This window comes from Macaca fascicularis, chromosome 6 (assembly GCF_037993035.2).
Source record: "Macaca fascicularis isolate 582-1 chromosome 6, T2T-MFA8v1.1".
In the NCBI taxonomy this organism is placed as follows: Eukaryota; Metazoa; Chordata; class Mammalia; order Primates; family Cercopithecidae; genus Macaca; species Macaca fascicularis.
In genome coordinates, this window is record NC_088380.1 from 67,934,062 (window position 1) to 68,222,419 (window position 288,358).

General features: G+C 39.1%; 2 protein-coding genes and 1 non-coding gene across 19 annotated transcripts; all 3 read left to right on the plus strand.

Moving 5' to 3' along the window:
• Nucleotides 1-2,657: 2,657 nt before the first annotated feature.
• Nucleotides 2,658-233,308, plus strand: IPO11 (importin 11). 17 transcript variants are annotated; one of them, XM_073993507.1, is made up of 32 exons: nt 2,658-2,810; nt 12,538-12,600; nt 14,033-14,306; nt 30,706-30,849; nt 34,128-34,228; nt 41,636-41,708; nt 43,756-43,959; nt 59,240-59,372; nt 62,360-62,418; nt 66,538-66,586; nt 68,786-68,856; nt 74,838-75,030; nt 75,749-75,901; nt 77,165-77,208; nt 79,206-79,296; nt 80,714-80,761; nt 81,506-81,611; nt 85,144-85,270; nt 94,139-94,172; nt 94,328-94,368; nt 95,696-95,812; nt 101,951-102,064; nt 118,989-119,104; nt 123,603-123,679; nt 129,831-129,910; nt 130,348-130,428; nt 140,115-140,210; nt 140,975-141,088; nt 152,607-152,728; nt 187,921-188,016; nt 198,832-198,916; nt 230,511-233,308. In XM_073993507.1, exons 3-32 carry the CDS (start codon nt 14,286-14,288, stop codon nt 230,673-230,675), a joined length of 2,955 nt encoding a protein of 984 aa, XP_073849608.1. In that variant the 5' UTR covers nt 2,658-2,810; nt 12,538-12,600; nt 14,033-14,285; the 3' UTR covers nt 230,676-233,308. The 17 variants fall into 17 exon arrangements, 14 of the variants coding, with proteins under 14 accessions (XP_073849608.1, XP_073849607.1, XP_073849606.1 ...); XM_073993506.1 differs by having other exon boundaries at nt 14,200-14,306; XM_073993505.1 differs by lacking the exon at nt 94,139-94,172 and having other exon boundaries at nt 94,270-94,368.
• On the plus strand, nt 34,317-34,424 carry LOC123574241 (U6 spliceosomal RNA). Its single transcript, XR_006699128.2, has one exon. It is a non-coding gene; the product is annotated as a U6 spliceosomal RNA (small nuclear RNA).
• LRRC70 (leucine rich repeat containing 70) lies at nt 171,659-174,285 on the plus strand. The gene is made up of 2 exons (XM_005556981.4): nt 171,659-171,773; nt 172,240-174,285. Exon 2 carries the CDS (start codon nt 172,278-172,280, stop codon nt 174,144-174,146), a length of 1,869 nt encoding a protein of 622 aa, XP_005557038.1. The 5' UTR covers nt 171,659-171,773; nt 172,240-172,277; the 3' UTR covers nt 174,147-174,285.
• Nucleotides 233,309-288,358: the final 55,050 nt, after the last annotated feature.

Sequence of the window (288,358 nt, forward strand, 5' to 3'; positions counted from 1 at the left end):
TCAGGTGATCCGCCTGCCTCAGCCTTCCAAAGTGCTGGGATTACAGGTGTGAGCCACGTTTCCAGGCCTGAGAAGTACTATCTTTCAATAAAATCAGAAGATACAGTTAAGCAAAAAGAAAATAAAGCATGGTCACAATACCCATCCAACTAGTGATAAACCCTCTTAGCATTTTGGCATTTATTTATTTCCAAAAGTGGGACATTCTGAACATAATGTTTTGCAATCCCCTTTTTTCACAATGCATTGTGAATGTGTAAACATGTCAACAAATACACTTCAAGATAATTTTATTTTAATTAATTAATTAATATATATATTTTTGAGAGAGAGTCTCCCTCTGCCGCCCAGGCTGGAGTGCAGTGGCATGATCTCAGCTCACTGCAACCTCCGTCTCCTGGGTTCAAGCAATTCTCCTGCCTCAGCCTCCCTAATAGTTGGGATTACAGGTGCCCGCCACCAAGCCTGGCTAATTTCTGTATTTTTAGTAGAGAGGAGGTTTCATTATGTTGGCCAGGCTGGTCTGGATCTCCTGACCTCCAGCAATCCACACGCCTCTGCCTCCCAAAGTGCTGGAATTACAGGCTTGAGACACTGCACCCAGCCTGTTTATTTATTCTTGAAATGGAGTCTCGCTCTGTCGCTTAGGCTGGAGTGCAGTGGTGCGAACTCCGCTCACTGCAACCTCTGCTTCCCGGCCTCAAGCGATTCTTCTGTCTCAGCCTCCTGAGTAGCTGGAATTACAAGCACATGCCACCACTCCAGGCTAATTTTTGTATTTTTAGTAGAGACGGGGTTTCACCATGTTGGCCAAGCTGGTCTCGAACTCCTGACCTTAGGTGACCCATCCGTCTTGATCTCCCAAAGTGCTGGGATTACAGGTGTGAGCCACTGTGCTCGACCTCAACATAATTTTAAATGGCCAATTTGTATTTTATTATATATGGATGTATTGTGATTTAATCATTCGTCTCATTGGTGATTGTTTAGGTAATTTTATCTTTTTACTTTAAAAAACAGCCCTTGTGTGATTGACATTCTCGGAATGCGGAGCTTGGTTCAAATCCTAACATGGCCTTTTACTAGCTGTTTAACGTTAGGTGGGCTAACGTTTGATTTCTCTGTGCTTCAGTTTCTTCATCTGTAAAGTGGACATAAAGAAAATAGCTACCTCGTAAGGATCGTTCTGAGGATTAAAATAAATAATTCCCATAAAGATCTTAAAACTGTACCTGGAATATTCTAAATGAGCAATAAAGGTTTTCTATTATTAATCTTTATGAACACTCTACTATTTCCTTACAACTTCTCTTATTATTATTATTATTTTGAGATGGAGTTTCATTCCTGTTGCCCAGGCTGAAGTGCGATGGCATGATCTCGCCTCACTGCAGCCTTTGCCCCCAGGATTCAAGTGATTCTCCTACCTCAGCCTCCCGAGTAGCTGGGATTACAGGCCTGCACCACCATGCCCAGCTAATTTTTTATATTTTTAGTAGAGACAGGGTTTCTCCATGTTGGTGAGGCTGGTCTTGAACTCCTGACCTAAGGTGATCTGCCTGCCTCGGCCTCCCAAAGTGCTGGGATTACAGGCGTGAGCCACTGCGCCTGGCCTTATAATTATTATTTTTAAGAAATATGTAGTTGGTGTGTATTTTTAATTAATTTGTTTATTTTGAGATGGAATCTCTTATTTATTTATTTATTTTGAGACAGAGTCTTGCTCTGTTGCCCAGGCTGGAGTGCAGTGGAGCAATCTTGGCTCACTGCAACCTCTGCCTCCCGGGTTCAAGCGATTCCCCTGCCTCAGCCTCCCGAGTAGCTGGGATTACAGGCGTCCAGGCTAATTACTGTATTTTTCGTAGAGATAAGGTTTCACCATGTTGGCCAGACTGGTCTCGAACTCCTGACTTCGTGATCCGCCCGCCTCGGCCTCCCAAAGGGCTGGGATTACAGGTGTGACCTACTGCGCCCACCCCATATTATTTTTGAAATGGGTGTGTGTGTGAACTCTCTATATGTCCCAGGCTGGCTTCGAACTCCTGGGCTCAAGTGATCCTCCTGCCTCAATATCTGGAGTAGCTGGGACTACAGGCACGCACCACTGCGCCTGAGTAAGTTCTCTTTTTGAGGATAAGAACATTTAGGTGACTATGCTAGCTTTTAGCAGAGGCAAGCAAAACTGGATTTATGTCCTTTTATATTTTTCCACTCTTTCTATTACTCAGGAGTAAACAGCAAGCAATTTGGGTAACTTAAAAAATAAACATTTGCGGGAGGGAGGGTGGACTGATGGGAGTAAGATTCTTTAAATAACTCTTCTCTGCTGTGACGGATCCGCAATTGATATCTAGAATAGAAAGCGTGAAATGGTTCTGATTGAAGCTTCAATCAACCCGGGAAACAATTGAGCTCCCTGGGAGTGGGGCAAACCAGACCTATGGTTTCCATGGTGACAGAGCCGGCTAGTCCGGACTCCCGGCTCTTTATACTGCGCAAGCGCTCACAACTGATTTGGCTACCCCGCGCCTTTTGGTTCGAAGAGAAAGTCCCTCCTTCCCCTTCCCACCGTTCGCCTATCGCCCTCGCTCTTTGCTAGTCGCATGCGCGCTGGGCTCCTGTGACGTAGTTTTCGCGCGTCCGTGTCGTTTGGAACCGCGACGCTAAACATGGCGTGTTCCTAGAAGCCGCTTTCGGCATCAGTAGGCGGCGGCGTGGGGACTGGCAGCGTGGGCGCGGGACCAACCGACGCCACTTCGTGTTGGGAAGTGGGAGCGGGAGGGCCGGGCAATTCCCGACCGAACCAAACGGTGAGGCCCCGGCCCTAGAGCCACAGAGCGCGCGGGAGTGGAAGGGAGTGGGTTGGGCACCCGAGACCCGAGAGGCGAGGGAGGAAAGTGGGGCTACCGGGAGGTGAGGGATAACGGTAGCGAGGCAAGGGCGGCCTGCAGACTTGGCTGTTTGCGTAACCTTAGGAACCCCGGGAACTGGGGGCTGGCCGAGGAAGCCCGGGAGTGGGCAGCATGGTAGCGGAGCAATCAGGGTGCGAGCTGGGAGGGACAGTATGCTAGGCTAAGCAGAGCCGAGTGTACCCATCGTGGCCGCGGTTGCGGACCTGGGTGATGTATTTGCCCTTGGGGGATAGGTGGTGCAAAATTTGAGATAAAGTGGTTATCTCGATTATAAGACCGTTGTGCATTGTTACTGCGCACACGACCTTGTTGCTAATAGCAATAGTGTGATAGCTTTAAACGTTTGACCCTTACGTGCTTTTAATGAAAGAGGGAAGGTAGTTGTCCATTTGTAGAGAGGAGCTTCATGGAGAGGTATGGCCGCCAATTCTCAAGCTCAGCGACTCCTGCAGATTTGTATTTGGGGGTATTTGTGATTCAGCAAAACTACTTTTGCTCATTGCTTGTGTCATTTTTTCTTTATTATTTTGTGACATAGTGGTTAATGAGAGAAGTACTCCTATCTGAAAGTGATTTGACTAAATAGCAAGGACTGGTAAATAAACTACTAGTGCCAAGGTTGCAGTTGACATACCTCCTCCCCTCCATAATTTAAAGGAGCTCAGTTATAGTGCGGTAGTGCCCTTCAGATTTCGGTTATTCTTCAGAAGGAAGTAAGGAAGAGCAGTTTGCAGCCATAATGCTTTCCCCCCCTCGGATAGGAATTTTCCTCCTCCATTTTCACGTTATTTCAAACTTCTCTGTTCAGTAGAGAAGCATCAGATTAAGGGCAGGGTGACTCTTCTATAGGAGACATCCATTGCATGACACATTTTACATCTTTCATTACTGAGAAAAATTTCGGTGAAATTAGAAAAATTTTCATTTTCCCTTTTGGTTATGATAGGACTGGTATTTTCTCTGTTTCTGCAGTAACCTAGCACAGGGTATAGTAGAAACAATTATAGTAATGGTTTGTGGCCATATGTTATAGCCCCAGGGTAGGAGGGTGGTCTCTGCCCTAGTCGCACTTCCTAAGGCCAAAGAGAATTTTCACCACAAACACATTTGGCTGTGGTAATATGTTAGATGTTTTAAACAGATGTGTAAAGATTATCTGATCATTAATAGAAAAATCATCAGATTTTGTGATGTTTGAATATATTTACATATGAATCAAACCAGAATGCAGCATGATCCTTGTAGGCATGTGGCTATTAAAATACACTGAAGATTTTTCCAGAAACAAAATTTTTTTTCCCAGCAATAAAAATATTCAAATTTTGAATAAAGTAATGTTTGATAATTTGGATTTTGACCTTTGTGTTATATATTTGTACCTATGTGTGTGTATGTATTTAACCTCACTTCTAATTTAGTGTTATTGATGGTAATATTTTTTCCTTTCTTTATCAGCTTCAAATAGGGACTTAATTTCAGAGCATTTAAGGAATGGCAAAACACATTTAGTGCAAGTGTGAGTCTGTAGTGTCTTTGGTTTGCCGACTGTCAGGCTGATTACAGATAAGTACAGTTATAAGCTTTGTAGAGCTTAAGTTGCATCAATGTTCTTTACCCTTGCTACTCAAATTGTGTTGTATAGCATCACCTGGGAGTTTATTAGAAATGCATGATCTCAGGCTCAATCCAGAGCTGCTGAATCAAAATCTGCAATTTTAACAAGATCTCTAGATTAAAGGAATGTTCAATAAATCTTGAGATGCACTACTTTGGTTGGTAACAGTTGAAGAACACTGAAGTAATGCACAAACCTGTATAAAAATTTATGGCATCATTTATTTTAATCTGAGGTGATCTTACACTGATTATCCAGTCTGATGAAACTGAGGCCCAGAAAGGTAAATGCCTTGCAAAAGGTCACACATACCTAGATTTATAACCCAGATTCCAACTCATCCAGTGCTTTTCTTTTGCTGATTACTATCAGAGCTTGTTATATTAAAAATGAACTAAAATTCATGAATGACAGGTGTTCATTCAATAACAAACGTTTACTGGGTACTGGACAGCCAGCCCAACAATACTGTGTGTCCCTGCTACGTGCTCCTGTTTATCATGGTGGCTAATAACCCACCACCTTTCCTCTTTATTTTCTTTGAGATGGGGGTCTCACTGTTGCCTAGGCTGGAGTGCAGTGGTGTGATCTCTGCTCACTGCAACTTCTGCCTCTGGGGTTCAAACGGTTCTCCTGCTTCAGCCTCCAGAGTAGCTGGGATTACAGATGCTTGCCACCAAGCCTGGGTAATTTTTGTATTTTTGGTAGAGACAGGGTTTCACCATTTTGGCCAGACTGGTCTTGAACTCCTGACCTCCTTAAACTCCACCCACCTCGGCCTCCCAAAGTGCTGGGATTACAGGAGTGAGCCCGGCCCGCTCTTTACTCTTTTTTTTTTTTTTTGAGTTGGAGTTTTGCTCTTTTTGCCTAGGCTGCAGTGCAGTGGTGCGATCTTAACTCACCGCAACCTCTGCCTCCCGGGTTCAAGTGATTCTCCTGCCTCAGCCTCCCGAGTAGCTGGGATTACTGGCATGTGCTACCGCGCCCAGCTAATTTTGTATTTTTTGTAGAGATGGGGTTTCTCCATGTTGGTTAGGCTGGTCTTGAACTCTCGACCTCAGGTGATCGCCCACCTTGGCCTCCCAAAGTGCTGGGATTACAGGCGTGAGCCAACACGCCTGGCCCCCTCTTTACTCTTTACTGGTTAAAGTTCCCTTCTGCTTCATAGAGGAAGTGAAATACACTGAGTGGAAACTTCATTGCTCTCTGTTCTGTTTCACTTGTGAACATGAAGACCTCTATCTGTCCATCTCTAATTATATTCTAATTTTTTTCTCTTTATGGGCAATATTTCCTTCATGTGTTTGCTAGGGCGGCCACAACAAAATACCTTATATTGGGTAGCTGAAACAAGAGAGTTTTTTTTTTCTCACAGTTCTGGAGGGTGGAAGTCCAAGATCAAGGTGCAGATAAGATTGGTTTCCTGTAAGACCTCCATCCTTGGCTTGCAGATGGCCACCTTCTTGCTGCCTTTTCTCATGGTCATCTTGTGTGTACATGCACCTCTGCTGTCTCTTTTTCTTTTCTTTTCTGTTTTTTTTTTTTTTTTTTTTTTTTCAGATGGAGCCTCGCTCTTGTCTCCCAGGCTGGAGTGCAGTGGCCTGCTCTCAGCTCACTGCAGCATCTGCCTTCCTGGTTCAAGTGATTCTCCCGCCTCAGCCTCCTGAGTAGTTGGGATTATAGGCGCCCCCCATCACACCTGGCTAATTTTTATGTTTTTAGCAGAGACGGGTTTCACCATGTTGTCCAGGCTGGTCTCAAAGTCCTGACCTCAGGTGATCTGCCCGCCACAGCCTCCCAAAATGCTGGGATTACAGACATGAACCCCTACACTGGCCTGTTGTGTCTTTTTCTTTCTTACTTTTTTTTTTGAGACGGAGTCTCGCTCTCTCGCCCAGGCTACAGTGCAGTGGCCCGATCTCGGCTCGCTGCAAGCTGATCTCGGCTCACTGCAAGTTCCGCCTCCTGAGTTCATGCCATTCTCCTGCCTCAGCCTACCGAGTAGTTGGGACTACAGGTGCCCGCCACCTCGCCTGGCTAGTTTTTTGTATTTTTAGTAGTGACAGGGTTTCACTGTGTTAGCCAGGATGGTCTCAATTTCCTGACCTCGTGATCCGCCCGCCTCGGCCTCCCAAAGTGCTGGGATTACAGGCATGAGCCACCGCGCCCGGCCCCTGTCTCTTTTTCTTATAATGGCATCAGTTATATTGGTTTAGGCCTTTACCCTAACAACCTCATCTTATCTTAATCATCTCCTTAAAAACCTTATCTCCAAATACGGAGGGTTCAGGGGTTAGGGCTTCAACATGAATTTTTGAGGAACACAATTCAATTCATAACATTCAGTTATTCCTTTTTCAATTAGTACTGACTTAACAAGGATTTAAGCATAACCAAGTCTCTTACCTTTTTTTTTTTTTGAGACAGAGTCTCACTCTGTTCCTCAGGCTTGAGTGCAGTGGTGCTATCTTGGCTCACTGCAATTTCTGCCTCCCAGGCTCAAGCAATCCTCCCACCTTATCCTCCCTGGTAGCTGGGACCATAGGTGAGGCACAGGCCACAATGTTTGGCTAATTTTTGAAATTTTTTTTGTAGAGATGGGGTTTTGCCACATTGCCTAGGCTAGTCTCAAACTCCTGGGTTCAAGCGGTCTGCTGGCCTTGGCCTTCTGAAGTATATTGAAATTATAGGGGTGAGCCACCATGCCTGGCCTCAAATCAAGCCTTATCTTCAATATACTCTCCTTACCTTAGATCCTTAGATTACTCTTCAGCTTTGTCTGTAATTATTTTTCTTAGTTTTTTTTTTTTTTCCTTTTTTAAGAGAAGAGGTCTCTGTTACCTAGGCTAGCCTCAAACTTCAGGGCTCAAGTGATCCTGCCACTTTAATCTCATGAGTGGCTGGTACTACTTGTGTGTGCCTCCATGCCCAGCTTATTTCCTTTAAGTTTCTTGAAATAATTCTCTATATTCATTTTCTTCACCTCCTTATTACTTATTTTATTCTATTTTTTTTCAGTATTTTGAAGGCTGACAGTCCATAGCAGTCACTGAATTTGATGTAGTGGTGATCACCATTGATATTTTTGTTGCTAAATCTAATGGAATCTGTTTAATCATTTGCCATTTTAACTACTTGTTCATTCTTGAAATTTTCTTCTTATACTTCTGGGACACCATATTTTCCTTATTTCTGTCTTATGTTTTAGCCAGTGTTTCCTTGGTTATTTTTCTTTTTTCTCTGACCACTTTAGATGTTTCACTCTGAGACACTACCCTGCTCTCTTCTGAAAACCTTCAGATTAAAATCCAAACTACGTAGTGTAGGAAATAAGGACCTTAATGCACACTCTTCTTGAATGGTCTCATCCGTCGTGGCTTCAACTACTGCCTCTATTTTGATGACTCCCAAATCTCTGGCTTTTTAGCACCAGGTCTCTCTTCAACGCTGACATATGTAGTTGTCTTAAAATACTTGACATTCGTGTCAAAAAGTGTATTTCAACCTTCCTGAAGTTGTTTTCCTCCTATGAGCCATGCAGGCACCAATGAGTTGGAGAAGCCCCAAATCTTCATTCTTTCCCCTTATTAACTTATGTGTAACCCCCACCTCCAACTCTCCAACTATCTAATTATTTTATTTCCAACTCTCCAACTATCTATTTTTTTTTTTGAGACGGAGTTTCACTCTTGTTGACCAAGCTGGAGTGCAGTGGTGCGATCTCGGATCACTGCGACCTCCACCTTCCGGGTTCAAGTGATTCTTCTGCCTCAGCCTCCTGAGTAGCTGGGATTACAGGCATGCGCCACCACGCCTGGCTAATTTTGTATTTTTAGTAGAGACGGGGTTTCTCCAGGTTGGTCAGGCTGGTCTCAAACTCCTGGCCTCAGGTGATCCACCCGCCTCGGCCTCCTAAAGTATTGGGATTACAGGCATGAGCCACTGTACCCAACCAACACATATATAGTTTAAAATGTAAGTGTTTACAGTACAGTAAACTATTAACAATATAGTACTACAAACAGTATTCCTATTGTTAATAGTATTATGCAGAAAAATTAAGGATGTCGGGAACATAGAGATTCTGGGTTTAGGAGTGAGCCATTTTAGATTGGCACTTAGTGGACACCTCTTTAAATAGAGGACAACTTGAACAGAATGGAATGCTCTCAAAGAGCAAGGCATGCTTTTATCTAGAGACCAGAGCTTTCCAGCCAGAGGGAACAAATTGTACAAGGGAAGGATAAGCTACATTTTATACATCTTTCACTAAAGATGTTTGCATATTGTCTCCAAGTCTCTGTTACTGTAGATAACTAGGTTGTGCAGACAGCCTACTCCTTTGTCTCCTTATTCTTGTATGCCCATGCAGGAGTATCTGTGATTAGAGCACCAGGTGTGAAACTGCTGGGTCATAGAAGATACAGTCAGGAGTTGCTTAAGGCTGGGATACATCCTGAGAAATGGGTCATTAGGCAATTTTGTTGTTCGTTCTATGAACATCGTATGAACAAACCTAGATGGTACAGCCTATTATATACCTGGGCTATGTGGTATATAGCTTATTGCATCTAGGCTACAAGCCTGTACGGCATGTTACTGCACTGAATACTGTAAGCAGTTGCAGCAAAATGGTATTTGTGTGTTTAAACATATCTAAACTTAGAAAGGTACTGTAAAAATACAGTGTAGAAGATTTAAAAAAAAATGGTGCATCTGTATAGGGCACTTACCTTGAATGGAGCTTGGAGGACTGGAAGTTGCTTTGGATGAATCAGTGAGTAAGTGGTGAGTGGAAGTGAAGGCCTAGGGCATTAGGGTACACTTAGGCTACACTAAATTTATTAATAAATTTTTTTCTTCAATAATCTTAGCTTATTGTAACTTAGTTTATAAACTAACTTTTTGTCTCTGTTGCAGTAACACTTAGCTTAAAACGCAAACACGTTGTGTAGCTCTACATTGTTTAAAACAAAGACACAAACACACACATTAACGCAGGTACACACAAGTTCAGGATCATCAATATCTCTGTCTTCCATCTCCACATCTTGTCTCACTGGAAGGTCTTCAGGGGCAATAACATTCATGGAGCTGTCATCTATAATAGCAATGCCTTCTTCTGAATTATCTCCTGAAGGACCCGTCTGAGGCTGTTTTACAGTTAACTTTTTTTTTTTTTTAATAGGAGTAGTACATTGTAAAATTATGATAAGAAGTATAGTAGCGGGGCTTGGTGGCTCATGTCTGTAATCCCAGGGTTTAGGGAAGCTGAGGTGGGAGGATTGCTTGAGGTCTGGGGTTTGAGACCAGCCTGGGCAACATAGCCAGACTCCATCTCTACAAAAAGTAAAAAAATTAGCATGGCATGATGGCTTATGCCTGTAGTCCCAAGTCTCCACTATTCAGGAGGCTGAGGTGGAACGACCACTTGAGCCCAAGAGTTCAAGATTGTAGTGAATTATAATGCCGGCATTGCTATCTACCTTGGGTGACAGAGATCCTAACTCTTAAAAAAAAAAAAAAAAGTAGGCCGGGTGTGGTGGCTCACACCTCTAATCTTAGCACTTTGGGAGGCCGAGGTGGGTGGATCACGAGGTCAGGAGTTTGAGACCAGGCTGGCCAACATGGTGAAACCCTGTTTCTACTAAAAAAATACAAAAATTAGCTGGGCGTGGTAGCATGCACCTATAATCCCAGCTACTTGGGAGTCTGAGGCAGGAGAATTGCTTGAACTCGGGCGGCGGAGGTTGCAGTGAACCAAGATTGCACCACTGCACTCCAGCGTGGGCAACAAGAGTGAAACTCCATCTCAAAAAAAAAAAAAAAAAAGTGTAATGTGGTAAATGCATAAACCAGTAACATAGTTGTTTATTATCACTTTCAAGTATTATGTACTGTACCTAACTGCATGTGCTAGTGCAGTAGGTTAGTTTACACCAGCATCACCATTAATGTGTGAGTATTGTGATTTGCTATGACTTAGGATGGCTATAATGTCACTATGTGATAGGAACTTTTCAGCTCCGTTAAAATCTTATGGGATCACTGTCATATATATATGGTCCATATCTGACTGAAATTTTTTTTTTTTTTTGAATCTCACTCCGTCTCCCAGGCTGGAGTGCAGTGGCACCATCTTGGCTCACTGCAGCCTTGACCTCCTGGGCTTAGGTGATTCTCCCATCTCAGCCTCCTGAGTAGCTGGGACTACAGGTGTGCCCCACCACGCCCAGCTAACTTTTTGTTTTTTTAGTAGTGATGGGGTTTCTCCATGTTGCCCAGGCTGGTCTCTAACTCCTGCACTCTAAGTGATCCGCCTGCCTCAGCCTTCCAAAATGTTGGATTACAGGCGTGAGCCACCTTTTTTATGTGGTGTGTGACCCTCTGTGTGTCCTGGTCATAGAATACACAAAATATATACTCACACTTAATTTCTTTTAGAGACTGCTAGATAGCTCTCCAAAGTTGTATTAATGGATATTCCCAGTAGCAATGTGTAAGAGTTTCTGTTTCCAGGCATTCTTGCCAGCATTGAATATTTTTGGACTTTGTAATTTTTGCTAGTCTGATGATCATAAAGTAGTTTTTCACTGTTTGGATTTTAAATCCCTGATAACCAGTGAGATAGCATCTCTTCTGATATTAATTAAACATTTAGCTCTTCCTTTCTATGTATTTTCTGCTTACACCCTTTGTTCACTTTTCTTGTATATTTGTCTTGTTGATTCATAAGGGTTCCTAGTATATTCTGTATAATAAACCTTTGTTTGAGTTATATATTAATAAAATTCTTCTCTTAATCTTCACCTTGTTAACCTTGTGTAGAGTATCTTCAATGACTCCATCAATTTCAGTCTTCAGTTCTGATGTATAATTTATTAGGCAGATAGGTTATGAACTTGATGCATTTTTGTTCTTTCTCAAGTCTAAAGCTAAAAATTCCCAGTTAATTTAAGTTGAGATATCAATGGACAGCACTGAACAGAAGTAAAAGTGTATAATCTTTAGGGAGTACTGGGTGGAGACAGGAAACTTGCATTTAAAGTTCTAGAAATGTCACTAATGAGCCTGCGACCTTAGAGAAGTCAGTTTATCTCCTTAACATCTTTTGGCCACAGTGTCTTGATCAATAAAACAAAATACTTAAACTATAGAGCATTGATATGAGTGTCTCCAAGGTGATAGGAAAATTATGTTTATTTACTTGTTAACTTATATGGACTCACAACTGAGAGAAAACTTATTTTAATGATAAAATGTAGAATAGTGATTAACTGTGGGAGCATTACTTGGCATACAGCACATGCATATTTGAACAAACGGATTTTTATAAATACAATGACGCACTGAGCTCTTTATGGCAAGAATGAGATTCTTTTAAGATATAGCTTTATAGACAATGATGTCCTCAACCAGTAAATGGAAACTACCAATCAAAGATGTCTATATTTGGAGAGAGGACTGATGATCTCCTAACTCAGCAAAAAGTTTGCCTAACCGCTCGTTATAAATTATAGTCTGTTAAATTTAATCTAAGCTGTGTTCTCTCACTTCAGTGCCTTGCTCAAAATCAGTTTGATAGCTTTTCCTTCCTGTTTTTTCTTTTTGTATCAAAGAAGGAACTTTATTTATTTGTTTGTTTTTGAGATGGAATCTTGCTGTGTCACCCAGTCTGGAGTGCGGTGACACCATCTTGGCTCATTGCAACCTCCACCTCCTGGGTTCAAGCAATTCTCCTGCCTCAGCCTCCCTAGTAGCTGGGATTACAGGTGCCCGCCACCAAGCCCAGCTAATTTTTGTGTTTTTAGTAGAAATGGGGTTTCACCATGTTGGCCAGACTGGTCTCAAACTCCTGACCTCAGGTGATCCGCCTGCCTCGGCCTCCAAAAGTGCTGGGATTACAGGTGTGAGCCACCGCCCAGCCAGAGAAGGACCTTTAAAAGCAATAAGCGTAATTTATGCTGTTCCTTAGTGGGTTTTGTACAGACATGTATTTTTGTTTTTCAGCTAAGGAGACGTCAGAGGGTGATGGTGGCAGTAGTTGGTACCTCACAGCTGGGCACTGATCAGGTAGGGGTTGTCAATATTGTTTACGATAATGTATAACTTTTCCTATTAGTGGGAGATTAGTCATGGGGGACTCTTGTATATACCAAACAGGCAAGAGACTTACTGCAGTTTATCAGTGCCGTTTTACTAAAAACTCCCAGTAAGACAAAAATACTCAAGTTTTTTAGACTAGTCTTCCTCTCACAGGTCTGCCTCCCCTGTGTATTGTCTTGTTACATACTTTGTACTTCACCCATTTATTATTTGTTTACCATTTATTTCTCTCCCCACTATAAGATATGCTTCACAAGGCTTGGGTTTTTTTTGTCTTTTTAGTTAATCGATGTATCTCAAGTGCCTAGAATAGTATCTGGCATTTGTAGGTGTTCAGTATGTATTTATTGAATGAATAAATATAGAAAAGCCTAATGATAAATCAAGTAAATATCAGAAAGGGGATTAGAGAGCACAGGATTAGAAAAAAGGGTGTTAGATATTCCCAGTGAAAAGTATTATTAAATTTTGTTGGCTTGATATGCTCCATTTCAGTATAGGAATATACTGAATAGACTGTTCATACATTCATTCATTCATTTTTTTTCAGCCATTCAGCACACTATTTACTCTAGCAGTGTTTTTTATAGATATTTCTGTCTTTACTCTGATAAAATTTGTATTGAACCTCTTTCTCTCACCTTTTCTGTCTTCTTCTGAGAAATCATAATTTCTGTTACTGCTTTGTTTAGTTGATCATCCATTTACTGAACATCCTTCACACTGTGCTAGGTAATGGCATTTATAGATGAGTAAGACATCATTCTTTCCTTTAAACAGTTCATGATTTGGAGATGAGACAGAAGTAAACAAGCAAGTAAGTACAGTAATAGGAGTGTGTACTATGCAGAACAGTAGCATGGAGGAAGGAGTGCTTTCCTGTCTACAGCAGGTAAAGATTTCCAGAGGAGCTGATGTCTACCATGAACAGCAACTTTAGTGATATGTGCCCATTCGCGGCCATTTTAAAAAGCATACATAAAAGTAGACAGAATTGTATGATGAACCCCCATCTAGCCATCATGCAGCTTTAACAATGATCAATTTCATTTCATCTTACCTCCCATATACTTCTCTAGTTACATTGATAGAAGATCTAGAAGCTTGGTCAGATACAGATTTTTTTTTTTTTTTTGGCAAGCAGCCTTTCTTTTAAGATTTTGGTTTCTCAAAATAATAAACTGTTCATTTCTTTAAGTTTTCTAATATGCTCAGTTTCCTATTTTGATTATCGTAGAACTCTTCCCTGGTCTTCACAGAAATTAATTTTTTTCTTGTCTTTGGCATATTGTCTTTCTCTAATTTGCTTTTGACTCTGGTCAGTTTAACAATTTGCTTGTATTTCCTATCCATGATTCCCCAGTGATATATTTTCTGCCTCTTATTCTTCTCTTTGTAGACTTGGGCTGTATAGATCATGATTCTTTTTTTGAGACATGGTCTCACTCTGTTTGCCCAGACTGGTGTGCAGTGGTGTGAACATGGCTCATTGCAGCCTCAACCTCCTGGGCTCAAGTCATCCTCCTACCTCAGCTTCTTTTTGAGAAGTCTCGCTCTGTTTCCCAGGCTGGAGTGCAATGGCATGATCTTGGCTCACTGCAACCTCTGCCTCCTGCCACCTCAGCTTCTTGAGTAGCTGGGACCATAGGTGCATGCCACCACACCTGACTAAGGTATTTATTTTTATTTATTTTTTATTTTTTGTAGAGATGGGGTCTTGCCATGTTGCCCAGACTGCCAGGCTGGTCTTGAACTCCTAGGCTCAAGTAATTCTCCTGCCTCTGCCTCCCAAAGTGGTGGGATTACAGACGTGAGCCACTACACCCAATCTGAATATTTGTTCTTATCTGAAATGTGGAATTATGCAGTGAATCAGTAGGTGATTTTATTCCTCTCTTCCTGTCAGTCTTGTCTGTTCTTGCTCTATGGTTTCTCAGTCTCCTTTATACTAGACATTGCCTTTATTATTATATTTTAAAAAATTGCTTCATATTTACCTTGACTAGAACTCAAAAACAAATTCATGTCTTTACCTCAAATTTTCTTTTGGTAGAGTGGTGCAATATTTATAGAAGTAGAAGCAGTGCTGTAAGGAAGTTCTTAGGTGTCATATTTTGCCTCAAGGTGAGGTTTTCATTTTTATGTTTTGAATTTCATCTTCGTTGCATTGCATTACTCTCTGGGCTCCTATTCATTTCTTTCCCTCAAGAGCTCAGCATTCTTTGCCCTATCCTCCTGAACCCTGTAATCCCTGTTACATTTCCAGATGGTTGTCTTGCTCAAATGGTCATTGAGAATTCTAAAGTTCCTCACTTCCCCCAACCCTCCTTGAGGGAAAAGGAACATACTCTTTGGAATGTGGTACTTCTTACCATCAGGTGGCAGGCACTGCACGCTATTCAATTTATTTCATTTTGTTTTATTTTTTCGATATGGAGTTTCACTGTTGTTACCCAGGCTGAAGTACAATGGTGTGATCTCAGCTCACTGCAACCTCTGCCTCCTGGGTTCAGGCGATTCTCCTGCCTCAGCCTCTCGAGTAGCTGGGATTACAGGCGAGCGCCACCACGCCTGGCTAATTTTTGCATTTTCAGTAGAGACAGGGTTTCACCATGTTTGTCAGGCTGGTCTCAAACTCCTGACCTCGGTGATCTACCCGCCCCAGCCTCCTAAAGTGGTGGGATTACAGGTGTGAGCCACCATGCCTGGCCAGTTCAAATTATTTTTACAGCTTTAGGAATGATAGAAACAATAGTACATTATCTGGTAAAGAAACAAGTTGATGTGGGAACTGGTAAGGAGAAGACTTAGAAGTGAAAATGAAGATAAAATTGCTAACAAATACAAATGTATTTTCCTTTTAATGTGATGCAAGTGTACACAATATACAGAAGTGTATATAATAGGTGAAGCTTAATGGAAAGTAAATAATACATTAGACTGTTTTGGTTAGTTAGATTTTTCCAAGACTGTTTAAGTATTTTAAACTATCGTCTTTATAAACACCAAATAGTAAGAACATTAAGTACCTAATAGATACATGACTATTTGGAGCTATACTGCTATTTGAGAATAAACAAAACATAAAACCCCTGCTGTTTGATTGTAAAACGCAGAGTCCCCTGGGTGAGGAAAATTGACTCTTGGTAAACGCTGCCTTCACAAATCCAGATAATATGACAAAACTATTGCTTACCGGCTGGTCGTGGTGGCTCATGCCTGTAATCCCAGCACTTTGGGAGGCCAAGGCGGGTGGATCACCAGAATTCAGGAGTTCAAGATCAGCCTGGTCAACGTGATGAAACCCGATCTCTACTGAAAACACAAAAATTAGCTGGGTGGTGGGTACTTGTAATCCCAGCTACTTGGGAGGCTGAGGCAGGAGAATTGCTTGACCCCGGGAGGTGGAGCTCGCAGTGAGCTCAGATCGTGCCATAGTATTCCAGCCTGTGCGACAAGAACGAGACTCTGTCTCAAAAAAAACAAGCAAACAAAAAAACTGTTGCTTACCTACTTGTGCTACAGAAGACTAGGTTTGTAAACTTTCTCTCTGAACTTTCATGAGAGTGCAGTTATTAACTATATTACCTACTTCTTGATATGTGCTTAACAAGGGAAATACATAATGATTTGCAGCTCTTCAGAAGTTGGGATGAATTTGGAGAAAGGAAGAGAAATAAAGCAAATATCTAATTCCTGTGGAAATTTAAGCAGATGTAAAATGAAAACTCTTGGCCTTAAAAAATGTATTTTTTCATTATTAAAGTGTGTCGACTATAAGAATGATAACCCCTGGAGCTTTCTTAACACAACTATTGTTTATGATTTGATGTATTTACTGCTTGTCTATTTGTAGGTGTTTGTATTTTGTATAGTGTTAAATATATATATTTTATATTGTAATTATTTTATATATATATATTCCTCTAGTTACAAAACAGACTAAATTAAGAGTATTTTTAAGTTGTGATTGGCTTAAGCAGGTTTAAACTTGTAGTTCCAAATGCACTTCTTTTTTCTTTCTGTTTTTTTTTTTTTTTTTTTTTTTTTTTGATACAGAGTTTTGCTCTTGTTGCCCAGGCTAGAACGCAATGGCGCGATCTCGGCTCACTGCAACTTCTGCCTCCCGGGTTCAAGCGATTCTCCTGCCTTAGCCTCCCTAGTAGCTGGGATTACAGGTGCCCACCACACCTGGTTCATTTTTTGTATTTTTAGTAGAGACAGAGTTTCGCCACATTGATCAGACAGGTCTCGAGCTCCTTGCCTCAGGTGATCCACATGCCTCGGCATGCCAAAGTGCTAGGATTACAGGTGTGAGCCACCACGCCCTCCAGATGCATTTCTAACAAGCAGGAGTTTGCACGTTTTTTGAAAACTCCAAGCAGAAGTTTGTAGGTCTTTTGAAACTCTTGAGTAGGTTGCGCGTTTTTTCCTCCCAAACAAACCAGTTTTTGACAGTCTGCATGAAGTGTCATTGGGCAGGTGTTCCCAGCCCTCAGACCATGGACCAGTATCAGTCAGTCCATGGCCTGCTAGGAACCGGGCCACACTGGAGGAGGTGAGCAGTGGGTGGCGAGTGAGCATTACCTGAGGTCCACCTCCTGTCAGATCAGCAGCAGCATTAGATCCTCACAAAAGCGCAAACCCTGTTGTGAACTGCACATGCATAGGATCTAGGATGCATAATACTTACGATAATCTCACTAATGCCTGATGATCTGCGGTGGAACAGTTTCCTCAAGAAATCTTCCTCCCCTGCCCTTTACCCCTCCCCCACTGCCCCACCCCTTCTATGGAAAAATTGTCTTCCATGAAACCAGTCCCTGGTACCAAAAATGTTGGGGACTGTTGTCATAGGGAATGCATCAGTAGCCGTGGTGGTTCTTTTAGCTGAAGGTATTTGGGAAATACATGGAAGCATCTTTAGTCAGTCTGTGTGAAGTGTTAATAACGTATAGTGCGCGGGGACAGAGAGGCTAAACAACCTGTAATGCATGCACAGAAAAGAATTTCTTGTCCAAACTGCCAAAGACTTCTGCTGAGAAACTGAAATGAATCCAGATGTTGTAATACACAGTAGCATCTTTGGAACCTCCTTGTCTTATGCCAAAAGTCTTAACATTCTTTCATCTTGCTTTAATTTCTTGATCTTTTTGGCCCTGAGTTAACATCAATTGTTGTTGAAACTATAGACACTTTTTTTTTTTTTTTTTTTTTTAAAGAGACAGGGTCTCATTATGTTACCCAGGCTGATCTCGAACTCCTGAGCTCAAGTGATCCTCCCACCTTGGCCTCCTAAAGTGCGAGATTACAGGCATGAGCCACCACTCCTGGCCTATATAAGTCACATTTTATTTATTTATTTTTTCGAGATGGAGTCTCACTCTGTCACCCAGGCTGGAGTGCCATGGCGCGATCTCAGCTCACTGCAACCTCCACCTCCCAGGTTCAAGGGATTCTACTGTGTCAGCCTCCTGAGTAGCTCGGATTGCAGATGCATGCCACCACGCCTGGCTAATTTTTGTATTGTTAGTGGAGACGGAGTTTCACTGTGTTGGTCAGACTGGTCTTGAACTCATGACCTCGTGATCCACCCGCCTCAATCTCCCAAAGTGCTGGGATTACAAGCGTGAGCCCCCGCCCCTGGCTATAAGTCACATTTTTAAAAAATTAAAAAAATTTTTTTTTTAGAGACAGAGTCTCACTTTTTCGCCTGGGCTAGAGTGCAGTGGCACAATTGTAGCTCACTGCAGGTCAGACTCCTGGGCTCCTCCACACTCAGCCTCCTGAGTAGCTAGCTGGGACTACAGGTTTGTGCCACTACTGCTGGCTGAATTTTTTGTTTTTTCTTTTTTGTAGAGTTGAGGTCTCACTATTTTACCCAGGTTGGCCTTGAACTCCTGGGCTGAAGCTGTCCTCCCACCTAAACTCCCAAAGTGCCGAGATTACGCTTGAGCCACTGCACATGGCAATCTCTTGTGGATTTTGACGTTTACATAGTCAAAGCACTTAAAAAAACCAGCTTATTGAGCTGTAATTTACAGTCCGTGTAATTCGCCCAGTGAAAAAAGTACAATTCAGTGGTTTTTAGTATATTCACAGAGTTGTGCAACCATCATTACAGTCAGTTTTAGAACATTTTCATCATCCCAAATAGCAGTTGCTCCACATTTTCCCCCAATCCCCTAGCCTAGGGAACGACTTACTTACTTTTTTTGTGTTATAAATTTGCCTGTTCTTCATATTTCATATAAATGGGAATCATGCAACTTGTGGTTTTATGTGACTGGCTTCTTCCACTTAGGGTGATATTTTCAAGGCTCATTCATGTTTTACTGTGTTACAGGATTTCATTCCTTTTTAACTGAAATAATACTTCATTGTATGGAAATACCACATTTTATTTTATTTATTTTAATTTAATTTTAGTTTTTGAGACAGAGTCTCACTGTGTGGCCCAGGCTGGAGTACAGTGGCATGATCTTGGCTCACTGCAACCTCCGCCTCCTGGGTTCCAGTGATTCTCATGCCTTAGCCTCCCGAGTAGCTGGAATTACAGGCACACATCACCACGCCTGGCTGATTTTCGTGTGTGGGTGTGGCTGTGTGTGTATATATATGTGTGTGTGTGTGTGTGTGTGTGTGTATGTATGTATTTTTTTTTTTTTTGAGACAGAGTCTCACTTTGTCGTCCAGGCTGCAGTGCAGTGGTGTGAGCTCGGCTCACTGCAATCTCTGCCTCCCGGGTTCAAGTGATTCTTCTGCCTTAGCCTTCTGAGTAGCTGGGAGTACAGGCACATGCCATCAGCCCAGCTAATTTTTTGTATTTTTAGTAGAGTTGGGGTTTCACCGTGTTAGCCAGGCTGGTCTCGATCTCCTGACCTCGTGATCCGCCTGCCTCAGCCTCCTGAAGTGCTAGGATTACAGGCATGAGCCACTGCACCTGGCCTGATTTTTATATTTTTAGTAGAGATGGGGTTTCACCATGTTGGCCAAGCTGGTCTTGAACTCTGGACCTTAGGGGATCTGCCCACCTTGATCTCCCAAAGTGCTGGGATTATAGGTGTGAGTCACTGCACCTGGCTGAAATACGCATTTTATTTACCCATTCATCACATGATGGATATTTGAGTTGTCAGTTTTTGGCTACTATGAATAATGTTGCAGTGAATATCTGTGTACGAGTTTTTGTATGGACATACTCATTTCTCTTGAGTTTATGTCCAAAGGTAGATTTGTTATGTTATATGTTAGTCTGTGTTTAACATTTTAAGGACCTGCCGGACTTCCAAAGTGGCCACTTTACATTCGTACCAGCAATGCCTGAGGGTTGCAGTTTCTCCTTACTGATACCTCATTATCTTTTTTTAAAAAGCTGGACACCATTGATTGGATCATTATCTTTTTGATTATTGCAGTAGTAGTGCGTGTGATACCGTGTTTTTTTTTTTTTAATTTAAAATTAAATGTTTTTAATATAGATGGAGTTTTGTCATGTTGCCCAGGTTGGTCTTGAACTCCTGAGGCTCAAGCAGTCCGTCAGCGTAGGCCTCCAAAAGTGCTGGGATTATAGGCGTGAGCCACCTTGCCCAGCCTCATTGTGGTTTTGATTTGTGTTGCCATAATTGCTAATGATCTTGAGCATCTTTTCATATACTTATTGACCATTTTTGCATCTTCTTTAACCACCTTTTAAAATCCTTTGCCGGCCGGGCGCGGTGGCTCAAGCCTGTAATCCCAGCACTTTGGGAGGCCGAGACGGGCGGATCACGAGGTCAGGAGATCGAGACCATCCTGGCTAACACAATGAAACCCCGTCTCCACTAAAAATATAAAAAAATTAGCCGGGCGTGGTGGCGGCGCCTGTAGTCCCAGCTACTTGGGAGGCTGAGGCAGGAGAATGGCAGGAACCCGGGAGGCGGAGCTTGCAGTGAGCCGAGATCGCGCCACTGCACTCCAGCCTGGGCGACAGAGCAAGACTCCGCCTCAAAAAAAAAAAAAAAAAAAAAAAAAAAATCCTTTGCCTATTTTTAAATTGGGTTATTTATCTTTTTATTATTGGGTTGTATAAAAGTTCTTTATGTATTCTGGATTCAATTCCCTTATCAGGTATATGGTTGGCAAGTATTTTCTCTCCTTCTGTGGGTTGTCTTCACTTTCGTGATAGCGTCATTTGGTAAAGTTTTAATTTTTATTTTTTTGAGATCTTGCTGTGTCACCCAGGCTGGAGTGCAGTGACACAATCATGGCTCACTGTAGCCTCAACCTCCTGGGCTCAAGTGATCCTCCTGCCTCAGCTTCCTGAGTAGCTGGGACATTAAGTATGTGCCATCATGCCTGGCTAATTTAAATTTTTTGTAGCGACAGGTTCTTGCTGTGTTCACTAAACTGGTCATAAACACCTAGGCTCAAGTGATCCTCCTCTCTTCGCCTCCCAAAGTGTTGGGATTACAGGTGTGAGCCACTGCATCTGGCCAAAATCTTTTATTTAAAAAAAGAAGGCCGGGCGCGGTGGCTTACACCTGTAATTCCAGCACTTGGGGAGGCCAAGGTGGGTGGATCACGAGGTCGGGAGTTCGAAACCAGCCTGGCCAACATAGTGAAACCCCATCTCTATTAAAAATACAAAAATTAGCTAGACGTGGTGGTGCACCCCGTAGTCCCATCTACTCAGGAGGCTGAGGCAGGAGAATCACTTGAACCTGGGCGGCGGAGGTTGCAAGTGAGCTGAGATTGCGCCACTGTACTCCAGCCTGGGCAACAGAGTGAGACCCTGTCTCAAAAAAAAAAAAAAAAAAAAAAGTACAGTCAGCTCTCCATGCTTTTTTTTTTTTTTTTTTTTTTTTTTTTTAATACTTTAAGTTCTAGGGTACATGTGGATAACGTGCAGGTTTGTTACATATGTATACTCGTGCCATGTTGGCGTGCTGCACCCATCAACTCGTCATCACCCATCAACTCGTCATTTACATCAGGTATAACTCCCAATGCAATCCTTCTCCCCTCCCCCCTCCCCATGATAGGCCCCTGTGTATGATGTTCCCCTTCCCGAGTCCAAGTGATCTCATTGTTCAGTTCCCACCTATGAGTGAGAACATGTGTTGTTTGGTTTTCTGTTCTTGCGATAGTTTGCTGAGAATGATGGTTTCCAGCTGCATCCATGTCCCTTCAAAGGACACAAACTCATCCTTTTTTATGGCTGCATAGTATTCCATGGTGTATATGTGCTACATTTTCTTAATCCAGTCTGTCACTGATGGACATTTGGGTTGATTCCAAGTCTTTGCTATTGTGAATAGTGCCACAGTAAACATACGTGTGCATGTGTCTTTATAGCAGCATGATTTATAATCCTTTGGGTATATACCCAGTAATGGGATGGCTGGGTCATATGGTACTTCTAGTTCTAGATCCTTGAAGAATCGCCATACTGTTTTCCATAATGGTTGAACTAGTTTACAATCCCACCAACAGTGTAAAAGTGTTCCTATTTCTCCACATCCTCTCCAGCACCTGTTGTTTCCTGACTTTTTAAGGATTGCCATTCTAACTGGTGTGAGATGGTATCTCATTGTGGTTTTGATTTGCATTTCTCTGATGGCCAGTGATGAGCATTTTTTCATGTGTCTGTTGACTGTATGAATGTCTTCTTTTGAGAACTATCTGTTCATATCCTTTGCCCACTTTTTGATGGGGTTGTTTGTTTTTTTCTTGTAAATTTGTTTGAGTTCTTTGTAGGTTCTGGATATTAGCCCTTTGTCAGATGAGTAGATTGCAAAAATTTTCTCCCATTCTGTAGGTTGCCTGTTCACTCTGATGGTAGTTTCTTTGCTGTGCAGAAACTCTTTAGTTTAATGAGATCCCATTTGTCAATTTTGGCTTTTGCTGCCGTTGCTTTTGGTGTTTTAGACATGAAGTCCTTGCCCATGCCTGTATCCTGAATGGTATTACCTAGGTTTTCTTCTAGGGTTTTTATGGTATTAGGTCTAACATTTAAGTCTCTAATTTGCAGGTTCTGCATATGCAGGTTTAACCAATGTCATGTTGAAAATATTCAAAAAGATTAACATAAATAGTAGAACAACAACAAAATACAGTATAGCAACTATTTACATAGCATTTATATTAGGTATTATAAGTAATCTAGAGGTGAGTTAAAGTATATGGAAGGATATGCATGTATTATATGAAAATACTACTATGTCATTTAATACAGGGGACCTGGGCATCCTTGGATTTTTGTATCTGCAGGTAGTCCTGGAACCAGTACCCCCTCATATACTGAGGGAGAACTGTATAGGCATTTACACACAGCTATAAAAGTCCGTCTAATCTACATCTCAGAAGTAGTAATCTACATCTCATTCTGACTAGATCTCAGAAGTTTTGGTATACTGTGTCTCCATTTTCATTCATTTCAAAATATTTTCTCATTTCCCTGTGATTTATTTGAGTTGTTGGTTATATAGGAGCAACTTTTTTCATTTCCACATATTTGTGAAGTTTTTGTATATCTCTGTTATTGATTATGATCAGAGAACATATTTGTATGATTTCAGTTCTTTTAAATTTACTGAGGCTTGTTTTGTGGCCTAGCATATGGTCTGTCCTGGAGAATGTTCCATGTGTACTTGAGAAAAATATGTGTATTTTTCTTTTGTTGAGTGGAATATTCTGTAAATGTCTTTTGGGTCTTGTTTGTGAGTAATGTGGTTCTAGGCTTATATTTCCTTGTTGATCTTCTTCTTAGTGTTCTGTTATTGGAAATGGAGTATTAAAGTCTCCAAATGTTATTGTAACTCAGAATCCCAGCTTTAAAATGCATTTAAAATTTTTTCCCTTCTTAATCTTTTTATTTTATTTTTTATTTTTATTTTTGAGACAGAGTCTTTCTCTGTCACCCATGCTGGAGTGCAGTGGCACAATCTTATATCACTGCAGCCTTGACCTCCAGGGCTCAAGCAGTCCTCTCACCTCAGCCTCCCAAGTAGCTGGGACCACAGGCATGTGCCAGCCACCACATCTGACTAATCTTTTGTATTTTTAGTAGAGGTGGGTTTTTGCCATATTACCGAGGCTGGTCTTGAACTCCTGAGCTCAGGCGAACTGCTTACCTCAGCCCCCCAACATGCTGGGATTACAGGTATGAGCCACCATGCCAGGCCCCTTAATCTCAGAAAGTAGTCTAGCAATGTATTTAATTTAATTTAATTTAATTATTTATTTTTATTTTTATTTTTATTTTTGAGAGAGAGCCTTGCTTTGTCGCCAGGCTGGAGTGCAGTAGTGCATTCTTGGCTCACTGCAACCTCTGCCTCCCCGGTTCAAGCAATTCCCCTGCCTCAGCCTCCCAAGTAGCTGGGATTACAGGCATGCACCACCACGTCCAGCTAATTTTTTGAATTTTAGGAGAAATGGGGTTTCACCATGTTAGCCAGGCTGTTCTTGAACTCCTGACCTCAGGTGATTCTCCCACCTCAGCCTCCAAAAGTGCTGGGATTACAGGTGTGAGCCACGGGAGCCACTGTGCCTGACCTTATTTTGTATTTTGAGACAGTCTCCTCTGTCACCCAGGCTGCAATGCGGTGGTGCGCTTTCCCCACTGCAACTTCCACCACCTGGGTTCAAGTGATTCTTTTGCCTCAACCTCCTGAGGAGCTGGGACTACAGGCACATGGCACGGTATGCCTGGCTAATTTTTTCCATTTGTAGTAGAGATGGGGTTTGCTATGTTGGCTAGGCTGGTCTTGAACTCCTAGCCCCAAGTAATCCTCCCACCTCGACCTCCCAAAGTGCTGGCATTACAGGTGTGAGCTACCACATCTGGGCCTTACAGTATATTTTAAAACTCTTCATTTTCCTTCCTTTCCCCCCAGGCATTCCTGTGTACAGTACTCATCTAACTGTGCACTTGCTTAGAAATTCCAGGAGTTTTTTTTTTTGAGACGAAGTCTTGCTCTGTCACCCAGGTTGGAGTGCAGTGGTGTGATCTCGGCTCACTGCAGTCTCTACCTCCTGAGTTCAAGCGATTTTTCCAGGGGCTAACTTTAAAACAAATCAGACGTAGGGACTCAGCTGTGGAATTCTCCTGCTTAGGAAGAGTTACAGATGGTCTACCACCACCAGGCTGAAGTCAAGATGATGCCAGCTATACCACCAGCTTACTCAAGATAGCCATTAGCAAGGTGTGCAGAGCAGACGCAGTGGCTCACACCTGTATTCCCAGCACTTTGGGAGGCTGAGGTAGGTGAATTACTTGAGGCCAGGAGTTTGAAACCAGCCTGGCCATCATGCGAAACCCCAGCTCTATTAAAAATACAAAAGTTAGCCAGGCTTGGTGGTGCACACGTGTAATCGCAGCTACTTGGGTGGCTGAGGCACAAGAATCGCTTGAGCCCAGGAGGCAGAGGTTGCAGTGAGCTCAGATTGCGCCACTGCACTCCAGCCTGGGTTACAGAGCAAGACAGGGTGACATGTATGTGAGTCTTCTCACATACATATATACATACATACATACATACATACATACATACATACGGCATGTGGACCTGTACCCTCCTGCACCTCTCCCGTGTGTTTCTTATACCAAGTTTTTCTTCTTAAACCCCTTCGCTCAGTGCAAAAAAACCAAAATGATTCCTCTGAGGCTTGAGCTGGGCTCTTTTCCCATTTACTAACATTTAAGTAAAAGCTGCTTTCCTTTTACCACACCATACTTTGACTTACCACACCATACTTTGACGGCCAAATTTGTGTTGGGTACTTTATTTATCCTGGTGTGGTACCTCTGCTCTTTGAGCAAGCTGTTGTGGGCATGATAGAGGCTCACTATTCTTTGCCTGCTGCCCTGTGGTGGAGCTTCTGACCCAGGAGTAGTACCTGGATGGAAGAAGAGAGCCCTGGTCCTCTAGCTGTGTTTGCCTGGTATAGAACTTCTACAGCATATAGCTGGGGGTGTGTGAGAAATGCTGGCTGGCTGGCTACCCGTCCGGGGGAGAGACCATAGCCCTTGGCTGGGAGTTAGGGTGAGAGAAAGCCCCGTGTTCTTGGCTGTATGTCCCTGGAGTAGAGCTTCCTCACATTGTGGGGCAGGGCTGGGTTTGTGGCTAAAAAACCACAGATTCTTAACTGTTCCTATCAAGATTTAGTAGTATTTGTCGCATAGATGTTTCTGTATTTGCTGTATGAGCTTAAGACATTTTCCAGAGACTTTGAGCCTTTTATAATTTTCACCAGTTAGGGTTGTATCCCTGAGGAGAGGGTCTGTGGAGCTACTCATGCCATCATTCCAAAAATATTCTTTCTCTTCTGATTCTTTTAAACTGGAAGTTAGTCCCAATCTTGATTAGATGAATGTTGACCACTTTTGATGTTTCAGAGGTGAGGCTGTGGGCTGCGTATTTCATCATATCAGGAGGCACTTAAGGTCAAGTTGTGTTGCTGTTTTTGATAACTGAATTTATTCTCTTGGTTAAGCTGGTGACTGATGATGGATTTCCTTATTTTAAAGGTTTGTTTCTTCATTACAATTAGCAAGTAATCTGTGGAGTGATACTTGGACACACTGGGAACACATTCTGTTCCCCAACAACTGTTCTTTCATTTAATGGTTTTAACATGGGTTATTTACCCATGCCTGAATAAATTATTTCACTGTGGGAACCCTTTTTATTTTGAAACACTCTTCAGTTTTTACTCTAATTTTGAAACCTTTTTGTTTTTTTTTTAGAGTCAGTCTACTTAATGTGTTGGCATTTAGTAGACTTGCTGAGGTTATTGTATGTGTGAAATGCCCTGAAACTAATGACAAACACAGATAATACAAATATTCTAAAGAAAATTGTTATGTATGGCTGAAATTAAAGTCACTGCAGGTCTGAGAAATCTGTTAGTGGCAGGCAAAGGTGCTGAGTTTTCTTTTGTTTGCTTGCTTCTTTTAATGAGCATTTTTATGTTTCCAACTACAGGCACATTTGTATACCTTTGGGCTTTGGGTTTTTACCCATTTAGATGAACCACTCATATTGGTTCTGTGTGGGAGATATACTCTGGATGCCAACTGGTATGGCAGAAACGTACCTTTCACAATTTGTTTTAACAATAAGAATAACTTGCGGCTGGGCGCGGTGGCTCACGCCTGTAATCCCAGCACTTTGGGAGGCTGAGGTGGGTGGATCATGAGGTCAGGAGATCGAGACCATCCTGGCTACCACGGTGAAACCCCTCTACTAAAAATATAAAAAAATTAGCTGGGCGTGGTGGCAGGCGCCTGTAGTCCCAGCTACTCGGTAGGCTGAGGCAGGAGAATGGTGTGAACCTGGGAGGCGGAGCTTGCAGTGAGCTGAGATCCGGCCACTGCACCCCAGCCTGGGCAACCGAGCGAGACTCCGTCTCAAAACAAACAAACAAACAAAAACAAAAACAAAAAAAGCATAGCTTCCTCTGCCTCTCTCCCCAGTAGCCCATAGATTTTGGGTAGACAACAGAGAGTGTTCTGATTCTTATCCTAAAAACCACTGCAGTGTCTGGCACAAAATAGATGCCCCAAAACTGTATGAACTGAGCTCTTCCCCCTGAGACTGGATGGACTTCTTAGGAGCAAGCGCCAAAGCAAGGGGATAACCTGGATGGGGCAGGTACTGGAAGGAGTCAGGGATGGGAAACTCTAGCAGATTCCACTAGAACAGGAAAAATGATGAGGATAAGGATTGCTTTGCTGTGTGCGTTTATGTTCTTCACACAGTCTTTGCTCTAGGGAAAAATTGCTTTGAGGGTTGGTAGTAGTCAGTGATTTTTTTAGTAGTAGCCCAAAGCAAGGCCGTGACTTTTATCTTTATTTCTTTGGTGGAGGGGTGAGATGAGTATGAGTTCTGGTAGAGCTTTTCTCCATTCATATGTTGACATCAATATATTTATATTGTTCCTATCCTGTGTCTATTTTTATACCTATATGAAAAGTCTAGACATCTTATTTTGCCCCATTTGTTCCTGCCTTTTTCTCCAACTTCATTTTCTGCCACTTTCCCTGTTTCCCACTAAGTGTCAGTCATATTGGCCTTCTTAAGTTTATTTCTGATCCCAAGGCCTTTTTTCTAGTTGTTTTCCCTGTCTGAACTCTGCCTTCTGATCTTTGCATGGGTTTCTCTTGTCGTTCATGTCTGTCATAAATGTCACTTCTCAGAAGCTTTCCCTGAGTACCCAATCTAAAGTGACACACTCAGTTGCAGTCGATCTTTTTTTTGTTTGTGTTTTTGAGACAGGGTTTCACTGTTTCCCAGGCTGGAGTGCAGTGGCATGATCACAGCTCACTGTATCCTGGACCTCCCTGGGCTCAGGTGATCCTCCCACCTTAGCCTCCTTAGTAGCTGGGACTACAAGTGCACACTACCACACCTGGGTAATTTTTGTACTTTCTGTAGAGACGGGATTTTACTCTGTTGCCCAGGTGGGTCTTGACATCCTGGGCTCAGACGATCTGTCCGCCTCAGCCTCCCAAAGTACTGGGATTAACAGGTGTGAGCCACCACACCTGGCCATGAGATGTGCTTTAAGTGTAAAAGATACACAGGATTTTGAAGATTTAGTATTAAAAGTAAAATATCTCAATATATTTTAAAAATATTGGTTACATGTTGCAGTGAAAACATTTTGGATATATTGAGTCAAATACACTATTAGGCCTGGTGCAGTGGCTTACGCCTGTAATCCCAGAACTTCAGGAGGCCGAGGTGGGCAGATCATTTGAGGTCAGGAGTTTGAGACCACCCTGGCCAGTATGGCGAAACCCAGTTTCTACTAAAAATAAAAAAATTAGCTGGACGTGGTGGCTCACGCCTGTAATCGCAGCTACTTGGGAGGCTAAGGCAGGATAATTGCTTGAACCCGGGAGGCAGAGGTTGCAGTGAGCTGAGATTGCATCACTGCACTCTAGCCTAGGCAACAGAGTGAGACTCCGTCTCAAAAAAATATATATATATATGTGTGTGTGTGTGTGTGTGTGTGTGTGTGTGTGTGTATAAATCAGAGTGGCTGTAGTAAAATACATATATAATATATTAAGATTAATTTTACATATTTCTTTTTACTACTTAACGTGGCTGCTAGAAAATATAAAATTAGGCCAGATGCTATGGCTCATGCCTGTAATCACAACACTTTGGGAGGGATTGCTTGAGCCTAGAAGTTCGAGACCAGCCGGAGCAACAAAGTGAGACCTTGTCTCTACAAAAAATATAAAAATAAAAAAAAATTAGCTGGGCCTGGTGGTACATGCCTGTGTTCCCAGTTACTTAGGAGGCTGAGGTGGAGGGATCACTTGAGGTCGAGGCTGCCGTGAGCAGTGATCACGTCACTGTATTACAGCCTGGGTGACAGAAATTTAAAATCTTAATCTGGGCTAGGCATGGTGGCTCACTCCTTTAATCCCAGCACTTTGGGAGGCCAAGGACCTGGCAGGCGGAGGTTGTAGTGAGCCGAGATCGTGCCAGTGCACTCCAGCCTGGGCAACAAAGCAAGACTCTATCTCAAAAAAGAAAAAAAAATATTAATCTGGCTAGGCATGGTGGCTCACGCCTGTAAGCCAGCACTTTGGGAGGCTGAGGCAGTTGGATCACCTCAGGTCAGGAGTTTGAGACCAACCTGGCCAACATGGTGAAACCCTGTCTCTACTAAAAATACAAAAATTAGCTGGGCTTGTTGGTGTGCACCTGTAATCCCAAATACCGGGGAGGCTGAGACCAGAGAATCACTTGAACCTGGGAGGTGGAGTGAGTTTGAGGTTGTGTGCTATTGCACTCCAGTTTGGGTGATAGAGTGAGACTCCGTCTCAAAAACTAAATCAAAATGAAATCAAATCTTAATGCAACTCTATTACTAACTGTTGGTATTTTTCAGATTCTAGTTATTGGACCCTTCTTAAGATGGTACAGTGAAATTTTTGTGGTTTTGATTAGCCCTGCTTTACTTACATAGGTTTTGAAATGGTTAATTTTCCCTAAAAGATAATCTAGGTCAGATTTCTTGTTGAATCAGCATTTGGGATTTTGCCATTTCACTGCAATTTAATTATAATTATTTTAACAAAGAAATCCATTTGCTTTGGCTATATTCTTTATAGGCTAATAACTTTCAGACTTTTACTGTTTGGAAAATTCTTCAGTCATAGAGTTAGCCATTATCACTAAGCTATATCATACAGTACAAAGCTATTCCCTGTCACCCCTGCACTGAGAACGATTTATTTTCTGTCAGCATTTTCAGCTTTCAGTTTTAATCCTTATGTTTTGTACGTGTATATTGTGAATAACTATACATACTTGCTAAGTATAGAATTGTGTATACAATTTTGGGGGTGATTAGAAACAGAAGCCTGGATAATTCAACAAATTCAAGAAATTGTGTGTTTGTTGAATGGCTTCAGCTACGTGGTATAGGATTAGATGACCCAGCCCTTAAGATCCTTTCTGACTTAGGTTTTAGATTTTTGTTTAATAGGTCAGTTTGGCTTTTTTCTCCATAGCATTTCATTTTGCGTGTTTCTTAAAATGATTTGGACGTGTACCACTGGTGGCATGTAAGATGATGTTGGAGAGTACTTTACAAATGAGTCAAAGCAACTCTTTCGGTTTTCTTTTGTTCCTTCTGATTTTATCAAGGATAAAGTTAGGTGCTACTTGCTACATGGTTTAATACTTTTATAACACTTATTAGTCTCCTTTTTAAAACGAAGACAGAAGGCATTATGCTTAGTCTTGGGCACATAATGGTACTTACTTAGAATTTAGAAACTTTGAAGTTTGTGTGTGTGTCCCCCCTCCCTCAATTTATTATCTTCCATTTATAGAACAATGAAAGAGAGTTTCCTTTAAGAATAAATTGATTTAAGCAAAAATAATTTGATTATGAATTTTAAGGAAGAGTGTGGATATACTTAGAAAAGATAGAAAGGCAGAACATGAAGGAGTAGATGAATAGGAGTAATTCAGTACATGAAAGCTTTTTGTCTCCATTTATTTTAGTGTTAATTTTTTATTGTAATATACACATTCAAGTATGTTAACTTATCATTGCCAGGTTTCCATGGATCTCAATAGTGCCAGCACTGTTGTTCTTCAGGTCTTAACACAGGCCACCAGTCAGGATACTGCTGTGTTAAAACCAGCCGAGGAGCAGCTGAAGCAGTGGGAGACACAGCCAGGTTTCTATTCAGTGTTGCTGGTAAGTTGTTCTAAAATTGTTTGCTTTTCTTTTTAATAAAATGAGACAACATTAATTTGTTTTAAAAACCTAGTCTTATTGGTAGTTTAGTGAAATAGATTCAAATGTTTGGCTGCTGATGCCTTTGCCATTATTTTATTACTTTATGGCTTCTTAAGGGTGTTAAAGAAATATTTATTGATAAATATAAAAATAAGCAAGGTATGTGTAGCATCTGCTCAGAAGGCAAAACCGTGATGATTTTCAGTTTTAGTATGTTGAAAGTATCTACCATCAGGACTGGAGGTGGCACTCTTTCATGTTTTGTCTTTATCCCTACCCCAGGTAATTTATGTTGTCATAGTTGTTCAGGTCTCCACATTGCAGCATCAGTGTCAGGTGTACTGTGTATTTCACTTTAAAATGTTTTCTTTTCTCATCTAAAAATTTCCTTCTCTTGACACATCTGATGCTTTCTTGGGTGTAATAGGAAGTAGTATAATTAATTAACAATATGCGCTTTAAACAAACCTTTGTTGGAGTTTAAAGTTTTTGACTAATTAATCAAAATTATTTTCTCAATGCCAGAATGAAGTATTTTTGTGTTGAAGACCTTCCTTATACTTTTTTTCTAAGAAATTGAGAATTCTGATTAGTGTTTGAGGCTTAGCTTCTGGTCAGGGCAACAAAGCTCCCACTTGGGTTAAAAATTGACTCATTATTTGTGACCGGGTCATAGAATCAGAGCAAAATTGTTTATTATATCTTGCAAAATAAAATAAGTGGTAGTAGTTGTCATATATATTTTAACTTGTTGGCTAAAAAAGTTTGAGTTGTTTGTTAAATTGAAGAAGATATTGGTCGTGACTGTAAGGGAAATTGTTTAAAGTCAGACTTGTTATTCTGAATATAACAAAAAAGTTGGCTGTTTGGCTCAGTAACAGAATGGTAAAAAAAAAAAAAAAATACTGATTTTAAAAGATAGTAAAGAAAACATCTTATTCTTTATGTAATCTTAGCACTTTGGGAGGCCAAGGTGGGTGGATCACCTGAGATCAGGCGTTCAAGATCAGCCTGGCCAACATGGCAAAACCCGTCTTGGCTAAAAATACAAAAATTAGCCAGACGTGGTGGCGCATCCCTGTAATCCCAGCTATTTGGGAGGTTGAGGAAGGAGAATTGATTGAACCTGGGAGGTGGAGGTTGCAGTGAGCCAAGATTGCGCCACTGCACTCCAGTCTGTGCAACGGGAGCGAGACTCCATCTCAAAAAAAACACAAAAACTTATAAATGTTTTTCTATAGCAAAGGACATACTTCCACGTCATTTTTGGCTTTGAGATTTTCCTATACAAGGTTTGAGAGGTCACCTCTGGGAATTTGAGTTATTTTTGGTCTGAGACATAGTATAATTATAACATTATTATTATTTGGATTAACATAATGAATACTTTTTTGGAGTAATGGTTAATTTTGAGTTGAGATTATTCACATCACATGTAGTTTTATCTGTCTTTTTTTTTTTTTTTTTTTGAGACAGAGTTTCACTCTTGTTGCCCAGGATGGAGTGCAATGGTGTGATCTCAGCTCGCTGCATCCTCTCCCTCCCGGGTTCAAGCGATTCTCCTGCCTCAGCCTCCCAAGTAGCTGGGATTACAGGCATGTGCCACCATGCCTGGCTAATTTTTGTATTTTTATAGAAACAGGGTTTCTCCATGTTGGTCAGGCTGGTCTCAAACTCTTGACCTCAGGTGATCTGCCCTTCTCGGCCTCCCAAAGTGTTGCTATTACAGGCGTGAGCCACTGTGCCCAGCTCCTTTTTTTTTTTTTTTTTTTTTTGAGACAGAGTTTTGCTCTTGTTGCCCAGGCTGAGTGCAGTGGCGTGATCTCAGCTCACTGCAACCTCCGCCTCCTGGATTCAAACAACTCTCCTGCCTCAGTCTACTGAGTAGCTGGGATTACAGGTGTGCACCACCACGCCCAGCTAATTTTTTTGTATTTTTAGTAGAGACGGGGTTTCATCATGTTGGCCAGGCTGGTCTCGAACTCCTGACCTCAAGGTGATTCACCTGTCTCAGCCTCCCAAAGTGTATGGATTACAAGTGTGAACCACCACGCCCGGCCGCTTTGTGTCTCTTAAAAGTGTTCTGCTATCAAACTTTTTTTTTTTTTTTTTTGAGACAGAGTCTCGCTGTCACCAGGATGTTGTTGCGTAGTGGTGTGATCTCAGCTCACTGCAACGTCCACTTCCCTGGTTCAAGTGATTCTCCTGCCTTGGCCTCCTGAGTAGCTGGGATTAGAGGCATGCACCACCATGCCCAGCTAATTTTTGTATTTTTAGTAGAATTGGGGTTTCACCATGTTGGCCAGGATGGTCTCGATCTCGTGATCTCGTGATTCGCCTGCCTCAACCTCCCAAAGTGCTGGAATTACAGGCGTGAGCCACCATGCACAGCTTTATCAAGCTTATTTACAAGCATAATTGTTTTGATAAGGAGGATACTATGAAATAGTTTTATTTCATAGCATGTATTAACAACCCTGGGGACTTGATTGCTTAGAATCTTTGAATCTGTGCTGTAGTGGGCCTACTTTTTCTAATTTGGAAGTTATATATTTTATTGAATATGTGTGGGGCTATGGTTTTCATTTGAAAAATAATTAGGTTTGCTTTTTCTGAATTTAATTTTTTTACTAGCGGAATTTTCAAACACACCTAAAAGCAGAATAGTACAATTACTCTCTGCATGTCTGTTACTCAGCTTAAACAGTTAACATACAACTGAGCAGGTATACTTTCTGACATTAATTGTAGAACTGTATATACTTCATAAATGTGGATATGATATATGTAGTGATAGAATGTAAACAAATTTAATTAAAAGATCTGTCCAGGCCAGGCGTGGTGGTTCATGCCTATAATCCCAGCACTTTGGGAGGCCCAGGCGAGTGGATCACCTGAGGTCAGGAGGTTGAGACTAGCCTGGCCAACATGGTGAAACCCTGTCTTTACAAAAAAAAAAAAAAAATACAAAGTATCAGCTGGGCTTGGTGGCAGGCACCTGTAACCCCAGCTACTTGGGAGGCGGAGGCAGGAGAATCGCTTGAACCTGGGAGGCGGAGGTTGCAGTGAGCCAAGATCGTGTCATTGCACTCCAGCCTGGGAGACAAGAGCCAAACTCTGTCTCAAAAAAAAAAAAAAAAAAAAAAAAAAGACCTGTTCATACTTTATTATGGGTACATTAATTATACTTTTTACTTATTCCATGCTAATTCTAATATTATGTTTTTTATTGATAGAATATTTTCACAAACCACACTTTGGATATAAATGTAAGGTGGCTTGCTGTACTGTATTTTAAACATGGAATTGATCGCTACTGGAGACGTGTAGCACCTCAGTAAGTTCCATCACTTCCTCTATTCCTTGGGTGTAATCCTTCCCAAATTCAGGAAGGTGTAAGAATGTACTTGTTTATGTAAAAAAATGTGTTAGCACTTCTGCAGCACATATAACTAAAATTGGAGCAATATAGAGATTAGCATGGTCTCTGTGCAAGGATGATTTGTGAAGTGTTTGATATTTAAAAAAATGCCAAAAAAGTGTTTACTGAATAAATGTTCTATTTAGTTAATGACAAATCAACAGCTATATTATTGTTTTCTTCATGGTTTTGGGTGTGTGTGTGTGAGTGTGTCATGTTGGCCCTCTGCTTGCAAGGATCATGCTGAGTGAGTCATGTTGAACAAAAGCCCTTATTTTTAGTCCTACGCATGTTAAAAGGCTGAGGCAGGAGGATTGCTTGAGCCCAGGAGTTTGAGACCAGCCTGGGCAACATGGAGAGATCCCATCTCAAGAAAAAAGAAACAGAAATGTAAGGTTAGGATTTGGGGAAAAAAGCCATTCAGAAGGAAATCCCGGGTCAACTCTGAACCAGCTGGGTGTAATTTCTGAGTCTTATGCATTCTTTCTCTGTGGTGGGAATGGATTAGTATACATTTGTAATCACATTAGTATTCAGTTATAACTGTTTTATGTACCTTGTTAACAGATTTCTCTTAGTAGTTAATTTTACATGTTATATAATCAGTGGAAAATCATTGTAGACATGACCCTGGGATTAGTTTGATACAAAATACGGTACTGAATTTTGCCTAAGAAGCATCATAATCTGTGTTTTCCAGTAGATGGCACTATAGCTCTGTAAATTCTTAAAGCCATAAGGCTTTTCTCAGTCTGAATACTTCAAAATGCATATAAAACATGTCCTTGAATAATATTGGGAACAAGAAGAATATTTTCAGGCTGCGCTTAGGATACTATATTAAGATTTAAAGCAAACATGTCTTCTTTTTTTTTTTTTTGAGACAGAGTCTTGCTCTGTCGCCCAGGTTAGAGTGCAATGGTGCGATCTCGGCTCACTGCAAGCTCCGCCTCCCGGGTTCACACCATTCTCCTGCCTCAGCCTTCCGAGTAGCTGGGGCTATAGGTGCCTGCCACAGCATCTGGCTAATTTTTTATATTTTTAGCAGCGCCGAGGTTTCACCATGTTAGCCAGGATGGTCTCGATCTCCTGACCTTGTGATCCGCCTGCCTCGACCTCCCAAAGTGCTGGGATTATAGGCGTGTGCCACTGTGCCCGGCCGGATTAATTCTTTAGATAGGATTAATTCATAATTTCGGGGAGAAATTTGGTAGGAGGTGATGAGAAAGTGTGCATTATTGGTTTATAGGCAGTGGCCCAGCAGCACTTTTCTACTGCTTTGTCCAATTAAATTTTGCATGTCTCTTAAGATTCATTTTGTTTTACTGGTTATATAAAGGATATAGTTATAAATGATTGTCTTGGCTGGTCACAGTGGCTCACTCCTGTAATCCCAGCACTTTAGGAGGTCGAGGTGGGCAGATCACTTGAGGTCACGAGTTTGAGACTAGCCTGGCCAACATGGTGAAACCCCACCCCTACTAAAAATACAAAAATTAGCCAGGTGTGGTGATGGATGCCTGTAATCCCAGTTGCTGGGGAGGGTGACACAGGAGAATCACTTGAACCCAGGAGGTAGAGGTTGCAGTGAGCCAAGAATGTGCCACTGCACTCCAGCCTGGGCGACAGAGTGAGACTATATCTCAAAAGACAGACAGACGGAAAGAGAGAGAGAGAGAGAGAGAGAGAGAGGTGTGTGTGTGTGTGTGTGTATATATATATGAACATACTTAGAAATATATATATATAAAAAATGATTATTTTGAAGGTAAAGTAAATTATTAAATATTTCAGGCTTCACTTTTACATAATGAATTAGAACCTGGACTTTTGCTTAAATTTAAAAAGTTATGAGAGAATTTATGCAGTATTTGATAGTTAAATCCCAAGCTGTCTCTTTTAGTATATATTGAGATAAAAGCTGAAAAGGAGATGAATGTATTTAGAAAGGGGGAGCATGGGTGGCAGATTAGTAATTGAACTTATAAACTTGAGACTTTTTAAAAATATGCTTGTTTCTGTACTTACCTGTTTCATTTTGTATAGATCCTACTCTTAACCGTTTTCACAGAATGAGAATTAACTAACAAGCTTGTTACCATTACCATATACATTGCAATTTATCTGGGTCCTAATTAATTAAATACTATCCAATTTCTGCTTGGAACATAGTTTGGATTCATCTAATGATAACATGCATAAAATTAAAGGTGGAATGTAAATTATTATTAGAGAATTGTTAAAGATGTGAATTTTCTTCAGGTTAATGGCTTATTTCTTTAATATATATACAATCCCTGACTTACGGTGGTTTGATTTAATGTTTTTTTTTTTTTACTTCACCATGATGCAAAAGCAGTATGTATGTATTCAGTAGAAACTGTACTTCAAGTGCCCATACAACCATTCTGTTTTTCACTTTCAGTACAGTATTTTTCATTTTCAGTACAGTGTTCAATAAATTAACATGAGATATTTACTACTTTATTATAAAATAGGCTTTGTGTTGGATGCTTTTGCCCGGCCGTAGGCTAATGTAAGTGTTCTGAGCATGTTTGAGGTAGGTTAGGCTAAGATACGATGTTCAGTAGGTTAGATATAAAATAAATCTTTGACTTACAGTATTTTTTATTTACTGTGGGTTTATCAGGAGGTAACCCCATCGTAAGTCAGGAGCATCTGTGTATTTTTTTGCATGATCTATTTTGATAGCTAGTCATTATACACTTTTTGTTGTTGTTGTTGTTGTTGAGATGGAGTCTCACTCTGTCGCCCAGGCTGGAGTGCAGTGGCACAATCTTGGCTCACTGCAAGCTCCGCCTCCTGGGTTCACGCCATTCTCCTGCCTCAGCCTCCTGAGTAGCTGGGACTACAGGCGCCCGCCACCACACCTGGCTAATTTTTTGTATTTTTAGTAGAGACGGGGTTTCACTGTGTTAGCCAGGATGGTCTCGATCTCCTGACCTCGTGATCCACCCGCCTCAGCCTCCGAAAGTGCTGGGATTACAGGCGTGAGCCACCACGCCTGGGCCGTTATACACTTTTATTGTAGTTAGAGTTATGCAAACTGATGAACCTGGCTCCTTGGCATAGAAGAAAAGTTCAATTACAAGTGTAAAGCAAAATATTGTAGGAGAAAACATTATGTCGGGTTTGATAGTAGAAGGGAACTATTAAAGTTGGAAAGTATAGCACAATCATAAAAGGATTAGAGAGATATTTTTAATGACCTGAATGTTTATGTTAATCTTGTTTTCTCATTTATTAACTTTGAGTAAGTCATTAAGATTTTAAAATACTTTCTTTGAAGTGTAATATATAATATACTTTAAACAGTGCACAAGTAAAGGGTGTAGTTTGAATGTTTATAATGCAAAGACACCTGTGTAACTGCCACTTGGAGCTAGATAGAACACTTACAGCATTCTAGAAACTTTTACAGACATGTGCATTTTATTACCATTTATAGTCAGATGTGTGTTCAACTTTAGTAGATATTGTTAATTTTCTAGGCTGGTTGTATCAGATTGCACTGCCACAGCAACATACGAGTGTTAGTATTTGCTCTGCATTCTTATCTGCACTTGGTCTGATCTTTCATTTTAGTCTTTCTGGTGGGCTTCGTAATTTTAGTTTGCATTGTCTTTAATGATCAGTACTTTTTAAATGTACTTGTTGGTCATTGGGATATCCTCTATTGTGAAGAGTCTGTTATTTGAACGTTTAAAAAATTGGATTATCTTATTGATTTATGGGACTTTTATTTTGGATACAAGTCCTTTGTCAAATGTATGTATTACAAATATCTTCTAGGCTAGGTGCAGCTGCTCACGCCTGTAATCCCAGCACTTTGAGAGGCCTAGGTGGGCAGGTCACCTGAGGTCAGGAGTTCGAGACCAGCCTGGCCGACATGATGAAACTCCATGTCTACTAAAAATACAAAAACTAGCTGGACATAGTGGCGCACATCTGTAGTCCCAGCTACTGAACAGGCTGAGGCAGCAGAATCTCTCGAACCTGGGAGGCGGAGGTTGCAGTGAGCTGAGATCATGCCACTGTTTTCCAGCCTGGTCAACAGAGCGAGACTCTGTCTGCAAAAAAAAAAAAAAAAAATCAACTTTGTGACTTGCCTTTTCACTTTCTTCAGAAGCCCTTAATTTTAATGAAGTTTAATTTAATTACCTTTCTATGATTATTTCTTTTGGGTTGTAGTTTTTTTAATAATTTTTTTTTTTAAAGAAGACAGGGTCTTATTCTGTTGCCCAGGCTAGAGTGCAGTGATGCAATCATAGCTCAGTGTAACCTCTAACTCCTGGGCTCAAGCCGTCCTGCTGCCTCAGCCTCCTGAGTAGCTGTGACTACAGGCGCGTGCCACCAGTGCCTAATTTTAAAACAGTTTTTGTAGAGATGGGGTCTTGCCAGGTTGCCCAGGCTAGTCTTGAACTCCTGACTGAAGTGACCCTCCCACCTTGGCCTTCCGAAATGCTGGAATTTACAGGTGTGAACCAGTGCTCCCAGCCTATTTATGAATTTTTTGCTCAGCCGGTGGTCATGAAAATACTGTTTTCTACTGAAAGCTTTGTTTTCCTTTTCTATTTTAGTTGTATGATCTATCTGGAGTTTATTTTTGTACAAGGTGCTCATGTGAAGTAGGGACATGTGTTCTTTCTCCATTGCATCGTGATTGTACCCTTTCTTTTTTCTCTCTCTTTTTTTTTTTTTTTTTTTTTGAGACAGGGTCTTGCTCTGTCACCTAGACTGGGGTGCAGTGGTGCCATCATGGCTCACTGCAACCTTGACTTCACAGGCTCCAGTGATCCTCCCACTTCAGCCTCTGGAGTAGCTGGGACCACAGGTGCGTGCCACCATGCCTGGCTAATTTTTGTATTTTTGGTAGAGACAGGGTTTCACCAAGTTGATCAGGCTGGTCTCGAACTCCTGAGCTCAAGCAGTCCCAGTCTCTTGGCCTCCCAAAGTGTTGGGATTATAGGCATGAGCCACCATGCTCGGCTTTGGATTTGTTTTTTCATCCAATTTTATCATAAATGTCTTTTAATTTTAGTATTATGCCCATTTATACTTAATGTAATTACTAATATATTGGGATTAAATCTGCCCACACTTTGTTCTTTTTCTTTTTCTTTTCTTTTTTTGAGACAGAGTCTTGTTCTGTTGTCCAGGCTGGATGGAATACAGCGACACCATCTCAGCTCACTGCAGCCTCTGCCTCCCAGGTTCAAGCAGTTCTCATGCCTCAGCTTCCCGAGTAGCTGAGATTACAAGCATGTGCCACCATGCCCAGCTAAATTTTGTGTTTTTAGTAGAGACAGGGTTTCACTGTGTTGTCCAGGCTGGTCTTGAACTCCTGGCCTCAAGTGATCTTCCTGCCTCGGCCTTCCAGAGTGCAGGGCTTACAGGTGTAAACTACTGTGTCCAGCCTCACACTTTGTTTTCTGTATGTCTTGATATCTGTTCCCTTTTTTCTTTCTTGCTTTCCTTTGGATTACAGTAGTTCCTCCTTATCTGTAGGTGATAGGTTCCAAGACTCCCAGTGGATGCCTGAAACTGCAGATAGTCCTAAGTCCTGTATTTAGTAGGTTTTTTTTTTTTCAGTCTGATGACAAAGTAGCTACTAAATGTCTAGTGGGCAGGTAGCATGTACAGCATGGGTGTGCTTGACAAAGGAATAATTTACATCCCAGGCCAGACAGGGCAGGACAGCATGAGATTTCATCATGCTATTCAGGATGCTACGCTATTCAAAATCTATGAATTTTCCATTCCATTCATTGAATCTACTTCATTGATGGTAGATTACTGGAACCATGGAAAGTAAAACTATGAATAAAGGAGGACAACTGTATTCAAGACAGTTTTTATTACTCAGTTTTACTCTAAAACATTTAGTATGTTTTCATTATTTAAGTGATTGTAACATGGACCCTTGATATCCTTGTATTAGTACCTTACCTTTTTTTTTGAGAGACAGGGTCTTGCTCTGTTGCCCAGGCTGGAATGCAGTGGCACAATCATAACTCACTGCAGCCTCCACCTCCTGGGCTCAAGAAAGCCTCCTATCTCAGCCTCCTAAGTACCTCAGACTACAGGTGTATACCGCCATGTTCTGCTAATTTTTTTTAGTTTTAATATTTTGTAGAAATGAGATCTTGCTATGTTGCCCAGGCTTATTTTGAACTCCTGGCCCCAAACAATTCTTCTATCTCAGCTTCCCATAGGATTGGGATTACAGGCATGAGCCACCATGGCTGGCGCTTTACTTTTTCTAGTTAATGCCAGAACCTTGTAGTAATATGTTAATTCTGTCTAATCCCTCCTGTTTTTAATGCTATTGTTGTTGTGTGCTTTAATTTAATTTAATTAATTTAATTCTGATACCCAGAATGGAAAACCTTAAAATGAGGCATTAAAATCTAATGTACATTTTCTATTCAAAAAAATATTTAAGAGACAGGGTCTTGTTCTGTTGCCCAGGCTGGAGTGCAGTGGTGCAATCATCTCTCACTGCAGCCTTGACCTCTTGGGCTCGAGCCATCCTTCTGCATTGGCCTCCCCAAAGTGCTGGTATTACAGGCCTGAGCCACTGTGCCTGGCCTTCATTTTAAAATTAACAACACATTCATACGTATGTATTCAGTCTTACATAGTAGTGTTCTCCGTTTCCTGTCCAATACCTTTCTGTTTTCCTTTCTCATATGCAGTCGAAATTATTAGTGTTGTGTTTATTCTTTTTGGAGATGTTTAAAATGAAAGGTTTAAGCTAGTTGATTTCTCATAAGTCGCCCATCCCAAATATTCTCCGATTCTGAATCTCTTGCCCCATAGAATAATCTCACACAGATTTTATGAAAGAAGCCGATGAAATGGCAATATTTACTTGTATAGATTTTTTGTAGCCATCTTTTTGTTTTGTAGGCTATTTTTACATCAATAAAAGTGAACATCAAATATATTAATTACCTGGATTTGTCTTATTTACTCTTGCTTACTGTGTGGTGCTTCCCATTTATTCAATCGTGAAGGAATTTTATGCTTCCAACTTATCTGATGTGCCATTGTACGAGTAATAGAAATAATCTTGTTCATTTCCCAGAACCAATCAGGGACAGTTGTTTAGAAGACTTTTTATTGTTAAAGTTCATAGTAGTGCTGATGTACAAGTAATGGAAATAATCCTTTTTATTTACAAAAACCAATCAGAGACACATGTTTGAAAGACTTTTTATTATTAAAATTTACAGTAGTGCTTACCTACATTTTTTATTAGGTGGCATTCTTTTGCATAATCAATATTTTTTTTTACAGTGCTCTGTCAGAGGAGGAGAAAACTACTCTGCGTGCAGGGCTTATCACCAACTTCAATGAACCAATAAACCAGGTTAGTGAGAAAAATGAATGCTAATTTTTCTTTTAATTTCTTCTGCTTTTCCAAACTAATTTTATATTCTGGCATTAAAATGAAAAATAAATAAAAATATCACTATTACACTATTTTCATTTGTGATGTTTTTACTTTTTTTTACATTTTGAGATCTATTTGTAGCTTCGAGTAGTTTTGATTAGATTTGGTTATTAATTATTTAAAGCCCAGAAGTCATTTTAAGGTATATTTGTATACTTTCCAGCTTTCTCATTTTATGAGCCTGTGTTTAAAGCAAATCTCTCTATATAGTCATGTGATGCCTACTGTTGTTTTGGGCAACAGTGGACTGCATATATAATCGTGGTCCCATAGGATTATAATGGAACTGAAAAGTTCTTCTCACCCATTGACATCATAGCTGTCCTAATACTGTAGTGCAATGTATTACTCATTAATTGGTGGTGATGTTGGTGTAAACAAACCTATTGCGCTGCTGCTAGTCTTACAATTACTATACATTCTGTGATATTCACACAACCACAGAATTGCCTAATGACACATTTCTCAGAATATATCTCTGTTGTTTAGTGATACATGGCTATATTTGTAGTCTTACTGCACAAGAATTAATTTTAATGATTGTAATTTTTAGATTATCTTCCCCCCCGCCTTATTTTTTTATTTTTTTAGACAGAGTCTCGCTCTGTTGCCCAGGCTGGAGTGCAGTGGCGCAATCTCAGGTCACTGCAAGCTCTGCCTCCCAGGTTCACGCCTTTGTCCTGCCTGAGCCTCTGGAGTAGCTGGGACTACAGGTGCTTACCACCATGCCTGGCTAATTTTTTGTATTTTTAGTGGAGATGGGGTTTCATCGTGTTAGCCAGGATGGTCTCGATCTGACCTCGTGATCCATCCGCCTCGACCACCCAAAGTGCTGGGAATATAGGCGTGAACCACTGTGCCTGGCCGGCCCCCACCACTTTTTTAAAAAAAAACTACAGAATGGCTTTAGGTTTTTTTCTATTGGTTGTATCCATCACATTTTCAATTCCTACTATTCTGTGGCAGCTAGATAGTAAATTATGTACAGTTTTATCTTTTTTTTACATATTGAGGTTTGTCTTCTAAGAATAAAATAAGTTTTGCTTATAGGTACAATAATTCTTAAGTTTTTTCGAGATAATACTTGGTTATGCTTGCTTTTTTAAATTGAGCTATTAAAGCACAATTGTATTTGGCAATATTTCCAATACAATTTTATTTTGACCTGTTTAAATGATCTCAGTTCTTTGCTCTTTCTTTACAAAGGAGCTAAAGGATAATGGAGAAAAACAGAGTTACCTTTAATGGGGCAGGAGGTGATTAGGGAGGGGTTTGTGTTACTGATCGATGAACAACTGCCTAATTGTTCTTTCAGCTAGCATTTGGGAAACAATGGTGTGTAGAAATATCATTATTTAAATGCCCAATATTTGATGTTTCTTTCTACTTTTAGGTCAGGATTCTTAAACTTTGTGGTCACAGGATCTCATTATACTGCTAAAATGGAAGACCTAAAGGAGTTATATCTGTTGATATTTACTGTGTTATAAATTAAAACTGAGAAACTTAAAAATATTAGTGTAAAAAATTATATCATACTTGTCAACATAGCAGTTTTGGAAATGAGCAATAGTAGCTGTTTCCCAAACAATAAAAATTTAGTGAGAAAGGTGGCATTGGCATGCATTTTTAGGGTCTGGCTATTTAAAGGAAGACATCTAGGTTTTCATATCTGCTTCTTCATTTACTCTGTTGTGATACATGGTAGACGTTATATGAAGAAAACTTTGTTTCACACTGACAGGTAATTGGGTAAAGGAGGACCTCATAGGTCCCAGAAAGTGTCCTAGCTCTACCAGGGGTCCATGGGCCACACTTTGAGAACCACTGTTTAAGCAGTCATTCAGTGAAATTGTGTTCATTTTTGTCAAATGTATAATTAACAAGGTGATTTTTCACCGAGAATGCATTCCTTATCTATTGCCTTGATTCCATTTGTTTATTTCTCATTTTTTCCTTTTAGATTGCAACTCAGATTGCAGTGCTGATTGCAAAGGTTGCTAGATTGGATTGTCCCAGACAGTGGCCTGAACTAATTCCCACTCTTATAGAGTCTGTTAAAGTCCAGGATGATCTTCGACAGCACAGAGCATTACTTACCTTCTATCATGTTACCAAGACACTGGCATCTAAACGACTTGCTGCTGATAGAAAACTATTTTATGATGTAAGTGATTTCACATAGTTAAATTTGATTATGAAAATTGTGCGGCCGGGTGTGGTGGCTCACGCCTGTAATCCCAGCACTTTGGGAGGCCAAGGCGGGTGGATCTGGAGGTCAGGAGTTCAAGATCAGCCTGGCCAACATGGTGAAACCCTGTCTCTACTAAAAACTACAAAGATTAGCCAGGCGTGGTGGCACGTGCCTGTGGTTCCAGCTACTCGGGAGGCTGAGGCAGAAGGATCGCTTGAACCCGGGAGGTGGAGGTTGCAATGAGCTGCGACTGTGTCACTGCACTCCAGCCTGGGCGACAGGGTGAGACTTCTCATTTCACTCATTTCTCGTATCACTGCTGGGCAGTGATATGAATAAAAAGATCACTTAGTTGCCAGTGAGGAGGATTGGTTGTTGGATACAGTCTTAAGGTAAGGAGATCAGTTTGAGGTAAAGGAAGTACTTCAGATGAGATGATACATCTCTTAAATGAAGCTGTGGTAAAGAGAACAATTAGGTGGGCATAGAGTTGACATTTAGGAGTAGAATTGTTACATCTGGGTAACTGAAGGATGTAGGGCAGATATAGGAAGGAGTTTGACATGAGTATGGGGTGACAGCCATTTATCAGGTTTTTTGCACCTTTTGTTTTTGGTTTTGGGTTCGTATGTGTGTGTGTTTTGAGACAGGGTTTTGTTCTGTTTTTGGTTTTGTGTGTGTGTGTGTGTTTTGAGACAGGGTTTTGTTCTGTCACCCAGGGTGTAGCACAGTGGCATGATCATGGCTCACTACAGGCTTGACCTCCTTGGCTCAAACCATCCTCCTACCTCAGCCTCACGAGTAGCTAGGACTACAGGTACACGCCAGATGGTTTTTTTATTTTGTAGAGATGAGGTCTCACTGTGTTACCCATGCTTTGAAATATTTTTAACAGTGTTCTTTGTTACCTTTTGTAATTGTAGAGAAATTAAAGGTATATAATTTTAAGTCTTATTATATGGTCACGTGATAGGGCTCAAGAAACTATTTCAGGTGGGTTCTGAATCATGCTGCCCTCCAAAAAAGAAGAGGGTGACATGGTGTTTTGTAGAAAGATTTTTCTTTTGTCTTTCTTTTTCTCCTCTAAATGTACTTTAAATATTGCTCATGCTTTTCCCTAAATTAGCAGGCTTTTCCTTGGGAGCTTCCAGAGTTCCTTTTACTTCTGAATTTAGCATGTGGTCTTAAGCAGCTTTTCCCAGACCTCCGTCTGACTTCTGCGCTGGTCTCTATTTCACCGTCCATGATTAGAGATGCTTCATTCTTAAAAAAGGAGATAGCCTAGTCCTATTATGTGGAAAGGAATCAATGAAGAGTATGCAGCATGTAGAAGGGAAGGGATCTAATGGAAGGAGCCAAGTAAAGAGAGAGTTCTAGAAGAAAATACTGTCTTAGTCTTTTTATGTTGCCTTTATTCCTTCACAAAAAATTGGCCAACTTTTTGTTCCTGAGGACTCTTATTTTGTCTTGGACTCACAGTGTAGAGCCTCTTCTTTGAGAATGGACTAGGGAAGAGGGTGGGAAGAGCAGTGTATAACCTTGAGCTGTCTTCCATGCCAAAAACATTCGTTTTCAGTCTGTTACACACAGACTGAGAGGTTTCTGAACCACACCTTTGGAATCCTCACTTTGAGGATACGGCTTGGCGATTTGCATTTTTAACAAGCTCCCCATAGGATTTTTATATACACCAAAGTTTATGTCAGACCACATTGTGTCCTTTTCATTTTTAACTCATTGGGTTTAATTAAATAGCCAGTCTCATGTTCGTCCGAGGATATTGTGTGTAAGAGAAATTATTTTTGATAGTTTAAGGTTGCTTTTCAAATCCTTTTCACTTTTGCTTGATTTCTAACGAGGACTAAGTAAATGGACAGTTTACTTACTCAAGTCTTTCTATGAAATTGTTTTTCCTTTTCCTCTGTTCTATCCTCACCTCAAACCCTGCACTTCTAGGACTTACTTTTTTGTTGGGGAGAGTCTCAAAATCAATTGTCTAGAAGATTCTTGGTTACAGTTACCTGTTATTAAAGGCTACCAGTCTATAGAAGTTTTAATTCCTATTTCAACTTTATCAAATTTTACTCTCCTAATATGTTGCCTTACAGGTACAGTTTATATTTAGTTGAGGCAATCTCCACAGATTGTAACTGTAGAGATAACCAGGGCCTTAAGCTGGATAGCTTGTGTGAGTTAGCTTCTTGCTTGTTTGTTTGTTTTTTTTTTTTTGTAGTATGAGGCTAGTTCTTCTCCATATAGAAAGAAGTATATGCTTAATTAGCATCTTGTAGTTGCTTTCAATATAGTAGTTATCACATTGTACTGAATTGTAATTGTTGACTTATTTTTCTCAGATTCACTACATTGTAGCTTTTATTCCTGTCATCCTACTGCATGGTCTGAAAGAGTACACATAATGATTGATGCTCAATAACTGTTAAGTGAATGAACAATAGAATAGGAGACTTCTTAGATGCCTCCTGGATTTCGGAGTGATATAGTGCCAAACTTCAAAAAGCAGGGTTTTTGAGAGATTAGTCAAAGCTAAAAATACCTGGAAAAAATTCAGATTAGCACTTTTTATTTTGGAATGGAGCAGCTGAACCTGGAGATAGGGACTATAGTAGGGACTTGTCTAACGCAGTTGAGGTACAAGATGTGTAGTTAATTGAAGATAGCATGTATGGGAAGACATTACTATAAAAAGCAATTTTGCTAGTTAATATAGCTGTGCCTATTATTTTGGTAATCCGAAGTATGGAAAATCTTCCTTTTAATAATAAAGGAAGATGCCAAGATGGTCCTCAAGTACCAAATTCGTTTCCTGCATAAAAAAATGTAAGGGTCAGGCTCATGCCTGTAATCCCAGCACTTTGGGAGGCTGTGGCGGGCACATCACCTGAGATTGGGAGTTCGAGACCAGCCTGGGCAACATGGTGAAACCCCCGTCTCTACTAAAAATAAAAAAACTTAGCCGGGCATGGTGGTGCACGCCTGTAATCCCAGCTACTCAGGAGGCTGAGGCAGGAGAATCACTTGAACCCAGGTGGTGGATGCTGCAGTGAGCCGAGATTGCACCACTACACTCCAGCCTAGACGACAGAGAGAGACTGTCTCAAAAGGAAAAAAAAAAAATAGTAAGCTCATGGTTGAGCTGGTTGCTATAGCAAAGTGTAGTGCACAGGGTACACTTAAAATGGCCACCTGCAGCTCAGTGTGTCTCAACAATTGTTATACCCTTTCCTCCTCTTTGTTAAAATAAGCTCTTTTGAGGGGTGGCAAATTACAAAATCAGCAGTTGAGAGCAAATTGTTTTGCAGTAACAAAATTGAGCTTGATTTGACACAAAAAAGAATCTTTTTTTTTTGAGAGAGAGGGTCTCTGTCTTGGCTCACTACAACCTTTGCCTCCTAACTTCAAGCAGTTCTTGTTCCTTAGCCTCCTGAGTAGCTAGGATTACAGACATACACCACCATGTCCAGCTAATTTTTGTATTTTTAGTAGAGACAGGGTTTTGTCATGTTGCCCAGGTTGGCCTCAAACTCCTAGCGTCAAGCGATCCATCTGTCTCAGCCTCCCAAAGTGCTGGGATTACAGGCATGAGCCACTGTGCCCGGCCAGGAATTCGTTTTCTGTTTTTTTGAGACAGTGTCTCGCTCTGTTGCCCAGACTGGAGTGCAGTGGCACGATCTTGGCTCACTGCAACCTCCACCTCCCAGGTTCAGCCCCACTAGTAGCTGGGTTTACAGGTACATGCCACCATGCCCAGCTAATTTTTGTATTTTTAGTAGAGATGGGGTTTTGCCATGTTGGCCAGGTCTCCAACTCCTGACCTCAGATGATCCACCTGCCTCCGCCTCCCAAAATGCTGGGATTACAGGCATGAGCCACTATGCCTGGCCAGGAATTCATTTTCTATAAAACAGTATGCCTTTACGTATAAACCTAAATATAGTAAAATGGACATTAACCACAGTTAAAATCCAAAGTCTCTAAAAATAAGGAAATTTAAGGTACAGGTAGCAATTGTAATTAAGTTGTGAGTATGTTAATAATGTCCCCAAATCACGATGTGTAACCCACAAAAGTATATGCTGCATAGCGAGTGGCACAAACATAGGTGTCTACAACCTTGACCTCCTAGGCTCAAGCAATCCTCCCACCTCAGCCTCTGAACTAGCTGGGACCACAGGTGCATATGACCATGCTCGGCCTGGATATTAGGGGTTAATCTTAAGTTTTTACTTCTGTCTAGCAGTCACTCAACAGTTATTGAATGCCTACTGTGTACAAGAGATATGTACAATATTGTGGGAGACAGAAGACAGAATTAGTAGTCTCTTGACAGTTCATGTGGAAGAACACAACCCCCCATTTAGTAAGCTATTAAAATCTCACATGGGGCCAGGTGCAGTGGCTCACGCCTGTAATCCTGGAACTTTAGGAGGCTGAGGCGGGCGGATCACGAGGTCAGGAGTGCAAGACCAGCCTGGCCAACATGGTGAAACCCCGTCTGTACTAAAAATACAAAAATTAGCCAGGTGCCTGTAATTCCAGCTACTCGGGAGCCTGAGGCAGGAGAATCACTTCAACCTAGGAGGTGGAGGTTGCAGTGAGCCGAGATCACGCCACTGCACTCTAGCCTGGGCAACAGAGCAAGACTCTGTCTCAGGAAAAAAAAAATCTGCGTGGAAGAAAACAAAACTATATTGCATTGTTATTATGGTCATGTCTAAAACTTAGCTGAATTTTAAAAACTGAAAGGTTTATGATGAATAATGTTCTCATTAGGCTGGGCATGGTGACTAATCCCAGCACTTTGGAAAGCTGAGGTGGGAGGATCCTTGGGGCCAGGAGTTTGAGACCAGTCTAGGCAACATAGTGAGATCCTACCTCTAAAAAAAATAAAAAATTAGGCATGGTGGTGTATGTACGTCATCCTGGTTGCTTGGGAGGCTGAGGCGGGAGGATTACTTAAGCCTAGGAGTTTGAGGCTGTAGTGAGATATGATTGTGCTAGCCTATAAGACAGAGTTGGACCACGTGTCTAAAACATAATAATAACAGTGTTCCTGCTCAACAACACATGAAGTATTTGGATGATAAGGGTAAAAGAATGCTGTGTGGCAAGGCGAAGTCAAGTTACAATACTTCAGAAGGTCATCATGATGAATTATTATATTTTCTAAACAAAGGAGAACTGCATAGCTGCTTTGAGATGGGTTGGTTAGTGTAAGATAGATCACTCACCCTCATAGCAGAGACTTGCAGATGTACTCCTTGTAAACTTAAGACTTCGTGATGTGGTTCTTAGGGGAAATTTCCAAATAATTGAAATTATGAATGCTAAATTTGAGAATGCCAAGGCACCACTTACATGATGTAACTCCAGCCTTTAAGATATTTACAGTGCAGTAAAATTTATTTAAAAGATAAATGCCTTTGTGAGCAAGTCATCAAATAGGTTTAATAGATCTTATTTTCACTTTTGTTTTGTTGATTTTAATTGTACATTAATTGCCATGTTGATTCTGTTTCTTATCTCTTGCTCCGTGTAATTTTATAGTGGCTTTGTTTTCCCCCTGAGGATTGAGTCTTGCTCTTTCGCCCAGGTTGGAGTGCAGTGGTGCGATCTCAGCTCACTGCAACTTCTGCCCCCCATGTTTAAATGATTATCCTGCCTCAGCCTCCTGAATAGCTGGGATTACAGGCGCATGCTGCTATGCCTGGCTAATTTTTGTACTTTTAGTAGAGACAGGGTTTTGCCGTGTTGGCCAGGCTGGTCTCAAACTTCTGACCTCAAATGATCTGCCCACCTTGACCTCCTGAAGTGTTGGGATTATAGGCGTGAGCCCCTGCGCCCGGCCTATATTGGCTTAAGTACATTATTTAAAAAGTGACTCTCTTAAAGGGTCATTTGTGCTGTGAACCTGTGTGGGGATTTGAGCCTGTGCATGTGTGTGTCTCGGCTTACATTAATACCAAGGTTAAAAAGAACTTTTTGGTGGAAAGTTACTCTAGTGGAGGAGAGACTCAAGGTGACAGACTTGGTTCAAAAGAACAGAGCTGTGCACTGAACAGAAGAGATTTTGAATATAGCATGGTGCGTATTCTTCCTGTGTTGATTCATAAAGCCTCTTGTCTGAGCCCTAGTTAAGGGCCTGGAATAAGAATGAAAATTCCAAAACTATCCCCCAAATATCTCTAAGTTGCTTTTGAAACAGTACTGATTTATACCTTACCCATCCGTCTATTTATCTGACAAATATTTGGATTCTTACTGTATGTAATCACTTTATGGGATGCCTGAGATACAGCTGTGGAAAGATAGGGGCCCACCCAGGGAGGAGAGTAGTTTTACTTTTTTTTGTTCCTCCTGCTTACTGAGTTGATATTTTGGGTACATGACAACAGTGTGTAGGCATTAAGTGGCTGAAGAGAGGCTTAAGGCTGTTGCCAGGATAAGAGACTTAGGGAACTGAAAGATGGGCCACAGCATCCCTCCTGGGCCTGAGCTATATCACTGGAAGGTTTGAAAACAAAATGAAAAGTAGATTTTACTTTAAAAAGCATGTAAGTAACAAATACTATAGGTCTTTAGGAATGTCCTTCATTGACAGTAAATAAATAAATATTAGTTGAGGCTGGGTGCTGTGACTCACGCCTGTAATCCCAGCACTTTGGGAGGCCGAGGCAGGCGGATCACAAGGTCAGGAGTTCGAGACCAGCCTGGCCAACATGGTGAAACCCCATCTCTACTAAAAGTACAAAAAACAGCTGGGTGTGGTGATGGGTGCCTGTAAGCCCAGCTACTTGGGAGGTTGAGGCAGGAGAATTGTTTGAACCTGGGAAGCGGAGGTTGCAGTGAGCCGAGATTGTGCCATTCGTCTTAATAAATAAATCCGTCTAAATAAATAAATAAATGAATATTAGTTGAGAGACATCAGCAGTTTGGCTGGAAATTGTTTTAGAGATAGATGTTGTACCTACCAAAGCTTCTGGCTTGATACGTTTTGGTAATATAATATACATTTATGTCATAGTTAAGTGGAAGCAAATTTATACTTAAGCCTCTTTTTTTTTTCTTTTTTGAGGCTGAGTCTTGCTCCGTTGCCCAGGCTGGAGTGCAGTGGTGCAATCTCGGCTCACTGCAACCTCTGCCACTCGGATTCAGGCAATTCTTCTGCCTCAGCCTCCCAAGTAGCTGGGACTACTAGGCACGCACCACCACGCCCAGCTGATTTTTGTATTTTTAGTAGAGACGGGGTTTTCACCATATTAGCCAGGCTGGTCACGAACTCCTGACCTTGTGATCTGCCGTCCTCGGCCTCCCAAAGTGCTGGGATTACAGGTGTGAACCACTGTGCCTGGCCTACTTAAGCCTTATTAACAAAAAAAACAATTATTACTAAAATAACCTTTTTAGTTATTAAGAATACAGGTGTTTTTAAAATTGAAAATAAATTTTAAAAACATGGAAAAGTAAAGAAAAATATTAACTGCCATATAACCATTACCTAGTCAACATTTTCCTGTTCTTGCTTTCTCACTTTTTTTGAGCTGTTTTAAAGGAATTTAAATATTTCATTTTTTTTACTAAATTCTTTAATATTTATCTGTGAAAAGATAGATTTATTTTTTAAGTATTTAACTTTTATCATCCTGAGGAAGTAAAAAGTGATTTAATATCATTTAATACTTTTATCCGGTTTTCTAGATTGTTCTCAAACACATTTTTACAAGTGGCTTGAGCCAGAAAAATGAATGAGGTGCATTTGACATGTCTTTTACAAATCTTTTAATTTTGAATACTATTGATTTCCTCCCTCTCCCCCATAAAAAATGCCACTGACTTGTTAAAAAAAAAACTAGATCAGTTGTCTTATAGGTTGTCCCACCTTCTACATTTATTGATTATATACGTTCCTGATTAGGTTCAGGCTAAGCAGAGTTTGGCATCTGTAGCTCATGGGTAATATTTTTTGTCCCAGTATTAGTGATGAATTATTTAATACATGAACTTTGATGTAAAACTTTTTTGCTGCTGATATTTCTTAAGGGAAAATTATGAAGACAATTCGGAGGCTAAAAAAGTTTAAGAGTATTTGAAATGCTGAAATACTTAGTGTGTAATGGTTAGCTTTTGATACTTTGGAGTCAAGGCTTTGGGCTTCTCAGTTACAGCCACTAAGCAGTCAGTAGGTGGCACTGTTTCTTCTGGTTTAGAAATAGAAAATGTTAAGTATTTCATGAACTAGTACCTAACATGTTTCATTAAATAGTTTATTTGCATATTGTCTCACTGAATATTCCTTTCCCCCTCCACAGTTTTTAGAATCGCATGTAGAAAAAAATATTTTTATTTCTCCTGCTTGTTTGCTTTATTACTTACTCTTTTCTAGCCGAGCCTTCTGTAAGCATGTATCAGTTGGTGTTTTCTGGAGCAGATAGGAGGTTATACAGGGCTTGTGAATATATTAGTTGGCAATGGTTACTTCCTGTGGTTTCTTCTTCATTCCTGATGTTTCTTCTTTCTTTAGCTCTCCCTGCTTTTACTGAAGGTAAAGGGCTGAAAAGTGTTAAAGAAAAACTTGTTTCAAACACTTGTAAAGGATGATAAAACAGACTTTATTCAGATGGTGCTACTGTAGTGGGGTTTTGCGGTAGGGGAGAGAAATTGTGCTCAACTCTGAATACAAGGAAAAGTGGGAATTTATTGCCAAGGAGCAGGGGTGGAAAGGGTGGGCGATTGCAGGGGGGTTGTGGGGGTCGAGAGGATGGAAAATTACTAAAAAGAATCATCAGGGATGAGGGGGGGTTCTTGGCCAAACTGACCTAATAGGATTCTTGCTGAAAGCAACCTGATTAGATATTGATAATATCAGATGTCAAGGATAGGGGATTTTGGCTAAACCAACATAGCAAGATTTCTTGCTAAAATTGGGTGACGCAAAGAACAGACGTTTTGGAAGTCCGAAAGTAGAAGCCTAGTTAGGACAAAGGTTCAGAAAAGCCTGACTAAAATTTGGTCAAGGGGAGGCTCTTTGTCGACAGATAGTGCTATTGCTTCTTCATTCCAGCCATTTGTGTATAGACCTTTAGTAGGCTACCTAGAAAGTCTTGAATTGGAACTTTAAGAGATGCCTAATGTCCTTAATTATCAGGTTTTTGTTTTTAAATTTCCATACTATTGTTTTTTTTTTTTTTTTTTAATTTCTGTCTCAAATACTACATGCCTTCATTTAGCAATACCTGCTGTGTGGCAGGCATCTTATGTGCTTTTCATATCTGTAGTCCTTAAAGTACAGGTTAAGTACTTCTTATCTGCAATGCTTGGGAACAGAAATGTTTCGGATTTTTTTCAGATTTTGTAATATTTGCATTATACTTACGTTGAACATCTCAAATGTGAAAATCTGAAAATTGAAATACTTCAGTGATCATTTCCCTTGAGCATCGTGCTGACACTCAGAGTTAAGGATTTTGAAGCAAATACTTCAGGTTTTCAGATTTGAGATGTTTTAGCCTGTAGTTCTCTCATATTAAGTATTACTTTCTAGGAACAGAAAGAGGGAAGAATTAATAGATCAAGATCTAACTTTGCCACTAATACCTATAAATCTTATTTATTTTTGTGAGAAGTAGGAATGAAAATTTCAACATTGAAAGTTGCTTAAGGTGAAATAGAGTGGAATCTTTGACTACCTGAATTACTGAACTTTCTAACACATATTTTTAGAGTCGAATGATAAATAGAAAAGGAGATGATTTTTTTTTTTTTTTTTTTTTTTTTTGAGGCGGAGTCTCGCTCTGTCGCCCAGGCTGGAGTGCAGTGGCGCGATCTCGGCTCACTGCAAGCTCCGCCTCCCGGGTTCCCGCCATTCTCCTGCCTCAGCCTCCCGAGTAGCTGGGACTACAGGCGCTGCCACCACGCCCGGCTAATTTTTTTTTTTGTATTTTTAGTGGAGACGGGGTTTCATTGTGTTAGCCAGGATGGTCTCGATCTCCTGACCTCGTGATCCGCCCGTCTCGGCCTCCCAAAGTGCTGGGATTACAGGCTTGAGCCACCGCGCCCGGCCTAAAAGGAGATGATTTTATGGAACAGAATAGAATTTTATTTTAATGACTTTGATTCCACCATGATTAAATGCTTTTTTTATTCAATCTTGTGACAGTAAGAACCTGTAGTGTAGTATTCAGAGATGTTCTTTGGTATTTTTTGTTCTTTGTTTTGTAGGTGAGTGGGGAAGATTTTATGTGTAATATGTCTACTGTGATTTGCATTGTCTGTATGCAAGTGGTAGAATTCTGCAAAGAGATATTCTTCTGGTAACAGAAGTAATGCCTGAAAAAAATAAAACAGTTTTGCTCCTTTGCTACCATTATTAAAAAATACTGTTTTTATTTTTTACAGACAGGGTTTTGTCTCCCAAGCTAGAGTTCAATGGTACACTCATAGCTCACTGCAACCTTGAACTCCTGGGCTCAAGCAATCCTCCTGTCTCGGCCTCCTGAGTAGCTGGGATTACAGGCATGAGCCACTGTGCCCGGCCAATACAAAATACTTTTAAAAAATCTGACACAATTTCAAAATATGCTGGTTATGTAGGGTGGCAAATTCTCCCTTAACGTTTTCCTTCTTGAGTCTGTGCCTTGTTTTATTTGGCTGACTTTTTTTTTTTTTTTCCAAGCTTAATCTTACTTTTAATTGAGGAACTAGGGAATAATTACTGTCACCATCTTTTTTTTTTTTTTTCAGCAAGTCTGGCATGTAGTGGTAGTGGAAGGTATTGAGAATTAGATAAAAGGTCTATGGCTGTTATGACTAGTGAATGGGACTAGTTCTAATTTACACACGTATGTTGCTTATATGTATATGAATATATGTGTATATACAAGAAAAACATTCAATTTATTTTTAGAGACAGTGCCTCACTTTTGTCCTGACTGGAGTGCTGTGGTGTGATCATGGCTCACTGCAGCCCCGAACTCCTGGGTTCAAATGATCCTCCCACCTCAGTCTTGCAAGTAGCTGAGATTACAGTCATGCACCACCATGTCTAGCTAATTTGTTAAGAAACATTTTGTAGAAACAGGGTCTCACTTTGTTGCCTAGGTGGTTCTTCAACTCCTGACCTCAAGTGATCCTTTTGCCTTTGCCTTCCAAAGTGCTGGGATTACAGTTGTCAGATACCATGCCCAGGGTGTACTTTATATTTTGATATCAAAAGGTTTAAACAGGGCCAAGCATGGTGGCTTATGCCTGTAATCCCAACACTTTGGGAGGCTGAGGCAGGAGGATCGTTTGAGCCCGGGAGTTTGAGACCAGGCGGGGCAATATAGTGAGACCCCATCTCTACAAAAAATAAAAATAAATATATAAATTAACCTGGTGTGGTGCACCCCTGTAGTCCCAGCTACTTGGCAGGCTGAGGTGAGGGGATTGCTTGAGCCCAGGAGATTGAGGCTGCAGCGAGCCGTGCTCACGCCACTGCACTCTAGCCTGGGCAACAGAGTGAGACTCTTTGTCTCAAAAAAAAAAAAAGTTTAAACAGAACTTAATTATACCAAAAATGCTTATCTCTTTTATACAGTGCAGTTAATTGTTAGTTATTGTATTAGGAGACATTAGAGCATAGAAGATAATAATGCAGGTTTTGAGCACCTTCCTTGGATTCAAATCCTGTCTCTTCCTCTTACTGTGTTCTTTACTCTTGGGCAAGTTACTTAACTTTTCTATGCCTCACTTAATTTTCTTATTGTAAAAGGAGAGTAAATAATATCTACTTTTAGATTGTGATGATTAAATAAGTTAACACAGGTAAAGTGCCGAGAGTACTGCCTAGTGCGTGCATAGTAAGGTTTAATAAATGTCTTATTCTGTAAATGCTGTAAATGTTATTTACCATTTATGTCATCATTATCTACATAATTACTTGTATACTGATAAACTGATATCCTGAACATACCTTTTATTTGTGTATGTGGTTTTATTTATTTATTTATTTATTTTATGATGGAGTCTCTGTTACGCAGACTGAGTAGTGTGATCTCAGCTCGCTGCAGCCTCCAACTCCTGGGTTCAAGCATTTCTCCTGCCTCAGCTTCCTGAGTAGCTGGGATTACAGGCAGGTGCCACCATGCCCAGCTAATTTTTGTATTTGTAATAGAGATGGGGTTTCGCTATGTTGGCCAGGCTGGTCTCAAACTTCTGACCTCAGGTGATCCACCCGCCTCGGCTCCCCAAAGTGCTGGAATTTCAGGCATGAGCGACCGCACCTGGCCTATATGGGTTTTTTTTTTTTTGAAATGGAGTCTTGCCCTGTTGCCAGGCTGGAGTGCAGTGGCGATATCTCTGCTCACTGCAACTTCTGCCTTCCGGATTCTCCTGCCTCAGCCTCCCAAGTAGCTGGGACTACAGGTGTGCACCACCACTCCCAACTAATTTTTGTATTCTTAGTAGAGACGGGTTTCACCATGTTGGCCAGGGTGGTCTCAATCTTTTGACCTCGTGATCCACCTGCCTTGGCCTCCTAAAGTGCTGGGATTACAGGTATGAGCCACCGTGCCCAGCTGGTTATTTGTTGTTGTTTTTTTGAGACAGGGTCTCAGTTTGTCACCCAGATTGGAGAGCAGTGGTGCGATCTCGGCTCATTGCAGCCTCCCTTCCTGGACTCAAGGCATCCTGGCATCCTCCCACCACAGCCCCTGAAGTAGCTGGAAGTACAGGTGCACCCCACCACGCCAGGTTAATTTTTTTGTATTTTTTGTAGAGACCGTGTTTCGCCGTGTTGCACAGGCTGGTCTTCTGACACCAAGTGATCACCTGCCTCAGCCTCCCAAAGCACTGAGATTACAGGCGTGAGCCGTCGCGCCTGCTCTGAGCATACCTTTTAAATGAGTTCAAGTGACTTCAGATAATACTGACACAAAAAATTTCAATATAAAGTCCTTTTAAACAATTTTAATATAATCTACAGAAGTTAATGTTAACAGGTAGTTTTAAGGAGATGCAAAGAAAGGCTATAAAATTATTCAAAATGTCATTTTGTAGTAAGCAAGATATCGGTTTAAAGCTTAATAGTTTTTTGGTCTTACTTGAAATTTGGGTATGGCACCCTTTGAGTTTTTGTTTTATTTGTTACAAAAAGACACAGTACAAAACAGATCTACAAATTATAGCCAAGGCTATAGATTTCATTTTTGGGGAGTTGAAATATTTGCTACAGTAAGAAATTTTACATTAGTTTAAAATTTAATTTTAGGTGTTTTGTAGAATTCTTACCCTTTCTGCCTCTAAATCCTTCTGTTTGTATTCTTTCACTTTCTTCTGGCTGACAAAATATTTTAATGATGTATGTGTTGGGAAAGTTTAGGATGTTGTATATTACACAGTAAGTATAATAAAATTTAGGACGATAGATGTTTTTTCAATTCTGGATATATATTTCAGTTTTTTATTTTCTGAAAGGACTTACTAAGAAAAATACGAATTCGTTTTATGGTTTACTGAAGTTATAAGTAAAGCATGCAAGTTTGTTGAAATAAATCTTTTTTCCCAGTTTTTAAATATTATTTCCCTTCTATCAGAGTGAATGTTTGCTTCTCTGCTACATTATTACTTCATGGGAAAATGTCACTTTCAAACTCTTTTTATGATACAGCAGTTTGTGTTGTAACACTATTGAGAGAACGATCACTAAAATATTTTGGCTATGATGAAACATTAGGATTCAGCAGTTTGATTTTACTCTTTGGAATACTGCATACATACTTGAGAATATGCTAAAGTAGCTTAATAAGTAGTCATTGTACCTGTTGTGAAGTATACACACAAGACAAGGAAGGGCTAAGGCATCCCTGACTGATATAGTTTGTAAAGATACAGTGAACCACTTTTAGATTCAGGCAGTTCATTGTTTAATTTGGATAGAGAAGGGAAGCACCTACAGGTGCAAGCTTCCTGTGGGCCTTGTCTCATACACCAGAAAGAATGACACAGAAACAATAGGAGATGGATGACTCTAATGTGACTTGTGGGATGCCTAATTGCTGAGAAGCCAATTCTAGACTATATAGCTTGGTAGTTTTATATTCTGCAGTATATTTTAAGGGGAGTAGGACAGAAAGCCTTATACCTCTTCAGAACCTGAGAGGTGATGAGAAACTGTCTCATGATAGCCTAAAGGACGAGATAAAGAGGCGAGTAGTAGATGGTCTTGTAAGTTTCTTACAAGCCTTCTATCCTCTTGTGTTCTGGGAGGATCACAGGATGTTTTTCCAAGACTCAGATTAGCTGAGGTTCAAGCCTTTGCTAAGCTTGTGTGTTCTGTGTGGATACATGCACAGTTGCCCCGGGGGATATTGGGAAGCTGTTTTAATGGCCCAGACCATTAAAAATACTTAATTAAACTAACATAAATGGAATTCGATTTTTTCATAAAAACATGATTTTAACAGGATTGCAGCTCTGGTTTCTGATGCCTGTTCTATAAATAGCATTTAATTAGTGAACAGGAGATGCTTATATCTTGAGTAAGAAAAAGTATTCTGAAGTATGCTGATGATAACTAGTCATAAATACCTTTATCTAGTTTTAATTTAAAGTAAATAGCCATGTAGACTCAGCTGGATTGCTCTGAGAACTCCTGGAAAAAATTGAAGATATCACTGGAAGATGTTCTGCCTCAAAGTGTGAGGCAGAGATTAACTACATTCTTAATATGAGGGTCAGATTTTTAAATATCAGTACACTTTAGTAAAGCAACGGAGAAACCATGTGGTTGGTATGTTCCTGGCATTAAATGTGCAAAAGCCATATGGGTAGAACTGGCAGAACACGGAAGGCTTTCTCCTTTGTATATCTTCATATATTGATTTATCTGACATACTCAGTGACAGTCCATAAATCATTGTTTTAAACAGAGGTTGCAACCTATTAGTGGGGATAAAAAGAATAAAATTAGAATATATAAGGCTGCAATGCAGGATTTGATGAGGTATTAATATTGTTTTAAGAAACTAGTCTTTTAGGGGTGTGTCTGTGTGTGTTTAGCAGCCAGTGTAAGCTCTATGTGTTACTGTGCTTTGTGGCTAAAAAAGTATGAAACATTGCCACAAATACTCTTTGACTATTTCAGATCTCTCAGAAAATATGTGCTTAGTTGTAAAACTAAAATATATTACTTTGTAGTTCTAATGTATTACTGAAATCTATAATACACTATGAATAAATTTGTTGCCTTTTTTTGCAGTTAGCTTCTGGAATTTATAATTTTGCCTGCTCTCTGTGGAATCACCACACAGACACATTCCTGCAACAAGTTTCTTCTGGCAATGAAGCTGTAATTCTGAGTTCACTAGAACGAACTCTGCTATCATTGAAAGGTACTGTTAAACTTGATATGTTCATTTTTGAAATGAGATACCTCAGAACAGTCACCAAATAGTTTCTTTATATGGGTTTTCTGTTCCCAATTTCACTGGAAAAATAAGAGATTAATTTCTCCCTGAAAGATAAGGGCTTATTTATGGTTTTGTGACAGTAGCTCTTCTTCTACGCCCTCTAATTTTTGAAAGCACATATAGTAAGTTGAAGTGGATAGTTAGATTCACATTATTCACACTATTGTGGCCTCATGGCTCTGAATATATTTTTTTCAAATGCTTCCAGTTTTTGTTTCTACTTTATTTTTCTCATTCTGGACCCCTACACTTATCATTGTCATGCCAACTTTCCTAAAATTTTTTCTCCAGGTTGGAAGGAGCACCGTCTTTCATCCCTCCTTTCTCTGGCAAGGCAAGGCTCCATCTTTCATCTTAGTGCCTCACACTCACTTGGATTTCAGAAGGTGCTTGATGGGATGCCATCTTGACCTGCATCTTGGTGTATGTTGCTTGCAGGCATTCCCTTAGCATAAATCTCCATCTCACTTTTCTTGAGCTGTTTATCTTGATGAATATATTCCCAGGTTCCTTTTCTTCTGAAACATACTCATTTGTCTCATTCTCTTACTGTTCTAGTCCCTCCTCTCTTTCTTCTTTCTGTTCTGGTTGCTAGTTGCTAAGACTGTGTTAGTTCTTTTTTTTTTTTTTTTTGGACAGGCAGGGTCTTGCTCCCAGGTTGAAGTGCAGTGGCATAATCATAGCTCACTGCAACCTTGAACTCCTGGGCTCAAGTGATCCTCCCACTGCAGCTTCCTGAGTAACTGGGACTACAGGCACATGCCACTGCACCAGGCTGATTTTTACGTCTTTCTGGTCTTGAACTCCTAGCTTCAAGTGATCCTTCTGCCTTGACCTCCCAAAGTGATGGGATTACAGGGATGAGCACTGTGCCTGTCCGAGTTTGTTTTTCTTAGTTTGATCTCAGACAGCATCAGTTTCTCTCTTACTCTAACTCAGTTTGCATTCTTTTTAGTTTTCCTTATAAGTTCTTTTATCATACTCATTCTGGTACCTTGGAATCCCATCGGTCTTGGCATTGCCTTAATGCATCACTTACTTTCACCAGACAATGGATGCACAAATCCCAAACTGTCAGCACATTTTGTGAAACCTGTGAAGAAATGTTTGAATGATTTTAAAGGACTGTTGAAAAATAAAATCCATTGTAGAAGTAGTTACAAAAGTGAGTGGAGATGGTTTTGTCAACATCCTTGAGGAGGAAATTACATACATTGGAGAGAAATGTTTACTCAGAAAGAATTAGAGAAACTGATATAAGGCTGTGTATACAAAACTGTGTGTATAGTAGTATATTTAATGATTAAGAAATTTTCAAGATTTCTTTTGATTATAGGGTTTTCTTGCCTTACTGATTTCAAATCCTAACTCCTGACGAAAAATATGTAGCTTTACTATATCTTTGCCTGCCTTAAGCTTTTTAATACCTCACCATCTAAAGGTCTTAGATTCACATTAACTTTCTAGAGACATCCTGCCCTGGAAAATTTTGTTGTGTAACTATATGTTTCTGTCCTGAAATGAAGAAATACTCCAGACTAGAATTTTTGTTTTGTGTAATCCCTATCTGAATTTACACTTAGTGCATTTAGTATCTTTTAGACATGGATGCATTCATTATTTCATTTGACAAATCTGTAGGTGCTTGGCACTGGGGAGATAGACTTAATAAAATGATCCCACAAATATATTTAAAGTGACACCTGTGACAGAGGCCTTCTGATATTATGATAACTGATAATATGATCAGAAACAATTTCCCTGAGAAAGTGATCTTTGAGCTGTAATCTTAAAGGATCAGTGGAAGTTAACTAGGTGATGAAGGGAGAAGGAAAGGATCCTCTTAGGTATTATGGCTCAAGGTCTTATGGTGAGAAAGCATATCCAGAATAAGGGACTCAATTTGAATTCTGTTTTCTCCTTATGAAAACGAGGAAAAGTTACTGCATCATTACTGAGTTGGATATAATTGATGATTTCAAACTGAAGTTCTTATAAACAGCTACATTCTAAACCTAATTTTAATACATTGCTTTCGACTTACAAACTGAAGGTCTAGTAGACAGCTACATTCTAAACCTAAATTTAATCCATTGCTTATAGACCTCATAAACACTATTTAAGGTGTAATTTTTTAGTATTGTAATAGCAGTGCTTATTTACTGAACTTTTAATTTTGTCTCTTACACTGTCACCATCCTTATTGTTGCTAAATAATTGCTATATTTTACATATACCATGGAATCCATCAATAACCCTATGAAGTAGGATTTGTTAACCACATTTTACAGATGAGGAAACTGAGATCTAGAAATGTTGCCCAAAGTAATATTATAGCTGTAGACAATGGAGCAAGGATTTAAATCTAGCTCTGCCTTCAAATCTATTATCCTGCTTATCTCTCTGTGTATATTAGTTTGTCAGTGTTACTCATGAAATGTCACAGTTGAGCAGTGTAGTTGATTCCAAATTTGGAAATAGGGTTTAATTTTTATATCCTTTTTAGGAGATAACTGTATTTCCATTAATATAGCCTAAAACTGAATGAAGTTTTTTGGTTACCGTTGAGTCATAGCTTAAAGTTTGTGAAACAGAAATAACTTTTCCAATTTCAGTTATTGCAGGTAAGAAGTACTAACAATTATATAAATTACACTAAATTTTGGAATCCAGTTTTAGAAACATGAGAAGTAACAATAAGTCAGAAGAACACTGCATTTGTGAGTCAGAAGAACTAGACTTTAGTTCCATTTTTCCCACTAATTTCCCAGCCAGATGACCAGGAGTTAACTTTCTAACTCAGATTAACCTCCAAGCTTGATTACATTTTGTGATTCTGAATCTTTCTTGTGATTGTATTTTTCGTAGGATAAAATACGATTCAAGTAAAGCTTGCTTTTGCTTTTCAGTGCTGCGTAAGTTAACTGTTAATGGATTTGTGGAACCTCATAAGAATATGGAGGTGATGGTAAGTGATCAAAGAAATTTGCCGTGACTTTGGGAAAGTGGTATTTTCCTGAATGTTTGGAAGAGTGCTCTTTTTATTTCGCATTCAATTAGAAGAGTTTTTATTAAGTGACCATCTAGTTTTTTACCATTCTGACTTTTAGACTTCTGGTCTGTTTTCACTACATCAAAGTGGCTGTTGTGTGAAGGAGAGGAAATAGGCCCAGGATATTTCTCAAGGATACCATGGTACATTGAGAGTGTTAATTTGAATTTAAATTAAAATGAACTCCTGTGAATTTGAATGCCATTATAACATTACCAGGCACATTGTAGATAGTTATTTATATACTTAATATTTTCCTTTGTTTTTGTGTATTTAAAATAAATTTGTTTTTTTCTGCCTGCTCATAACATTAATACATGCTCTTTGCAATCAATTAAAAAATATATAAGAGAAAAACCTTGTCAATAAATTGATCATAAGTTGTGATGTATATTCATTGTCTGTAGATCCATCTTCTTTTTTCTATGCAAAAATATAGTTACCTTTTTTTTTTTTTTTTTTTTTTTTTGAGACAGAATTTCGCTCTGTCACCTAGGCTGGAGTGCGGTGATGCAGTCTTGGGTCTCTGCAGCCTCTGCCTCCTGGGTTTAAGCAGTTCTCCTGTCTCAGCCTCCCAAGTTGCTGGGATTACAGGCATGTGTCACCACGCCCAGCTAATTTTTGTATTTTTAGTAGAGACAGGGTTTCACCATTTCTGCCAGGCTGGTCTCGATCTCCTGGCCTCAAGTGGTCCGCCCTCTTTGGCCTCCCAAAGTGCTAGGATTACAGGCGTGGCTGTGCTTGGCCTAGTTGCATTTTTTTTTTTTTTAAATAGATGAAGTGGCCTTTTATTATATTTAGATCTGTGTTAGTATTCACAGTAAGTTTAGCTCAGGTAAAACATTGCTTTTTGTAAGTTGCTTTGGGGGTTGCTCAGGAGTTGAGAAAAAAACAAATCTAATTAGGTCTTTAGGTCTCCCCTACTAGATTTGACCAGAGCCATTAAAAAAATAGAATTTTTTGTATATTGATGAGATTTGATTGAAGTAATTGTTCTATTGTTAAAAGAGTTTAAAACCGATTAATATACATCATCGTAATATGATGGTTATTTCATTTTATGAAAATTGACATACTTTTTATTTAAGTTAAAAATTTCAGAAAAAGAAACTAAAAAATTGCTTATAATCGTACTCTTCAGAGATACTGCTGAAGTTTATAAATATCCTTGAAGACATTTTATGCATATTATTCTGGATAGACCTTCTCGCTCAATTTGATACAAATGGGATAATATTTACTTGTTGTTTCCTTACTTGCATTTTAAAAACAAACTAATCATATTATAGATATTTTTCCCTTGTCAGTTGTATTGTTACATGTTATTTTTAAAATGATTGTATGGTACATTCATATGATTAGTGTCAGTAGACTAATTTTTTACAAAAAATATATTAATATAGGATTCTTATAATGTACTTACACAGTTATCTGTTGATGGACATATAGGTTCTCAGTTTCTCATTTTCGATAAAAGATATGAAGTGAACATTTAGGTAACTGTTATGTGGTTTTCTAATCTCTTTAGGATAAATTCCTAGAATTGAAAATGTTGGGTTAAGCATATGCACCTCCACAGTATTGATACGTATTACCAAATTGCTGAAAGATATCAAGCCTCAATTTAAATCCAGATACACTTTAATTGCCATACTGCCAAAAAAGATGATCAAGAAACCAACTTGACAACTCCCTTTCAGTTCCCTCACTAGAATGTATAAATTCCATGAAGGCAGGGGCTTTGTTTTATTCACTGTGACTCGGAGCTTGGAACAGTCTTTTTTATATAGTAAATTCTCAATAGTTATTTGTTTAACGAATAAATCCTTTATGTTAGAAGCAATATGTCAAAAGCCTCAGGAATTATATGCAATATTACTCTCATTAACTAGAATATTATGTTTATCTTTTTTTAAGTGAAAATGAGTTGATTTGATTTATATTCCTGTGAGGTGAAATAGTGGTTTACTTGGGCTATCATTGATATTTTGTGAGCGTTAGCTTTGCCTTAAGAGTCTTCTGTTTGCATAAATCATATGTCAACCTTTACTCAGTTATAAATGCCTCATTTTAGCAATTAAGGTATATCAATCAATTAGAGGATAAAATCTTAACAAATTAAGGACAACGTTTCAAATAATATAAAGATCTTTTTTTTTTTTTTGAGACAGTCTCACTCTGTCACCCAGGCTGGAGTGCAATGGCGTGATCTTGGCTCGCTGCAACCTCTGCCTCCCAAGGTCAAGGAATTCTCCTGCCTCAGCCTCCTGAGTAGCTGGGATTACAGGCCCCTGTCACCACGCCCAGCTAAGTTTTTGTATTTTTAGTAGAGACAGGGTTTCTCCATGTTGGCCAGGCTGGCCTCGAACTCCTGACCTCAGGTGATCCACCCGCCTCGGCCTCCCAAAGTGCTGGGATTAAAGGTGTGAGCCACTGCACCTGGCCTAAAAATCTTAAAAACAACAGAGAGCTTAAAAGATGCTAAAGAAACGATACATGACAGTGGTGAGATTCTGGGCTCTGAAGGCAGGCACCTTGATATGATGGCTTTTAAAATCGGTGGCATTTATAATTTTTTACTTTCTTTGGAGAATAGGACTATTGGACCCTTTTATAAATTTAAGAGACATGGGATCTCTTAGTGATCTTATTCTTTTATATTGAAACCTTTTGCTGTTTCATTGTTCTGTTGTTACTTTTTCATTATAAATTACTGTCAGCTATGCTTTAAAAAGACAGAAATCGTATGAAAATGGAAGATGATGCAGTAGTGAAGTTGTCATCCTGAAGTTTTCTTCTTTTTTTAATTGTGTTGCCAATTAAATTAATATAACACAATTAAATTGTATTAATTGTATTGCGTCCCGTTTCTGGAAAAGTATAAAGGAAGACTGGAAACATTCATTTTACTCTGCTTTTAGCTTTTATTTAATATAGTTGAGAATTCAGAATTTTACATTTTCTACCTGAAATGACAGAGAGGGAAGGAAATTGATAGAGGAAAAGGTTTACTAGTTTTTTGATGAGTTAGTGGACGGGTATTTAGAGTCTGAGAGCAGTACTCTTGACTCTCATGTTAACAATGAAATTGATTGTCTAAGTAAAATCTCAGACACTAAGTCTTCAGATAATAGTATCCTAGTTGAATTTTCTCAAACTCAAGAATTGATGAATGAACAATATATTTCTGAGGATAGAGAGGAATTGTGGCATTCTAGAGTTAATTATTTTCTAGGAAAGCCACCATCATCCAGTATTTCATGACAAAACGAGACCACCTCATTTGCTAATAGAGTGTATGACATCTTTTATGATGTTTGTATGCCAACATTTATTGATACAAAGATGTCTTCTATGTTTAAATTCTTATTAAAAATTTTAATTTTTTTCACTATTTTTATTTATTCCTGTTAATTATTCAAAACATATCTTAGAATATGTTTTCAAAAATAATGGTCCATTAGACCTAGCTGGTATATGTTGGTGCCTATCTAATACTAGTATCTGAGGACCAATGTGTCATATACTTGGAGTTAGGAACTGTGGTGTAAATAATTGGTACCATGCATTCATTTTTTGAATACTTAATTATTGCCAAACAAAGTTCCAGGATTCTGGGATAAAGCAGTAAACAGACCACAGTTCTGGCTCTCAAGGAGCTTATATTCTAATGTAAAGAGCCACATAATAAATGGACAAATGCAGTATTTCAAGGGATTTAAAGCCTGTGAAGAAAAATTAAAGCAAAGTAAGGAGAATAGAGAGTGTTTAGTGAAACAGGATGCTTAGAAAGTAATTTTTTATTTATTGCAAAGTGATTTATGTAACTAAATGAGGTATTGAAGAGGTGAAATACTATAGTTGTTTCCTTGTTTATAATAGTGAATTGTTTTTTGCTTAGCTAATTTTAACTTATTTTTCTTCAGCTAACTTTTTAAAGTGAGGTAATAGATTTGTTTTAGTATCCCTGAAAAAGGTACAAGGTAAATTTTTATAACAGTAAATTGAGATATTTCAAATAATATTCTTTTCTAGGGTTTTTTACATGGAATATTTGAACGTCTAAAACAGTTTCTGGAATGCAGTAAGTACTTTCATTGCAGTCCTTTTTACTATAGAATTTTTATTCATTAATAGCTAGGATTAATGAGGGATTAATAGATACTTATTCTTTAATAGCTTCTGTTGTGCACTTGTAAATCTGGAGAAAGTGTCTCTTGTCAAATTGCCCCCCTGAGTGAGCACTTGATAGCTGCAGAGATCCTATATGTAGCTAAAATGAGTATTTTGTATCAACTTTCTGAAGTTAAGTTAGAAGCTTAGCCTTTGTCTCATATACAGAAGTCCCTCCTTGGACTACAAACCAAGACCTACAGCGGATGCTTGAAACCACAGATAGTACCAAACCCTATGTGTACTATGCTTTTTCGAGCTAATATCCAAAGTGACTACTAAGTGATTAACAGGCGGGTAGTGTATATAGCTGGGGTTTGCTGGACAAAGGGAGGATTCTCGTCTGGGGCAGGACAGACTGGGCCAACTGGAGATTTATCACCATACTCAGAATGCTGCACAATTGAAAACTTAAGAATGGTTTATTTCTGGAATTTTCTATTTAATATTTTTGGATTGTGATTGACTGCAGGCACCTGATACTGGGGAAGGCAAAACAAAGAGGAGACTACTGCACTGGTAATGAGTGTAGAGGAATTTCCCTTGTTGCCAGGCTGGTCTCAAACTTCTGGGCTAAAGCGATTCGCCCACCTTCATCTCCCAAAGTGTTGGAATTACAGGTGTGAGCCACCTTGCCTGACCAAAACAGATTTTTAAAAAAAGATTTCCCTGAGGCCAGGCATGGTGACTCACGCCTGTAACACCAGCACTTTGGGATGCTGAGGCGAATGGATCGCTTGAGCCCAGGAGTTGGAGACCAGCCTGGGCAGCATGACAAAACCCTGTCTCTACAAAAAACATTAAAAAGTTAATCAGGCATGGTGGTGTGTGCCTGAAGTCCCAGCTACTCAAGAAGGATTGATTGAGCCTGGGAGGTCGAGGCTGTAGTGAGCAGTGATCTCACCACTACACTTCAACCTGGGTGACAGAACAAATGCCGTCTCAAGAAAAAAAAAAAATCTATTTTGTGTTCGTTCCCCTTTCTATATTTCTTCTGTGGCTACCCCTTTCCAGGCAGATGTTCACAACAGTCATATGTATAACAAATATGACCTATAGACTATATGCCAAATCCTGTTTAGACTTCTTGTAGACTCTTTCACTTTTAGTATTTGCTGCATATCACTGTGATATAAATTTCCTTAACTGACAGTTTCATTTTGTAAATCCCTTGTTCATTAACCTCCACTGGCTTATCTTTAGCATCCTTTATTATTTATTATCCCATGTGAGAGACTATAGCATTTATATTTGTGTTGTATTTTACTGGTGGTCTGTTTGTTATCTTCTTCTTCCATGTGATTGTAAGCACCTTTATTTGGACATACACATGTGTGCACGCACAAATTGTGTGTATGTGTGTGTATGGGGATTTGCTATCCTGAGAAGATATCTTAGTCTACTCTCTTTTAAGGAGCTACTGATTGTTTTATGTTAGTTTCAATTTAGTAAAACATTGTTGAGCCTTTTGGCAGACACTGTTCTGGGTACTATGCATGCAAAGATGAATAGGAATGTTCATATTGTGTAAGTTACGTTTTCTAAAAATAGTCATTTTTCTCTGGCCATCCTTGTGGGCGTGGCAGAAGGAAGAATACAAACCCTTCCAGGAGAGAATAAGACAAATGAACAAACAGAATATGAGGAGTATTATTAGAGAGCAGAGTAGCTGATGAGCTGGTGGACATTGTTCTGAATGTACAAAAAAAAATCACCCCAGGGAAATTATCAGAATCAATTTGTCAGAAGATACAGGAAAAATGATAATGAGTATGTTACTCCTTGAGTGCTTTATTTTACACATGTGTGTTGTACTTCAGCTGTGACATTTAGTTTTTAAATGTTATCCATGATTCGTTGCTAAAACGACTATTCTTTTACTATAAAAGTGAGTTCAGTTCATATATTAGGATTAATTTTGTATAATGTGGCACAGAGGGCTACTGTGTCATTCGGTGTAAATCTTGGTATTGCTTTTTAAATAATGAATTCATAATATGCAAAAATAAAACCAGCAATATTATTTTTGTAAAAGTTTTGATGTTGTCTTTGTTGTGAACTTACAGAATATTATTAACTTCTACTAATATTTGAAATGTATTTTTAACAGGTAGAAGTATAGGTACAGATAATGTGTGTAGAGATAGACTGGAAAAGACCATCATTCTTTTTACTAAAGTGGTAAGTTTTTAAAAAACTTGTTTTCTCAAATAGAATGCACATTCAAATTTAGAATGGAAAGTGATATTTTTATAACTATTTTCCCTTTAGTGTAAGGAAACCTATGTTCTGACTCCTTATAGGAAAGCTAAAAATTGCTTTTATATGTACTTTCGAATACATATAATAATTAAATTTATATAACATGTCATAGTGTAAGTCACCTTGATACATAAAAAATCAATTCTAATATTAGAGTATTTGATTCTTCCAAAGCTCGTTATTCTTTGACCCACCGGAGAAAGTGGAGATGAAGATAGCAGTGCAGTTCAGCTAGAAGCAGATCAAATGTAGCAGACAGGAAGTCAGTATGTTCAGAATGACCATCAGACTATCTTCGTCCATACTAAGTATCTTTTGAGTGGAATTATAGGGGGTGCACTGTGGTAGGCAGTGTGTATAATTACATTTTTTAAAACATTAATTTTTATGAAATTTTGGGCTTGAAGGATTGGGAGAAGTGCAAAAATTGGGTTACAGCAGTTAGAAAGACCTAGCTTGGGGACTACTTGCAGTAAAATAGGTACTTGAAGATAGGTGGGAATACCTAAATCTGTAATCTGTTTCCCTTTTTAATTAAAGATTCGATAATAGGGGAGGGGTTGCTTATTCCCTGGGAGGGGAGAAAAGGAGCAGAAATGAGCTATTTTTTATCTTCGTGTTTTAGGTAGTAATTACCTTTAGTTTCAGTTGTCTTCGTTTTTCTTGTTCCAAGTAGCCTCAACAACAGAAGTTCACCTAATCTTCCAAGATACAGTATCAAATTGACTCAGATTCTCTGTTAAAAAAACACAAAGCAAAGTAGAACAGGATGATGTGCTTAGTCAAAGAGGACTATACAGTATGTATCACTGACACTTGCCTGCACCTCACAGTCCCTACTCAGTATATCAATTACATAAGTAAAAGTTAAAGAGCATTATGTGGATGATCTCTTTTAGAAAACACATTTATTTAGCTGTGGGATTTTTCAGTTCTTTCAGCTCTTTCTTAAGGTAATGACATGGATAGACGGTATCTGTAATTCTACTTTACATAACATGTTGGAAGCAATTTCATTTATGAGATTCATATATATGATCTCTAAGAATTTATTAAAGCTTTTAAAGTTAGAATATTTCAAAATAGGATGAAGTTACTATAAATAGAATTGAGTAACTTTGAGTCTTCATAACATCATCACTCAGCAACTATTACCAACATATGACCACAGTCAGTCTTACTTTGTCTGTGTGCTTCTTTCCCCTCCCACCCTTGCTGGTTATTTTAAATCAAATCCCAGATGTTATCTAGCATTATCTGTAAATATTTGAGTGTGTGTCTTTAAGTGGTAGGGTTTTGTTTTGTTTTGTTTTGTGCGTGGGTGTGTTTTGAGATAGAGTCTTACTCTGTCACCCAGGCTGGAGTGCAGTGGTGTGATCTTGTCTCACTGCAACCTCTGCCTTGTGGGCTTAAGTGATCCTTCCACTTCAGCCTCCTAAGTAGCTGGGACTAGAGGCACCTGCCACCACGCCCAGCTAAATTTTTGTATTTTTGTTAAAGATAGGGTTTTGCCATGTTGCCCAGGCTGATTTCGAACTTCTGGGCCCAAGTGATCCACCCACCTCCACCTCCCAAAGTGCTGGGATTACAGGTGTGAGCACTACACCTGGCCTGTTTTATTTTTTTTAAATAGGATCTTAACACAATTATTATATTTAAAAAATAGTGAGAGCTTCTTAATGTCATTTAAATCTCTAGTCAGATTTTAGATATCTCTGATTGTCTCATGAATTCTTTATAGTTTGTTTGAATCAGTATTCAAGTTGCATTAGCTCCCTTTCCATCTGTTCCAAAGTTATTTCCTTGCTATTATTTCTTGAGGTAACAGGTAATTTTCTGTACTTTTTCATGTTTTGAATTTGATTGTTTCTATCTCCATATGCGTTTTTAAACATGTTCTTTAGTCTCCACAGTTCTCCTCCCATATTTCTTATAAGTTGGTAGTTAGATGTAGAGGCTTAGTCACTTGCAGGCTTTTTTTGTGGGGATAGGGCAGGGATGGCAAGAATATGTTATAAGTATTGCTGTGTATTGTATGACATGCACACATGCAATATGGCACACAATGTCTGGTTGTCTCTTTTTTCTTTTTTTTTTTTAATTGTACTTTAAATTCTAGGGTACATGTGCACAATGTGCAGGTTTATTACATATGTATAATTGTGCCATGTTGATTGGCTGTACCCATTAACTCGTCATTTACATTAGGTGTTTCTCCTAATGCTATCCCTCCCCCATTCCCCCACCCCACGACAGGCCCGGGTGTGTGATGTTCGCCACCCTGTGTCCAAGTTTTCTCATTGTTCGATTCCCACCTATGAGTGAGAATATGCGGTGTTTGGTTTTCTGTCCTTGCAATAGTTTGCTCAGAATGATGGTTTCCAGCTTCATCCATGTCCCTACAAAAGGACATGAACTCATCCTTTTTTGTGGTTGCATAGTATTCCATGGTGTATATGTGCCACATTTTCTTAATCCAGTCTATCACTGATGGATGTTTGGGTTGATTCCAAGTCTTTGCTATTGTGAATAGTGCCACGATAAACATACGTATGCCTGTGTCTTTATAGTAGCATGATTTTATAATCCTTTGGGTATATCCCCAGTAATGGGATGGCTGGGTCAAATGGTATTTCTAGTTCTAGATCCTTGAGGAATTGCCACACTGTCTTCCACAATGGTTGAACTAGTTTATACTCGCACCAACAGTGTAAAAGTGTTCCTATTTCTCCACATCCTTTCCAGCACCTGTTGTTTCCTGACTTTTTAATGATTGCCATTCTAACTGGTGTGAGATGGTATCTCATTGTGGTTTTGATTTGCATTTCTCTAATGGTGAGTGATGATGAGCATTTTTTCATGTGTCTGTTGGCTGCATAAATATCTTCTTTTGATAAGTGTCTGTTCATATCCTTTGCCCACTTTTTGATAGGGTTGGTTGATTTTTCCTTGTGAATTTCTTTAGGTTCTTTGTAGATTCTGGATATTAGCCTTTTGTCAGATGCATAGGTTGTGAAAATTTTCTCCCATTCTGTAGGTTGCCCGTTCACTCTGATGGTAGTTTCTTTTGCTGTGCAGAAGCTCTTTAGTTTAATGAGATCCCATTTGTCAATTTTGGCTTTTGTTGCCATTGCTTTTGGTGTTTTAGTCATGAAGTCTTTGCCCATACCTGTGTCCTGAATGGTATTGCCTAGGTTTTCTTCTAGGGTTTTTATGGTTTTAGGTCTAACATTTAAGTCTTTAATCCATCTTGAATTAATTTTTGTGTAAGGTGTAAGGAAGGGATCCAATTTCAGCTTTCTACATATGGCTAGCCAGTTTTCCCAGCACCATTTGTTCAATAGGAATCCTTTCCCCATTTCTTGTTTTTGTCAGGTTTGTCAAAGATCAGATGGTTGTAGATGTGTGGTGTTATTTCTGAGGACTGTGTTCTGTTCCATTGGTCTATATCTCTGTTTTGGTACCAGTACCATGCTGTTTTGGTTACCGTAGCCTTGTAGTATAGTTTGAAGTCAGGTAGCGTGATGCCTCCAACTTTGTTCTTTTTGCTTAGGACTGTCTTGGCAATGCGAGCTCTTTTTGGGTTCCTTATGAACGTTGAAGTAGTTTTTCCCAATTCTGTGATAAAGTCCTTGGTAGCTTGATGGGGATGGCATTGAATCTATAAATTACTTTGGGCAATATGGCCATTTTCATGATATTAATTCTTCCTATCCATGAGCATGGAATATTCTTCCATTTGTGTGTGTCCCCTTTTATTTCATTGAGCAGTGGTTTGTAGTTCTTGAAGAAGTCCTTCACATCCCTTGTAAGTTGGATTCCTAGGTATTTCATTCTCTTTGAAGCAATTGTGAATGAGAGTTCACTTATGATTTGGCTCTCTGTTTGTCAGTTATTGATATATAGGAATGCCTGTGATTTTTGCACTTATTTTTGTATCCTGAGATGTTGTTGAAGTTGCTAATCAGCTTAAGGAGATTTTGGGCTGAGATGATGGGGTTTTCTAAATATACAATCATGTTATCTGCAAACAGGGACAATTTGACTTCCTCTTTTCCTAGTTGAATACCATTTTTTTCTTTCTCCTGCCTGATTGCCATGGCCAGAACTTCCAACATTGTGTTGAATAGGAGTGGTGAGAGAGGACATCCCTGTCTTGTGCCAGTTTTCAAAGGGAATGCTTCCAGTTTTTGTCCGTTCAGTATGATATTGGCTGTGGGTTTGTCATAAATAGATTTTATTATTTTGAGATGTGTTCCATCAATACCTAGTTTATTGAGAGTTTTTAGCATGAGAGGCTGTTGAATTTTGTCGAAGGCCTTTTCTGCATCTTTTGAGATAATCATGTGGTTTTCATCTTTGGTTCAGTTTATGTGATGCACACGTTTATTGATTTGCGTATGTTGAACCAGCCTTGCATCCCAGGGATGAAGCCCACTTGATCATGGTGGATAAGCTTTTTGATGTGCTGCTGGATTTGGTTTGCTAGTATTTTATTGAGGATTTTCACATCGATATTCATCACGGATATTGGTCTAAAATTCTTTTTTTTTGTTGTATCTCTGTGAGGCTTTGGTAACAGGATGATGCTGGCTTCATAAAAAGAGTTAGGGAGGATTCCCTCTTTTTCTATTGATTGGAATAGTTTCAGAAGGAATGGTACTAGCTCCTCTTTGTACCTATGATAGAATTCGACTGTGAATCTGTCAGGTTCGGGATTTTTTTTGGTTGGTAGGCTATTGATTATCACCTCAATTTCGGAGCCTGTTATTGGTCTATTCAGTGATTCAGCTTCTTACTGGTTTAGTCTTGGGAGGGTGTATGTGTCCAGGAATTTATCCATTTCTTCTAGATTTTCTAGTTTATATGCGTAGAGGTGTTTACAGTGTTCCCTGATGTTTGTATTTCTGTGGGATTGGTGGTGATATCCCCTTTATCATTTTTTATTTCATCTATTTGATTCTTCTGTCTTTCTTCTTTGTTAGTCTTGCTAGTGGTCTATCACTTTTGTTGATCTTTTCAAAAAAACCAGCTCCTGTATTCATTGATTTTTTTGAAAGGTTTTTTGTGTCCCTATCTCCTTCAGTTCTGCTCTGATCTTAGTTATTTCTTGCCTTCTTCTAGCTTTTGAATGTGTTTGCTCTTGCTTCTCTAGTTCTTTTAATTGTGATGTTAGGGTGTCGATTTTAGATCTTTCCTGCTTTCTCTTGTGTTCATTTAGTGCTGTAAATTTCCCTCTACACACTGCTTTAAATGTGTCCCAGAGATTCTGGTATGTTGTGTCTTTGTTTTCATTGGTTTCTTTTTCTATGGCTAAGATTGATGAGCGATCTATCAACTTTCCTTAGCAGCTTTTCTCCTATTTTAACAGCGTTGATCATCATTTGCCTAGATTCATTATTTGATCAGGAGTTACAAAATGATGGCATTCTAAGTCTGTTACTCCTTTTGCATTTATTAGCTGAAAATCTATAAGGAAGACGTCTCCCTCGTCAGCTATATGATACATTAAAATATAGTTCATATGGGAAAGGGAAGATAATATTTAAATTCTTTGTCTTAGTCTATTACTTTTAAAGGTCTATCTGTTGCATATTTAAGCATTTTGTATCATATTTACCCATTTTTATAAAATTAAGTATGAATTGGGTCTGTTTTGGTTTTTGTACTGAAAATAATAGAAAGTTCTTATTATGAGATATAATCTAACATAATCCACATTATATGATGTGCCTCAAGAAGGGTTATGATACATGTGAAAACTGAGTGAACGTGGACTCCACACTAAGGTTCAGACTGCTAAATGATTGTTAGTAAAGTTATAATTGAAGTGATTATATTTCAATATGAATTTGGGGAAAATACATTTTAGTTTTTATTTATTTTTATTTTTTTTACAGCTTTTAGACTTCTTGGATCAGCATCCCTTTTCATTTACTCCTCTAATTCAGAGATCACTGGAATTTTCTGTAAGCTATGTTTTTACAGAAGTTGGTGAAGGCGTTACATTTGAACGATTCATTGTTCAATGTATGAATCTTATTAAGATGATTGTCAAAAATTATGCTTATAAGCCATCCAAAAATTTTGAAGGTAATTGCTTTACTGACAGTTTAAAAGAATTATTTTAATCTTAAGTGTGAAATAATTGCTATATTTATATAATTAAAAAATTTTTATTTTAGTGTGAAAAATAAATTGTTGCTAGGACATGAAATAGAGGTGAGGATTATAGATTTTAATATGTTTATACTAGCTTTTAAAAACAATGTAGTACATTTAATAAGCCATTTTTTGTAGCACAAGTTGGTTGAAGCTTAGGGACTTTTAAGAATTAGGTACTATAGTCATCACTGCTGCTCATATTGCTGGGTGTATTCATTTGAACAAATAAGAGCTTTCTCTGACTTTATATAAAGGGTGGTTGTTTCTAGACATGTTAAATTGTTGTATTATTTGAAATTCATTCATATGTGTGTGTACCAAAGTGAATGAAGAAGTCTTGTTGGTAGGGGGAGAGAGAAACACACGCACACCCCCCATATCCTCTATATATGAGGAAGTCATTTCAATGTGGCGTGATAGTATTGCATGGTAATATACAAGCTGTAATGGTAAGACAGAAGCAGGATTGATGTGGGTATGTTGTAAGGAAAGAGTATCTTTGAGATTTGTTTATAATAAAAATGAAAATTTATGCACAAGTATAACTTTTTCCCTGAGAGTGTATTTTTTGTTTATTTAAATTACATAATCCAGTGTGGCTACAATGTTTGGCTATACAATTAACTTGGAAATTTCATTTTTCCAGATAGCAGCCCTGAAACTCTTGAAGCCCATAAGATTAAGATGGCATTCTTCACATATCCTACTTTGACAGAGATATGTAGAAGATTAGTCTCTCATTATTTTCTGTTAACTGAAGAAGAACTGACAATGTGGGAAGAAGACCCAGAAGGCTTTAGTAAGAATTAATTTCTTAGTGTTAGCATGACTTTTCTCCCCTTTCTATAAATATCTGTTTGAGTGATAGGTGTAATATTGTATTTTCATACAGCACTTTTGATCTGGAAATCTTGGTTTTTTAAAATTAACTTACTCTTTCTTTGTTATCCTTTAGAACAAATTGAGAAACAGAAAATGAATGACTTACACAAATATGATGTAGAATTTTGTCCAGGAAAAGATGTTTTTAGTTTTTAGATTCCTTTACAAATATGTAGTTTCAAACAAAAATATAAAATTAACTCTCTTATCAGGTCAGTTTCTGTTTTGTGATTAATTCCATATTATTTTTTATTTGTAGAAATTCTTGCAAAGAAATTTGGAGGTTTTTGAATTGGTTTTTTTTTTTTTTTTGGACAGGACATCTTTGTATCTGTTTGAATTTTAGTACTGGATAGATAAGTGGAATAAGTCCACTGGGACCCTTGCTGTAGAAAATCAAGGAATCATGTGTCTAATAAAGTACTTGTGTGTGAATTACTTACGCTATGGTGGGACATAGGCTAGATTTTAGCCTCCCTTTTCTCTTTGGTTGGATGCCCTTGCGTAGTTACACATGTTTCCTAATATTTTAAGAGTGCCCAAAATTTTTTGTAATACTTATTTTCGCCATCCTTTTGGTTTTTAAAAATAATTTTAATACAGGATTGTACTGTACAACATGTCTTTTCTTGTTTTTTTTTGTTTTTTTTTTTTGCTTTTTTCTGAAACATCTTGTTTCGATTTGCTCTCTTTATATAGTACATACAATATTGTAACATGAAGCATTGAGTCCCTAAATTTTTAAGAACCCTGAAGTATTTTACTTTAAATTTAAATATAAATACAAGAAATTTATGGAGAATGTGAGTAATCATTGTACCTAGTGAAACATGATTACTGTATTGAAATGAAATGATTCTCAGAATTGTAATGGTATTGGATCAGGTGATAGCAGATGCCCTGGAAATGACAAGTACTTTGAGCTTTTTTCCATAAAGCATTGTTGTCGAAAATGAGAATGCTTATGGATATAGTAAGCACTTAATAGACGACTGTGAGATTCACAGCTGTGATCTGTAGCATATAGTAACAAAACCTGTGTAAGGCCTGTGTTCCCAAGGATTTGCTCTTAATGTTATGTTTAGAACAGTTCACAGAAATATTATACTGATGTTATTCAGATCTTTGTTTTCCAAACCAAGATGTTGAAAATGTCATTATTACATATTTTTAATTGCAGCAGTGGAAGAAACAGGAGGAGATTCTTGGAAATATAGTTTGAGGGTAAGTATTAATTGCAAGAAAAATTGATAGGGGAAAGCTTAATCCTTCTCAAGCTCTTAGTAGAGAATGACACTCTATTAAAGATTCCAAACACTTGCTGGGCATGGTGGCTCACACTTTAATCCTAGCAGTTTGGGAAGCCAAGGTGGGAGGATTGCTTGAGCCCCGAAGTTCAAGACCAGCCTGGTAAACATAGTGAGACCCTGTCTCTGCGAAAAGTAAAAAAAGAAAAAAAAAATTAGACCAGAGTGGTGGCGCACACCTCTAGTCCCAACTATTCAGGAGTCTGAGGCAGGAGGATTGTTTGAGCCCAGGAGGTTGAGGCTGCGGTGTGCCATGGTCATGCCACTGCATTCCAGCCTGGATTACAAAGCAAAACCCTGTCTCTTTAAAAAAAAAGAAATTAAAGATTCCCAACATTAAGTCAGACAGATGAGAAACTGTTTATAAGAAACTAAGAACTATATTAATATTAAATTATGACACTTAATCTGAATTTTTTTCTTTTTGTTAACTTGGAGTTTGAAAATGAATTTTTTCTTCATCTTTCCCATTGCTTGGGAAATAATTGTCATTGCACAAACAGAAAATGTTGTCAAAGTAAAAGCTGCCACTCTTAAGCTAGAATTTTTTCCTTCTATGTATTTCATTAGTAAAGTTTCTTTTGGTATGTTATTTCTCTTACCACTTAGTGTGATTCTCAGAGACCAACCCATTGCTTTCAGTTAGAGGATACTTTTACAGCACATTTATTAATATGACAAATGTTTTGCCATTACAGATGTGATGTTTGAGCTGTTATTTTTAAGATTTGTGCTTACATAATTTACAGAATTTGCTATTTGTTTTCTAAAAATATTATCTTTAATGTTTTTAGACTTGTAAACTTACAGTTTGTTAACCAGAGAGATTACTGATGATTTTAAAACTTTAAACAATTTCATTCCTTTAATTTTTAAAAGTTTCTCTTATGGAGAAGTTTAAACATACTAAAAAATAGAATAATATAATGAGCCCTTCATGATAACCTAGTTTATTAGTTATCAACTCATGGCTGCTTTAGCTTCCTGTAAACATCTTCCAATGTTGATGGTTTTGAAGTAGATATCTGAGATGACACATCCTCTGACCCTATTTCAGTGTGTATGTCTATAATGTTCCTTTTGAAACAGCACACTAAACCTTAAAAATTTAATTAAAAAATGTAAATATTGTGAACCATCTAGTGATTCCTTTTTTTAAATTTAAATAAAATAATTGTTAAAAAATTTTTTTGTGGGTACATAGTAGGTGTACATATTTATGGGGTACACGAGATGTTTTGATACCAGCATGCAATGTGAAGTGATTCAGTACTTTTTAGAACCAAATGAATCTTTGTTTTTAAATGTAGCTAAGACTAATTTCTGTTACTGCTTGTGTTTGTTAAGAGAAAGACTACTCTATTTGGCAAATTGGAGTTCCTGTTTTTGCTTATTATATCATTGCTAAGAAAATATGTAATAGCTGCTTGGGAGGCTGAAGCAGGGGAATCGCTTGAACTCAGGAGGTGGAGGTTGCAGTGAGCTGAGATCGTGCCACTGCACTCCAACCTGGTGACAGAGTGAGACTCTGTCTCCAAAAAAAAAAAAAATTCTTGGATAGTCAGCTATTTATAGTACTGAACTATAAACGAGTGGCTACAGAATGCTTTTTAAATTTAAGATATGATTAATTTAAAATGTACACTTTGCTTGCCATAGTTTTAAGTTTTTGAATGCGTAATGACAAATAATTGAAATAAGGAAATCAAGTTTCTCTTATTAATTATAATTCGATTTTGTTTTCCTTTGTGTTGGTTACAAAAAATGGTAATCTTACTTTTTTTTTAACAAATCAAAAGTTGGAAACATTTTCAGAGTTTTAGGATTTTAAGATTGAGTATTTGCTTTGTTATAGAATTAGTCAATATAGTATGCAACTGTTTTGATGGGAAATTTGTCTTTTTCCCTCTCCAGCCATGCACTGAAGTATTATTTATAGATATATTCCATGAATATAATCAGACTCTTACTCCTGTACTTCTAGAAATGATGCAAACACTTCAAGGTAAGGCATATTTTGTGAGTAACTTTGAGTTAATCTATTTAACATTTAGTTAAGAAATAGTCTGAGTGCCTACAATGCATACGGTACTGTTTCCTGTGTCATATAATGAATATGAATTTGAGAAAAACAATTTTGAAACTTACTATCTTCCAAAGGGGTGGCACTTGAGATAGACCTTGAATTATAGTTTGGAAGATGATAAATTTTCCTGTAATAAATGCAGTAGAAGCAAAAGCAAAACAGTAGTCGTATTGCTTGCAGAAAGTCTATCTGGAGCATGTTGTTGAGAAATAGTGAGAAAAGGTTAAAATAGTAAGTGTTAGCCTCTCAGAATGGTAGCAATGGGAATGGAAAGAATTGATGATGGATTTGAGAGAAAATATTGATGTAAATTTTTGACACTTGATCCATTACACTTTATACACAAGTAATGAATTATCTGCCTATTAACTAACATCGATTTATGATTTTTGTCTTTTCTGCTAGACTGTAAGTCCTAGGGGCATTGATCACATCTGTTTTGTTTATACTTTATTCCCAGTGCTGGGCATATTCATTAACTATTGTTACTTGATTGACTTTTGGTAACTGATTGAATGTGCTAGGGAAGGAAAAGTGATCAAAGATGATCCTAAACTTTTGAGCCTTCATGACAAGGAAACAGTTACCTCATTAGAAGTGGTAGGAGATAGAGATGTACTTTTGAAGTGCATGTATATAAGGAACCTTGGGAAAACAAAAGAGGATCTTAAGGACAGAACCTGAGATTTTCACCTATAGGGATATGAGGAAGTAAAAGCCTTGTAAAAATCCCAGGTGTGGTGGTGTATCCTAGAGAAGAGCATGTTGTCAGAAGTGAGTGTTGGCCAGGCATGGTGATTCACGCCTGTAATTCCAGCACTTTGGGAGGCTGAGGTGGGCAGATCACTTGAGCCCAGGAGTTCCAGACCAGCCTGGACAACGTGGCAAAAACCTGTCTTTACAAAATTAGGAAAATTAGCTGGGCCTGGTGGTGAGTACCTGTAGTCCCAGCTATTCAGGAGGCTGAGGTGAGAGGATCATTTGAGCCCAGGAGTTGAGGCTGCAGTGAGCTGAGATCACTCCACTGTACTCCAGCCTGGGTGACAAAGCAAGACCTTGTCTCAAAAAAAAAATAATTTTGTGGTATATAGCACATTAGCATTTTGTAGTGTATATTTTCTAGAATGTTGTTTGTCATAACATTTGGTTTTTAATCCTGTGTTCTCTAATGATAATCATAAAACTTAGACTTTCCCTTTGTACCTGTGTCCATGTTTGATACCATGAAATGTGCTGTACTTAATTGAATTGGGAAACTAACAAATTGTGTTTAAATATAAATTTTTAAAAATCCAGTTTTATTTGCTTCTACTGATACCTGTTTTTTTTTTTTAAGGACCCACAAATGTGGAAGATATGAATGCACTGTTAATCAAAGATGCTGGTATGTTAAACTTAAGTGATTTAGAAGCATTTATTTATTCAGTAGATGGAGAGTCTGTTTTGTGGTAGATTTTATGCTGAGGGTGTTGAGATATAAGAGTAACTGAAATATGGGAACAATCTGATTGGGGAGATAACCAAGTAAAAAGATAATGCATAATGCATTATAATAATGCTATACAGGATAGTTAATGCTAAAGTAGGTGATGATCACCAGGTAGTTTGGTGTGTCTAAGGAAAGACTCCCAAAGAAGTGTAATGGGAGAACACAAGGATAAATAGGAGTTACATGTGCACGGAGGTGGTGGTGGAAAGAGGGTGGTGCATTCCAGGGAGAAGGAGCAAAAGATACAAAGACTTGAGGGAAAGAGGAGGAAGCACAGTTAGAATTTGAATTGTGACTATTTTGGTTTAACTGAAGCATTGGGGTTAAGGGTTGAGTTGAGACTGGAGAGAGTTAAGTAGGGACCAGGTCATAAAATATTACGTCCATTTTAGAAGCAGCCATTATTTTATCATTTTTATAGTTGGACTTAAATATTTTAGAATGAATTGAATTTTCTGTTTGAAAGTAGTAAGGAATATTTAGGAAAAACGAAGTAAAATAATGTTTCTAAAATGTCTACTTAAATAATTACCCTAATTAACATATTGTGTGTTTCCCTTAATTAACATATGTTTCATACACTCATTTGCAGATCTGATATCTGAAACCTTTAATTTTTTTCTTAAATTTTCTTCTCAGTGTATAATGCTGTTGGATTAGCTGCTTATGAGCTCTTTGACAGTGTTGATTTTGATCAGTGGTTTAAAAACCAGCTTCTTCCAGAATTACAAGTCATTCACAATAGGCAAGTATAAAATTTTGTATTAATTATCCACTTACTTTTCCTTATTTATTCTATTAATGAAGACAGGAAGATATTAAAATGGCTTACAATTTAAAAAATGCAATCGTATGAGTTAAGTAATGTCTTATGTGGAAAGGAATAAGAATTTTGACGTCTAGGAAGTATTTGACATATCAGGTAGTTTGTGAGAGAAAAGGAGGACTTTATGCAAAGATGAGGGAGGATTGAGGTCTCTGAGTTCAAGAAACTATGCCTAAGAAAAAGACAATTGGAAACTTAGCAAGAGGTATGCCTAATGTCAGAAGTAGCCTAATCAAAGTAACACCTGTGAAAGGTGAGTGTCTTGGGATCACATAATGCATACTGCAAGTCTCTGGGAAGACAGTAGAGTAGAATGTAGAGACATCATGGCAAAAGTATTCAAGTACACTTTAAGTTCTAGTTGAGGTACCTAATTAAATAGTACAGATTCATATTACATTTAGTACTATGAATGACGAAATAAATGAATTTAGTACATTTAATAGCACATTTGCCCAATGCTTTTTTTTTTGGAACAGTCTCATTCTGTCGCCCAGCCTAGAGTGCAGTGGTGCAGTCTCTCAGCTTACTGCAACCTCTACCTCCATGGTCCACGAGATTCTTATGCCTCAGTCTCCTGAGTGGCAGGAATTACAGGTGCACGCCACCACACCTGGCCAGCCCAATTCTTACATTTTAGATACATTTAAGCACTTGCCTACTTACTTAAATTTTAGGTGTAGAATACATAAAATGAAAGGAAAAACCTCTTTCATAGTTTATAAAATTATTTCTTAGTTTAAAATTGGATAATTTAAAAAAATTCTAAGGGGCGTTTTTCTTAGTTTGAAGGGTACACTTCTACTGATTCACTTCAGTATACCTGCGGCCTATCAGAATACCTAGCATGTAGTCATAGACAGACAGTTAATATTTGTTGACTAAACTAACGAACGTACAGAAGGTCACATTTAGAGCCACAGAATTTGTAGAGTTGGAGATAATCCAATTCTTGCCAGTAAGTAGCTGTTTATCTCTTCAGTTATTCAATCATTTATTCAGTTAACATATATTTTTAACACTTGGAATTTGCCATGTCCCATAGGCAGTGTTGAATAAAATAGACTCTGACTTAGTCTCAGGGAGCTAGTGAGCCTTTGATGGAGAGAGAACTTTCATTGGCGAGACAAATGTGCAGTTTAGTTGTCCTTGAACCCTAGAGGCTATTTAGTATAAGATCCTCACTGTCCAGTACAGAAGCTCCCTACGTGTGGCTATTGAACACTTGAAATGTGCTTAGTACAACTGAGGAAACAACTTTCCAATTTTAATTAATTTAAATTTAAAAATTAAAGCCATGTAAAATATTTATTGATTACATGTTGAAATGATAATATTTTGGATATATTGGGATATGTAAAAATATTAATAAGGTTTTATTCATTTTTTTCCTCTTATAATGTGGATACTAAAAAATTAAAATAACATACATGGCCTGCATTGTATTTCTAATGGACAAAGCTGATGTGGACCAGTGTTCTCAAACTTTAATGTACATAGGAGCCACCTGTTAATCTTGTTAAAGTTTAGGTTTTGACTTAGTAGGTCTGGGACAGATCAGGCAATGCACACATTGAATAGCAAAGTGATCTATAATTTTACCTCTGTTTGGATGTGTCTGTGACTTTGGAATTTTACCTTTCTGAGTCATTCTGTTTATCTGGAACAGAGAGTCTAATATGGTCTTACTCCCAAAATCGATGGTTCTTTGGTGCTTTTACTTCACTCTACACAAGTTGTTACTTCTGCCTGTGTCACTTGGTTCAAACAGTTTCTGTCTCTTGAAATGACATTTTTTTACCCTTCAGCTCCAATACTGTTTATCTCAAAGACCTGCCCAGATTCCGTCTGTCTCTGCCCATTTCTTCTCTTCCTTTTCTAAAGTCCTAGTACACTACTTTGTGTTTTTTAATTTCTTTAGGTATGTTACAAACTTCTTGGGGTCGGGAATACTTACATACATATTTTTGTGACTTTTATTTATTTATGTATTTAGTTTTTGAGATGGGATCTCACTTTGTCACCCAGGCTAGAGTGCAGTGGCATGATGTTCACCCACTGCAATCTCTACTTCCCGGGCTCAAGTGATCCTCCCACCTCTGCCTCCTGAGCAGCTGGGACCATGGCGTGTGCCACCATGCCCAGCTGTTTTTTTGTAGTTTTGGTAGAGACAGAGTTTTATCATATTGGCCAGGCTGGTCTCAAACTCCTGCCTGAGCTCAAGCGATCTTCCCGCCTCAGCCTCCCAAAAGCTGGGATTACAGGTGTAAGCCACTGCGCCCGGCCCAGTTTTTGCAACTTTAATCAGCATTTTTTTCCCTATATGTTTGATCATCTTTTAGAATTGTGGTTTTTTGGGGGGTTGAAAAAAAGTGTTTCATTTATACCCAGAAATATTTATCATCTTGCCACTAAAATTTACATAATAAGGTACTTCATGAGTGAAATTCTTGGACACAAATGTTTTGAACTGCATGATTTTTCTCCTTACCCGAGCTTTCCTTTCTTTTAGCAAAGATGATGAGAGAAAGAAGTGTATATGCATGCTACTGCAAATGTTTTGCAAATGTTAATATATGTTATTTTGGTAATCTGAGTCACATTCTGTTATTGTGTACCTCTTACAAAATTAGCTTAGTTGAAACCACAAAATTTATATGAATGTTTTATATAAGCCTAGAAGTTTCTTACATTGTTCTGAAAATAATCTTCATAGTATTAACAGAATTGGAGTAGAAAATTAAATACAGGAGCTTCTTTATTATTATTTTTGGGAAGCTTTCCAGTTTTAGAGTTTGGGGCATTGCCACTGTTTTTGGTTACTTGAGCTAAAAACAAATGGATTTGGTTTTTATGAAACATAGCTACATTGCAGTTCTTTAAGATAAAAGAATCAGGATTGCAACATATATGCCTAGGAAAAAATTTTTAAGTACTAAAAATTTTAATGATATTAATTTATTTAGATCAGGACTTCATTGTTAATATTTTGTACTGTGGTACATTTAGAAGTAGCTTTTAAGCTTTATTTTTTTTTGACAGAGCCTTGATCTGTCGCCTAGGCTGGAGTGCAGTGGCAGAATCTTGGCTTATTGCCAACCTCTGTCTCCTGGGTTTCAAGGGATTCTTGTATCTCAGCCTCCCAAGAAGCTGGGACCACAGGAGCATGCCACCATGCCCTGCTAATTTTTGTATTTTTAGTAGAAATGGGGTTTCACCATGTTGCCCAGACTGGTCTTCGGCTCCTGGCCTCAAGTGATTTGTCCTCCTGGGTGGCATACCAAAGTGCTGGGATTATAAGCGTGAGCCAGCACACCCGCTTTTAAGCTTTTATGTTAAAAATGCAGATTGCATTCTTACTACATTTTAGATTTAAATGATAAATTATACTAAATGAAATAGACCTCTTAAAATATTTAACATTTTAATTTGATGATTTTTTCCTGTTTAGGTATAAGCCATTGCGGCGCAGGGTGATTTGGCTCATCGGTCAGTGGATTTCTGTGAAATTCAAGTCTGACTTAAGACCCATGCTTTATGAAGCAATCTGTAACTTGCTTCAAGATCAAGATTTAGTGGTATGTTTCTTAAGTGCCTTAAAAGAGTTAGTTTTTAAAGTTTCACCTGTGCAAATCATCAAGTTCACAACAGTTTATGTCTTTCTTTATAATGTTTATGACCTTTTACTGCACTAGCTATTCGTTGGTGAGCAGTTTGATTTGAGGGTAGAAAATCCTTTGATTATTGTTTGCCCTTCCCATTACTAGTCATTGAAAAAAAAATTAAGCTCTACTGTTATAATTTATAATTTCTTAGTAAGAAAAAAAAAGGCAGTTTAAAAAATCCTTTTATAGCTTATATATTCTTTTTAAAATTCAGAATAGATGTTGGCATTGAAATAGCATCATAATTTATTTTATCTTTACTGTTGATTCTTTGTCCCTCATTTGTGAGAATTTTTTTTTAAGCCTTTGGAATTATTGGGCTCTTTTAAGGGATTTTTCTTTCTTTATGGTATTCATATATTATTGTTGATTTTGTGTGACTGAAAACTTTATAGTAAGCTCTTTGTTGCTTTTTTCCCCTTCAAAGCAGTAGGCTTGCTGCTTTATTATAAAATTACTGAAATAGTAGTAGTAATTTTACAGGCCTATGATTTTAAGAAGTTTAAATTGTAAAGAATAGTTTTCTTTCTTTTTTCCTACTGGTGCTTTACTATATGCCTGGGTGACTATATTAGTGACTTAATATATGTGTTCATTGTCTTTTCCTATTTTCAATTTGTTTTAGGTAAAATTAAGTGATTTTTTTTTTTCTCCCCTGAGTTGTGCTAAGATCTTTTTAAATCATTTCTTAGTCTCCCTCCCTTTACCCTGCCGAATCTTATTTTTAGTTTGAACCCACCTAGTTTTTGCCTTTCAGCACAAGCTTGGACTATACTTCTTTTTTTTTACATATGCTGACATAAAGAAAACTACATGTAGTGTTCACTAAAGGAAAACATAAATAGGTGAATTTGTTACAGAAACACAATACATTCCAAAGGCAAATAGAACTGATCTTTGGATTTTCTACCTAAGTATTATCTGCTTTGTGTAAATGATTTGAGAATTTAAGTACCATTCTGTAATTATTAAATACTAATTAAGTATGGGAAGTTACAAGAGAGCCTTGTGGTGTTTTACTGGGTTTACATTCTTAGAAATGTATTAGTATAACTTAGCTGCTTCTAAAATTTCTATTTGCTAAAATTAATTTTCTTTTGTAATAGCTTTAGAATAAACCATAAGATTTAAATTTTTGCTTTCCTAGTTGGAAATATTATTTGCTCTTCTGTCAGAGAGAAGATATTAAATGATTTATAGATGTGTTACAAAAGGGTTAAATTTCAATTAAGTTTTCTTTGGGAAATAGAGAAATTGCTGGGAGTTTTTCTTTTTTCTTTGTTTTGTTTTGTTTTGTTTTAGGAGACTGAGTCTTTCTCTGTTGCCTAGGTTGCAGTGCAGTGGTACGATCACGGCTCATTATAGCCTCAATGTCCTGGGCTCAGCTGATCCTCCCACCTCAGCCTCCCAGGTATCTGGGACTATATGTGCAGCAACGCCTGGCTGATTTTTCTGTTTTTTGTAGAGATGGTGTTTCGCCACATTGCCCAGGCTGGTCTTGAACACCTGGACTGAAACAATCCAACCACCTCAGCCTCCCAAAGTGTTAGGATTATAGGCGTGAGCCACTGCACTGGGCCCAGAAATTGCTTGGGTCTTAGACTTGTTTTATAATGAGTCTATTAAAAAAGGAAAGAGAAAAATGAATTATTTCAGCCAGCGCCTTAAAAACAGAACATTAATTCTACCAGATACCAACAAGTGTAACTGGAGAGAAAGGGATTCATGGCCAGATAAGTTTGGAAAACTTTGAGATAAATATTCAAGTGGGCCTCTTAGTAACACAACTGGTCAAAGCCTTTAAAAATGTACATTTGCGGTGTGCGTAGTGGCTCACGCCTGTAATCCCAGGACTTTGGGAGGCCGAAGCGGGCCAATCACGAGGTCAGGGGTTCAAGACCAGCCTGGCAAGCATGGTGAAACCCTGTCTCTACTAAAAATACAAAAATTAGCTGGGCCTGGTGGCACGCGCCTGTAGTCCCAGTTACTTGGGAGGCTGAGGCAGGAGAATCGCTTGAATCTGGGAGGCAAAGGTGGCAGTGAGCTGAGATCGCCCCACTACACTCCAGCCTGAGCGACAGAGAAAGACTGCGTCTCAAAAAAAAAAAAAAAAAGTACATTTGCATTATGACTAGCCCACATGACTAATACATTAGTATTCACAGAATATACTTTGAGGAAATGTTGCTTTAGATTCAGCCTTTGCCCTTTATATCTTCTGGTGGCTACATCTCATGTTTACATGTTTTGCATTTGCTTTATACTGTCACTATTATTTTGCAAGGAATTGTTAAGAAGATTGTTTAGTAAGGCACCAAGTTAATGTTGTAAACCTTGGCCTTTTTTTAAAGTACATTTAAAGAATGTATAAGTCATACTGCTTTAATTTTCAGCCTTTGAGAAATGCTAGCTAATATAATGTGGGGAGATACCTTATACATGCATACATATACACAATAGTGTACAACCATATAGAGATATGTATGTGTATATATATGCAAACACACATTTATATATGTAAATGTATACACAAACATTGTGTATGTGTATACATATGTGTCACACGATTAAGTCAAATTGCTACACTGAGGAAAAGTTATAAATGAAAAAATATGTCACTCTATTTGCATTATATTTTCCTAGATCAGACAGTAATTTTATATTGTCACACAGCTATCAGAGGTAAGAGACGTTCTCTGCCCAGTGGCCTCTGATGTTATAAAATTTGTGAAGTCCTATGCTAACTGGAAAAGTTGCTTCCTCCAGTTGCTACACTGCTTCTGCTGTGTTACAAGTAGGTAGATCCTGATGAATCGAATTCCTCTCTGGCTTTCAGAATCTGCATTCTTTTTCCTAAGGGCTGCTGTTAAGGAGTTGGGATACATTTGATGCTGATTAACTACTGTTGTCCATGTGCTATTCTTTTGTTATTAGAAGGAGACTGACAGAGTAGAAGTAGCTGTTAATTTTCTTTTCTTTTTTTGGCTGCTCCATAGAAAGAGCAGGACTACCCCATAGGCAAGAATTTTGTCAATAAAAAATTCAGCAACTAACAGAAGAAGCACTTGTGTGCTCATCACTCAGTTACCCATATTTTCATTTGTAATATTTCCCACATATATTTCAAATGTCTTTTTTAAGAAATAAAATATTACAAATGTAATCGAATTCTTCTGTCTCTTTCCGGTCTCTTTCTATTGTCTTTGTTAAGCAGAGGTTTTACATGTTAATAGATTTATTGATTGCTTTTTTTCTTTCTTGAGACAAGGTCTCACACTGTTGCCCAAGCTAGACTGCAGTGGCGAGATCACGACTCACTGCAGCCTCGACACCCCCATGGCTCAAGCATTTGTCCCACGTCAGCCTCTCGAGTTGCTAGGACTATAGGAGTGTACCACCACGCCTGGCTAATGTTTTGATTTTTTGTAGAGACGAGGTCTCACTGTGTTGTCTAGGCTGGTCTAGAATTCTGGGCTCAAGTTATCTTCCCACCTTGGCCTCCCAATGTGTTGAGATTACAGGCATTAGCCGCTGGGCCTGGAAATAAATCCTTTTTCTTCTCTCTTGGTTTTTTATTCTGCCTCAAATTTATTTTTGAGTGTGATGTAAGGAAGTTTCCATCTTTCTTTTTTAAAAAATAAGAATAGCAACACTACAGTAATTCCTTGAATAATACATAGTTTTCTTAGTGGTCCATAGGGCTGTCTCTGTCATATCCCATGTTTACATGTGGACCTGTTTCTGGAATTTGTTCCGTTTCATTGGCCTACTTGTGTAAGTCTATTTGAATATTGTTTTTTTTTTTTTGTTTTTTTTCAAACAACAGCTTTTGTAGTAAGGCTTCACACCTGGTAGGAAATGCATTCTTGTAGCTTTCAATACCCACACATTTTTCATAGTTTATGAAAGATTAAATACTGTTTTCATTAGCCACGTTTTTTTGCATGTGATCCGGTGTTTGTACTTACTGTTAATTGACCACCGTTTTATACTTATTGTTAATAGACTATCTCTTTTGGAGCATATCAGTAGTTCCCAGTGCCATAATTTGAGAACTACTGACCTGGATTCTATACAATAGACCAAAACACCTTCTAAAAAAATATCTTTTACACTCTCCCTTCCTTTCCCTTTTATAACATATTAGTTAGTAGATGGAGTGCTTATGACAACTTTTAGGTTTTAGAACATTATTTCCATACTATAAACTAGCATTACTAAATTTTAGGTTAGAGGAACCTTCTTTTCCCAGGACTACAGATGATTCTTTAAACTGGGCTTCTTTAGGCTGTAGGGTTTCTGAATTAATTACATTTTTAAGTTTCAGAAATTCAAAAGAAGTTTTTAGGACATTTTGGCTGGTCACAGTGGCTCACGCCTGTAATCCCAGCACTTTGGGAGGTCAAAGTGGGCGGATCACCTGAGCCTGACCAACATGGAGAAACCCCATCTCCATTAAAGGTACAAAAATTAGCTGGGCGTGATGGTGGGTGATTGTAGTCCCAGCTACTCAGGAGGCTGAGGCAGGAGAATTGCTTGAATCTGGCAGGGGGAGGTTGCAGTGAGCCGAGATCAAACCACCACACTCCAGCCTGAGCAACAGAGCAAGATTCCATCTCAAAAGAAAAAAAAAAAAAAGAAAAAATTTTTTAGAAAGTTTTTACTTTACCTTCAGTAAAATAAGCAGTAAATTACTAGAAAATAAGCATTAGGATAATCTTTCACTTTTGTGAAAGCCTATGTAAGATATAAACTGTGGTATAATCAGAAAGCCTGTAGTTTGAGGGTGTGGTGTGGTTGCTTGTGAAGCAAAGAAATGGCCATCTTCATGGGTACGTTGACCACCAGCCAGCATAGACATATGGTCATGTGCTGTTGCATGACAGGGGTCTATTCTGAGAAATGTGTCCTTAGGCGATTTCCTCATTGTGGGGACATCACGAAGTGTGCTTTTACACAATCTGAGATAGTAGAGGCTATCTAGGCTGTGGGTACAAACCAGTGTAGCATGTTACTGTACTAAATACTTCAGGCAGTTGTAACATGATGGTAAGTATTGGTGTGTCTATACAGAAAAGGTACAGTAAGAACAGAGTATAAAAGATTAAAAAATACTACACCTCTATAGGGCGCTTAACTTGAATAGAGCTTGCAGGCTTGGAAGTTGCTCTGGGCGAGGCAGTGAATGAGTGATTAGTGAATGTGAAAGCCTAGAAAATCACTGCATACCACTGCAGACTTCATAAACATTGTACAGTTAGGCTACACTAAATATATTGGAAAATATTCTTTCTTCATCAATAAACTAACCACATCTTACTCTAACTTCTGTTTGTTTGTTTTTTTGAGACGAGTCTCACTCTGTCATCCAGGCTGGAGTGCAGAGGCGCGATCTCGGCTCACTGCAAGCTCTGCCTCCTGTAACTTCTTTACTTTAAAAATTTTTTAAAGGTCTTGACTCCTTTGTAATAGCACTTAGCTTAAAATACACATACATTGTATATCTATGCAAAAATATTTTCTTTTTTACATCCTCATTCTGTAAGCTTTTTTTATTTTACAATTTTTTCCACTTCTAATGATTTTTCTTAAAATCTAAATCAAAGACACAAACACATTAGCCTAGGCCTACGCAGGGTTAGGATCATCAATATCATTGTCTTCCACGTCCATATCTTGTCCCACTAGAAGGTCTTCTGGGGCATTAACATACATGCAGCTGTCATATCCTGTGATAACAATACCTTCTTCTGAGCTGGGTGTGGTAGCTCACGCCTATAATCCAAGCACTTTGGAAGGCCAAGGCAGGCAAATTGCTTGAGCTCAGGAATTCAAGACCAGTTTGGGCAACATGGTGAAACCCTGTCTCTACAAAAAATACAAAAATTAGCCAGAGATGGTGGCATGTGCCTGTAGTCCCAGCTACTTGGGAGGCTGAGGTGGGAGGATTGCTTGAACCTAAGAGGTCAAGGCTGCTGTGAGCCATGATCATGGTTTGATTTTGTTCTACCCATTGCTTGAGAGTTGCTGCCAAATGCACAGAAGTTTCTGGCTCTGTTTACCTTTGTAGCAGTATTTGGAAGTACTGTTGACTGCATTTTCTTCTCATTCATTTCCCTGTTTCTCTCATGCTTTGGGGGATCTTTCCAATGTTTCTTATGTCTTGACGGCACTTGCTCTCCCAATTTGGAATTGCCTGTTATCTTTTCGTGAATTTTCTGAGGTTTCAGCTGGGGTAGGGTAGATTCACAGTAGAAATGTGTTAGACTTTTCTACCAGTCTTCTAGCACACTCCCCAAGTCTTCATTCTGTAAATTCAGGTTTTGATTTTGTCCCCCCATTACTTGAGTTGCTGCCAAATTCATTCCATTTCTTTGTGGTAAGCACCTCTTATTTCTTTTAAAGCTCAGGAAGAGCTGACTTTTTTTCTTATGTTTATTTGTCATCATTTAAAATGCTCTTAACTTTCCTTAAAAGTCTGTGTTTTTTTATTTTCCCTTGTGATCTGGCTTTCTGTTCTTGCAATCAAACTGGAATGCAGGCAGGTCTTCTTAATTCATTTCACCTTTTTCTCTGCACATAGTACTACACTGACTTCCCATCGTTAGGAAGGAAAACACATTGTTTTATTCAGGTGTCTTGTTTCATATACTTATTTGCATTAATGTTATGGCTTGGGGAGTGCATCTCTAGAATAAATGGTCCTTTTGTGGAGGAAAGTCGAGAGAATTAAGGGTTAGCGTGCTGGCAGTTTGATTTCCTTTCCTTGTTCCTTTTTCCGAATTGGAGTCTTGCTCTGTTGCCCAGGCTGGAGTGCAGTGGCACAATCAGCTTACCGCAGCCCTTGCCTCCCAGGTTCAAGCGATCCTTGTGCCTCAGCCTCCTGAGTAGCTGAGATTATAGGTGCATGCCACTATGCCCCGCTGATTTTTGTATTTTTTTAGTAGAGATGGGGTTTCACCATGTCTACCAGTCTGGTCTCGAACTCCTGACCTCAAGTGATCCTCCCACCTCGGCCTCTCAAAGTGCTGGGATTATAGGTGTGAACCACCATGCTTAGCCTTGATTTCTTGTTTCTTTTTTGAGGGACTTTCATGTCTTGGTCTCTGTGAATTGTTAATATTGTATATTCACTCAATACTAAATACCAAAGATGTTTACACATAGTCCATGTCCTCAAGAGGATTGTCCTGTGCTTAATGTTTTCAAGTTAGCCATTTTTATCAGTAATTGTTTAATATCTAGTCTCCTCCTCCCCACATTGTAAGATCTATATGGGCATGGCTTACTCAGCTTTTTCTACAGCACCTAACACAGTGCCTGATGATAGTTCCTCGTTAAATAGTTTCTGATGCAATACCTGACCTGTCTTTTCATGAGGTCATTTTGTGATAGATCAAGTGGCAGCAAATTTGTTAAATCTGTTAAAAATCTGGAAATGTTCACATTGCCTTTGGAGACAGTGAATAAAAGGAAAAAGCAGGTGAAAAAACATCTACACTGTAGGCTCTTGGAATCTGCGGATTTGGCAGTGTTTAACGTTTGGTGAAGGTGCCTAATTGCATCTCAAGACCTCAGAAGCTCCTGTAAAATGTTTTAAATGATTACTTTCTGAAAAATGACTGGAAAGAAAAAAACAGTTGCTATTAACAAGGAAAGTGTAACATCTAAGAAAGTAATGGTTCTCAGCTGGGAAATAAAAGTTTTAGATATGTTATCTCACAGATTAACATACAGAATTTAGTCTTGTCTTGAGCTCATGTTACTTTATGTGGAAACTAGGAATATCTTAGCCCATGCCAATTTTAGCTGATTTAAGTCCAAGATAACACTTGAAAGAGAACGAGATTATGTTGTAATATGATTTGCCCAGGTAACATGCTGGTACACATGGAAAATTTGTGAGGTCGGGAGCATATTGTAAACCTTTCTATATTTGTGAACTGTGGGATTTAGAAAATCTCAGAATAAGCCGGGCGCAGTGGCTCATGCCTGTAATCCCAGCACTTTGGGAGGCCAAGATGGGCGGATCACAAGGTCAGGAGATCTAGACCATCCTGGCTAACATGGTGAAACCCCGTCTCTACTGAAAATACAAAAAAATTGGCCGGGCATGGTGGCGGGCGCCTGTAGTCCCAGCTACTTCGGAGGCTGAGGCAGGAGAATGGTGTGAACCCGGGAGGCGGAGCTTGCAGTGAGCCGAGATCGTGCCACTGCACTCCAGCCTGGGCGACAGAGCGAGACTCCGTCTCAAAACAACAACAACAACAACAAAAAACAACAACAACAGCAGAAAATCTCAGAATATTTTGGGGATATTTCAAAGATTTACTGTAGTTGAGGTTACAGGTGGAAATTTGCTTGTGTTCTTTCTCCTCCCTGACTCCTTCCTTCCTTGTCTCCTTTTGCACCTTTCACTTACACATCCTCCAGCTTGCCCAACCCCACCCTGGTTTCCTGCTTCCTTCTTCCTCGATCCCATGCCCTCCACATACTTTACGGCAAATTATTTTCCTTCCTGGAGGGACCCACTGCGTTAAAGGCTTGTTAAGTAAATTATGAGAAACTGAGAAGAATAGGAATAAATATTACTTTACCTTTTCTTTTTATTCCTTGCTTTGGATAAGGAGAGTATCCTTGTATTTCTGAATATTTACATAGTCTGTGTCTCTAATAATAAGAAGAGTACAGAAAGTGATTTGGAATAAAATTTTTTATTTGATATTAATGATGTTTAGTCATTCTAAAATAATTAAAAACTCATGATATACTTTCTTTTAGGTCCGTATTGAAACAGCTACAACTTTGAAGTTAAATATCCTTCTGAAAATGTAAAAATACTTGATTGCAAAGAACTTTAACACTTTTAAGTTATTTATTTTGTGAAATTAATTTATGTATCCTTGTTTTAGATACAGATTTATTTTGATAGAACTTATGTATTCTCAATATTCCTTAACTGCGCTTCACCTGTTGATGATTTTGAATTTAGAACAGATCAGTTTCTACCGGTAAGAATATACATTTCTAGGTATTTTTTTAAAAAACCATTTCTGCTTATGTCTTTGAATACTATTTTATACATGAAATTATCTGTGTGTTACTTATTAAAGTTGAATTTAAAAGTATGCTGTATTGGATTATTTTGGAGGACATAATTTTTATTTGTAAACTGTTTTGGTAACTTTTATTGGTAACAGTTCACTTATATTCTGCTTACTTTTGTTTAGCAATTTTATCATCTATGTTGAAGTTGGTTGCCAGACTTTTTTTTTCCAAAATGGAAAATCATTTAGTATCTTCATTTTATGTGTGTCTGTTAATTTTACTCCTTAGATTATTTGTCTGTGTTATTTGCGTGTGTATATCTGTATCCTATCCTACACACTAGACTGTAAATTACTTGATGAGCAGAATACCAAGTTCTATTCATCTTTTTAGTCTTTACCCAACCCCCAGGACCTAGCATGGTGTTTTCCCGTAACTGGTACTCAGTAAGCACTTGTTAAACGTATCAGTAACATTGGGGTGTTAGTGTTTGTTCTTAAGAGGACTGGCTGAGAAGAAAGTTACGTGATAAAATGTACTACTTTTGGTGAGGGGGATAGATAGGGAAGCTTGTAAAGCAGTGATCTTGCTTTAATAAAGTAATCACTATAGACATTTTTGGATGAAAGAAATGTGTTGCAGAAGTGAGCCGTATATCTGAAAGAACAAATTCTTGCTTTATGTAAGTGTGATTTGTTAGTTTATAACGTAATTTTCATAATATAGGAGTTCACAACCAGACATAGGGTATTTGTTTTTGATTTCCCAATAAGAACTATTCTGCCATTTTTAGAATAACAAGTTATATCTATAAAATATATATCTTCATACAATGTATGTTAAGGGCCTCATCAGATAGCTGGCATGTGAGTGCAATAATGTCTTTTTGCTGTAATGAGTAAGTCTTGCAAAACAAAACATTCTGTGATTGGCAGCAGGCATATATGGAAGAACAGTGACAAGGCACTGTTAATAGTTTAGTTAACAGTATAAAATTTAAACAGACATAGCTTAGACAATATTCCTCTAAACGTTATTCGGTTTGTGGATGAGTTAAATTCTGAAATGGACACATTCAGCAGCAAGGAAGAAAGAAAACACTTTGTAAAACAATATGTAAAATACTGGCAGCTTAAACAATTTCAGGTTGTTTAGGTAATGCCAAGCTTTTGGCTTTCTGTTTATTTGACTTACTGCTTTGATATTATGATTTATTTCTTTCTTCTGTTCATATGAATGTCTTTCATTTCTGTTCTAAACCTTTTTTATTTTATTTCTTTTTGCCTGCAGTATTTGGAAACCATGTTCACACTACTTTTTCAGTTACTGCAACAAGTTACAGAATGTGACACAAAGATGCACGTTTTGCATGTCCTTTCTTGTGTGATCGAAAGAGTCAACATGCAGGTAATTATATTGTAAAACATGAAAATAAATGAGAGGTGGGTAGAATATATGTAGAATTCATTAATATCCTTGACTACATTGTTTAAGAGTTAAAACATTAATTGAAATGCTTCTAACTTATAGACTGTGGTTTCAGTTATGTATTATTCAAAATTGACATTTATATTCAATTTAAAAAAAAAACCTAAGAAAATTAAAATACGAAAAAAAATTGGATCAGCAGTGTAGAGGTGTTCATAAAGCAGAATTTTACATATTTTAGAAGATCCAGCCAGTGTAAAATTCCGTGTTTGAGGGCATAGCCTCAAGTGTCCATCAGCAAGAGTTCTGGGAAGTCTGTTATTTTTACCTTAAAAATTAAGTATTTTTTGTAGTCTGGTCTGCATTATATTTACATTTGGCTTAATGTAAAAATGAGGTGTAACGCTCTTAACGGTTTAGTTATTCAGCTTCCCCTGTCACTCTGAATCTTTGTGGAAATTGTTAATCCGGATAACCACACTATAATTATCCTTGTGACTTCCTATATTCTGGTTCACCATTGCATATCCTTGTTTGGAAAGCACTGAAGCAAATCTGTGATTTGCATTGTATTAGGAAAGATAATTGATTTGGATTTCACAGACTTAGAGTTTATTCTTGGATCTGCTATTAGTGAATTGTGACACCATGAGCAGATTTATTAATTCTAAAGCAATTGATGAGAATAGCTCTTAATTATTGAGTAATGACAACATACTGACGTATGTGCTACATGCTTTGCATATATTTCTCATTTAGTTCTCACAAAAAACTTGAGGTAGGTGTTAGAATTTATTGTCTCAAACAATATGAGACTTGAAGGAACTTCTCAAAGTTCACATATTTTAATGGCACTGCCAGTACTTTAAGCATAATGCAACTCCTGTGGTAGGGTTGAGTCACTGTTAATCATTTGAAACAGATCTGGGTACTGGCGTCTAAAAGTAGTAATATCTTGCATGATTCTTAGTACTTGGTGTTCTTAATACATTAATCACGTTAATTCATTTGATAGTGTTTTTTAAACAACATTGATCACCCAGAGTTTCTTGCAATTGTTTTAACTCATTTTAAGTCCTTGTGTCTGCTATTTAGTTTGGGCAAAGTCTTTAACCTTGTGTCCTCATGTATAAAATGGTAAAGATAATTCTGAACTCACTTAACTTAGGATTTCATGAGCATGAAATTATTATACATCTCCAATATGCTTCAGAGTACTATAAGTTGCAATAAATTGTTTAAAAAGTTGATTATAAAAACAAGATTTGGCCATTTCCTGTAATTTTATTTAGAAATATATGGCGGATGGAAATTTCTTAAATAAAACTTTTTTTTTAAAATAGAAATGAATCTTCTTTCCTTTGTCTCCCCAAACTTCGAATTAAAACTTTTTCTCCAAAAGTTTGTTATTCTTTTGGCTTATAAATTAATGCTTTTGTGTTTCTGTCTATACTCATCTTTTGGAACACAAATAGCCTAAGCAGCTTACGTGCCTATATCATGAGAAAGTAACAATAAGATATAGTTATTCAATAGAGTTTTTGTTTTTCAAAACTCATTCATACTACATAGGAAATGGTTAAAAAATATTTTCAGTTGTCTGATTCTTTAACTTTTTTTCTACCTTAACCTTTGATCAACCCTATCATTTTTATCTTTGTTACATATATCCCTTAACTCTCTTTCATATGCCAAATTTGATGTTTGTCCATGAGGCAGCAAATTTTTTAAAAATGTTAACAAATTTTATCTTTTTTGAGATGAAGTCTCGCTCTGTCATGTCAGGCTGGAGCGCAGTGGCGCATCTCAGCTGACTGCACCCTCCGCCCTGATCCTCTGGGTTCAAGTGATTGTTGTCCTCAGCCTCCTGAGTAGTAGCTTGGATTACAGGCGTGCCATGATGCCTGGCTAATTTTTTTTTGTATTTTTAGTAGAGATGGGGTTTTGCCAATTTGGGCTGGTCTCAAACTCCTGGGCTCAAGGGATGCACCGCCTTGGCCTTCCAAAGTCCTGGGATTACAGATGAGAGCCACTGCAGCCAGCCAGAATTATGTTTTTGATATTAGGCAGCAAACATTTTGAGCCATCTTACAATAGTGCTTTCTTCTTCTTCTTCCTTCTTTCTTCTTTCTTCCTTCTTCTTTATTTCTTCTTCCTACTTCTTCTTCTTCTTCTTTTTATTTTTTTTTAATTATACTTTAAGTTCCAGGGTACATGTGCACAAAGTGCAGGTTTGTTACATAAGTATACATGTGCCATGTTGGTTTGCTGCACCCATCATGTCGACAGTTGCATAGGTATTTCTCCTAATGCTATCCCTCCCCCAGGCTCCCACCCCCCCACCCCCACAGGCCCTAGCGTGTGATGTTCCCCACCCTGTGTCCGTGTATTCTCATTGTTCCACTCCCACCTATGAGTGAGAACATGTGGTGTTTGGTTTTCTGTCCTTGTGATAGTTTGCTGAGAATGATGGTAATGATAGACTGGATTAAGAAAACGTGGCATATATACACCATGGAACACTATGCAGCCATAGAAAAGGTTGAGCTCATGTCCTTTGCAGGGACATGGATGAAGCTGGATACAATAGTGCTTTGTGACGCATACAGTTTAATTTTGAAGTTTCAGTAAAGTCACCGTCTTTGTACCATAATGTACAATTAGTTGAATGTTGTCTTTACTTTTTGATAAAGTAGTTGAAAACTTACAATTCACTTTTCTAGTGCAGAGATCTTATAAATATGTAGTCAAAATAAATATGTAATCATCAGGGGTGGTATCAGGTGGTCTTTGGGCCTGTGCATTTCTGAAGTGAAAGAACAAAATTAAAGGAACTCTGTGAAATATAAAATACTCTGTTGAAAATTTTATCTAAAAGATGAGGTGTCTTTAGGAACTTAGGGTAATTTTTTTAACCCCAATGATAGAGCCCTCATTAAAGCATTTATTAGATTGTCACCTATTTGATTTTCATGTTTTCGGTGATATGAATTTAAGTGGAGCTTTACCTATATATGAATTAACTCATAAGGCTATAATACTCAAAGTGCTTCCCCCACACCCCGAATTCTTTGGTAAGAACACTTAACATGAGATCCATCCTCTTAACAAAATTATAAGTGTAGAATATATTATTGTTGACTTTTGGTACAACATTCTATAACAGAACCCTAAAGCTTATTTATCTTTTTCACCTGAAACTTTATGCCTATTGATTAGTAACTCATTTCCCCTTCCCCTTAGTCCCTGGCGATCACCATTCCACTCTTTGATTCTATTAATTCGACTATTTTAGATACCTCATACAAGTAGACTGGCAGTGTTTGTCATTCTGTAGTTTGTTGGATTTAGCATATTGTTTGCAAGGTTTATTGTCCCATATTGCAGAATTTCCTTTTAAGTCTGCATAGTTTGTATATGCAATTGCATATATAATATGATATATTCTTTATCCATTCATCTGTTGGTGGATGTTTAGGCTCCTTCCACATGTTAGCTACTGTGCATAGTGCTACGATAAACATGGTAGTGCTAATAATTTCTTTGGGATCCTGATTTCAGTTCTTTTGAATAAATGCCCAGAAATGGGATTGCTGGATAAAATGGTAGTTCTAGTTTTCATTTTTTTTGGAAGCTCCATGCTACTTTCCACAGTGGCTGTAACATTTTGCATTCCTAGCACCAGTGTACAAAGGTACCAGTTTCTCCACACCGTTGCCAACACTTGTGTTATCTTTTATTTTTGTTTTATAGTAGCCACCCTGACAGGCATGAAGTGATAGCTCATTGTGGTTTTGACTTGCATTTCCCTAATGACTGCAAAAACTTTCGTAGTTCTATGTGATTTTTAAAATGTTATGCAAATAATTGAAATTGTCCTTCCCTTAAAATCCTTGTATTATAATCTTATTCAGAATTTTATATGGACAGTATTTTTTCTTTCACCTCTTTTCATTGAAAAATCTCAAACCTACAAAAAAGTTACAAAAATAGATCAACACTCATATATCCTTCACTTCATTAGTAAGTTTCATCACTTACTAATATTTTACCACATTTGCTTTCTTTTTATCTATCCACATGTACAGATTGTTGTTGTAAAACTGTTTCAGTTTTAGTTGCAGACATCATGGTACTCTCCAGAATATTAGACCTCTCCTTCTTAAGAGATGTATGCTCCATTTCCTACATTATCATAACCGTGATTAGACTCAGGAAACTTAACACTGATGCAATAATATTATCTAATATCAAATTTATATAAATGAATATCAGTATTCAAATTTCCTTAGTTGCCCCATATAGCTAGCCTACCACCCCACTGGAATATGTTTGGCTCTCATGTCCTTGCTCTGTTATTTTTAATGCCCAGTCTTTTTCTCTTTCCTTTTATATCTTTTGCAGCACTCTGTGATTGATTTTTTTTGTTTGTTTTTGTTTTCTGAGATGGAGTCTTGCTTTGTCACCCAAGCTAGAATGCAGTGGGGCTCTCTTGGCTCACTGCAGCCTCCGCCTCCCAGATTCAAGTGATTCTCCTGCCTCAGCAGGAGTAGCTGGGATTACAGGTGCACACCACTGTGCCTGGCTAATTTTTGTATTTTTAGTTGAGACGAGGTTTCACCATGTTGGCCAGGCTGATCTTGAACTCCTGACCTCAAGCGATCTGTCCTCCTTGGCCTCCCAAAATGCTGAGCATGAACCTCTCTGCCCAGCCTCTATGATTGATATTTGAAATTCTATTTTTGTAGCATTAATTTTAATTTAGAACATTGTATATTCTGATGACAGCCAAGATTGGAATATAAATATTTTATGGCTTTTAAATGTAACTGGGTACTTTGGTTTTATTATCCCATTTGTAATTTATAGTATGTATTTCTTTTCTGCAATTTCTGGGAAAGTATACTCCCTATTTAAAACCAACACTGCCTCATTTTCCTTACCATTAGATTGTGTTGTCATATGCTTATTTTTAGTTGAGTATGAATGAGTTAGATACTTTGAAATCTGTTTTTACTCATTAATTGGCCTGCTTTTATGAGCTCATTGGAGTGATCTTTGAGATAGAACACTTAGCAATGTTGAGTACATGTTCCAGAAATATTATTATAGTCAAATTTTGAAAATAAGGTATTACATGATAAATATGTTCCAATAAGGTAATACCTATCTTAATATTTATTCACTTATATCTTACTGAGATGTTTGGGCAAATATTTAACTTCTTGTTTTTCTGCATTCCCCACCAACGCTTCCACCACCAGCAAATTCTGTAGTTGTTTGGCTACCCTTTTAGAGTATTTTACTAGCATAATAAAGAAACTCATGCTTTCTGGGAACATTTTAAATTTTAATGCGTGATATTCAAGTAGATAGTAGTGAAGCTATGAAGGTCTAGTGTTTTTATTTCATCCCCAAGGATACTCTTATAGCAATTTCAAATACTGGAGCTGAAACGCTGTCCAGCATCATTGTAGATCCATTTTATTTTTCAAGAAACTACTGTTAGACTGAGCTGTGCTTCAGGGTAAAATTTAAAATCTGATTAACTTAATCCATGGCGAGCTTATCAGTTTTATCCTTTGAAAATGTTTTTTTCCTCTTGTGTTTCCACTGTACCTTGTATACACCTTCATCATTACACTTCTCCTTTTTCATTTTAAGGGTTTGTCTGGCTCTCTTTGTATCCTTTTCTTTCCAGAGCCTTGTGTTCAGGGCCTGAAACTTGGAAGATATTTGTAGAATGAATGAATAAATGCTGACTTTTTAAAAAACAATAGTGTAATTTCCAATTTGTTAAGCTGTTTTATTAAAAAGAAGCAGGATATAACGGCATTTTCTGTTAACCTCTAAATAATTTTTTTTATATTCATAAGCGTTGTTTCATTCAGTACACTTGATAGTTGTTTAAAATTATTTTAAAATATTTACTATAGAGCCCTGGGCCTTTATGTAATGTCTAATTTTATTTCTTAAGGATGTAAGCTTAATACATTACATCTAATAAATATTAAATATGTGTTGCCTGGGACTTAATAGTGCTCTCAGTGTTTTTCAAAGTAAATTGCCTTCTTTACTAATAAAATTTTGTTGTTTCCTCTACTTATATTGTAATAGATACGACCATATGTGGGATGTTTGGTACAATATTTGCCCCTCCTTTGGAAGCAGAGTGAAGAACACAATATGTTGAGATGTGCTATTTTGACAACACTTATTCATCTTGTTCAGGTAAGTCACTTCTCCACAGAGTTTTTTTGGTTTAGTGGTTTTTTAAAAAAATTCTTTTAAACATTTAAAAATTGTTTTTATGTGATTTATGTTAATGGTAGTGAAAAACTCACATACCATTTACTTTTTCCATGTGTGATCTAAACAGATTTAAAAACAACTTTTGCATGCTTATTTTGGACTTTTTTTTGAGGATGTGAAAAATATTACTCACTTTTAAAGAAGATGTCGTCTCCAGTAATGATAGACTCATGGTTCATGCAGTCCATGGCACCATGCATGCAGTTTCCTTGGTGGTCAGGGCTTTTCTGCTTAAACATACTTTATGTTTTCACTCTTTTTCCTTGATTTAAAATAAAAAATTTCCCTATTATAACTTGGGAAGGCAGGAAACCAGGTGAGTTGCTTTTGAGGGGAGACAAGTGAATTGGATTTCAGAGATTTTGACTTTTGAAGTGTTGGGATGTGGTAGCAGATAGAGAGGAACCTGAAACTTAGAGCTGGACTATAGTTCTCATTCGAACTGTTACAGTGAATCGTAGTCTCGTGAGAGTATGGAGAGGGAAGAGCTCAAGGCCATGAGTTAGAATATATATGTGGGGATGCTCAAGTGATTTTACTGACTTCACCTACAAGTTTGAGAAATTTTCCAGTGGGGGAGAAATCAGAAGTACCCCTAAATTCAGAAGTACTATTCTAAAGCTTTCTAAAATTAGTTTAGAAAAAACAAACTTTTCTCAGAAGCTTTGATACTTTTTTGAATTTGAGCTCATTCTTTCCATAAATGCTTTCTTTTTTATTTTCTTTTTCTTTTTGAGACGGAGTCTCGCGCTGTCTCCCAGGCTGGAGCACAGTGGCGTGATCTTGGCTCACTGCAACCTCCGCCTCCTGGGTTCAAGCAAGTCTCCTGTCTCAGCCTCCCAAGTAGCTGGGATTACAGGCGCACGCCACCGTGCCTGGTTAATTTTTGTATTTTTAGTAGAGATGGTGTTTCACCATGTTGGCCAGGCTGATCTCAAACTCCTGACCTCAAGTGATCCGCCCACCTCAGGCTCCCAAAGTGCTAGGATTATAGTCGTGAGCCACCATGCCCGACCCCTCCATAAATGTTTATGGATGACTTTTAGTTACAGATTCCTGTCTAAGGCAGTTTCAGATAAATAGTAATGCAAAATATTTTTAATGCACATTTCCCTATTTTTTTTTTCTGTGGTAAAATACACATAACATAAAATTTACCGTTTTAACCACTTTTAAGTGTACGGTGAAGTGGTGTTAAATACATTCATAATGTTCAATTATCACTACCATCCATCTCTGTAACTCTTTTTATGTTGTGAAACTGAAGCTGTGCCATTAAACAATAACTCCACAGCTCCATCACTAAAGCACTTTAAAAAAATAAGTGGCCTATGATTACCTTATAAAGATTATGTCCATTTTATAGAAGAGGATACAGACTAAGAGAAGGTTACTGACTAGCTTGTGAATGCATTTATAAGTAATAGAAAAATGAGTGACCCCAGACATTTTGTATTATAACAGCCATCTCTGCCATTTTTTTGTTTTTGTTTTTTTTTGAGACAGAGTTTCGCTCTTGTTGCCCAGGCTGGCGTGCAATGGCATGATCTTGGCTCACCGCAACCTCTACCTCCTGGGTTCAGGCAATTCTCCTGCCTCAACCTCCTGAGTAGCTGAGATTACAGGCATGCGCCACCACGCCTGGCTAATTTTTGTATTTTTAGTAGAAATGGGGTTTCTCCATGTTGGTCAGGGTGGTCTCGAACTAATGACCTCAGGTGATCTGCCTGCCCTGGCCTCCCAAGGTGCTGGGATTACAGGCGTGACCCACCTCTCCTGGCCTCCAAAATGTATTTTTTTTTTTTTTTGAGACGGAGTCTCGCTCTGTCGCCCAGGCTGGAGTGCAGTGGCCGGATCTCAGCTCACTGCAAGCTCCACTTCCCAGGTTTACGGCATTCTCCTGCGTCAGCCTCCCAAGTAGCTGGGACCACAGGCGCCCGCCACCACACCCGGCTAGTTTTTTTGTATTTTTTAGTAGAGACGGGATTTCACCGGGTTAGCCAGGGTGGTCTCGATCTCCTGACCTCGTGATCCGCCCATCTCGGCCTCCCAAAGTGCTGGGATTACAGGCTTGAGCCACCGCGCCCGGCCTCCAAAATGTATTTTTAAGCTCAACTTGGGAGTTTTGTGAGGGACATGTGACAAAACACCAGATTTTATGTCTCCTCAGGCAGTGTTACTTCAAGTTGTCTCAGGAAGTCAGTAACTCTTGTGGAATGTTAGGCCTATTTTCATTAATCATAACATTTAAGTACCCTGTATATTTATAGAGGCCAAGAGTGCAAGGTTCAACCAAGTAGTATTCTATCCTTCTTGGAGAAAGCATATAACATTTAATACCAAAATTGAGACTGTAGCTTAAAATATATTTTTCAGCCATTTGGGAAGATTATACTAAAGTTTATCGGTTGGCCAGGCACTGTGGCTTACACCTGTAATCCGAGCATTTTTGGGAGGCCGAAGTGGGCAATTAGCTGAGGTCAGGAGTTCAAGACCAGCCTGGCCAACATAGTTAAACCCTGTGCCTACTAAAAATACAAAAATTAGGCTGGGCACAGTGGCTCACGCCTGTAATCCCAGCATTTTAGGAGGCCAAGGCGAGTGGATCATGAGGTCAGGAGATTGATACAATCCTGGCCAACGTGGTGAAACCCCGTCTCTACCAAAAATATAAAACTTAGCCAGGTGTGGTGGCACATGCCTGTAGTCCCAACTACTCGGGAGGTTGAGGCAGGAGAATCGCTTGAACCCGAGAGGCGGAGGCTGCAGTGAGCTGAGATCGCGCCACTGTACTCCAGCCTGGGTGACGGAGCAAGACTCCTTCCCCCCCCCAAAAAAAACCCCAAAATTAACTGGGTGTGGTGGCACACACTTGTAGTCCCAGCTGTTTGGGAGAGCCAGGTGGGAGAATTGCTTGAACCCGGGAGGTGGAGGTTGCAGTGAGCCGAGATTGTGCCACTGCACTCTAGCCTGGGTGACAGAGTGAGACCCTGTCTCAAAAATAAAAAAAAATTTACTGGTAAATTTCCTTTCTTGCAAAATACTGCTATCTTTTGGCTTTTGACACATAACAGACGTTAGTGTGAGTTTCTGTATGTTTTTGTTTTAGTTTTTTTAAACCTGGAAATCCAGATTCTGGTAGTCTTTGAAGAGAGTGGTCACTGGGTGAAAATAAACTTTCTAGTCTGCATAGTTGAACTTAGAGGAAGTAGGTATTCGTTCATACACTAAACATTTATTGAGAACCTGCAATGTGCAATACAGGGTAATAGGCACTGGGCTACAGAACAGAAATGAATAGAATGGGATCTCTGTGTGGGTGACTGTCTAGGGAAATACTGAATAAGTGTGTTAATTGCCCTTTTAGCAATTAAGAACATTTTGCTATTGGGGGTACATGGCCAATTCCCTGTGTCACACGGAGGGTGAGGTGGGGCACATTAGGGAAGGCCTCCTGACAGAGGTGTTACTCAAATTGTGGTGTTGTTAAATAGTGTTAAACAAGAAGTGTTATTTAGATGGTGGTTTAGCAATGAGAGTGGTAAAGGTATTTTAGACATATGAACCGGCATGTGTAAAACTCCGTTAGCATTAGAGAATGTAGTGCAATTAATTTTTTTAAGGTTCATATACTGATCAGTTTTAATGTTGATAGATAAAGGAGTTAGTTCTTAAAGATTTTTCAAATGATAACTATCAGTACCCTGCTCCGCCTCCTCATTTCCTTTTTGGTGGAAGAATCCACTGTCAACTCTTAAAGCCAGATCATAGGTTTCTCAGTCTTTCTCACTGTAACATATTGTTTATTACTGATTTAAGCATTGTAGCCATTATTTCTTGACTTCCCTGCATAGAAGATGAAAATGTAATTCTTTTGTACCCCTGTGTCCTTCCTATTCTACCATCCTCCCAGTATACTTGATGCTATAAAGAATGTTGAAGGCATGTATCATGTCATGATTAATTTTATTTCTTATACATAGTGTTTCCAACCTCCACCCTTGTATTAATAATTTTGTTTGCTTAGTGTTCTGAGAAAGTACCGTAAACTTGGTGGCTTAAAACAATATGTATTTATTAGTTCATAGTTCTGTAAGTTAGAAACCTGGGCATGCCATGTCTGAATTCTCTGATTAGAGTTTAGTGGACTGAAATTGAGGTGACTGCCAGAATAAGTTCTTAGCTGGAGGCTTTGGGGAAGAATCTGTTTCCATACTCATTCAGCTTGTTGGCAGAATTTAGTTTGTTGATTTGTAGGACTAAGGTCCCAGTTTACTTGCTAGCTGTCATCTAGAGTCCCCTCTCGTTCCCAAGTCCAGCCACATTCTTTGACACATAGCCACTTTCATGTTCAAAGTCAGTGGAGACATTCTCAAATGTCAAATCCCCTGAGGGTTTTAATCTGTGACCTCCCTTTATGCCACTAGCTAGAGAATACTCTCTTTTAAAGGGCTCTTGTGAGTAGGTCAGGCACACTTGGATAATTTTCCTATCTAAGGTCAGTTGATTTGGGACTTTAATTACAACTGTAAATTATTTCTTCACAGTAGTACCTAGATTAGTGTTTGAATAACTAGGAAATGATGTGTGTACAGTAGTGGCCAAGAACCTAAGTGATCATCTTAGATTTCTGCTTAGTACACTTAGTTGTCTATGCAGTTGAACCTATTCTTTTCACTTGTTATCTGCACATTTCCTCAGTGATGTTTTGTTACTTTCATCATCTTGAAGGGACATGACATATTTTTTTTTTTTACACTTTAAATTCTAGGGTACATGTGCACAACGTGCAGGATTGTTACATATGTATACGTGTGCCATGTTGTTGTGCTGCACCCATTAACTCATCATTTACAGGAGGTATTTCTCCTAATGTTATCCCTCCCCGCTTCCCCCACCCCATGACAGGCCCCAGTATGTGATGTTCCCCACCCTGTGTCCAAGTTTTCTCATTGTTCAGTTCTCACCTATGAGTGAGAACATGCAGTGTTTGGTTTTCTGTCCTTGTGATAGTTTGCTCAGAGTCATGGTTTCCAGTTTCATCCTTGTCCCTACAAAAGGACATGAACTCATCCTTTTTAATGGCCGCATAGTATTCCATGGTGTATATGTGCCACATTTTCTTAATCCAGTCTATCATTGATGGACATTTGGGTTGGTTCCAAGTCTTTGCTATTGTGAATAGTGCCGCCATAAACATACGTGTGCATGTGTCTTTATAGCAGCATGATTTATAATCCTTTGGGTATATCCCCAGTAATGGGATGGCTGGGTCAAATGGTATTTCTAGTTCTAGATCCTTGAGGAATTGCCACGCTGTCTTCCACAATGGTTGAACTAGTTTATACTCCACCAACAGTGTAAAAGCATTCCTATTTCTCCACATCCTCTCCAGCACCTGTTGTTTCCTGACTTTTTAATGATCTCCATTCTAACTGGTTTGAGATGGGGGATACGACAGATTCTTCTATGCTCTAGTTTGGACTGGTTTTTCTTAGGCTTTTGCACAGCTGTTGTAACTGGATTTTCTTTTACTGCCTGTCCTTTCTGTGGGATGTCTGTTTTCTGTGCATCATATCTTTTCTTGTTTTACGTTCTTTTTCTGATGGCAGCCATGAATGGCAGTGGCATTTCACAAAAATACATAGAAGGTAAATTTGTTTTTTGAGATACTGCATGTGTGAAAATACCTTCATTCTACTTTCAAACTGATTCGTAGTTTGGCTGATATAAAAGTCTAGGTTTCCTCCTCAAAATTTTGGGGAGTTTTTTTTTCTTTGTCTTAAGACTTCCAAAATCGCTCTGGGGACCCTGGAGCCATTCTAATTCTTGATTCTTGAATGTATCACCCCTCCTTCACTTCTCTGGCAACTTGTATGATCATCTCTGTGTTCCTGTTTTCAGTTTCATCATGTGTCTTTTCATCTCATTGTTCTGGATACTTGGTGTACATTTCAAGCTGGAAACTCATCTTCTTGAATTATAGATGACTCCATTGTATCTTATTTCTTCCTCTTCGTGTTTTTCTTCTCTTACTTTCTGAACTTTTTGTTACTTACATGATCGATATTCTGAACAAGTCGTCTGATTTTCTTTTTTTCCTGCTTTTTCTTCTCTTTGTCCTTCTGTTCTACTTTCTAGGGAATTTTCTCAATTTTATCTTTCAGCCTTTTTATTGAGTTTTTCTTTTCTGCTGACATGTTTTAATGCCTGTGGGTTCTTTTGTGTTTTGCTGAATAATTCTTTTGTACAACATTTTGTTTTTGTTTTATGAATGCAGTGTTTTCTTTTGTTTTTTTAAAGAGATAAAAATGTTTTAATTTCAACTGTAAAAGACAAAGATCATTAGATTGCATTTTCTCTACAAGTTTCAAACCCGTTTGTAAAACCACAGGAATTTTAACCCCTAAAGGGTAAGAGAAAGACCAAAAAATAACAACCACAGGACAATTTTTGTATCAGTACTAATATAAAGCAACAAATTATTCTTTAAATAAAAATCCGTGTGTATTTTATTTCTTTTTCTTTTCTTTTGAAATTATACTTTAAATTCTAGGATACATGTGCATAACGTACAGGTTTGTTACATATGTATACTTGTGTCATGTTGGTGTGCTGTACCCATCAACTCATCCTTTACATCAGGTATAACTCCCAATGCAATACCTCCCCCCTCCCCCCTCCCCATAATAGGCCCCGGTGTGTGATGTTCTCCTTCCCGAGTCCAGGTGATCTCATTGTTCAGTTCCCATTTATGAATGAGAACATGCGGTGTTTGGTTTTCTGTTCTTGCGATAGTTTGCTGAGAATGATGGGTACCAGCTGCATCCATGTCCCTACAAAGGACACAAACTCATCCTTTTTTTTGCCTGCAAATCTATGGTGTATATGTGCAACATTTTCTTAATCCAGTCTGTCACTGATGGACATTTGGGTTGCTTCCAAGTCTTTGCTATTGTGAATAGTGCCACAATGAACATACATGTGCATGTGTCTTTATAGCAGCATGATTTATAATCCTTTGGGTATATCCCCAGTAATGGGATGGCTGGGCCATATGGTACTTCTAGTTCTAGATCGTTGAAGAATCGCCATACTGTTTTCCAGAATGGTTGAACTCGTTTGCAATCCCACCAACAGTGTAAAAGCGTTCCTATTTCTCCACATCCTCTCCAGCACCTGTTGTTTCCTGACTTTTTAATGATTGCCATTCTAACTGGTGTGAGATGGTATCTCATTGTGGTTTTGATTTGCATTTCTCTGATGGCCAGTGATGATGAGCATTTTTTCATGTGTCTGTTGGCTGTATGCATGTCTTCTTTTGAGAAATGTCTGTTCATATCCCTTGCCCACTTTTTGATGGGGTTGTTTGTTTTTTTCTTGTAAATTTGTTTGAGTTCTTTGTAGGTTCTGGATATTAGCCCTTTGTCAGATGAGTAGATTGCAAAAATTTTCTCCAATGCTGTAGGTTGCCTGTTCACTCTAGTGGTAGTTTCTTTTGCTGTGCAAAAGCTCTTTAGTTTAATTAGATCCCATTTGTCAATTTTGGCTTCTGTTGCCATTGCTTTTGGTGTTTTAGACATGAAGTCTTTGCTCATGCCTATGTCCTGAATGGTATTACCTAGGTTTTCTTCTAGGGCTTTTATGGTATTAGGTCTAACATTTAAGTCTCTAATCCATCTCGAATTAATTTTCGTATAAGGAGTAAGGAAAGGATCCAGTTTCAGCTTTCTACTTATGGCCAGCCAATTTTCCCAGTACCATTTATTAAATAGGGAATCCTTTCCCATTTCTTGTTTTTCTCAGCTTTGTCAAAGATCCGATGGCTGTAGATGTGTGGTATTATTTCTGAGGACTCTGTTCTGTTCCATTGGTCTACATCTCTGTTTTGGTACCAGTACCATGCTGTTTTGGTTACTGTAGCCTTGTAGTATAGTTTGAAGTCAGATAGCGTGATGCCTCCAGCTTTGTTCTTTTGACTTAGGATTGTCTTGGCAGTGCGGGCTCTTTTTTTGGTTCCATATGAACTTTAAAGCAGTTTTTCCCAATTCTGTGAAGACAGTCATTGGTAGCTTGATGGGGATGGCATTGAATCTATAAATTACCTTGGGCAGTGTGTCCATTTTCACAATATTGATTCCTCCTATCCATGACCATGGTATGTTCTTCCATTTGTTTGTGTCCTCTTTTATTTCACTGAGCAGTGGTTTGTAGTTCTCCTTGAAGAGGTGCTTTACATCCCTTGTAAGTTGGATTCCTAGGTATTTTATTCTCTTTGAAGCAATTGTGAATGGAAGTTCATTCCTGATTTGGCTCTCTGTTTGTCTGTTACTGGTGTGTAAGAATGCTTGTGATTTTTGCATGTTGATTTTGTATCCTGAGACTTCGCTGAAGTTGCTTATCAGCTTAAGGAGATTTGGGGCTGAGACAGTGGGGTTTTCTATATGTATACAATCACGTCGTCTGCAAAGAGGGACAATTTGACTTCTTCTTTTCCTAACTGAATACCCTTGATTTCTTTCTCTTTCCTGATTGCCCTAGCCAGAACTTCCAACACTATGTTGAATAGGAGTGGTGAGAGGGCATCCCTGTCTTGTGCCAGTTTTCAAAGGGAATGCTTCCAGTTTTTGTCCATTCAGTATGATATTGGCTGTGGTTTTGTCATAAATAGCTCTTATTATTTTGAGATACATTCCATCAATACCGAATTTATTGAGAATTTTTAGCATGAAGGGCTGTTGAATTTTGTCAAAGACCTTTTCTGCATCTATTGCATGTGATTTTTGTCTTTGGTTCTGTTTATATGCTGGATTATGTTTATTGATTTGCGTGTGTTGAACCAGCCTTGCATCCCAGGGATGAAGCCCACTTGATCATGGTGGATAAGCTTTTTGATGTGCTGCTGGATTCGGTTTGCCAGTATTTTATTGAGGATTTTTACATCGATGTTCATCAGGGATATTGGTCTAAAATTCTCTTTTTTTTGTTGTGTCTCTGCCAGGCTTTGGTATCAGCATGATGTTGGCATCATAAAAAGAGTTAGGGAGGATTCCCTCTTTTACTATTGATTGGAATAGTTTCAGAAGGAATGGTACCAGCTCCTCCTTGTACCTCTGGTAGAATTCAGCTGTGAATCCATCTGGTCCTGGACTTTTTTTGGTTGGTAGGCTATTAATTATTGCCTCAATTTCAGAGCCTGCTCTTGGTCTATTCAGGGATTCAACTTCTTCCTGGTTTAGTCTTGGGAGAGAGTAGGTGTCCAGGAAATTATCCATTTCTTCTAGATTTTCTGGTTTATTTGAGTAGAGGTGTTTATAGTATTCTCTGATGGTAGTTTGTATTTCTGTGGGGTCGGTGGTGATATCCCCTTTATCATTTTTTATTGCATCTACTTGATTCTTCTCTCTTTTCTTCTTTATTAGTCTTGCTAGTGGTCTATCAATTTTGTTGGTCCTTTCAAAAAACCAGCTCCTGGATTCATTGATTTTTTTGGAGGATTTTTTGTCTCTATCTCCTTCAGTTCTGCTCTGATCTTAGTTATTTCTTGCCTTCTGCTAGCTTTTGAATGTGTTTGCTCTTGCTTCTCTAGTTCTTTTAATTGTGATGTTAAAGTGTCAATTTTAGATCTTTCCAGCTTTCTCTTGTGGGCATTTAGTGCTATAAATTTCCCTCTACACACTGCTTTAAATGTGTCCCAGAGATTCTGGTATGTTGTATCTTTGTTCTCATTGGTTTCAAAGAACATCTTTATTTCTGCCTTCATTTTGTTATGTACGCAGTAGTCATTCAGGAGCAGGGTGTTCAGTTTCCATGTAGTTGAGCGGTTTTAATTGAGTTTCTTCATCCTGAGTTCTAGTTTGATTGCATTGTGGTCTGAGAGACAATTTGTTATAATTTCTCTGCTTTTACATTTGCTGAAGAGTGCTTTACTTCCAATTATGTGGTCAATTTTGGAGTAAGTATGATGTGGTGCTGAGAAGAATGTATATTCTGTTGATTTGGGGTGGAGAGTTCTGTTGATGTCTATTAGGTCCACTTGGTGCAGAGTTGAGTTCAATTCCTGGATATCCTTGTTAACTTTCTGTCTTGTTGATCTGTCTAATGTTGACAGTGGGGTGTTGAAGTCTCCCATTATTATTGTATGGGAGTCTAAGTCTCTTTGTAAGTCTCTAAGGACTTGTTTTGTGAATCTGGGTGCTCCTGTATTGGGTGCATATATATTTAGGATAGTTAGCTCTTCCTGATGAATTGATACCTTTACCATTATGTAATGGCCTTCTTTGTCTCTTTTGATCTTTGATGGTTTAAAGTCTGTTTTATCAGAGACTAGGATTGCAACCCCTGCTTTTTTATGTTCTCCATTTGCTTGGTAGATCTTCTTCCATCCCTTTATTTTGAGCCTGTGTGTGTCTCTGCTGTGAGGGTGGGTCTCCTGAATACAGCAAACTAATGGGTCTTGACTCTTTATCCAGTTTGCCAGTCTATGTCTTTTAATTGGACCATTTAGTCCATTTACATTTAAGGTTAATATTGTTATGTGTGAACTTGATCCTGTCATTATGATGTTAACTGGTTATTTTGCTCGTTAGTTGATGAAGTTTCTTCCTAGCATCGATGGTCTTTACATTTTGGCATGTTTTTGCAATGGCTGGTACCGGTTGTTCCTTCCATGTTTAGTGCTTCCTTCAGGGTCTCTTGTAAGGCAGGCCTGGTGGTGACAAAATGTCTAAGCATTTGCTTATCTGTAAAGGATTTTATTTCTTCTTCACTTATGAAATTTATTTTGGCTGGATATGAAATTCTGGGTTGAAAATTCTTTTCTTTAAGAATGTTGAATATTGACCCTCACTCTATTCTGGCTTGTAGAGTTTCTGCCGAGGGATCTGTTGTTAGTCTGATGGGCTTCCCTTTGTGGTTAACCCAACCTTTCTCTCTGGCTGCCCTTAACAGTTTTTCCTTGATTTCAACTTCGGTGAATCTGACAGTTATGTGTCTTGGAGTTGTTCTTCTCAAGGAGTATCTTTGTGGCATTTTCCGTATTTCCTGAATTTGAATGTTGGCCTGCCTTACAGGGTTGGGGAAGTTCTCCTGGATGATATCCTGAAGAGTGTTTTCCAACTTGGTTCCATTTTCCCCCTCACTTTCAGGCACCCCAATCAGACATAGATTTGGTCTTTTCACATAATCCCATACTTCTTGCAGGCTTTGTTCATTTCTTTTTCCTCTTTTTTTTTTTTTTGACTTCTCTTCTCACTTCGTTTCATTCATTTGATCCTCAGTCGCTGATACTCTTTCTTCCAGTTGATTGAGTCGGTTACTGAAGCTTTGCGTTTGTCACGTATTTCTCATGTCATGGTTTTTATCTCTGTCAGTTTGTTTATGGCCTTCTCTGCATTGATTATTCTAGTTATCCATTCTTCCATTCTTTTTTCAAGATTTTTAGTTTCTTTGCATTGGGTACGTAATTCCTCCTTTAGCTCTGAGAAGTTTGATGGACTGAAGCCTTCTTCTCTCAACTTGTCAAAGTCATTCTCCGTCCAGCTTTGATCCGTTGCTGGCGATGAGCTGCATTCCTTTGGAGGGGGAGATGTGCTCTTATTTTTTGAATTTCCAGCTTTTCTTCCCTGCTTTTTCCCCATCTTTGTGGTTTTATCTGCCTTTGGTCTTTGATAATGGTGACGTACTGATGGGGTTTTGGTGTGGGTGTCCTTCCTGTTTGTTAGTATTCCTTCTAACAGTCAGGACTCTCAGCTGTAGATCTGTTGGAGATTGCTTGAGGTCCACTCCAGACCCTGTTTGCCTGTGTATCAGCAGCAGAGGCTGCAGAAGATAGAATATTGCTGAACAGCGAGTGTACCTGTCTGATTCTTGCTTTGGAAGCTTCGTCTCAGGGGTATACCCCGCTGTGTGAGGTGTGGGGTGTCGGTCTGCCCCTAGTGGGGGATGTCTCCCAGTTAAGCTACTGAGGGGTCAGGGACCCACTTGAGCAGGCAGTCTGTTCGTTCTCAGATCTCAGCCTCCGTGTTGGGAGATCCACTGCTCTCTTCAAAGCTGTCAGACAGGGTCGTTTGCATCTGCAGAGGTTTCTGCTGCTTTTTTGTTTGTTTGTTTAGCTGTGCCCTGACCCCAGAGGTGGAGTCTACAGAGACAGGCAGGCCTCCTTGAGCTGCTGTGGGCTCCACCCAGTTTGAGCTCCCCAGTGGCTTTGTTTACCTACTTAAGCCTCAGCAATGGTGGGCGCCCCTCCCCCAGCCTGACTGCTGCCTTGCCCTTAGATCGCAGACTGCTGTGCTAGCAATGAGGTAGGCTTTGCGGGCGTGGGACCCTCCCGGCCAGGTGTGGGATATAATCTCCTGGTGTGCCATTTACTAAGACCCTTGGTAAAGCGCAGTATTGGGGTGGGAGTTACCCGATTTTCCAGATGTTGTATGTGTCAGTTCCCCTGGCTAGGAAAAGGGATTCCCTTCCCCCTTGCGCTTCCCAGGGGAGGCGATGCCTCGCCCTGCTTCAGCTCTGGCTGGTCGGGCTGCAGCAGCTGACCATCCCCGATTGTCCAGCACTCCCTAGTGAGATGAACCTGGTACCTCAGTTGAAAATGCGGAAATCACCCGTCTTCTGTGTCATTGGCGCTGGGAGCTGGAGACTGGAGCTGTGCCTATTCGGCCATCTTGCTCCGCCCCATCACAGTGTTTTCTTTAATGCAGTGTTTTAATTACCAAAGATATTAATGATACATTTTTCTAAGCTTTCATCTCTGCCTGGTCTCTGTTTCTTTTAAGGTGCTGTTTTCGTATTTAGTTAGTTTTTTTGTTTTCCCTTTTTCATATCAAACATTTTAATCATATCTCTTGATCCTTGGTTGCCTTCTCTTATTTACTTACTTTCTATTATGAGAAGTCTGAAGCATATACAAAAAAGGAAGAAAAGTGTAATGAATCCTGAAGCATCACCCAACTTCAAGATCAGCATTTTGTCTGTATGAATTTAGGAATGGACACTAAAAAGCTGAGTAGAAGGATTGTGTGTGTGGTGTGCTGGGGAGGCTTGCTGATTATGGTGGTTTTTTTTCTTGAGACAGGATCTCACTCTGTTGCCCAGGCTGGAGTGCAGTGGTGTGATCTCTGCTCACCGCAATCTCTGCCTCCAGAGTTCAAGTGATCCTCCTGCCTCAGCCTCCCTAGTAGCTGGGGCTATAGGCATGCACCACCATGCCTGGCTAATTTTTGTATATTTAGTGGAGACAAGTATTTCATACTGTTGGCCAGTCTAGTCTCAAACACCTGACCTCAGCTGATCTGCCCGCCTTTACCTCCCAAAGTGCTGGGATCACAGGCATGAGCCACTGCTCCCGGCCATAATTGTGTGTTTTTCTTTTAGAATGATCTCGTTAGGTTTTGTAGGAGAATGTTTTTGGGTTAATTTTTTAAGGTCTTTCCTCAGTGAAAGACCCCTCAGTCCTCCTGCCTGTTACATGCTGATATAATCTTCCTGTTTTATGTCATATCCCTGTTCTTGATTACGTGGTATCTCCTTGTCTTGAAACCATCTGTTTTATCTTAGCAGAAAATAAATAGCTAGTTTTATGCTGGTTCAGAGGAGGGTCAGTTAGTTTTCTGCTTATGTATCTGGATGAGATCTTGGCATCAAACTGCTTTCTAAACATTTTCTAGAAGTCCTCTTATTATTAATAGTTCCTTTTCACTGTCCTCCAATCCTCTGTCCCCCAGATGCATGCATGCATGTGCACACGCACTTGTGCACACACACCCCTCAAAATACCTGGTGCCATTAGTTCCTCAGTCTTTTTTCTGTAGTGTAAATCAGGTAGTTTGTCTTTTCCTGCCGCCCCTGCTAGATTTTAGTTTTGGTTTCTTCGTTAGCTAAATCAGTTAGCACTTGTCTTTTTTCCCAGCTTCCAAAGTGAATTACTTTTATCTTTTCTTATGCTGTCTTTGTATTTCTGTTTTTAGTTCTTTAAAAAAAGGGAAAATCCTTCTATATCCTTTTAGTTGGCTTTGGGAAAGAACAGTAGTAAAGGCATGTGTTGAAACTGTTCATCCGTTAGCTGTTAACGTAGTGATTTCTAACACTGCTTTATTTGGTATAGCAGGAACATAGAGTATAGAGCTTGTGTAGGGGGAACTGGTCAGGAAGGCTAAGTGAACATCTCTTGAAGGTCAGAGGAAGAAATGTTATTTTTATTTTAGAAAAGTAGTCAGAGCACCACTGAGGTCACTAGTTCGGAAGAGGGTAAAACTAAGGTCAAATAGACTAATTAGGAGACTGTTAATCAGAAAAAAGATGATAAGAACCTGAATTATGGAGAGAAGGGGAAAGATTTGAAAAATATTTAGGAGATATTTCTTCTTTGAAGAAGAAGAAGAACCAGGAGGTAGTTATGATATAATTTGTCACTAGGTAATTAGTGATTCATGTCACTTGAGTTAGGAAATACAGGAAGAAGAACTGTATTTTAGGAAGACAATGAGTTGGTTCAGTATTAGAGGTTGAGATGACGTTCTAGCTGATAATGTGCTGTAGTTAGTTGATTATCTGGAGTTCAGAGAGTTGTTTCAGAGATGATAGATTTGTGTATCATCAATGTGTTCATGGGACATGAGAAGAGAGCCAAGGATACTACCCTGAGAATGGTCAGTATTTGGAGGGTGCTGTTTTTTGTTTTTTTGGTTTTTTTTTTAATGTTTCTTTTGTGGAAGTAATTATAGATTCACGGGACGTTTCAAGGATTGTATAGAGAAATCCCATGTGTCCTTCACCCAATTTCTCCTTACATCTTATGTAATTATAGTAGAATATTAATTCTCCTCTCCTTAATTATTCCTGGTAGTTCTCTTATTTTAATAACTGATGAATTTATTTTTGAACTTTCAGAGTATTGTAGGCAATGTCTTGTAGTTACTGTGGACCCAAAGGGTGCTTACATTTACTTAAAGCTGCATATCAGGGATTGGACACATTCTTTAGCCACTAGAATTATAAGGTACTGAATCTCTTCAGGTGTTGATTAAGACAGTGTGTGTGTTTAGCAGTTGCTTACTTTAGTTTTGCTAATGATAGCATATTTTGAATATTGGAATACAGACTTAAGTAAGTAGATAAATTTTCCAAGGAAATTTTAAGTCAACTTTATAATCAAAATGAACTTGACTTTCTTTTTTTCTTAATATTCTTTCTTTTTTGTTTCATGAAGGATTGAGCTATGTAGAGTGACATTGAAGTGAGTTTTAAGGCCCACTGTGTACTACTCTGTTAAATAATGGTATTTTCATAATTCTCTTCCTTTGGAAAACTCTTTAATAAAGTCTTCCAAGTGGTTTTTCATGATAAAAAGGGCCAAAATTGTATTTAACATAAGTTCTGGAGATTTAATATACAGTACAGTGACTATAGTTAAAAAATAATGTATTGTACACTGGAGATTTGCAGGTAAAATCCCAACAATTGAACTTAGTAGTATATGTCATCAAAAGGGGCATACATGTATGCTATGTGGCCTTATAATTTGCTTTGAATTATATTGACATTTGAATTACTTCTTAGGTGAGGAGGTATTTGGTAATTTATTTGGTTTCCTGTTTGTGTTCATCAAATTATAGATATTATGTTTTACAGATTGACGTTTTACCCCTTTGTTTTCTTCCAAAATACTTACTGTGTAATACATTGAATCAACCTCCCTAAGACAGTAATTCAGCAAACTAGAATTTTATATCAAAACTTACCTTCTTCTTCCATCTTTGTGTTCTTGATTCATTAAAAATATTATCAAAAATTCTTTAATACGTTGAAAAGATAACAGAAAACTCCTTTGCCGTCATCCCAACATCATCCTTTTTCCTTTCCTGTATCTAAGAAGCAGTAAGTTTTTTTCTGTTTGCGTCCAGAAACATTTTTGTGTATACCATATACAGATACCTAGATATTTTAAAAAATTCTTTGACACGTGGAATTGTTATACACACTTCTGCACCTTTTAAATTTGTTTGAAAATTTAAAATTCTGTGTCAAATCCTCCCATCCTTTTGTGTGTGTGTGTGTGTGTGTGTGTGTGTGTGTGTGTGTGTGTGTGTGAGGTGAGGGGATGGACAGATTCTCGCTCTGTCGTGTAGTTTGGAGTGCAGTGATGGGATCATAGCTCACTGACTGCAGCCTTGAACTCTAGGGCTCAAGCGATCCTCCTGCCTCAGTCTCCTGAGTAGCTGGGACTACAAGCAGGCAACACCATGCTTGGCTAACTTTTAAATATTTTTCAAGAACAGAGTCTTGCCATGTTGCCCAGGCTGGTCTCCAACTCCTGGCCTCAAGCAGTCCTCCCGCCTTGGCCTCCCAGTGAGTTGGGATGACAGGTGTGAGCCATGGCGTTCAGCCCCTAAAATCTTTTTTAATGGCTTTTCAATATTCTTGAATCTGAAGTTCCATAATTTAATTACTTTACCGACGAACATTTAGGGTAGGTTCGTTTTAGATTATTTAGGTGAAAGCATCTATAGAATTTAAAATTCCAAGGTTAATATGTCATCTGTAGTGACAGGGAGAGGAAAATAGATATTTCTTATATGTGCAATCTCTTAAAATTAACAGATGTATGTAGCCTTGGCATATACATTTTTTTAACTGCCAATAGGCAATTGAATAGTATTTTTTAATTTTTCCTTTCCAATTATAAACAGAACTAACTTTGTTTTACTATTGCTTGACCTTCCTAAAAATATGATTCATTTTTTTTAATTGGTTTTAGGGCTTTTTATATGATAGGTAATTTTTTGGTGGGGGATGGGACATTAGAGTGTCTTATTGTAAGTTTTATTTATACTTCCCATAGGGATTAGGAGCAGACAGCAAGAACCTGTACCCTTTCCTGCTCCCAGTTATTCAACTGAGTACAGATGTTTCCCAGCCTCCACATGTTTATCTTCTGGAAGATGGTTTAGAATTATGGTAAGAGGAAAAACTTAATACCATGGATCTTATTTTATTCGTGACCTTTCCTACTCTCATGCCAATGAAGTTAAGGTCATGTAATAGGGCTTTGAAAACAAAAAGTGTAAACTCTGTTTCTTCAAACTGGGCCATATATCTCCTTTTTTTTGACAGCTGTCACTCAGTGTAGGATTACAGTAGACAAAGTTAAAGGTGGACATTTCAGTAGGAACTCAACTGCATTTCATCTTTTGGAATTTGTCATGTAAAATGGGGTCATGGTAACTTTTCCAAAAAGTTATTGACTTATAATTTCCAGTCTGTTAAATGAGATGTTTGGGGGATATTAAGGTCCTCTTACTACTTAACCAAGCATTGAGATATTATACCTCAGCTCCAAATGCTAATGCTACTTACAGTCTTAACTTATTGTTTTACTGAGTAAATTAGTAGTATGCATTATTAAGAGGTTAAAAAAAATGACCTGCTTCTGTGGCAGCTCAGTGCTGCAAAGGCTTATTGACTGCCCATGGTGTGTAAGCAGCTGTGCTAGAAAATCCTTTTGCTTTATTAAGCTCACTGTACTGTTGGCAACAGTTTTTTCCAGAGACAATCTTTCAGTAATACATGAAAAGTTTCAAAATCCCGTTATGTAAATTGATAGTGCAGTTAAAGAAAGCAAATCATAGAGATCAACCATAAAAGAAATGAACATTTGTTTCTCTTCATCCCTGCCTCCCTCCCTTTGGAACTTGCTTCCTTCCTTCTATTGTTTTTCTTAGATGTCTAGAATTTAACAGTTTTGGTTCTTAGAAATTACCTTTGATGTAAATTATAAATAATGATCTATATCAGGATATGAGATGAATGACTTTAAAACTTTACTGAGTAGATACTTATTAATTTGTGGTTTGCGTTCCTCAGAAAGGTATTGTTCAAACTGAAATGGCATCTATATGGTTTGGTTGTAAATTAGCCTGTTGTTGAAATATTTTATATTCAAACATTTTGTATAAGGATGGATTACTTTAGATCAGAGGTTGGCAAACTTGTACTGGACAGGACCAGATATTAAATATTTTAGGCTTTCTAAGTGACACAGTCTTTGTTGCAACTATTCGACTCTACTGTCAGTGTCAAAACCGTCATAGACAATACATAAACAAGTAGGTATGGCTGTGCACCAGTTAAACATCATTTATAGAAATAAGTACGTGGGTGGATTTAGCCCATGAACTGTAGTTTGCCAACCTCTGCCCTAGATTGTAAGATAAAATATTAATTCCTGGCAGATAAATAATTTTTGTAAACATGTAGATACTATATGATATTGAATGTTAGAAAAAAATCCAATATTAAAGAGATTAGACTCAGAGTTATCAGTATTGCTGACAATATATCAATGTGTTTATTAAAGGTGTAGATATTTTCAAGGGATTACATTAAAAAGTAGTAGTAAAAATGCACTGCTTTGTTAATGGAAATGTTTTTTCCTAGCCTTTAGTTACTTGCTAATGAAAATAAAATATTAGGAGAAAAAATTTTTAATTACCTAATTTGTTAATAGTTGAGTTTCTTTAAAGAGAAAAAATTCATGAAGAAACTCCTTCTTCATGAATTTTTCTTGATGGGTTAGAGTTTATATTTGAAATCAGGCAAACATAGGCACCATTCCCAGTGATATTACTGCATTTTATATGTAATTTGAATAAGTTAATCATCATTGGTGAACCACAGTTTCCTTGTCTGTAAAATGAAGAGTAATTCCTACCCTTACATGATTGTCGTGAATATCAGATAATGTTTGCTGAAGTGGTTGGCACTTTGGATATGGCATTCAATGCTTGAAAATAATTCAAGATTGCCTAGGAAGCAAAGGACAGATAGAGAACATTCTGCCCAGGGCAGAATTCTAATGAACTTGTAACATTTTGAGGACACGAGGAGCCATCTACAAAGACAGAGAAGAGCTATGTACTTATATAGTAGGAAAACCAAGCCAAGAGAGGATAACATTTCCTAGAAGAGGGGAGAGTGGTCAACTTTGTCAAATGTTGCTGATTTTCCTAGTAAGATTGGTATAGAGATGTGGATTTGGCCACATGAAGATGTTAGGAGGGTTTTCACCGGAGTGGTAAGAACATAAATTAGAATTGGAATAGACTGAAGAATGAATTGAAGGTAAGTCCGTACAGACTATACACACTGATAACTTGTTTGAGAGCTTTTACTATTAAGAGGAGCATAGAAATGGGGCAACAGCTGGGTAGTGTGGGAAATGTTAAGATCTAGAGGAATGGGTGAGGCTGGATTGAGAGAGTGGGATAAGTAAAGGAAGCAAAAAGTGGTGGGATTCAGAGCTCAAGTGCAGGGGTTGAATTTTAGTAGCAGCTGGGATACTTCATCCATTTTAACTGGAGGCAGAAGGTGGTTTTCCAAATTTTGTAGTGTAATGAGATAGGAAGGTGTTCCATCCAGTAGCTTCTATTTTCTCGACAAAATATGAAGCATTGTCATTAGTGGGGAGTAATGGGCTGAATTAGGAGTTTGTACAAGATATGAGAGGTCTATAGGTGAGAGAAAGTATGAAGTAGTTATCTTAGAGAATGGGAATTTGAATTTATTAGGGATGAAACCAGTACCACTCGATGTTTGGGGTCACGAATATAAAGTGAAACTCTCAGACTGATTATGTGATTTATCTCCCACTGTGGCTTTTTATTTTCCTCTTGCTCCATCTCACTAGAGATTTGTCAGTTACTAGTCTTTTCAAAAACAACCTTTGGCCTTGGTTCTCTTTGTTGTATATCTGTTTCCTATTTATTAATATCTGTTCTTATGTTTATTATCTTATTCTGCTTGCTTTAGGTTTATGGGCTTGTTGTCATCTGATCTCCTTTCTAAGAAAATCAGCTTATCAACTCTTAGCCTTTCTTCTATCATAATATAAACATTTAATACAATAAATTATTTTTATACAGCATTTGAACAAAAGACCTTGAAATTTTTTTATTTTTTATTTTTAAGATAATTGGATGAGGTAGTAATGAATACTGGTAAGCAGTCAGCAGTATCAGCTATATCTTGTTAAATGTAATATGATCATTTTTAAAAACGAAACAAATTTGATTGCTTTTTGTCATTTACTCAAAAGATCATATCTTTCTCTTAAGAAAAAAAGCCTTTCTTTTAAAAGAACTTTGACTTCCTAGGATAAACTTGACCTGGTGGGGAATTCTACTATTAATGCATATTATAAACATTTTTCTAATACTTTATCTAATTTTATTTTTTCCTCTATTAATGAGCTGGATCTGTGATCTACATTTTGTGATTCTTCTTGATTTTATATCAGTGCTATGTTTAACAATTTAAAAATGGTTTTCATTGCACTGGAATGATTTTTGTGATATGTACCAATCTATTCTTTATACATTTGAACAATTAATTAATAAAAGGAACTGGAAATAGACCAATGTTGGGGGCCACGGGTTCTTTATAGTTATGATAGCATCATCAGGTTATTCCTTAGTTTTTAGTTTTTATAGCCAATATTAGATTTTGAATAGGCTTTCCCCTCCTTTCGTCGCTGCTGTTTTGACAATCAAAACAATCCTTATTTTGAGGGTTGGGGGATGTGAACAGATGGACCAACCACACACTTCTGGGATAACCCGTCATGGATATATATTATGTCATGGATTCTGATCAGATTAGTTTGTAATTGGCCTTTGTTACACTAAACCTTCCGTGTATACGTATTATATTACAGATTGTTTCATAACTGCTAATGCGGTCAGATTGGCTTGTAATTGCCTTTATTGTACTAAGTTCATATTTGTTAAGCATTTAGCATAAGTTTTACTAATTTATTAGCCTAGTTTCCCATCGAAGAACACATTAATTACATGTGGCAGAGGGACATATCAAGAAAATCAGAACAACAAATTAACTTTTTTACCTGTTTGACCAATTTGTAATAGTTATGCTTTTGGTTTATTGTTATAATTTCATTATTATGGATACTTTAGTATATACAGTTGTGTCTTTCTATCAACAGGAGATTGGTTCCAGGACTACCACATATACAAAAAATCATGCATACTCCAGTCCCGCAGTCAGCCCTGCGGAACCTGTGTATATGTGTATGTGAAAAGTCAGCCCTCCATGTACTTTGGTTTTTCATCCTGTGAATACTGTATTTTTAACCTTGCATTTGGTCGAAAAAGTCTGGATATAAGTGGACCCACTCAGTGTAAAGCTGTGTTGTGCAAGGGTCAACTGTAGTTATTTTCCTTACTACTTTTGCTGTGTATGTAGAAATACTACATAATTTGTAGACAGGTTTTTATTTTGAGACATTTGGTTAATTCTTTCTTAGAAAGATAATTTTTATAACTTACTGATTATACACTTACCTTTCTTCATTGAAATGAGACGTTTTAAAATATTTAAGTCATATGTTAATGGCTTTAATGGGCGTGGAAAGTGTTAATCATCTGCTTTTCCTTTCTAGGTTAGTAACTTTGGAAAACAGCCCATGTATCACACCAGAGTTGCTGCGTATATTTCAGAATATGTCACCACTTCTTGGTATGTGTTAAAGCATAAACTTACTAATGTTTTTTAATGCAACCATAATTTGAAGGCATTGAAACAAATTTTTTTTTTATATATATATATATAAGTTCAACTTTTAGTTTAGATTCAGGGGATATATGTACAGGTTTGTTACATGGATATATTGCATGATGTTGGGGTTTGGGGTCCAGTTGATTCTGTCATCCAGTTAGTGAACATAGTACCTAATAGTTTTTCAACCTTTGAGTTCCTCCCTCTGCCTTCCAGTAGTTCACAGTATCTATTTTTGCCATGATCATGTCCCTGAGTACTCAGTGTTTAGCTTCCATTTATAAATGAGAATATACATACTTTCCATTTTTATTTAATCCCTGATATTGACAAATAAGTCAATTGGTGGTGTTTGTTTTGTTTTGAGACAAGGTCTTTCTCTGTTGCCCAGGCTGTAGTGCAGTGGCATGGCATCTACTGCAGCTTCAAACTCCTGGACTGAAGCAACTCCTGTAGCTTCCTGAGTAGCTAGAGCTACAGGCACACACCACCACATCTGGCTATTTTTTTTGGAGATGGAGTTTTGCTCTTGTTGCGCTGGCTGGAGTGTAATGGCGTGATCTCGCCTCATGGCAGCCTCCACCTCCCGGGTTCAAACTATTCTCCTGCCTCAGCCTCCTGAGTAGCTGTGATTACAGGCATACATCACCACACACAGCTAATTTTTGTATTTTAGTAGAGATGGGGTTTCACCATGTTGGCCAGGCTGGCCTTGAACTCGTGACCTGGTGATCTGCCTGCCTTGGCCTCCCAAAGTGCTGGGATTGTCAGAGGCAAAAAATGTCCCTGAGGTATAATGAATGACACACTGGAAAAATAGACTCACTCTTTGAAAATACCAGCAAATGTGGACTAAAAACAATTATAACTGATTAAAAAATCATTTTCTTGCCTTATTTGTTGCATGAACATGGTGGTTAGATAATGTGGTTAGTTCTTCACATTTTCTCCTAAATTTTTTGTTACTCTTTTCAAATAACAATCAAGGTAACCATTTATTTTCCAATAAAGAGCCATTTGCTGTTTGTTATCTAGAGTCCCCATAAAAGGAAAAACTTACCAAAGATGAAGTCAGTGGCAATAGGTGTTGATCTACTAGGAAAAATTTTTTCTTTCAGTCATCGTAGAGAAAGAGAATAGGGTTCTTTGGTGAAGGCCTTTTTAATTCTGTTCTACCTAACTTTGAGACTACATACCATCCTGCTTTAGGCAATCCACAGGCTTCTTTATATTTGACCTAGGATTAGACACCTCAGCCAGACCTTTTACCAGCTTTGTCATGAACAACATTCAGCTGCTTCCACATATGTGTGATTTCACACATTGGTATCTTTTCACTGTTTTCTACTTCAAATTCAGCATGCTTAGTCTCCACAATGCTCAGTTCCCTAAGAGTGGTGGGAGAGGCATTGGTAATCAAGAATAAGAGATTTAAATAGAAAGCATATGACTTACTTTACTATTACTGTATGACACTATTTTTAGTGTAGCTTTAGTTAAGTGCTCTAGTGTAGTGGTTTTTTGTTGCTGGTGGTGGTGGTGGTAGTGGTGGGGTTTTTTTTTGTTTGTTTGTTTGTTTTTGGTTTGTTTGCTTTGTGTGTGTGTGTGTGTTTTTGTTTTTGAGACAGAGGCTTGCTCTGTCACTCAGGCTGGAGTGCAGTGGCTCAATCTCAGCTCAGTGCAACCTCCGCCTCCCAGGTTCAAGCAGTTCTCCTGCCTCAGCCTTCCCGAGTTGCTGGGACTACAGGCATGCGCCACCATGCCCAGCGCCACCATGCCCAGCTAACCATGCCCAGCTAACCATGCCCAGCTAATTTTTGTATTTTTAGTAGTGAAAGAGTTTCACCATGTTGCCCAGGCTGCTCTCAAACCCCTGGCCTAATGTGATCCGCCTGCCTCGGCATCCCAGTGTGCTGGGATTACAGGCTTGAGCCACCTCTAGTGTAGTTTTAACGATAGAAATCTTTGTAGTTGATGCATGTTTCTTACCAAATCAGTAAGGAGTTTTATGTGTTTGGAATAATACCTGGCACAGAGTAAGCATTATCTAAATGTTTTGCTAGTATGTTTAGTACTATTACTATCACTATTAATATTACTCCTATTTTAAAATTATCCTACCATTGACTGGCTCTTCAGGATTTGTTACTTTACTGAATCAAGAACTAATGAAATTTCAACCTTTTGATAACGGATATTCAATTTAAACTTTTTTAATTTTTAAAGATTTAAAAAGTTCTATTTTATAAAGTTTCGATAAATATAGGTGATGTGGATGCTATTGAATTGTTTTCTACTTTTATTGTTCAAACTGGTATGTGTATTTACATCAATAGTGAATAAATTCTGTTTACATTTGTTCATGTTTATTAGTACATCTTGACCTCAGTATTGCTTTTATTTTTGTTTGAATTTGACATACAGCTTTTTGCCCCTTCCTTCCTTCTTTTCTTTTCCTTTCCTTTCCTTTCCTTTCCTTTCCTTTCCTTTCCTTTCCTTTCCTTTCCTTTCCTTTCCTTTCCTTTCCTTTCCTTTCCTTTCCTTTCCTTTCCTTTCCTTTCCTCTCCTTTCCTCTCCTTTCCTCTCCTTTCCTTTTTCCTTTCCTTTTTCCTTTCCTTTTTCCTTTCCTTTTTCCTTTCCTTTTTCCTTTCCTTTTTCCTTTCCTTTTTCCTTTCCTTTTTCCTTTCCTTTTTCCTTTCCTTTCCTTTCTTTCGTTTCACTCTTGTTGCCCAGGCTGGAGTGCGATGGTGTGATCTGTCTCCCGGGTTCAAGAGATTCTCCTGCCTCAGCCTTCCTAGTAGCTGGGATTACAGGCATGTGCCACCACCCTGGCTAATTTTTTGTGTTTTTAGTAGAGGTGGAGTTTCTCCATGTTGGTCAGGCTGGTCTTGAACTCCCGACCTCAGGTGATCCACCCGCCTCGGCCTCCCAAAGTACTGGGATTACAGGCATGAGCCAGTGTGCCCAGCCGTACATTCTTTCATATAAGTTTAAATATTTATTTTTAAATACAACCAGAATATTTAATCTTTTAAGAGTATAAACCAAAGTGAATACTGTTTTTGTATCAGTTAAATTCTCTTATCAGAACAATGCTTTTAAACTATCTATTTAATGAGTATGCTAGGTATTATATTTTTCTAAGCAGAAATTAAGCCACTGGGCTAGTTGCAGTGGCTCATGCCTGTAATCAGGTAGTTTGCTTGAGGGCAGGAGTTTGAGACCAGTCTGGGTGACATAGCAAGACCTCATGTCTACAGGAAATAAAAGTTAGATGGCCTTGGTGGCCCATGCTTGTGGTTCTAGCTGCTCAGGAGGCTGAAGCGAGAGGATCAAGGCTGCAGTGGCTGCAGTGAGCCGTTATTCTGCTCTTGGATTCCAGCTTGGGCAACAGAGCAAGACACTTTCTCTTAAAAAAAGAAAGAAAGAAAGGCACTGGCAGAAAGTTTCCTACTTTAAAACATATAAAGCCAACATTATAGAACACTTTAAGATGTTTAAGTTAATGGTTTTTTTAGGATGTGTTAAGTATGAATATATTCAAGGCTAAGATTCATTTTACGTCCTTTTTCCTACATGTAAATAGAATCTGGTAAATTTTAAGCAGAACCAGAGGCTGTAACTAGAAGTAATTCTATTAATTTAGTTCTAATGGCTTTTTTTCTTTAAATCTATGTTATGGTGTTAATTTACTTAGTATTCTCATTACTTAAAAGATCAGCATGTGACTGGCTCTTGTCCTAGTTATTATGAATGCAACACTGATGTTCCTTTAAGTGTAAACTTTTTCAGCTGGTTACTTTCTGTCAAATTTGGAAAGGATGAAGTAGATTTCTCTAGATTCTGTATGACATAATTTAATAATTTACTCCCTGTCCTCCTTACAGAAATTTAAAGGAATATATAAAATATAAAATAAAAATTAGGTATAGGAGCAGAATTATAAATAAAAGCAAATAGGAGTAGATTATAAAATAAAATCACACTAACGATATGAATCATATATGCCCAGTGCATAACTAAATACTTAGATAGGTTATATACAGGTTTACCTTAGAGCTCTGTAGCGGTCTGTGAAAAGAAAAACTAGTCACTTAAATCAGGGATTTTCAGTCTTGGCTCTGTTGACGTTTGGGTCAGGTAATTTCTTTGTTGTGGGGAACTTTCCTGTGTATTGAAGGATGCTTAATAGTGTCCTCAGCTTCTACCTGCTTGATGATAGCGATGACAAAAATGTTTCTAGACATTACCAAATGTCCTGTAGGGGACAAAATGGCCCCTGGCTGCGAACCATAGACATAAATTACTCAGTATCTGGAAGTAAATATATATCTATTGCATGATTGAAGTACAACTTCTTGGTATTAGGACTAGACAACTTTTCTTCAGAGTCTCACTAGGGACTTGTGGATGTAATGAACAGTGTCCAGTACCTTAAAACAGATAAATTTGTTAATTTTAGAGCTATCTGTAATATTAGTATTTATTTATTTGATGATGATAACATGTCCAAGAAAAGTTTGTCAGTGCCATCCTGGGCATGGCAGAGGCATGGAAGGTGGTGTGAAGTGACCTAATTTGTATAGAATGGTCCAGCAATAGTTTTTAATTATCTGTAGGAAGAGATGGGCTCTTTTCTTTTTATATCAAGTCTTCTAAAATGTTGGGGTTTTTAAAACATTGATTTTGATAAAATTTTACTTGGCAATGATTTCAAAATTATATTCCCTGATATGCCTGGAATGAAGCCATTCTCAGTTCTCTCTTAAATATAGACCCTTGGCCCTACTTTTCATGGCAATGGCCAGACAGTCTGCTATTCATTGTTGGTCTACAAAACAAGTATGCACAATTGCAGGCTTTCTCTCCTTGAGGAGAAAAGGATAATGTGAATTTTTCATGATAGCTTTATCTAATATAAAGGACCCCTTTATCCTGAGATTTTTATCTTCTGTTGTAAAAAGATACTTAGATGACAGCTTTTGTTTTTTTTATGTCTTTTAGATTAGTAACTAGTAATAAGTTTATCATTTCCTGTCCCCTTCTTATCCTCATTTTTTAAAACTGTCAAATCCTAAAGTTTAGGAACTAATGCCTTCAAAGACATTTTGAGACAGGGTAGGATTGTCATTGTTTTGTGAAAATAAATGGAAAATTCACATCTGAATAGAATGTCTTCTTTCATTAGGATATGATAGATAAGAACACAGGGGCTTATCTTTTGCCAGAAATGGAGAAAAAACAATTTCTTATTGTGAGTGAATATAATTTCTAAAATACTTGCAGCAAAGAATGGCAGGTTTTAGGCATCGATGGTATTTTGGGGTCATATTTTAATCTGTATAATTTTACACATACAGCCTATATTCTCTTTTATATTATTAAGTAGTGAAACGTAAAATAGCACAGTGTCAACCTTTGATCATATTCAGTTTTAGCAAATAGTTTCTACTCTGCACTTGCAAAGGAATAGCTAAAAAGAGTATCCTTTTCTGATAAAAGCTGAAAGATTGAAAATATCTAAACTTAATATAATTTTTTTGGAGGGTGATCAGGACTCCGTTGAGAAGTCATATCGCATATTTAGTGCAAGTGCAGTAACACTCAGTAAATGTTCACTGAGTGAACCCATTTAAGCAGATGTCAAAATATGATGGTAAAATGATTCAGTTTCATGTAGTTTGCCATGCTAGCAGTAAAAATTTATTTTGAAATGAAAGGTTGGGTCAAATGGTTAGGTTTTTTTCTTTCAGAAAAAAACATGGGGAGCTTGGCTTTTTTATGAATGTTTCACCTAGTGAAAAGCAAATAAGATAGCATTAAGCTTTGCGTTGATACCAGTATTCATTCATTCATTCATTCATTGAGACAGGGTCTCACCCTTTTGCCCACCCTAGAGTTCAGTGACATGATCATTGCTAACTGTACCCTTTAAGTCCTAGTGATGTCAGTTTTTAGATATCTATAGATACTAGTAGTCTGAATAGTGCTCAGAAGAGGTTTCTAGAATATGCGAATTAGTTTTAAATAACCATGAATCACTTCATTTAAACTAATTTTGAGCAGTGAATTAATTTGTTTTTTGTTTGTTTGACATTTATTGTTTTGGCAGAACTAAGTTCAGAAAATCTTAGAACTTGTTTTAAGATCATCAATGGTTATATCTTTTTATCATCAACGGAATTTTTACAGGTATGTTGGAGTAGTTTTGCATTATATGAAATTATATAATTATGATTTTGATTATTTCTTATTTGAAATCGGGGGTGCCTTTTCAAACTTTTAAGATTGGTCTTATTTTAAGGCAGAGAAACATTGACTGTGAGCATTTCCCATTGCAGGGCAGATGTGCTGCATGTAATTCCTTTCTTATTTAATGCAGAAAATGTGCTATGTTAACAAATTTTTATATTCCTATAAAAATCAATGTTTCGATAATCTATATTTTTTATTTGGCATAGTCTTTTTTCTTTAACTTTTCCTAGGAGTTCCAATTGAAATTTGATATGCTTAGACCATTATTAGTGTATAATTCTGAAGTGCATTATAATGAATCCCAAATGAAATTTTATGCCTTTTTGATATTACAGATATGTTCTTACATATATTGACTTTTAATTGAATTTCAGACATATGCAGTAGGTCTATGCCAGTCGTTTTGTGAACTTTTAAAGGAAATTACTACAGAAGGTCAAGTTCAGGTGCTCAAGGTATTGTAATCATTTTAAATGAATATATTTGTGAATTTTTCATTTATATTTTATGATTGGGTGTGGACTTCCATTTGGGTGTGGATGGTTCACAAGAAGGACAAGAGTTGATATAGTTCTAGACAGGCTATTTTAGCAGTTTTCAGTTGGTTTAATACCTGTGGACCAGAGGTCTCAAATCTGAAGGTTCATACACTTTCAATAGGCAACAGATCAACTGGACATCTTATGAAAATTCAATTCTGGATTTCTAACAAGGTCTGAACTGATTGGGATGTTGCCTATCTTGAGACCTCACTTTGGGTAGTAAGGATTTAAAAACTCTTGCAAATTATGCAGTGATGTAATATCTGATACTTCTCATTCTTTCATTTTGTTAGTCTGCTGTTGGGACAAAGTTTTCACTTTATAATTTGGTGGCTTTAATTTAAGTTAGCTATCAAAATTAGAGTACCGTGTTTGTTGAGATTGTGTAACTATGAACCAACAGTCTCTAAGTTATATATTATCTTTATATATTATACCTGTCTTAAAGATATAAATAGTATTCAATGTATGTATTTACATATAAACAAATGTATGTAGAAATATATTAAAATATCTTTGTATGGACTTTGAGAGAAGGTATAGCTGTTAAAAGTACCCCTGTTTGGGTACATGTATGTATACATACATGTCAAACCTGCACGTTGTACACATGTATCCTAGAACCTAAACTATAATGAAATAAATAAATAAATATAAAATTGATTCAAAATAAAAAGAAAAGTACCCCTATTTTTAGTGTTGAGTTTCTCAGCTATGTTCTAAGATATGAGAACTGAATTTATATCACAACAAAGTAGCATTATGGTGTGAAAATCGTGGCATTGCATTAGAGCCTAAAAATGATTTCACTTCCTCCCAGTGAAATGAAAGAGGTTATCCAAAGAGGTTTGCTGTAAAAAGTACACTTAAGTAATCACAATAACTGTAAGCAAGGATCCAAAGTGTACTTTAGGATCTAATTGGGTAAAAGTTTGCGCAGATAATGAAGTCTTACTTCATAATAACTGATATGGTTAGGCTTTGTGTCCACACCCAAATCACCCTATGATCAAGGGGATTGTAGGCATTACCACCCCCTGATTAGTTATCTCTACCTGGTCTCCCAAGTCAAGGGAATCCTGGGGATGGTTTCCCCCATGCTGTTCTCATGATAGCGAGTCCTCACGAGATCTGATTGTTTTGTAAGGGCCTCCTCCCGCTTCGCTCAGCACTTCTTCCTGCCATCCCCTGAAGAAGCTGCCTCGCTTCCCTTTCACCTTCTGCCTTGATTGTAAGTTTCCTGAGGCCTCCCCAGTTATGCTGAACTGTGACTCAATTAAACCTTTTTCCTTTATAAATTACCCAGTCTCAGGCAGTTCTTTATAGCAGTATGAAAATTGACTCATACATTAACCAATAAGATACCATCTAGATTTGCATAAGCACAGTCTATGACGTTTGCACAACAGTGAAATCGCCTGATGACACATTTCTCAGAACATATCCCTGTTGATAAGTGGCGCGTGACTGTGTTTTTATTCACTGTCACAACTCTGCTAGCATGAATCAGGCTAATATAGTGTTAAGTACTGCAGAGAAGTGAACAAGAATAAAGAGAAAGAAGATGCCATTAGGATTGTATATTGAGCATGGGGTTTACATTTTAAAACCAAAATTTATAAACGTATTTTTGCGTCTGTAAATTGGAAGGGTCATCTGCCAGATTACTGAAGTATTAAATTATAGATTGATGAGAAAAAGAAGGCGCTTAAGGAGGTTAGTAAGGACTGTATTAGTTTCCTAGGGATGCTGTAACAAAATACCACAACCTTGGTGGCTTAAAACAAGAGTTTCTTTATAATATTTATATTAATTGTATAATTAAAAAATCAGTGTTTGTGGGGCCATGCTCTTTCTGAAGGGTCCAGGGGGAGAATCTGTTCCAAGCCTTTCTTTTACCTTCTGGTGATTGCAGTCAGTCTTTTGCATTCCTTAGTTTGTGAATATGTAATCCAGCCATCTGTGCTTCCGCTGTCACATGATGTTCTCCTGGTATCTGTCTACGTCTCTGTTTTGTTTTTGTTGTTGCAGGGACAGAAGTCATAATTGATTAAGCGCGTTCCCTAATATCTTCATCTTACCTTGATTACATCTGGAATATGGCAAAACTCTTTGACTTTAATTTTGTAGTTTATTAGTTTCTTTTTTAGAGCCAGGGGTTTACTAAAGGGTGAGAATATAAACCACTGTTACCAAGAATCATGTGGGCTCTAAAGGATTTGTAATAACAGTAATCTGCATGTGGCTTGTTGAGACTGTGGATACTTGAGGCCTGGTTTATTGCACTAGTCTATTAATCCACATTTATTATTAATTTCAAAGTATTCTCCTAGCTCCAGAGCTTACAAGTAACATCAAACATGTTGCTTACTAAAATGCTTTTGTGAATTTTTATTGCATTTATGCCTTTACTAAACTGACAGAGTGGCAATAGATTAAGGAACTCAGTCTTACACAATCTCAGCTTTAGCTTTTGCTTTGGCGATAAATTCTTCTCTGGAGGTAAGAGGAAATAAGGAATTAACACGTTGGACTTACTATTTGAGGAAAGAGTGATTGGTGGTGTGTGAGTGATTAAAACAAGTGAAAATTGCCATGTCATTTTAATATTATCTTTACAGATATTTTTCTGTATGTATGCCTGTTTTAACCTTTCTCCTCTATTATACTGAGCTTCTCCATTATCCAAAGTTCAGTAAATGTGTGCTCTGTTTGCTCTGAATACATATATAATAAGTGACTTGAAAGACGAGGAATCCATAATTTTTATGTTGAAGATGTGCATCCAGTATAAATGCCATCTTGCCTATACTGAGGATCCATTTGGAATTCTCTCCTTGACCAGCCCCTTGATTTGCATATGCTGCCCTGCTACTTTTATGGCTCTTGAGTATACTTTGGCCTTCATTTTCCTCATTTATTAGATGAGGAATGATACTAAATGATTTTTATTTTGTAAGTATGCAGTACCTGAAGTTTTCCATATTAAATTATAATATATGTATTCTAAGTGATTAAGAAAAGGTGATTTCTCACATTTAAGCACCTGCCAGACTAAATTTGAATTGACTTCACCCCCATCCCCCTCTTTTGGCTTTTCTGCAACAATATTATTAACGTAATTGTTGAAAGACAACTTGTGAACTATTTGGAATGGCCATTGTGATTCTACTTGTTTTTATTATACTCTTACCAAATTATTAGAGGAAGCGTAGCATAGCAGCTAAGACTACCCACTGAAGGGAGACTCCCAGGGTTAGAACATTGGCTTTGCTACTTCACAGCTATGTGATGTGGACAGATTACTCTTTGTTCCTCATTTTCCATCTGTAACATGGGGATGATAACTTTACCTACTTCCTAGGATAGATGTGAGGAATATTTGAGCTTATATTTATAAACAGTTACAACAATGCCTAGCATATAATAAGTGAATATAAGAGTTGGCTGTTTTTATGTAATATATAGCTGTCTCATTATTTAGTCTTTCTATGGGGGGAAATAGACTACTACAATTTTAGGGAAAATAATTTGTTTGCTAAGATCTTTGGCTGTAGGGAAACCAAGTTGTTTTACTTTATCCTTTGACCATTTATTGGAAATAAATGCTTAATACATTTATTAAATTTGCTTTTAAAACTAAGCACGTGGTTTACACAATGATGTGTATTATCAGCAAGAACTGCATATTTCCGCTGGCTCTTTAAAATAATTAGTAATTATAGTTTGGTTGCTGGGTGCGGTGGCTCATGCCTGTAATCCGAGCACTTTGGGAGGCTGACGTGAGTGGATTACCTGACGTTGGAAGTTTGAGACCAGCCCGACCAACATAGACAAACCCTGTCTTTACTAAAAATACAAAATTAGCCGGGCACGGTGGCGCATGCCTGTAATCCCAGCTACTTGGGAGGCTGAGGCAGGAGAATCACTTGAACCTGGGAGGCAGAAGTTGCGGTGAGCCGAGGTGGTGCCATTGCACTTCAGCTTGGGCAACAAAAGCAAAACTCCATCTCAAAAAAGAAAAAAAAAAATTATTTTGACCGGGTGCGGTGGCTCACGCCTGTAATCCCAACACTTTGGGAGGCTGAGGTAGGCAGTTGATCTCAGGAGTTTGAGACTAGCCTGAGCAACACGGTGAGGCCTGTCTTTACAAAAAATACAAAAATTAGCTGAGCATGGTGGTGTGTGCCTGTAATCCTAGCTACTCAGGAGGCTGAAGTGGGAGGATCTCTTGAGCCCAGGGGTTGGAGGCTGCAGTGAGCCGAGACTGTGCCACTATACTCCAGCCTGGACAATAGAGTGAGACCCCGTTTAAAAAAATAAAAAGAAGAAGAAAATTAATTGTATTTCATTTATTTATTTTGGCTGCTCAGAATAACACAATCTTTTTAAACTTTTTTATTATTGAAAATTCCAAACTAACTTACTACATATCAAAAATCTGTAGTCAAATACATAGTCATTATTTTTGTAACATTTAATACAAATTACAAATTAAGGCAATTTCTCCGTAAGTATGGCAACAGTAAATTATTATTAGGATACAAACACTTGAATTAAGAAATTTTGAGTCAGAGATGGTGGTGTGTGCCTTTAATCCTATCTACTTCAGAGGCTGAGGTTATAAGATTACTTAAGCTGAGGAGTTCGATTCCAGCCTTCCGTGCAACATGACAAGACAGCATCTCTCTTTTTTCCTTTCTTTCTTTCTTTCTTTTTTTTTTAAGGCAGAGTTTCGCTCTTGCTGCCCAGGCTGGAGTGCAATGGTGTGATCTCAGCTCACCGCAACCTCAAAAAAAGAAAAAGAATGAAAAACTGAGAATCTGATAATATGTGTTTAAGATGGTATTTTTGTAGAAATATTATTATAGCTCAGTCTGTATGTTTGGTTTAAAAATCTTAGAAACTAGATTTTATTATTTAATAAATGGATGTTAAATACTAAAAATATATTCATTATCATGAATAAATTGTATTTTTATGTTAAGGACTATTTTAGGACAATAGTGCTTTCATTTTACTGCTATATTTGAAGACTGGGCAAACTCTCAAAATTTTTGGCATTTTCCTGTTCTTAGAATTCTAGTATAACAATAACAATAGTTTTTAATATTAGCTCATTTTCATTTTTAGTATCTCTCAGATACCATTTCTTAATATAGTATGCTATATAACATTTTAAATATATTTTTTACTAAATGCCAGTTATACTAATTTCTGACAGTATCTGCAAGTAACTTCTTTGTTCTTTGAAGCAGAAAATTACAATGTTAGGAAAATTGGATAGAGAGCCCAGTATGGTATGCCTGCTTTTGGAGCAAATGGTATAGAGCAAAGAATAGAATTTACTTTATTTTGTGACTCAACATGTTATCTAGAGAAATACAATTATATGATAAAATACTCTAAATTGTTAACATTTCTTTAATTTGAAATTTGTCAATATTATAGCCATACTACTATGACTTTGAATTCTCATTCTGGTCGTGGTCGTATTAAGCAATGTCAAGCCAAGTTTCTTTTTTTCACTGTGATTAGACGTAAGATGACACAAATATTTTTAAGGTATAACTTATTCTGTAATAATAGTAGCTCATACTAGCACTTAACACGTGCTACACATTCTAAGCATACAAAACATAGATTTTATTTAATCCTTACATAAACATATGATGATAGTACTGCTCTTTTCCCCAGTCTTACAGATGAGAAATTAAATCACAAAGTGGTGAATAATTTTTTCAAGGCTGACAGTTAGCATTGGAACCATAATATAACATAGGCGTTTTGACTTTAGGATCTATGCGTTTAATCACTTTGTATACAGTGTAAGCGTAAGTCAAGTAAATTGTTAAATCCTGCATTTTTCACTAAAGTTTTAAGAACACAATCTGTTGCAGATATATTTTGAAAGGGAATGGGTTTAAAGTGCAAAAGTTCTTTTTGTAATAACAAAATGTTGTCAAAAAACAATTAGTAATGGGTAATTGGATGATTGAAGTACCACATCTTGTTAGGTATACAGTGGAGTACTGTGCATTCCATTAAAAAGAAATGAAGAAAATCTCTATATGAGTTTGCGAATATAAACAAGGAGCGGTGTCTCTAGTTTTCTTCTGTTTAAAAAGTGGAAGAAGGCAGTGGAAGAATAAACCAGGTAATTAAAGTAGCTATCTAGCAAAAAGAGGAGGAGAGGGTGAAACTAGATCTGTCAAGATGTATATCTGTTTTATATTTTAGAGTTTGGAACCATGTAGAGGTAAAGTATGATTTAGGGGGAAAAAATTACTGAAGATACAAAACAGACTGAAACATTTGAATCTAACTGTTATGATGTTGGTGGCATAGTTATTTGAGAAGAATATTTCAAGTCATTTTAATACATAGTATTTTACATGTATATCCCTGGTGGGATGTAATGTTAAACAAAAAAATGTTTGTAATTGCATTCAATAGTGTTATCGTCATCAGTAATATTGGTATTGTTGTTTTGAAACTCGTATATGAATAGTAGAAAGAAATAAGGTTATAGGACCTGGCATTTTTCAGTGTAAGAGAAAAAATATAGGACCATTTCGTATGGGTTTCCCACAGGCACCTCAAATTCAGTATATCAGAATGGAATGTCATTATTATTATTGACACCACAATTGTATCCATTTGACCAAACAGGAAAACTAGAAGCAGTGAAAGACTTTTTCACCTTTGGTCCGCTGTTCAGCTTTTCTGTATGTTGCCAGTTCTAATTCTGAATTTTCTCTTGATTCTGTCCCATACCCTCTGCACCCAAGTCTGATAATGATATTTTTCTTTCAGAAACTTCTCTAGCTATGGTTCCTGACCTTTTAGACCACGAAAACTCTATTTTATCCCTGAAATATTTGTGTATACGACTATGTTATTTATTTACTCAATCAGATACTGCTTTATGTGGGGATTATTTAATCCTTACATTAATTCTAAATATCCCCTTGACACAACCCCCTGCTCCCCGCTGCCAAATAAAACTATAAAGATTCCTGTGGATTGGGGCCAGCCACAGCTCTGTATTATTACTATAAATTCTCTTCAAACCGTTTTGTTTTTAAAATTTTAATCAGAATTTTATATGACATAGTTTAGAGTCAACTAGACAGATGTATAATGTTTCTTAAAGAAAAACACTGTAGTCAGCTGTCTTTCTGCCATTTTTCCTTGCTTAGAGACAACCACTTTTATTGTTTGGAGCCAATTGATTCTTTTGTATCTATGATCAGATCTGGAAATAACACCCCTGTGTTATTCCTTCATGAGTTGTTAATTGTAGGCAGTATGTATTGATACCGCCTTTGCACTTCCTCTGTGCCTTCGTCCTCCAAGTAATCAAAATTCAGTGTTTACATCATGATTCCTATATTTCCTATTCAAAGCTGAGACATGTAGTCAGCTGTGTTTACTTCTCCTTTTCTGTACAATCTTTTGTATTCCCTGGAAGTAATACTTACCCTTTTTTTTTGGTATAATTTTTTTTATGTTCACTGAACTGTCTGACAGATGTCCAATATGTTCAGACACATCAAGGATTCTGTTACTTTAATTTTCTTGGGGAAGTCTCTTCAGAGCCATGCTGACTCCCACCTTGGGGCTCCTTCTTTTCCAAGTTTGTGGCTGCTGCTTCTTGTTCCTATTCTGAAATTTTAGAATGAGGCGCCGTGATGTAAGTTTATTTAAATGCATTCTGTTGGGCACTGATGAGCTCTTTTAGTCTGGAAGCAATCTCTTTTAGAGTCTTTATAGAAAATACACTGTCTTTGTTCTCCTGGATTGGGCATCAGTTGTCCAGATACTACAGAGTTGAAAATATGTAGTACTCTGTTTCTTAGACAGACTTTCAACCAGTCTTACTTTCTTTCTTTTTATTTTTAGCTTCCCCTTTCTCCTTCTGAAAAGTGTAAGGTTCTGCTACTTTCTGTGTTTTTTGGAGTAGAGAAAGTGGGGGAAGTTACATGAAGTAAATCTGGTTGCTTCTCAGCTTTCTCCTTTGACACCTTGGGATTCAGCTTTCTCTGACTTAATGAGTCAGTTTCCTCTTGAATTTCTTCTTTCTTGCTTTCAGTGTATGTTTCTCATTCCTCTTGTCCTTTTAAAATTATGTTCCCCCTCTTAAAATTTTTTTTCTATAATTTTAGTAGGGTTTGAGATGGGAGTGAAATTATACATGTATTTAATAATGGGCAGGTGGCCTTACTTTCTACTCACAGATAAATACTGTCTGGTGATATCTGCCTCTATGACTCTCTCAATCTACTAGCTTATCTGTATATTTTCCATGTTAATCTTTTTTTCCCAGATCTAGTTTTGGTGTTTTTTCCCCCAAAAAATAAACTTTATTGAGATAAAATTTTATTGTTTCAAGTTTTATCTTCTCTTGCTTTTAATCAGGAATTGATATCTTGTGAACCTGTATCTCTTAGTAGTAGCATATATAGTGCTTACCCCACAGTAAAGTCTTTATATTTTTAATCTTTTATTTGGACATTACCTTCACTTCTTGCTCAAAATTAGAGCAGCAGCAAATGTTATCAACCATGGATGCTACTTGCTTACCTTGGGACTGTTTTGAAATGCTTGGAAGTATTCTTGATGGTCATAATTTTTGGAGTACACTGTTGGCACACAGTAAGCAGACACTGGAAGATGCTAAATCTCCATCAATGCATGGGATGACTATGCACAGTAAATGGTTCTCTTCATTCAAAATGTCAGTAGTCAATCTTGAGAATCATTGATAGAAGTCGTAAGGGAAACTTGGCTCTACCCTGAGGCTATTCCTTGCCCACAACCCTCTCAGATGGTATCTGTTTCCTTCCCCACCTCGCAAGCACTTGGGCTGGAAGTGTGGGGTAAATGTCCTTTTTGGTCCTTTTTGCTGTTTCCTGACCACTGCATTCTTCTCCTCCTAAAACTTAAAACAACAATAAACAAAAAGCCTCCACCCTGCTTTGAATTTCATGCTTACCCATTTTTGTTATAGAAGAAACATCTCACTCATATCAAAATAATTTCTATGTTGTTTTCACATGTAACAATCAATACTCATGACTAACAGTGTAATTATTAATGAAATATGATTTCTAATTTAATAAATATGCAGTATATATGCCACATGCCTTTTTCCTCCAATTTATTGATTGACTTAAATGTGGATTTATTTCTGGGCAGTGAGTATAGGTGTTACTAACTTCCTGTTTAGCTATCAAAAAGCCAATATTTTAAAAATGCCTTTTGCTGCCTCTATTAGTGCATCATTTTTAAGGGTTATTTGTTTAAATTGCAAGGGTAAGAATTACATTAACTGCATGTGATACCTATGTTATTACAATGTGATTAAATACAGTTGTATGCAAGATATATAGCTGTGTGTAAATATATACTTCATATCAAACTGCAATTTTAAAATGGATTACCTTGTAAAAGTGTGTCTGGTGTCGGAATATTGCGTACTCTGCATTCTTAAATTTGGTCTGTGATATTTATTTTAGTGTATTGTTTCCTTACATGTGTTTTTCATAAAGGAATGACTTTCAGTATTATCACCAATGTTTCTTTCTGGGTTTTAGGTTGTAGAAAATGCCCTTAAAGTGAACCCAATATTAGGTCCGCAAATGTTTCAACCGATTTTACCCTATGTTTTCAAGGGTATTATAGAAGGGGAGGTAAGATTTTTCTTTAAGTTCCAAAGGTAGTATTAGACTATAGGATTCTAATTTTAATTACTCTATTAGATGCAGAAGGAAAACTTTTCTTGTCATTTGGATCATATTAAATTACGTTAAATTTTCAGGGCAGTTAGACGCCTTTGTCTTTTCCTGTTCCACACAGGGAAGCATAGATTTTCTTTGACATGTCTCTTTCAAATATATGCATGTATGTTCACACAAAAGTCATTTGAAGTACAGGAATGGTGAATGGCTTAATTCCAATGCTTGACTACTAAGAATATGAGGGGGACAGGATAGTGTTAATGCTGGTATAGACTGAATATGTTAAACCACTGGTTATTTTCTAAGAACAGCTCTCTTAAATAGATCCATAGACCTGTGTGTGTTATGAGTATTTAAAGTAATACAGTGTTGGGAGGCGGAGATTGCAATGAGCCGAGATCATACCACTGCACTCCTGCCTGGGTGACAGAGTGAACTCCATCTCAAAAAAAAAAAAAAGTAATATATGAAATTGGTAAATATTGTTTCTTTCTCTTTATTGGACATATATATATATATGTATAGATAGATGATGCATATAATTCATACATGTATTTAGTAAGTTAGAACTCAGGCAATATTGACAGTTCATTCTAAAGAGAAGTAATATGGAGGAGAATGTTATTTTATATCCGTGTTGCTTGTTACTGTGTCAGTGATTGTTTATACTTGTACTATAACACAATTTTACGAGTTTTTTTTTTTTAATTGTACAGAGGTATCCTGTAGTGATGTCCACGTATCTTGGAGTTATGGGTCGAGTTCTACTACAAAACACTAGTTTTTTTTCTTCACTACTTAATGAGATGGCCCATAAATTTAATCAGGAGGTAAGAATCAATGTACTTAAATTTAAGGAAGTCTTTATCTAAATATAAATTAGAAATAGTTTGATGAAATAATGAGTCTTTGTAAAAGTCGCTTTATAATATTTAGACCTTTACATTTTAAATCTTTATGCTATATCAATAATTTGGGATAGAAAAAGGAATCTGTAAGTGGCAGTTGAAACTTACAAATTTTTGTCCTCGCTCAAAATAGGTGATTTTATTCTGCTTAGCCATAGAATATAATGTTGGTTTGTTTATAGCTGCTGTTTTTCTTCACTGATACAGAATCTGAAAACGGGTATTTTGCATGGAGTGATGTAACATCTTTGTATTATTTCTTTAGTTAACTTATTTTTAATGTCACAGATTGAGAGAATTTCTGTTCTGATTATTGTGGAAATGACCTTTTTAGCAAAGGTTTACTTTTAAAAATTGTGACTGATATCTATTACCAGAGTAAGTTTGGAATGGGTTTTTCAGTGAGGTGATTTAAGACTATATATATGATAATTCAAATAAGATTATGCTGTAAGTCATTAATCCGTTTATTAAGATTTATATGATATAGAAGATAGGGTATACTTGACCAGTATATCTACATTGGAGACAATTTTTAAAATCTTTTGGTTTATGGCTGAAAACAAATACAACTATTTCTAATATAAGGAAATCCAGAATAAGGAAGTACAAATTTTTAAATATATGTAGCTTTTCTAGAATTAGACTAATCAGAGATCTCCACCTTTGTTTTGATAAATAAATAGGGTATATTTTTTATTAGCTTATTAATTTTAATTGAAATGGGATAATACATATTTTTTAGTTCTTTTTTTTTTTTTTTTTTTTAATTTTTAGTAGAGATGAGGTCTTGCTGTGTCGTCCAAGCTGTTCTCAAATTTCTGAGCTCAAGTGATCTTCCCACCTTGGTCACCCAAAGTGCTGAGATTACCGGATAACTAAAAATATTTAAGAACATAAGAGAGAAAATTAAAATGATCCAGAGGAAACATCAGAATGTCATTACTATGTATTCATTTTCTTGTTTCCATGAGGGGCCTGGTCATGTTTCCAACATTTCTTGAAATATGTGTCCTTCTTTCCTTGCATTAGTTCATGAAGATTCAATCTGAGGTCACAATGAGTAAATATTTAATCACCAAAGTTACAGATTAATCTCTTAAATTTTTTTAATTGACACATAATAGTTGTAGACATTTATGGAGTACATAGTGATATTTCTATACATACAGTGTATAGTGATCAAATCAGGGTAATTGACATATCTATTACCCCAAACACTTACTATTTCTCTGTATTGGGAACATACAACAGCCTCCTCCTCACTATTTGAAACTATATATTACTGTTAACTGTAGTCATCTTGCAGTGCTATATAGAACACTAGAACTTATTCCTCCTATCTACCTGTGATTTTTTTTATCTTTTAACCAATCTCTCTCTTCCCACTTTCCCCTTACCTTTCCCAGTCTCTAGTAACCACTGTTCTACTGTCTACTTCTTTGAGGTCATCTTTTTTAGCTTCTACATGAGAAGTGAGAACATGCAGTATTTATCTTTCTGTTCCTGGCTTATTTCACTTAACATAATGCTCTCTAGCCTCACCCATGTTGCCACAAATGACAGGAATTCATTCTTTTTTGAGATCAAATAGTATTCGTGTGTGTGTGTGTGAGATACTTTCCGTATCTATTCATCTGTAGATGGGTGCCTAGGTTAATTCCATATCTTGGCTATTCTGAACAGTGCTGTAATAAAGATGAGGGAACAGGTGTCTTTTCAATACAATTCTTTTGGAGATATATATATCCAGTAGTGAGATTGCTGGATCATACAAGAGTTCAATTTGTAGTTTTTTGAGGAAACTCATGATGTTCTCCATAATGGCTATACTAGTTTACATTCCCACCAGTAGTGCCTAAGTTCCCTTTGCTCTACATCCTTTCTAGCATTTGTTATTTTTTGCCTTTTTCATAATAGCCATTCTAACTAGAGTGAGATGATATCTCATTGTGGTTGTGATTTGCACTTCCCTGATGACTATTGATGTTGATCCTTTTTTTGTTTTGTTTTTGAGACAGAGTCTCACTCTGTCACCTAGGCTAGAGTGCAGTGGCACGATCTCGGCTCACTGCAACCTCTGCCTCCCAGGTTCAAGCGATTCTCTTGCCTCAGCCTCCCAAGTAGGTGAGATTACAGACACCCACCACCCTGCCTGGCTATGGGGTTTCACCATGTTGGCCGGACTGGTATCGAACTCCTGACCTCAGGGGATCTGCCCGCCTCAGCTGCCCAAAGTGCTGGGATTACGGGCATGAGTCACTGCGCCTGGCTGATGTTGACCATTTTTTCATGTACCTGTTGACCATCTGTATTTCTTTGTTTGAGAGCTCTTTATTCAGATAATTGTTCTACTTTTAAAATGGATTATTATTTTTATTTAGCTGTTGGTTGAGTTCTTTGTGTATTTCGGAAAGTAATCCTTTGTTGGATTTATAATTTGCAACTATTTTCTCCCATTCTGTGAGATGTCCTTTTACTCTGTTGTTTGTTGCTTTTGCCGTATGGAAGCTTTTTAGTTTGATAGAATCCCGTTTGTCTGTTTTTCTTTTTGTTGCCTATTTTTTTGAGGTTTTATTCATAAAATCTTTTCTCTGACCAGTGTCCTGATGTGTTTTCCCTGTTTTCTTCTAGTAATTTTATATTTGTGGGTCTCACATTTTAAGTCTTTAGTTCATTTAAAGTTGACTTATGTATATCACCAGAGATAGGGGTCTAGTTTCATTCTTCTGCATATGGATATCCAGTTTTTCTAGCACTGTGGTTGAAGTAACTGTTCTTTCTCCATGAATATTCATGCTACCTTTTTCTAAAATCAGTTGGCTGTGAATGTATGGATTTACTTCTGGGTTCTCTGTTCTGTTGGTCTGTGTGTGTTTTTATGCTGGTACCATGCTATTTTGGTTACTATATTTGTAGTATATATATTGTATTTGTTATACACACACACGCACACACACTTTTTTTTTTTTTTTGGGACATGGAGTCTAGCTCTGTGGCCCAGGCTGGAGTGCAGTAGCAGAATCTTGGCTCACTGCAACCACCGCTTCCCAGGCTCAAGCAATTTTCCTGACTCAGCCTCCCCAGTAACTGGGCTTATAGGCACATGCCACCATGTCTGGCTACTTTTTGTATTTTAGTAGAGACGAGGTTTCACCATTTTGGCCAGACTGATCTCGAACCCCTGACCTCAAGTGGTCCACCCGCTCTGGACTCCCAAAGTGCTGGGATTACAGGACTGAGCCACTGCACCTGGCTTATGTAGTATATTTTGAAATATGGTGATGTGATGCCTCTAGTTTTGTTCTTTTTGCTCAGCATTGCTTTGGCTATTTGGGATTTTTTATGGTCCCATACGAATTTTTTTTTTTCTATTTCTTTGAAGGATATAATTGGTATTTTGATAGCGATTGCATTGAATCTGCAGATTACTTTCGGTGGCATGGTCATTTTAACAGTATTCATTTCACCAGTTCATGAACATGGTATGTCTTTTTTTTTTTTTTTTAACTTTTATGTTTTTAAATTTTAAAAATTTGCTGTGTTATTTAAAAATTTTTAGAGACTGAGTCTTACTCTATCATCCAGGCTAGAATGCATGGCACAATCATAGCTCACTGCAACCTCACACTCTTAGACTCAGGTGATCCTTTCACCTTAGCTTCCCAAGTAAATGTGACTACAGATGCGTGCCACCACACCTGGCAATTTTTTTTTTTTTTTTTTGAGACGGAGTCTTGCTCTGTCGCCCATGCTGGAGTGCAGTGGTGTAGTCTCGGCTCACTGCAAGCCCCACCTCCCAGGTTCACATCATTTTCCTGCCTCAGCCTCCCGAGTAGCTGGGACTACAGGCGCCAGCCACCCCGTCTGGCTAATTTTTTGTATTTTTAGTAGAGATGGCATTTCACCGTGTTAGCCAGGATGGTCTTGATCTCCTGACCTTGTGATCTGCCCGCCTTGGCCTCCCAAAGTGCTGGGATTACAGGCATGAGCCACTGCAACCGGCCCTACACCTGGCTAATATTTAAAATTTTTTGTAGACATACAGCCTTGCATGTTGCCTAGGCTAGACTTGAACTCCTGGTCTCAAGAGATACTCCTGCCCCTGCCTCACAAAGCACTGGGATTACTGGCATAAGCCACTGTGTCCAGCCACCTTCAGTTTTCTTCTATCTAGTTTTTAATTAAGGAAAAAAAATGTCATATGAGTCCATATCAACATTTGATCTGATTAAATACAAATGCAATCCAGTGAGATATTAAGTCAGTTAAATGTAATTTAACATTAATATATTTCTTTGGGGTGCTGTTAGCTTTAAAATATTACATCATAATGCAAAAAAAAAAAAAATTACATCTTATTGAGCAATTAAAATGGCTTAGCTTTTGACAGGCATGATGGCAGGCACCTGTAATCCCAGCTCCTTGGGGGACTGAGGCAGGAGAATCGCTTGAACCTGGGAGGCAGAAGTTGCAGTGAGCTGAGATCGCACCACTGCTCTCGAGTTTGGGAGACAGAGCAAGACTGTCTCAAAAATAAGTAAATACATAAAAATAAATAAAATGGCTTAGCTTTGCTTATCATGTAATTAAAGTATCATGTGAGGACTACTCCAGTTACTGCTTGGTAACTTTGAAAGCAAACACATTTTAAGGTTTCAGTGGCCAGGTGTGGTGGCTCATGCCTTGTAATCACAGTGCCTTGAGAAGTCTAGGTGAGAGGATTAAGCCAGGAGCTTAAGACCAGGCTGGGTAACAAAGCGAGACTCCATCTCTACAAAAACTAAAAAAAATTAGAGCCCCGGAATTTGAGGCTGCGTTTAGCTATGATCACTGCACTCCAGACTGGGCAGCAGAACAGGATTCTGTCTCTAAAAAAAAGTTTAAATAGTTTTTTAAAACAAAAAAATTTAAAATGAGAATTTTTTTTAAAAATGAAGTTTCAGCGATTTTGGTATCATTACCAAAACAACCTACTTTGTATTACTTTTCATTGTCCTTTCCTGCAATTTCCTTTCATCTTCTTTCCATCCTCCTTTATCTTTCCTTTCCTTGCTCTCCTAGTCTTGGATACTCCTTCCACACCCCCACCCCCAGATTCCTACTGTAATTGGTTTTGATTGTTTGTTTTGTGGCTTTTTTGTAGCTTGTGATTATTTTACAAAACTTCTACTTGATGAGGGCTCAGTATTCTTGTTAGATTTATTCACATGTCCAGCCCTTTCTAAAATCCCTTGGTGCATGAGGATCCTGTCCCCTTGAATATCTTGGGCTTTCGCCTCAGTCACCTAGATCCCATTTGAATTCTTGGCCTCACTTGTGGGTGCCCCTCAATGTGTTATCTAAACATTATTGTCAGTGTCTCTATATCCTTGATAACAACTCTGAGACGGTCATGAGCCCTGTTTTTGTCTGTTTGTTTGTTTGTTTGTTCTTTGAGACGGAGTTTCAGTCTTGTTGCCCAGGCTGGAGTGCAATGGCACCATCTTGGCTCACTGCAACCTCCGCTTCCCAGGTTCAAGCGATTCTCCTGCCTCAGCCTCCCAAGTAGCTGGGATTACAGGTGCACGCCACCATGCCCGCCTAATTTTGTATTTTTAGTAGAGACAAGGTTTCTCCATGTTGGTCAGGCTGGTCTTGAACTCCCGACTTCAGGTGATCCATCCACCTCAGCCTCCCAAAGTGCTGGGATTACAGGGGTGGGCCACCTTGCCTGGCATGAGCTCTTTCTTGCTTAGGAACTTAAAATATACCCATGGTCTCTCACTTCCCATTGACATATCATTTGTTTTTACAGTACATCAGTAATAGAAATGTAAGGGAAATACTGTCATGCCTCCATCTATAGGCTAGTGGGCTAATCCAGATCTTACAATGCCTATTTGTCCCTCTTTTTCTTCCCAATTCTATATTGTTTTTATATCCACACTTCATTGTGCTGGTACCTAGAATACATTCCTTTCCAGAATGCTGTGTTCTTATTCTGGATTAGACATTTGGTCTTCTGGATTGGACAGCTGGTTTGATATTTGTCATGTTACACTGATGAGGTTTGACTGGTTCGTATGTTTCCTGCATTGTCCATACTCAAACTGTGGCTGAAAAGAACTCTTAGCCCTCTCTTCTCTGCCTTCTATTTTTTTGTTTGTTTTTTCATTTGTTGGGCTAGAATTATAGTAAGTCACCTAGAACTTTATACCAAGGCTCAACGTACTGTGGTTTTAGAAATCTGTTCTGAATCTCTGTTAAACTAATTATAAATTCTGCAGCCCAGAACTGATATTCAGCTGATAGGTGTCAATGTGGTCATACCAGTTGTTAAAATATTGACATAAATCCTGCAAATTAGCAAACGGTAAAAAGTGGCTTTGATAAGTGTTACAATTAATGGTATAAATTTTACTATAAAAATTGAGCATTCCTTTTAAATATTGTAAACACATGTTTTGAATCTGCAGGAGTACAGTGAAGAAATTTTTATCAATAATAAACTATCAATAATCTGCAGTTTAGGACATCTTCTGGTATATTTAACAATTTTAAAAGTCTTCAATAACTGCTGTAAATATAGAATTCAGTGCAAACTAAAATTGGTATTTATTCCTGGAATAAAGAAACTTTTACTATTTCAACAAAAATATAGTGGCTTACTATTGCTAGTAATATAAAGTTTGGGAGCAAAGATGCTTAAGAATTATTAGGAGTTGAAGGGTCTAAATTATATTTTATCAGAATGTCCGTTATTTCCTATTAAAATTCCACTGGCAAAAGTAAAGAATTTTTGCAACAATCAGGGAAAAAAGTAAAGGACCATAATGAATTGACAATAGACAGTTGTGTTTGATTTTTTAACTGTCAAAATGAACAAAAAGCATTTAAATACTATCAGCATTTTCTCAATACCATTTACTATGTAGTTTTAATAGAATATTTGAAGGGATAAAATATTTAATAAAAACACCAGAAAATTATTAGTATGAGAGTATTATTACATTCTAGATTTGTTTCTGACATCTTAGAAAACTTGTATAGGCATACTTGATATTGTGAGTTTGGTTACAGACTACCACAATAAAGTGAGTATCTTCATAACATAAGTCATACAAATTTTTTGGTTTTCCAATGCATATAGTTATAATTACACTATACTGTAGTATATTAATAGTGTGCAATGGTATTATGTCTAAAGTAACAGTGTATGTACCTTAATTAAAAATAATTTATTGCTAGAAAATTCTAGTGATCTCAGCCTTCAGTGAATGTTTTTGCTGGTAGATGGTCTTGCCTTGATAGTGATGACTGCTGGCTGATCAGGGTGGTGGTTGCTGTAGGTGTGGGCTGCTGTCACAGTTTCTTAAAATAAGACAAATGAAGTTTGCTGCATCAATCGACTCTTCCCTTCACGAATGAGAGGATTGACTCCAGTTTTGACAAAAATTCTACTGAAGACTAAATGGTCCTCAGAGAGCAAGAAAAGGAAAAATAAAAGAGGATGGAAGGAAGTTGCAGGCAAAGGATAAAGAACAGTAGGTTGTTTTGGTAGTGATAACAGAATCACTGAAACTTCATTTTTTTTAATGATGACGATGGACTATTTGGTCCTCAGTAGAAATTCTGTCACAATTGGAGTCAATCCTCCCAGATTCTGCTGCTACTTTATTAAGTTTATGTAATATTCAAAATCATTCGTTGTTATTTTAGCAGTGTTCACAGCATCTTCACCAGGAGTAGATTCCATCTTAAGAAACCACTCTTTGTTTTTGTTTTTTGCTCATCCATAAGAAACAATTCGTCATGGCTGGGCGTGGTAGCTCACACCTGTAATCCCAGCATTTTGGGAGGCCAAGGTGGTGGATCACCTGAGGTCCGGAGCTTGAGACCAGCCTGGCCAATATGGTGAAACCCTGTCTCTACTAAAAATACAAAATTAGCCAGGCATAGTAGCACATGCCTGTAATCCTAGCTACTTGGGAGGCTCAGGCAGGAGAATTGCTCTAATCCGGGAGGCGGAGGTTGCAGTGAGCTGAGATCCCGCCATTGCACTTCAGCCTGGGCAACAAGACTGAAACTCTGTCTCAAAAAAAAAAAAAAAAAAAAAGAGAGAGAAAAGCAACTCCTAATCTGTTCAAGCTTTATCATGAAATTGTAAAACTTTAGTCACATCTTGAGGTTTCACTTCTAACTGTAGTTTTCACTATTTCCCCCATATCTGCAATTATTTCTCCAACAAAGTCTTGAACTCCTCAAAATCATCCATCAGAGTTGGAATCAAGTTATTCCAAACTCCTGTTAATGTTGATGTTTTGACCTCCTCCCATGGGTCACAGATGTTCTTAATAGCACCTGGAACGGTGAATTCTTTCCAGAAGGTTTTCAATTGACTTTGCGTAGATCCATCTGAGAAATCACTCCCTATGGTAGCTATAGCGTTATGAAATGTATTTCTGAAATAGTAAGACTGAAGTTTGAAATGACTTCCTGATCTGTGAGTTGCAGAATAGGTGTTGTGTCAGCAGGCATACAAACAACAACATTAATCTCCTGTACATCTCCATCAGAGCTCTTGGGTGACCAGGTTCATTGTCAGTGAACAGTAATATTTTGAAAGAAATCTTTTTTTTTTTGAGCCATAGGTCTCAAAAGTGGGCTTAAAATAGCAGCAAACCATGCTGTAAGCAGATATGCTGTCATCTAGGATTTGTTGTTCCATTTAGAGAGCTCGGGCAGAGTAGGTACAGAGTAATTCTTAAGGGATTTAAGATTTTTAGAATGGTAAATAAACATTGGTTTGAACTGAAAGTCACCAGCTACATTATCTCCTAATAAGAAAGTCAGTCTGTGGACACGTTGATGCTTTGAACCCAGTCCCTGACTTCTCCTCCCTAGGTGTGAAAGTCCTGGATTGCATCTTCTTCCAGTAGAAGGCTGTTTCATTTACATGGAAAACTTGTTGTTTAGTGTAACCACTTTCCTCAGAGATCTTAGCAAGATCTGAATAACTTGCTGCAGTTTCCACATCAACACTTGTTGCTTCGCCTTCCACTTTTATCTTATGGAGGTGGCTTTTGTTGTTGTTGTTGTTGTTGAGACGGAGTCTGGCTCTGTCACCCAGGCTGGAGTGCAGTCACGCGGTCTCGGCTCACTGCAGCCTCCGCCTCCCGGGTTCAAGCAATTCTCTGCCTCAGCCTCTCAAGTAGCGGGGATTACAGGCGCCCACCACCACGCCTGGCTAATTTTTGTATTTTTAGTAGAGACGGGGTTTTACCATCTTGACTAGGCTGGTCTTGAACTCCTGACCTTGTGATCCACCTGCCTTGGCTTCCCAAAGTGCTGGGATTTCAGGCGTGAGCCACTGCACCCAGCTGGCTTCTTTTATTAAACCTCATGAACCATCCTCTGCTGTCTTCACACTTTTTTTCTGCAGCTTTCTCCCCTCATTCAACCTTCATAGAATTAAAGAGAATTAGAGCCTTGTTTTGGATTAGGCTTTGGCTTATGAGAATGTTGTGACTGATTTGATCCTCTATGCAGACTAATGGAACTTTCTCCATGTCAGCCGTAAGGCTGTTTTGCTTTTTTATCATTTATATGTGCACTGATGTAGCACTTCTAATTTTCTTCAAGAACTTTTCCTTTGGATTAACAGCCTGTTTGCATCAAGAGGCCTTTCAGCCTATCTCAGCTTTTGACATGTCTTTCTCACCAAGCTGAATCATTTCTAGCTTTTGGTTTAAAGTGAGAGATGTGTGACTACCTTTAACTTGAACACTTAGAGGACATGGTAGGATTATTAATTGGCCTAATTTTTTTTGCAGGGGGTGGATGGAGTCTCATTGTGTCACCCAGGCTGGATGGAGTGCAGTGTTGCGATCTCGGCTCACTGCAACCTCCGCCTTCCAGGTTCAAGAGATTCTCCTGCCTTAGCCTCCCAAGTAGCTGGGACTACAGGTGCATGCCACCACGCCCAGCTAATTTTTGTATTTTTAGTAGAGACAGGGTTTCACCATGTTGGCCAGGATGATCTCGATCTCTTGACGTCATGATCTGCCCACCTCATCCCCCCAAAGTGCTGGGATTACAGGCGTGAGCCACCACGCCTGGCTGATGTAGTTTCAATCTATGTGATCAGTACGCTTGATGGCATTTTACCTCATAGATCCTATAGAGACAGAACCAGTAGAGTGTGTGTTTGCAAAAGGGCCATGTATTCAAAATGGCTCTTAAACGCTGAAGGGCCCTAGAAAGCAGAGAACAAGGTAGACTAGTGCAGTTTGTCAGCAAAGGATGTTTTACTGGGAGAACTGAGAGCAGAAGGCGGCAGCAAGATAGGTAGATATTCGCACTGCTACTTCCAGACCCTCAGGTTTATTATATTTTATAGGGAATTGGTGTATGTGCTCTAGAATATGCAAGAATGCCATGTGCAGCATAGCCTATAATGAGTGTAGTAAAGTCAAGATTGCTTTGTCCTTACACTAGGGACAGTAAATAAAGCAGAAATCAGGAGGCCTTCCCAGGACTAGGGCTAATCAGAAGCCATCATGTTGCATTAGCATTCAAGATGGAGTCATATTTGTCTCCACAGTTAGATTAAAGAATTGACGTACATAATTGTGGGGCTGGTAAGTCTGAATTTTATATAGCAGGCTGGAAACTCAGGCAGGATTTCTGTTACAGTCTTGAGGCAAAATTTCTTCTTTCCTGGGCATACTGTTTTTGCTCTTAGGATTTTCAATGAATTGGTTGAAGCCCACTCACATTATCTAGGGCATTCTCCTTTGTTTAGCATCAACTCATTGTAAATGTTAATCACATCTATGTAATACTGTCACAGCAACATCTAGCCTAGTGTTTGATCAAACTACTGAGCACCTTAGCCCAGCAGAGTTTATACATAAAATTAGCCATCACGTTCTGTATTTTGTTGATTTGTTTTAGCATCATTTTTAGTGTAGCACGCAAATGTCTTAGGAAATAATTGATTTGTTTTCCTTTGAAACTCTGCAGTTTGAGGTTGCAACTTGTTCTCTCCTCTGAGAGTAGCAGCAAATTAGTCTAGCAAATTAGAGAACATTCAACAATAATCATCCAGTTGAATAAACTATAAGTACAAGTTGACAATTTTGAAAAATGCGTTTATTTTTTCGTTGTACCTGATTGGCAGTGATTTATTAAATGATATTACTAATATCACTCATGGGCTACTTACATGTTTTGAATAAGTCTACTTAGCTCTCAGGATTAATTAGAGTCAGTTTCTGGTTATGCTCAAATTATCAGTTTCCAGCTCATGACTTACCCCCAGTTCAGGTATTCCAGTTCTGTGGTTTACTATAATTGAATTTTAACCATGACTTATGAGGCTTTAGCCTTTAAAAGTATTTACCCACAAGTAAAACATATTTTAGGTATTTTGAGATGCCTCCTCCTCTTGTTTCAGATGGACCAGCTTTTGGGAAATATGATTGAAATGTGGGTCGATCGAATGGACAACATTACCCAGCCTGAAAGAAGGAAACTTTCAGCTTTGGCTTTGCTCTCTCTTCTGCCATCTGATAATAGGTGAGGAAATGTTTTCTTAAAATTTGTTTCTTTCAAGCATCAAAATGTAAACACTATTTTTGGCCATCAGTATGGCTGTGTGTTGCTAGGCAGTGGTACTTTTTTCTATATGGATGTGAATTTTGTTAGCTGATGATGACGTGGTAAGTGTTGGTCCAGATCCAGAAAGCACTTAGTGAGATAGGTACTCTTGGGACTGTGGGTGCTCTAGTTTATTTTGGTTATATTCATTTTACAAATTTATTTCATTCTTGTCTGAATTTCCATTTTTTATAATAACTATGTTTTATTAGACTAATCTTCAGTCCTCTTTTTACATAGACATATTAAATATCTAACATTTCAAAGTCAATAGCACTTCATAAAGTGTGTTATAAAGTATGTTAATTGAAGAGTATTATTAGTTTTGTTTTCTTTTTATTTTGGATTATTTATAAGGAAGTTTGCAAGTTGTTTTTTTCTTCTAAAAATTCTCACTCCCATAAAGCAAATACAAAATGCTTTGGTTTGGTCATTTAAAGAAGAATATATTGCTTCGTTTCAATTCCTATTTTGCGGAGTTTGGCATGAAATACTTTTAAAAATACTTTGACAGTCAGTACTTAGTTCTCATTCACACTGTGTAGATTTTTTAAAGTGATGGCAGGTATATAAATAACATAGAGCTTGATTGGTGAATCTTCCTCATTACATTTTTCTGGACAACTGCACATGGATGCGGTATGGGACATTGTTTATACTTTTGGCTTAGTCAGCCTAATTGAGTTTCATATCATTGTACACACCTGGAGTCCCCTTCTTTTTCATAGCAAATTTTTGAAATTTTAGTGCATGGTCAGCACATTTCTTGAAACCCACTTCATGGATGCACTTATGAATGTTGGTGGTATATTCTCAGGTCACCACCTTGTTAATGGCATGACAGCCCTTTTTGCTGCCCTTCTGTATCAAAGCCATTATGCTGGGCCCCTATTTTTTTGTACTTTTAAATCTAAAGGCTTAAAAGCAGGTCTCAGGGCCTGATGTTGTGTTAAAAGAATAATGGTACTACATTAGATCTTTATGTCTTACAGCAGCAATCCCCAGCCTTTTTGGCACCAGGGACCTGTTTTGTGGAAGAAAATTTTTCCATGATCTGGGGGAGGGGAAGGGAATGTTTTCGGGATGAAGCTATTCCACCTCAAATCATCAGGCATTAGATTCTCATAAGCAGTGTGCAACCTACATCCTACATCCCTCACATGCACCGTTCACAATAGGGTTACCACTCCTATGAGAATCTAATGCTGCCACTAATCAGACAGGAGGCGGAGCTCCGACGGTAATGCTTGCTTTTCCTCTGCTCACTTCCTCCTATGCAACTTGGCTCCTAACAGACCATGGACTGATACCACTCCATGGTCCAGGGGTTGCGGAACCCTGTCTTAGGGAATTTTTAGAGCATATACATCCTAGTGATAAATTAGTGACGTAAGTCCAGTTTTAGAAATCCTTATTTGTTCTTTATGTATTATTTACTTCTACTATGGTAATTTGTATTAAGGATATATATAATTATTTTGTCTCAACATCATAACAATAGATAATACTTACCAAATGCCATATACTTTCCTAAGTGCTTTATGTTGATAATTTAATTCTTAAAACAGCCTGATGAGGTATAGACATGATTATCCCTTCTCACAGAGCAAACAATTACTTAAAAATGTTAAGTAACATTTGTAAGGTAAGAGATCTAGCATTTGGCATGGTATAAGCCAGTTTGAATCTGGACTACTTCACACCAGGAATGCCTCTTTTAACCACCAGATGATATTGCTCCCCAGCTGGACACGCACAAGGTGAACAGATTTCCTCGCTATGAAATGGTGTGGCATGTTACTTATTTTTGATAAATAAGCCAAATTTAAGCTACCTACATTTTAACTCATTAGTGTTTCTCTCAGTGGAAAAAAAGTGGCATGAAAATTATTGAAGTTTTTAATATTGAAATGTTAAAGAACATAGTCTTTGGTAGTAGTCAGCACTCTAAATGTTTGTTAGATACATTAATGAATGAAAAAAAATGAGTTAATAAGACATGTTAGAGTTTTCTCCAAGATAAAGTACTGAGATTATTGAAAGAAAGCTAGAAACGGTGGAGGTTAAGTTTAGAAAGATATCTAATTGTATCAGAAAAATTTGTTTTACATTTTTAGTGAGAATACTGTTTGCTTCAACATATAATATTATGTAAGTGTGTGGTTGTTCAGAACTATTTTTCACATGTAAGTTGTGGAAATTTAATATAGGTTGAGTATCCTTAATCCAAAATGTTTCAGATTTTGGATTTTTGGGATTTTGAAATATTTGCATATATGCAACAAGATATTTTGGGGATGGAACTCAAGTCTAAATGTGAAATTTATTTATATTCCATATACACCTCATATAGTCTGAAGATAATTTTATACAGTATTTTAAATAATTTTGTATATGAAACAAAGTACTTGTATGAAATTTTCCACTTGTAGCAGTATTCTGGCACTCAAAAAAATCTCAGATTTGGGCCATTTCAGATTTTTGGATTAGGGATGCTCAATCTATAGTTGGGCATCTGTAAGAAAAATTAATACTTAGACTGGGACTTAAGTCAACTTATATAAATTGAGGGATAGGACTTTATTAAGACTTGAATTTCTCTTAAACACTGGAATTTTAAATTTAAAAGTTGTGAGGTGCCTTGTGATGGAAGATCAGATACAATTTTTGTTTTTAAAATGAAATACAAATCTGATGGGCACTAGCAAACTCACGTCATTTTTAAGGGTACTGAGAAAGTCTTGAATAATGTGGTACTAGAATTTTAAAGAATAATGATTTAACTTCATAATATCCTTAATAGACTAGTGATGAAACGTTGATACAGAAAATCTGTATCAACCTGTAACAATCTGAAAAAAAAAAAAAAGAAAACACCTTTATTGCACTAGAAATTTGGCACATAGTAATTGGCTTGTGACTTAGGAAGATTTAGTCACATGCTCTAGTGGAACGTGCTGATATTCAAGTCAGCAGTATTATTGTTTCCTATTTGTAACCTTTCTTCTAGTTAACTACATAGTTGTTGGAGTTTGGGGAGATTTTTCCTCTTTTACATCCCCAATGATGATTTCTTCTTTTTCTACCTAATAGTAATTTCCTATTCTTGTGTTTCTTTTAGATTTTGCAGCATACCATTTCCTTTTCCCAAAATAAGGCATGTCTAAAGTATGATTTTGATGATTTTAAAAGTCAGGCTAAATTGGGAAATGTCATTTTTTCCTCCTTTTATTATGATGGCATTTGGGTCCAGATGATTATTTTTTGTGGGAGGGTGTCCTGTGCATTGTAGGATGTTTAGCATCATCCGTGGCCACTACCTACCAGATGCCAGTAGCACTCTCCCCTTCCTCCCCCACTCAAGTCACGACAATTGAAAATATCATCAGACATTGCCATTAGATATTCCTGGGGACAAATTGCCCCCAGTTTAGAACCACGACCCTAAAGAATGACCATTTGGGAAATGGTTAAACTCTTTTACTCTAATCCACTACTTTTGGCTTAGAAATTTGGTGAAGACTACAGACTTTAGGGCCACACTCAAATCCCAGGGCCACCAGTCACTTGCTAATGACCATGGTCAAGTTACTCAACTCCCTGTGTCTGTTTCCTTGTTCTTAAAATGGGGGTACTAATAGTATCTTTCTAATGAGGTTGTTGTAAGGATTAAGATTGAGTTTATATATGTAAGGTCAAACTGTCTACATAGATGGAATTAACTGTCCTTATTTCATCCTCTTCTTTTTCTCATCCATGTAATGCAGTACCTAATTCTAAAAGATGTTTTGAATGGGAAAGATAGGTTTTTGCATCTGAAATACATAGTAAGTTTTGTATTAAGAAAATGGACCTAAAGAAATAACCAAAATCAGGCCAGGCTCAGTGGGCTTGTGCCTGTAATCCCAGCACTTTTGGAGGCCGAGGCAGGCAGATCACTTGAGGTCAGGACTTTGAGACCAGCCTGGGCCAACATGGTGAAACCCTATATTTACTAAAAATACAAAGATTAGCTAGGTGTGGTGTCACATGCTTGTAGTTCTAGCTACTCAGGAGGCTGAGGCAGGAGAATTGCTTGAACCCGGGAGGCAGAGGTTGCAGTGAGCCAGTATGTGCCACTGCACTCCAGCCTGGGCAACAGAGTGAGACTTTCTCAAGGAAAACACAATAAAACTGATGACAACTTTAATTTTGATTATGAAGAAAAGAAACTAACACCAAACACTCTTCACATCATTCCCCCACATTTTGATATTTTGATGTCTCAGTTTACATCTTTTTTATATTGCCATTTCTTTTTTTTTTTTTGAGACGGAGTCTCACTCTGTCGCCCAGGCTGGAGTGCAGTGGCCTGATCTCAGCTCACTACAAGCTCCACCTTCCGGGTTCATGCCATTCTCCTGCCTCAGCCTCCCGAGTAGCTGGGACTACAGGCACCCGCCACCTCGCCCGGCTAGTTTTTTGTATTTTTTTAGTAGAGACGGGGTTTCACCGTGTTAGCCAGGATGGTCTCGATCTCCTGATCTCGTGATCCGCCCGTCTCAGCCTCCCAAAGTGCTGAGATTACAGGCTTGAGCCACCGCACCCGGCCGCCATTTCTTTTTTTTTTTTTTTAATTTATTTTTTATTATTATTATACTTTAAGTTCTAGGGTACATGTGCATAACGTGCAGGTTTGTTACATATGTATACTTGTGCCATGTTGGTGTGCTGCACCCATCAACTCGTCAGCACCCATCAACTCGTCATTTACATCAGGTATAACTCCCAGTGCAATCCCTCCCCCCTCCCCCCTCCCCATGATAGGCCCCGGTGTGTGATGTTCCCCTTCCCGAGTCCAAGTGATCTCATTGTTCAGTTCCCACCTATGAGTGAGAACATGCGGTGTTTGATTTTCTGTTCTTGTGATAGTTTGCTAAGAATGTTAGTTTCCAGCGTCATCCACGGCCGCCATTTCTTAACAAATTATTGATTTTTCTTTTTTCTTACTTTAATTTCCTGGATACAAGTACAGAACGTGTAGGTTTCAGCCCATCATCTAGGTTTTAAGCTCTGCATACATTAGCTATTTGTCCTAAAGCTCAATCTCCCCTTGCCCCCCACCCCCACAAACTGGCCTGCGTGTGTGGTGTTCCCCTCCTTGTGTCCATGTGTTCTCATTGTTCAACTCCCACTTATGAGTGAGAGCACGCAGTGCTTGGTTTTCTGTTCCTGCGTTAATTGCTGAGGACGATGGCTCCCAGCTTCATCCATGTCCCTCCAAAGACATGATCTCATTCCTTTTTGTGGCTGCATAGTATTCCATGGTGTATATGTACCACATTTTCTTTATCCAGTCTGTCATTGATGGGCATTTGGGTTGGCTCCCGTGTTTTTGCTATTGTAAATAGTGCTGCAAGAAACAAACATATGCATGTGTCTTTATAGTAGAATGATTTGTATTGCTTTTGGTATATACCCAGTAACGGGATTGCTGGGTCAAATGGTATATCTGGTTCTAAATCCTTGAGGAATTGCCACACTGTCTTCCACAATCATTGAACTAATTTACATTCCCACCAACAGTGTGAAAGCGTTCCTATTTCTCCTCAGCCTCTCCAGCATCTATAGTTTCTTGACTTTAATTGCCGTTCTGACTGGCATGAGATGGTATCTCATTGTGGTTCTGATTTGCATTTCTCTAATGATCAGTGATGATGAGCTTTTTTTCATATGTTTATTGGGTGCATAAATGTTATTTTTCTTATTAATAGTTTTGTTTTGGCTAGGCACAGTGGCTCATGCCTGTAATCTCAGCACTTTGGGAGGCTGAGGCAGGCAGATCACTTAAAGCCAGGAGTTCGAGACCAGCCTGGGCAACATGGCAAAACACCATCTCTACTGAAAAACAATTCAGAAAATTAACTGGGTGTGTTGGTGCATGCCTATAATCCCAGCTACTCCGGAGGTTGAGGCGCAAGAATCACTTGAATCCGGGAGGCAGAGGTTACAGTAAGCCAAAATCGTACCCCTGCGCTCCAGCCTGGGTGACAGAGCAAGACTCTTGTCTCAAAAAGAAAAAAAGAGTTTTGTCTTTGTCTTTATAATTCATAAAGATATGAGTGATATACTTGCCACAATTAGAGTATTATTTTGAATTTTTGTCTGTGTAGTTTAAAAAGAATTTTTTTTTTTTTTTTTTTTTTTTTTTAGTGGCAGGGTCTAGCTTCTATTGTTCAGGCAGGCCTTGATCTCCTGGGCGTGAGTGATCCTTCCAACTCAGCCTCCTGAGTAGCTGGGACTGCAGGCATGGACCACCATAGCTGTGTAGTTAACCTTTACCAGAGAATTTTATCCATCCAGATGTTTTCTTGTTACATTTTACCACTGTTAGCAGTTTTTGTAAGACAGGCCTGTGGTGATGAATTCCCTCAGCTTTTATCTGTCTAAGAAAGTCTCTATCTGTTCTTCATGTTTGGAGTATGTTTCTGCTGGTTACAGTATTCTTGGTTGCCCCTTTCTTTCCTTCAGTACTTTGAATATGTCATCCTTCCTGACCTAGAAGATTTTCACTGAAAGGTCTGCTGCCAGATGTGTTGGAGCCCCCTTATATGTTACTGGTTTTGTTTTTTTTTTTTTTTTTTTTTTTGAGACAGAATTTCGCTCTGTCACCCAGGCTGGGGTGCAGTGGCCGGATCTCAGCTCACTGCAAGCTCCGCCTCCCGGGTTTAGGCCATTCTCCTGCCCCAGACTCCCGAGTAGCTGGGACTACAGGCGCCCGCCACCTCGCCCGGCTAGTTTTTTGTATTTTTTAGTAGAGACGGGGTTTCACCGTGTTAGCCAGGATGGTCTCGATCTCCTGACCTCGTGATCCGCCCGTCTCGGCCTCCCAAAGTGCTGGGATTACAGGCTTGAGCCACCACGCCCGGCCGTTACTGGTTTTATTGCTGCTTTTAGAATCCACTCTTTGTGACCTTTGAGAATTAGATTATTATATATATGTCTTGGAATCATCTTATGTGGGTTGAATCTCCTTGGTGGTCTTTGAACCTCTTGTCCCTGAATATTTATATCTTCCTCTGGATTTAGAAAATTTTGTATTACTATTATTTTTTTTACTATTTCTGCCCCTTGCTCTCTCCCTCTTGAAGGTCAGTGACTCTTACATTTGCTTTTTTTTTTTTTTTTTTTTTTTAAAGGTGGAGTTTCACTCTTGTTGCCCAGGCTGCAGTGCAATGGCACGATCTCAGCCCACTGCAACCTCTGCCACCTGGGTTCGAGCAATTATTCTGCCTCAGCCTCCCGGGTAGCTAGGATTACAGTGATGTACCACCACACCCAGCTAATTTTGTATTTTTAGTAGAGATGGGGTTTTGCCATGTTGGTCAGGCTGGTCTTGAACTCCTGACCTAAGGTGATCCACCCACCTCAGCCTCCCAAAGTGCTGGGATTATAGGTGTTAGCTACTGCACCTGGCTACATTTGGTCTTTTGATGCTGTCCTATAGATCTCATAAGCCTTATTCATTTCTTTTCAGTTTTTCTCCTCCTTTGATTGCGTTTTCTTTCTTTTTCTCTTTTGACTGACTGATTGATTGATTGAGACAGGGTCTTACTCTGTTGCCCAGGCTGAAGTGCAGTGGCACGATCATGGCTCACTGCACCCTCAACCTCCTGGGGTCAAGCGATCCTCCTTCCTCAGTCTCCCAGTTAGCTGGGAGTACAGGTGCATACCACCACACCTGGCTAATTTTTGTATTTTTTGTAGAGATGGGGTTTTGCCATGTTGCCCAGTCTGGTCAGACCCGTGAGCTCAAGCTATCTACCCACCTCAGCCTCCCAAAGTGCTGGGATTACAGATGTGAGCCACCACACCCAGGCTGACTGTATTTTCAAATATTCTGTCTTCTACCTTACTGATTTTTTTCTTCTGCTTGATCAGTTTTGCTGTTGAGATCTTCTAATGTATTTTTCAGTTTGTCCGTTGTTTTTTCACCCCCAGTATTTCCGTTTGATTTTTTAAAAAATAAAAATGCAAAAAATTAGCAGGGTGTGGTGTTGCACATGTGTAATCCCAGCTACTTGGGAGGCTGAGGCAGGAGACTCACTTGAACCCAGGAGGCAGAGGTTGCAGTGATCCAAGATCGTGCTACTGCACTTCAACCTGAGCGACAGGGTGAGACTCTGTCTCCCAAAAAAAAAAAAAAAAATCAATATATTTGTGAAATTTTTTGGTAAGTTTCTGAACTGATTTTCTGTGTTTTCTTGAAATTTGTTGAGCTTCCTTTTGAATTCTTTGAAGGATTGCACATCTCCATCTTTTCAGGATGGATCTTTCATCTTTTCAGGATAGATAGTCTGATAAATATGAAATGAGGTCATATTTAGCTGAATGTTCTTGATGACTTGTAGAGGTATGTCAGTATCTGAGCCTTAAAGAATTAGGTATTTTTCCATCTTCACAGCCTCGCCTTGTTTGTACCTGTCCTTCTTCAGAGGGTCTTCAGGAATTCAAAAGGGACTGACTGTTCACTTCCCTAAGCCTGTGGACACTGCAGCCATTTCAGCACTAGAGAATGCCCTAAGGCCAGGTGTGCAGTTCACCAGCCTGAGGGACTTGAGAATTCCTGGGGTTCCCAGGCAAAGGTCTTTGTTTACTTTTCTCTCCCCTCGTTTGCGAGGAGTTTCTCTTTGTGCTGTACTGTTTGGAGTTGGACCCAGTACTGTGATTTATTGTGGGTAGTGGGGAGGGGAGAGGGGTTCTGGTAGTAGCTTTCAAGGCGAAGCTGTCGGCATACTTCCTTGTCTCACCCAAGCACACAGCTTCTCTCTCTGCCGTGTACTGCCTGGAGTTGTGGTAGGAGTGGTGTAGGCAGTGAAAGACTGTTCTTTCTTCCCCTTTCAATTTGCCCTTTCTTGTTTTATGCTAAAACCAGGTACTATGATCTCTCACCTGGTTTCTTTAGCTCTTGTGAAGGTATTTTCTCATTTGGATAGTTCTGCAGATTATTCTGCAAATCGGTGTTCCAGTGGAGGAATGCAAGGAATTGGTCATTGGAGGGTTCTGTTTTGCCATATTGCTCTGCCTCTTCTCTGAGTACTTGCTCTTATTGTTGATGTTTTTACTCAAAATACAACCGGAGCTGATTTCTAACTTAGTTTCTATTATCTGATTATACAGTAATTTGTGGAAAGGGGCAGTGAAGTAACAAGGGAAGGGTTCTTTACAATTTTTATTTTGCCAGGGTTGGTCGTAAAAGAAACAGTCTTCATGGAGTGTATTGAATGATGACTAATTCCCTTTCTTGCTTGTTATGCAAGGAAAATAGAGACATGAATAAAATTACTTATATAAGTTTCAGGACCTCAGATGTTAAATTCTGCTCCCTTACCACTCTTTGAATATATGGTTTACAAAGGGGCTGATCCTTTGAAGATCAAAAGAATCTTTACATTATGTATGTTTTCCTTCTTTGTATATAATCTAATGCAATTTGTAGTAATTATTGGTTCTGATTATTTCAGTTCAACTAGGAAAAAAAAAACCCTTTGATGCAGCTTTTAATGTTTTTATTTTTTGTATAAGCTATGCATATGTATCTTTTGGCTCTTGTGAGTTTGGGGACTGGTTTTCCAGCATAATTTAAGTAAGATATCTATGTTTGAATTGGCTAATAATTATAAGCTGGATTTTGTTAGCTTTAATCTAGCAGAAGCTGGAGGATGTAGACAGGTGTCAGAACAGTTGATACTACAATTGGATGCTCACTCCTTTCATCTGTCTACAAAGCAATTTCATTGAAAAAGAAAGTAAATGATTAATTCCTTGGCTTGCTGATTTTTCATTGAAGGGTATAATCATTCATAAAACTTTTTTTTTTAGCTTCTGAAAGTTCTTTGAAAACCAGATATTCCCCTCTCCACTCCCCCCAAAAAAGTGCCACACTTTTTGAAGTATTTTGAGGTGTTTCTATCTTCCTACATTAGGATATGAATGGAAATAGTCTATTTTGGTTTTCATTTTTAATACAAATTTACTTTACCCTTGAAACATACATTAGAACTAAAAGTCACCTGTTCCTCTTCTGATATCAACCTTATGACACTAATACAATAGCAATGTTTTAAAGATGCTATTATGTGGTAAGTCACCATACTGTGCACTGAGGACCCATTGTACTTCACCTTTAGGATAGATGATTGTTCATTGCACTCTGGTATCTTAGAACAACGATTTGTGTCTTCTATCTCCTGTCCTGACTACTTAGGAAAGTTTCTGAGTGCTTGTGAATTTGGGACTGCGTTCTCAATGCTTTCCTCATATCTGGGAACCGTGACCTGTTTGCAAATTAGATAAAGGCTTCTGGCAAACTGTTTTCATATGTAACAGTCATATTATAGACAGACACTGGGTGCCGTTAGCTAATCACTGACCATTCTATGAGAAGCTTCTTCTAAACATACCACCAGAGAAAAACTAAACTGTTATCAAATGGGATTATTTTGATGTTTCAGGACCTCAAACTGCTTTACAATGAGAATAAGAGATGTTTCGCAGTGAGAGTGAGGTATTGGGTCCAGAGCTCAAAGTAGTTGACATGATACAGAAAAATAATTGTACACAGAATAACTAGCTCCAACAAGGATAACACTAGAAAAAGTATTCAGAGGAGTAAAATGATGAGTCTCATGTGCTTTCTAGTTTTACCCATGTAGATGATGCATGTGTACGTCACAAGTGGTTCCTTCGTAGCCTGAGGAACATCTTTTTTATTTTGTTTTATTTTATTTGCAGATTCTTTTCCTTGAGCTTCTGTTTTTATTCTATCCAGAGTACCAGAGAGAAAAATATGCATTATAATGGGAAGGGAAGCTAGATTAACTTCAGATGCCTGTTGTGCATACTGTTTGTGTGACGTTGGACCAGTTTTCTATCATTTTCAGTTTTCTCATATTTCAAATGGAAGCAGTGATAACAGCTAGCGCCTAGGGCTTATTATGATAAATTGGAGAATGTGTATATAATGCCTACTAAAATGCTTAATGAATATGACCACTCAGTAAATCATTGTGTCTACTGTTAATTTGACCAACTGTGTGATGGTACTAGTTTATCCAGTAGGTAGATTTCTTTCTTTTGAAACTTTCCCATGTTCATCTAGTTTATGTGTGAAGAAACTGATAACAAGAAGTAAATAATAACTAATAGAACACATCATTTATGATAGCCTTTATACAATACATTTTTTACACACATTTCAGTTGATCCTTCCAATAGCCCTATGGGTATGGACATTATTAAACTTTTTTTTGTTTTTTAGATGGAGTCTTGCTCTGTCACCCAGGCTGGAGTGCAGTGGCGTAATCTTGGCTCACTGCAAGCTCGGCCTCCCGGGTTCACATCATTCTTCTGCCTCAGCCTCCCGAGTAGCTGGGACTACAGGCATGTGCCACCACGCCCAGCTAATTTTTTGTATTTTTAGTAGAGATGGGGTTTCACCATGTTAGCCAGTATGGTCTCGATCTCCTGACCTTGTGTTCCACCCGCCTCAGCCTCCAAAGTGCTGGAATTACAGGCGTGAGCCACCGTGCCCGGCCTTTTTTATTTATTTATTTAAAAAAAAATTTTTTTTTTTGATACAGTCTCGCTCTGTCGCCCAGGCGGGCGGGCGTACAGTGGCACAATCTCAGCTCAGTGCAACCTCCACCTCCCAGGTTCAAGTTATTCTCCTGCCCCGGTCTCCCCAGTAGCTGGGCTCACAGGCGCACACCACCACTCCCAGCTCATTTTTGTATTTTTAGTAGAGATAGGGTTTCACCATGTTGGCCAGGCTGGTCTTCAACTCCTGACCTCAGGTGATCCACCCACCTCAGCCTCCCAAAGTGCTGGGATTATAGATATAAGCCACCGTGCCCAGCCTTATTAAACCTTTTAAATGTGTAATCAAGACTAATAAAGGCTAATTACCCACCCAAAGTCAAGCACCAAACTGAAATTCAAATCCAGTCTATCTTACTCTTAATGTCTACTCTGCCAGACTGTTGAGTACCTCAAGTACTGTTTGAGGTATTGAGTACCTCAGGCTATTGAGTACTCAAGTACTGTTTTGTCTAATTTTCCTATTCCACAATCTGGTTTTACTATTTCTGAGTCATTTTTGTTAGACTGATTAGAAAATGAGATCATATTCCTAGATATTTCATTATTAAAGTAAGGTACTTCTTCCAACCACTTAAAACCACATATCTCGTTTTTATTTAAGTTGTTCATAAAAGGGACAACAAATCATTCTTTCTGTCCTCTATCTAGAAATCCAGTGCATTTATTAAGAAACTATGTATTGAGATTCTCCACTGCGTTATAGATACTTATCCGGAAGAGATGACATAGAAAATACATTGGAAGTATTATTTGGTGTTTAGAACTCTAAAATTCTAGCTTATTCACAGGACACAGTATCTTTAAACTATAATATCTTGATTTTATAGTACACAGTAATTATATATATATATATTTTTGTTTATTTGTTTATTTTTTTTAGGCTTTGAGGCAGGGTCTTACTCTGGTTGCCCAGGCTGGAGTGCAATGGCATGATCTCGGCTCACTTCAGCCTTGACCTCCTGAGCTTAAGTGATTCTCCCACCTCAGCCTCCCAAGTAGCTGGGACTACAGGATTGCACTACCACACCGGCTAGTTTTTTGTGTTTTTAGTAGAGATGGGGTTTTGCCATGTTGCTCAGGCTGGTCTTGAACGCCTGCACTCAAGCAGTCTGCCTGCCTGGGCCTCCTAATATGCTGGGATTGCAGGTGTGAGCCACTGTGTCAGGCCTTTCACGTTCTTTCATAGTTATGAAGTTTGATCACTGCACATTGTTCATTTTTTAAGTTTCATTTTCTCAAGTTCCATTTGTTAAGAAAAACCCCTATCGTACATTACATAAGAACAAAATTTTATATATGGAAATGTGGTAGGATCTTCTGGGGGTATAAAGCTTTACTATTATTTATTTATTTATTTATTTATTTATTTATTTATTTATTGAGACTGAGTCTCGCACTGTCACCCAGGCTAGAGTGCAGTGGCACGGTCTTGGCTCATTACAAGCTCTGCCTCGCGGGTTCACGCCATTCTCCTGCCTCAGCCTTCCGAGTAGCTGGGACTACAGGTGCCTGCCACCACGCCTGGCTACTTTAAAGCTTTACTCTTAATTTCTCTATGTCTCATTTTTTTTATCCATTGTATGAGGGTAATCAGAGTACCCTACCTTATAGGGCTCCTGTGAGAATTAAAAAGAGATAATACTTGAAAAATGTTGAGAACACACTCTGGGTCATAGAAGCACTCTATCAATAAATAGATCTGATCCAGCAGTAGCAAAAGGAGTTAATCCTATATTCTGTTTATCTTAATTTCTCTGCTTCATTAACCTTTCTGTGTACTCCTTTTTAAAGTTGTGAGTTAGATTTTCTATAGGGAATTTTTCTGAATTACTGAGTAGCTGTATTATACTACATAGTAGAAATATGTTTGATCTTTGAGCAGATCAATGAATTATGAGCATTGGTTATTGGAGTGAGAAAGAGCTGCTGATGCTTCTTTAGCAGGTCAAAATAATGGAGATTAAATGGTAGAGGGTCTGTCAAATCCAAGCTATAAGATGCTTGAAAGGCCAGCTGTGAAAAGGTTAGCAGTTTGGATGCCAAGAAGCAGTTAACCAATTTCCAATTACCAAAAGAGGCGTGATTCTGGAATTATTTTTCACACGGTTGTCAGTTTGACTAGTCTCATGCCTGACATAGATAGTATTGTGTGGAGCCTTGATGGCCCTGCAATAGTTATATATATATCTCACAGCCGTATTGGGTGGTCTTCAGCACTGGTGGCTTAACATTGAGAGTTCCCTTAGGGGTTATTTAGGTTAATCTTTATCTGGTAATAAACTTTCCTTCTACAGCATCTCTGATGGGGATGTTCATTCAGCTTCTGTTTGGATACTTGGCTAATAAAAAGTCCCTGCTCCTTAAGGCAGCCCATTTTATTGTAGGACTTCTAGCTGTTTGTCATGTAAGTATTATCCTCAGAATACAAACTGTGACTCCCAAATCTGTGCTTTTAACTCCATATGCTAGTTTCTATATTCAATACAGTCTTCATTCATGTAACTTCATCCATTTTATAATATTGTCTGTTGAGGCAAGAAAATAATTTCACAAAGGTTATTATATAGTTATTGGAAGAGACTTAGCTCTCTCATGGCCTTATTAAATAATCTGTTAGGCTAATTACTCCCTCCTCTCTTCTTCTGGGGTGTGTGTGTGTGTGTGTGTGTGTGTGTGTGTGTGTGTGTGTGTTTAAAACTATAGGGATTTTAGGTATTATGATAAACTAGAAATTGTAATATAAATATAAAATAAGAACCATCAAAATGGAAGGAATTTGCAGAAAAGAGAAATTCTAATATAGCTCAGATCTGAAGTATAATCTGCTGAGATTAGTCTCTCAGCAAAACCGAGAAGGTGGTAGATAAGGTCAGAGGAGAGATTAGTGTTCCAAAGGTTTCAGGTGGAGCCAGGGAAAAGGGGAGATATTTTGAATTCTAATCCATCTCTGCTAGCTTGGAACAGCCCTTCTGTTTAATAGTTCTGCTTTCTGTGCTTTGCAGTGTAAAACTATGCCAATATACAACAAACAAATTGATCATCATATAGTGGCAATGAGAATGGTACCTAACATTGTCCATAGAAATAGAATATTGCTTCTCAAAATGACTGGGTAACAGAACAGATATCAAGAAGTTAAAAATGTTCTTCTAAAGTCATGCTGAGGGGATGATTAATAATGTTCCTTGAAAGTGTCCCAGTGACAGTACATCCTTAGGAAGCATCAGTTTGCTTTTAAACCCCTGTAGTCACAGGCATAGTTGAAATTTTATGCTTCTCATGCATAAAGTACATAAAGTTTATTTTTTATTTTCATAGATTTGCAGTTAAAAATTTCTTACTTTTCTTGTTGACAATTGAGCAAATAGAGATATTCATAGTTTTGCCATGTTATAGGAGCACAATATTTGTTTCTGTTTTTATTATAAAGCATACATTAGAAACTTAGAAATGATGACATATCTTGGCAGTAATGTGCATGGACAAATTTTACATGAATATCATAGCTAATGTCATGATATTTTCATTTGGATATTATTTCAAACTTAGAAAAACACTGCAAGAACAGTAAAGAACACCCATATGACCTTTACCCAGAATCACCTATTGTTAACTTTTGTCCCAATTTGTTGTGTGATACACATTTTCTGTCAGATAACTAGATAGGTGTTTTATATTCTGAACCATTTCTGTATAAGTTGCATTTGTCATTGTCTTTTACTTCTCAGTACTTACAGTCTAGGACCAATTATTGCTTTAGCTCTTGTGTTTTTGTAGTCTCTTTTACTCTGTCATGTAATTTCCTCAGTCTTTTATTTTTCTCTTATAAAATTTTTAAATAATCCACTCATTATAATCTCTCTCCATCTTTCCAATTGCCTCTCTGTTTTTGTCTTCCATCCATCCTCTCCGCAACTCCCCCAACAGAATAGAATGTTCCTCATTTGTGATTTGATATTTTCTTATGGTTCGATTTATGTATGCATCTTCCATTAGAATATTGCATAAATGATGTGTCCCTCTTGGACTATCACAGGCAAAGTCACATGGCTCTCATCTGTCTCTCACTGATGATGTTAATGCTGATCAGGGTGTTATCTGATTTCTCCATTGTGTATAGTTACTATGTTTTTTTTTTCCTGCAACTGATAAGAGGTCTATATTGAGATATACTGCCCCTCATTAAAATTTATCTCCTACATTGAGCAAAATAATTTTCAAATTGTTTGCTAATTTTTTTTTTCTAAGAGCACAAGTCCACTTTATTTACTTTTCATTAGTTTAAATCCTTAAGGGGTTACAGCATCTATGTCCAAAGCAGAAGGATCGCTTTGGAATTTGGCAAAAACCATGCCAGTGTTTCCTTGGGCCCAAGTTACCTTTCTCTAGAATACTCTGGTTTTGTTTGGTTTGCTGCCAGGAGTCACTGTGTTCTCTGCTTTGTATACGTAAGCACATTTATTGCCCAAATAGAATTCAGTTTCATCTCAGGCATAAACACCTTCAGTTTTAAGAAGATCTGTGTGCTCCCTTTGGTTTCAGAGACCCTGCTTATAGCAGCAAAAATGACTTTGGATGACAGCCTTCCAGAAATATTTGCCTTTTGGAAGTCATGTTCCAAGCAGGCCTCGACAGGCTTCATGATAGCAGAAAGAGCTGGATTATTTTTTAATTGCAAATCCCATTTCACATTTTCATTCTCTTGATTTTAGGTCCATCAGTAACTTTTAAAGTCCATAAAATCAGTAACTGCTGTTATTATAAGCCATTCTTTATATGTAAACCAATCTTGATTGGTTTATATATAGATACTATATATCTAAATACATATAGGCTGGGCACAGTGGCTCACACCTATCATCCCAGCACTTTGGGAGGCCAAGGTGGGAGGATTACTTGAGCCTATTAATTCAAGACCAGCCTGAGCAAAATGGCAAGACCCCGTCTCTACAAAAATAAGAAAAATGCCAGGCATGGTGGCAAGCACCTGCAATCCTACCTTCTCAGGAGGCTGAGGGAAGAGGGTCACTTGAGACTGGGAGGTCGATGCTGTGGTGAGCTGTGTTCACATTGTTGCACTCTAGCCTAGCCGACAGGGCAAGACTGTGTCTCAAAAGAATACATGCATACATACAGATGATGTCTGTTTAAAAGATGCTAATGGAACAATTGCTCTGTTATTTATACATTCTTGTTTTAGTATGGGCAGAATCTGAATGGAAAAGAGAATAGTTGTGTATTGATACCAGAAACATGAGATGATCTGAAGACAAAGGAAGTGTAAAAGAAGGTTTCAGCAACAAGAATGAGAGGAAAACAGCTCAATGAGTCAATTTCCTGGAAAGAAATAGAAGGCTAATTTAAGAGGCTGAGCGTAGTGTTCAGTAATAGTTGTAGTGAACATTAGTAATCAGAAAAGGGTAATGAGGAATCGTTAATCAGTTGTCTCTAAGAACAGCAACTCCTAAATGAACAGAAAGACTAAACTTTCTTTTGCTGGAGATTGAATTTTTTTTTTTAAGCATTCAACCTGAGAGTTACAGTGTACTATTTATATTTAATCGTTTTGTTTCAGTCAGTTTAGTTTCCTTCAGTTTTTAGAATGTGAGAAGTGAGATTTTATTTTGTCATTTTTCCTTAATACAATTTCCTAAAAATTTTACCTTTGCATCCTAATAAGTATTGTAGCTGCTTTGGATATTTTTTGGCATAGAGAACAAAATTAATTCATACTCTGGTTATATTACTTTGTGGGTTTTTTCTCTTTAATTTTATTTTGATTTCAAAGGACCCTTTCTCTCAATTTTTCCTAACTCTTTAAGTTGTATGATGCAATTGAAAAATCCATGGGACAAGCCTCATATCACTTGTGTGTTATTGGAAGTACTAAACAAAATGGACCTGAGAAACCTAGCTCCTCCCTCAGGTTCATGTCATTTCTGTCAGTTGTTTTGTTTTCCATTTTTAATGCATAAGATCGCAATAACAATAGCCAGCCATAAAGGATAGGTATAAGAATCATAAATCATTTTGATAAAGATCTGCTATCCAGTATGCATTGTTGAATTTTTAGTCATAGAAAGATAATGCTAGGTATTATTTCAGGTATCTAATATGGACATAATTCATATTATTATCTAAAGTAATTGTTGTCTTGATGTGAAATGAATTCATCTTCAGGCAAATTCTAATCCTTGGGAATGTAACTGCTTTAATAACAAAGGAGAGTTGTATACAATTATATAACTTGATATTTTAGGAATATTATCAGGGTGTTAGGAATATTAATAAAAGTCAGAATTAGAAAGCTTAAGCAACTAACTTAAAGTTAGTTAATGAAAGAAAATGACTGAACAATATATAATATAAACAATTTATATCTGATTCTTTAAATTCTTGAAAAACTAGATTTTAAAATTCTCAATTTTCATTCTAAAAGATTCAAACTAATACAGATGTATATAGGGCAAAACATCGCCTCTTTTACTCTCCCCAACTTTTCTTGCAAAGATAACCTATGTCAGTAATTTGGTATGCAGCTTCTTACCATCTTATAATCCAACTCTACCAATTAGTGCCTTATTAGTAATTAGTACCTTACTACCAATTAGTACCTTAACATATTAAATAGTACTCAGTATTTTTTGCAACCAAAAATATTTTGAAAATTTTGAAAAGAGCACTGGAGGATAATATAACAACATTTATGTTCATTCTAAATTTTTCCCCTATTTTTATTAAAGGAATAAAGCATAAAGTTGAAGTCTTCAATGTGTATTTAAAACAACATAAATATTTTGTTCATTAAAAAGTTTACAAAAAATTTTATTACTCTATATACATCTTATTTCAACTAGCCTTTTCCATTCAGTAGCTATGTTGTTGATAGCTAGAGTCTGTTGATAGATATTTGGGTTCTGAATAACTAACGTTTTCAAGTATCCTTTAAAAACTATTATTTTACATTATAGGTGATATTTTGATGTGTATATTAGGAAAACTCTAACTGCATTCTGAAAAAATAAGTTCCTGAGATTTCCGTTCAGCAATACTTTTGAAACACAGATAAAATTACTTCCTGTCTCTTAGCTTCCTGAATCCATGGCAACCTCTGTTTTACACATTGACTGTAAAGGAACCAATGTGAAGAGTGGTGTTTCCTGAGCAAACGGTGACTTTAAAAAAAAAAAAAAAAAAAAGTGGTGGGGTGGAGGTCAGCAATGCCACAGAACAAAATGGAGTTTAGAAATGTCGTTCTTCAGATTTAAAAAGAAAACCTTTACTGAATCAGCTGAGTGTTAATAATACGAATTTCCTTTTCTTGGTAAGATTATTTACTTAAATATGAACTTTTAGCTGACATGAAAAATAGTTTTGTAAGAAACTAATTTAGAGTTTAATTGTTCTGTAGTGAATTTGTATTTTCATAAATTATAATGTTGTTTGATACTAGACTTTATGTTGTTAAAGGGATATATTAAATTCAAAGATTCTCATTCCTACATCATTTGTCACCTATGTTGTAATCAATTGTAATTTTTAAGTTAACTTAGCAAATGTTTCATTAATCTGAACTATTTTGTCAAGTAATGGGTTAATGGCCTGATCACGTTAATAATTCTAGAAAGTATTCCATACTCATTATTTTATGCTGTTAGCATGGTATGATTTATGATAGTATTATTGGCTGATCCTAATTAAAATAGAATACAGAAGTTATAGTATTATAAAAAAAAAAATTCGTGTGATGAAGTTTTGATGATTTAAAGCTTTACCTTCTCTTTTTATAGCCAATTCTGATCTGAACAGAAAAACCAAGAACAGGGATATGTGTGGATTACAGTTTTCTCTGCCTTGCCTACGACTGTTTCTGGTTGTTACCTGTTATCTTTTATTATTACTCCACAAGGAAATACTTGGATGTTCGTCTGTTTGTCAGCTCTGCACTGGGAGACAAATTAACTGCCGTAACTTAGGCCTTTCGAGTATTCCTAAGAATTTTCCTGAAAGTACAGTTTTTCTGTATCTGACTGGGAATAATATATCTTATATAAATGAAAGTGAATTCACAAGACTTCATTCTCTTGTAGCATTGTATTTGGATAATTCTAACATTCTGTATGTATATCCAAAAGCCTTTGTTCAATTGAGGCATCTATATTTTCTATTTCTAAATAATAATTTCATAAAACGCTTAGATCCTGGAATATTTAAGGGACTTTTAAATCTTCGTAATTTATATTTACAGTCTAATCAGGTATCTTTTGTTCCAAGAGGAGTATTTAATGATCTAGTTTCAGTTCAGTACTTAAATCTACAAAGGAATCGCCTCACTGTCCTTGGAAGTGGTACCTTTGTTGGTATGGTTGCTCTTCGGATACTTGACTTATCAAACAATAACATTTTGAGGATATCAGAATCAGCCTTTCAACATCTTGAAAACCTTGCTTGTTTGTATTTAGAAAGTAATAATTTAACAAAAGTACCATCTAATGCCTTTGAAGTGCTTAAAAGTCTTAGAAGACTTTCTTTGTCTCGTAATCCTATTGAAGCAATACAGCCCTTTGCATTTAAAGGACTTGTCAATTTGGAATACCTCCTCCTGAAAAATTCAAGAATTAGAAATGTTACTAGGGATGGGTTTAGTGGAATTAATAATCTTAAACATTTGATCTTAAGTCATAATGATTTAGAGAATTTAAATTCTGACACATTTAGTTTGTTAAAGAATTTAGTTTACCTTAAATTAGATAGAAACAGAATAATTAGCATTGATAATGATACATTTGAAAATATGGGAGCATCTTTGAAGATCCTTAATCTGTCATTTAATAATCTTACAGACTTGCATCCAAGGGTCCTTAAGCCATTGTCTTCACTGATTCATCTTCAGGCAAATTCTAATCCTTGGGAATGTAACTGCAAACTTTTGGGCCTTCGAGACTGGCTAGCATCTTCAGCCATTACTCTAAACATCTATTGTCAGAATCCCCCATCCATGCGTGGCAGAGCATTACGTTATATTAACATTACAAGTTGTGTTACGTCTTCAATAAATGTATCCAGAACTTGGGCTGTTGTAAAATCTCCTCATATTCGTCACAAGACTACTGCGCTAATGATGGCCTGGCATAAAGTTACCACAAATGGCAATCCTCTGGAAAATACTGAGACTGAGAACATTACTTTCTGGGAACAAATTCCTACTTCACCTGCTGGTAGATTTTTTCAAGAGAATGCCTTTGGTAATCCATTAGAGACTACAGCAGTGTTACCTGTACAAATACAACTGACTACTTCTGTTACCTTGAACTTGGAAAAAAACAGTGCTCTACCGATTGATGCTGCTTCAATGTCAGGGAAAACATCTCTAATTTGTACACAAGAAGTTGAGAAGTTGAATGAGGCTTTTGACATTTTGCTAGCTTTTTTCATCTTAGCTTGTGTTTTAATCATTTTTTTGATCTACAAAGTTGTTCAGTTTAAACAAAAACTAAAGGCATCAGAAAACTCAAGGGAAAATAGACTTGAATACTACAGCTTTTATCAGTCAGCAAGGTATAATGTCACTGCCTCAATTTGTAACACTTCCCCAAATTCTCTAGAAAGTCCTGGCTTGGAGCAGATTCGAATTCATAAACAAATTGTTCCTGAAAATGAGGCACAGGTCATTCTTTTTGAACATTCTGCTTTATAACTCAACTAAATATTGTCTATAAGAAACTTCAGTGCCGTGGACATGATTTAAACTGAAACCTCCTTTTAGAATTATATACTTTACATGGAAATATAATGAATTATATGAGGTTAGCATTATTAAAATGTTTTTAATAATTTGTGAACAGTGTATTCATTTAGCACATATTTTCTTTGATATGTACTGTATTAAGTAATAATAGCTACCATTTCTGTGTATCAAGCACTGTGCCAAATATTTCACATTTCACATTTAATCTGTGAATAGTCTTGAAAGGTGGTACTATTTATACTTTACAGGTGAGGAAACTTAGAGTTTAAGTAACTTTCCCAAATTCTCACAGCTTGTTACACTGTTTGGGCCTCTCTGACGAGCTCATGCTTTCAGTTTTATGCTATATTGCTGCTGTGGTTCTAGGATTGTAATACAAAAAAAAAGACATGGTTCTTATTCTAGGTGGAGCTTGAAATTTAGAGGAGGAGATACGTGGTTACCGCACAATACGATGATAAGTACTGTACTTAGAGATGCTGTTGAGTATAACATTTGTGGAGGTGAGAGATGGCTTTATGGAGGAAGTGACATCAAAACTGGATCATGAAGAATAACTAGAAATTAGCCCAGTGAAGAGAGCTGAGTAACACTGTGTCAGAGGGGTTAACAGAAGAAAAAATGCTGCTTTTCAGGAACTAAAATTCAGTACAGCTGGTGTTGTGAATGATGGTGTACGATTTAAAGCCTGAAAGATCAGGTGATGAAAGCTCTGTAGTTGTATGCTTTATCTTGAGGGCAACAGAGAGCCATTGAAGGATTTTTAAGCAGTAGAGTGAAATGATTAGATTTACCCTTTAGAAATTTGCCTTTTTCTGGAAGTAACAGTAAAACTGGAGCCAGAATTAGTTGAGTAGGAATCTGAATTACTAATCCAGGGGAAAGATGCTAGAGGCCTGGGCCAGGATACTGGCAAAAAGGATGGATGGATCAGGAGGTACTTTGAAAGTAAAATGAACTGCCTTGGTGATTGGTTGAGGGGTGGCAGGGGAGGGAGGAGTCAAAGATGTTAGGTTTTTGGCTTAGGCAGTTTTGTGCTGTATTCACTAAGCTAAGGAATGAAAAGGAGTGTGGCAAAATAATGAGTTCAGTTTTAGACAGATTGAATCTGAGGTTCTTATTAGATCTCCAAGTGGAAATATATAGCATGCAGAAATTCAGAAGTGAGGTCTTATAGTAAAGGCCAATAATTCTTAAACTTTCATCTATCCAGTACACTGGAAGTGTATGATACACCCTTTACAGTAACAATAACCATTTGGGCGATAGGTAAGTGGGGAAGAATAAGACCTTGTAGAAGTTGAGAGAGTCCCTAGGAGATGTTAGTGCCCTTAATTAAGAATCTTTAATATAGATGGTAATTGAAGTCATAGAAGTAATGTAGTGTTTTTCTTTATTAGCATGAATTTGTACTTGCGTAGCTCTCTGCAGAATATTAGGGATTGTAGTAAGCGCCCATGCCCATTGGTTCATTAATAGTGACCTGAACCACAAATATGTATTTAAAATTTTTTCTTAAGCATTGTATCTTTCATGTTTGTGTCTCTTCTTCCTTTTCCCCAAAATTTGTTTTTTTAAATTACTAAAAAATACAATCCTTATGAAATTAACCTGGAACATGTTATCTGGGAGTATTTAAACCAAATGATAATTATCAAGTTCATATTGTAAAATGAAAATAATTATAATAAATTGCAATACTGTTTATTCTACCAAAATACAGTGGTTCTCAAACTCAGAATCGCCTGGTAGCCTTATAAAAACACAGTTTGCTACCCCGACTCCTTCCTGTATCCCTCCCAGAGTTTTTTCTTTTTTAAAAAATTGTTACTGATAATATTTGTACATATTTGTGTGGTATGTGTGGTATGTTGTTACATGTATAGAATATGTAATGATCAAGTCTCAGGGTGTTGGGGGTATCTATCACCTCAACTGTTTAACTTTTCTATGTGTTGGGAACATTACAAGGCCTCTCTTCTAGCTATTTTGAAATATATAATATATTGTTGTTAACCATAGCTATTCTACTTTGCTGTTGAACATTAGAACTTATTCCTTCTATCTGACTGTATTTTTGTACCCATTAGCCAACTTCTTTTCATCTTCTTCACTGCCACACACACACACACACAACCTTCCCAGCCTCTGGTGTCTGTCATTCTGTTCACTACCTCCATGAGATCAGCTTTTTTTAGCTCCCACATATGAGTAAGAATATGTTACAGTTGTCTTTTGTACCTGGCTTATTTCACTTAACATAATAACCTCTAGTTCTATCTTTGCTGCTGCAAATGACAATATTTCATTCTTTTTTATGGCCTGATAGTATTCCACTGTGTACATGTACCACAGTTTTCTTTATCCATTTGTCAATTGATGAGCACTTAGGTTGGTTGCTGATCTTTGCTATTGTGAATAGTGCTGTAATAAACATGGGAGTGCAGGTCTCCATACTGATTTCTTTTTCTTTGGATAAATGCCCAGTAGTGGGATTGCTAGGTCAGATGGTAGTTACAATTTTAGTTTTTTGAGAAATTCCCATACTATTTTACATAGTGGCTGTACTAATTTACATTCCCACCAATAGTATATAAGAGATCCCATTTCTCTGCATCTTCACCAGCATCTGTTATTTTTTGTCTTTTTATTACTGGCCATTCTAATCATGCTAAGATGATATCTCATTGTGGTTTTCATTTTCATTTCAAATGCAATTAGTGATTAGTGATGTTGAAGATTTTTCATATACCCCTGGGCCATTTGTATGTCTTCCTTTGAGAAATGTCTATTCCTTTGCCCACTTTTTAATGGGATTATTTTGTGGATTTTTTGTTTATTTGTTTGCTGTTGAGTTATTTGACCTCCTTGTATATTCTGGATATTAGGGTCTTGTTAGATGAATATTTTGCAAATGTTTTCTCCCATTCAGTGTATTTTCTGTTCACTCTTGTTTCCTTTGCCATCCAGAAGCCTTTTCACTTAATATAGTTCTAGTTGTCTATTTTTGTTTTTATTGCCTGTGCTTTTGAGGTCTTGGCTATAAAATCTTTGCCTAGACCACTGTTCAGAAGTGTTTTCCTTGTGTTTTGCTGTAGTAGCTTTATAGTTTTAGATATTATTTTTAAGTCTTTAATCCATCTTGACTTGATTTGTATACAGTGAGAAATAGGAGTCCAGTTTCATTCTTCTGCATATGGATATCCAAGCCAGAGTTCTTGATTCAGCGGGTCTGGAATAGAGCCTGTGAGTTTTCAGTTTAACAAGTGTGCTGATGCTGTTGGTCTGGGACCATACATTGAGAACCACTGCGTTAATATATTTGAGAGAAAATCAGAGAGGAGCTGAAGAGTAGTTTTAAGATTTATTAGCAATTGCATAAATAAAGCCCCACCAACCCCAAAGAGTTTTCCAACAATGGTTTGCTTTTCCCTGCTTAGCTGAATGCTTTTTCAGGGATTGTAATTTCAGCAGTAAATGCGAATATGTTTAAATAAATGTTATTTTTCCTAAGTAATTTGTTTTGTTATGGAAGAGCGATCTTTTTGTTCACCTCGAGAGACATTTTTAATAATGAATTTTTTTCTTTGTTGTATCCTCCCAACTCCTACAAATCCAATTATGTTTTTTCTTTAATTACTGAAAGTACTTGTTCATTGGGAAAAAATTTAAGCAGTGTAGAAATACATAAGGTAAGCTGAAAATTTCTCCATGGCCCAGTTCCGTACCACAGTACTAAACCATACCCTCTTAAAGATGTTCACAAGCAACACAGCTGGCTATGTGAAGTTCAGAAAAATTTATATAACAAAGTATTTTTATCTTAAAATTCCTAAATTCAAAGAAGACAATTCAGAAGATCTATCCAAATTTTTGCTTTTTGAAAATATAGCTTCTAATTAATTTAGACTCAACTGGAAATCCAATTATATTAATACCGATTTATATATGGAGCTGTAGTTCTACACAGTGGTATTCATTAAATGTTCATTTCAGTCTTTGTCAGCTATTTCCTTTTAAAAAAACTTCTTTTTTTACTAATCAAAAGAGAGCTGGAGTAAATAGCTACTCCCTTTTAAAATATTAGCCAGCTTATATTTCACTGTTGTTTGATAGTTGTGCAGTAAAAAAACTTATTTAAGATATAATTGAAGTGTTACAGGCATAATAGTTTTCTTGGGTACAATTTCTGTATTTCATTGTTTCACATTTTGAGCAGCCCTAAGTGAAAACCAAATGATATTCTAAATTAATATAGCTAAGGAAGCTCACCTTTCTTAAGATTTCTGTATTTCTCTACCATTTACTATAGGTTCTTATCTCTACCATTTATTAAAAGTTCTTGATTAAAGCACTCTAATTTAGTGTGACTGTGTTTGAGGAAGAACAGAATCCATTTTTTCCATTGAGTATTACAAATTGTGATTAAAGTTTCAGGGCATAACAAAAGTAATTTGTTTTCCCCTCATAACAAATGGCAAATATTAGAAATCAATAGTATTTATTTATAAACTATAAAAGTGTATGACTTTTAAATTTATAATTCCAATGTGGAATTTTAAAAACATATCTCTCATTTCTGGGATGTAAAACTGAGAACTTACTCTCAACCTCTTCCTGTCAGTGAAGTAGATATATTTGGTGTCAAGCTATTGATGAGGGCTTCAGTGGTGTTGGGACAGAGACTTCAATAGTAGTGATCAGGAGATAGGAGAGGCTGGGCACGGCAGTTCATACCAGTGATCCCAGCACTTTTGGAAGGCTGAGGTAGGTGGATCACTTGAGTTCAGGAATTCGAGACCAGCCTGGGCAATATGGTGAAACTTCATCTCTACCAAAAATACCAAAAATAAAAATAAAAAATAAATCTGGGTGTGGTGGCCTGTGCCCATAGTCCTAGCTACTTAGGCTGAGGTGTGAGGATTGCTTGAGCCCAGCGGGAGGAGGTTGCAGTGAGCCGTGATTATGCCACTGCACTCCAGCCCGGGTGACAGAGCAAAACTCAAAACAAAAAAGGGAATAGCAGATCACAGGGGAAGAAGGGGAAGGCTGGTAAAGAAGACTAACATGTTCCATGGTCCTCTGGAAGTGAGAGATGCCAGTGTTTGATAGCTAGAAGCTAAGTGGTCAGGAGAGTAAGGGTGGACATTATGGGAGAGTGAGGACATTACGTAGAACTTAAGTAGTGGGGAAAGAGGATCTGTGGATACCTCTTTGTTGTCCCTAAACCTTTTACTGTTAGTGGCGTCCTGTACTTTCTCATACATGGAGTTCCAGGGTTACTTTGTTGATCCACTCTGCCTCATGGCTTTCTGGGTCTTTTGAGTAACCATTGGACAGATTTTTGTTATCTTTTCTATTGCTTTGTGTATTTTGTTTTTAGGAATTCTCCAAGTAGTAGTAGAATTTATCCAGATCCCCCCATACCAGTGTTAATGCATGTCAAATATTTTCCCTGTAAACACTTTTTAAAACTGTTATTGATAAATAAATCACATACAGAAGTAGACACACCTGTATAACTACCACTGAAGTCAACAAATAGAACGTTCAGATGTAACACATACGTGGACATTTCTTGAACCTCTAGGCATTATATAAACATTTAAGTTTTAAGCTTTGAGGTGAAGGAGGACCAGCATGTAATTAGGACATTTGTACTCAATTAGCTTACCTGCACAGCAACAAATAACAGTTAAATCTCCAATATTTGTTCTTAGGCAGTGTTTAAAAAAAAAGTAGGAGAAGAAAGCCTAGGGAACCTTTTCCAAGCTTCTGACAAACAGTTTTAATGCTAGGCCTTCCTGCCAAGTTGATCCCACATGAACTTTTCCTGTTGAGACCTATTCTTTTTTGTTATACAAGTCAAACTCCTTTACTGGTCCTGTTATTGATCTCTGAACTAGAAAAATATATGTTTGGACTTAAAGTATGATGTACTCCTTTAAGAGGAAGGAGAGTGGGGTATGTGAAGCAAAACAGGCTGTTGTGTTTACCATTAGACTTTATCTAGACCTTCTCATTTCTCATTAAAATTTATATTTGACTTTTCTCTTGCTGGACTTACCTATGAACCCTTTTAAGCTAGTGGAGAGAGATATGAATCAATTTTCTCAAATTGTTATCTCCTTCTTAATGATTTCACGGTTATGGAAGCAATAGTAACAAGGTAATAGGCATTTTTTTTTTTTCTATACTAGTGCTGTACTGTCGGAAGCATAGTTTTTTGTTCTTCTTTTTAAGTGCCCTCTACCACTGGTCATCACTTTGCTGAAGCTGGTAAGCTTCTGTGGCCGCACACTTTTAATGTGGGAAGCCTGGTAGGTTAAAAGAGAAATGTTGGAGAAAGCAGTATGAGAGAGAAGAATGTATAGTATACCTGCTGCTGGCCCAGATGTGCCTTGTTTCATTGCTTCTGACTCAATTCCGAGACATCTTGTGATAGATGACATTTTAATTTAGTAGAAAGTAGTTTTCTTATCCTGAATAATGTGGAGACCATATATATATATATGTTGTCTTCCTTTTGTCTCCATTTCTTCCCATGTCTGTGGAGTTTTCACTACATGCACATAAACCCTAGCCTGTTGTTAGTTTGTATCTTTGACTTTGGGCAACCTTATTGCTTTTTTCCATATGTTTTCTATGATACACAAGTTAATACATCATTTATATTTTTGTCTGAGGCTCTGAGGAGCAAAAGTTTTTATGTTGTACTGCAGTTTCCTCAAGCTTTGGCTTTCAAAACTCCCTTATCCTCAGGTACCTGCTTCTCATCTATGAAGGCATCCTTAAACACCATCATCTAGAATTAGGACCATACCTGCAGTGTTGTTGTTGTAGTTATAGTCTTATTATAATGCTACTGACCAGGTAAATCCAGGCTATACAATTCCTAGCAGATGGAAAGCCCCTGTGAAAGCCTGGAAACTAGAAAGTGGTAATCAAAGAGAGCCCATGAAGGTGGAGAACAATGTGAGGCTAAATAAGGTCAGAGAGCTGAGCAGGAACCAGGTCATATATAGGGCTGAGTAAACTAGGATTAAGGGTTTGGATTTTTAAGTGTAATGGAAAGTTGTTGAAAGGTATTAACTTTTGCTTTAAAGCAAGAAAAAGATAGTAGGTTTTGTAAAAGCATTCTAGTGTGCTGTATAGAGAATGGATTAGAGGAAGTCAAGAGTGGAAGTTTCCTCTTTTGGGAAGGTAGGCAGTAGTTTAAACTCTAAACTCGAGACAGATTGGCTTGTTGCACAGTGTTAATAGTAGGAATATAGAGGAGTAGAAACAAGGAAAAAAATCAGAGATAAATTTGACAGAATTTGTTGATAAATTGAGTAAATGGAAGGGTAAATTGGAAGGGTAAATGAGAAGAAAGGTCAAAACTGAATGCCTGGTTTCTAGCATGAGTCACTGGGTTGATAGAGATGCTTTTTACTCAGATAAGGAAAACAGGAAGAGAGCCTGGTTTTGATTTTCCGTTTTGTTTTTGGTTTCCTTGTTTTTGTTGGGGAGGCATTCATAAGTTTGGTATTGGATCTCTTAATTTTGAGATGATTGTGAGAGTGCCAAGAGTGGATGAGAAAGATGCCGATGTACTTAGGGTTCCAGAGCTTAGAGAAAAGTCATTGAGCATAAAGTTTTTCGGTCAACTGTAATACCTTATTATAAAACTGTAACAAAATAGTAACTATGTGTTTATATGAAGTTGTTAGTTTAATTACACATTTTTGTTTTGTTTTTGTTTTTGTTTTGAGACGGAATCTTGCTCTGTGTGGGGTGCAGTGGCTCGATCTCAGCTCACTGCAAATTCTGCCTCCCAGGTTCATGCCATTCTCCTGCCTCAGCCTCTCGAGTAGTACAGGCGCCCGCCACCATGCCCGGCTAATTTTTTGTATTTTTAGTAGAGACAGGGTATCACCGTGTTAGCCAGGATGGTCTCGATCTCTTGACCTCGTGATCCACCCGCCTCGGCCTCCCAAAGTGTTGGGACTACAGGCGTGAGCTGCCACGCCCGGGCACACATATGTATTTTTAAATGTGAAAATTTGCTTCAGAACTATTTTTTTCTTTTATTCTTGATACAATTTTATTCAAATGCTTCTTGCAGACTTTGACATTGTGTCTTCATCATTATCAGTCAAAATTCCCCTTTGATCATGTAACACTGTTTTCCAGAGCATGTTATCTTCATTTTGTTCTGAGCTGTGTGGCATGCAAGACTTTTCCAGGAATTTAATCCCAAGCTACAATTACCTTTTCAGATAACTTCGGTAACATGAACAGAGTTGGCCTTTTTGATTTGTTCTTAAAATATATCTTCATCATCTGAGGTCGGGAGTTCGAGACCAGCCTGACCAACATGAGGAAACCCCGTCTCTGCTAAAAATACAAAATTAGCTGAGCGTAGTGGCACATGCCTGTAATCCCAGCTACTCAGGAGGCTGAGGCAGAAGAATCATTTGAATCCGGGAGGTGGAGATTGTGGTGAGCTGAGATCACACCATTGCACTCCAGCCTGGGCAACAAGAGTGAAACTCAGTCTCCAAAAAAAAAAAAAAATGTTTCTTCATGATTACCTTGTAATTATGTGTTGTATAGCTTTATTTTCATCAGTTTCCAATATCTACAATGGTGCTAGCTCCATAATTACCAGTTCTCTGATAAATTTCTTTATATCACTTAAAAAAAAAAAACAATTCTGTGAAGTGACTTTTTAAGTAACTACTCAATCTTTTATTCAGCTAAATTTTTTAAAATTTTTTTCCAGACAGTTCTGTACCAGTCCTTGATCATCTCCTTTCCGTGGAAGCTTAGTATGTCTTCATTGGGCATTGTTTTTTTATAGCAAAATCACACAGGATGGCGCTTTCTTCTTATGCCATTAAATATAGATCATTTTAGTTATTTCTTGTAGTCTTAAAGATAATGGTTTTGTTGGAGGAGGGTGGTGCTGTTGTGTGTGTGTGTGCACTCAAAAAATGAAAAGAAAAAACAGGTAATCAGGGGAGTGGTTTAGTATATAAAAGCCTTTGTAAGGATCATTATGGAATGCAAAAAAAAGTCAACTTTCACTTTAAGATAGTGAATTTCAACTGTGGTTTTTTAGCTTATTTTCTTGCCAGTATTTTTCCGGGGAGCTAGATTTATTAATATACTTTTCCGTGACCATGCAGAGAATTACTGTGTAGAAAGGATGTATGTTTCCATTTAAATGACAAAAGTATTTGCAGGCTACATCCTGGGAAATATCTACAGGGGAAAACTTTTCTTTTTTTTTAACTAGGTAATGGGTTTATTATATTTTTATATTTTTTAAGTGAATAAATATTTTAAAAGTATTTTCTTAGTTTTCTAATATAAAAATATTGAGGTATAATACATTTTTTAAAAGGTTCTTTGGCATCTTCAACAATTTTTAAGAGTGTAAAAGGATACTGAGATGAAAAAGTGTAAGAGATTTAGAGACTGTTAACCCCCTCATTGTTCAAATGAGAAACGGTGATGATGCTGACATTTAAATAGTGCTCTGGCACATGGGGCAGGCCTTGTTATAAGCACTTTACTTGTGGGTACTATTATTCCTTCATGTTACTGATAAGGCAAGTGAAGCACAGAGAGGTTAAATTGACTTGCCCAAGACCATGTAGCTAGTCACTGGTGGAGCCACAATTCGAGGCTCTGATGCTGACCACAGTTTTCTGCCACTTTCATGAGGTCTGGAAGGGGTCAGAAGGCCCCTGCCATCTGGTTACTTCACCAGCTCTCTGTTCTCTAGCAATTTCACAGTCATTATGCAGGAGTCACCGAGGCCTCGAATCTGCTTTGCGGTCTTCATCCCAGATTCTGCCACCCTGAATGTTTTCAAGCATGGCCTTACAGTTGGCCTTACAAGGCCTTGATGTTTTTCAAATCTGTGTGCACTTCCACTTCAACCACACATTCCTCCCTTGTGATCATGCTCAAAACTCTAATATCCTGTCTTATTGTAACTTCACATTTTCCAGTTTTCTTACTCTCTACCACTAAACTTTTTTTTTTTTTTTTTTTTTTAAATGTACAGTGTCTTGCTTTGTCACCCATGCTGGAGTGTAGTGGTGCCATCATGGTTCACTGCAATCTTGAACTCTTGGCCTCAAACGGTCATCTTCATATCTCAGCTGGTACTGAGTAGCTGGGACTACAGGTGTGCACTACTGCCCCCAGCTAATTTTCTTCTTTTTTTGAAGAGACGGGTCTCACTTTGTTGCCTAGACTAGTCTTGATCTCTTGGCTTTAACTGACTCTTCCACCTCAGCCTCCCAAAGTGCTGGAATTACAGTCGTGAGCCGCCATGCCTGGCGTAAACCTTGATGTTTGCACTTGATGTTACGGGTTTTTCTTTTGTTTGTTTTTTCCACTTTTAACCCTATTTTCTACCTGACCCAACAGGTGCCCTGTGGTCAACTCAGACTTCTCATTAATACCCTCAGCTCTTTAAACCCCTCATCCTCAAACTCTACTAGCTTTTCAAGCTTCCAAGCCTGAATTGCCTGACTCAGTTTCTCCCTATGTGTATCTGCTTGGGGTGTAAAATATAGCAACTAAAAATGATAGAAGTGTACAGATTGAGGCTGTTACAAATCTAGGGCATTTAACTGCAGTTGGACCTCAGTGCCATTGAGCAATGTTTTTGTCTTTGGTCAAGACCCTCTATTATAAACATTGACCACTTGGCTCCAACTGCTTATCCACATGCCTAATACATAACCTCACCTTCTAATTCACAGAAGGAGGATAATTCAAAATGCAGGAACTTCCGCTTCCCACTGTGAGCCTCCAAGGGAGTCTGTACATCTGTGTCCTGCTGCCTCATGTACGAAGATATCCTTTGTGTTCAGCCCTGCCTCTGTTAGGATCTCACTTCATCCCATCTCTGGGATCCTGCTCCTTCACCCACCCCTTTGGCACCTGCACTTTCAGCTGCTCAGCCTCTACTAGTCCATTTCCCTCAGCCAAAAACACTCCTTCAACCCTGCACTCCTTCTGGTTATCACCCTGTTGTTTCCGTCCCTGGACAAGCTGCTTGAAAGAATGGTCACTCCCCTTCCTCAGCTAGAACCTGATTTATCTGATTACTTGACTTTTGGTGCTGTTGGTCACCCTCTCTTCTTCAGGGATACCACTTTCATCATCTTCCTTCTCATGTCTTTGCTCTTTTTGTATCCCCTGTTGGATTGAGCAAAGTCACCAACCTAGTCAAGTCACTCACCCAAGATGAAACCCAACAGTCATCCTAGACTCTTTCCTCCCATTTATCTTCCATAGCCAATTAGTTGCCAAATCCTGTGATGTTTACCCATTAAACATCTGTCAAACCTACCCCTTTCTCTTTATTCCCGTGGCCACCAAACCATTTCAGGCTGCTACCATCTCTTCTGATGTGGAGTGATCTTGGCTCCTCACCAACCATCATACTCCTTTATGTGGTTCTTTTTACTGCCTTGGGCAATAATGATGCTGAAGGGCCCCCCAGAGAAGAAGTCTATACCAGAAAACAAGAGTGACCAGAAGAGGCTAAGCTCACAGAAGCTAAAGAAGCAGAGTCTTCAGGAAGGGAGACCAGTGGTGTCCACCCAGCAGAGGTATCTCATGAGATATACTGAAGTGTGGCCCCTAGATTGCAAAAATGAATGTCATCTGCCCGTGGAGTAGTAGGGTCGAAAGCTGCATTGCGGTAGGCTGACGGGAGTCCTGGGAAGCCTAGAAACTGAGAGTAGCTAGAGATGACTTCTTCCAAAAGATGAGCTTTGAGCTCTATAGAAGCAGTTTCTCAGCACAGTAAGGTTGAAGTCATCTCCAGTCAAGCCTGGAGCACTGCCCTCTGAGTTTGGTCAGTATAAGGTTCTGGATTTCAGTCTTGGCTGTAGCTATTAGCAGCTGTGGGGACACTCCACCATCTCAGTCTTTATTGCTTGCCAATTGTAGCTGCTTTCAGCTAAGTTTATTCCTTGCTCAGGGGCTGTTCCAATTGTCAGCTCTTCCTCCTCTGGTAGGGAAAGTGGAAAACTATTCTTTTAATGTTACCACTGTTTTAGTCTCTACTGTTGTAGAAATTCTGGAGTAAGACTAATAAATCAGGGCTTGTTTCTTCCTTCGACTATTTCGATAAATTGTTGTTCTTTGCTTAACCCTGTTGAATGACCTAAGCAGATAAATACAGTTAAGGGGATATTTTATCTGGTTCTGGGTTTTAGTGCCTAAAAACTTGTTTAGTCTCTTAAATTACCCTAACTTGACTTAAACTTCCTGTATTTAAAATATAGTAATGCAAGAGTGACTTTAATTATTAATTAGGTACCATGTATAAATAGCATAATTATGGTCTGGTTGGATCTGAGAAAATTCTAAGGTGATTAAGGTTGTGATTCATTTCTGTCTTGTGATTGCTATTATGAAAAAGTGTTACATCATCAATTTTAGCTTATGTAACTATTTTGAAAAGTTAATTGAAAATTTAGTCTGTGTTGGCCGGGCGCGGTGGCTCAAGCCTGTAATCCCAGCACTTTGGGAGGCCGAGATGGGCGGATCACGAGGTCAGGAGATCGAGACCATCCTGGCTAACACGGTGAAACCCCGTCTCTACTAAAAAATACAAAAAAAAAATAACTAGCCGGGCGCGGTGGCGGGCGCCTGTAGTCCCAACTACTCGGGAGGCTGAGGCAGGAGAATGGCGTGAACCCGGGAGGCGGAGCTTGCAGTGAGCTGAGATCCGGCCACTGCACTCCAGTCTGGGCGGCAGAGCGAGACTCCGTCTCAAAAAAAAAAAAAAAAAAATAGAAAATTTAGTCTGTGTTACTGCCTGCTTGGACTTTATAAAAGTCTATAAAATCTGCACGTTTATAGATTTACCCCCTAAATCTATAAAAATTAAAAAACACATACTACAATTTTTTTTAAGATTTCATTGCAATTTAATTTGAATTTGCCTAATGCCTAATGATTTTGAACATCCTTTTAGGATGCTCACATGCCATCTGTATATCTTCTTTGGTGAAATGTCTGTTCACGTTTTTGCCTTTTTTAAAAAAAATGTTTTTGTTCTGTTTCTTTTAAGAGACAGGTCTCTCTGTTGTTGTCCAGGCTGGAAAGCAGTGGCTGTTGCCAAGTGTGATCATAGTGCACTGCAGTCTTGAACTCCTGGCCTCAAGAGATTCTCCTGCCTCAGCCTCCCAAGTAGCTAGGACTACAGGCTTGCACCACAGCACCTGATGCCTATTTTAAATTGAAATTGTTTTTCATCTTAATGTGTTTTCAGAGTTCTTTTTACATCCTAGGTTCAAGTCCATTACCAGATATTTGTTTTACAAATATTTCTTCCAGATATGGCATGTCTTTCTTCTTCATAGTGTCATTAGAAGAGCAGAAATTTTTACTTGTTAGTACTCAATGTCTTTATCTTTGTAGTTATAAAAGTAACATAAGACTGTTATAAATCCAAGAATATTAAAATATTCCTTTACTATCGAATCTCTCCATCTAGTATTTAAACATACTAATTAGTGAAAAAGAATTTTGTAGTGTTATAGGCAAAGATAAACTTTTTGTTATAAGAAAATAGATTTTGAAAGTTTCTTTTGTATTTCAGAACTGGAATTTCTCTTCATGTTCAAGAGGATATTTCAGGGGAAAAAAAAAACCTGTTCTAGTACTCCAGTTAACCTGTTTTGCTTTTCTTTTATTCTAGTGTTATCCAAGATAAATTCTGTGGGATTATAAACATTTCAGTGGAAGGCCTGCATGATGTCATGACAGAAGATCCTGAAACAGGAACTTATAAAGAGTAGGTGCATTATTTAATTAATCATAATTGGATTTGGAGGATAATTAAATACATGCTGCATGATTTTTTTCACCATCACTCTTTAAGCACAGTATGAAAGTTTTATAATTTCTCTTTTATACAGAAACATTTTTATTTGTTATTTTGCTTATAGTATTTATTGTTTGATCTTAGTATCAGCTTATTTATTTATTTATTGAGATGGAGTTTCGCTCTTGTGGCCCAGCCTGGAGTGCAATGGCATGATCTCAGCTCACTGCAACCTCTGCCTCCCAGGTTCAAGTGATTCTCCTGCCTTAGCTTCCTGAGTAGCTGGGATTACAGGCGTGCATCACCACACCTGGCTAATTTTTCTATTTTTAGTAGAGACTGGGTTTCTCCTTGTTGGTTAGGGTGGTCTTGAACTCCCAACCTCAGGTGATCTGCCTGCCTCGGCCTCCCAAAGTGCTGGGATTACAGACATGAGCCACCATGCCCAGCTGGTATCAGCTTTATTATGTTACAGCGACAACCTGAATTGAGCTGCTTTGATTTAATCGTTGTTTGATGATTAAGTTTTTAAAATTTCAAATATATTTTAGCATATAAGTTTTTTTTCCTGGTATGTTCTGAGCATGCTCTTTTTTTCAGCTTTGCTGTTTATAAAGCCATCTCTAGCAAATGGGAAAGATTGTCACTTGAATCATATTTTGTTGAAAAATATGGATAGCAGATATATGTTGTTGAATCTTATTAAACATATTAACAAAATGTGTCTGATACGTCACTTAGCTTTTGAGAACACTGGTGTTTGTATGAAGTGGAAATATCAAATTTTTTGAGACTACAAACCAAAAACAAGAAAGCATTCAATGTAGGCAGGTTTTTTTCTTTTTAAGTTAACGTAAGGGTTTGTGGTTGTATTAGTCCATTCTCACGCTGCTATAAAGAACTGCCTGAGACTGGGTAATTTATAGAGGAAAGAGTTTTAATTTAACTCAAGTTTTGCAGGACTGGGGAGGCCTCAGGAAACCTACAGTCATGGCAGAAGGGGAAGCAAACATGTCCTTTTTCACATGGTGGCCGGAAGGACAAGTGCTGAGCAAAAGGGGAAAGGCACCTTATAAAACCATCTGATCTCATGAGAGCTTACTCACAAGCACGAGAACAGCATGAGGGTAACCGCCCCCATGATTCAATTACCTCCAACTGGGTCCCTCCCATGACATGTGGGGATGACGGGAACTACAGTTCAAGATGAGATTTGGGTAGGACACAGCCAAACGATATCCATTGATATGACTGCACATGACTGTAAATTGTATACATAATATGTAACAAAGTTTACAACTATATGTGAAACATTTAGGATATGATCAGATGTTCCTTGTCCTCTTTGGAGTATATGGTTTAGTTGAAGGGAGGACATGGCTGATAGCACAGTTAAAACACTAGTAATGAATACAGATGGTTATATCTTGTTTTGTGCAGGGAACACCAAACAGTACAATTCTGGATTTTGCTTTAATAATAAGTCAGGGAAAGAAAAAAGGCACTATGTGTTATAGTCTTCAGGGAAGGAAGTAGAACAAAATTATAACGTGTTTTAACTGGAAGAGGTGAGAGTCTGAAAGTTACTAGAAAATTTAGAAATTATTTTGTGCAGTCTCATGGCATTAAAAATCAGGATATTAAGGCTCTGAAGAGTTGGCCGGTCACAGTGGCTCCTGCCTGTAATCCCAGCACTTTGGGAGCTGAGGCAGGCAGATTGTTTGAGGTCTGGAGTTCGAGATCAGCCTGGCCAACATGGGGAAACCATTATCTCTACTAAAAATAACAACAACGAAAGAAGTGGAGTGACACAGCAGATTTGTGGAAGAGTCAAGATGAGTCAAGGTGTCCATGTGCCAAGCTCAGCCATGAAGAGAAAGTTTTGGTTTGGAAGAGGGAATATGTTGGAAGTAAGGAAAACAAACCAGTTTTAGGATCCCAGCTAAAAAGGCCTAGACTTGATCAAACGTTAGTATTGATGAGTAGCTGGAACATATCTGACCACTTGTTTCTTTTATCCGCAGAATTGTTTGGTGATTTCTTTTTACTCTGGGTGGTACTTTGCATATAGAAACACAGTTGAGAAATAAATTACCAAGAGATACACTTTTCTGTCTCTGTTTCTACGAGTGGTTAGACTAGATCTCTGTTAAAATAATCTTCCTACTTTGTAATTCTGTGAATTACATAGAGTTCTATAAATTACAGTCCATGAGACTCTAAGGTATAAATAAACTTTCAGAAATGCCTGCGTGAGAAACATAAAGTACATACTTATGTAGCTAACTTAGATTTCAGCTTCCCCTTCCTATTTATTTAAACAGTTTATTCAAAAAAGTTAATCTTTCTGGTTCTGTTGAATTCTTATTATAGTCTGTCAACTGAGTGAATTGGAAAAAAAAAAAGGAAGATAACTCTATTTCCTTCACCTCCATCAGTAGTGTATTAGGGTTCTCCAGAGAAACAGAATCAAGAGGAGACAAAATATGTATATATATAAAGAAATTGATTGTAAGGAATTGGCTCTCATGATTATGGAGGCTGAGGAGTCCAAAATCTACAGTCGGCAAGCTTGAGACCCACAAGAGCCCATGGTATAAGTCTGAAGTATAAATCTGATCATGTCCCTCCAGTGTGGAAATCACCAGTGGACCTCCATTGTGTACAGAATACAGTCCACAATTGTTTGTATTTCATAAAGATTACTTAACTAGTTGGGCTCTGAAGGTGGAAGAAGTAGTGTCCCAGCTTGAAGCAGCCAGAGGATGAAATCTTCCTCATCTAGTCAGAGTTTTATTCAGGCTTTCAGTGGATTGGCTGAGGTCCGCCCACATGGGGAGGGCAAACTGCTTTACTCAGTTTATAGATTCAAATGCTAATTTCATCCGGAAACAGCCTCACTGATACACCCAGAGTAATGTTTAACCAGATTGCTGGGCACTCAGTATCTCAGTCAAGTTGATGCAAAATTAGCCATCACACTAAGAAAGCCTTGTTGACAGATCATCTTTGTATTCAAACTGTTTACACCAGGCACTGTGCAGTGTGAGGAAGCAACTGAGTCTCTGACGTGAAAGAGCCCACAACCTAGAACGGGAGACAGGGACAAATGGAGCAATACCAGGTGTAAGAGAGAAAGGAGTCCAGGGAAACTGAGAATCATTCCTAACGATATGTAGTGGATTGGAGCCAACTAGTTAAGTAACCTTTGTGAAATACAAAGAATTGTGGTCTGTATTCTGTAGTCAATGGAGGTCTACTGGTAATTTTCACCCTGGAGGGACATGATCAGATTTATACTTAGAAAGGTCATCTTAATGCATTGTGGAGGACGACAGAGGGGGTAAATGCTGGTGAGTGGTCTCAGACCAGTGGAACAACCTGGGATGCATGTTAGAAATGCAGATTCTCCTTCCTTGGTACAGACTCATAATATCAGAATCTTTTGGGGGTCACACAGTAGAATCTGCATTGCAAACAGGAACTGTGATGGTTCATATACACTGTAAAAATTGAGAACCTACTGCTGTGGAAGTGGGAAAACCATTTAGGTAGCTGTTAAAGTAGTCTTATCTTGGTGAGCAGTGATGACGTGAATTTGAGATAGATTTTGGAGGAAGGATTAGCAGGAAATGGGGACAGGTAGGTATGGCTAGAGAGTGTTGAAAGGTGTTTACAGTTTGGGTGACGTGACGTACACATGCATATACAATTTTTAAAAATAGTTGTGCTTATACCTGTAGCCTGTGCTTATTTTTATACCTTGATTCGTCCTCATAATATATTGAACAGGCATTTTAAAATTTAAAAAACATTTTGTGCGGAAAAAATGGAAATGGGCTTTTATTTTCCCTTCTAATGATCCCTCTTTTTTTAAAGTTAGAAAAGTTTATCTTCCAAGATAAATAGATAGTCAACAGTTGCCTGTTAATGCTGATACTGGTATTTCTTCAGGGTTGTACAGAAAATGCATTCTTTTGGAAGAAAGAAGAATTCCATTTTGAGAGTTGATGAATCTGTTTATTTGTTGGGGTGGTGTTGGTGGGTTTGTGGTTTGGTTGGTTTTTTGTTTGTATTATTTTTTTGGCTAGAGTTTTTATTAAGCCAAGAAAATATGCTAATGAGGCTAGAGATTTGACTTGTTTGCTTTCTGCTTGTATGGTTAGAGTGTTTCTCTTTTTTTTTTTGAGACAGAGTCTTGTAGTGCAGTGGCGCGATCTCGGCTCACTACAAGCTCCGCCTCCCGGGTTTACGCCATTCTCCTGCCTCAGCGTCCCGAGTAGCTGGGACTACAGGCGCCCACCACCTCGCCTGGCTAGTTTTTTGTATTTTTTTTTAGTAGAGATGGGGTTTCACTGTGTTAGCCAGGATGGTTTCGATCTCTTGACCTCGTGATCCGCCCGTCTCGGCCTCCCAAAGTGCTGGGATTACAGGCTTGAGCCACCGCGCCCAGCCGAGTGTTTCTCTTTTATTTCCTTAAATAATATTTTTGTTGAAAGGAATATTGGGAAATGAAATTGACAATCCGTTGCCAAGATTTGGGAAGTAAAAAGGAAGAAAGAATTTAGCGGCCCCACGTGGTGGCTCACACCTGTATTCCTAGCACTTTAGGAGGCTGAGACAGTAGGATCGCTTGAGCGCAGGAGTTGGAGACCAGCCCTGGCAACATAGTGAGACCCTGTCTCTTTAAAAAGAAAAAAAAAAAAACCTAAAAATCAGCCAGGCACACACCTTTAGTCCCAGCAGCTGCTTGGGAGGCTGAGGTAGGAAGATTGCTTGAGCCTGAGACGTTGAGGCTGCAGTGAGCAGTGATTGCACCACTACACTCCAGTTTGAGTGGCAGAGCAAGACCCTGTCTCTAAATAAATAAATAAATAAATAAATAAATAAATAAAATCTAGCCAGCATTCTAAGAAGCCTAGAGGCACTAAAATTTGATTAGAAAATGACTCATAAATTGTGGTTTTTATAGCTAATAATCTTATTTGAAACTATTCTATATTCTGTAGTCAGTGGAACTCCCCTGGTGATTTCCACACTGGAGGGACATAATCAGATTTATACTTAGAAAGGTCACTTTGGTCCATTGTGGAGGAAGACTGGCAGTGTAGATGTTGGTGAGTGGTCTCAGACCAGTAGAACAACCTGGGATTCTAAAAGTTAAAATTAGGCTTTTAAAAGGACTTTTTTCTCCTTCACTCAATACATTGACCCACTGGACCGCTCTTCAGAATGGAATGGAGAATACTAGAAGAAACATTGGTTCTGGAATTCTGACATCTGTATGTTACCTTAACTTGTGTAGATCCTAGTGACCTCCTTAGGAAGTCTCTCTCGCTTCAGTTTCCACCCTCTGATCCATTCTGCCCCACTTAAAAGCCAGATTTCTTACAGGATCAAGTTAATGGGGCTCTCTATTCTGTGCTGACTCAGTCGCCAGCTTTTTCTCTTGCCTCCCTGGGTTCTTCATCATTCTGCAAACATGCCATACACTTTTACACTCATGGCTTGACTAATATTTCTGCTTCTTGGTGTGTCAAGCCCTTATCCTCTTTAGCAAAAATCTACCTCTAAAATTGCATTCCAGACTTATAGAAAGAATTTATTCCATCTTTCTCTGTTTCTTCATGGCACTTTGTCTTTACTGCTAATATACAATATTTAGTTGCTTATATTCAGTGTAGTGACTGTAAGAGGATTTGAGACAGCGCATAAGAAAGTGCATGCTCATCATAACAGAAAACTTAACATAGATTGAAGGGATTTAAATAAAAAACCTTGATTGGGGAAACCTGTGGCATCAGGATATAAAACTTAGCGATATGCTTTCTAATTACCAGGATAAAAAAAGAAACATTAGGAATTACATGGCTCTTATTTTCTTTTTTTTTTTTTCTTTTTTTTTTTTGAGACGGAGTCTTGCTCTGTAGCCCGGGCTGGAGTGCAGTGGCCGGATCTCAGCTCACTGCAAGCTCCGCCTCCCGGGTTTACGCCATTCTCCTGCCTCAGCCTCCGGAGTAGCTGGGACTACAGGCGCCCGCCACCTCGCCCGGCTAGTTTTTTGTATTTTTAGTAGAGACGGGGTTTCACGGTGTTAGCCAGGATGGTCTCGATCTCCTGACCTCGTGATCCGCCCGTCTCGGCCTCCCAAAGTGCTGGGATTACAGGCTTGAGCCACCGCGCCCGGCCTACATGGCTCTTATTTTCAAGTAGAAGGAAGTAGGTTTATCAGGTGTTAAACTTAAGACAAATCAATTTAACAGAGTTTGATTGAGCAAAGAATTCTTCACAAATTGGGCAGCCCCCAGAACCAGAATTGGTTCACAGTGTCTTCAGCACTGTACCTGGTCAGACAATATTTATGAGCAGAAAAGGGAAAGTGAGGTACAGAAAAGGGAAATGGGGTACAGAAACAGCTGGATTGGTTACAGCTTAGCATTTGCCTTATTTGAACATGGGTTCAACAGTTGGCCACCTATGATTGGCTAAAACTCTGATTGGTACAATAATAGGTTACAATCTCTTTACACTTCCAGTTAGGTTACACTTTACTATGTACAAAGAGACGTTCAGGCTGAACTTAAAATATGTGAGGAAGAAGCTTTAGGCTAAATGTAATTTAACACAGGAGAGGGAGATTCATATTTCTTCTCATTGGGGTATCATGCCCTGAGCCCAGAAATGCATTTTATTTATTTATTTATTTATTTATTTATTTTTGAGACGGAGTCTCTGTCACCCAGGCTGGAGTACGGTGGCTGCAGCCTCCACCTCCCGGATTCAAGTGATTTTCCTGCCTCAGCCTCCCAAGCAGCTGGGACTACAAGCACATGCCACCACGCCTGGCTAATGGCTAATTTTTTTAATAGAGACGGGGTTTGGGGATTCACTGTGTTAGCCAAGATGATCTCGATCTCCTGACCTCTTGATCCACCCGCCTTGGCCTCCCAAAGTGCTGGGATTACAGGCATGAGCCACCGCACCTGGCTGAAATGCATTTTTAATTAGTATTTATATAAGTGACTATAAAAGGACTGCTTGTTTTAACAATAAAGAATTAGTTGTTTCTGATACCCTAACAACTGTAGGTAAGTGACTCCGGGATTAGCTGACTGTGGCCTTAGCAACATCATCAAAGCCCCAGGTTTTTTCTACTCCGTCCCCTCAGCGCATTAACCTCATCTGCAGGCTAGCATCCCTCATCAATAAAAAGTAGTTCTAGGCATTACAGTTCATGACAATGCCACTGACACATAAGTAATCTTCTTCCTTATGTCTTTTTTCAGATCGAGGCAATCCTTATCTGGAAATCATTGCAGTAGATGTCTTCTTATGTCTAATTGGCCAGAATTCCTTAAACATGCCCCTGCTGAAAGTAGTCATTGACCAGGGGGATGGGATCTCCATTACTGATTATTGAACTACTGGCATTGGGGGTCTGGGATCAACTTTTTCTGAAATAGTGGTAGCATGGAAGAAGAGGAAAACTGGACAGATTCAGGGTTCAGTTAGGAAAGAGGCTGATTATATAGACAAGCAGAGTGTCCACTACAGAGCCCAACTGAATAGTGTCAGTTTTGTCTTATGTGAAACAACCCATAAATTGTTTCTTCTCTTTTTTTTTTTTTAAATATGGAATCTCGCTTCGTTGCCCAGCCTGGAGTGATCTCGGTTCACTGCAACCTCTGCCTACCAGGTTCCAGCAATTCTCTCATCTCAGCCTCCCTAGTAGCTGGGATTACAGGCACGTGCCACCACGGCTAGCTAATTTTTGTATTTTTAGTAGAAATGGGTTTCACCATGTTGGCCAGGCTGGCCTTAAACTCCTGACCTCAAGTGATTTGCTCGCCACGGCCTCCCAAAGTGCTGGGATTAGAGGCGTGAGCCACTGCACTCGGCCTGTAAATCATTTCTTATATAAACCTAGCTGAAAGTCAGTTACATAGCAGTTAAAAAAAAAATCATTATTAAACAATTTATTGGAGGCCAGAGGTAAAAAAATATATATAAATAGGAAGCATATTGGTGGTTTGGCCTAACATAGGACTGGGGTTAACAGAGTGTGTGCCCCTCACAACTTCCTCAGCAACGTTAGCATCAACATTATGGAGGAAATGATGAGAAAGCATCACAGAGGAACTTGTGAGAAATGCAGATTCTCAGGCTCCATCAAAATCTACTGAATTAGACACTATGGGAGTGGGGCCCAACTGTGCTTTTAACAAGGCCCTTCAGCTGGTTGAGCTAAAAGCTCAAGTTTGAGAATTGCTGATATTGGACATTAAGAAAATGACTTGAATACTTGGCCTTTGTTCCAACTATCCCTCCTGTGCACACAGATGGGCTCCAGGTAGAGTGGAACTAAGCTTTTTTTAGACAGTTGCACTTATTCTGTTCAGGTGCCAGAATAAAGGCAATTTTAAAGCACCCAAATTTGATACCCTGAAGTAGTGAAAAATTCATTTAGACAACAAAAATTTTGAGGAAAAATACTCTTTATCAGTGCTCAATGAATGTTTGTAAATTCAGCTTTTTCTCATCTGTAAAATGGCTGAATTACTTAGGGCAGAGTTTGTATAAATTAAATGAAAGGTATTATTACTACAAGTACCTTTAAACCCGGAAATGACTTAAAAGGTTTCACTTTTTTCATGCTAACACCTGTTGGTTCTGTTTAGCTGGTTGAAGTTTCTTCTTGAGAAAGATTCTTACTTAGCAGGCTGGAGTGCCTGGATCTATTCGGTGATTTCTGCCTTGAGTTTAGAATGGAGGAGTGGCCACTTATATCCATGTTAGTCATTCCTATTTTAAACTGTTGGGTTTACTATTTTTATTAGTATATTACTGCATGCACAGTCTACACACTTTAGTTTATTAGACATCTATTAATTCTTACATGTCTTTTATGTAAAGCATGATTGTCTATCTTTAATCTTTGTCAACAAAATGAGATTTGACTTTTAATTGGAAATTTTTCTGCAGGACAGTTTTAACTTTGGGCTTTTCAGCCTCCCAGAGTACTAAGATTACAAGTGTGCACCGCTGTTCTGTCTTAGGGTGATAAATCTTTTAATTTAGGGAAGGCAGAACAGAGCATTCACTATATGAGTAAGTTAACAGATTTTGGAAAGCAATGGAAGAATTTGATGCAAAATAAAGCATGCTTTCGTGCAGATCCATAGTCATTGCAGTTAGAATTCAAGTTTGCAACAGACATAAATTGACTAGTGTAAAGGAACCCCATATTATTCAGTTCTAAAATACAAAGTGGGATGTAGACCTTTTTAAGACATTTCACTTTATTAAATAGCTTTTGGGTTGATAGAATAGTGTAATTTTCTCACTTTGTGTCGGAGTCCATTGGCCAGCTACTTGTGCTACACTGTATTATATCATGGCAGACAAAAGCATTGCAGCCCCAGGTCAAGGGCATGCAGTGAGTTAGGAATTGAGGTCCTGCCATTTTTCAGGACTTCTTATTTCTAGCCTGAGGTTCTTTTTGATCCCACCGGTGGGCACTAACTGAATCAGAGGCAGTCACTCCAAACATTGCTTTTTTAATGATAGGAAATAGAAACAAAAGGCACTTGTTTCCACTGCAAGAATGAGCCTGATCAAGTTTTCTGGTATCAGCACCTGTGTTAGTTCTCTATGAAAAGCTATTTACACAGCTGAGTCAGGAATTGTCCTTCACCTGTACTTGCTACAAAGCAACAGAACCCAAACTTTCTTTGCCACTGTTTATTCGTTAAGAACTTATGATCATGCTGGGCGCGGTGGCTCACGCCTGTAATCCCAGCACTTTGGGAGGCCAAGGTGGGCGGATCACGAGGACAGGAGATCGAGACCATCCTGGCTAACACGGTGAAACCCCGTCTCTACTAAAAATACAGAAAATTAGCCGGGCATGGTGGCGGGCGCCTGTGGTCCCAGCTACTCGGGAGTCTGAGGCAGGAGAATGGCGTGAACCCAGGAGGCGGAGCTTGCAGTGAGCCGAGATCATGCCACTGCACTCCAGCCTGGGTAAGAGCGAGACTCCATCTCGGGGTAAAAAAAAAAAAAAAAAAGAACTTATGATCATGTTGATAAATTACTGAATTCTCCTGTTACAAGTTAGGAAACAGTGGGGTTTGTTCCATCAGTTTGATTCACTAGACTGTTGATTTCTGGTCTCCCTAGAACCATTGTTGACTGAACAGGAAACTGTTTCTGTTATCTCTGCTAATAGTAAAGAGCACGGTGCAGATATTCAAAATAAATGATGTGTAACTACCCAGAAAGTACAAGTGCTATCAGGGACAGATTCCTCATAGCACAGTAATGTCATTTGGAACACAAGGTAGATTGTTACATAATTAATATGTTTGTGATATCTAAATTATTGCATGTTTAAAATTCTGTAGATGTGAAAATTTGGGGGAAGAAGAAGTATTTTTTAAGAGTTTATGTCATTTTTTAATAACATATAAAGGGTATGCATGCATTACTTTGTCAGCTGATGTTTCATTGTTTCAGAAGTTGCGTGTAAATAAATTACTATCTGAAATGCCCAAGTAAAATGCTGTAAAATGTTTTAGTGTGGCCCTTTTTATAGTGACATATCTTTTCATAATTCAAAAATTTTGTTAAATTTTAAATCTAAATTGTCTAGTCTTTTTCTCACATTTTGGTGTGAGAAACTAAGAACATAGAATTATTCACGTTCTTAGTGATTTTAAGGGCTTATTTTTAAGTGTATTATAGATATTTTTTATTTAAAACATGTTTTTTAAAAAATTATTATAGCTGTATGTTGATGTCTCATCTTGAGGAACCAAAAGTAACAGAAGATGAAGAACCACCCACAGAACAAGATAAGAGGAAAAAGATGGTAAGTTATAAAAGTAGCTTCTAAAAATGAAGAACCATATATTATCATTTTCTGTAGGTTCAGAAATGTCTGTTTGTCCATCCAGCTATATGTCTATCCATCTATCCCATGTTACAAAATTAATGTAAAGTGTACCCTAAAACAGATACGTTTTATTCCTAGTACAGAAAGTTAAGGATAATTTTTCATCTGAAATAACTGTTGCTTGTCTTACTGCAGAGCAGATGATTTAGTGTTTTACTTGTGGAAAGTGTGTGACCTGCAAACCTTATTTAAGTGGAAATGTGTGTTCTTCTGTTTTGAGGAGATGTGCTGAAATTTCCTTGCATTGCCTATTGTTTTATAGATCTTCACATGAACTTTTGCTGACCTGCATCATAGGCTTTTATAAAAATGCCCTTAAATTAACCACAACTAGTAAAAACCACTAATTCTCACCAGAGCAATCTGATAGGGGAAAAGAACAAAAAAATAGGAAATACCTAAAATATCTTGCCTTTTAAAATTATATATAATCTTGAATGTTTAAATATTTATTTTGACCGTGAATATAAAATAGGTACATAGGAAACTTTTTCCCCTTTTCTTTTGGAATCTTTTCTTGTCTTCTGGCCTCATCATTTAACTAACTTTATTATACCTTCTTTCCTCATTTGCAAAATGAAAACAATTGTATCTGCCTCATAGATAGAATAAATAAATATTTAAAATGGTTATGGATACCTAGTAATTACTCTGTGTTAGCTATCATTTTAATCTGATCATTGTATTTACACCTTGCATTACAGCACGTTAGCCTTCAATGGCTTCATCCTTAGCTTATAGCTAACATCACACTGCTCTTAGAGCATGTGCAATGCTCTTCTTTTAAACTGTTTGAATTTAACTTATTTTACTTTGCTTTACGCTAGGTATCATCTCCCTAGCACATAGTATAGAGGACGGGACAACATCCAGGGATTCTTAAGACCAGAATTCTAGTCCTTGTTGTACTATTACTTGTAACCTTGAGCAAGTCACCTTGTCTTTGTAGATCCGTTTTGCCTCATCTGTGAAAAGCGGCAGAAATTGGATTAGCAAATTTCCAGGGCCTGTGAACTGAAAAATTACTGTTAAAACTCTTAATGTCATTCCTTTTCTTCCCCCAAAACAATGTTTATACATGTAATAAGTCCTCATTTAACATCACTGATAGTTTCTTGGAAACTGTAACTTTAAACAGAACAACATATAATGAAACCAGTTGTACCATGGGCTAATCTAAACAAGAAGCTCCTACAGCATATTTCTGGTCACAAAAAACATCACCAAACTTCTAAATAAAGATCCAAAACACTTCTAATATTTAACATTGAAGTAAGTGTGAGCTGTACATACATTTAAGAAATATTAATAAAAACAAGTTAAATTATTTTCCCCCTTTTTTGGGGAATCAGTGAGTGATGATGGTTGTGGTGGTAAGTTAAATCAAGGAATAAATGTTTGCAAAGTGAAAATTGTAAGGAGCACCTCCTACTACCTTGCAGTTCAAAAACAAAAAGAACAAATCTGGCGAGCTTGCTGAAAGCTTTCATACAGCAGCATTTATATGCATTTGTATGACCATAATTTGTATTCATTCATTCCTTCATTTTTCCAACCCACTTATTCTGCTTTAGGGTAGTGGGTAGCTGGAGCCTATCCTAGCAGCTAAGAGTGCAAGACGGGAACCAGTCCTGGATAGGACACCATTTCCTGACAGGGTGCACTTGCACACACTCACACTCACTCAGATGGGAACAATTTAAACACGCCAGTTTACCTAATGTGCACATCTTTGGGATGTGGGAGGAAACTGGAGTACCCAGAGAAAAGCCACACAGACATGGAGAGAACATGCAAACTCCACACAGACAGTGGCCCCAGCCCGAATCTATTTGTTTTTCTTATCAAAGTTATAATGAAATGATGTTAGCAAGGACCTGCTGCACAGTCATGCACTGCTCAACAACACAACATTTCAGTCAACAGCAGACTGCATACCGTAGTGGTCCGATAAGATTATGATACCATATTTTTACTGTACCTTTTATGTGTTTTGATGTGTTTAGATACATAGATACCACTTTGTTATAGTTGCCTACGGTATTCGCTACAGTAACGTGCCGTACAGATTTGTTGCCTAGGAGCACTAGGTTATACCATATAGCCTAGGTGTGTAGTAGGCTGTACCATCTAGATTCCTGTAAGCACACTCCATGATGTTTACACAGGGAACTTGCCTAACCATGCGTTTCTCAGAACATATCCTCATCTTTAAGCAATGTATGACTATATTCCTTTGAAATTAAACTGTTGTGTGGTTTTTTGTTTTGTTTTGTTTTTTGTTTTGCAATGGAATCTCGCTCTGTCACCCAGGCTGGAGTGCAGTGGTATGATCTCGGCTCGCTGCAACCTCCGCCTCCCAGGTTCAAGCAATTCTCGTGCCTCAGCCTCCCGAGTAGCTGGGACTACAGGTGGTGGATACACACCGTTACATTTATTAAGACCCATAGAATAGACTACAGGTGCGTGCCACCATGTTCGGCTAATTTTTTTGTTTTTTTAGTAGGCACGGGGTTTGCCATGTTGGCCAAGCTGGTCTCGAACTCCTGACCTCAGGTGATCTGCCCACCTTGCCTCCCAAAGTGCTGGGATTCCAGGTGTGAGCCACCATCCCTCACCTATGTGGGATCTTAAATACATGGAAAGTATTTTTTTTTTCACCTACAGTAATAATAACCTTTAAGTATAGGCTAACATTTGTCTTTCTGCCACTCACACCCCCACTTTGTCATTCTAATTATATGTAGTATTGGTTTATAGAACAACCATTATTTTTTTAAGTGACTGATTTTATTTGAAGTTATTTACTGCAGTAGGTATTTAATATAGATTTATATTGTCATCTCTAGTAAGATTTCTAGTACCTTGGTCTTGCTCTTGGATACCCACTGCTCTTGGATATGCTGAGGATACCACAGCAGTTTTTGACTGAAGCTGGGATTGTGTATTGCAACATTTAATAAATCTAATTATGAATTCATGCTAATTTTCCAACAACTTTAAACAAATAAAATTTGTTTCCCTTGTCTCTTAGAATTATAAGTTAATGTATTTTTTCAGTAATTATGTCATTCTTGAACTGTGTTGTCTATAACGTTAGACATTTTTTGAGAACTATCCAGTGATATCTTGGTTGTTTTTTCAAAGGGAAAGAGTAAGTATTTGCTGGTAAATGGTTATGAATTATTCTTTACAAAAAAAAAAATTAGCCGGCCGGGCGCGGTGGCTCAAGCCTGTAATCCCAGCACTTTGGGAGGCCGAGGCGGGCGGATCACAAGGTCAGGAGATCGAGACCACAGTGAAACCCCGTCTCTACTAAAAATACAAAAAATTAGCCGGGCGCGGTGGCGGGCGCCTGTAGTCCCAGCTACTCAGGAGGCTGAGGCAGGAGAATGGCGGGAACCCGGGAGGCGGAGCTTGCAGTGAGCCGAGATCGCGCCACTGCACTCCAGCCTGGGCAACAGCGTGAGACTCCGTCTCAAAAAAAAAAAAAAAAAAAAAAAAATTAACAACAAAGGTTTTTCTCATTTTAAAATGAAATTATTTACTAGGAAGAAAAATATAGCTGCTTAGTTCCAAGGTCACATAAATGAAAATTTGATTGGCTTACTGTCATAGTTGTCTTAAAGTAGTCCCTAAAATGTGGTGTCTGTGTTTCAGCAGCTGCTTTGGTAGAGAATAGCAGTAGTGATTGTAGTTCAGAAAGGCAGATGATTAATATTATATGAAATGTGCCAAATAATTTTCCATAGGTTTCTGAGAATTCTCTCTGTTTTATTTCAAATAAGGATGAAATTTACACTCAGGAAAGCTATTAAGCTGTCCAGACTTTTGATCTCCCTTTTCATTCAGCCTCTGTCTCTACCTTTGATTGCAGTGAAATAATACTTACAGTAGCAAATGCAGCTCAAGCATTTCATTTAATATATGTTTCCTTTCTGTCCAGTATATTATTATAGTAGAATAATTCATGACCTTTACTATAAAGACTTGAGCTAATATATTAATATCTTAAGTTTTTTGTAATTTTTTGAAACCTGATTTATAGTCACTTATAAGTTGTAATTTCAAAATTCTAGTTTTGAGCACTTTAATGCTTTCTCGCAACTCTATAATACCAGCTAACAAAGTATTATTATTATTGTTATTATGTATTTATTTATTTTTTAAGATAGTCTTGCTCTGTTGTCCACGCTGGAGTGCAGTGGGTGCAAACATGGTTTCCTCAGCCTCGACTTCCTGGGCTCAAAGAACCCTCCTGTCTCAGCTTCCTGTGTAGCTGAGACCACATGTGCATGCCACTACACTAATTTTTACATGTTTTATAGAGACAGGGTACCACTTTGTTGCTTAGGTTGGCCTCAAACTCTTAGGCTCAAGAGATTCTCCCTTGTCAGCCTCCCAAAGTGCTGGGATTACAGGTATGAACCACTCCACCCTCCCTATTTTTTCATATTTATTATTACTTGTTCTCTTTTTTTTTTTTTAATGGGCAAATGAAAACTGTATGGATCTGTGGTATACAACATGGTGTTTTAAAATATGTGTATATTGCAGAATGGCTGAATCAAGCTAATGAGCAAATCTGTTACCAGTTGAGCTCATTCAGAACGAGAAGAGTTGGGCCAGGCGTGGTAGCTTATGCCAGTAATCCCAGCACTTTGGGAGGCCGAGGTGGGCAGATCTCTTGAACCTAGGAGTTCAAGACCAGCCTGGGCAACATAGCTGAATCCCACCTCTAAAAAAAAAAAAAAAAAAAATAGCTGGGCGTGGTGGCTTGCACCTGTAGTCCCAGCTACTTGGGAGGCTGAGGTGGGAGGATTGCTTGAACCTGGGAGACGGAGGTTGCAGTGAGCCAAAATCATGCCACTGCTACTCCAGCCTGGGCAACAGAACAAGACCCTGTCTCAAAAAAGAAAAAAAGGAAAGGAAAACCCTTATGTCTCATTACAAACCACTGAAGTTGAAATGTTGTGCAGGGCCGAGCACGGTGGCTCACATCTGTAATCCCAGCACTTTGGGAGGCCGAGGCAGGCAGATCAATAGGTCAGGGGATCGAGACCACCCTGGCTAACATGGTGAAACCCTGTCTCTACTAAAAATACAAAAAAATTAGCTGGGCGTGGTGGCATGCTCCTGTAGTCCCAGCTGCTGGGGAGGCTGAGGCAGGAGAATCGCGTGAACCTGGGAGGTGGAGCTTGCAGTGAGCCGAGGTCGTGCCACTGCACTCCAGCCTGGGTAACAGAGCAAGACTCAGTCTGAAAAAAAAAAAAATATATTGTGTACATTATCATTTGAATGTGTTTTAAATTGGACCATATATATGGCAAACATAATATGCAGCTTTACTTAGCTTTTTAATGCAACCATGTATATGTAGACTGCGGCTCTGGCAAGCTTTGGCATCGTAGTCTTCTGCCTAGGCTCTAGCATATGTAAGTAAACTAAATGTTAGGTTGAGTTGCATTTTATTTCATAAATTTATAAGTACATCCTAAGTTTCATGCCAAATAAAACAAATCCTGAGCATGGCTTTTGTACTGTCTTAGTGATTACGGTTTCTCTACTGCTCTTGGCAAGTATCACACCGGATCAAGGATGGACAGGAGTGCTGCACTGTGAGGATGAAATTGTCCTGCTATCAGAGCCTACACATAGCTAACATTTTTCTCTTAGAGCACAGAGACATAGCCCTCATTTCCCCCTCCCTGCTTTCCCCTCCTTTACTCATCAACTCTCTGAAAACTTTTATTTTATCGAACTTTTGGATCTAGAAGGTTTCTTTAGACTTGCACTTATTAGAATTTAGAATACGTCGTCAGAAGGAAAGTGACACTGTTACGAATTGAAAACATTTCATGAGGTTTTCTGCAAATCTTTATTCCAAATATAATGTCAACAGGGCACCCTGTGGTAGTGGCTTGGGGTGGGAGTGGCTTGGGGTGGCTTGGGGTCAAGTTTAAAAACCTGACCACTGAAAACCAGTAGATTGATTCTTTTGCCTTCTTCCATTTGCTTCTAGAAAACCTCAACAGAATTACTATAAAGATAGAATTGTATTAGTACTGATAAGGTACTGTGATGTTCTTAATTAAATATCAGTAATTTTTAAATGTATGCATAAAATACATTTTCCTTTTGCAAATAATAATATGAGAATAATTCATCATCATATTGGTGGCTTCAGAACTACCCTTTGAGAATCCTTACCTTATAGCATTCAGTAATCAAGATAAATTATAGCATTGTTGAAAAGACTTTTGTATTCAGCTTACATGCACTGCCACTGAGGTTATGAGTTGAGAGCTTTTTTTTTTTTCTCAACTTGCACAGTTAACATCTATCGCTTCTATTGTCATGCCACATCTCTTTTTTTGTTTTTTATTTTTTGTTTTTGGAGAGTCTTATTCTGTCACCCAGGCTGGTGTGCAGTGGTGCTATCTCAGCTCACTGCAACCTCTGCCTCAGCCTCCCAAGTAGCTGGGATTAAAGGTGTGCACCACCACTGCCAGCTAATTTTTGTATTTTTAGGTTAGAGATGGGGTTTCACCATGTTGGCCAGGCTGGTCCTGAACTCCTGGCCTCAAGTGATCCACCCACCTTGGCCTCCCAAAGTGCTGGGATTATACAGGCATGAGCCACCACTCCTGGCCTCTCTTGCCACATCTTGACCCCAAACCTTGAACTCCAACATTTCTCTCTCCTCATGGTCTCTTCTTCCTTACTAAGCATTCCTTTTCTTTTGGTAGATCTATTTTGAACTTTTTCTGGAGCCCTACAATTTTTCCTTACTTTGTCCTCTTAAATCCTAGACTCCCGCATTCTTTACTGTTTTTACCTTTGTACAAGCTATATCCCTCACCCTCTCTATTTCAGACTTACTGGATCTGGGGGCCTGGGAACCAGGCATACATATTTTCTAAAAGCTTCACATGTTCTTTTGGTGTACAACCAGGGTTGAAAACCATTAGAGTAAGAATTAAACCCCTTGACACTCTTTTAAGAAAGACCTCTGCAGTCTGCCTCCTTTTAAACCTTGTCCTGTATTCTCATTCTGTCTCCTTCACTGGCTAAACCAAATGACTTGTCTCCACACGTTATGTGGTTTCTGCCTCTATTACATGCTAGTCCTCCATCTGGAATAGCCCTTTTGTCCCTTTTCTCTCCACTGAGCTTTTGCATTTGCCTTTTTAATTCCCATATATGCCGTGTCCACCACATAGACACAACCTCCCCCACTGTCCACATCCTGTGCCACAGTGTTACATTTGTTACAGCTGATGAACCTACATTGACACATCACCAAAAATGCATAGTTTATGTTAGGGTTCACTCTCGTATTGTACATTCTGTGGGTCTTAATAAAAGTATAACGGTGTATATCCACCATTGTAGTATCATATGTAAGAGTTTCACTGCCTTCAAAATCCTCTGTGTTCTGCCTATTCATCCCTCCCTCCCCTGAACCCCTGGTGTTTTTACTGTCTCCATCGTTTTGTCTTTTCTGGAATGTTATTTAGTAGGACTCAAACACTATGTAGCCTCATATGATTTTTAGTCAGAAAGTCAGCAGAGTGTGATGTTGCAGCTAATGCATGTTGCCACTAGTCTACTGGCTCACCATGTTGGTGTGGGGAAGCAGCTGGAAGTGCAGCAACTCCACATCCTGCCACATCCTCTCTAGTTTCTCTTACTTCAGAGCCAGGCACATGCCTAGTTTCATAATGAAGACATTGGCTTCTCTTAGAAGATACCTCATCAGCAAAGTTGAAGACTTGTAAGTGATGAGAGGCTGAAGGGTGTTCCCATCTGTTCATATAGGTTCTACTATTTCTTGCAGTTTCACTTTGCCCTGTCCCTTGGGCCATATGACTTCAGGCTGTAGCATCACCAGCACAAAAAGAAACAGCTTTCCATGGACTAGACGTTTTACTGGCTCTCACAATCATGGAAGATCAAATCCCTATAATAAAGCCCATGTATATGATTGATAGAAGCTTCCCAGTGCCTAACAGCTTGTGCGATGTATCTCAGGTGCTCAGCAGTGTTTACTGAATGGATAAGTGACTGGATGAACCGATGAATGAATGAGAGACACAGTCCCTGCCCTCAAGGAATCCTAGACCAGTGTGGAGACAGAACTGAGATGTAGGGCTGACAACACAATTGTGTCATTTTGACATCTCTAGTGGAGCAGTCTGGAGAAGAGCTGGGCCTGCCCCTAGGGCTACCTGTCACCAGTGTCTCCCTGGTTTGGGTTTATGCTGGGTGAGGTGATGGGCACTTCATTAGACTGCCATGTTAGTTGGTGTCACCAGGGATCTGGGAGCACGTGACTGCAAAGCTTGCTCCTGAAAATGAGGTTCTAACTGTTGTGTGTCCAGCTGCTGCAGCAAATATGAAGTCAACTCATAGTTACATGTGTGGGTCTGCTGTGGCACCTGCTCCTGGGACCACATTGGATGTGGCCATTGGTGATACTGTAATTGTAGCAGTTCCATTTAGGGAAGCACTGCCTAGCTCTCAGGAGGGAATAACAGCAGTCATGGGTGAGGCAACACCAGTTGTTGGCATCCACCGGCTGCCCCTGGCCCACCAAGCCACAGTGGCCGCAATAGATTAGGTACTTGTAATATTACTGGATACTTTTTATGGTACTGTTTGAGTGAATAAAAGCATAGGCTTGAATGCTTTATAGTCGTTAACATAGAGGTACTCATATGTTAGTGTTAGACTCATGTCACTTTATTGCTTGCCATCTGATTCTTTTTTTTCCTTCAAAAATTACTGAAATAATTTTGTTTTTTTCTTTATCCTTTGGCACATGATGATCTTTACAAAGTTTGTAGATAGATAATGGGAAAAAGCCAGCTATATATTGAATAACAGTTTGAAGAATAGTGAATACAAATTATTGCTTCTCACTTTGCAATGAGAAAGCAATTTTACTATGAATTTTTATCCATGTCTGTCTTTTGGTTGTCACTGATTTGTTGTCACTTGTATGTTGGTTATCACTTATCACATATATTTGCACCAAATCTGGTTACCATAAGGCCCAGTTTATAAAAATGTGTACAAATCCTCACATTCCATTCTTTTAAGACTTAACAAAATTAACAATATTAAAAGTGTTTCTCTGTTTACTGTTAGTTAAATAATCAAATAATCAAGTGATAATAATCAAATGATCAAGTAATCAAATAATCCTACCTGCTACCATAGCACAACTAAATACATAATGGCAATAGAACTAGCATCTTCAAAATGAATTTTTTTTTCTTTTGTATTCATTCCACATACATTTTTGAATGCTTAACATGTGAAAACCATTGATCTTTATAATCAGTACTTCCTCTAAGAACCTATCTTCTAGGGTATTTTGATCAATAGTACATACATAGTATTTTAAAGTGTTAGATATCATTAGCTTATTACCAGGCCAGTTTCTTAAAATGGAAAGATGTACTTGTTTTTATCTATCCTTTGCTCACATTCTACCTGCTTCTCTAAGTTTGATTAACTGACTATTGTACTGCTGTTGATACATCCTTATTTTCATTTCTAGATGATACTGAAACATACAAAAAGCCATTCTAGGACATATAACTTTACCTATAAATATTTCAAAATTGTCAATCAAACATAGCTTTCCTTATAAATGAGGCCCACAAGCTCATTGTTAACCTTGTCTCAAGTCTTAGAAGTACACTGTGGCCATGGGTAATTCAGGTCCTAAAAACTGCAGAGTTGAAAGTGACATTAAAACAATCCAAGAAGATAGGAAATAATAAATTGAAATAATCCAACTGCGATTCAGTAAAGATACAAATTGATAGCCAGGCATCCCCCTAAGGTAGCAGTTCTTCCTGTGATAGAGCTAAAATGTTAATCAAAAAATAGTTTCAGATTATAGAGGTTAAGATCCTTCATAGAAGGCTACATAATGGTAATCAAAAACACTGGAAAAGAAAATTCCCTTGAAAATGCCTTTGGAACTAAATAAAGTGATGATTGTGTTGGTTATTTTTTTAGCTGAGATTTCAAATTAATTGCCTGCTGACGTCAGTGTTGTTCTTGAGTATTGCATAGCAGACATCCTCACTATATCTCCCTTATTTACTTGAATTGTTACTAAAAGCCTTAATCATCATGAGTTCAGTAACTTTGCCCGTGTTCACTTGGAAACATAGGCAACGTGGTATTGGCTCAAGGTAAATAAAATGTTCAGGTTTGTAAATGAAGAATGTGGTCTCATTTGGGAGAACTTATTTTAGTAACTTAGGTAACATGCCAGGGTACATTAGACTGTCTTCATGGCAGTTTTTCCTATTTCCTGTTTTTCTCTTCTGCTTCTTTTTCTCAATAATTATTGAGTAATACTTATGGTCTTTTAATATAAGGGACTTGTCTTTCAAGGGAAGAAAAATTTAACTTTTTGAAGAATTGTTCTGCATGTGGAAGTTGCCATTTTGAAGAAATTGTTTTTTCATTATGAAAGTAACCTGTACTAATTTTAAAACCACAAAATGAATGTTATGGTGTGAAATAACATTCCCCTGGGTAACCTTTACTAACATTATGTGATAAGTCCTTCCAAATATTTTATTTACATACATAAAATATATGATGTGTGTATTTTAAATGTTAAAATTATGTTACATTCTGTTCTGCTGCTTAATTTTTCTTAAATGAAGAACTGCATAATTCAGTGAACCAGTATTTTCCAAATGATCAGTGAGTACATGTTAAAAAATCATTCAAAGGTAAAGATTTATTCAGAGAGTAAGGCCAGTGCATTATAATGGGACAGAGAATGGGGGTCTATTGATATGGTTTCAGATTTCTTTTAAGAAACTACTATTTGTGAGTTTCAGTGTAGTTTCAAAGAAGAATATCCACAACGGTCAGCAAAGGCTGTTAAATACTACTACATTTTCCAGCTGCATATCTGAGAAAGACTGGATTTTCTTTACTTTAACTAAAACACATAATGCAACAGATTGAATGCAGAAACAGGAGAATCCAGCGTTCATTTAAGCCACACATTAGATTTCCAAGTGTGTAAAGCAGTGCCATTTTTCTCACTAAAGAGATATTTTTATTTTGAAAAATAGTTATTTATAAAAATTATATTGACATGTAATGGATTTATTGATATTTTTAAGTGAGTTGATAAATATTTTTGAATTTTCTAATTTCTGATCCAGTAAATATTGATTGATGTAACCCATATAAGCAAACACTTCTTGAGATCACCAATAACTTTTAAATGTAAAAATATTAAGGGCCTTGAGGCCAAAATGAGAAACTCTACTCTTGAAAGACATTGAGACTGTTTCCATTTTTCAGTTATTATAAGCAGTGCTTCAGTAAACAACATCATGTGCCTGTCTTTGTGCACTTCTAAAAGTTTGTAGGAAAAATTCTTAGAAGTAGATATGCTGGGCCGAAGGATATGTGTTTTTGAAATAGTGATAGATTTTACCAAATTGACAATTTATGTGCCCAGCAGTGGTTCATGAGTCATCCTACATTCTGATCAATGGGATAAGTAGAAAACAGTGTATTGTTGTTTAATGTACTTTTTCTTAATTATGAGTGAGACTAAGAATTTTTTAGATGTTTATAGCTGATTGATTTTTTTTGTTTGATGAATGGCTTGTTCATATCTCCCTCTCACACACAATTTTTTACTGGACATTTTGTTTGATTATCTGCTTCTGAATTAGAGTCCCATGGTAGATTTTATTTCCCAAGAATAGCCATAATAATATCTCCTATTCCACATGCTCCTTTTTTTTTTTTTTTTTGAGGCAGGATCTCATTTTCTCACCCAGTCTGGAGTGCAGTGGTGTGATCTGGTTCACTGCAACCTCTATCTAATGGTCCCAAGCCATCCTCCCACCTCAGCCCTCCAAGTAGCAGGGACTCCAAGTGCACACCACCGTGCCTGGCTAATTTTCATATTTTTTGTAGAGAAGAGCTTTTGCCGTGTTGCCCAGGCTGGTCTTGAACTCCTGAGCTCAAGTACACTGGGATTACAGGTATGAGCCACAATGCCTGGCACACATGCTCTTCTGTAAAATGTAATTTTGACATTCTTCCTCATTAGCAGGTTGGGTCTATATTCCTTCCCTTTGAAATTGGGCACATTTGCTGATAGTTTATGACTCCCCAAGTCTCGATTATAAGATATAGCTTCCACCTGGTTCTCTAGGGACACTTGTACTTGGAAACCAGCCACCATACTATAAAGAAGCCCATAAATCCATAAGAAGTAGGCCTCGTTTTCCCCAGCTGAGGTCCCAGTTGACAGCTGGCATTAACTACTGAACTCATGAATCAGTGACCCTTAAGATAATTCCAGGCTGGGCATGGTGGCTTACACCTGTAATCTCAGCACTTTAGGAGGCCAAGGCGGGCAGATCATGAGGTCAGGAGATCAGATCATCCTGGCTAACACGGTGAAACCCCATCTCTACTAAAAATACAAAAAATTAACCGGGCATGGTGGCGGGCGCCTGTAGTCCCAGCTACTCAGGAGGCTGAGGCGGGAGAATGGTGTGAACCCAGGACAGGAAGCAGAGCTTGCAGTGAGCCGAGATTGTGCCACTGCACTCCACCCTGGGTGACAGAGCAAGACTCCGTCTCAAAAAAAAAGAAGGGCCTGTGCCACCCCGAGCCTTCAAGTCTTCCCTGTATATATCCTAGCCACTTTAATTTTTACATGAAACCTTGCAAAGTGAAATTACCTATGACAGACTTTAAAACAGTTGTGCAGTTTTATCTTTATTTTCTTTTTCACATGTGCATTGTGTGTGAACATCATATTAATAAATCGTCTGATATCCCTTGGAATAAAGTACTTTAAAATAAAACACATAGAAAAGGAAAGCTTGTGTTATATAAACTATTCAGATGTTATTTATGACTTTCTTTGAACTTAACAAGAGTTGATTTCATCCCCACAACTGTCTTACTGAGCTGGAAGAAACCTGATGAGTTTCTTAACCTTATTTCAAAATGGCTTTATGTCATTGTGTGAATTAAGTTGAGGTAACTTTTACATACAAACAAAGAAGAGGAAGGATCTTTGTTTAATAGTGGCTCTCAACTGGGTACTATGTTGCCCTGCTCCTTGCCCTTCCCTGCCAGCATTGTTGTTACAGGACAGGAAAGTGCTACTGGCAGTAATGAGTGGGAGCCAAGGCTGTTGCTCAAGTTCTGCAGGACTTAGAACTGAAATGGGAGAGTTTCCTGACGCCCCTCACAGGATATGCAACAGAGGTGTGACTTATCCACAAGTGCTCAAACCCCTTGCGGGAGGGGGAACATGCAGACAGGTAGGTGCAGGAGCCAGGGCAAGTACCCCTGGGCTCTGACCCTATGACAACATCCAAGTTTGGTAGTCTGCAACTCCTAAAACCCAAGTGTGTGTGTGTTACAGTCCACTTTTAGCTTTGCTGTCTGCAGGCAGCTTGAGCGTTAACCTGCTCAGTGCCCTCTTAGTACCCAGGACCTTGTCTGGCATCCAGGAAGAATCAACTCACACACAGACTTGAAGATGGTGAATGTGGGGGTTTTATTGAGTGGTGGAGGTGGCTCTCAGATGTATGGGGTAGGTACCGAGACCAGCTTGGTCTGGGAGACCCTAACCCAGCGGCGCTAGAGGAATTAAAGACACACACAGAAATATAGAGGTGTGAAGTGGGAAATCAGGGGTCTCACAGCCTTCAGAGCTGAGAGCCCCAACAGAGATGTACCCACATATTTATTAACAGCAAACCAGTCATTAGCATTGTTTCTGTAGATATTAAATAAACTAAAAGTATCCCTTATGGGAAACGAAAGGATGGGCCGAATTAAAGGAATAGATTGGGCCTGGTTCACTGCAGCAGGAACACGCCCTTAAGACACAGATCCATCATGCTAATTGTGACTTAACAATGCCTTTAAGCAGTTTTGCACCCTGGGCGGGCCAGGTGTTCCTTGCCCTCAATCCCGTAAACCCCCAACCTTCCAGCTTGGGCGTTAGGGCCGTTATGGACATGTTACAGTGCTGCAGAGATTTTATTTATGGCCAGTCTTGGGGCCAGTTTATGGCCAGACTTTGGGGGGCTTGCTCCCAACATGTCTCCCTTCTTTGATTTGCAAAGATATAAAAGGGCAGCTTTGTCACACGTGAGCTACTTCTTGCGGGAGTCAGGATCCACATCTGCAGACTATACGAAGACAACATAGATTAAAAGCATGATCGTCGTTGAAACCACAGAGCTTCCAGGTGTTTTTATCCATTTTTAATGAGTTACTAGCTGCTAATTTGTCTGCAGCTCCTTTAAGCACTCCAGTTCCTGGCATTAGGGTCAGGTGTGCCTGGGATGCTTTAAATATTTGTTTGTTTTAATTTTGCTGTATTCAAAACCAAGTTTGTAGAGTGTCCTTCTAGATGCTTTTTTATTCTTTCCCAAATTTTGATCTTATTAAGAGCATTTAATAGTTTCCACAAATCCTTATGTTAAGCTTCTAGAGCGGTCCATATCATTTGAGGTTGAGGTACCACTATACCGTCACGGTTCCAGATAACAGGAATTTTTGCCATACTTCTTATCATTTCTTCCATCTGACCATTTTGTTCAGATCAGCTGAACGTAGTGTGGCCCTGGCACGCAGACTGAGAGGTGCAATTCAAGCTAAACATCCCCTTAGAGGACCAATTAATAATGATTCCATAGGAATCGTTGTACAGCACCTTTGCCTGTTCTGCAGTGCAATCTTCCTAAACAAGTACGTTCATTTTTTCTAACTGGGTCCAATCCTGTTGACAAATAGGTTTTTGAGGGCGGTACGTCTCAATTATAGGAGCAGATTTATTATGGTAAATACTGAGATCAGAAAGCATGTATAACTGTGTCAGAGTGATTGCATCCAGGCATTATTGCCAGCCAAGATTGATAAATATACGCAATAAGTATAATTGTTCTCTGTGTCAGCCCTTATTGAAGGAATACTCACAGCAGTGGTGATAACCACTATCATAGCTACCATTAAATTATTCATTGTGACTGGTTGTCCTGCTTTCCTCAGGTTTTCTTCTGCCATCTGTGACAGCTTCTTGATCTGTCCCCAGGTGGGTGGCTGTGTTCGACAGGTGTTGTTCGTGACAGTTGGGGTCCTCCTCAGCATCAGCCTCAACATGGCTGCAACCAGGGGGTCCTCGGGATGCTCCCGGAATCTCCTCCTCGACATCTGGCTCATGATAAGGTTTCAGGTGTCTTGATGGTATCCAAATTGGCTGTTGATTTTGGCCTGGAGAAATACAAGCATAACCTCTACCCCAAGTTATTATTTTACCTATTTATTAACTTTTTGTTATTGGATCTTTTCACCAAATAATGCTAGATTCAATTGTGTATGGGCTGCCCTGTAATCCCTATTTCTCCTCCTTTTTTTGTTTTTGTCATCAATTGATCTTGTGTATGAAATCATAACTGAGCATTTTCAATTAACTGTGGAGTGAACCATGTGTGAAGAATCAGAAATCACATTAATAGGCATATCAAAAGCAGTCAATACCTCAATTACAGCTACAAGCTCCGTTTTTTGAGCTGAAGTATAGGGCGTCTGGAAAACTTTACTTTTTGAGCCTAAATAAGAAGCTTTACCATTACTAGACCCGTCTGTAAAAACATTCTCAACACCTTCAGTTGGTTTAAATTTAGTTATTTTAGGGAGAATCCAGTTAGTTAATTTCAAAAACTGAAACAGCTTCGTTTTAGGAAAATGATTATTGAGAATACCCACAAAGTCAGCTAAATGAGTTTGCCAAGTAAGACTGTTTATAAAGGATTGCTGCATTTGTGCCTTCGTGAGAGGGACAATAATTTTTCCAGGATCATATCCATGTAATTTAACAATGCGAGTTCTCCCAATCCCTATCATAGTAGCGATTTGATCTAAATAAGGAGTTAGAGTCTGTGAATTAGTATGTGGAAGAAAAAGCCACTCTACTAAGTCCTGTTCTTGGACAGTAACACCACTAGGTGAATGCTGAGTTGAAAAAATTAGCAAATCTAGAGTCTTCTCTGGATCTATTTATCTGAGCTTTATGGACTTGCTTTTCAATCAGTTGTAACTCTGCCTCAGCCTGTTTTGTTAATTGCCTAGGGCTAGTGAGACTAGGATTTCTTTTAAGGATAGAAAACAGATTACTTATGGCATAGGTAGAAATGCCTAGAGCAGGTCATATCCAGTGAATATCCCCTAGTAATTTTTGAAAATAATTTAATATTTTTAATTTATCCCTACATGTGTTTACTTTCTGTGGTGCAATAGTGTCATTTGCTAAGGTCCCCAAGTAGGAGTAAGGAGAAGTAATCTGAATTTTGTCAGGGGCTATCATTAAACCAGCACAAGAAATGGAATTTTACAAGTGATCATAACATTGGAATAATATTTCTCGAGTGGGGGCAGCACAAAGTATATCATCCATATAGTGAATAATGTAACACTGTGAAAATTTTTTACGAGTAGGTTCAATTGCTTGCCCCACATATGTCTGGCAAATGGTAGGTCTGTTTAACATGCCCTGTAGCAACACTTTCCAGTGATAACACTTAGCAGGCTGCAGGTTGTTTACTGCAGGAATTGTAAATGCAAACTGTTCATAGTCTTGCTCAGCTAAAGGGATAGTAAAGAAACAGTCTTTTAAATCTATGACTATTAAAGGCCATTTTTTCGGAATTGTAACAGGAGAAGGCAATCCTGGCTGTAATGCTCCCATAGGTTGTATAACTGAATTGATGGCTCTTAAGTCAGTTAACATTCTCCGTTTACCTGATTTTTTCTTAATTATGAAAGCTGGAGAATTCCAAGGAGAAAATGTTGGAGCTACGTGCCCATTTTCTAATTGTTCAGCAACTAATTTCTCTAAAGCCTCCAGTTTTTCTTTACTTAGTGGCCGTTGTTCTATCCAAATTGCTTATCTGGTAACCATTTTAAAGGTATAGGTTCTGGAGGCTTAACAATGGCTGCCATCAAAAATTTTTTCCTAATCTTTGGTGGGAACTTTGTTTTTCCACTTGAAGTGGTTCTTTCAAACCTTGCAAATTTTTTTTCTAGTCCCATACCAGGGACATACCCATTTCATATATCATATATTGACTTTGAGGGCTATATAATTGTTCTGGAATTAGAACTTGTGCTCCCCATTGTTGTAATAAATCTCTTGCCCATAAATTTATAGGTACAGAAGTTATAATTGGTTGAATAGTCCCAGGTTGTCCATCAGGCCCTTCACAATGCAGAATGTAACTACTTTGATATACTTCATTGGCTTTACCAACTCCAACCATGTTATATTGAGCAGGTTGAATTGGCCACGTGGACGGCCAGTACTGTAGAGAAATGATTGAAATGTCTGCCCGTGTATCTGCCAAACCTTTAAATTTCTTTCTTTGAATAGTTATTTCACAGGTAGGATGCTTATCGGTAATTTGATTTACCCAGTAAGCTGTTTTGCCTTGTTTATTTGTGCTTCCAAATCCTCCTGTTCATTTAATTTCACTTTTTCCCATTCGCACATATGGCAGAATCAGTAGCTGTGCTATGCGCTCTCGTGGCTCTACTATTCAAGGAACAGAAGTAGATACAACAATTTGAATTTCCCCATTATAAGCTGAATCAATGACTCCTGAATGTATTTGTACGCCTTTTAAACTTAAACTAGACTTTCCTAAAAGTAATCCTGTTGTCCCTGCTGGCAAGGGTCCACAGATTCCTGTTGGTACGTTTTGCGGGGGTTCCCCAGGCAGAAGGCCCACAGCTTTTGTGCAGCATAAATCTACCGCGGCACTACTGGCTGTGGCGGGGGACGGACATTATACAGGGGTGAGGGAATGGCCTGAGCTAGAAATGCCCCGGTTTAGAACAGGGCCCGGGACGGACCCCTCATGGCATTTCCTGAAATCGGGTTCCCTTCTTTATCAAACTTAGAGTGACGCTGACTAGCCTAGTGTTTTCCTTTTTTACATTTTGGACATATTTCAGGCTCAACAGTTTTCTTTTTTCCCCTATCTGGCAGCCTGACTCACTGATTTTTTCTACCTTCTTTTTTAGTATGACCATGCTTCCCACAGTTAAAACAAGCTCCAGGAAATTGAGTATTTCCTTTATCCACTCTCAGTCCTGCCATTGCCTGTGCCAACAAGGTAGCTTTATGCAGATTACCTCCGATACCATCACAGACCTTGATATAATCAACTAAATGTGTTTTCCCTCTAATAGGTTGCAGAGCAGCCTGGCAGTCGGGATTAACATTGTCGAAAGCTAATAACTGCAACACTATATCCTGAGCAGCGGAATCTGCAATAATCTTAAGAGACTCCTGTAACTGAGCTGTAAAATCAACATGTGGTTCTCTGGGTCCCTGTTTTATAGCACTGAAGGAAGGGTATTGTTCTCCACCTGAAGTGATTTTTTTCCCCAAACCCTAATGCACACTCCTCTAAGCTGTTCTATGGCATCATCCTCCATGACCAGTTGTGCATCTAAACCAGACCAGCCGCCAACCCCCAAAAGTTGGTGTGCAGTTATATTAATTTGAGGTTGGGCCTGGGCATTGCAAGCAGCCTGAATGGAAGCTTCGTCTGCCCACCAAGTTTTAAATTGTAAGAACCAAGCAGGAGTTAGACAAGCTCGAGTAAGAACATCCCAGTCAGTAGGAATCATCCGACTGGAAACAATAACGTTCTTTTAACAGTCCCATTACAAAAGGAGAACCTGGTCTGTACTGATTTATTGCTTGTTTTAATTCTTTGAGTAATTTAAAAGGAAAAGGCTCAAATGTAGCTATAATACTTCCCTCTTGATCTGGGGGGTGTATTCTAACAGGGAACTGCCAAGCCTCTAAATCACTTTCTTGTCTAGCTTGCTGAATTCCTACCTGAATAGAACTAAGAGCGGTCACTCAAGGCGCTGCTCAAGCAGTCACTGGGACAACTACTTTTCGCCAAGTGTCCTCCAGAAAAGAAAGATTTGGGGGGTCATCTTCTTCAAAATAATGAGGAGGGAGTGCAGAAGTGTAGGGATGAACCTCTCCTTCCCTTGCCGCTTTAGCTGTAGTTGGCAAATAAACATGCCCTGTAACCTCTTCTGTTACTTTACTATACTCTTGTTCCTCCTCGTTATCAGTGTGAAAAAGTTCCAAGGCTGGAACGAACCAGACCCCAAACCTGTCCCATTGTTACCCTGATGCTTCCAAGCTCCCCTTCTTACTCATCACGGGGATTGCTTTGAGAGTACTCGGGTGTCCTCCAGCTAGTTTTCCATTCCAGCCATCACTTGGCGATCCTTCCACCTGGATTCAAGCCCCCACGAATGGACACCACTTGCTGAGACCAGCTCGGTCGGGGAGACCCTAACCCAGCGGCTCTAGAGGAATTAAAGACACACACACAGAAATACAGAGGTGTGAAGTGGGTAATCAGGGGTCTCACAGCCTTCAGAGCTGAGAGCCTCGAACAGAGATTTACCCACATATTTATTAACAGCAAACCAGTCATTAGCACTGTTTCTATAGATATTAAATTAACTAATAGTATCCCTTATGGGAAAGGAAGGGAGGGGCTTGGTTCACTGCAGTAGGAACACACCCTTAAGACACAGATCGCTTATGCTAATTGTTTGTGGCTTAACAATGCCTTTAAGCGGTTTTCCGCCCTGTGCAGGCCAGGTGGATTGGGGTTTATATAGGTACAGGATAGCGGGGTGTAGTGGGCCATGCGGAAACTTTTGGGCATGAAAACAGGAGTGCCTGTTCCCATTTAGGGCGTCCAGTTTCCAGGCTTGAGGGTGGGGGCCTTTGCTGGGAAACCGCCCTCTTCTACCCAGTATTTCCCTGTTTCCTGTCTGTATCAGAACAACCCCCCCTTAAAAAGAATTATCTACCCAATGTTTGATGGTGCCCCGTTTGAGAAACCCTGAATTTAAGCCACTCATGTTTTGTTGGTGTAGTTTTGTTTGAGTTTAGATTTTGCAAGTATAATTACCTTGTTTCACTGAACAGCGGGTAGTTGTAGGAGTACCATTCAAGAAGTATTTATTAGGTGCATACCACATGCCAAAATAGCAAATGGCTTATAGAGGGCCTTGTATGCCGTAAGTGTAGCAGGCAGAATAATCTCTCTCATCCCCCAAGGATGTGCATGTCCTAATCCCTGGAACCTGTGAATATGTTTCATGTATCAAAGAACAAAATTTCAACAAAGTGAGTTTCAAAGATTTAATTAGTTTTTATTAGTGATTCATGAATCAGGCAGCATCCAGTCTGCAAAATAGATAGGCGCTCTGAGGAGGTGGTGGAAGAGTTGGGTTTTGTAAGGGAACTTGAGCAGGGACAAGTAAACAGCATAGTACAAACAGTGGATTGGTTAACATTTGGTTACTTTCCTTGGATGGGCTAAGGGAAAGGGTGCTTCATTATCATGCTATCTCAGGTTTACTGGGCCCCTTTCGATTGGTTACTGTGAATCCCATTTTTAGAAAACTGGTCTGTTTTGAAATTTAGTTTGATTACATGGCATCTAGCACAAGTGACTCCATTCTGGTTATTTCACACATGACAAAATGGAATTTGCTGATCAAAGATAGGTACATTTGGATTATCTTGATAGGTACATGTGTCATGACAGGTCATTAAAAGTGGAAGATGGGTGGAAGGGAAGGGGGTGGCAGTGGTGCAGAACAGAGAGGAGGAGGAGCCAGAACAGAAAACAGAGAGAACATATTTCTGTTACTGAGGCCCAAGGACAGCTAACTGGCTATGTGGATGTATCTATTTAATGGCATCATTATTCACTGAGTGGAAGCAGTTAATCTGTAGGTAGCCAAATGTTGATGGGCGGGGTGGGCAGGAGGAGAAAGTTGAGATCCTGTAGTAGGAAAATGCCAGGAAGTTTTCTTAGATGTGGCTAAGCACAATCTCAAATATTTTCTTGCCAAAAGTTTTCTACTGTTTCTGAAAATTCCTCAGTAAATCAAAATATAAACAAATAACTTTTAGAAATATGTATACATCTGATCTGTGATAATAAAAACCAGTGAGATGGCTGGGTACAGTGGCTCACACCTGTAATCTCAGCACTTTGAGAGGCCGAGGCGGGTGGATCACTTGAGACCAGCCTGGCTAACATGGCGTGACCCCATCTATACTAAAAACACAAAAATCAGCTGGGCGTGTGCCATGCCCCTGTAGTCCCTGCTACTCAGGAGGCTGAGGCACGAGAATCGCTTGAACCTGGGAGGCAGAGGTTGCAGTGAGCCAAGGTTGCGCCACTGCACTCCAGCCTTGGCCACAGAGTGAGACTCTGACTCGGACAAAAAAAAAAAAAAAAAAAATCAGTGACAGAACAGGATCTGCTTTAGAAAAATTAGCTTCATAGTCAAACTTGGTTTATTAAACAATTTTGCTCTGTCACCAGATGGTCAAGATGGAAAGTTTTTAGCCCCTTATTCATCTCCATCACATTTTATCATTTTTATAAATTATTGATATACCATTTGATGAAATCAAATTTTTGAAAGAGATTGAGGACACTGACTGACTCATTATTAAACTTTCTTGCCTTTAAAGGTTCTCATTCAACATTTCCTCTTTGTAGCACCTGCACTTTTCAGTCCTTCACCTGATAGCTTGACCTTGTTGAGCATTTTTACCAAGAGACTTGAGATTCTCCTAAGATTTGCTCAGTGATCTTGCTTCTTGGAACCACAAAGGCAATTGGAACAATAAGGAGCTATAAGGGAGCAGCTGTGTCCTATAGATGTTCATACTTGTTCAGATTTCTCAGTCCCTGTAATAAAAGTGTAGATGGAAATAAATGATATTCAGAAAACTCAGCATATCCATGACATTTAGATTTCAAATAGAAATCTCATCTGATTTTTCCTCCACAGTTTACCTTCTTTCTATTCTCTGAATCACCTGGTGTCCACATACAATAGGAACAATGTATTAATTCACATGTTTGGTTTTATAGTATATTCTCTCCCATAGTGGACAAACAGGAATATTAATTATATTTCTGAGAGGGAAGTAATAGAACTAAAGGCATTGCTGGATAGTGGCACTTTTAGATCTCTAGCAGTCTGTTATTTTCTAATTTGTAACATTGATGTGCATAGCACACCCCTAAATATTCTGTTACACTTTATTATGTAGTCATTTTACTTTAGTGACAATAAGATGAATGGAAAGAAAACAATTCCCTATTATTTAATTTAGTTATATATTAAAGTTGATTTTTTTTAATGTAAAGAGATCACCCCATCGCTAGAAATTGAATATAGTCCTAAATTGCACTGCCAAAATTGACTTACAAGTAGAAATGCTTTTATAAAACATATAAGAAATTATCTCAAAAAGCAACATACTTTTTTATAGGATTCTGAAAATACATGTAAGATTGTAACATTTTTATTGGTACAAAATTTATCTTATTTTCCTACACATTTTCTTTTTTTTTTGATAGCAAGTCTTCCCCACAGCCTTCTGTATAAACTGATGCTAAGCATAGCGTATGGTAGTCTTGTGAGCCTATGTTTAGTTGAACTTAAGATGATCTAGTATGTGTATAGTGACAGATCTGAATAATATCAGGAAACTTAATATCTATATATATAAATATTCGTGAAACATTTACAAAAACTGAGCACATTCTAGGCTAACAAAGAAAATCCCTAATTTCTCAGAGTAGAAATAGTACAGGTTAAATTATCTGACCACATTAAAGTAAAACCAGATATTACACAAAGGTTGAGAGAAATATTGGTTTCATAAAGTTTTTTAAACAGTATTTTAAAGGGGAAGCTTGAAATTTTGAAGTAGATGATATACAGCTTTGAGATTGTTACACATAAAAACGTGTGAACACAATTATTCCTAGCCTTAAGTAATTTTATTATTATACAAGAAAAAATAAAAATAAATGAACTCTACTGATGTCAAGATGTGAAAAAAAGGAAAAATAGAAGACATTATAAAAAATCAGCCTTTGAAAAATAGAAGACAATAATTTTAAAAATTAGAAGGCAGAAAAGTACTAAAATTGATGAATAAGTATTGTTTGCCTGTTTTTCTTTTTAAAATGCCCACAAAGTAGATAAACCTGGCCAATTTAATCAAGGGGTAGAAGAATAAACATAAAATATTAGGAATAAGAAGGCATATAGTATGGCTTCAGGTATTATACATGCGAGTCTAGGCTAATCAATGGAAAAATCTTTTCAGAACAGTTTTCCCCCATATTAATTTTGCAAAAAGAAAAATCACTTAGAACCAGATAGAAATAGATTTATAACCATGGAAGAAGTATTTTTAATTGCCTTCTTGCCCGCAAAAGTCCCTCCTCTCAAATGTTTCTTGCTTGCTCGTTGCAAGTGGTTTTAACAGAATGTACTATCAGTCTTTTTTTTAATGTAGTTTAATTCATTTAATATTACTAATGACAGGCCAGGCTGGGTGGCTCATGCCTGTAATGGCAGCATTTTGGGAGGCCAAGACAGACAGGTGGATCACTTGAGGTCAGGAGTTCAGACCAGCCTGGCCAACATGGTGAAACCGTGGTTCTACAGAAAACGCAAAAATTAGCCAGGCATGGTATTGCATGCCTGTAATCCCAGCCTCTTGAATGGCTGAGGCAGAAGAATTGCTTGAACCCAGGAGGCAGAGGCTGTAGTGAGCCGAGATCGCACCACTGCACTCCAGCCTGGGAGACAGAGTGAGACCCTGTTTGTAAAATGAAAAAGTACTAATGACATTCTTTTAGCAACAGCTTGTCTTTCCACCCTTTTTCTTCTTTTGTTCTTCCCTCCCTCCCTCCCTTCCTTTATTTGTATCCAGTTTTAAGGAATACATCATTCTATGCTAGTTCAGCTATTCTAGAACCTAGAAAAAAGAATAAAACAGAAAAGTGTAGATGGCTTTTTAAAATAAAAATAGATACAGAAATGTAAATTACTATCAGCAAATTTAATCTAACATTAAATTTAGCATTTATTCCTGGTAAAATTTCTTATTGAAATAGGAATAGAATATTATGTCTTTACCATGCTAAAATATCTATTTGAAACTGTGCACAAACATACCACTGGATAGTGAATATTCTAAATGCCAGGAAATGCTGTCTTCTATAACAGACCTCTGGAATCTCAAAGTAATAGTTTATTGCCCAGGAAAAACATAAGAGAGGGAGGAGCAGGAGTGGGTCTTGAAATCTGAAGTCTTTGAGGGATGATCCTGTCAACAAAGAATCATACTCTGTAAAATATTTAAAGAGATTTATTCTGAGCCAAATATGAGTTACCATGGCCTGTGACACAGCCCTCAGGAGATCTGAGAACATGTGCCCAAGGTGGTTGGGGTACATCTTGGTTTTATACATTTTAGGGAGACATGAGACTTCAATCAAATACATTTAAGAAATACAGCAAGGTGGCTGGCTCACGCCTGTAATCCCAGCACTTTGGGAGGCAGAGGAGGGCGGGTCATGAGGTCAGGAGATCAAGACCATCCTGGCTAACACGGTGAAACCCTGTCTCTCTTAAAAATATAAAAAATTAGCCGGGTGAGGTGGCGGGCGCCTGTAGTCCCAGCTACTTGGGAGGTTGAAGCAGGAGAATGGTGTGAACCTGGGAGGCGGAGCTTGCAGTGAGCCGAGACTGCGCCATTGCACTCCAGCCTGGATGACAGAGCAAGACTCTGTCTAAAAAAAGAAATAGATTGGTTTGGTCCAGAAAGGTGAGACAAAATGTGGAGGCAGGAGGCTTCCAGATTATTGGTAGATTTTTTTCTGGTTGACGGTTGAGTTTTTCTGAAGACCTGGGGTCAATAGAAAGGAAATGTCTGGGTTGTGGATACCAAAGTTTTCTCATGCAGATGAAGCCTCCAGGTAGTAGGCTTCAAAGAGAGTAAATTATAAATATCTCTTGTCAGACTTAATGTCTGTGTTGATTCTAATACTGGAGAGGTATAATGAGGCACATCTGCTTACCATCATGGCCTGAAGTAGTCTTTCAGGTTAAATTTTAAGAGTGTCCTGGCCAAAGAGGAAGTTCATTCAAATGGATGGTGGGTGGTGGGGGGTGGGGGCTTATAATTTTATTTTTGGTTTGCAATCCAGACTTATTGAAATGCATGGCTTTAACACATGGCTCTGTCTAGCTGGAAAACTGTGAAAAAGAATGAGTAGGAGTGGTTTAAGAGTTAGGTTGAATAATGGCACTTATCATTTCTGCTCACATTCCATTGGCTGGGAAATGTGGTCTGTGTGGCCTAGGAAGAAGAGTAAAAGAGTTTGATGATGATGATACAATAGTCTGTTATACAGAGTTTCTATCCGATGTAATGAGAAGAGAGTGGATGTAAGTTTTAAGTTTTGGCAAAGAAGAGACGAAATTCAGAAGTCATTGTAATGATAATATTGTAGTAAAAACCAAGTTATTGTCACATGACCAGGAAGGATTAGGCTCGCAGACACTTTGAAGGGCGAGGGGGAACAGAATTTATTGGGCAAAATGGAAAAAAACTCAGCAAAGTGACAGGGGTACCTGTTAACAGGCCCCCATCTCACAGATTGAATCCCAGGATACCTACCACACAGGAACAGGACAGGCCAGGCTCCTCCCCCTGCAAACGGGGCATAAATTTCCCAAGACTCCACCCAGTCCTCCCAGGGGGCAGGCCGGTTGGAGGTTCTCCCAGGCCTGCGGTCCTGTTTTACAGCCTTCAGGCTGTTTTAGGCTTGAAGGCGAGGTTTCAGCAGGAAGGAGAGTGGGGCCTTGGCTGCCCCCTGTCTCTGTCAGTAATTTAAGCCAGAAAAGTCCAAGAAGATCAACAGATCAACTATAAAGAGAATTTAATAAGTGACAATTATATGTAAATGTATGTTGCTGTTATATGCTAGCAATAACTAGTTAGGAAAAGCAGGCTAAATGAACGTCCTTTACAAATTTGAATCTTATTTACCCTGTGATTTGAGGAATCCTTTGGAATTCAGGAAATAAAAACGAAACTCAGAAGCACACTAAACTTTTGGACAGTGGAGGAGTCAAACAATGATTAAAAAAAAAAAAGTCATCAGCATTTCCTAGTATGCACACAGTAAAGTAAAACTCCCTCAAAATTGCCTCAGTGAGACTAAAAGAGAAACCTGAAAGGTTTCTGGCAAGTAAGTAATGGTAAATGGGTTTGAGTTTAAAGAGCTTATAATTAGTAGCTGAAGGGTTTTTGTTTTGTTTTTTTTCAAGTGTTACGTGTTTTATTTAGCGTGTTGTCTGTATTCTTTTATGTTAATGCATATAGAAATACCTGTAGATGTTTTATTGTGTTTACTTGAGAGGTTAGGCCTCAAAACTCTTGGCCCACATTTTTCTGTAGCAATGTTTCTTATTTTTGGATGTATATCACAATCACTTGTGGAGCTTTTAAATATTCTAGAACTTGAAACTACTTAAAATCAGAATCACTAGGGGTAGGACTTAGACATCAGCATTTTTTAAAGTTCCCCGAATGATTCCCTTATGCTGCCAAGTGAAGAACTATTGTATAAAGATTTGTTGTGACATTGCTGAGGCTTCCCTTTCCTCCTTTATTCTTATTATTAATTTTAAATAAAATTATATATGTGAATGGCCTACCCTGTACCTAGCAGAAGCCTTGCTTGTGATTGGAGTTTAGTAAATGTGGATGTTGTATTTTGATTCCCATTTAATTGCTCTGAAGATCATTGCATACCGAAACGTGAAGAAATAAGCAGATGTTCTGTTGCTCAGATCTAGGCTTGAAATAATTACTTTCTCTGATTCCTTAAGTTGTGCATTGCTCTCAAGTTTACTCTCAGAGATTTAAAGCACATTGCAATAAAGGCATACTAGAGTAAGAATGCCCAAGTAATAGTGGTCAAGGACTAATAGAAAGAAAAATAATTATGTCAGGAAACCTAGATTATAAGGTAATTGCTAAATTAGAATTTTAATTTATTTACTGAGACATGTATGTATATATGTATGTATGTACTGCCATTTTTATCTCATGAAGTCTAGGTCCCAGTGTTTCTAGACATAGCAATGTAAAATGTTCCTTTACTTACAAGCTGATCATTTAGAAATTGTATTCCAAGCTTCTCAAAGGACAGATTGGATTTCACAGTGGGTATAATTTGATGATTGAGTTTGTATTGCTGCGCCCTATTGATTAAGTTTGTTCTGGTTGGTATCTGCCGGACTCATACTCTTCATTAAGCCACAAAGTTAGGAGAGTTTACATCCAACAGATCTTAGAAACTTAGTTATTTTAGATATATTTCAGAAATTGACAGTTACCTGCAGCAAAACAATTAGAAGTCAGAAAAGAAGGGAATTTTGAAACCAAAGATATTTTAATTAAACTAAGGAATTTTTGAAGACCACATGGTTAAATACATTGTTGTAGATAAATTTTCCTTTAAGATTTTTTTGTTCTGTTATATACCTAGTGTATTTGTGTGTCATCTACCAAGTTTCATGGAAAGGAAGCCTGAATATATTATTATTATTAAAAAATGTTCCGTTTCTAAGTGAGAAAAATTAAATTCAAAGTTAGCAATTATTTAGTATTTTCCTAGGATGGAAAACACTTTAGCAAAATTCAGTAGGAAATTGTTACCAGAAAGGGGTCCTGATCCAGATCCCATGAGAGGGCTCTTGGATCTCACGCAAGAAAGAATTAGGGTTGAGTCCACAGAGTGAAGTGAAATGAAAGCAAGCTTATTAAGAAAGTAAAGGAATAAAGAATGGCTACTCCGTAGGCAGAGCAGCCCCAAAGGCTGCTTGCTTGCTTGCTTTCCCTTCCTTCTTCCTTCCTCCCTCCCTCCCTCCCTCCCTCCCTCCCTCCCTCCCTCCCTCCCTTCCTTCCTTCCTTCCTCTCTTTCTCTCTTTCTCTCTTTTCTCTCTTTCTCTCTTTCTCTCTCTCTTTCTCTCTCTCTCTCTTTTTTCTTTTTTCTTTTTTTTAGACAGAGTTTTGCTGTTGTTGCCCAGGCTAGAGTGCAAGTGGCACAATCTCGGCTCACTGCAGCCTCCCACCTCCCGAGTAGCTGGGATTACAGGCATGCGCTACCTATGGCCCCCTAATTTTTTGTATTTTTTTGGTAGAGACAGGGTTTCATTGTATCATGTGGGCCAGGCCGGTCTCAAACTCCTAACCTCAGGTGATCTACCTGCCTTGGCCTCCCAAAGTGCAGGGATTACAGGCATGAGCCACCATGCCTGGCCTTTTATGGGTATTTCTTGATTATATGCTAAACAAAGGATGGATTGTTCATGAGATTTTTGGGGAAGGGGTAGTCAATTCTTGGAACTGTGGGTTCCTCCCCCTCTCCCCCCCCCTTTTTCTTTTTGTTTTGAAAAAACGGAGTTTTGCTCATGTTACCCAGGCTGGAGTGCAATGACATGATCTAGGCTCACCGCAACCTCCACCTCCTGGGTTCAAGCGATTCTCCTGCTTCAGTCTCCCAAGTAGCTGGGATTACAGGCATGCTCCACCACACCCAGCTAATTTTGTATTTTTAGTAGAGATGGGGTTTCTCCGTGTTGGTCAGGCTGGTCTTGAACTCCTGACCTCAGTTGATCTGCCCTCTTCAGCCTCCCAAAGTGGTGGGATTACAGGCGTGAGCCATGGCACCCAGCCAGTACCTCCCCTTTTTAGACTATATAGGGTAACTTCTGGACATTGCCATGGCATTTGTAAATCGTCATGGTGCTGGTGGGATTGTCTTTTAGCATGCTAATGCATTATAATTAGCATGTAATGAGGAGTGAAGATGACCACAGGTCACTTTTGTGGCCATCTTGGTTTTGGGAAGTTTTAGTCAGCTTCTTTACCACAACCTGTCTTATCAGCTAAGTCTTTATGTCTCATATCTTGTGCTGAACTCCTATCTCATCCTGTGGCTTAGAATGTCTAACATCCTGGGAATGCAGCCCAGTAGGTCTCCGCCTTATTTTCTCCAGCCCCTATTCAAGATGGAGTTGCAGGCCAGGCGCTGTGGCTCACGCCTGTAATCCCAGCACTTTGGGAGGCCGAGGCGGGCGGATCATGAGGTCAGGAGATCGAGACCATCCTGGCTAACACAGTGAAACCCCATCTCTAATAAAAATAAAAACAAATTAGTCATCTATGGTGGTGGGCACCTGTAGTCCCAGCTACTCCTGAGACAGGAGAATGGCGTGAACCCGGGAGGCAGAGCTTGAGGTGAGCCGAGATTGTGCCACTGCACTCCAACCTGGGCAACAGAGAGAGAGAGAGAGACTCCATCCCCCCCAAAAAAAAAGATGGAGTTGCACTGGTTCAAAGGCCTCTGACAAAATAACTTTATGGTAAGTAGTTTTTGAAAAATTATAATTGGACATATAGGCTTAAAAAGTGAATAATGACATGCCACATAACTTAAGGAAAATGAAAGATTTTGCTTCACTAAATTCTTGCTGGGTGAAATATCTTATTAATGTAGTGAAATATAATGGAAAACTTTGTTTCAAGGGATAGAAATCTCAAAGAACAAGAAATTTGTAAGTAGCCCCACAGAAACTAAAATCTTGAACCACTTTAGAATACTACTTCATGGGTTGAAGCATATGTCAAAAGGCTATCATTACCAACAGAGGGAACTGATATGCACTTCAACTAGAACCATTCTGTCTTAGAGTAATAATTTTAAAATTAAGCAATACTGAGCCACTTGCTCATTAAAATCCGATGTGTGGACTTTTGAAGTGAATCTGGCTATTAACACTTCATTTATCTGGTGTTACCCCAGAGTCAGGAATTCTGGGTAATTATCTCTTGCTAATAACTGAAGCCTCTGAAGATTCCTAATTTTAAATTACCCATTTCAATGGAAATATTTCTTGAATGATCACATACTTTCTTAGAAGGCAAGAGCATGTGGAAGTAATGGAAAGAGAACAAAACCAGGAATTTTCCAATCTGTATTCTAGTTCTGATGAAGTCATTAACTTGAGAATAACTAACCTTGAATGTCATTCAGAGCTTGGAGACATCAGCTTTTATCTCAAAATTGAACACAGGCCTAGCTGTTTAGAAATTGTGTGATTAGACACTTGTATAAGCTAAGACATAAGATGAGATGTCAGTTGTAGAGCGGTTTGTCCTTATACCAAATGGCCACAGAGGTGTATGCTTTTCTAATTGCTGAGTCCATTTTTTAGAATAATCTTCTTAATTTGGAATAATTTTAGGTTTACAGAAAAGTAACAAAAATAGTACAAAGGGTTCTCATGTGCCTCTCACCCAGTTTCTCCTAATGTTAACATTGTATGTTATATTTTTCTTCTTCTTTTTTTTTTTTTGTTTTTTGAGACGGAATCTTGCTCTGTCACTCTGTCGCCCAGGCTGGAGTGCAATGGCGCGATCTCAGCTCACTGCAACCTCCACATCCCGGATTTAGGCGATTCTTCTGCTTCAGCCTCCCAGGTAGCTGGGACTACAGGCATGCACCACCACGCCAGGCTAATTTTTGTATTTTTGGTAGAGACGGGGTTTCACCATATTGGCAGGCTGTTCTCAAACTCCTGACCTTATGATCTGCCCACCTCAGCCTCCTAAAGTGCTGGGATTACAGGCATGAGCCACCGGGCCCAGCCCTGCATTTTTCAGATATACATGGTACATTTATCGAAACTAAGAAACCAACATCGGTGCATTATTATTAACTAAACTCCAGACTTTTATTTCGATTTTACCAGTTTTTCTGGTAACACTCTTAGTTCCAGGATTCAATCCGGTATATCACACATTGCACTTAGCCTGGGTCCAGGTGTGTTTTATGTATATGTATGTATGTGCATGCCACAGGGATAGAAGAAGCCAAAATATTTTCCTTTATCATTGTTATCTTTAGGGAGTAGACTTATGGGTTATTTTTCATGAAATTATACTTCTTTTGTTTTCCAAATATCCCAGTGGGAGACGAGGAGTCCCTTTTTTTTTCAGCCAGAAGCATATACAGGAATTTAAATAGTATTGCAATCCAGGGTAGGGCAAACCCTGTCTCCTCTCTGGATCCTGAGGGCATCACTGGGTTGCCACAGTGGCCTACCCTATCTTCCTAAGGAGAATGCTGGACAATTGTATTTAATGTTCTTCAGCATGTTCTGTTTCTTTTAGAATGCTTTCTACTAGGCTTTGATGCTTTATATGAGTGAGTCCCCCAGCTCTTCAGAAATGGCTAATCAGAAAACATGTTCAGGGGGCCCTAGGGAACTGAAGTTAGACTAATTGAATGAAATTTTCTTTGACAGATTTTTCCACTGTGAGACTATTACAGAATCTGTGTAAGAAGAGAGGCAGAAGCAATTTTGTTACTGTGGAAGAGATTACAAAGAACTTGTAAACTGCAGGTAGGAGAGACTTGTTTTGCTTTTTTGACACAGTCTTGCTCCTCTCTGTATCCCACAGCTGGCCCTGAAGGACCCTGTTCATATGGTGTCACTGCAGCAGTTCATCTACGAGAAGCTCAAGGCACAGCAGGAGATGCTAGGAGAACAAGGTTTCCAGTCCCTCATGGAAACGGTGGACACGGAGATTGTCACCCAGCTACAGGAATTTTTGCAAGGATTCTAAGAGCACATGACATGTGGCTGCCTCGCCTTTCAGAAACAAGCTGAGTAACCTAGCCTGCCGTTTGTATGTGAGAGCCTGCTGAGATGAAGAAATCACTTCATGAAAATAAGCAAAGACCACACATTTTTTTTACTACAAAATGTAAAGGATAAATGTAAATCCTGCATAACTAAAATCACAAACCTATTCCTCAAAAGAATTTAATTTTATATTTATGAGGGGGCCCTTTACTAAAAAGTACATGTAAAAGTACATTTGATGACAATAGCTGCTTAGTTTCCTGTTAAGAGAAGAAACTTTATCTTTTAATTATGTGCTCTTAACATTTGAAGATAAGAGTTAATGCCCGAGATGTTTTTCTGCAACCAAAATTCATTAAATTTGGCTGCCTTATCCTTTTTTTAAGCTAATGAAACTACAGGTTTGAAAACTGACAAAGCTGTTCAGATGATGCTATTAAAGAAATGTGTGTACTAAGCAAAAATGTATAATAGTGACAAATACACATTACCAAGCTTATCTTGCAAGGGAGTTATTTTCATCTAACATAGAAAGTGTGTTTCATCAGACAAATGCTTTTATTTTCATTCTAATAATTTGATACAGAAATTAGTAAAGGCATTTTTTTCTTTTTTTTTTTTTTCCCAGTAAATACGTTGAGTCTACAAATGTACATTTGTAAGGCCTGTAAAAGTGAACGTGTGAGACTGCAGTACCACATGGGAGACCTCTAGTTATGGTTTGGTCCTAGTTCCTTTGTTACTCCTGTGAGCACCAAGAAGAACTGGGCGACTCCCAGTCCCACCTGTGCTGTGACAGTCCCACGTGGCTATGACAGACTGTTCAGTACTTACCCTTCTCAGGTTCCTCAGTGCAGGGGTGCATCAGGGCCTCAATAATAGGGGTATACCTGGGAGGATCCAGCAGTAATCCCCAGGGTACCAGGATTACTAGTATTCTGATGGAACTAGTCTTCCTTCCTTATTCCTCCAACATGCAGTACATAAAAAGGGGAAAAGGAGAAAAAAAAAGCCTTACTTTGTTTTACTTGCCATTGATTGTAAGGAAACTTTAAAGCATTTTTTAGGAAATACTCAAAAGCAAGGTTGGAAAATGTTTTATCTTTCTATAGAAAGTTGGGTACAGTATGTAACTGCGGGAAACCCACTGCCCCTTTGTAAGCTGTGGAACCCAAAATGTATGGGGATATTTGATGTTTTCAGAAAGAGGAGGAAAATATGGTCCAAATTAAATTTTCCAAAGATACCTCACCTTGGACTGATTTGTCTGACTACTTTTCTTGCTCCCCCCAAAAAATGAGTTCTTAAAAATTGCCCAATGACTTAGAAAGGGAGTTTTCTTTTATACTCTAGCTTGGATTCTGTGCTAGTAGGTATCAGTACTGCAGGTAGCAAATCCTAGTTACCCTTTTAATTTATCTTCATTTAAAGACAAAAAGCTCCTTTCAAGTGATATTTCTTTATCAGTATTACTAAGTCCTCAAGACTGATCCAAGAATTTCTTTTTGTTGACTTAATTATTTTCATTTGAAACACTAACCCATTAGTGTTATCAGAAATTCTCAAACATGCTCATTTTTTAAAGTACTCATCCTTCTAATTCCTGACAGATTTCATTATAGTGCCATCGCAAATATTACTGAAATAGCTACCTTGCAAAAGAAGTAAAAAGCTTATCTCAGGGAAAGAGTTTGCTTCATTTTTTAAACTCGTAAGTTTAAATAGGCTTGATAAATAGCTCAGAAAAATAATTCATGTATCTTGAATTTTTAAGTGCTCAATTAAGACATAAAATGTAATTAATGGTTTACAGAATTCTATTCATTAACAGAACTATATAACAAATATATTAAGTTTAAGACAAACAACTCAACCAGGCCTCTGGCCTCTGGTTGAACTGTGGCTCCTGAAACAAGGTAATGATCATTTATACTCCAAAAACATTCCTTTTCTATTTATTTTCTATTCCAAAGACTTCTCCCAACCCTCTCACAAAGGCCCATGTGACTAACAATGACATTTTAAAGCTTCCTTATGAGTTGGTCCCTCCTCTCTCTCCTACTAGTCATTTTAGAGAATCCACATTATTGCATACACTTTTTAAAAAGATACAGTTTTTCTTGAAAACTCCTCACTTTAATCTTTATTTTACCCATTTCTTTATTCAGTTAGTATTTATTGAGTTACTGTTTCATGCCATAATGCTATGCTACATTCTGAGATGAGAACAGAGTATCCACCTTTGTGAAATTTCACAGTTGATTAGGAACACAGACTTGCCGACATGCTACAAGAAAATAGGGGTTCTGATGGAAGGGCACATTCTAAAGCAGTTGGCCTGCAGGTGAAGGAGATTGTGTATGAAATAAAATGATGCTGTCACTGTATAATTTGATAGTTATTTAAAAACTGCTCTATAATGGCATGGTTTGGTGAGGCTACTTAAGCGTCAATGGCACTATACTGGAACTGGGCAACTCCCTGACTCCAGACTCGCATCAATTTGGAGTCACTCTAACATACAAAATCATCAGGTTTTGAAAATATTGGATCTTTGTAGCCTCACGACTAATTTATAATTCCATGAATTAAAATATAAGGCTCACCTACTAAGGGTTGTTGTCTTTTCTACTTCTCCAAGTCATAAACCTGAAGTGCATAGAAATTTAAAAGTTGAAGAGCTAATGAAGATAACATGCATGTCATGAAAACCAAAATACTTTCTTCTCCTAACTTTAGAAAAGAAAAAAATCTGCAGAAGCATGAAGAAAATAGTGTAAATGAACCCCAGTATACCCTTCATCTAGATTTACCAAACTTGACATTTTGCCATATTTACTCTCTTTATATATGTGTGTCTGTATATAAATATACTTACATATACACACATGTACTTTCACTAACCATTTGAAAGTACAAACACTACAGAAGTTTATTATTATCAACCTTTATCTCCAAATACTTTAGCAGACATCTGAGGATGCCATTCCTCTACATATCCACTAATGCCATTATACACCTAAGAAAATTCTCAATAATGCAATAACATCTAATAGTTCATATTCCAATTTTCCCTACTGCCACACAGATGTCCTTTATGTGGCATGTAATAAAAGACATACAAAAACCATGTGTTTTTTCATCCAGAATCCTCTCACTTATTTTAGACAGGGTATCACCCTGTCACCCAGGCTGGAATGCAGTGACTTGATCTCGGCTTGCTGCAGCCTCCACCTCCCTGGCCCAGGTGATCCTCCCACCTCAGTCTCCCAGGCAGCTGGGACTACAGGCACTTGCCACCATGTGGGGCTAATTTTTGTATATTTTTGTAGAGACGGAGTTTCACCATATTGCCCAGACTGGTCTCGAACTCCTGGGCTCAAGTGGCCCGCCTTGGCCTCCCAAAGTGCTAGGATTACAGGCCTCAGCCACCAGACCCAGCTCCATTTAATATTTATACATTGCATTTGGCTGCTTAATTTTTCAATCTAGAATTGTCTTTTCATGTCTTTGGCTTTTTAGAAGAATCCAAGGTAATTGCCCTGTAGAATGTTCCTTATTGTGGAATTTTCTAATTGTTTCCTCACAATGTTATTCAGGTAAGCATTTTTGGCAACAACACTAATCTGGTAATGTACAGTTTCTGTGACATCACATCAGGAGGCACATAAAGTTCGGTGGTTCTGCTGATGATACTAAGCACCAGGCCTCTCTATTATACGGATAATTTTTTTTTTGAGACGGAATCTCGCACTGTCGCCCAGGCTGCAGTGCAGTGGTGTGATCGCTCACTGCAACCTCCGCCTCCCGGGGTTCAAGTGATTCTCCTGCCTCAGCCTCCCGAGTAGCTGGGACTACAGGCACCCACCACCATGCCCTGCTTATTTTTTGTATTTTTAGTGGAGACAGGGTTTCACCATATTGGCCAGGCTGATCTTGAACTCCTGATCTCGTGATCCACCTTCCTCAGCCTCCCAGAGTGCTGGGATGAAAACAGGCGTGAGCCACTGCGCCTGGCCAGATAAATTTTTAAAGAGTTCTTAACAGCTCTAGAAATGTCCAGTGGTTATTTTGTTGGTTGATTGTTTGTTTTAACCTGAATCAGAGCTCTTATCACCACCAGCTTGCCTGTTCATTTACAAAAGTTCTGCAACTTTCTTTTAACCTAGAAAAGTAGCATGGCTGAACTGGAGAAGAAGTATATTAAACTTGGTTCAAGTTTCATCAGCCTTAAGTCTCTGAAACTCCTTTATGTTACTGCAAACCGTTTAGTCAAGAGTCATCTCTCGGCCAGATGCGGTGGCTTGCACCTGTAATCCCAGCTACTCGGGAGGCTGAGGCAGGAGAATCGCTTGAACCCTGGAGGCAGAGGTAGCAGTGAGCCAAGATCGCGCCATTGCACTCCAGCCTGGGCGAAGAGAGCGAAATGCCATGTCAAAAAAGAAAAAAAAAAGTCACCTCTCTTGAGAGTTCTATTTCTCTCGTTTTTAGGTTATGTAGTTCTTTGTGACTTCCAATATTATTTTAACTCACACACCACTAAAATGGAAGGTAAACACTGCCTTTTCCATTACCAAAATATCCTTTTTGGATTTGGAAACTTGGCAAAGAGGCAGATATGCAGCAATACTTTTTTTTTTTTTTTTTTTTGAGACGGAGTCTCGCTCCCTCACCCAGGCTGGAGTGCAGTGGCCGGATCTCAGCTCACTGCAAGCTCCGCCTCCCGGGTTTACGCCATTCTCCTGCCTCAGCCTCCCGAGTAGCTGGGACTACAGGCGCCCGCCACCTCGCCCGGCTAAGTTTTTGTATTTTTAGTAGAGACGGGGTTTCACTGTGTTAGCCAGGACGGTCTGGATCTCCTGACCTCGTGATCCGCCCGTCTCGGCCTCCCAAAGTGCTGGGATTACAGGCTTGAGCCACCGCGCCCGGCCTGCAGCAATACTTTATCTTTTTAGTGAGACTCGAATTTGGGCTGAGCTTAGAAACATGCTAGACTTGAGAGCATTGCCTTTGAGTGTGGTTAAGGATAAGAAGCAGTACATATCAGCTGGCAAAATGAGGAGAAAAAAATAATCATTTCCTTAAATGTGAAGAGGCTTTGATCTTGGTCTTTTGGTAGGACTGTGACATCTGCTGGAAAAGCAGTTTAAAGTCACCTTTTTACCACTTAATATTCTGTCCCAAACATACCTTAACTGTATAGAACTTGGTGTCCCGTGAAGTGGTAAAAACCAATTCATCTGATTGTAGAGCTGAAACTTTTTACACAGCTTCATGCTGTTTGTTGAAGTGGAGCTTTAGAGCCCTTGGGGGTGAATACCTCAGTGTCCTGGAAAGGGTTCCAGCTATTGATCTGAGAGTCTGTTTTTACTTCTGGGCAATTGGACTCCTGGCCTGAGGGACTCCTTATGGTCTGAAGCTCTGGGATAAAATTCAAAACTGAGAGTTGTTGACTACATTTTCTCTTGAATTCTTTCTTGCCATAACAAGTGGAAAGTCCCTGATTGGCCAACGATGTTTAACAAGCAAGAAGGTTTTGCTCTTTGTTCCAGCAAATGCCTGTATCCAACTCATCTGGGCCTGTTGGAATTTATTAAGTGTACCTTGAAGAACTGTCTAATCCAGGAAGGAATATATTGGTATCTGGTGATCCTGCCCTTTTCCCTTCAATGTAAAACATTGATTTTCATGCCACTTTAATTTGACAGTAGTTCAAAAATAGGATGCAAGCAACTGCTAGAACAGGGAAGAGTCTAGGGAGGCTTAAAGCATTTCTATCTGTCTGCAACTAGGCAGGTGGCTTAAAAGTGGGAAGTAGGTCTTTTGGCTAGAATTCTGCTTGTTGGGGATTTTTTTTTTTTTTTTTTTTTCAGATGGAGCCTTGCTTTGTCGCCCAGGCTAGAGTGAAGTGGTGCGATCTCGGCTCACTGCAAGCTCCACCTCCCGGGTTCACACCATTCTCCTGCCTCAGCCTCCCAAGTAGCTGGGACTACAGGCGCCCACCACCATGCCCAGCTAATTTTTTTTGTTTTTTTTTAGTAGAGACGGGGTTTCACTGTGTTAGCCAGGATGATCTTGATCTCCTGACCTCATGATCCGCCTGCCTCGGCCTCCCAAAGTGCTGGGATTACAGGCGTGAGCCACCACTCCCAGCCTGGGGATTTTTATTGTAAGGGTTACAGCAGAAAATCTGGATATGAGACTGAGCAGACCTGCAAGTGAGCTTTCAGTTTCTCTCAATTGCTTTAACCTGAAGTGAGATCAGCATCTCATTTCAAAAGGGGCAGGTCATTTCCACAGTGCTTTCTAGGGCAGCCCCAAAGTGACTTTTTCTTCTTTTTGTAATGAACACTGCAATTTGAGCAAGAGTCTAGAAGAGCAAAACTTTTTGATTGACGGAAAGTTGTAGCTCATAAAAGTGCTCACTGAGCTCAGAAATGTATTGACAGCCAGGGGAGGAAAGTCTACTGACAGATCCGGAGGTAATCACAAATTAAAGAAGTGCTCTATTTAGGTAAGGGAGGCAGTTTGATTATTTCTTTTTTGAGTTGAAAGGCACATGGCCTGGACTATCTCTGGCAGTGAAATCAATACCATGAAATGGCCTTTTCCTTTCAGCCTTGTCTGTTCTTTACTTAAAGCACAATGCATTGAGGAATGCTGAGCCAGGTGAGGAAATTCATCGTTTTAACCAACTAACGGCCACTCACAATTTGGAAGTATGGAAACCCAAATTTACTGAAATAATAAATTAGGGACTTGGCTATTTTACAAAGCTCTTCTTTCAAAAGGTTCTTTGTTATAGTTACCATTTGGACTAAAGGAACAAGGTAGACTTTTAGTTAACCTTTTTTTTTTTTATCTAATAATAATATTGCAGAGCAGGAATGGAATCAGGGAGATGATCTATTCTTAACTAGTCATTTCATAGATGAGGAAATGGACCGGAAAGATAAGGCCAACAGCCCTGGGTCCTTGGTGTCTCCTTCAATATACTTTATTTATTTTATTATTTTATTTTCCAAGATGGAGTTTTTGCTCTGTCACCTAGGCTGGAGTGCAATGCCACAATCTCAGCTCACTGCAACCTCCACCTCCTGGGTTCAAGCGATTCTCCTGCCTCAGCCCCCGAAGTAGCTGGGATTACAGGCATGCACCATCAAGCCTGGCTAATTTTGTATTTTTAATAGAGACAGGGTTTTGCAGTGTTGGCCAGGCTGCTCTCGAACTCCTGACCTCGGGTGATCTGCCAGCCTTGGCCTCCCAAAGTGCTGGGATTACAGGCGTGAGCCACTGTGGCCGGCCGCTTTATTTATTATTAATATTATTATTATTATTACTGAGACAGAGTCTTACTCTGTCTCCCAGGCTGGAGTTCAGTGGTGCGATCTCAGCTCACTGCAACCTCCGCCACCCAGGTTCAAGGGATTCTCCTGTCTCAGCCTCCTGAGTAGATGGGACTACAGGTGTGCACCAACAGGTCTGGCTAATTTTTTGTATTTTTAATAGAGATGGGGTTTCACCATGTTGACCATGCTGGCTAGTTCATTTGGCTAGTTTGGGAGTTCCGCCTGCCTCAACCTCTCAAAGTGCTGGGATTACAGGCCACTGCACCCAGCCTACTTAAAGATACTTTAAATTATACTTCCTTTTAATAAATGTTAATGGTTCCCTAAATTTATAATACACATTTTAATCTACATCTGTCTTCAAATAACACTTCATGTGTAGTGCAGATACCTTATAACAGAGTAGTCCCAATTCATCTCTCCCAACCCCTATGAAGCTGCTGTCTCTCATTTCACTTATTCACGGGTTATAATCATCCAGTACATGATTCCTGTTGTTAAGCAGTTATCCTTCAGTTCAAGTAAGAATTTTCAAAATGAAAGATTTGGTTTTGCCTTTATTTCTTCTCTGACAGTCGTCCTTTCCTTATAGAGATCCAAGTCTGACCTATATCATTTTCCTTCTAATATTGTTTGCATGGCAGGTCTGATGGCAATGAATTCCCTGTCTTTGTCTGAGAAAGTCCTTTTCCTTAACTTTTGAAGGGTACTTTTAGTAGATATAAGATTCCAGATTTTTCTTCTTTCGGACCTTTATTTCACTTCACACATTTCTTGCTTGCATGGTTTCTGATGAGACGTCCACCATAATTCTTATCCATGTTCTTCTATAGGCTAAAAAAAAAAAAAGAAAGATTAAAAATCTGCCTCTGCCTTCTTTATCTCTCTTAATTTTTGGTTTCCTACAGCAGGGGTCCCCCAACCCCCAGGCTGCAGACCTGTACCAGTCAGTGGCCCATTAGGAACCAGGCCACGTAGCAGGAGGTAAACAGCGATCATTACTGCCTGAGTTCCGCCTCCTGTCAGATCAGCAGCAGCGTTTGATTTTCACAGGAGCTTGAACCCTATTGTGAAGTGTGCATGTGAGGGATCTAGGCTGTATGCTCCTTATGAGAATCTAACCGATTATCTGAGGTGGAACAGTTTCATCCCAAAACCATCTCCCCGCCACCATGGAAGTACTGTCTTCCACGAAACTGGTCCCTCGTGCCAAAAATGTTGGGGACTGCAGTTCTACAGTATAAATCTGATATGCCTAGGTGTAGTTTGTTTGTTTGTTTGTTTTATTTTGTTTCTTTTACACTGTTTTTTGGTTTCTAGCATTAGATTCTTTACCAGAATTTCCATCTCTCTGCTTACATTACCCATCTGTTTCTTGCATGTTGCCTACTTTTCCTATTTGAGCCCTTAACAGTGATTTTTGAATTCCCTGTTGCTTGCTTGATCTGTGTTCTTTTTTCTTTTTTCTTTTTCTTTTTTGAGACGGAGTCTCGCCCTGTTGCCCAGGCTGGAGTGCAGTGGCCTGATCTCAGCTCACTGTAACCTCTGCCTCCCGGGTTCAAGAGTTTCTCCTGCGTCAGCCTCCCGAGCAGCTGGGATTACAGGTGCCCGCCACCACGCCTGGCTAATTTTTGTATTTTTAGTAGAGACGGGGTTTCACCGTGTTGGCCAGACTGGTCTCAAACTCCTGACCTCGTGATCCTCCCACCTTGGCCTCCCAAAGTGCTGGGATTACAGGCATGATCCACCGTGCCTAGCCCTTGATCTATGTTCTTATTTGCTTTTTAGCATGCCTTGTAATTTTTGTTGAAAGTTGGACATGTATTGGGTAATAGGCACTGAGATAAATAGGCATCTAGTATGAGGATTCGAGTTCATTTGGCTAGGAGTTGGGCTTTGTTTAGCTCTGTTGGTGTGGTGGTAAGGCATGAGGGAGAGAAGTGTTCTCAATCTTACGATTGAATCTTAAGTCTCTTAGTGGGCCTGAGTCTCTGGCCTGGGACCTTCACTTGTGCTTCTTTTTGGAAAGCTTTCCTGTCCCCCTCAGGTGAGACAGGAAGAGGAGAAATGGCTAGAGTGAGAGGAGTACTTTTCCCCATGGCTCTAGGACAAGCCTAAAGCCTGGTTAAGTGTTTCCCCCGAGGAGTTTATTTTCTTTTATCATTTTTATTTCATTATGAAAAAAGCTCTGGACATATTTCATAAGAATTGCTCTTCCCCTCCTGCAAGAACTATGCTGGCATCTTTCTCTGATCTTCACAATGAGAAACTGGTGGGATTCCTAGAAGTCATGTTCACAAAACCAAGAGGCTTTCCCCAAGACTGTGTTCCCGGAAGTGAGCCTACCAGTTTAGAGATCCAGCACTTCTGCTCCAGGTAAGTTGATCTCAGCTTTGTCTCTGGATTTGCTGGAGACAGTTTGCAAAACCTGGAGACAGTTTGCCCTATAAATCAGTTCTCCCATGAGTCCGAGTCATTGGTTTGCAGTTTGTCCAGCTTTTTCTTGTAAAAACAGGAGTGACAACTTCCAAGCTTTTTATATGTTCAAACTCAAACAGGAAGTCCAACCTCTCCATGTGGCCTTCCATTATATAAATAACCTAACCTGAGCATTGGTAGAGGGAAAATTCCTCCAAAGACTTTCTGTTTCTGAAATAATTTACAAAGAGCAGTCGAAAAACATAAGCAAGAAAAACTTTCTGAGTAAATTACATGGTCAGTTGCTTTTTAATAACATTTTTTTCTCATTATAAAAGCAACACATGCTGATGGTAAACAGTTGAAAATACAATGAGGTGTGTTGAAGGAAATGTAAATTGCCTGCAATCTTACTAAGAGATAACCAGTTAACATTTTGCCGTATTTTATTTTTCTTGACTATGTATAGCTAGAAACACATACTTTAAAATTGGAACCATTACTAGTGTCCTTTGATTAGCCTGTTGTCTTTTTCTTACCTGAATGTAATATTTAACCATTTTCCCATGTCAGTTAAATATTCTTTAGAAATATGTTTGTAGCATCTGCATAAAAATGTGTTATAAGGGTGTGTCATTATTTAACTATTATCTGTTTGACAATAATACCACAACGACCATACTTGTGCATCAATTCTTGTGTACCGCTCTTAAATTTTTCTTAAAACTACTGGAAACAATTGCTAGGTAAAGAGTTATCAATATTAAGAACATATTAATATTCCAGGGCTTTTTATATAGGCCAACTGTGTTTGGGTGGTAAAGGTCTTCTTGAGAGAGGTGCCCTAAGAGGTGTTTTTTTTATTTTTGAGATGAAGTCTCGCTATGTCGCCCAGGCTGGAGTGCAGTAGCACGATCTTGGCTCACTGCAACCTCCGCCTCCCGAGTTCATGCCATTCGCCTGTCTCAGCCTCCTGAGTAGCTGGGACTACAGGCACCTGCCACCACCACGCCCGGCTAATTTTTTTTTTCTTTTTTTTTTTTTTCGTATTTTTAGTAGAGATGGGGTTTCACTGTGTTAGCCAGGATGGTCTCGATCTCCTGACCTTGTGATCTGCCCGCCTTGGCCTCCCAAAGTGCTGGGATTACAGGCGTGAGCCACCGCGCCCAGCCTCCTAAGAGGTGCTTTAAGAGTCCAGCATCACATAGGACTCATCTTCCTCTCACCTGCATTTGACACCAGTGGGATGCTTCCTCTGACCACACCTTTTGTTGAGCACAGCATATTTTGTGACATTTGAGTATCATATTATGAGAAATAGTACAGAGGAAATAATGTGAGCTTTATAATCAGCAACCTGGGTGCTGTGGTCAGAATGTTTGTATCCCCCTGAAAACTCATATATTGAAATCCTTACTTCCAAGGTGATGAGGGTGGGAGGTGGTTAGGTCATGGGGGTGGAGCCCTCATGAATGGGATTAGTGTCATTCTAAAAGAGGCCTTAGGGAGACCCCCCACCCCTCCCACCATGTGAGAACACAACAAGAAGGGGCCATCTGTGAGGATGTGTGAGCCCTCACCAGACACTGAACCTGCAGGTGCCTTGACCTTGGACTTCCCAGCCTCCAGAACTGTGAGACATAAATTTCTGTTGTTTTTTTATAAAAATCATCCAGTTTATGGTATTTTGTTATATAGTAGCCTGAAAAGACTAAGATACTGGGGCGAGTCTTTAATTATCTACAACTTAAGTAACTTAATTTTCTTGAGTTGCTTCAATCTTCTCATTTATGAAATGAGGATAATAGCTTTCTTTCCAGGGGTAGTTGTGAAAATTAAGTCATTCATTCAACTTTCATTGAATAAATGTTATTGAGTGCTTACATATAACAGGCATTATGCTGAGTGCTGAGGATACAATGATAAACAAAAGCAGAGAAGACTATTTTGTTTTGTGCTTTCTGTCCACCACAGGAGACATCCATCAAATAAGCCTGCAAATAAGTGTAAAAGTGGAATGGTGACCTGGAGCACTAGGAGCACCTGCTAGGCAGATCTGACCTTAGGGAGTTAGAGAAGGGTAGGCAGCTCTGTGGAGGTGATGATGGGGTGGGGAGATGTGAAGGACGAGGAGATGACTGGGTATGGGGCTAAGACACTGAGTCTTCTAGTCAGAGGGAACAACATACAGAAAGGACTCTAAGAACCACAGAAAGAAGAGGAAGTATGCAAAGGCAACAAAAATGGATTTGCAATTTAAAGCCAGACTCTTGACTGCAACAGGTGGGGATGGTGGTGTGGGAGGAGATGGGGAATGACCACAGGCTGGTCAGTTTAGAAGCTATTATAAATCCAGGTGGTAATGGTCAGAATGGAAATAAATGAATTTAACAAGTAATCTCAGTAGGAATTGATGAAGTTAGTGAGACAAATCTCTGGTTTGTGGCCTTGCCCGGCAGCATCATGGCTCAGCACAGCCACAGAGGTTATGTTTGGCAGATAATGCTACCAAAAGCCAGAAGACATGATGGGGCACAATAATGGACAATGGATTCTAAGCTGGATACAAAGGAAGTACAGGTTGGAGAAAGCAACACTGGGGAGAATAGAGGGTTCAAACATCCTAATGAGGTTAGAACATTGGTAGTAGGAGTAGTAGCTGAACATCCTGGAAGGACTGGCAGGCAATGGTAGTGGGAAATAGAGATAACTGAGATTACTGCTTCAGAAGATGGAATGGTTTGGGTGATAACAAGGTTCAGGGTGTGATGGTGGAAGAGATTTCTACTTGATGTTAACCATCCGTCTCCTCCTAGCCTCTGCAGGAGGTCACTGCCCAAAGGAAAAAGGTTTTTGTTGTACAAGTGGGAGGCATAATAGTCTAGCACAGTGCCTGGCTCAGAGCAGGTGCTGTAAGTGTGCGAGATTCCTTGAGGTAGCATTGGACTGCTGCTGCCAGTGCTAAGCTGTCTCCTGGGCCTATGCTCTGTACACTCATTTTAGAACTGCTTCCTGAAACCAGAGCTCTTTAGGGGCTAGGACGTGTCTATTTTGCTGAACTCAACTTTATACTGAATAGTATGTGGCAAAGGTTCTGTGATGTGGTGTAAATAACATCTTGTAGTCAAAAACCATTCATTCCCTGAGACTGTATCCCCAGTGTTTAAGCCACATTCTGATCATTATTTGACCTGTATTCATTTACCTCTCCAGGAATATATCCATTCTGTAAGATGAGAAATGTAGATTGTAACAACAGCTGGAAGGATGTTGTATTGGTTTGCTAAGGCTGCCATAACAAAGCACCACAAACGGCGTGGCTTAGAACAACAGATATTAATGATCTCGTAATTCTGCAGGCTAAGTCCAAAGTTGAGGTATCATCAGGCTTGGTTCCTTCTGAAACTCATAAGAGAGAATCCTTCCTTGCCTCTTCTACCTTCTGGTGTTTGCCAGTACTCTTTGGTGTTCCTCGGCTTCTAGATGCATCATTCCAGTCTCTGCCTCTGTTGTTACATGGTCATTTTCCTGCTCTGTTCTTCTCTCTCCTCTTTTCTTTTTTCTTTTTCTTTCTTTCTTTTTTTTTTCTTTTGAGACAGAGTCTTGGTCTGTCACCCAGGCTGGAGTGCAGTGGAGTGATCCGGGCTCACTGCAACCTCTGCCTCCTGGGTTCAAGAGATTCTCCTGCCTCAGCCTCCCAAGTAGCTGGGATTACAGGAATGTACCACCACGCCCAGCTAATTTTTGTATTTTTAGTAGAGACAGGGTTTCACCATGTTGGCCAGGCTGGTCTTGAACTCCTGATCTCGAGTGATCCACCTGCCTTGGCCTCCCAAAGTACTGGGATTACAGGCGTGAGTCACCACGCCTGGTCCTTCTCTCCTCTTATAAGGACACCAGTCATACTTGATTCAGGGCCCACCCTACTCCAGTATGACCTCATCTGAACTAATTACATCTGCAAGGACCTGATTTCCAAATGAGATCATATTCTGAGGAAGTAGGAAATAGAACTTCAACTATCTTTTTTTGTCTTTTTTTTTTTTTAAGGGGTGGGGAGATAGAGACACAATTCAACCCATAACAGATGGGTTTAAAAGAACCCAACTAAATATTTCTCTGTTCACATTTTCCTGGTGGTAATATGTCTGGTAACTGGGAGCCCCACTGCTGTAGGTTGGAATTGCTGATCTAAATAAAACCTAGCTCTGAATCCCCTAGGAAGTGAGGTGAGTTTTACCTCAGTTTAGGGGCTAAGTCTCTTGGGAACACCTGGCTACTGTGGTGGCAGGACTTTGAGAGATTCGATGAGGCAGCACATCAATCATTATCAAGCTTCCTGCAAGGGAGTCGAATGTTCAAGATTCAGTTACTAATCTTGCTTCAGTGCAGTTGCTCAAAAGTATAAACAATTTATTGTGAAATTTTGAAGATATGCCTTGGTTTCCATTTTATTTTTTAGTTACATTAAATAATGACCAAGAACCACGATTAGATGTTCATGCATTATAACAAGGCGTTGCAGTTGCATAGGAGAACTGGATTTTGCGGAGCCTAAGGAGAATGCAAAACACATTGCAATAAACAAAATCCACTTCAGCATCATTCTGTTCAATTTAAAATGATAATGGCATTCAGGCTGCATATAGCAGCACTAAACTTTAACACCATTCATCATTTGGCCTCTAGACTACAACAACATCCAATTTAGGTACTGCTTTGAGTTGTATGCTAGGAGCATGGCCTTTGGAATCAGATTTGAATTTGCTTTCAGGCTCTAAATCCTGTTTTTTCCCACTGTGGAAAGCAGAATAATGTTCCCCCAAAGATGTCTATTCCCTAATCCTCATCAACTGTGAATGTGTTCATTTACATGGCAAAAAGGACTTAGCAGATTTGATTCAGGTACAGACTCTAGAGAGAAGAAGAGTATCTTGTATTATCCAGGTGGGCCCAATCTAATTACTTAATCCTTAACAGCAAAGAACCTGTCCCAGCTGTGGTTAGAGAGAGACATGATGAAGGAAAAAGTGTCAGAGAGAATGTGGTGTTGCTGGCATTGAAGATGGATAAAGGGACCACGAACCAAGAAATGCAGGTGGCCTCTAGAAGCTGGAAAGGTAAGAAAGCAGATTCTCTCCTAGAGCTCCCAGAAGAGACGCAGCCTTGCCAATGCCTTGATTTTAGAACTTCTTGTCTGCAAAAACATAAGGTCATAAAGTTGTCTCATTTTAAGCCACTAAGTTTGTGGTCGTTTGTTAAAGCTGCAGTAGACAACCAATACGCTTTCTAGCTGTATGACTTTCTGAGTCTTGGCTTCCTCAACCATAAAAAATGGTAATTGTCTTATGGAGTGTATATGTGTGGATGAACTGAGATTATGTACGTAAAGTCCATTGTTAATAATTTCATATATTAGTATTGGAAGTCCAGTCCTAAAGAGTCTGATTATTTTCCCTGACCTCCAGAGTGGGCCCGGCTGCCAGCTGGTGAGTGGCTGCATCTGGGTGTGTTGTCCAGGCCTTGCTGTTGGTGGGATGTGTGCACCAGCAGCAGCTGCCTCGCCTTGGGAGCTCATTAGGATTGGGATTGCCGAATCTCAGGCGCTCACCTCAGACTGACTCAGAATCTGGATTTTTAGACAAGATCCCCAGGTGATTCCCAGGCGTTTTAGAGTGTGAGACACACTGGACTAGTAGTTTTCCAACATCATATATGCTAACAGAACAGATGCCTGGGCCCAGAATTTATGGACATGGGCCTTCAACGTGTGTATTTTTTTTTTTTTTTTTTTTTTGAGACGGAGTCTCGCTCTGTCGCCCGGGCTGGAGTGCAGTGGCCGGATCTCAGCTCACTGCAAGCTCCGCCTCCCGGGTTCACGCCATTCTCCTGCCTCAGCCTCCCGAGTAGCTGGGACTACAGGTGCCCGCCACCGCGCCCGGCTAATTTTTTGTATTTTTTAGTAGAGACGGGGTTTCACCGTGTTACCAGGATGGTCTCGATCTCCTGACCTCGTGATCCGCCCGCCTCGGCCTCCCAGAGTGCTGGGATTACAGGCTTGAGCCACCGCGCCCGGCCTACGTGTGTATTTTTAATATGCTTTCCTTTTATTTCTAATGCACAGAGTGTGGCTAACCATCCAAATAAATGCTTAGAAATGTACTTTAATGTATGAGATTCAAATCAGAATTGCAAAATTTTAAATTAATACTTTTTTCTCTAAGGAAAACAGCTGTGCTACATAAGTGTGTATTACTGAGTACTATATTTTAAAAAGATACATAAAGGAATAAACATCAAAGAACAGCAGAGACGCGTTCTTGCTAGTTCTTAACTGTTAGGATTCCAGTTCTGGCTTTATCATATCATAGACTCTTCTTTCAGAAGACTCATCCCGTGTGCTTAATGCAGAAGCAATTAGACAAACCTGTGGAACTTTGGCATTAAAAGCTTTCAGCTGTTTTTAAGAAGAGACCTTGTTAACTGCTGATTACAATGATCAGAAGACAAAGCTCTCTCTGTTCTAGGAGTACCTGCATCCCTTCCTCCACAGACAGCAGCATAAGGAGCGAGTTGAGCAGCTTTCATTGAGGCAGCTCAGCCGTGCTTCCAGGGGGCCGAGATCCAGAGCACAGATACATTCCATGAACCAAAACTAGACTGATTTGTCTCCAGAACGCCCAGGCCAGAAGATGCAGAGATGAGAGCTCCAGGCTGAGTCTGGACAGAGGGCTCGGATTCAGCCTCTCACCCTGGAGCTCCAACAGAGGGTAAGGGCTAGGGACAGGAGCTAAAATTGAGAAGAGAGGGCTGAGTGCCCACAAGGCCAGAAGGGCAGCAGATGAGGAAGGCAGTGTGGTGTTCCTGGACAGTTGCCATGGACAGCTGTGAGGCACTTGTGGCTCTTGTTTCTTAGGCAGCAAGGGTGTGGTGCAGGTGCGTTGGGCTGCCTTTTAGCTGCAATGTGGAGATGAGCCACATACCCTCATTAATTCCACCGTGAAAAGCAGAGACTTAGACCTAGCCAAGAGGAGGCCTAGAGAAAACTTGTCGTTGTAGCCATTGAGGGCTTGGCAGCCCTGCATACTAACTGCAAGGGCTGATATGGAGGAGAACAGGGCCCCGGATGGCCTTGGCTGACCCGACTCTGCTTCCTCCGGCTTCAGTACTTGGAATATATGGAGGATGCAACATCCTGATAAGGAGGAAGCGGTAAAGAACCCGGCTGTGTCCTTGAGCCTCCCAAAACAGAATGTTCTTCCGCACTTCTGCCCAGTGAGCTAAGTGGTGCCAGGGGTGGAAAACCCAAAGCAGAGCACTTTCAGGGTCCCTCAGCTGTGGCGCAGTGTGCGGTGGACACGGATGAGACTCCACCTGCCCCACACAGCTCTCTGAATCTTGGGGCACCAGCTTGGCATGGATCCTAGGCTTCTGATATCCTTGCCACCTACCGGTGAGTAATACAGCTGCTTTGCCTGACGTGTGAGAGTGTTCTGTCTCACCAAACTCATGCACGTGGCAGAGAACCTTTGCACTGTGAGGACCATACTTTACCAGTGTTCAGACCTCTAGAAATAGCCTCCTGAGGTCTCACCAGGCCTGACTTACTGGCCCAGAGCATCAAAGGTTGTGCCCACAGAGGACCGTCTTCTTTAGGGTTTGGCCATGCAGGTCTGTACACGGTAAACATACCTGATAGCAATAACTTAAGCATACCCTGAGAATGACTTTGTATGGCAGACGCACCTGAATGTGGTCTCGAGTTCCAAGCTGAGGAACCCAGAGTAGCCAACCTGGAGATTCATTCCATGTCAGTGAGGAACATCTGAGCCCTGGCCCTGTCCCGTAACATGCAGGCCACGCAGGGGCTCGCGGCCTTTTGTTTTAGGTTGAAAGAAGGTTGCCAGGTGGAGGTGCTTAGGGAGAGGGTGTTAAGTGCTATAGAAACTGCATGCTTTTTGTAAGTGGTTGTGGTTCTTCTGTCCAGCCAGCAACCACTGGACTCTCACTTGTATGTAAGTCCCCAGTAAAACCTGTCTCATTTGCTGGCTCTAGGTCTCTTCTTTGTTCTCTTGAACCTGGTGTCATCCTCCGTTGGAGTTATAGGGGTTCAGCACAACAGTCTGCAAGCAGAAACTGCTGTACTATTCTGGATTCTCCACTTCAGTGAACACACAATTACAATTTCCTGTTAGAAAAAAATAAAAAGATATTTTTTTCTACACTTCTTTCACAGTCCTAAAATATGTATATAATACCTCCTGTTTCATTAGGGTTGCCTTCTCCCAGAATAAACCACTTAAAATGATATTTAGGTAAACCTCCATGTGGTAGAAAACAGAGATCCCTGATTTTGCCAGAGATTCCAGGGGCCAATTGAAAACTTGATTGAATTTTATTCTCAGCTACTGGCTACTTGTGGCTTAAAGCCAGTGCAGTCAAACACTCCTGTGAGTCAGGTGTGTGTGTGTGTGTGTGTGTGTGTGTGTGTGCGTGCGTGCTTAGAGACAGGCTCTTGTTCTGTCACCCAAGCTGGAGTGCAATGGTGTGATCATAACTCACTGTAACGAACTCCTGGGCTCAAGTGATCCTCCCGGGCAGCTGGGACTGCAGGCATACACCACCACCATGCCAGCTAATTTTTAAACTTTTTTTTTGTAGAGACAGGGTCTCACTGCATTGTCCAAGCTGTTCTCAAACTCTTGGCCTCAAGTGGTCCTCCCACCTTGGCCTCCCAAAGTGCAGGGATTATAGGCATGACCTACTGAACTAGGCCTGTGACCGGTGATGCAGGTTTTTAAAAAAATATTTCTCTTACTCTTCTCTTTCCTCCTCTTTGTTCCTCCCCTCTTCTTATTCGCCTATCTTCTGATTCTCACAGGTTGAGTCTAAAAACACTATTGTCTAATGCCATTAAATCATATCAAATTATACATCACGGCCCTATGTAATTTCCAACATGATTCTGACCTGTCAAACTACAACATCAGACTTTCCCAGTGATAGGGACAGTCAGTGCAAGAAAGCCCAGGAGAGAACGAGCTTTGGGCCAACTCAACTGGATGGTCATGGCCTGATGGTAGTAAGCATTAACCATTCAAGTAACTTCTCTTGGAGTCTACGTCTACCTTAGAGCCATGTTTAGAGAAACTGCATTGGTGGAGTACAGGGTCTGCTTTCCTCTGAAGTGGCACTCCTCATTATAGACTACCATTTGGCTTCCTGCTACTTTCATTAAAAAACTATATAAAAGTCAGACTCTTAAGTTTGAAAGCCACTCATTAGGTGGTCCCATTTCTCAAAGAATACATAGGGCCCTTTCTTCTCCGTTCTGTACCTTGGATCACAACCCAGCAAATAACAATGACAAAAACAATTGTAGTGGTAATATTAATTTGTTTGTCACAATATCTCTGTGAAATAGGTTGTATTAGTCTGTTCTTGCATTGCTATAACGGAATATCTGAGACTGGAGAATTTATAAGAAGAGGTTTATTTGGCTCATGGTTCTGCAGGCTATACAAGCATGGCACTGGCATCTGCTTGGCTTCTCAGGGAGCTTTTACTTATGGTGGAAGACAAAGCAAGAGCAGGCATGTTACATGGTGGAAGCAGGAGCAAGACAGAGCAAGGTGGGGAGATGCCACATATTTTTAAACAGCCAGATCTCGCAATAACTCACCATTGTGAGGACGCACCATGGGGATGGTGCTAAACCATCCACGAGAAATTCACCCCATGATCCAATCACCTCTGCCAGGCACCACTTCTGACATTGGGGATTGCAGTTCACCATGAGATTTAGAGGGAACAATGTCCAAACTAGATCATAGGTAGCTTACTGTCTCGATTTTCCGGATATGAAAATAGGCTTAGAAGGCCAGGTGATCACCCCTGGATCATATACCTGGTCAGCTGGTGGTGTTGGAGCACCAGTCACCATGCTCCTTACCATGTCACCACACCCCCTTGCCATCATTCTGCCATCTCCCTTCCCTGCCTCCTCATACCTGCCAGGCCACCACCCCTCCTTCTTCCCTCTGCCACACAGCCTTTTCAGGCTCTGTCCTTGTCCTACACCCAGCCTTCCATGCATGCACTGCCCGGTCCCATGAAGCCCCTGGGCCCTACTCATATAAAAGTCACTCTCTTCAGGGATGTGCTTGCTTGTGGGTTGTCTGAAAGCAAGGAAGGTCTGCCAGAGCATATACTGGCTTCATTGGTCTGCAAGCCAAAAACTCCTGGCAAAGGAAGAGGTGCTGCTTCTCCCAGCTGCTGAGGGCCATCCTTGGCAATGAACATGTCCATAGTGCGTGGTCCACATGCATACCCGTGGTAATCAGGGCCAGGCTCTGGAAGATGGCCCAACTCCCGCTGCTTAGCCTGCCTCTGCTCACCAAGATGCTCCAGGATCTCTTTTGCTGTTTAGGCAAAACCCAAAAGGGTACTGTGTCAAAACTGTACTTCCTTCAAACACATAAAGAGTCCAGTTAGGGCAATCCTGCTGCTGCTTTGTAGTTGCCAGATCTGTGTGATTTATGTAGATAACTCTTTGCCTATGGTTGTTGGAAGCAGATGCTCACATATAAAGAAAACCCTGTTGAGCAGCGGCTGCCCTTGTCAAGGCAGAGCAATGCTCTTTCAAGGGGTCTCAGGGTAGGAAGTTCTGTTCTTTAAGCCAGAGAAACCAGAATGGAGAAAGTAAAAATTGTAAAGCCAAGTTTCTGAAAAGCAACATAAGTCAGATGGGGTCTTCTGAGATCGCCAAGCCCTGTGTCCTGCTAAGGTGGCCATAGATGTCATCCCTTTTGTATTTGCAGGTATAGCCTGCAAAGAAGATGTAATAGAAGGTGAAGAACTTATTGGTTGAATCATTTGAACCCACTGCAGACACAGTAGCAGCCCTGACCTCCAGAGACTAGCCTCGTTCAGCAGCTATGGGCCAGCACTTCCCGTGTATCAGGAACAGCTCTGAAATGCGTTACGTGTATTAACTTATTCACTTTTCCCGGTATCACCTCCCTCTACAGAGAAGCAATTGAGGTGCCAGAGGTTAAGTGATTTGCCCAAGGTCATACAGCATGCACGTGGCAGAGCAGAGTTTTGAAGCCAGGCTTCCAGCTCCAGCGCCATGCTCTTGGCTCCTGAGCTATGCAGGGAAGGATAAACCAGGATTCCAGAGCTCCCTCCTGAGCCGTTCTCTGCAGAAGGCAAATGCCCCAGGATAAAAATGTTATCCAGCAAGGCATGAGGAAATCTAGAATGATTGGAGCTGGGCTCCAACACCACCTCATAAGGGTGTGGGGCTTTGCACTTTTTGGAGCACTTATGTGTGGGGAATCAGTGGAAGAGAAAGCCTATTTCTTGTGGCAGTACTTGAGACAGAGTATGGAGAGTTCTTCTACCTTCATGACCAGCCTGTCAGCCGAGAAAAAAACTCCCGAACATGAGGTGAGGCACAGTGCACCCTGGCCGGGAGGGGATGGAACCGTGGAGCAGACCAGGGAGGCTGTCCCAGCTGTGGCCTGGCCGGCCCACCAGCCCCCTTCCTGCCACAGCCTCTTCTGGCTTCCTGCAGAGAGCAGAGGTCAGGTGCTGGGAGGGGAATTTGACCCATTCCCAACCCCCTCCGGCCCTCTCCAAGGTCAGGACCTGAAGAGAAGTCTCCTGTGAGGCTCAGAGGATTCTGGAAGCAAGGCTGGCAGCTGCCTCTCAGCTGAGATTGTGTGAAGCAAGAGCAGAACTAGCCAGTCGTGGGAAGTGAACTCTTACCTTCCCCAAGAGGCTGTTGCACAGTGATAGGCAAGGGTGAGGCTTTCTGGAGATTTGGGTCAGATCAGAGGAGGTGGGCAGTAACGTAGAGTTTAACCAGAGGGAGCACTTAAACTGCACAGTCAAGCCTAACCAACGTACCCAAATTTGAATATTTACGCAAGAGGGACTACAGTTTCAAATAGAACCAATTTTTAAAAATGCCACTGTGGTTTGAATTTACTGGATTGGGACAAATTTCATTTTCTGACTGAGTGGGAATAGAGACTCCCCTATTAAAGGAAACAGCACACAGTTGTAAAAATAAAACAAGCTTCCTGTCTGTGCATAGATGATTTGAGAATGTTGGTTTATATGGTCTACACATGCATGAACACATTTATCTTGACAAAGCCCAGGGAGGAAGGGCTGGAAAGGGGAACGAGTGGCAGCTTCCTGCTTGAAATTTCACATAGAGGGTTTCTGCTTGGGATTGCTCACATTTTCACCAGGAGAGACAATCAGTTAAAAATGTAGACACACACACACACACACACGGTGTTGCTAGGCAGAAAATCTGAGCTGTGTATAGGGATTGAGAAGGTGACGCTGGGGATGCTGTTTGAGAAGGGTGGTCTTAGAAAGCTCTCTCTCAAAGTGATATTTAAGCAGAGACCTGAGTGGGAATAGAGCTAAATACTGGTTGAAATGGGTGATGGGTATGGGGCGGGTTATTTGTTTGTGTTATGAACTGAATGTTTGTATTTCCCCACAATTCATATGTTGACGTCGTAACCCCCAATATGATGAATTTACAGGTGGGGCCTTTGGGAGGCGATTAGGTTCAGATGAGGTCATGAAGGTGGGCCCCTGTGGTGGGATTCGTGTCTTTATAAGAAGAAGAAGGGGACATAGCAGAGCTCGCCCCCTCTCTCTCCCCAGCTGTGTGAGGACACAGTGAGACGGCAGCCAGCCATCTGCAGGCCAGGAAGACGGCACTTACTGAATCTGCTGGTGCCTGACTTCCCAGGCTCCAGAACTGTGAGAAATACATGTGTATTGTTGAAGCCACCCAGTGTAGGTACTTTGATGTAGCAGCCTGAGCTGCCTAATGTAGTTTGTTTTTGTCTGGTGTTATCTGTTATGTAGTCTGGCCATGAAATGATCATCTACACTTGTCCATTTTAGAACTTCCAGAGTTAACCCTCAAGGGGGTGCCCCAGCAGAGTTGAGATGACATCACTGGTTTCAGGAAGGTACACAGGAGTAGTCACATGAATCAGAGAGGTCATCATGGTAGGAAAGGAAAGGTGTCTGTGATGTTCTCACTCCCTTAGTTCGGATACAGGCAAGCCTAAGGTGACCAACTAATTTATGCTCCAAACCAACTTAGGAAATTTTTAATATCTGTACCAGGGAAACACACAAACCAAGCCTTGTGTCATAAACCAGGAATTTGTCAGAGCACATCAGAACGTAGGTGGTCCTAGTTTAGTTCCTGGTTTGGGTGAGAGATTACGCTAACCCAGCCCTAGTTCCAGATTTGCTTGTGAGTGCCCTGGGGCACAGTTACCATTGCCTCAGGCTTTGGCAGCTAGATGGTGACAAGGCCTAGATTTGGGTTTAGGGGAAGGGAGGGTCCTTCTTAGACCTCATACCTAATGACAAGTAATAGTAATTTTAAAAGTGTCCTTCCATGGTCACGTGTAAGTATACTTCTGTGAGGGGATTTACAGTTCGGGATGGAAGTGGTTTGGGCAGAATTCTGACATTCCTGCATCCTCATCTCTTACTTCATCCTAACACCACTAAGGGCAGTTGGAATGCAGCAGTTTAGAATGAAAGCTCTGGCACCAAAGAGCTTGGGTTTCAAATATGGCTCTGTCACCTTCTAGCTGCAAGACATTGGGCAATTACTTAACCTTCCTGTGCTCCATTGTCTAAATGTATATAACAACAATGCCTTGATAGGGGTACATAAAGACTAAATGAGTTAACACATAGAAAGCACTCAGAATAGTGCCTGACGTATATTACTGTGCTCCATCAATGTTGGCTATTACAATATTATCATTATGTTTATTTAGAGACAGGGTCTCACTTTGTCACCCAGGCTGGAGTACAGTGGGATGATCTCAGCTCACTGCAGCCTTGCCCTCCTGGGTTCAAGTGATCCTCCCACCTCCAACTCCTGAGGGGACTACGGGCGCATGCCACCATGCCTGGCTAATTTTTGTATATTTTTGTAGAGACGGGGGTTTCAGTATGTTGCCCAGGCTGGTCCCAAACTTATTATGTTTTAATAGCTGCTTCCTAAGACATTATTATCCCACTTTACAGATATAGAAACTGGGTTCAAAAGTGGGTTGTTTTTCCAGAGAAAATGGAAAAGCTTTGAACCAGGCCTAGGAATAAGGGCAAGGTTGATGATGAAAAGGAGATGGAGAAGTCTAGGCAGGGAGGAGCCACGTGTGGAATCAGAGGGACACTCAGTGTGGTCAGGGGACTGCAGTAGGACCAACTCTAGTGGCAAAGACAGTTTCAGCTGGGGAAAGTGGGCAAAAAGAGCTGGCCATGGAGACGATTATGAGACAGAAACCATACATAGGGTCTCCTACAGCTGGCTTTTCCTCCTGGCTACCTGAGGTGTCTCTGCTTCCAGGAGAAGATGGGTATTTTCCCAGCAAGTCTGGGCTAAGAGCTGATTGGGTGTTTGGGAGTCAGCACCATCTTGCCCTCTGATGAGTCCTGGCCTTTGTGTTAGGGTGTGTTGGGCAAGTGCAGTGAAGTAGAGTGTGTCTCCCAGGGCATGGGTCACCCCGCCTCTCTGGCAGAGATAGTTTATTTCAGTTTCAGCTTCCACCTGTCTGTTAGTTGTGACTCTTTCCGTTGTGAGGTTGGAATCCAATTTATACTGGTTTAAGAAAAGCAGGAATTGATTGGCTCACTTAATTGATATAGTTGGGCTATATTGGCTTCAGGTGCAGTCTGATCCAAGGGCTCAAACAGTGTCGCAGGACCCAGTTTGTCTGTTTCTTGGCCGTGTCTTCTGTGGTGTTGGCTTCCTGGGCAGCTCCAGGTATGTGTCATCTGACTTATGGAAGTTCCAGCAAAAAAAGCAACTGCCTTATCACCTGCTGCCCCAACAAAAGTCTTACTACATCTCATCGATCCTTATTGGGCTACAGATTTGACTCTGGACCAATCACTGTGGCCTAAAGACTGTGGGCCTGGGTCACTTGCTTGCCTCTGGAATTAGCAATAGTATCATAAGCTTGTGAGCAGAGAGGAGTGCACTGCCAGGAGAAGGACATGTGGCTGCTGCATGGCAGATACAACAATAATAAATAAAGCAGCCCCTTTGCAGTGAACCAAAAGAGAAGTAAAAATGAGATCTGTGTGTCTGGAATATAGGTCAAGTAACTTAGTTATCCTGGAGAACAACATCTCAGCAGTTTTCTTGTTACTTGATCTAGGATTCCTCCGGCTTTGCCATGTGGGCCCTGTGCACACAGCTGTTGGCTTATTATTTATTTTTTTCTTTTTCTTTTTCTTTCTCTTATTTTTTATTTTATTTTTTTTTGGAGACAGGGTTTCATTTTGTCATCCAGGCTGGAGGGCAGTGGCACAATCTCAGTTCACTGTTTGCCCTCTTTTAACCCTGCCTACTTGTGGCCATCAATATTCCAGCTCCATTTTTCTAAATGAAATGATATGACCTTTGCTCCTCTTTGTTGTTCATTCAACATTGACTTCACCAGTGTCTCCCTCCTATTCTGCCGCTGCCTCATACGAAAGCTGCTTTCCAGGGACCCAGCACTGTCATCTTACCCAAACTTGATCCTTATTTCAGGACACAACTTAGGACGTTCCCTTCCCTCTCCCTCCCGGACCTGAAAGAGTTACTTGGTAGATAAACTTCTGTGATCCCTGGCTGAGCTCTGTGATGAATGGGACCCATGTCCTTTAATGCTTAAATCCTCTTACATAAGTATTTTGACATTTCTGAGTAGGATGAAAGCTGGTAAAATGTAGGTTTAGTGAATGAATTCTGTGATTAAGGTTGTAGAAGTGTAAGTTGGGGCTAGTCAATGGAAGAGCTTTCAGTGCCAGGCCAGGGTGTCTGCACTTGTGTCCTGCTGATGGTGGGAGCCATTGAATGTTTTGAGTAGAAGAGGGACACCCTTCTCCCATGGCACCTTTCTTTGAGCTCATACCAATGGTTAAGCCCCATACACATATCCTTTACATATATGATCTTATTTCATAGCCACAATAGTCCTGTGAAAGAAGAATCCTTTTTTTTTTCTTTTCTCTCTCTCTGTCTCTCTTCCCACTCTCCACCGCTAGAAACAGGGTCTCACTACGTCTACCAGGCTGGAGTGCAGTGGCACCAATACAGGTCTTATTGCATCTCCTTGATTCTTATTGGGCCACAGACCTGACTCTGGACCAATCACTGTGGCCAAAAGACTGTGGGCCTGGGTCATATGCCTGTGACCATGATAGCTCACTGCAGTCTCAAACTCCTGGGCCAAAGCAATCTTCCTGCCTTGGCCTCCTGGGTAACTGGAATGACAGGCATGCAGCACCACACCCAGCTAATTTTTTTTTTTTTTTTTTAGTTGTAGAGATGAAGTTCTCACTATGCTGCCCAGGATGGTCTCAGCCTCCTGGACTCAAGTGAGCCTCCTGCCTTGGCCTCCCAAAGTGTTGAAATTAGAGGTGTGAGCCACTGAACCCAGCTAAGAAGTCCCTTTTAAATGGTAGCTACTCACCTGAAATCACACCTCATTCTTGGCAGGAATCCCTAAGAACACAGAGGACACACAGAAAACCAACCATCCGACCTAACCCCATGTTCTGTGGGACAGTGGCAGCCAGTGCGTTGCCATTTCACTCTACAGAATGGTAAGCCCTGAGGGAGGGGTTCATCCCTCCCAATCGGTTTGGCAGAGTGGCTCAGGAAGACATGAGGTTAAAATAACAGTGAAAAGGAAATGATGCAATTCCCCCTCCAACCGGTTGTTTCCCTCTTTGCTTTTTTGCTTTCCCAGAGTGGGAATATCTGACCCCCTGCATTTCATTTCTGTGCTTCCTCCTGGCTGTCAGTTCCATCACCCTGTCGCTGCTTTTTTTGTTTTTTTTTTCGTGTCCTTTGTATCCGGTCTTCACATGCTCGCCTCCTCTCTATGGCCCTTTTCCCCGTGGAATGGCTTCTTGGACTCGTTTGACTGCACCCGCTTCCCCATTTGCTTCATGCACATCGCATCACTTCACTTGTTTGTCTTCCAGTCCTTACTTAGTGCACTTGCTTAGCTGTCTTCCATGTTTAAGTTCTGATGCCCTTGTCTGTTTACACTGGTCTGTTTTCCAGTGCAGTCTTGCTTCCCTGCTGCTTCTCTGGCATAGTCCAATTTTCATTTCCATCAAGGGCAGCCAGCTGTGTACCTGAGCTTCCAGATTTGCTTTTTGTTCTTTTTTATTTTTTATTTTACTTATTTATTTATTTATTTATTTTGAGACTGAGTCTGGCTCTGTTGCTCAGGCTAGAGTGCAGTGGCATGATCTTGGCTTACCGCAACCTCTGCCTCCCAGGTTCAAGCGATTCTCCTGCCTCAGCCTCCAGAGTAGCTGAGATTACAGGCACCCGCTGCCATACCCAGCTAGTTTTTTGTATTTTTAGTACAGATGGGGTTTCACCATGTTGGCCAGGCTGGTCTCAAACTCCTGACCTCAAGTGATCCACCCACTTCCGCCTCCCAAAGTGCTAGGATTATAGGCGTGAGCCACTGCACCTGGTCTTGCTTTTCATTCTTAATCTGGTTTCTCCTTTGTGACTTCCTGTGTTCAGAATCCAGCCTCACCACACACTAGCTATGTGGTTCTGGCAAACTTACTGTCTCTCTCTATACCTCGGTGTCCTCCTCTGTAAAAAGGAGATGGTGCTAGTCTTTCTGTTGTAGGATTCTCATGAAGATTAAATGAGATGTTTAATATACGGAAAGTGTTAAGGACATTTCCTGGCACATAGTAGTTAGCCAGTACATGTTCTTACTTTTGTGTTTTTGGTAGTGTTATATGGTTCTGCCATTTTGATCACAAGAGTTCCTCAGAAGCAGCAAACACAGAGGCATCTTCATGGTGGAGGGACAGAGGGCCGGTTTGAGGGTGGCTAGGTGGAAGGACCATGTGTGTGTTCCCTGCCAGCTTAGTTTTCCCTGACTCATCCCTTTTAAAAACTTGGGAGGAAAGTCACCTGTCCTTCAAGGACAAGGGGAAGACATTATTCTTGCTTACCAGATATGTGATAAAATGAAGAATAAAGTCGTTTGGGTAAACATTGACTTGGTAGAAATTTCTTTTAAAGCATAATGAAATGAAAATAAGCAATGCTCAGGAGGATCAGCACTCCATCTGTTTTGTTCCCTTCTGATGTTCCATCAAGATTCCTAAATGTGGTTTGGAATTTGAGAACATCTGGAATCAGCCAAGCACATTTCTGAAGCATTGACATTATCATCTGTATTTCCTGCTGCTTAGTTACGCCTGCTGACTGTGCACTGACCTCCAAAGATGAGGCCCACCAGTGTGTTCATTCAGACAGTGTCCACAGCTCAGGGTAACTTAAGAATCCCTGGGGACTGTGTGTGTGTGTGTGTGCATCTGCATGCATGCACAAAAATTTACCTTTGTTTCTGATTATAAAGGTAATAATGTTCATTATTGAGAGACTGGAAAAAGAAAAGAAAAAGAAGTATTTATAATCAACAAACATTCATAATCCAATCACCCAGAAATAGCCACCCTTAATATTGTGATGCATATGTGAAGGATTTTACACATACACACGCATATATGTATTACTGCATTTTTTAAAGCCTAACTAGGATGATACTGAATATACTTTAAGAATACTAGTATTTTTGGTAGCATTATATCCTGACCATCTTTCTATCCTTAAATCTTTCTGGTGAATATAATATTTGAACTGTCTCAATGTTTGGTGGGTAGATGTTCAGTTGGTTCAGGTCCTCCAAGAAGCAGATGCCAAGAGAGGATTAACTGTGCAAGAAACATTGGGAAAAATCCTTGGAAGGAGAAAGGTGGAGGGAGCAGGAATAGGCAGCTGTGGTGAAGCACTTTGGGCTCCTGTGAGAGGAAACTTAGAAGGAAGGACTGGGCAGGAAGAGTGTTCTGAGAAGGCCTTGCCCAGGCTGGAGGGGAGACAACACGTGGGCAAAGATAGCAACTGCCTTTGGGCAGTTCTGGTGGTAGACAAGAATGACCTAGCCCTGGTGGCTTCTGGCGGCAGAGGGAAGCATGGCCTTGACATGAGCAATGTGGTGGGTCCAGAGTGGCAGCTGGAGGCTTCCAGTCAACTGTGCTCCTACAGAAGACTCTGTGGAAGGAGATCTGAGCGGCCCAGCTCCCTGTCTACCACAGATGTACCAAAAGGAAATTAATTTTAATTATTAGTCTTTTGGACCAGTCTTATTATTTGCTGTTATAAATTATGAAGCAATAAACATTCTTCAACACAAATCTTTGTGGTGTTCTCTGATAATTCTCTCTCTCTTTTTTGCTTTTTAGACAGAGCCAGCTCTGTCGCCTAAGGCTGGAGTGTAGTGGTGTGATCTCGGCTCACTGCAGCCTCGACTTCCCTGGGCTGAGGTGATCCTTCCACCTCAATCTCCTTGGTAGCTGGGATCACAGACAGGTGCCACCATGCCTGGAAAATTTTTATATTTTTAGTAGAGACCAGGTCTCACTATGCTGCCCAGGCTGGTCCCACACTTCTGGGTTCAAGCAATCTGCCTGCTTTGCCCTTCCAAAGTGCTGGGATGACAGGCATGAACCACCATGCCTGGCTTTCTCTGATAATTTTCCTAGGGTAAATTAATATGAGGACTTCTGGCTGAACGTGATATATTGAAAATACATGTTTTTCTGGTTTATCTCTCAAAACTCAGTAAAAAAAAAAAAAATCAGAAGGAATCAGTCAAAATCTACCAACTTAATCCTAGAGGGTATAGCAGTGGATGAGACTTTCATAAAAATTTAAAAGATGGAATATTAAGGTACATTTTAAGATATCAATCAGAAGGAAGAAAGTTGAAACCCAAGGTACCTGCAGAGGAGGCAGCCAATATGCTCTAGAAGCTCTCTGAGGTTTAGAAATTGTAGCACTATGTCCTTTAGAAAGGTATAGAGACTGACAGCAGGTTTGGTGGAAAGCCTCTGTATGAATAAGACAGACTTCCTGATGACCTCCTTCACCCCAGGTGACCACCCTTTCCTAGGAGATGGGAGGTTACTCTCAAAGAAGCTGCTGACTTGAGGATATTAGGCTGGATAGAATACATGGGTATATTGTCTAGAAACAGAGATCATACGAAAGTCTACATACTGACCATGAGCTCCCTGGCCCTTCCTTCATTCCACTTGCTTGGTCTGTTTTTCTATCTGTAAAAATGGGGATAAGGTAACAATAGTACTTTACTTTTCAGCATTGTTTTAAGGATAAGATATATAAAACATGTAGAACAACATCTCAGTGCTATGTAAGTTATTTGCTATTGCTTCCATTGCCATCATTTTATACATACATATCTTATTTTCCATTTATCAGTTTATGCAATCTTATACCATTATCATATTCTTTAAGGTAATAAGGCTTTGTAATTTGTCTCTTCTCTATTATGTTTTACTTTAAAATTAAACATGTGGATTAATTTGTAGGACATTGACCCCTTTACAAGATATGGTCTTCTACTTTCAAATATTTTGTGCCCTTCAAACACATTTTTAGTTCTGTTCTTATAATTTTTGAATTTTTTTATTAATTTTCTTTGTAGTTGTTAAAGCGAATGGGAATTTTAATTCCAGTTTCTTTTCAATTTCCTAAACACTGATTTTTAAGAGAGATTTACATAATTATTTCATAGCTGGTCACCTAATTAATGTAATTAAATATTTTTAGCATTTCTAATAGGTTTTTAGACAAATTTATCTCAAGCTGGTACTGTGAGGTGGAGACCCAGTGACGGATGTGACTTGCTTCCCCCACGGACCTTGCATTCTAATGGTGATATGGACAGGAGACAGGGAAATACTGGGTTGAAAAGGGCAGTTCCCTGGCAAAGGCCCTACCCTCAGACCTGGAAACCTGCGGGCCTAAATGGGAACAGGCATTCCTATTTTCATGCTTAAAGGCTGCCTTTTGGCCCACCATGCCATCCCATCCTGTACCCATAGAAACCCCAAGCGCCAGGCTCCACAAGCAGATGAACAGAGGAACAGAAGGGGAGACGAGAGAAGAGAAGGAGCGTCTGAACGTCAAGAGGAGTTTGGCTGGGGACGGTCGGAGAGGAGATCGGCTGCTGGATGGCCAAACTCCAGGGGAAGATCATCTTCCCACTCCATCCCTGATCCAGCTGCCCGTGCATTCTGCTGAGAGCCACCTTCACAACTTAATAAAACTCCTGCACTCACCATCCTTCAAGTGTATGTGTGACCTGATTTTTCCTGGATGCCGGACAAGAGCTAGGGATATGGAAATCACACTGGCCCTCTGCCCTTGCAAAAAGTCAGAGGGTCCACTGAGCTGTTTAATACTTAAGTCGTCTGCAGATGGCAAAGCTAAGAGAGTGCACTGTAACACACACCCACTTGGGCTTTGGGAGCCGCAGGCATCCACACCTGGATGTGGTTGTGGGGCCAGAGTCCAGGGGTGCTCGCCCCGGCTCATGTACCTGCCTGTCTGCGTGCTCCCCTTCCCATAAGCGGTTTGAGAGTGCACAGTGGCCAAACAAACAAGCCACACCCGTGTTGCACGTTCTGCGAGGAGGATCAGGAAACTCTCCCGTTTCAATGGGCAAACTCAGGAACAGGCCATGATGAGAAGAGGACTTGTCATCCACAGCTACCTGGAGTGCCATGGCAATAATTTACATGTTGAAAAAAAATTGTTCATGACTTGAAAATACAGAGGAACATAGATTGCTAACTGGAGCCTAGAATCTTTTTAAAGGTAATTCTTGGATAACGAAAATATTTTTCTTCCATAGTTATAAAGTTATTTAGATTTTTCAGTAGTTTTACATTTTTTTAGCAATTTATACTTTTCATGAAAACCTCTTTTTCAGTGAGACTGTGTAGTTTACTAAGATAAAGATGGTTATTTTATTCCTTTATAATTAGAAAACTGCTCCAAAAATATTTTGTAAATTCTCATTGTCTTTTCTTTTTCTTTTTTCTTTTTTTTTTTTTTTTTGAGACAGAGTCTCATTCTGTTGCCCTGGCTGGAGTGCAGAGTCTCAATCTTGGCTCACTGCAACCTCCACCTCCTAGGTTCAAGTGATTCCCATGCCTTGGCCTCCCGAATAAGCTGAGATTACAGGCATGCACTGCCACACCCAGCTAATTTTTTTTTTTTTTAATTTTTACTTTAAGTTCCAGGATATGTGTACAGAACATGCAGGTATGTTACATAGGTATATGTGTGCCATGGTGCTTTGCTGCACCTCTCACACCCAGTTAATTTTTGTATTTTTAGTAGAGATGGGGTTTCATCATGTTGCCAGGCTGGTCTCAAATGACCCGCCTGCCTTGGCTTCCCAAAGTGCTGGGATTACAGGCCTGAGCCACCATGCCCGGCCTTTCATTGTCTTTTAAAATGAATTCTTATAAAACTCAAAATTTTATAGTTATTTATTGTCTACTGTGTTTGTATAGTCTGAATCATTTATTTTCTGCTTTAATGTGTATGATATCCTCTCTCTATGGCCTTCGGTAGATTTCATATTTTTCCTAACATTTCGGTTAGTGATTATTGTTATGTTTAATATAGTAATCATGTAAAGTTCTGAAAGTTTCCTAATATGACCACTTGGACTGAATCCTTTAAATGTTCATGTTTAGGACTTTCAGTTTTTGCAATGTAGTGAACTGGATAACGTGAAAATCTTTACCATCACAAATACATAGAGATGCTATTTATCCTACAATATATAGTCTTTTAAATACATAGCCAGGCCTTCCAAAAAAAAAAAAGGGAAGTTACCAGGGACCAGAAAAATAGTTACAGCACAGGAAGTAACACTGCCTTTCCTCTAGGGTAGGATGGGAGTTATAAAGAAGGAGCTGTCAGTGTCATTAATTGAGGGGATTGTGACTTAATTCTCACACAGGAATGGGAGATAATGCCTTGGGCTCATGCAAGGTAGTGTTGAAACTGAAACATCATAAATGTAGAACTCTTAAAGGGATACATCAATAGTTAAATGGAAGATTAAGCACACATCCACCCTAAAAGCCACTCACCAGCAAAATCTAGACCTGTCCATAGGATCGCCAGTAGCCACATGTGGCTATTAAGCCCGTGAAATATAGCTAGTCCAGATTTAGATGTGCTCCAAGTTTAAAATACATAGTGAATTTCAAAAACTTAATATGAAAAAAGTAAATTATCTCCTTAATAATTTTTATATTGATTACATGTCAAAATAATATCTTCGATATATTAGAATAAAATGTTATTAAAATGAATTTTCCTAATTTCTTTTCATCTTTTAAATGTAGCCACAAGAAAATTTAAAATTGGCCGGGCGTGGTGGCTCATGCCTATAATCCCAGCACTTTGGGAACCCGAGGTGGGTGGATTACCTGAGGTCAGGAGTTGGAGACTAGCCTGACCAATGTGGTGAAATCCTGTCTCTACTAAATACAAAAAATTAGCCAGGCGTGGTGGTGCGTACCTGTAATCCCAGCTACTTGGGAGGCTCAGGCAGGTGAATCACTTGAACCCAGGAGATGGAGGTTGCAGTGACCCGAGACTGAGGCATTGTGTTCTAGCCTGGGAAACAGGAATGAAACTCCATCTCAAAAAAAGAAAAGAAAAGAAAATTTAAAATTATATATGTGGCTCTCATTTTTAGCTTACATTGTATTTCTACAGGTTCAGTATCCTTTATCCAAAATGTTTGGGACCAGAAGTGTTTTAGATTTCAGATTTTTTTGAATTTTGGAACATTTGCAAATATTTAATGAGATATGTTAGGGATGGGATTATAGCCTAAACACAAAATTCATTTTTTTCTTTTTTTTTTTTTTTTGGAGGGGGGCGGACAGAGTCTTGCTCTGTCACCCAGGCTGGAGAGCAGTGGTGCAATCTCAGCTTACTGCAACTTCCACCTTCCAGGGGTTCAAGTAATTCTCCTGCCTCAGCCTCCCAAGTAGCTGGGATTATAGACGTCCACCACCACACCTGGTTAATTTTTGTATTTTCAGTAGAGACATGGTTTCACCATGTTGGCCAGGCTGGTCTCGAACTCCCTGACCTCAAGTGATCCACATCGGCCTCCTGAAGTGCTGAGATTAAAGGCGTGAACCACCATGCCTGGCCTAATTTTATACAATATTTTAAATAATTTTGTGCATGAAATAAAGTTTGTGTTAGGTACTTATATGTGAAATTTTCTATTTGTGACATCATGTTGGTGCTCAAAACCTTCTGAATTTTGGATCATTTCAGATTTCAGATTTTAGGATTAGGGGTGCTCAACCTGTATTGAGTAGCACTGGTATAGAAGACCAGGCTTGCCATAGGATCTGAATGGGGTAAATGTCTCCTCTAAGAATTCATAAACATAGATTTGCTCACATATAAAAATTTGTCTCAGACAAGTAACAGTCTATGGAGGTATATAGCATCAAATCAGGTGGCCCTGAATTCCCACAAAGTCCACTGAATATTGTGTCACGGTTTAAAATTATATGCCTGGCATGGTGGCTCATGCTTGTAATCCTAGCACTTTGGGAGGCTGAGGCAGGAGGATTGCTTGAGTCCAGGAGTTCGAGACCAGCCTGGGCAACATGGCAAAACCCCATCTCTGCTAAAAAATACAAAAATTAGCTATGCATGGTGGTGTTCCTGTAGTCCCAGTTACTCGAGGCTGAGATAGGAGAATCACCTGAGCCTAGGAGGTCAAGACTGCAGTGAGCCGAAATCGTGCCACTGCACTCCAGCCTGGGCAACTGGAATGAGACCCTGCCTCAAATAATAAAAAAATGAAAATACAGACTACAGAATGAAACAACCCTCCACGAGGGCCTAAGGACCTGCAGACACTATAAATAGTGGGATTTGCCATCCGAGAACTTCCACAATTAGAACAATTTGATAGATATAATAAGATAAATTATTTCAAAATGACAAGAAAGGACATAAAAATGTACAATAATTGGGAGTTCAATAAACTATGGAACATCAATATAACCTACATGCTATCTGAGCTTCCTATCCATTGATATTTAAGTGAAATTGGCTCAAGCTCTCTATCTGATATTCTATGGGAAATTGTTGTTGTTGTTGAGATGGAGTTTTGCTCTGTTGCCCAGGCTAGAGTACCGTGGTGCAATCTCGGCTCACTGCAACCTCCACCTCCCGAGTTCAAGCAATTCTCCTGCCCCAGTGTCGTAAGTAGCTGGGATTACAGATGTGCGTCACACCATGCCCAGCTAATTTTTGTATTTTTAGTAGAGACAAGGTTTCACCATGTTGCCCAGGCTTGTCTCGAACTCCCGACCTCAGGTGATCCACCCAAAGTGCTGGGATTACTTTTCAAAGGCGTGAGCCACTGTGCCTGGTCTCTGTGGGAGAAGTAATACTCTAAGATTTTTATGAATTTCCAGGGACCAAGGACTTTTGGGCATTTACAATGCTGATTTCTGGCTCTTTTTTTTTTTTTTTTTTTTTAATATATACTTTAAGTTCGAGGGTACATGTGCATAACATGCAGGTTTGTTACATATGTATACATGTGCCATGTTGGTGTGCCACACCCATTAACTCGTCCTTTACATTAGGTATATCTCCTAATGCTATCCCTCCCCCATCCCCCCTCCCCACAATAGGACCCAGTGTATGATGTTCCCCTTCCTGTGTCCAAGTGATCTCATTGTTCAATTCCCACCTATGAGTGAGAACATGCAGTATTTGGTTTTCTGTTCTTGCGATAGTTTGCTGAGAATGATGGTTTCCAGCTTCATCCACGTCCCTGCAAACGACACAAACTCATCCTTTTTTATGGCTGCATAGTATTCCATGGTGTATATGTGCCACATTTTCTTAATCCAGTCTGTCACTGATGGACATTTGGGTTGATTCCAAGTCTTTGCTGTTGTGAATAGTTCCACAATAAACATACGTGTGCATGTGTCTTTATAGCAGCATGATTTATAATCCTTTGGGTATATACCCAGTAATGGAATGGCTGGGTCATATGGTACTTCTAATTCTACTTCTAGTTCTACTTCTAGTTCTAGATCCTTGAGGAATCACCACACTGTTTTCCACAATAGTTGAACTAGTTTACAGTCCCACCAACAGTGTAAAAGTGTTCCTATTTCTCCACATCCTCTCCAGCACCTGTTTTTTTTCTGATTTTTTAATGATTACCATTCTAACTGGTGTGAGATGGTATCTCATTGTGGTTTTGATTTGCATTTCTCTGAAGGCCAGTGATGAGCATTTTTTCATGTGTCTGTTGGCTGTATACATGTCTTCTTTTGAGAAATGTCTGTTCCTATTGTTTGCCCACTTTTTGATGGGGTTGTTTGTTTTTTTCTTGTAAATTTGATTGAGTTCTTTACAGGTTCTGGATATTAGCCCTTTATCAGATGAGTAGATTGCAAAAATTTTCTCCCATTCTGTAGGTTGTCTGTTCACTCTGATGGTAGTTTCTTTTGCTGTGCAGAAGCTCTTTAGTTTAACTAGATCCCATTTGTCAATTTTGGCTTTTGTTGCCATTGATTTGGTGTTTTAGACATGAAGTCCATGTCCATGTCCTGAATGGTATTACCTAGGTTTTCTTCTAGGGTTTTTATGGTTTTAGGTCTAACATTTAAGTCTCTAATCCATCTTGAATTAATTTTCGTATAAGGAGTAAGGAAAGGATCCAGTTTCAGCTTTCTACTTAAGGCTAGCCAGTTTTCCCAGCACCATTTATTAAATAGGGAATCTTTTCCCATTTCTTGTTTTTGTCAGGTTTGTCAAAGATCAGATGGCTATAGATGTGTGGTATTATTTCTGAGGGCTCTGTTCTGTTCCATTGGTCTATATCTCTGTTTTGGTACCAGTACCATGCTGTTTTGGTTACTGTAGCCTTGTAGTATAGTTTGAAGTCAGGTAGCGTGATGCCTCCAGCTTTGTTCTTTTGACTTAGGATTGTCTTGGCAATGCGGGGTCTTTTTTGGTTCCATATGAACTTTAAAGCAGTTTTTTCCAATTCTGTGAAGACAGTCATTGGTAGCTTAATGGGGATGGCACTGAATCTAGAAATCACCTTGGGCAGTATGTCCATTTTCACAATATTGATTCTTCCTATCCATGAGCATGGTATGTTTTTCCATTTGTTTGAGTCCTCTTTCATTTCACTGAGCAGTGGTTTGTAGTTCTCCTTGAAGGAGGTTCTTTACATCCCTTGTAAGTTGGATTCCTAGGTATTTTATTCTCTTTGAAGCAATTGTGAATGGGATTCATTCATGATTTGGCTCTCTGTTTGTCTGTTATTGGTGTAAAAGAATGCTTGTGATTTTTGCACATTGATTTTGTATCCTGAGACTTTGCTGAAGTTGCTTATCAGCTTAAAGAGATTTTGCGCTGAGACGATGGGGTTTTCTAGACGTACAATCACATCATCTGCAAACACGGAAAATTTGACTTCCTCTTTTCCTAATTGAATACCGTTTATTTCTCTCTTTCCTGATTGCCCTAGCCAGAACTTCCAACACTGTGTTGAAAAGGAGTGGTGAGAGAGGTCATCCCTGTTTTGTACCAGTTTTCAAAGGGAATGCTTCCAGTTTTTGTCCATTCAGTATGATATTGGCTGTGGGTTTGTCATAAATAGCTCTCATTATTTTGAGATACGTTCCATCAATACCGAATTTTTGAGAGTTTTTAGCATGAAGGGCTGTTGAATTTTGTCAAAGACCTTTTCTGCATCTATTGAGATATCATGTGGTTTTTGTCTTTGGTTCTGTTTATATGCTGGATTACGTTTATTGATTTGCGTGTGTTGAACCAGCCTTGCATCCCAGGGATGATGCCCACTTGATCATGGTGGATAAGCTTTTTGATGTGCTGTTGGATTCAGTTTGCCAGTATTTTATTGAGGATTTTTGCATCGATGTTCATCAGGGATATTGGTCTAAAATTCTCTTTTTTTGTTGTGTCTCTGCCAGGCTTTGGTATCAGGATGATGTTGGCCTCGTAAAATGAGTTAGGGAGGATTCCCTCTTTTTCTATTGATTGGAATAGTTTCAGAAGGAATGGTACCAGCTCCTCCTTGTACCTCTGGTAGAATTCGACTGTGAATCCATCTGGTCCTGGACTTTTTTTGGTTAGTAGGCTATTAATTATTGCCTCAATTTCAGAGCCTGCTATTGGTCTATTCAGAGATTCAACTTCTTCCTGGTTTAGTCTTGGGAGAGTGTAAGTGTCCAGGAAATTATCCATTTTTTCTAGGTTTTCTAGTTTATTTGCATAGAGGTGTTTATAGTATTTTCTGATGGTGGTTTGTATTTCTGTGGGGTTGGTGGTGATATCCCATTTATCATTTTTTATTGCGTCTATTTGGTTCTTCTCTCTTTTCTTCTTTATTAGTCTTGCTAGCGGTCTATCAATTTTGTTGATCTTTTCAAAAAACCAGCTCCTGAATTCACTGATTTTTTTGGAGGGTCTTTTGTGTCTCTATCTCCTTCAGTTCTGCTCTGATCTTAGTTATTTCTTGCTTTCTGGTATCTTTTGAATGTGTTTGCTCTTGCTTCTCTAGTTCTTTTAATTGTGATATTAGGGTGTCAATTTTAGATCTTTCCTGCTTTCTCTTGTGGGCATTTAGTGCTATAAATTTCCCTCTACACACTGCTTTAAATGTGTCCCAGAGATTTTGGTGTGTTGTATCTTTGTTCTCATTGGTTTCAAAGAACATCTTTATTTCTGCCTTCATTTTGTTATGTACCCAGTAGTCATTCAGGAGCAGGTTGTTCAGTTTCCATGTAGTTGAGCAGTTTTGATTGAGTTTCTTAGTCCTGAGTTCTAGTTTGATTGCACTGTGGTCTGAGAGAGAGTTTGTTATAATTTCTGTTCTTGTACATTTGCTGAGGAGTGCTTTACTTCCAATTATGTGGTCAATTTTGGAATAAGTGTGATGTGGTGCTGAGAAGAATGTATATTCTGTTGATTTGGGGTGGAGAGTTCTGTAGATGTCTATTAGGTCTACTTGGTGCAGAGTTGAGTTCAATTCCTGTATATCCTTGTTAACTTTCTGTCTCGTTGATCTGTCTAATGTTGACAGTGGAGTGTTGAAGTCTCCCATTATTATTGTATGGGAGTCTAAGTCTCTTTGTAAGTCTCTAAGGATTTTAAGGCTTTATGAATCTGGGTGCTCCTGTATTGGGTGCATATATATTTAGGATAGTTAGCTCTTCCTGATGAATTGATCCCTTTACCATTATGTAATGGCCTTCTTTGTCTCTTTTGATTTTTAATGGTTTAAAGTCTGTTTTATCAGAGACTGGAATTGCAATCCCTGCTTTTTTTTGTTTTACATTTGCTTGGTAGATCTTCCTGCATCCCTTTATTTTGAGCCTATGTGTGTCTCTGCATGTGAGATGGGTCTCCTGAATACAGCAGACTGATGGGTCTTGACTCTTTATATAATTTACCAGTCTGTGTCTTTTAATGGGACCATTTAGTCCATTTACATTTAAGGTTAATATTGTTATGTGTGAACTTGATCCTGTTATTATTATATTATCTGGTTATTTTGCTCGCTAGTTGATGCAGTTTCTTCCTAGCGTCGATGGACTTTATATTTTGACATGTTTTTGCAATGGCTGGTTCCTGTTGTTCCTTTCCATGTTTAGTGCTTCCTTCAGGATCTCTTGTAGGGCAGGCCTGGTGGTGACAAAATCTCTAAGCATTTGCTTATCTGTAAAGGATTTTATTTCTCCTTCACTTATGAAACTTCGTTTGGCTGGATATGTAATTCTGGGTTGAAAATTCTTTTCTTTATGAATGTTGAATATCGACCCCCACTCTCTTCTGGCTTGGAGAGTTTCTGCTGAGAGATCTGCTTTTAGTCTGATGGGCTTCCCTTTGTGGGTAACCTGACCTTTCTCTCTGGCTGCCCTTAACATTTTTTCCTTCATTTCAACTTTGGTGGATCTGACAATTATGTGTCTTGGAGTTGCTCTTCTTGAGGAGTATCTTTGTGGCATTCTCTGTATTTCCTGAATTTGAATGTTGGCCTGCCTTACAAGGTTGGGGAAGTTCTCCTGGATGATATCCTGCAGTGTTTTCCAACTTAGTTCCATTTTCCCCGTCACTTTCAGGCACTCCAATCAGACATAGATTTGGTCTTTTCACATAATCCCATATTTCTTGGTGGCTTCGTTAATTTCTTTTTACTTTTTTTTTCTACAGTTCTCTTCTTGCTTTATTTCATTCATTTGATCTTCAATCGCTGATACTCTTTCTTCCAGTTGATCGAGTCAGTTACTGAACCTTGTGCATTTGTCATGTAGTTTTCGTGTTATGGTTTTCATCTCTATCAGTTCTTTTAAGGACATATCTACATTGGTTATTCTAATTAGCCATTTGTCAAATCTTTTTTCAAGGTTTTTAGTTTCTTTGCACTGGTTATGTAGTTCCTCCTTTAGCTCTGAGAAGTTTGATAGACTGAAGGCTTCTTCTCTCAACTTGTCAAAGTCATTCTCCGTCAAGCTTTGTTCCGTTGCTGGCGATGAGCTGCGTTCCTTTGGAGAGAGAGATGTGCTCTGATTTTTTGAATTTCCAGCTTTTCTTCCCTGCTTTTTCCCCATCTTTGTGGTTTTATCTGCCTTTGGTCTTTGATGCTGGTGACATACTGATGGGGTTTTGGTGTGGGTGCCCTTTCTGTTTGTTAGTTTTCCTTCTAACAGTCAGGACCCTCAGCTGTAGGTCTGTTGGAGATTGCTTGAGGTCCACTCCAAACCCTGTTTGCCTGGGTATCAGCAGCAGAGGCTGCAGAAGATAGAATATTGCTGAACAGCGAGTGTTGCTGTCTGATTCTCACTCTGGAAGCTTCGTCTCAGGGGTGTACCCAGCCATGTGAGGTGTGAGGTGTTGGTCTGCACCTAATGGGGGATGTCTCCCAATTAGGCTACTCAGGGGTCAGGGACCCACTTAAGCAGGCAGTCTGTCTGTTCTCAGATCTCAGCCTCTGTGCTGGGATATCCACTGCTCTCTTCAAAGCTGTCAGACAGGGGCATTTACCTCTGTCAAGGTTTCTGCTGCTTTCTGTTTAGCTATGCCCTGTCCCCAGAGGAGGAGTCTACAGAGGCAGGCCAGCCTCCTTGAACTGTGGAGTGGGTTCCACCCAATTCGAGCTTCCTGGCGGCTTTGTTTACCTACTGAAGCCTCAGCAATGGTGAGCACCCCTCCCCCAGCCTCACTGCTGCCTTACAGTTAGATCTCAGACTGCTGTGCTAGCAATGAGGGAGCCTCTGTGGATGTGGGACCCTCTGGGCCAGGTGTGGGATATAATCTTCTGATGTGCCCTTTGCTAAGACCCTAGGTAAAGTACAGTATTAGGGTGGGAGTTACCCAATTTTCCAGATGTTGTGTGTCTCAATTTCCTTTGGCTAGGAAAAGGAATTCCCTTCCCTCTTGCACTTCCCAGGTGAGGTGATGCCTCGCCCTGCTTCAGTTCTGGCTGGTCGGGCTGCACCCACGGACCAGCACCAACTGTCCGACACGACATGCCCCAGTGAGATGAACCTGGTACCTCAGTTGAAAATGCAGAAATCACCCATCTTCTGTGTCGCTCACGCTGGGAGCTGGAGGCTGGAGCTGTTCCTATTCAGCCATCTTGCGAGAGAGTCGCTGAGTTCTGACTCTTAATCAACCCTAGGTTTCACCATCCCCCAGGCTGAAAGTCATCCCACACACATCACTCATCCTCTTTGTCTGGAGCATCCTCAAACCACTCTGGTGAGGCAGCTGTATTCATTGCAGCCTTTATTAAAGGTTGGGGGTGGGTATTGGTGTTATGTTAGTGGCATTGTAGAGTCCTGAACATTTCTCCCCTGACCATATTGCTGTACCTGTTTCCCTGTCTGCCTGGTTTAGTCCTGTTCCTGTGCTTTCAGTTCCAAAGACTCACAAAGGATGTGTCTCTTCTGAGTTCGTGCTCGTTAGTTAACTAGGAGGATTGGGAGGGTTTAGGAGTGTGAGATTTGACTTTGGTGGTCTCTGCAGATAGAATGACACTGTAAATTTTCCCCATGGATAGGAATTGTGTAACCCCCATGCTCAGAAAACAGAAGTATTTACTACCAGTTTTTTTATACATTTATTTATTAATATGTAAATTTACATGTAAAATTTATTTATATCATCACACTATTTATATATAATTCCATGTAGCTATTAAAGTTGATACTATATTGTTAAGTGAAAAAAAGGATATAAAATAATATGAACTTAATTAAAAAAAATTTTTTTTGAGTGTTTTACTTTGTCACCCAGTCTGGAGTGCCGTGGTGCAAACTCAGCTCACTGTAACTTCTGCCTCTTGGACTCAAGCAATCCTTCTGCCTCAGCCCCCCAAGTAGCTGGGACGACAGGCACGGACCACCACACCTGGCTAATTTTTGTATTTTTTGTAGAGACAGGGTTTTGCTGTGTTGCCCAGGCTGGTGTCAAACTCCTGAACTCGGGATCTGTCCACCTCTACCTCCTATGGTGTTGGGATTACAGATGTGAGCCACTGGCCCTAATTTTGTTTTAAAAAATATGCAGATGGCCAGGCGTGCTGGCTCACGCCTGTAATCCCAACACTTTGGGAGGCTGAGGCGGGTGGATCACAGGGTCAGGAGTTCAAGACCAGCCTGGCCAACATGGTGAAACCCCGTCTCTACTGAAAATACAAAACTTAGCCGGGTGTGGTGGCAGGCGCCTGTAATCCCATCTACTCTGTAGTCCCAGCTACTTGGGAGGCTGAGGCAGGAGAATGGCTTGAACCTGGGAGGCAGAGGTTGCAGTGAGCCGAAATCATGCCACTGCATTCCAGCCTGGGTGACAGAGCAAGACTCTGTTTCAAAAAAAAAAAAAAAAAGGAAAAATGCAGAGAAGCACAGAAAAAAGATTAGAAGATGTTTACCAAAAGGTTGACAGTGAATGGTTAGATTATAGATGCATTAGTCTACTCAGACTGCCATAAGGAAATATCACAGACTGAGTGACTTAAACAATGGAAATCTATTAATTTATTTTCTTGCAGTTCTAGAGGCTACAAGTGCAAGATCAAGGTACCATCAGGTTTGGTTTCTGGTGAAGCCCTTCTTCCTGGCTTGCAGACAGCTGCCTTCTCGCTGTGTCCTCACATGGGCTTTCCTCTGTGTACGCATGGAGAGAGAGATGTTTGGGCTTTCTGCTTGTAGGGACACCGGTCCTATTGGATTAGGGTCCCATTCTTATGACTTCATTTAACCTTAATTAGCTCTGTAAAGGCCCCATCTCCAAATACAGTCACATTGGCGGTGAGGGATTCGACATATGAATTTTGATGGGACACAATTCAGTCCATAGCAATGGATATTTTCTTCCTTGTATAATTTTCTGTATCATTTAAGTAATCTGTCAAGAACGTGTATTACTCTTGTAATCAGAAAAGGAAAGGTTACTTTAGTAAAAGAGATTCTGTTGTCTAGACTGAGCAAAATGATCATACACAGAACCTTTATCAAATTGCATCTGAGTAAAATCTGTTGTTCCATGGTCCATATTGATTGCAAACATTTACTGAATCCCTCCCTCTGGGTTTACAGAAGGGACTAATCCCAAAGGACTAGGAATAGCAGAAGAATCTTTGAGGTCCTGTGGGGCCAGAGCTGGCTGTGGAATGCTGGGAAGAATTGAATGGTCTGAGCATGTGTCCTGAGATGGCCTACCCTGGGGGGCACATTTTTATGTGCACTTTCCTCTTATTCCAAACTCCACAGGCAACGCTAGATTTACAGAAGGCAGTGGTAAATCTCATTAATCCACAGAGGGCTCATCTGACACCAAGGGCTTCCAGTAATGACTGGAGTATTCTGAGCCATCCCTAAGGCAGGATGCTCTTGGCAATTTTAAGTTTAAGCCTTCATCTCCACCTGTGAAATTTTAATCTCCTGACTGGAGAGTTTGAAAGTGGGGCCTGTTTCCAAAATAGGAAGATGCATCCTGACCAATCCCATCATGGTTAAGAGCATGAAGTTTGGAGCTGCACTGCTTGGAATTAAGTCCTGGCTCCATCGTTACCCCCTGAGTGACCGTAGGTAAATTATTAGGCTCTCAGTGCCTCAGTTTCTTCATCTGTAAAGTAAGGGTATAATTTTTCCTATGTCCTAAGGATTAAATGAGTGAAACTCATCAGTAGCACTAAATAGGGTATAAGCTCTATATAAGTGTAATTTGTTTTTGTTTGTTTGTTTGTTTTTGAGATGGAGTCCCGCTCTGTCATCCAGGCTGGAATGCAGTGGCGTGATCTCGGCTCACTGCAACCTCTGCCTCCCAGGTTCAAGGAATTCTTCTGCCTCGGCCTCCCAAGTAGCTGGGATTAGGTGCCCACCACCACGTCCGGCTAATTTTATTTTTGTATTTTTAGTAGAGACGGGGTTTCACCATGTTGGCCAGGCTGGTCTTGATCTCCTGACCTCAGGTGATCTGCCTGCTTCGGCCTCCCAAAGTGCTAGGATTACTGGTGTGAGCCACCGCACCCAGCCTATAAGTGTAATTTGATAAACAAATAACTATGGGTAGTGATAACCTCTATCTCAGTAAGGTCAGGACGCCAAAGACAGGTTCTCTGTCTAATTCTCTTAATAGCCTCCGACCATTGCTAAACAGAATACCGTGCTGTCCCCAGGCATTGCATCAAGTTCCTGGGTGAAACTGACCAATGTCATGAAATATTACAGCTGAGGGGACCCTCAGAGTTGCAGTTCAGTGCCTTTATTTTGTACTTGGAGAAACTGAGACCCAGGAGGCCTGAGTCACTTGCTCAGCTGCACACAGCTGGTTTATGGCAGGGCCACAGCCACGATTCCTGACTCCAAACACAGTTTTCTTGTGTTAAGTTGAAATTACTTTTTCTGCCTCCATAAATATCTAATATAGCCAAGCATGCATGTAATTTGGTAAGAGGAAATAATTCATGAGTAAGTCTCTTTCTGAATAGATTACATTTATTAGCATGCTTTCAGATTACAAATTATCTAATCATTATCCTCATTGAAAATACTCCATGTCAAATGTAAATTGTAGCTCTGAAAATGTGAACTATATTGCTGGTGAACTTTGTCCTGGGCTAAAGTCTTTCCCTCCTTTAGTCTTTTATTTACGTTCTCACTTCTCTTCTTCTATTTCTGTGGAATGTTGCCAAATAGTGCTTCTATTTTTAATAATATTAAGTTTCAATAATCCACTACTTTAACATGTGAAGTTTTCTGAATGTTATCCTTTTGTTCTTCTCCATATGCATATAGATTTTTACATAGTTGTTTTCTTTTATTATTATTATTATTATACTTTAAGTTCTAGGGTACATGTGCATAACGTGCAGGTTTGTTACATATGTATACTTGTGCCATGTTGGTGTGCTGCACCCATCAACTCGTCATTTACATCAGGTAAAACTCAGAACGCAATCCCTCCCCCGACCCCCCTCCCCATAATAGGCCCCGGTGTGTGATGTTCCCCTTCCCAAGTCCAAGTGATCTCATTGTTCAGTTCCCACCTATGAGTGAGAACATGCGGTGTTTGGTTTTCTGTTCTTGCAATAGTTTGCTGAGAATGATGGTTTCCAGCTTCATCCATGTCCCTACAAAGGACACAAACGCATCCTTTTTTTTGGCTGCATAGTATTCCATGGTGTATATGTGCCACATTTTCTTAATCCAGTCTGTCATTGATGGACATTTGGGTTGATTCCAAGTCTTTGCTATTGTGAATAGTGCTGCAATGAACATATGTGTGCATGTGTCTTTATAGCAGCATGATTTATAATCCTTTGGGTATATACCCAGTAATGGGATGGCTGGGTCATATGGTACATCTAGTTCTAGATCCTTGAGGAATCGCCATACTGTTTTCTACAATGGTTGAACTAGTTTACAATCCCACCAGCAGTGTAAAAATGTTCCTATTTTTCCACAACCTCTCCAGCACCTGTTGTTTCCTGACTTTTTAATGATTACCATTCTAACTGGTATAAGATGGTATCTCATTGTGGTTTTGATTTGCATTTCTCTGAAGGCCAGTGATGATGAGCATTTTTTCATGTGTCTGTTGGCTGTATGAATGTCTTCTTTTGAGAAATGTCTGTTCATATCCCTTGCCTGCTTTTTGATGGGGTTGTATGCTTTTTTCTTGTAAATTTATTTGAGTTCTTTGTAGGTTCTGGATATTAGCCCTTTGTCAGATGAGCACATTGCAAAAATTTTCTCCCATTCTGTAGGTTGCCTGTTCACTCTGATGGTAGTTTCTTTTGCTGTGGAGAAGCTCTTTAGTTTAACTAGATCCCATTTGTCAATTTTGGCTTTTGTTGCCGTTGCTTTTGGTGTTTTAGACATGAAGTTCTTGCCCATGCCTATGTCCTGAATGGTATTACCTAGGTTTTCTTCTAGCGTTTTTATGGTATTAGGTCTAACATTTAAGTCTCTAATCCATCTTGAATTAATTTTCATATAAGGAGTAAGGAAAGGATCCAGTTTCAGCTTTCTACTTATGGCTAGCCAGTTTTCCCAGCACCATTTATTAAATAGGGAACTTTTCCCCATTTCTTGTTTTTGTTAGGTTTGTCAAAGGTCAGATGGCTGTAGATGTGTGGTATTATTTCTGAGGATTCTGTTCTGTTCCATTGGTCTATATCTCTGTTTTGGTACCAGTACCATGCTGTTTTGGTTGCTGTAGCCTTATAGTATAGTTTGAAGTCAGGTAGTGTGATGCCTCCAGCTTTGTTCTTTTGACTTAGGATTGTCTTGGCAATGTGGGCTCTTTTTTGGTTCCATATGAACTTTAAAGCAGTTTTTTCCAATTCTGTGAAGAAACTCATTGGTAGCTTTGGGGATGACATTGAATCTATAAATTACCTTGGGCAGTATGGACATTTTCACGATATTGATTCTTCCTATCCATGAGCATGGAATGTTCTTCCATTTGTTTGTATCCTTTTTTATTTTGTTGAGCAGTGATTTTTAGTTCTCCTTGAAGAGGTCCTTCATGTCCCTTGTAAGCTGGATTCCTAGGTATTTTATTCTCTTCGAAGCAATTGTGAATGGGAGTTCACTCATGATTTTGCTCTCTGTTTGTCTGTTATTGGTGTATAAGAATGCTTGTGATTTTTGCACATCAATTTTGTATCCTGAGACTTTGCTGAAGTTGCTTATCAGCTTAAGGATGTTTTGGGCTGAGATGATGGGGTTTTCTAGACATACAATCACGTCATCTGCAAACAGGGAAAATTTGACTTCCTCTTTTCCTAATTGAATACCCTTTATTTCTTTCTCCTGCCTGATTGCCCTGGCCAGAACTTCCAACACTATGGTGAATAGGAGTGGTGAGAGAAGGCATCCCTGTTTTGTGCCAGTTTTCAAAGGGAATGCTTCCAGTTTTTGTCCATTCAGTATGATATTGGCTGTGGGTTTGTCATAAATAGCTCTCATTATTTTGAGATCGTTCCATCAATACTGAATTTATTGAGAGTTTTTAGCATGAAGGGCTGTTGAATTTTGTCAAAGACCTTTTCTGCATCTGTTGAGATATCATGTGGTTTTTGTCTTTGGTTCTGTTTATATGCTGGATTACGTTTATTGATTTGCGTGTGTTGAACCAGCCTTGCATCCCAGGGATGAAGCCCACTTGATCATGGTGGATAAGCTTTTTGATGTGCTGCTGGATTCAGTTTGCCAGTATTTTATTGAGGATTTTTGCATCGATGTTCATCAGGGATATTGGTCTAAAATTCTCTTTTTTTGTTGTGTCTCTGCCAGGCTTTGGTATCAGGATGATGTTGGCCTCGTAAAATGAGTTAGGGAGGATTCCCTCTTTTTCTATTGATTGGAATAGTTTCAGAAGGAATGGTACCAGCTCCTCCTTGTACCTCTGGTAGAAATCAGCTGTGAATCCATCGAGTCCTGGACTTTTTTTGGTTGGTAGGCTATTAATTATTGCCTCAATTTCAGAGCCTGCTATTGGTCTATTCAGGGATTCAACTTCTTCCTGGTTTAGTCTTGGGAGAGTGTAAGTGTCCAGGAATTTATCCATTTCTTCTAGATTTTCTAGTTTATTTGTATAGAGGTTTTTATAGTATTCTCTGATGGTGGTTTGTATTTCTGTGGGGTTGGTGGTGATATCCCATTTATCATTTTTTATTGCATCTATTTGATTCTTCTCTCTTTTCTTCTTTATTAGTCTTGCTAGCGGTCTATCAATTTTGTTGATCTTTTCAAAAAACCAACTCCTGGATTCATTGATTTTTTGGAGGGTGTTTTGTGTCTCTATCTCCTTCAGTTCTGCTCTGATCTTAGTTATTTCTTGCCTTCTGCTAGCTTTCGAATGTGTTTTCCCTTGCTTCTCTAGTTCTTTTAATTGTGATGTTAGAATGTCAATTTTAGATCTTTCCTGCTTTCTCTTGTGGGCATTTAGTGCTATAAATTTCCCTCTACACACTGCTTTAAATGTGTCCCAGAGATTCTGGTATGTTGTATCTTTGTTCCCATTGGTTTCAAAGAACATCTTTATTTCTGCCTTCATTTTGTTATGTACCCAGTAGTCATTCAGGAGCAGGTTGTTCAGTTTCCATGTAGTTGAGCGGTTTTGATTGAGTTTCTTAGTCCTGAGTTCTAGTTCGATTGCACTGTGGTCTGAGAGACATTTTGTTGTAATTTCTGTTCTTGTACCTTTGCTGAGGAGTGCTTTATTTCCAATTATGTGGTCAATTTTGGAATAGGTGTGATGTGGTGCTGAGAAGAATGTATATTCTGTTGATTTGGGGTGGAGAGTTCTGTAGATGTCTATTAGGTCCACTTGGTGCAGAGATGAGTTCAATTCCTGTATATCCTTGTTAACTTTCTGTCTCGTTGATCTGTCTAATGTTGACAGTGGGGTGTTGAAGTCTCCCATTATTATTGTATGGGAGTCTAAGTCTCTTTGTAAGTCTCTAAGGATTTTAAGGCTTTATGAATCTGGGTGCTCCTGTATTGGGTGCATATATATTTAGGATAGTTAGCTCTTCCTGATGAATTGATCCCTTTACCATTATGTGATGGCCTTCTTTGTCTCTTTTGATCTTTGATGGTTTAAAGTCTGTTTTATCAGAGACTAGGATTGCAACCCCTGCTTTTTTTTGTTCTCCATTTGCTTGGTAGATCTTCCTGCATCCCTTTATTTTGAGCCTATGTGTGTCTCTGCCTGTGAGATGGGTCTCCTGAATACAGCAAACTGATGGGTCTTGACTCTTTATCCAGTTTGCCAGTTTGTGTCTTTTAATTGGACCATTTAGTCTTCCCTTTACATTTAAGGTTAATATTGTTATGTGTGAACTTGATCCTGTCATTATGATATTAGCTGGTTATTTTGCTCACTAGTTGATGCAGTTTCTTCCTAGCATCGATGGTCTTTACATTTTGACATGTTTTGGCAATGGCTGGTACCAGTTGTTCCTTCCATGTTTAGTGCTTCCTTCAGGGTCTCTTGTAAGGCAGGCTTGGTGGTGACAAAATCTCTAAGCATTTGCTTATCTGTAAAGGATTTTATTTCTCCTTCACTTATGAAACTTCGTTTGGCTGGATATGAAATTCTGGGTTGAAAATTCTTTTCTTTAAGAATGTTGAATATTGGACCCCACTCTCTTCTGGCTTGTAGAGTTTCTGCTGAGAGATCTGCTGTTAGTCTGATGGGCTTTCCTTTGTGGGTAACCCGACCTTTCTCTCTGGCTGCCCTTAACAGTTTTTCCTTGATTTCAACTTTGGTGAATCTGGCAATTATGTGTCTTGGAGTTGCTCTTCTCGAGGAGTATCTTTGTGGTGTTCTCTGTATTTCCTGAATTTGAAAGTTGGCCTGCCTTACTAGATTGGGGAAGTTCTCCTGGATGATATCCTGCAGAGTGTTTTCCAACTTAGTTCCATTTTCCCCCTCACTTTCAGGCACCCCAATCAGACATAGATTTGGTCTTTTCACATAATCTCATATTTCTTGAAGGCTTTGTTCATTTCTTTTTCCTCTTTTTACTTGAGACTTCTCTTCTCACTTCATTTCATTCATTTGATCCTTAATCGCTGATACTCTTTCTTCCAGTTGATTGAGTTGGTTACTGAAGCTTGTGCATTTGTCACATATTTCTTATGTCATGGTTTTTATCTCTGTCAGTTCGTTTATGGACTTTTCTGCATTGATTATTCTAGTTATGCATTCTTCCATTCTTTTTTCAAGATTTTTAGTTTCTTTGTGCTGGGTATCTAATTCCTCCTTTAGCTCTGAGAAGTTTGATGGACTGAAGCCTTCTTCTCTCAACTTGTCAAAGTCATTCTCCGTCCAGCTTTGATCCAGTGCTGGCAATGAGCTGCATTCCTTTGAAGGGGGAGATGCACTCTTATTTTTTGAATTTCCAGCTTCTGCACTGCTTTTTCTCCATCTTTGTGGTTTTATCTGCCTCTGATCTTTGATGATGGTGACGTACTGATGGGGTTTTGGTGTGGGTGTCCTTCCTGTTTGTTAGTTTTCCTTCTAACAGTCAGGACCCTCAGCTGTAGGTCTGTTGGAGATTGCTTGAGGTCCACTCCAGATCCTGTTTGACTGGGTATCAGCAGCAGAGGCTGCAGAAGATGGAATATTGCTGAACAGCGAGTATACCTGTCTGATTCTTGCTTTGGAAGCTTCTTCTCAGGGGTGTACCCCACTGTGTGAGGTGTGGGATGTCGGTCTGCCCCTAGTGGAGGATGTCTCCCAGTTAGGCTACTGAGGGGTCAGGGACCCACTTGAGCAGGCAGTCTGTCTTTTCTCAGTTCTCAACTTCCGTGTTGGGAGATCCACTGCTCTCTTCAAAGCTGTCAGATAGGATCGTTTGCATCTGCAGAGGTTTCTGCTGCTTTTTTTTGTTTGTTTAGCTGTGCCCTGTCCCCAGAGGTGGAGTCTACAGAGACAGGCAGGCCTCCTTGAGCTGCTGTGGGCTCCACCCAGTTTGAGCTTCCCAGTGTCTTTGTTTACCTACTTAAGCCTCAGCAATAGCGTTTGCCCCTCCCCCAGCCTCGCTGCTACCTTGTGGTTCCATCACAGACTGCTGTGCTAGCAATGAGGGAGGCTCTGTGGGCGTGGGACCCTCTGGGCCAGGTGTGGGATATAATCTCCTGGTGCGCCGTTTGCTAAGACACTTGGTAAAGCACAGTATTGGGGTGGGAGTTACCTGATTTTCCAGGTGTTGTGTGTCTCAATTCCCCTTACTAGGAAAAGGGATTCCCTTCCCCATTGCGCTTCCCAGGTGAGGCGATGCCTCGCCCTGCTTCAGCTCTTGCTGGTCAGGCTGCAGCAGCTCACCAGCACTGATTGTCGGGCACTCCCTAGTGAGATGAACCTGGTACCTCAGTTGAAAATGCAGAAATCACCCGTCTTCTGTGCTGCTGGCGCTGGGAGCTGGACACTGGAGCTGTTCCTATTCGGCCATCTTGCTCCGCCCCCTACATAGTTGTTTTCACAGTACTTACAAAACTTTGAAGTCTGCTTTTCTCATCTGGTTTTATTTATAAACATTTTATATGTCCACAAATATCCCATAAACATTCATTTTTAGTTAATGCATCATTCATTATAATCAAACTAACCATAAAGCTATTAAGTCATTTTCTTATTGCTGACATTTGAATTGCCTCTGTTTTGGGTTGTTGAATGTGGTGCTGTAATATATGCTGTTTTACATAGACTCAGAACCGGAATTACATGGTCAGATGTATGAATATTTTCATAGCCAAAAAGATATATTGCCTGAATATTTTTTCATCAGTAGTGCCACCAGCAGTGTATGAGTGTATTATTTTTACCCTCCTCTTACTAACACTGAGCATCTAACAGCTTTTACTCACAAACAAGTGTGCTTGTACCAAGAAAGTGTTGTTAAAGTAATGACAGATCATCTCTGAGTGTAATGTAGAATTAGAATTTCCCAAATTGGAAAATTTCCCTGTTTCATTTTATACTCAATTAGTAAAACCTTTAAGCACTATAGCTTTAATTTACATAATAGTGCTTTGCATAATAGGTATTCTGTATTAACTGATTGATTTAATTGTATATCCTGTAAGATACTAATCATGGTACGCTACAGTGGAAAAGGGAAGTGGAAAAGAAGGATATAAAAGGGGAGATCAGGAGGGAAAATGTCATCAGATTACACCAAAGGGAAAACCAGGAGCATCTCCTCCAGGGACAGGGTCATAACCCTATCCCCTAGTGCTCCGAGCATAACCAACTCTGTCCACATCTATTCCTGACCCCAGAACTTGACTCTCCCCACTCTTTCCCTTCCCCCACCCCCAACATCCCTAACGACTGAGCTTCCCCTTCTTTCCTTTTCCCCTGGTTGGACTTGCCCTATCACCTGTGCTAGCTTATTCCTTAAGGTGTACGGTACAATTCTCAGCCTTGTGAGGGATGCAAGGATTAACCATGTGGGCCCTGCCTTTCTGGAGTTCGAAGTCTGATAGGAGAAAGAAGACATGAATAAACAGCAGAATGTGAATAATGCCATAAGAAGGTTACAGATGGGGTGCTATGGGAGCTTTCTTCTGGATAACGTCTTCCCAGAAGTGGCATTGAGACTGGACTGGGAGGGTCTGAAAGAATTTGGACATTGGTTCTGACACAGTCCCCCAGGTTGCCAGGATCTTCCAGGCTCTCCAGATCCCTACTGCCTCGGTCACCAAGCTGGGTCCCCCCAAAGCTGCATATGCCAGGGAGCATGCAGAACGTTCAAAAACTTACCAGACATTATTTCCCTCTCAAATTGCAAGATGGTTTTAATGTTTCCTATCTTTTTTTTCTTTCTGATGTTCTTTTTTTAGTGAAGTGAAACATATCTTTTAAAAAGTGAGTGTGCTTAAACTGCATAAGGCAATACAAGGGGTGCCAGTGTAGTGCCCAGGTGTGTGAGAGAAGGCAGCTGATTGGACTGGTCCATGCCTGTACCTTATCGATCTCTGTGCTTTACTGGCCACCCCCTGTGCTGGACCAGTTGTTCGAGATTTCAGTTAATATTCCTGGGAGAAGGAACATTGGCATTTCTTGTGATGGAAGGAGAATGCAAGTCACTAGGTGGTCAGCCTATGGCGTTAGGTGACCAGGGCCCTGGAGTCAATCGTGATGCCTCATCAGAAAAGAATGTACTTGTTGAATATGTGAGAATTGGATTATTTGCTCTTTTCTCTTTAGTTATTATCTCTTTAGTTACTATTGTCTTTGCTTAGTTCTCTTCTGTGCCAACCCAAGCCTCGTCAACTATTTCTCTTTCTGTAATTGCAGAGCTCTGTTAGTCCGAGTGTATCATAGTGGATCCTTTCACAATATTCACCACATTTACCAGGCTGGCTGAATGTTATAGAATTAGAGAGATGTCATTCCAAGTGATGCAGTGTTGAAGGGAGAAGCTCAAACCCCGGAAGGCTTCTAAATGTTTCTAAATGCATGTTTAGTTTCAGAATACATATTGTAATTGCTAAACTGTTAAGACATAGACCTATTTATCTTCCACTTTTCCAAGTTTTAATAATCATGGTCATGAAGTTGTTGTGTATCCTCCCCACCCCTAAAGAGACAAAAGGGCATCCAGGGAGTAGATCCCACTCACACCCAAATGAAATCTTCGATTAAGGTGTACGGTGCAATCCTCAGCCTTGTGAGGGATGCAAGGATTGCATCTGAGGCCAGACTGGTTCTTACCTAACTGTCCTCAGAACACCATGCCTAGAACTTTCATGTCTAGGGTTTGACCACACAAGCCATTGGTCTGTTGGGTTTCCCATAACAATCAAGGAGCTCTGGTTGTGAGAGCTGTGCACTTTTCAGGGGATGGGCTTAGAGTGAGGTCAGGCTCCTAGTCAGAGCATCTGTGATGCATCTTGAGTTTTTGTTACTCTCAGTCTATTGATCTGAAACTAGTCCCCCTTCCCATTCTGCCATTTAGGAAAATCGTAGATGGTCTCTAAGTTGAGTTTATGCCCAGTGGTCCTGAGTAGTGAGATTTATTCAGAATAAAATTAAAACAGATATAATATGCCCCTTCCGACTACCATAGGACCTGATCCCTTGCCCAAAAGGCTCTGGAGTCAGGAGTGACTTTGGGCATAGACAGAATAATTTTTCAAGTCATTATTTTCCTGGAGCTTGGAATATGTGGATGTTGTCAAATAACTTTTTCTTCTTCTTCTTTTTCTTTCTTTCTTTTCGAGACGGAGTCTCACTCTGTCTCCCAGGCTGGAGTGCAGTGGTGCAATCTCGGTTCACTTCCGGCTCCACCTCCTGGGTTCACACCATTCTCCAGCCTCAGCCTCCTGAGTAGCTGGGACTACAGGTGCCCACCACCACGCTGGGTTAGTTTTTTTTGTACTTTTAGTAGAGACGGTGTTTCATCGTGTTAGCCAGGATGGTCTCAATCTCCTGACATCGTGATCCATCCGCCTCAGCCTCCCAAAGTGCTGGGATTACAGGCTTGAGCCACTGCGCCCGGTTTTTTTTCTGTTTTAAAAACTAGTTCCTCTTTGGGGATATAACCAACCTGACACTATAGCAATTCTGTGTTCCTTGGAATGTCTTTTAAGAACTACGTGAACTAAAGAATTATTAAATTCTGATTCTTGAGTGTGGACGCACTTCATAGATCATTCTGCTCTCCCTAGAGTCCTTATGCATTTTCAACAGCATTACTGTTTGAATAAGTCAGCGTAGATTTGCATATGCCAGGGTATAAGGTACATCCTGAAATCTCAGTGGCTCAACATAGCAGTTTTATTACTCACTCATGTAAAGTTGATCTAGGTTGGGTGGCCCTCCTTAATCTTGGAGCTACACTATCTGATACATGGAGATTTCAAGGTCACTGCTAAAAGGGAAAAGAGGGAAGGGGGAGACACACTGGTTTTTAGCTGCTTCAGCCCAGAAGTAGCATAGTCCATCAGCCTGAATTGGTCACATGGTCCCAACAAGAAGAAAGGAGGTGTGGGAGCCTCTAGTGAGTACCAACCCACTGTCTCTGCCACATTATTCTTACCTCAAAATGGTTGCAACAACCTGGTATGGTGGCTCATGCCTGTAATCACAATACTTCTGGAGGTTGAGGTGGGAGGATCACTTGAGGCCAGGAGTTGGAGACCAGCCTGGGAAACATCGTGAGACCCCATCTCTGTTTAAAAACAAAACAAAACTAGACATGGTGGTGCATGCCTGTAGTCCCAGCTACTCAGGAGGCTGAGACAGGAAGATTCCTTGAGCCAAGGAATTTGAGGCTGCAGGGAGCCATGATTGTGCCACTGCAGCCCAGCCTGAGTGACAGAGTGAGACCCTGCCTCAAGAAAAAAGATTATAACTTTGAAGGTAAAAGTAATTCATCTTGCTCTAAGAGTGCCTCAAGTTTTAAAAATAGCAGGAGTTCTCTTTAATGGCTTCTATTTCACATGTTTCCTAGAACAACTGATTTCTACTTCTGGAAATCATACTAACTGATATGCTTGGGACCTGCTGGCACACTCTCAGCTAGTAGGTAGTCCCTAGGCATCCTCATTCACTTTGTTACAGGACTGCCAAGTTTATATGCCCACTGTGCAGCAACAGACCAATACACTGAGATAGCAGGGTTTGCAGCAAAGAAGGAGTATAATAATTGCAAGACAACTGAATAAGGAAACAGGAGAAATTCTCGAGACTCAAATTCATTTCATTGAGGGGTTCAGGGCAAGGATCTTTTAGGGGATCATGGAGGGCAAGGGGTTAGAAAATTGGGGTTATTGTTTGGTCAGGGTAAGGGGGATGAAGTAATTAGAATATGGAAAGTGCATTCTTTCGTGAGTCAGCTTCTTGCTGAGCCCTTCACACCAGCAGGTATTGATCATTTTATCAGCATGCAGAACCTAAAGGAGAAATTTAAACAGAAATCTTATTGTTTCACAATGTCTTAGATTTTATCTATAGAACAGAAAAGAAAGAGTCTGTGGCAAGGCTATGTTATCCTGGGGTAGTAAGCAGCAACCAGCTCTGTGGAAGTGGGCCAAAGGGCAGGCTGGCTTGATGATTACTGCTGTTGTGCTTCAAACCTAGTTGAATTTTATTTTTTTCCTCCTTAATTGATTTTATACAATTTTATTGGGGATGGTTTCAACTTCTGTTCTCACTCCTTGAGTTGTCTGTTGATCAGGTGTAGAAGACCATTTATAAAAAATGTTCACAACGAATCCCCTTCCTTGAATCTTGGCTAGCCGGTGACTTGCTTATGGACTGTGATGAAAGTGACATGGTGCCAGATCCGAATCTAGGCCTCAAGGGGCCTTACACACTGTAACTCACTGAACAAACCCAAGTAGCCTGCTGGATGATGGCCCAGTCGCCGTCTTCACCTCAGCCAACATTCAGCCAACTCTGGAAGCACAGCGCCCAGCTGACTTGCAGCTGACACATGAAGGAGCTCAGTGTAGCCCAGTCTAGATCCCCGAATGCAGAATTGTGAGTTGAAGACATGGGGTAGATAGGTCTTTTAAATCACTGAGTTTTGAGGATGGTTTGTAATGAAGCCATGGCTGATACACCAAGGGCTAGTATGTTCCCAGGAGATTTACAGCAGCTGTATTGTTTAGTAATTATGTCATTTACTTTAATGTTACTTTAAAATGATGACATGGGAGTCTAAGAATGAAAAATTATTCATTTGAAAACTAAACGGAATGCCTTGTAAAGGCTTGATAAAAATAGGACCATTAAAAAATGTCAAATATGATGTAGATGAGACACCTGTAATAAATGAAGAGAAAGTTATAAAAATATAGGATCCTGCCCTCAGATTATTTTCTACATCTCTTTAAGTTTTTGGTACATATTGACAAATTGAAACTGGGCATGGATTATGAGAGTAAGACTGAGGCTACTGTATAAAGAAGCCTAACAATAATTTGATGGCTTAAAGAAGACTGAATTCTATTTACTTGTTTGTTTTTCTACTTAGGAGTCCAGGGTGAGTATTCTGGGTCAGAGGGAAGTCTGTTTCCTGTAATCATTCAGGAATACAGGGTTTTTTTTTTTTTTTTTTTAAATCATTTTGATCTTCAGACCCATAGGGTCTCGTTGATATCTACATCGTCGAAAACATGTTTTCATGGATTCTGGAATCAAAGGGTAAAGAGAATATGGAGGAGCCAGAACTCTTGCCTTAAGGCGTCAGTCTAGAAGTGGTACACATCACTTTTGCAAGCATTCTATTGACAAAAACTCAGTCACATGACCATACCTACTGTGAGGAGGACCTGGAAGTATACAGTATTGGGACAGGAACGTGCTGAGCTATCATCCTTTTATTATAGAGAGGGAGAGAATGTATTTAGGTAAAGAGCCAGCAGCCTCCAACGATGGGGAGCTTGTTGAGTCTCCAGGCAACAGGGAGTTTGAATGAATGGACCCATGCCCAGTGGAAAGGCCTTGGTGAATAGATATGCATTTCTATGTTTTAAATTAAAATAACACATTTATGATGGGAAATATCTGTTTTTATGACTTGTAGCCTTGATTTCTTACCATTCATTGACCAGTTATAATGATCTTGCTTATGGTAGACATGGGGACTTTTTATTCTTTCTCTTGGCTCTTCAATATATCTCTATAATATTTTCCCGTTTGTTTTCACTCTTGGGGAATCAAGAATATGGCAGACATCGAGCGCCTACATGTTATTTTGAAATGACATATACATTTCTGAAGTAGCCTCCTGTTTTTACAAGAAAATGTAGTGTTAGCTCAGTGCTTGAGACGTGGCCAACTCACTGAGATAAGTCAGGAAGAAAACTAATGTCTAAATGAATCTATTCCCTAGTC

What these genes read in the sequence shown, in the direction of transcription:
- IPO11 (XM_005556984.5), top strand. Translation starts at nt 12,559, where the DNA reads ATGGTGGCAGTAGTTGGTACCTCACAGCTGGGCACTGATCAG. An exon ending in TCATTCTTTTTACTAAAGTG is followed by an intron (nt 68,857 to 74,837) that starts GTAAGTTTTTAA and finishes TTTTTTTTACAG; the next exon opens with CTTTTAGACTTCTTGGATCA. An exon ending in AGAAGACCCAGAAGGCTTTA is followed by an intron (nt 75,902 to 77,164) that starts GTAAGAATTAAT and finishes TTTTAATTGCAG; the next exon opens with CAGTGGAAGAAACAGGAGGA.
- LRRC70 (XM_005556981.4), top strand. Translation starts at nt 172,278, where the DNA reads ATGTGTGGATTACAGTTTTCTCTGCCTTGCCTACGACTGTTTCTGGTT.